We start from the raw sequence: 288358 nt of genomic DNA, 5'->3' as shown, positions 1-288358 counted from the left end.
ACATTAGGCAGAAAACTAGCAAACCCACGATTCTCGAGCTCAACACACGAAGAAGTCAGTAGCTTCCGGGTCATACCAAATCGGATATCAAAAATGTCAACATGAAACCCGACGTTTGGTTAATTTGTGCGTACAATCGAAAGAATGAAAAACAAGTCGCTTTCTGATTTTTGATTTGTACATGAATAATGAAAAAACGAGTCATTTTTTCGTTTTCCGATTGTGGATTCCCAGTTGCATATGAAAAGAAAAGTAATGTGTTTGCTGAGTCTGAATAACTGGAAATTCTGCATTATCGTAGAATTAGAATATTAGCAAACCTACAATTGTCCAGGTCAACGCACGAAGAAGTCCATAACTTCTGGGTCGTACCAAATCAGATATCAAAAATGTCAACATGAAACCCCACATTTGGTCAATCCGTGTGTCATTCGTTCATTTGTTTTTCAATTTAAAACCAAAAATCAAAGAACAAAAAAACGACTGATTTTTTTGTTTTGTTTTTCATTTTCAAAACCACTATGAAAAATGGATAACGGTTCGTTTTTCCATTTCCCGATTTTGTGCTCAAATGAAAAATGGAAAAAACGGATAACAACAACATCCGATTTTGCTGTTTTCGACATAGTTAAGTTGTCTGACCTGGAAGTTGTTGTTACAAAGGAAAAAATAAACAAACGGAATCATGGCTGGACCGGAGGAATATTTTGCTATAATTAAGCAGCTGTTTGATACATACAGAAGAGTATTGCATTCACACAAAAAATTAATTGAGAAAAATTTCAGAAAACAGTATCTCGTTGATTCGGAAAATTCCGTTTGTTTATTTTTTCCCTAGTAACGACTACTTCCAGGTCAGACAACTGAACTATATTGAAAATAGCAAAATCGGATGAAACAGTCGTTATCTGTTTTTTCCATTTTTCATTTGAGCTCAAAATCAGGAAATCGAAAAACTAACCATTATCTGTTTTTCATTGTGGTTTTGAAAATGAAAAACAAAAAACAGGTGTTGTTTTTTTTGTTTGTTTTTTTTTTATTTTTAGCTTTAAATTGAAAAACAAATGAACAAATCATACACGGATTTTGGTCCATTTGCTTATTTCCAATTTTTAATTTGTGCGTACAACTGAAAGAATAAAAAACAACTCATTTTTGGAGTTTGGATTTTTGATTTGTACATGAATAAGTCATTTTTTCGTTCGCCGATTGAAAGACGGCATGATAAACAGATTTCGAAGCACATCTGAGAAGGTTTTAACTACTGACTGCCGAAAAGTGTCTGGGTTCTGAACCAAACCAAAACATATGTGAAAGGGTGCCATGTTTTCCTTTTTCCACCCTAGAAAAGCAGCGGTTAAAAAAATGAACTTGTCATTGGTAGCATTTTGAGGCAAACACCACTTGACGTAAGCTTTTGTTCGTTATCGCTTCGATCAAGGAGAGTCCAATCAAGAGACGGGGGCCATGAACGCCTCTTTTGTACTGGCAAAGCTAGTGCTCTAATTTGCGGTGCCGTAGTGTATATAGCCTAGAGGTGTTACATTGACCATGAATAAGATGAAAGAGACTTCTGAAAGCATAATGTGTGATTTAATGCTTTTACATCCAAATGTGCTCCGTATCATTGTCACAAGATCAGTGGAGAGCGAGGAAAGGTGCCCTGATGTCTGGAAGTGGATTGTAATTGCCCCGGAGGTTACACTTGGGCTCCATCACTGGTTAAGGTGCAGGACAAAGAGCACTTCATTGTTGATGAGCAGCCATGGTGAATGATTTCTCAGACACCATATGGAGATGTTAGGTTGAAAAAGTGGGTTTTTTAAAGAAGCTCCACTCAATAAAAATACAGTTGAAATCAATTTGCTCTCTACAGTCCAGGTAAAGGTGTTTGAGACTCGACAGTTTAATGCATAATTCCTAATAGGATCTGATTCGATGTGTGAGGGTCGATGTTACCAAACACCGGTGGTCACGATACGATTAAACCGCCAGTGGGTCAAATTGACCCACAAGCCCTTTGTAGCATAAAACATGTGTTTTCATTGGATTGAATAATGCTCTTCCCAAAGGAGTGACTTCAGCTTACCTTTGCCCATTAGTAGATGGGATCCTAGTGAGGATAAAGCAGGTTCAGATAACGAATGAATGAATGAATGAATGAATGAATCCTCAACTTTAACCTGAAATTTAAAGTACAGCTTCATAAGTAGTGATTTAAATATAGAACAATACCCGATTTTCACTAAAATACATCATATAATATTAGAGTAAATGGTGATAAGTTACTTACGAAAGGTTAAATAGAGAGAAAAAATTATTTGGGAACTGCCACCAAAGTAACACTGGGTCTTTATGGGTTAAACATGTTATGATTGAAGTCAGTTCTTTAGGAAGAGCTTTATTCAATTCAATGAAAATACATGTTTTATGCGACAAAGGGCTTGTGGGTCAATTTGACCCTTTGGCGATTTTAGGCCCCTGGTGTTCGATAACATTGTCCTTGACACATCTAATTGATATATTTTGCAGAAAAAATGTATTTTTTGGCAATTTTCTCTGTTTTGCAAACAATAACCCTCAACTTTAATCTGGGCGTTAATGAATATCTACTTAATTAGTGCATTTAATAAAGGAAAATATCTGATTTTCACTTAGAGTAAATGCTTATAAATCATTTAAGAAAACCTACAAATAGAGAAATAAATTTGGAACTGCCACAAAAGTAACATTGGGACTTTATGGGTTAAACATATTAATGGCGTTAATGAATATCTACTTAATTAGTGCATTAAATAAAGGAAAATACCTGATTTGCACTTAAAAATGCCATAAACAAAGCATAATATTAGAGTAAATGCTGATAAATCACTTGAGAAAAGTTACAAATAGAGTAATAAATTTGGAACTGCCACAAAAGTAACATTGGAACTTTATGGGTTAAACATATTATAATTGAAGACACTTTTTTGGGAAGAACGTTATTCAACACAATGAAAATACATGTTTTATGCGACAAAGGGCTTGTGGGTCAGTTTGGCACATTGGCGATTTTAGGCTCCTGGTGTTTGGTAACATTGTTCTTTATACATCTAATTGATGTATTTTGCAGAAAAATTTATTTTTTCGGCAATTTTCTCAGTTTTGGAAATAATAACCCTCAACTTTAATCTGAGCGTTAATGAATATCTACATATTCAGTGCATTTAATAAAGGAAAATACCTGATTTTCACTTATAAAAGGCCAAAAACAAAGCATAATATTTGAGTAAATGCTGATAAATCACTTAAGAAAAGTTACAAATACAGAAATAAATTTGGAACTGCCACAAAAGTAACATTGGGACTTTATGGGTTAAACATTTTATAATTGAAGACACTGTTTTGGGAAGAGAAACTGTTAAAATTGTGCTTAATTTTCTTTAGACATTTCAGGTTGTTCATATTTGTTCAGCTTAGTCACATTTTATTGTTACAGGATAGTTTGGAAATGTAAATATTTTCATAATTTAATGTTATTTTTTGCACTAAAACAAAGAAAAAAAATTGTTGTTAATTCTTGATTTTTTCAATCCAATGAAAATACATGTTTTATGCGACAAAGGGCTTGTGGGTCAGTTTGACCCTTTGGCAATTTTAGGTCCCTGGTGTTTGATAACATTGTTCTTTACACATCTAATTGATATATTTTGCAGAAAAATTTATTTTTTCGGCAATTTTCTCAGTTTTGGAAATAATAACCCTCAACTTTAATCTGTGTGTTGATGTTTATCTACATATTCCGTGCATTTAATAAAGGAAAATACCTGATTTTCACTTATAAAATGCCAAAAACAAAGCATAATATTAGACAACATGGTGATAAATCACTTAAGAAAAGTTGAAAATAGAGAAAAATTAATTTGGGAACTGCCAGAAAAACAGCACTGGGTCTTTATGGGGTTTTTTAAAAGACACAAAAATCGCACATATTCGAAGCGACGGGGAGTTAAACGTGTCCCCGTCAAATAAAACGCGTTCATATCTCCTGACAAATCCTCTGCTTTAAAGCTCCTGAATATGTGTTCGCCCCGGCACCTGCGAGGCTCATTCCTTTCCATTTATTGCACCTGCTAAATGCTGAAACGATTCTGATCTGCAGGGCGTAAATTTTAAGAAGCTGCCTCCACGAGCACAGTAGGTGTACTTAATCTTAATTTTTATGCCGCCGAGTCCGAGTGACCCGCGGCTCAGTGTATGTTAACATATGAATTTACGATCGCTGTCTCCATCAAACGCTGACAGAAATGAACTGGCATTGCTTCTTTACTCATGACCCCCCCCCTCTCCCCTCGCAATTCCCTCTGTCATCTTTTTGACACCTCCAGCGGATGACATGGAAATACATGTGTCGGCAAGCCTGACAATGAGGAGCTATAAAGCAATAAAACGCACACACAAAAAAAAAAAAGTGGCGAAACTGGGATCTTTGAGTGTTTGTCACTGTCATGTCTATTGATTGATGACAGAGAAAACGATTGAGAGGTCCTCGACGGAGGCAGAATTTCATTTGTTCAGTCAAATATTCAGACGTGTGCGGGCATTTTAGCATTCCATTTCTCTTATTGTATTACATTCATCAAAGGGCTTCCGGGACGTTGATCGGAACTGAGTGTCGCCGTGAGTTTCTACGAGGATAGAAGGGGAAAAATAACAGCCAAAAAAAAAAAAAACAAAACACAGAGATGTCTCTTTCCTGACAGTGGTATCAATTGTCTTGTCTTAAATGATCACGGCCACTGCATTACTTGGAAATTAACAGCTAGAATTTATGTGAGTGCCTTCTCTTCCTCGCTTCCTGCCATGGCTGAGTCGCAGAAACAAATAATTGAATTGGTACAAGTACATAAAGCATTCCAGCGGCTAATGTAACAGGCCTAACCCAGTTAACGAAGGCAAGGGCGCAGACAAGAGTGGGGTTATAAAAAAAAGGAGGAAAAAAAAAAAAAAAGGGAGCCGAGGGGGTGGCTATGCAGATTTAAACCTAATTCGTCTTTTACCAGGCGTGTTTTTCCTTCCCCTCTTATCACCTTACTCGATGTCGCTCTTCATCCCTCCTTGGCTCTTTAATTGGAAGTCTCCGCCTTAGTTGTGTATATCACCTAAGATGCCGGGGAAACCTAAGCTGTCACAAAGTGTGCTTATTAAAATGGATGGGGAAAGATAAAAGCCTAAACCCCCCCCCCCCCTTTTTTTTTTTTTTTTTTTTTTACGAGGCGGCGACTGTCTGAGTGCATCAGTCACCGCTGAGTGAGACACTTCAACCCCCAGAGCAGTGTGTTGACAAAAAAGAAAAAAACAAAAAAAAAAGCTAGATTGTCCCTTTATAACACTGGGTTACAAAAAAATGTTTTTTTGCAAGTTTTTTGGTCTGGAATATTTATTATCCGTATTATGCCTTCATATTTTAGTTATTTCCAGGTGTTTTTCAGCCTGTGTGGAAGTCCTTACAGTCTTCTATTGCTGCCGTAAAGCGTTCTATGGCGTCGGAAAGCTCAGACAAAATGTAGCGCCGGAGAGACTGCTGTTGTTAAAGGGTTAAAAACAAGAGAACACTTGATTTATTCTGATAAAATGCAAAATACAGAAGATAATATTATAATCAATGGTGATAAATCACTTAGGAAAGGTCAAAACTAGATCAGTGGATGGAAATGCCTGGTTTATGTTCAGTTAATGATAGATTTAGTTGAAAAAGTCACATTTTCTGTAGTTTTCTCCATTTTTGACGTAATTATCCTCAACTTTAATCTGAGCTTTAATGAACATCTACATGATCAGTGAATTAGATTTAGGAAAATACACGATTTACACGGAAAAAATGTCAAATATTTTATAATATTTGAAGGCTGCTATTATAACAGTATGAATCATAAATGAAAGTGTCAGAAAATGTCTTCTTTGCCAATTCTTTTGCACGGAAGAACTTAACTTTCAGTACCTGTCCATTAATTAGCATTATTATAAGTAATAAATGCTTAAAACAGTGTGTTTTAGTGAAAAGAAAATAAAAGTTTTAGCATATTTTAGTATATTTTAGTATATTTATTACCAGAAACAACTGTAAATGTCCATAATGAAACTTTTTGAGATTGCAGAAATAAACTTTCAACTCTTTTACATCTGCTCAAACCTGCTTTTTGCTCCGGAACATTTTTTATCCGTATTATTCCTTCATATTTGAGTTATTTCCAGGTGTTTTTCAGCCTGTGTGGAAGTCCTTACAGTCTTCTATTGCTGCCGTAAAGCGTTATATAGTGTCGGAAAGCTCAGACAAAATGTAGCGCCGGAGAGACTGCTGTTGTTAAAGGGTTAAAAACAGGAAAACACTTGATTTATTCTGATTAAATGCAAAATACAGAAGATAATATTATAACACTGGGTTACAAAGAAATGTTTTTTGCAAGTTGTCTCGGTTTTTTTCAACTGAATTCGGACCATTTTGCACCGCTAAATCCAAAAATGACGTGTTTTTCTCAAGCAGGTCAGGTTTTTTTTGCTAATTTAATTTTGAAAAATTTGATCTTCTCACAAAATTGATTACATTTTTGTGACTTTATCAGTTAATTTTTTTATATAGTTCTCACCCAAAATAGGTTTTAAGAGAAAAAAAAAAAATCATTTTCTAACGGGATGTATTTATTAAACTTCAGAGAACTCTTCTTGCAGATACTCGGTGCATGACTTGCATACCATGTGTGGCGCCCAAACTTTATCTTGGTCACCAAGTTTAACCCTTTCATGCACAAATTATAAGAACCTTAATCAAATTTTTTTCCTGAGTGTTTTTATTCCTCTTTGGACATGAAAAAAAACAATGCGATTGAAAATTTTCTTCTGAAAAAGAAATTAAAAAATAAAATAAATAAAATAAAATAATAATTAGAAAAAAAAAAAAAAATAATAATGAAAAAAAATTCTTATGAGAGTATTTTTCATGAAGTTGCAAAAATGTCCATTCAGCTGGACACCACACATTTAATTTTTGACGCACAGAAACATGTATTTCCTGATAAATTGTGTGAAAACTATGGGGAGGGCTTGTGATTCTGGGGGTTTATGTTCAGGAGAGATCTACATAATGTTACCAATTCATGTCAGAAAAGATATGTAGTGTCTTAAAACTTTAATAAAGATATGTGTTTAAAAAAAAAAAAAAAAGCAAAACAAAAAAAGAAAAGAACAACAAAATCCATGAATATACAAGACAACAGCTGTAGAATAGCTGTCCACTGGAGTGACCACTATCCATGAAAGGGTTAATACCAAAATAAGATTGGTAAGCACACTTTATGAAACTTGTCACTTGATTCCTGTTAGGTACAATGGTGTATTCACCGCAGATGTAGCAGAATACGTCAGGCTTATTTTTGCAAGATCTTCTAGTCGAAGCCATTTCATTCACCTGTAATATTAAAAAAAAACAATCATAAATTGGCAAAAGTAAAATCTTCAGAACTCGTTTATTGCAAGAAATATGAAGGAATTTTGTATCATATGATGTGAAAATGTCCATAAATGTAAGCAAAAATGTTAAAAAGCCAATATGTATGGAAGTAAATCTGTCTCATCAGATTTTGAATTATAAAATCCACTGAATTTTTTTGCACTGAAATTAAGTGAATTTTTTCAGCGTCACATGACCAACGTAACGTTACTTGATTAGCTGGCTGGTGGTTCGACTTGAGATAGAATCATTGCTTATCCTTGGTGTCCCAGATGTGGGGTCTCAATTTTTTGCATCTGAATTTTTTGCATCTGAATTTTTTGCATCTGAATTTTTTTATTCTAAATTTATGAACATCGTAAAATTGAGAGAAAAAAAATTCAGATACTTAATTTCAGTTGAAAAAAAAACAATTTCAGATTGTTAATTTCAGTGCAAAAAAATTTCAGATAATTTCAGTGCAAAAAAAAAAAAATCAGATACTTAATTTCAGTGCAAAAAAAATTCAGATGCTTAATTTCAGTTGAAAAAAATACATTCAGATATTTAATTTCAGCGCAAAAAAACAAAAATTCAGATATTTAATTTCAGTGCAAAAAAAAAAATTTGGCTACTTAATTTCAGTGCAAAAAAAAAAAGATTAAAAAATTCAGATTCTTAATTTCAGTGCAAAAAAAATTCAGATACTTAATTTCAGTTGAAAAAAAAATAAATTCAGATACTTAATTTCAGTGCAAAAAAAAACAAAAATTCACATATTTAATTTCAGTGCAAAAAAATTTTGTGCTAGAAATTCAATGGCTTGTATAATTCAAAATCTGATGAGACAGATTTACTTTCATAAATATGTAGCATAGTTCAGAAAGTTGACCTGATTGAACCAAATTAATGTGATTTTTGGATTCAGCACACCAAAATTATCCTAAATCAGCTCAAAAAACTAAAACAATAAATCGGTTGTTGACCAGTGTAATCAAACCCCCACATCACTTAATACACCATGTATCATAAATACACAGGAATTTGTCTGGGAGGCGAAGCAGCGTTGACAACATGTACAAAATCACAAAGCATACTAGAAGCACATGATGGTTAAATGCCAATAGCCAATACCGTGCTGATATTCACAGACGATAACGAGGAATTGAACTGTTTTCATACTAAATAAAGAAAGCGGAGAATGTTTCCCTGAGGATATTATTCTGGGGGTAAAAGGCTTTCAGGTTGGTGGCTCAGGCCGATAGGGCTACGATTTAGATGTGGAGATATAAGGCTACGGACAATAAATCATTAGGTATAAAAGCCCGTTTATATCTGCGACGTATATGACATCATCCATCACTAAAATGACAATGATAGAGCGGCGTTTTATAGCCCACCATTACACATTCATATTGTACGTATGTATATTTGATCTACAGGCTGAATGTGGACTGACGGGTTTGGATTTGTTGTACATCTTGTGCATTGGGCTTTACCTGTTGTACTTTTTACACTTTTATTTTTTCTTTTAGACCAGGGGTGTGTTGAGCCGCATTATGTAATAAATTCCCATTATGTAATAACAGTTCAAAATGTAATAAGAATGTCACGTCATCTTGTAATAAAGCTGCGTTATGTAATAAACTGACGCATTTTGTAATAAACTACCTCAATGCATTATGTAGTCAATTTTTTCGCATTATGTAGTAAGTTATTACAATTTGAGAAATTTATTGCAAAATGCACTCGACACATTTTTATTTTCAAATAAATAGGCTACATGTGATGACTGACGTTACATTTTAAAGGTGTTTAATTGGCGCAGCAGTAAATAAATGAATGAATGAAATCTTTACTCCGAACATGTAGACAGTGAAAAAAAAACAAAAACAAAACAAAAATCAACCAACAAAATATAAGTACTGGTACATAAATGATTGATAAGCAAACAAACAACAAAATAAAAAAAATTAATCATAATAATAATAATAATAAAACAAATGAAATGAAATTATACATGCTCGAAAAGGAGTAGGAAGAAGTAAAAGCTTGAAATAAGTAAATAAACAGAGATCGAAACAAGAAAAATTCTAATAAATAGAGATTAAAACAACAAATATGAGTCATTTCAGTCATCAGCTGTTAGCGATATTGTTAGCAAGTTAGCACTGCAAAGTTTCAACCTCTACCAAAGTCAACACTGCAAACAAAGCATGACTAAAAACAAGATAAAAACACTAAATCTGAGGAAAAATAGTGCAACAAAAACAAGTAAAATGTCTGTCCATGAAGTAAGATAATTTCACTTGACAAGATTACTTGACTTAAGATTGTTAAAACTAGAGATAAGCACGTCTACAGATTTATGAATACGTAAAACAAGAAACATGACAAAAAATTATTTAGAGGTGTTAATGATAAATTTTTTTTTTTTTTTTATCCTGGTAAGATGGGGTAAGGGGGGGGTAAACGTGACAAATTCATGGGGCCCAGCATTTATGGGGGGTCCAGTGGATACAGGTTAAAAGGTGTGAACATTTCGAGTAAGATCCGCTGTAAAATAGTCGTAGAAGTCGGGAGTCGGATGTTGAAAGTATGTAAACCCTTAGGTGTCAGAGCCTATTTTTTGGCCGTTTTTCAGTAGTTTTGAGTTTGTCTTTATATACAATTGAAAGAAATGTTTACTATACCCATGTTTGGTATGTTTTTTTTTTTCAGCACGACTTCTATCTTCTTTCTTATCTGTCTATTATTTATTCACTTTAACCTACTATAGCATCACAAAAAGACAAAAAACATGCAAAAAACATAAAATCTCATGTGAAAAATGTATATAATTAATTGCATAAATAACACAAAGATGCATAACGAACCTTTCCAAAGACTTTAAAAGTGAATATTGGTTCCAAATATTAGGTATATAAAATCAAAATTGCTATAAATTAAAATTATGTTCAAATATTGGACATAAAAGCATATCTTTTAATAGGCGTTTTCTCCAGTTTTCTCGATTCACGCTAGCATTAGTTACATTAATTATGGACCGCACCCCCACATACATACATAACTGCTGCCCCTCCCCCACCCCCGCTACGACAAATCAACATGATACTGAATTTTATAAAGGGCCCATAACATTTAGCTTTCATGGGGCCCACGATTGCTAGCGGCACCACATCTGATAAGAACTAAATAATTAGCAGCGAAGACTAGCTCAGCTGTTCCACTCAAATCCCAGACCATGACTTTTAGAACCATAGTCCCATTACTTGGACGCTACAAATGTATCTCTCAAAGTCAACACAATACTATTAATATTGCATTTTTTTTTCCCACATCCACACATATCCATTTAGTCTGAACATAAAAAATCATGTTGCGATACTTGTCAATCACTACAAAGGCATATAAGGACAAGCTGCATTCCGAAGTAATAACGGTTATGATCAGTTAGTTGGTTGTGTGCTTTCTGTGACTATCGAGATAAGTAACAATGGGATTTCATGTCTACACTTCTTGGTTCGTTTGTTGCAAATTTAGCGTGGATAAAGAACCACTCCAGAGCAAATCCAAAATCCAAATCAAACAAGATGCATTGTTACCCAGGAGACCATCAATTTCACCATCATATACATTTTATGGATATGGTAATTTTAGTTGGTACACCCTATTACGCCAAAAGTATTATATTTGATACGTGAGATTTGAAGCCCTATACATGATCAGTGTGATATGTTTTTCTTGAAAAACCTGATGTATACAATTAGATACGTGCAATACACAGATAATCCACTAGGGGGGAGGAGTTCCAATGACACTACAAGACTGTCATTAACCCTTTTATACATAGTGGTCACTACAGTGGACAGCTATTCTCCAGCTGTTCTCTTGTATATTCATGGATTTTGTTGTTCTTTTCGTTGTTTTGTTTTGGTTTTTTTTTACACATATCTTTATTAAAGTTTTTAGACACGACATATCTTTTCTGACATGAATTGGTAACACTATGTAGATCTCTCCTGAGCATAAACCCCCAGAATCACAAGCCCTCCCCATAGTTTTCACACAATTTATCAGTAAATACATGTTTCTGTGCATCAAAAATTGAACGTGTGGAGTCCAGCTGAGGGGACATTTTTGCAACTTCATGAAAAATAGGTTCATAAGATTTTTTTTTTTTTTTTTTTTCCATTATTATTTTTTTTAATGCATTTTTAAATTTTTTAAATCATTTTTATTTTATTTTCAGAAGATGATTTTCAGACGTGTTGTTTTTTTCATGCCTAAAGAGGAATAAAAACACTCAGGAAAAAAATTTTGATTAAGGTTCTCATAATTTGTGCATGAAAGGGTTAATGAGGAAGGAGGAAGAACTTTGACAAATTTGAAAAAGAATTACCAATTTTTTTTAGACATGTTTGTGTTATATTATGTTTTTGTTTGTTCCAAAATAATAATATTGGAGCATTGAGACCCAATGTATCAAATATGATACAGAATTGAAACCCATACATGGACATTTTTTGGTTGTTCAGAAGGACCAAAAATGCTCCAGTTTCAAAGAACTGGAATTTTCTTTCATTTGTTTTAATTTATTTATTTTTATTTAAGCTTTATTTAAGCAGGAAAAAAGATCCCATTGAGATTAAGAACCTCTTTTCCAAGGGAGTCCTGGCCAAGAGGTAGTATGAAATACAACACACAGTTACAACACACATTTAACATACATCGATTTAATGGTTCAGACTTTACAGGGTTAAAAATAACATGTCCACAAATGGAACTCCAACTTCCTCTTATATGACGATGCATTTTAATGTGTCGTTAAAGTTTCCATACATGGTTAATATTTGTTTCTCACTCACATTTTGAAGTTGTCTTTGCTACAAAACTTGTAAAACTAAATTCAATCGCAGCTACATGTGGAACTACGAAGGGTCAAACTGTGATTTCGCATCCAACCTCTCGATATCAAAGTGAAGAGGGAGAAGTTACATCAGATGTTTTGCTGGATATAAGCTGGGCAAAATGCTTTGAATGTGCACGCTGTTAGCTCAAAATGTTGTACTTTGTGTTTTGTGCATAATCAGGAATCAATACTTCATGCCACTGTATCGCTAAGCAACAGTGTGGTGACCCATTTGGAAAACCTCGAGTTCCATCAAAATTGGAGTTCCCCGAATGCCATTCCCCCACCGCTTTCCAACTGCTGCAAATGTTCTACTCCTGAACAGCTTCTGTTTGTTGTTGATTTTTTTTTTTTTTTTATCTCTTTTTCTGCTGTGTATTTTGCTGAAGCTTTAGACTCTCATTAAATCAACTGAGCAACAGCAAGCCTCTATAAACATCAAATCTATAAATTGCACGGATGGTCTTACGCTAGGTCTCAGACAGCGCTACCCTTTGATGAAAACTTCTGGGACAAAAACAGAAAAATAACTAGAGATTCTGAGGCAAGAAGAGAAAAAAGTCTTGTTTTGACACTAAGATTAATTTACAAGTTTTCCCTCACTGGCAAAAAAAAAAAGAAGGGGTGTACATGAGGGGGGTGAGTAGAGAACGAGCAGAGGGAGATGAGAGGAGCTTTTGATATTTATTAGGCCTGGACCTCACCAAAGACCTCTCCCAGGACTGCCGATGTGACAATTAAGCCAGGTTGTGCTTTGACACTGTTTCCATAGGCAAGTGGCCAAAGTATATCTCCAGTCAAAATATCCATGCCAGCTAACAAGCTTGTTCCCCCTCCATAGAGCCGAGAAGAAAGGGAGGCTGCAGCCTTGAGACATGAACAAAAGCAAAAAAAAAAAAAAAAAAAAAAAAGGAGGACAAGGGGGTTGGTTGGTGGTGGTTGGGTGTGTGAGGAGTGTGTAAGACAAAAAAAGAAAAAGGGCACCCACCACCACCACCACCACCCTACCCACCCTCCTTCCCGAAAGAAGCCGCTGGAGTTTGCCCAAGAAAACGGTGTCAGCGACTAGATGTGATCAAGGTGTTATGTGCAACTCGCGTTTGAAAATGTCCAACACCGTCAAGGCCCTCGACACAATGCTCAGCCGGATAGGAACCAGGCCCCTGGGTATGCTCTGGCTCGCTTTTGTTCCGCCTTAATGACCCTGCCTTGATTCCATCCATAATGCTCGCAGCTCTCGCTACACCTTGCCTATTTAGCCCACAGTCATGTCAGTTCGCTTCTCCCATTGCTCAATCTTCACCCTCGTTTCACTTCTTTTTTGTTATATGTGTGTATATGTGTGTGTGTGTGTGTTTGCTGGAAAATGCTCTTGTCTTAGAGGAGCTCCCTGTCACACAATGGCCATCTAAACTCATTAAGAAAATTCCGTAAAGAGCCATTAACAAACGGGTTCTCTTTGGCCAGAGATATCAGGTCTAATTAGGTGACCGTTCTTGACAGGGTTGCAAAAACAAAAGGCGCGCTCGCATTTGAAAAGGTTCAGGTCCCGCAAAGGGCCTCACGTTTTTTTTTTTTTTTTTTTTTTTTTTTTTTGTCCCCCCCTCTCCTCTCTCTTCTTCTTCTCCCCCCACTGTAACCGACTAATGACTGTGGGTTTAACAACAGAAAAGGAGAAAAAAAACTACGTCTCTTCCCTGGGAAGGCGACGGGGAAAGGTTCACCATACGCCGAACAAAAGCCCTTCCACTTCGGGACCTTTTTCCCCCTCGCCAGGTGATTCGCTGTCCTCATTTACGAGACAATGAAGCCACAGACAGACTTATTGTAAACACTTTGCATGGGCTGCTAAATGGACTGCCATGCCAAGCCAGCAACTCAGGCTTCAACAACCCCTCCGCCTCCCTCTCCGACTCACCTCCTCCCCCTTCCTCTTCTCCCAGTTTCAAGTACAGTGTGGACCGCTGCTGTTTTTGTTGTACAGGAATGTGTTGTGGTGACACTGGAGCTCTGTTAGATAAGTGCATCCTGGAACACAGGGGCCTCACATGGAGTGCACATCATGCATCCGGTGGATCGGGCATGATACCAACGGATGAGTTCGCTCAATGTCTGAAGTTGAGTTTTTTTAGAACTGGCGTACTATGATCACATTTACCAGTAGTTACTGTTGTATGTGTAAGTCAGGACGTTATGTAGACAATAATAGGGCGTCTCATTTTTGGGACTTCTTTTCCGATCAAGCTCTTAATTTGACCAGTTAATCCACAAGCAGGGCTGGGTATCATGGCCAGTTTCCATAATCAATTCGATTTCGATTCATAAGGTTCTGAATCGATTAATCACGATTCGATTCAATTCAAGATCGATTCGATTCGGTATGAATTGATTGATTCAGAGTAATTTAGTGATACTAAAGTGCAATTTTGAGCTGTAACCTGACTATTTAAGTACCGCAGTCATGCAACACATCAATACTGGGATCAATATTGATATTAGAAAGGAAATAAATATGACATTTCAGCAGTAAATTGCTGAATGTGCTCTTAAATAATGAACGGCACAGAAACATTGCCATGTTTTTACAGTGGATCAGAACAGACTTTGTCACCTTTTTTCTGTTTTATGGGGGTGGGGAGGGGTTGGGGGGGCTCCGTGCACGCGCTCCGTGAATGTTGGTCAGGGGGTAGCGTAGCAGTCGGACATTGTCGCTTTGCTCTTCCTCTAACTCCATACTCAGCCATAGGTGACAGTATGGATCCAAGTTATTATTCCAACAACGACCGGCTTCCACGACTCGCCGGGCGGCCACTTCCTTCACACTGCGGGTTCAAGTTTGAGGTCGGAGAACCTCCAGCAGAAGGGTGTTCCCCACCGCGTCTTTTTCGCAAGTGAGACCAAGTCTTCCCCAGGGGTTCGCAAGACGGAGTCACCCGCGGTTCCACGTACTCCCGGTCCTGCTCTGAAAAATCGATCTCATCCACTGTTAATCGATTACGCAAAATTAAAATGAGATTGATCTAAGATCGATTAAATCAATTTTTTTACCCAGCCCTATCGATAAGTGTCAAACATGCGGCCCCGGGGCCAACTCCGGCCCGCCAAAGGGTCCAGTCCGGCCCTTGGGATGAATTTGTGAAATGCAAAAATAAGTAAGATAACTAAGATATGAACAATCATTTTAGTTCAGGTTCCACATTCAGACCAGTTTAATCTGAAGTGGGTCATACTAACCTATAAATACTCCAACTTTTTCTCTTTGTTAATGTGAATGTTTTCATGTATTTACGCTAAAACAAAGCATTAGATTGCAAAAATATCTGAATAACCTGAACAGATGTGAACAACCTGAAATGTCTTAAAAGAAGTGCAATTTTAATAATATTCTGCCTGTTACTAAATGTTTTGTGTATTTGTAGATCCACTGTGATCTGTTAGTTATAATATACATGTGGAAATGATATGATATGATAGTGAAGCATGATATTGTTAAAATTACACATTTTTTTTCAGTTTGTTCATATTATTCACATTGTCTGAAAGGATAGCTTGTAGATGCAAACATTTTCATCATGTAATATTACTTTTTTCACTCTAAAATATAGAGAAAAGTTTGGAGTTGACATTATTTTTATATCATTATAGTATAATTTTACTGGTCCGGCCCACTTCAGATCAAATTCAGCTGAATGTGGCCCCTTATCTAAAACGAGTTTGACACCCCTGAGTTAATCTTTTACATATTAGTAACATGTGGACAGTCGGAGCCAGGATTCGAACCACCGACCCTTTGGTCATTGGATGACCCACTCTAAAAGAAATCTGGTACCTGCTGAACTGAAGAAAAGGGAGGGTACCAGAGGGGTAATGTAGGATCAGATGTTCTCCAGTGAAAGTCCTGAGTGCATATGTTTGAAATAAGACCAGGCAATAAAGAAATCAGCAAAAACGTGTGATTTTACCCATTTTTCAGTGTCAAATGACCTTGACCTTGTCTAAAATCATGTGACCTTGACCTGTACGTGATTTGACACCTTCATCAACGACAGTAGCATCCTCCAAAACCTCTAATATGACATTTGCATGGATCCAAGATGGCGTGTTGGTGAGAGGACGCATGAACTTGGCTCACTCTAAGATCCCGGAAAGAATCCTTATGAAGACGGTCGAAAACACTGTTATTTTCTGGTAAAAATCTTGGGAGATACATAAAAGAGACTATGCCATCCAAAAATCAGAAACTTGGTCAGCTATTGTTTAAAACAGCGGTGCAAACCAACACAGTTAGCCTCGCTGCTAACAGCACTGCTAGCACTAATGCTAACAGTGCTACAGCTAGCACTGCAGATCTGGCTAATGCTCCGGATGGGGATGAGAAAGAAGGTACTGCTGCGCTGACGAACAGCGAAATACTAATGGCAATTCACTTGCTTAAAGAAGATTTCGTGAAAAAATCCAATGATATGTTGGAAGCTATTAACAGTATTAAAGGAGATGTGATGTCACAGTCAAAGAGAATCAGGGAAGCTGAAGAAAGAATCTCCCAGACTGAAGAGGATATGGTTGCTATTCAGGAAAAAATTAAACAACGAGAGCAAACGATGGACAAATTAAAGGATAAAATCCAAGATCAAGAAGATCGAGGAAGGCGCTCTAATCTGAGACTCATTGGCCTCCCTGAAAAAACAGAAGGCTCTGATATGTGTAAATTCCTGAAGGATTGGCTTCCGACAGCACTGGGTGAAGCCTTCACCACGGCTCCGGTCATCGAACGGGCACACAGGATAGGTCAGGTTAACCCGAGCCAGCACTTACGACCCAGAACAGTTCTTGTGAAGTTTTTGAACGACAGAGACCAATGGATGGAGTGAAGACCCAGCTCCGGGCCATGAATATCTGATACGGCATACCCTACCCGGCTCATCTGATCATCACACATGACGACAAACGTCTCATCTTAAAGACTGTGAAGGAGGCAGAGGACTACGTTCAGAAGATATAACCTGCTCCATGTTCAAAAAGGAACTGAACTCCAAACATGTAATATGACATTTGCATGAACAAATATGGTGTAACTAACTGACAAATGCATGATTTTCCATTGAAAAATGGGTTTTCTGCACTCGGCTGATGGGCACCCTAAAGATGGCGGTGGTGGGGGAGGGGGGGGGGTCTAAAACTTTATGAATTGGGCTGAAATTGTTTTTTGGGAGTTACTAATATATAAGAGATTAACTGGTCAAATTAAGAGCTTGATTGGAAAAGAAGTCCCAAAAATGAGACGCCCTAAGACAAGAATAATGCTTTTTTATTGACAGTATCAGCTCAGTTAGCCTAAAGTGGCTTAGTTTTGACACTAGTGCGCTGACTTTCTGCTGCAGGTACACTTTAGTCTGTCATAATGCAGGAGTAGCAAATAATGTACATGTGAGGTGAAAATGAAATGAACAAATCTGTATTTTTATGCCTTTTCACTGGTGACAGCCATGGCTACAGGGATATTTTTATCTGCTTGTGCATCTGTCCTGTTCTTGTGAACATGTTTTCTGAGGAACGCCTTAAGACAAATTCCTCCAGATTGGCAGAAATACTTAACTTAGAGTCAAAGATGAACTGATTAGAATTTGGTGGTCGAAGTTCAATAGCCCTGCGAAACTGTACGTTAATTATGGCAAAGTTTCACTCTAATGCAGTAGGATATAATAAGATTATGTTTTACAGATTTCTTTTCTGTCTAGTATTGAATAATCTATTGTGATTGCGACTATATTTCACATTTGTACCTTTCTGTAAGCAACTGCTTCCAACCTACAAGTCCAGATGGGTGTCATCATTCAAAGGATTCGAAGATTCAAAGCGTTTTATTGCCGTCTACAGTAAAGAAACCTCCCTGTACTATGAAAATGTTAATATCCAATAAGTATAAATAAAAAAAATACATGAAAAACACATGTAAGGTGAAAGGAACATGTATTTTCTGACATTTCTGACCTCAGGTTCAAAATGTTAAAGCATTGTTCTGCAGCTCCAGCTCCACATTTAACCCTTTACTGACCACTCATAGAAACACTCTGAGAGTCAAAACTTCAACCTTAGTGTGTTATTGGAGGACATTACAAGAACATTTTTTGATAGTAATGTAGAAAATCAAGGTTAATGAAGTTACCATATTTGGTTCCTTGCCCATAAGTGGCAAAAAACAAAAGATATCCAAGAAGTTTAGGAAAAAAAAATACAAGCAAAACACATGTAAGGGGCTAGGAACATGTATTTTAGCATGTATTTTCTACCATTAGACCAGTGTTTTTCAACCTTGGGGTCAGGACCCCACGTGGGGTCGTCTGAAATTTCTAGAAATTGATAAAGATAAAAATAAAATTACTGATAAAAATATATGGTGAGTTGACAGAGACAGTCCCAATCCTTAACACACGACAAACTGTGAAGCTGAAACTGAAGCACTGGTTCTGTTTATATCGTGCAAAACTTCAGTGGATAGACCTTTTGTCGCAACTAGAGTCACATGAATAGAAAACAAAACAGATGTTGACGTATGTTACAATAAGTAAAGAAGAAACATGAGTGGACGTACCAGGAAACCCAATAATTTTTAAATTATTAACAGGATAATAATAATGAATATATCTATAAATCAACACAATATTTACGTTCATCACCATGTTTATGGAATGACTTCTCGTGTAATCTCGCGATAATAAATAAACAAATCATCGCATTTGTGATTTAATGGAAAAACGACAATTTCACCAAAACTCTTGTTTTCTCGATTACAAGTTTTTGCGCTGGCAAGGGTTGGTTTCTCTGGCATAGTGAAATTGGTATATCATGCAAAACTGCAACGGAAAAACCTTTTTTTGCAACTAGAGTCACGTGAATAGAAAAAAAACAGATGTTGATGTACGTTACAATAAGTAAAGAAGAAACGTGTGGATGCACCAGGAAACCCGATCATTTTTAAATTATAAACGGCATAATAATAATGAATATATCTATAAATCAACACGATATTTACGTTCGTCGCCATGTTTATGGAATGACTTCTCATGTCATCTTGCGATAATAAATAAACAAATAATCGAATTTGTGATTTAATGGAAAAACTACAATTTCACCAAAACTCTTGTTTTCTCGATTACAAGTTTTTGTGCAGGCAAGAGGTGGTGTTTCGGGCATAGCGAAATTGGTATATCACGCAAAACTTCAATGGAAAGACCTTTTTTCACGACTAGAGTCACGTGAATAGAAAAAAAACAGATGTTGATGTACGTTACAATAAGTAAAGAAGAAACGTGTGTGGACGTACCAGGAAACCCGATCATTTTTAAATTATAAACGGCATAATAATAATGAATATATCTATAAATCAACACGATATTTACGTTTGTCACCATGTTTATGGAATGACTTCTCATGTCATCTTGCGATAATAAATAAACAAATTATCGAATTTGTGATTTAATGGAAAAACTACAATTTCACCAAAACTCTTGTTTTCTCGATTAGAAGTTTTTGTGCAGGCAAGAGGTGGTGTTTCGGGCATAGCGAAATTGGTATATCGTGCAAAACTTCAATGGAAAGACCTTTTTTCACAACTAGAGTCACGTGAATAGAAAAAAAAACAGATGTTGACGTACGTTACAATAAGTAAAGAAGAAACGTGTGGACGCACCAGGAAACCCGATCATTTTTAAATTATAAACGGCATAATAATAATGAATATATCTATAAATCAACACGATATTTACGTTCGTCGCCATGTTTATGGAATGACTTCTCATGTCATCTTGCGATAATAAATAAACAAATTATCGAATTTGTGATTTAATGGAAAAACTACAATTTCACCAAAACTCTTGTTTTCTCGATTACAAGTTTTTGTGCAGGCAAGAGGTGGTGTTTCGGGCATAGCGAAATTGGTATATCACGCAAAACTTCAATGGAAAGACCTTTTTTCACGACTAGAGTCACGTGAATAGAAAAAAAACAGATGTTGATGTACGTTACAATAAGTAAAGAAGAAACGTGTGTGGACGTACCAGGAAACCCGATCATTTTTTAATTATAAACGGGATAATAATAATGAATATATCTATAAATTAACACGATATTTAAGTTCGTCACCATGTTTATGGAATGACTTCTCATGTCATCTTGCGATAATAAATAAACAAATTATCAAATTTGTGATTTAATGGAAAAACTACAATTTCACCAAAACTCTTGTTTTCTCGATTACAAGTTTTTGCGCTGGCAAGGGTTGGTTTCTCTGGCATAGCGAAATTGGTATATCATGCAAAACTGCAACGGAAAAACCTTTTGTCGCAACTAGAGTCATGTGACTAGAAAAAAAAACAGATGTTGATGTACGTTACAATAAGTAAAGAAGAAACGTGTGGACGCACCAGGAAACCCGATCATTTTTAAATTATAAACGGCATAATAATAATGAATATATCTATAAATCAACACGATATTTACGTTTGTCACCATGTTTATGGAATGACTTCTCATGTCATCTTGCGATAATAAATAAACAAATAATCGAATTTGTGATTTAATGGAAAAACTACAATTTCACCAAAACTCTTGTTTTCTCGATTACAAGTTTTTGTGCAGGCAAGAGGTGGTGTTTCGGGCATAGCGAAATTGGTATATCACGCAAAACTTCAATGGAAAGACCTTTTTTCACGACTAGAGTCACGTGAATAGAAAAAAAACAGATGTTGATGTACGTTACAATAAGTAAAGAAGAAACGTGTGTGGACGTACCAGGAAACCCGATCATTTTTTAATTATAAACGGGATAATAATAATGAATATATCTATAAATTAACACGATATTTAAGTTCGTCACCATGTTTATGGAATGACTTCTCATGTCATCTTGCGATAATAAATAAACAAATTATCAAATTTGTGATTTAATGGAAAAACTACAATTTCACCAAAACTCTTGTTTTCTCGATTACAAGTTTTTGTGCAGGCAAGAGGTGGTGTTTCGGGCATAGCGAAATTGGTATATCGCGCAAAACTTCAATGGAAAGACCTTTTTTCATGACTAGAGTCACGTGAATAGAAAAAAAACAGATGTTGATGTACGTTACAATAAGTAAAGAAGAAACGTGTGGATGCACCAGGAAACCCGATCATTTTTTAATTATAAACGGCATAATAATAATGAATATATCTATAAATCAACACGATATTTAAGTTCGTCACCATGTTTATGGAATGACTTCTCATGTCATCTTGCGATTATAAATAAACAAATCATTGCATTTGTGATTTAATGGAAAAGTCAACATTACTCACTTGTTTTTTTTTGACATTTAGTAAATATCGGTAAAGTCTTGCACAGATGTCCAATGGAAAAGCGATTACTGTTTTGTAATGTGTGTGAAAATGACCAAAAATAGTCACTTACCCAGTAAGAGTTAATTCAGATGAAAACCAGCTGGACCCGGTGTTCCTGTTCCTGTACTTCCCTTCCATCTATCTGGTCTTTGTTTTTACCTCTTCAAAAGTATTTCCTTCTGTCAGCGACACCCCAATGTATTTACTGTCAAGACCTTTGCAGCCCCAGTCATCCATCCACGTTTGAATGAAAAGATCTTTCACCAGAATGTGTTACACTCCTAAGACAGATGACGCTGACCTTTGTTCTGCTTTATATTGTACATGGCTGCGTCAAAAAATATATTGCCTCTGTTTTCAATGAGTAGCTCGGCATAAATAAGACACAAAAACTTTGACGCGCTCTTTTATTTACCCCGACATTAATGGCTTGGTGGTATGATCTACTGTATGAACCATGGGAGGAAAAAGGCTGGAATGTTTCACACTGTTTAGATGTTGTTGTTTTTTTCACAGAATCAGTGTAAACACTGTTAAAAAAAAAAAAAAAAAAAAAAAAAAAAAGCTGCTGGGGTTCTAAAGGACACCACTATGGGATGTACTATAATGGTAGGAACAGCATAAAATAATATAAGAGTACATCATTATATTAATGAGGAAAAGTAAATGTGTTGTTTTGGAGACCTTTTTATCTTTTTTTTTTTTTAGCTTGCAATAGTCAACAGTTTCCTGAACTTGGTCAGAAATACCAAGTAGTAGTTTTCTTTTTTTTTTCTTTTTTTTTTTTTAATTGAACTACAGTTGTACATAAAATAATGTAATAAAAAAAGAACTAAAGTTGTAACGTCCGTAAGTCTGAAATTGAACTAAAGCTTTAACATCCTTATGTCTAAAATTGAACGAAAGTTGTAATGTCCATATGCCTAAATTTAATTAAAGTTGAAAAGTCCTTGTCTAAAATTGAACTAAAGTTGTACATTCCTTAAGTCTAAAATTGAACTAAAGTTGCAATGTCCTTATGCCTAAAATTTAACAAAAGGTATTAAGGCCTTATGTCTAAAAGTGAATTAAAATTGTAACTTCTTTAAGTCTAAAATTGAACTAAAGTTGTAACGTCCTTATGTCTAAAATTGAACTAAAGCTGTAACGTCCATGTGTCTAAAATTGAACTAAAGGTGTAATGTCCTTATGTCTAAAATTGAACTTAAGTTGTAACATCCTTATATCTAAAACGGATCTACAGTTATGTCCTTATGTCTAAAATTGAATGAAAGTTGGAACATTCTTATGTCTTAAATTGAATGAAAGTGTAACGCTCCTTTGTCTAAAATTTTAATTAAAGTTGTAACATCCTTATGTCTAAAATTTAACTAAAGTTGTAACATCCTTATGTCTAAAATTGAATGAAAGTTGGAACATCCTTATGTCCAAAATTGAATGAAAGTATAACACTCCTTTGTCTAAAATTTAATTAAAGTTGTAACATCCTTCAGTCTCAAATTGTGGTCTTTTATGTACCTTAATGGCTTGGTGGTCTTGGTGGTCTGGTCTACTGTATGAACCATGGGAGGAAAAAGGCTGGAATGTTTCACACTATTTATTTATGTATTTGTTTGTTTGTTTGTTTGTTATTTCGATGGTTGTTTTCACAGAATCGGTGCCAACGCTGTAAAAAGTTGCTGGGTTTCTACAGGACGTCTCTATGGGAAATGACATTCAGTGTGTTTTCCATGCGTTCACTTTCTGGTCTTCCACCCAACATGAGTCATGTGACTTGATACGAAGCCTTTTTCCACAGAATCTAACTCCTGTTTCACACCAAATAAGCTTCGGTTTACATCTTTTATCTTTTATTCCGAGAAAAAAAAAAAGAAATTTCCCATGATGGCAGTTAGAGACATAACGTAAACAGTAAAACCGAAACATGGTTAAGGAAATGACCCGCGGAAACACCAAACTTTGATGCCATTCTGCCCTTATCTGGAGTAAAAGCACAGTCGGATCACACCTGCAGTTTGTTTTCTTTGCTCTAAACCCGAGTGGAAAATTTAATTTGAGTTTAGTTTTCGTGCTGCCCGATAACAAACCAAGTACCAGCTGTAAATAGAAGTCATGGAAGTTCCAGTTTTTGGCAGCAGAGGTGGAGATCAAATTAAATCCACATCCAGAATATAAGCCGACTTCTTTTCCCTGTCTTTCTTTTTTTTTTTCACTTCTTCTGTCTCCTTCTACCCATAATCCCTTGGGTTTTTTCCTGTAGTTGGTTTGGATTACATTTTAACTACTAACGAACCACATCATAGTTTTTCTTTGCGGAGCCCTGAGACGTTTTCAGCCATCGTGGTGCCGCTATTCGGTTTCATTTCAACTGTATTGTTCGGACCCAAAGCAAATACTGAAAACACAGAAGAATTCAGTCCGAGTCTTTAGAAACATGTTGAACTTCAACTCAGTCTTCAACCGTATCATAACCCAGATACCTTTAGGTCGGTCTTTCTCAAATGGGGGTACTTGGAAGAAGCCTGGGGGGTAAAACACATGAAATAAGTCGTCATGTTCTAAATACAAAATAATAAGAATTAATGCAGAAATATAAAACACAATAAATACAGTTATTAAATAAAATTCACTCTTTTGACCTTATTTCATTTTTTTCAATTTTTTTTTTTAAATCTCGGAGACCCCCCACCCCAAGCTTCGGTAATATTTTAAGACCATTTCTACCTTTTCTTTTGTTGATGAAAGGTTTATTTATTCACAAATAATTTGTGCTGTCAAACGATTACAGTTTTTTTAATCAGATTAATCGTGATGATGGATTAATCATCATTAATGCATTAATTTTGATAGCCCTACTCATAACTAATTCATTTGTTTTTCTTATCGATGAAAGAGGGTGCTTTTCAGCTCATATTTATACTTATAAAGATGATAGGCCATGAGCTACTGTAGAAGCGCTGTGTCATCTTCATCGTCATCTTCATTTTGGATTTTCCATGGGACAATTTCTGCAAAGTTTGTTCACAGTTTTGCCGAATTTAGATTTTTGAATTTTTAACAAATTTTTTTAAATATCAAAAATTTCCCTTTACCTATAATGGTCCATATTTTGATGGTTTATAACATGGAAATGGTTACAGATATTAGTGCAGTTACTATTGCGCTGATAGGAAGTCATATATGGACTTTCATTTGGGTCCATGACCTTTGACCTTCAATGAATTTGAATGGTCAAACTAAAGGTCACCAATGTCTGCATTTCAACAGTCTTCTCTGAAACTACTGGTCGGATTAATTTTAGATTTTATACGTAGCTTTATTGGGACATTGTCTACAAAGTTTGTTCACAGTTTTGCAAAATTTTGATTTTTAAATTTTCGACACATTTTTGAAATATTTTAAATTTTCCATTACTTGTAATGGTCCATGTTCTGATGTTTTATAACATATAAATAGTTACAGATATCAATACAGTTACCATTGCACTGATAGGTAGTCACATATAGACTTTTATGTCGGTCCATGACCTTTGACCTTCCATGACATTGTAGGGTCAAAGTAAAGGTCACCAATTTCTAGATTTCAACAACCTGCTCTGAAACTGCTGGTCGGAATAATTTTAGATTTTATACGTAGCTTTATTGGGACAATGTCTACAACATTTGTTCACAGTTTTGCAAAATTTAGATTTTTTTTTTTTTTTTTTAATTTTTGACACATTTTTTAAATATTAAAAATTTGCCTTTACTTATTACGGTCCATATTTCGATGGTTTATAACATGTAAATAGTTACAGATATCAATATAGTTACTATTGAGCACTGATAGGAAGTTACATATGGACTTTTTTGTCGGTCCATGACCTTTGACCTTCAGTGACCTTGAATGGTCAAACTAAAGGTCACCAATGTCAATATTTCAACAACCCTCTTCTCTGAAACTACTGGTTGGTTTAATTTTAGATTTTATATATAGCTTCCTTTGGACAATATCTACAACGTTTGTCCACAGTTTTGAGAAATTTAGATTTTTTTTTAAATTTTTGACATGTTTTTAAAATATTAAAAATTTGCATTTACATGTAATGATAAAAATTTTGGTGGTTTATAACGTGTCAATAGTTACAGATATCAATATAGTTACTATTGCACTGATAAGAAGTTATATCTAGACTTTTATGTTGGTTCATGACCTTTGACCTTCAGTGACCTTGAATGGTCAAACTAAAGGTCATCAATGTCAACATTTCAACAGTCTTCTTCTCTGAAACTACTGGTCAGATTAATTTTAGATTTTATATATAGCTTCCTTGGGACAATATCTACAACGTTTGTCCACAGTTTTGAGAAATTTTGATTTTTTTTTTTTTTTTAACTTTTGACATTTTTTTTTAAATATTAAATATTTCCCTTTACCTATAATGGCCCATATTTTGATGGTTTATAACATGGAAATGGTTACAAATATCAATATAGTTACTATTGCACTGATAGGAAGTTATATATTGACTTTCATTTGGATCCATGACCTTTGACCTTCAATGAGTGAATGGTCAAACTAAAGGTCACCAATGTCTAGATTTCAACAACCTGCTCTGAAACTACTGGTTGGATTCATTGTAGATTTTATTTGCAGCTTCCTTTGGAAAATATCTACAAAGTTTGTTCACATTTTTGAGAAATTTAGATTTTTATTTTTATTTTTTAATTTTTGACACATTTTTTAAATATTAAAAATTTACCTTTACTAATTATGGTCCATATTTTGATGGTTTATGACATGTCAATAGTTACAGATATCAGTATAGTTCCTATGACCACTGACAGAAGTCATAGATGGACTTTAATTGAATTAGTTGCGTTCTCCTCCAGTGAAAGTACCGCCCACTTTTGTTCTGACAGAACCTGACGACCTCACAAATTCAACTGCGTATTGATTCTTGATCGAACGTGCCGCTCAGATACAGATACACTGGTCCGATTTTCTATAAAGCACCATGATTTATCTCTTTATACAAATGAACTCACCTTTTACAAACTTCACTTCCCTTTAACTCACGTCCGTCTCAGCTCTTCTCTATAAACATGTCCGTTGGTCGCCGCGGTAACAGGAAGTCGCCACGCTTTCACACGTGTCTGGAACAAATGGGGTTTCCAGTTCAGACAGTAACATGGGAAAAATGTTGCGTTCGTTTGACGCGTGGTCACACGTTTCTCATCGTGCGTCGGCAACAACGGCAGCATTCTGTTCCGAACATCCGAACGTCTGAACGCCGCCTCGTGAGACACCATCGGGGGCAGCGTCCCTGTTTTCATTCAACCGGGGACCTCTCCTTTTATGTCTTGGACCTACATATCTGTACCGTTATTTATTAAGGAAAAGCGAGAGGCCAAAGAATAATGAATAAATCATGAAGTAAAACACAAATCTCCTCCAGCAGCCGCACCAGACATGATACAAGCGTCTTCCTGCAGCTTCATAGTAATAACCATGAGTAAAATGTGGAATATTAGAGGAATTTTCCCTGAACTCGGCTCAAACTGCTGATTACTTTCCCATACTATCAACGATTATTGACTTGAAATTTATTTACGGAGCTGATTCTATAACCAGAGGACGACTGGATATGTGTTCATCCATAAAACATGCGTCCACAGGATGACACCTATAGTGTGGAGGAGCAGCGTGGAACAAAAGGAAGGGCAGTCTACTGTCACATGTGATGTCAGTGGGATGGCATGTTGTTTGGAATATAAGATGAAAACAGTGTCACATCTGTCCAGGCGGTCACACTGAACTGACACACACACACACTATAACTCAGTCTTACTGAATGAGGCTGCAGCAGAGCTCAGAACGTCACATGACTGAAGATATTTATGCAGAAAGTAGTGATAAACCTTCTTATTTTAGAGACAAAACCCATCGTTGTTTTGTTTGTTTTTTTCTTGTCACTGTATGGAATATAATGTGTGAAATAACAACAACTCAGTCACAGAGTTAATTTTAGCAACAGCATAAAATAATATAACAAGATATCATTGTATTAATGAGGAAAAAAAGGAGGTGTTGTTTTGGAGACCTGTCTTTTTTGAGCTTCCAATAATCAACAGTTTCCTTCACTTTGTCAGAAATACCAAATTATTTTATTTGTGTGTGTGTGTTTATGTATATATATATATATATATATATATATGTGTGTGTGTGTTTTAAGTCCTTTTGTTGAAAACTGAATTAAAGTTGTAAAGTCCTTATGTTTAAAATTGAGCTGAAGTTGTAAAGTCCTGAAGTCTAAAATTGAAATAAAATGTTTATGTTCTCAAGTCTAGACTTGAAATAAAATTTTAATGGTCTCAAGTCTAAAATTGAAATAAAATTTGAATGTCCTCAAGTCTAAAAATGAATTAAAGTTATAAAGTCCTTATGTTTAAAATTGAGCTGACGTTGTAAAGTCCTCAAGTCTAGAATTGAAATAAAGTTGTAAAGTCCTTACGTCTACAGTTGAACTAAAGTTGTAACGTCCTTAAGTCTAAAATTGAACTAAAGTTGTAACATCCTTACGTCTACAGTTGAACTAAAGTTGTAACGTTCATATACAGTTGAACTAAAGTTGTAACGTCCTTATGTCTACAGTTGAACTAAAGTTGTAACGTTCATATACAGTTGAACTAAAGTTGTAACGTCCTTATGTCTACAGTTGAACTAAAGTTGTAACGTCCTTAAGTCTAAGATTGAACTAAAGTTGTAACATCCTTACGTCTACAGTTGAACTAAAGTTGTAACGTTCATATACAGTTGAACTAAAGTTGTAACGTCCTTATGTCTACAGTTGAACTAAAGTTGTAATGTTCATATACAGTTGAACTAAAGTTGTAACGTCCTTAAGTCTAAAATTGAACTAAAGTTGTAAAGTCCTTAAGTCTAAAATTTAACTAAAGTTGTAAAGTCCTTATGTCTACAGTTGAACTAAAGTTGTAACGTCCTTAAGTCTAAAATTTAACTAAAGTTGAAAAGTCCTTATGTCTACAGTTGAACTAAAGTTGTAACGTCCTTAAGTCTAAAATTTAACTAAAGTTGTAAAGTCCTTACGTCTACAGTTGAACTAAAGTTGTAACGTCCTTAAGTCTAAAATTGAACTAAAGTTGTAACATCCTTATGTCTACAGTTGAACTAAAGTTGTAACGTTCATATACAGTTGAACTAAAGTTGTAATGTCCTTATGTCTACAGCTGAACTAAAGTTGTAACGTTCATATACAGTTGAACTAAAGTTTTAACGTCCTTAAGTCTAAAATTGAACTAAAGTTGTAAAGTCCTTATGTCTACAGTTGAACTAAAGTTGTAACGTCCTTAAGTCTAAAATTGAACTAAAGTTGTAACATCCTTACGTCTACAGTTGAACTAAAGTTGTAATGTTCATATACAGTTGAACTAAAGTTGTAACGTCCTTATGTCTACAGTTGAACTAAAGTTGTAACGTTCATATACAGTTGAACTAAAGTTGTAACGTCCTTATGTCTACAGTTGAACTAAAGTTGTAACGTCCTTAAGTCTAAGATTGAACTAAAGTTGTAAAGTCCTTAAGTCTAAAATTGAACTAAAGTTGTAAAGTCCTTATGTCTACAGTTGAACTAAAGTTGTAACGTCCTTAAGTCTAAAATTGAACTAAAGTTGTAAAGTCCTTACGTCTACAGTTGAACTAAAGTTGTAACGTCCTTAAGTCTAAAATTGAACTAAAGTTGTAACATCCTTATGTCTACAGTTAAACTAAAGTTGTAACGTTCATATACAGTTGAACTAAAGTTGTAACGTTCATATACAGTTGAACTAAAGTTGTAACGTTCATATACAGTTGAACTAAAGTTGTAACGTTCATATACAGTTGAACTAAAGTTTTAACGTCCTTAAGTCTAAAATTGAACTAAAGTTGTAAAGTCCTTATGTCTACAGTTGAACTAAAGTTGTAACGTCCTTAAGTCTAAAATTGAACTAAAGTTGTAACATCCTTATGTCTCCAGTTGAACTAAAGTTGTAACGTTCATATGCAGTTGAACTAAAGTTGTAACGTCCTTATGTCTACAGTTGAACTAAAGTTGTAACGTTCATATACAGTTGAACTAAAGTTGTAACGTCCTTAAGTCTAAAATTGAACTAAAGTTGTAAAGTCCTTATGTCTACAGTTGAACTAAAGTTGTAACATCCTTATGTCTACAGCTGAACTAAAGTTGTAACGTTCATATACAGTTGAACTAAAGTTGTAACGTCCTTAAGTCTAAAATTGAACTAAAGTTGTAAAGTCCTTAAGTCTAAAATTGAACTAAAGTTGTAAAGTCTTTATGTCTACAGCTGAACTAAAGTTGTAATGTTCATATACAGGTGAACTAAAGTTGTAACGTCCTTATGTCTACAGTTGAACTAAAGTTGTAATGTTCATATGCAGTTGAACTAAAGTTGTAACGTTCATATACAGGTGAACTAAAGTTGTAACGTCCTTATGTCTACAGCTGAACTAAAGTTGTAATGTTCATATGCAGTTGAACTAAAGTTGTAATGTCCTTATGTCTACAGCTGAACTAAAGTTGTAATGTTCATATGCAGTTGAACTAAAGTTGTAACGTTCATATACAGGTGAACTAAAGTTGTAACGTCCTTATGTCTACAGCTGAACTAAAGTTGTAATGTTCATATGCAGTTGAACTAAAGTTGTAATGTCCTTATGTCTACAGCTGAACTAAAGTTGTAACGTTCATATACAGTTGAACTAAAGTTGTAACGTCCTTAAGTCTAAAATTGAACTAAAGTTGTAAAGTCCTTAAGTCTAAAATTGAACTAAAGTTGTAAAGTCTTTATGTCTACAGCTGAACTAAAGTTGTAATGTTCATATACAGGTGAACTAAAGTTGTAACGTCCTTATGTCTACAGCTGAACTAAAGTTGTAATGTTCATATGCAGTTGAACTAAAGTTGTAATGTCCTTATGTCTACAGCTGAACTAAAGTTGTAATGTTCATATGCAGTTGAACTAAAGTTGTAACGTCCTTAAGTCTAAAATTGAACTAAAGTTGTAACGTCCTTATGTCTACAGTTGAACTAAAGTTGTAAAGTCCTTATGTCTACAGTTGAACTAAAGTTGTAAAGTCCTTAAGTCTAAAATTGAACTAAAGTTGTAAAGTCCTTATGTCTACAGTTGAACTAAAGTTGTAAAGTCCTTAAATCTAAAACTGAACTAAAGTTGTAACATCCTTATGTCTACAGTTGAATTTCAGTTGTGCCAGTTGAACTTCAGTTGTTCCTCCTCAGATCCCTCAGGTCTGTTGAACCCTGGCTGTATCAGGTCCGGTTGGTGGTCTCTGCAGGACCATGTGAGACCGGTTCTGCTGCTGTTCAGTGTGTGCACTCCCAGCTCTCGTGGTCCGGTTGCTCAACAGGTGCCAGGTGAAGGCCGGTGCAGCTGTCGGGGGTATTTTCAGTCCCCAGACGCTCACTGGTCTGGAATCCGGTCCGGGTGCAGCGGACCCCCTTAAGGCGGAGGATGGGCCTGCTGCTGCTGCTCTGTACCTTGGCTGGAAAGGTTAATGGCCAACAGGTGCTGGTTTATGTGCCGCTGCCGCCTCAGCTGTTTACCTTCAGCGCACATGTGCAGGACTGAGGTCCACTTCTGCTTCATGGAGGTGACTGAGCGCACACAACACACACAACACACACACAACGCACACACAACGCACACACAACGCACACACAACGCACACACAACGCACACACAACCACAGCGTGTCTGATGTTTAGTTCACATTCACCATTTAACTCCCAAAATGTCTGGGAATTATTAGCATGGATTTAACAGAGATGGAAATTATTATTATTATTATTATTATTATTATTAAATTTAATAGCGATAAAAAGAACTGAGTAGTTTAACAGCTGTGAGTATGGAACTGTATGGATATATGAAATATATGGGTGTACTAACACATCCATCTTTCCTTCCTTCCCTCTTTCCAGCCATCATCCTTCCTTCCTTCTTTCCATCCATCCATCCATCTTTCCTTCCTTCCTTCCTTCCTTCCTTCCATCTTTCCTTTCTTCCATCCATCCTTCCTTTCTTCCTTCTTTCCATCCATCCATCCATCCATCTTTCCTTCCTTCCTTCCGTCCGTCCTTCTTTTCATCCATCCATCTTTCCTTCCTTCCTTCTTTCCATCCATCATCCATCCATCCATCCATCCATCCATCTTTCCTTCCTTCCTTCTTTTCATCCATCCATCCATCCATCCATCCATCTTTCCTTCCTTCCTTCTTTTCATCCATCCATCCATCCATCCAATCATCCATCTTTCTTTTCTTCCTTCCTTCTTTTCATCCATCCATCCATCCATCTTTCCTTCCTTCCTTCCTTCTTTTCATCCATCCATCCATCCATCCATCCATCCATCTTTCCTTCCTTCCTTCTTTTCATCCATCCATCCATCCATCCATCCATCCTTCTTATCTTCCTTCTTTTCATCCACCCATCCATCCATCTTTCCTTCCTTCCTTCTTTTCATCCATCCTTCCATCCATCCATCCATCCATCCATCCATCTTTCCTTCCTTCCTTCTTTTCACCCATCCATCCATCCATCCATCTTTCTTTTCTTCCATCGTCCATCCATCCATCCATCCATCCATCCTTCTATCCATCCATCCATCTTTCTTTTCTTCCATCCATCCATCCATCCATCCATCCATCTTTCTTTTCTTCCATCCATCCATCCATCCTTCCATCCATCCATCCATCCTTCTATCCATCCATCTTTCTTTTCTTCCATCCATCCATCCATCCATCCATCCATCCATCCTTCTATCCATCCATCCATCCATCTTTCTTTTCTTCCATCCATCCATCCATCCATCCATCCATCCTTCTATCCATCCATCCATCCATCCATCTTTCTTTTCTTCCATCCATCCATCCGTCCATCCATCCATCCATCCATCCATCCTTCTATCCATCCATCCATCTTTCTTTTCTTCCATCCATCCATCCATCCTTCTATCCATCCATCCTGCCTAACACTGCAGACCAGTTCTAACATACATTAGTCAGTTGTCATCTTGTCTGCTTCTGGGACACATTGTTTCTTTCAACACATCTTAAAGTTCTGTCATTAATTAGAAAATAAAATGTAGATAAACTGGACTGATATAAACAAATCAGATCTTATACTCGCCTTTATATGTCATTCCAAACTGATTTTTACTACGCTTTAGTACTGTAACATATTATATAATACAAATAACATAACATTCATAACATGTATATTAGGTTTCTATTTTATATATGTTTTTCTTGTAATATGATGAATTAATTCCCATATTTAAGCTTTATTTCTTATAATATTACATTTTTTTTATTTTAACTTTTTTTCACCTCTCAATATAAAGCCATACATTGCAAGAAAAAGTCATATTTTAATGTTCTTCTCACCGTATTATGACATAACTCTGAATGTTTTCCCTTTTTTCTCACGTATTCACACTTTCATATAGTAGTACGTTGATTTTTGCCTGTTAAAGTATTGCAGTATTTTTCTAATATCTCTGTAACTTTGTGTAAATGCGTAAAATCTGAAGGAAATACAAACGTGTCACTTCTTCTGCAGGGTGGTTTAAACCCACCATCCATTAAAACGGACACACATACACACTCACACACACACACACACACACACACACCTTTCTTTGACCATTTATAACTCTCCTGGACTCCTGAAACTCTGTTTGCAATTTAATGCTGCAAATTAGAAGCGTAAGTCATCTGTTTCCCATAATCCTCCTGTCAGACCGGGAGCAGGCTGGCCCCCCACATACACAGTGTGTCTGGACAACGCACACACACACACACACACACACACACATAAGTATACAGTTGAAGTCATATTGCACACTGACAGACACACACAGACCACTTCAGAAGTAAAAACCTGAACAATGCACTTTAGAAGTACCTCTGACACACTCACACACACACTCACACACACACACATACTTGTTTTCCTTTCACTATTTTGAGTTTTACATTATTTTCACCATATTCTCACATTACTTTTTCTTTTTTCTTACATTACTTTAACATTGTTCTTATATTATTTTAACTTTATTTATCTTTATCATTCTCACATTTTTTGAAACTATTGCCACATTATTTTGACATTATTCCCACCTTATTTATTTATTTATTTATTTTACTTCATTCTTACATTATTTTGACATTATTTTTATATGAATTTTGACTTTTTTTCCACCTTATTTTGACATTATTCTCACCTTATTTATCTATTCATTTATTATTTATTTATTTTTCCTTCATTCTTACGTTATTTTGACATTATTACCTCCGCCAAGGAGGTTATGTTTTTGCCAGGGTTTGTTTGTTTGTTTGTCTGTCTGTTTGTTTGTTTGTCTGTCTGTCTGTTTGTTTGTCTGTCTGTTAGTGTGCAACATAACTCAAAAAGTTATGGACAGATTTGGATGAAATTTTCAGGGTTTGTTGGAAATGGGATAAGGAAGAAATGATTAAATTTTGGTGGTGATCGGGGGTGGGGGGGCCCACGGGGGGGCCCATTTCCAACAAACCCTGAAAATTTCATCAAAATCTGTCCATAACTTTTTGAGTTATGTTGCACACTAACGGACAGACAGACAGACAAACAAACAAACCCTGGCAAAAACATAACCTCCTTGGTGTGGGGGGGCCCACGGGGGGGGGGGCCACTGATCAGCCTTGGCAGAGGTCTGCGCTCTCCGAGTGCTTCTAGTTCTTATATGAATTTTGACTTTTTTTACACATTATTTTGACATTATTCTCACCTTATTTATTTATTTAACTGCATCCATCCATCCATTCTCTTCCGCTTTATCCGGGGCCGGGTCGCGGGGGTAACAGTCTAAGCAGGGATGCCCAGACTTCCCTCTCCTCAGACTCCTCCCCCAGCTCTTCCGGGGGGACCCCGAGGCGTTCCCAGGCCAGCCCACAGACATAGTCTCTCCAACGTGTCCTGGGTCTTCTCCGAGGTCTCCTCCCGGTGGGACATGCCCGGAACACCTCCCCAGGGAGGCGTCCAGGAGGCATCCGAAACAGATGCCCGAGCCACCTCAGCTGGCCCCTCTGGATGTGGAGGAGCAGCGGCTCTACTCCGAGCTCCTCCCTGGTGACTGAGCTCCTCACCCTATCCCTAAGGGTGCGCCCAGCCACCCGACTCATTTCGACCGCTTGTATCCGGGATCTTGTCCTTTCGGTCATGACCCAAAGCTCATGACCACAGGTGAGGGTAGGAACATAGATTGACCGGTAAATTGAGAGCTTCGCCTCTCGGCTCGGCTCCTTCTTTACCACAACTGACAGATACAGCGACTGCATCACTGCAGATGCTGCACCGATCCGTCTGTTAATCTCACGCTCCATCCTTCCCTCACTCGTCAACAAGACCCCGAGATACTTAAACTCCTCCACTTGGGGCAAAGACCTAATCCATCCTTTGTGTATCTCTAGTCGCTTTTCCATTGACCATTAAGTTGCGCAAATATGACTTGCACATAAAAATTTAGCTAATGGCAAAACGACAATTTTGCCAAAACTTAAATTTTTCTTTTAAAAGTTTTTGCACTGACGAGAGCTGGTTTTTCAGGTATAGCGCAAATGGTATATCGTGCAAAACTGCAATGAAAAGACCTTTTTCCGCAACTAGAGTTGCATGAATAAAATAAACCTGATGTTGATGAACATTACAACAATCAAAGAGGAAAAGTTTTAAAAGAAACATAGCGCGGTATGTGTGGACACCAGGAAACCCAATCATTTTTTTAACCCATAAAGACCCAAACAGCCACCAGCGATCAAAATCATGTCGTGATCAAAAATGTTTAATACCTATTGATCCACTCATCCTATCAATACATTTAAATAATTGGTGTAAAATACATTTTGTCATCTTTTCATGGTCATCAGATATGACCCATTTGGACGTTCAGAGGCTCTGTAGTTACTGTGGAAACACCGTCATCTTCTACAACATTGATTCACCAGTAAAACCCGTGGAACTGGATCAATGACAGTGGATGGACACACTGAGTTTATGTTCAGTTAAGGATAGATTTTGCAGAAAAAGACGTGTTTTTGATAACCCTTTGAATTTACTCGAGAAACTATCATTTGGAAGTTGTCATAACTAAAAAAAATTAAAATAGTCATCAAACTTATCAATAAAATTAACCAAATTATCGTTGTCATTATCAGTATAACATTGATTCACCAGTAAAACCCATGGAGCTGGATTGATGACAGTGGATGGACACACTGGGTTTATGTTCAGTTAATATGTTTTATGGAAAATGTCGTTTTGTTTTTTTTTTTTGTTTTTTTTTTGCAGTTTTCTCAGTTTTGAAATAAAACCCCTCAACTTTAATCTGAGCTTTGATGAACATCTACATGATCAGTGGTTTAACTACAGGAAAATAAGTGACTTTCACTGAAAAAAATGCCAAATACAGATGATAATGTTTTAATAAATGATGATAAATCACTTAAGAAAAGTTAAATATAGAGAAAAATTCATTTGGGAACTGATGTAAAAGTAGCACTGGGTCTTTATGGGTTAATTTAGAACGGAAAAGAGGGCGAATATATAATAATAATCAACGTATGCTGATTTATGGAATGACTTCTCGTGTCATAATAAATAAACAAATCATCGCATTTGTGATTTAACCCTTTCATGCACAGTGGTCACTCCAGTGGACAGTTATTCCTTCAGCTGTTCTTTTGTACATTCATGGATTTTTGTTGTTCTTTTCATTGTTGTAGTTTTTTTTTTTTTGTTTGCTTTTTTTGTTGACATATCTTTACTAAAGTTTTAAGACGCTCCATATCTTTTCTGACATGAATTGGTAACATTATGTAGATCTCTCCTGAGCATAAACCCCCAGAATCCCAAATCCTCCCCATAGTTTTCACACAATTTATCAGTAAATTCATGTTTCTGTGCATCAAAAATTAAACGTGTGGTGTCCAGCTGAGTGCTCATTTTTGCCACTTTATGAAAAACAGGTTCATAAGAAAATTTGTTTCATTATTATTATTTTTTTAATGTTTTTTTTTTTTAACATTTTTATAAAAATATTTTTATTTTATTTATTTATCTTTTTTTTTTTTTTTTCCAGAGGAAAATTTTCAATTGCATTTTTTTTTTCATCCCTAAAGAGGAATAAAAACACTCAGGAAAAAAATTTTGATTAAGGTTCTCATAATTCGTGCATGAAAGGGTTAATGGAAAAACTCACAACACGCACTTGTGTTTTTGCGACATTTCGTAAATATCGGTAAATTTTTGCGTGGATGTCCAATGGAAAAGCCACTTTTGAGACTAACCCTGTTGTACAGTAAAAGTTCAAACCCCATTAATATGTAACTTTACAACATGAACCATATGAAAACAGCACCGTCGTCTTTTGTCACTGATTGGTCGCTGTGGGTGTTTACTCATGACATAACCTTCAGTGTCGGTGGTGTGTAAACGCTGGAGATTCGAAATACACTCAATGAGTCTTTAAACTGTCAAAGCTCCAGCTCTAATCAGCAGAGGTTAAACATGCAGATCGAGGCGCTTGTTTTCGTCTGCCGTAACCTTATTTGTGTACTGTTATGTTAAGTGTGTGTTGTGTTTTAGTCAATGTGTGTGTGTGTGTGTGCGATGGTGTTGCAGCGTTGCATGTGTGTTCGTAGACGTATGTGTGTGAGAAACGCCGGCAAAGGTGACGTGTCCGACATGTTCACTGACAGCTTTATAGGCTCTGTGGCTCTGCAAGGGGAACAGGATTATGGGAAAGGAAACACACACACACACACACACACACTGGAGCTGGCTATTGTCCCAGATCCTATAGTCAGGTGAGGTCCAAGGTTCACTGCTCATATTATTAACAGGAACAAGCTGCAGCCCAGTAAATACACCTACGACTTACTCAAGTGGAAAGCTGAAGTAGGGAGGGTCAAGACGGGTCGCGGGGGTCCGATCTGCGGCTGTAATTATCCAAGCGGACGTCCAGGATCGTCCAATGACTCCTCAGAGAGGGTTTGGAAAAGACTTGAATGTAGTCGGACTTAAACTGAGCAGTTAACCCTTTATTTATCACAGAAATACTCCGAAATTTAGATTTGACTCCTTAGTGCAGGGGTGTCGAACTCATTTTAGTTCAGGGCTCATATTCAGCCCAATATGGTCTCAGGTGGGCTGGATGAGTAAAATAATAACTGAAAAAAGTAAAATTACATTATGATAATGTTTACATCCACAAATCTGAATACCATGAATACCTTTAACCCTTTCATGCATACTGGTCACTACAGTGGACTGCTATTCAAAACTGTTCTCTTGTATATTCATGGGTTTAGTTGTTTTAGTTCCATATCAGCCAACACAGTGGACGCTTATGCATCATCTCATAAACTGCAATTCATACCATTATTATTATTACTTTGCTGTTCTTGATTGGTTCTTGAGTGGAAATCAATTGTTAATCTTTATTTTTTGCATATTATCTCCATGAAGTGAGTAATAACTAGTATTAGAATATGTTAAAATGTGAGAAAACATCAGATTAGCTGCATTAAACATGGTTTCATTTCACTGTTTTCATATCACTTTATGATATTGGGTTTTAAATACATGTTTCTTTGCTTCAAGAATAAAATTCATGGTGTAGCTCAGCGGACGTTTATGTAACTCCATGAAAAACAGGTTGATTTTTTTAAAAATTCAATCACATTGTTTTTTTTTTCATGCCTAAAGAGGAATAAAAACACTCAGGAAAAAAAAATCTCAGGTCTCAGGTGGGCCGGATGAGTAAAATAATAACAGTGAAAAAAGTAAAATTACATTATGATAATGTTTACATCCACAAATCTGAATACCATGAACAACTTTAACCCTTTCATGCATACTGGTCACTACAGTGGACTACTATTCAAAACTGTTCTCTTGTATATTCATGGGTTTTGTTGTTTTAGTTCCATATCAGCCAACACAGTGGACACTTATGCATCATCTCATAAATTGCAATTCATACCATTATTATTATTACTTTGCTGTTCTTGATTGGTTCTTGAGTGGAAATCAATTGTTAATCTTTATTTTTTGCATATTATCTCCATGAAGTGAGTAATAACTAGTATTAGAATATGTTAAAATGTGAGAAAACATCAGATTAGCTGCATTAAACATGGTTTCATTTCACTGTTTTCATATCATTTTATGATATTGGGTTTTAAATACATGTTTCTTTGCTTCAAGAATAAAATTCATGGTGTAGCTGAGTGGACGTTTATGTAACTCCATGAAAAACAGGTTGATTTTTTTTAAACAAAATTCAATCACATTGTTTTTTTTATGCCTAAAGAGGAATAAAAACACTCAGGAAAAAAAAATCTTGATTAAGGTTCTCATAATTCATGCATGAAAGGGTTAAATGTCTTAAGAAAAACAAGTGCAATTTTGACCGTATTCTGCCTTGGTGTATCAGTTTATCATTTACACATGTGCATTACAACTTACATTACAATTACAAATACACAAAACATTTAGTAACAGGCAGAGTATTGGTAAAATTCCATTTACCTCTCTTAAGACATCATGGGTGGTTCATATTTGTTCAGGTTATTCACATTTTTTGTAAGAGGATCATTTGTTGATATAAACATTTTCATGTAATTGTACTTTTTTACACTAAAACAAAGATAAAATCTGCAGTTTTCATTATTTATCGGTTATTATGATAATATGTTACTGGTCTGACCCAACTGAGATGTAACTGTTCTGTCTGTGGAACCTGAATTAAAATAATTTTTACAGCATTGATTGTTAATATCTTCAGTGTAATTTTTGCATTTCACAAATTCATCCTACGGGCCAGATTGGACCCTTTAGTGGGCCGGATTTGGCCCCTGGGCCGCATGTTTGACACCTGTGCCTTAGTGTGTTATTGGAGGACGTAACAAGACTTTATTATTTTGGTGAAATTTTTACACCGCCTCCCGAAGGTTAAACAAGGGGTATTGTTTTTGGTTCGGTTTGTTTCTTTGATTGTTAATACTTTAGCAGCAAAACTATCGGTTGAATTCATACCAAATTTGGTTTATAGATTGCCAGTGATCCAGAAGAAATGTCATTACACTTTGGGAAAAAAAGCTCAGTTAAAAAATTTTTATGAATTTTTTAAAATCTTTTTTTTTCCTCCCATCTACTTATAATACAGACTGGTCTCATGAAATTGTGTTGTATGTGACGCCAGTTTATTGCATTTGGCGTGCTATTCCTACGCATTTTCATCCTTTCGTGTGTTATTTAATGCCATTTGATGGCATGTCAGTGCGCTAATTGCTAATCGCGCTAGCCACTAATCGCACTAATCACTAACCCTAAACCTAACCCTAACAATTTGTACTAATCACTAATCATGCTAGCTGCTAATCGCACTAGCCACTAATCATGCTAATCACTAGCGCTAGCCGCTAATCACACTAATCGCTAACCCAAAACCTCAACCTAACCCTAAACTTAACCTTAACAACTTGCAGTAATTGCTAACCACTAATCATGCTAGCCGCTAATAACACTAATCGCACTAATCATGCTAATCGCTAACCCTAAACCTAACCTTAACAACTTGTACTAATTGCTAACCGCTAATCATGCTAGCAGCAAATCACTAACCCAACCCTAACCCTAAACCTAACCCTAACTGCTAATTGGGCTAATGGTGTGCTATTTTACACGACATAAATATACACGCTGGGTGCTTATAATGCATACAGATAAGACATCAATTAAAAGTGTGCAAAAATGTAAAAATTCATGATACCATGTTGTATAATGGGTAAAATTTCACATGTCTAGAAAAACATCAATTTTGTTTCAATTTACTTCAAACTTGGCACATATACAGAGGCAGTTGATACGCTGACATCAGCACATGCATCGACATGATGACATCAGCTGGATCGATGCCAAAATAAGCTACAATACATGCGAGGGGCGGGGTTTGTTGTGCCTGGAACCACTTGTTCAAAATGTTTTTATTGTAAGTAGTGCTGTCAAACGATTAAAATGTTTTATCTGATTAATCACAGGGTTACTGTGGATTTCATTCATTCATTCATTGATTTTCTGAACCCGCTTCATCCTCACTAGTTTCAACAAAACAAGTTGAAACAAGTGGTGCCAGGTACAACAAACCCCGCCCCTCGCATGTATTGTAGCTTTAAAATTATTCAGAAATATTGAATTGAGATGGTAAATAGGTTTTTGTTTTTATTATTATTATTATTATTATTATTATTATTATTATTACGGTGTGAATGCTCGATGCTGTACACATTTAAGTTGATGTAAGCAGTGTATTAGTTGAAAAGGATAGGCGAAAAATAAGCTTTTGCTTCCAGCCTATTCCTTTTTTGTTTTTTATGTTTATTACGATTAATGTGCAATGATTAACGTAAAACCAAAAATAAATTCATTCACTCATTCATTCATTATTTTGGCATCAATTCAGCTGATTTCAGCATAGAAGGAATAGTAAAGTGCCTTCAGTTTCACTTTCACTTTGCATCGCTCCAACAATCACAGACTGCTACCGCCCCCCCACCACCACCACCACCCCCACGAACTATTCACTGTATTGCAATTGTCGCTTACATTTTAAAGAATGATTTACCAAACAATTTTAATGTCACTACTTATTAAATATAGACTCGCATCTTGTCTTCAGCATAAAAACAACCACATCTACAACCTGTGATTCCCTGCAGGTCACATACTAGTTAATAATAATAATAATAATAATAATAATAATAATAATAATAATAATAACACTAAGAATCTTCTATTCGATTCAAGCTAAAAAAAAAAAAAAAAACACACACAAAAAAAAAAAACATGGATCTCAATAAACTCTTTTTCCCTGTGGTGTCACCAGCAGATGTCTGTGAAAAAAAAAAAAGAAAAAAAGTTGTGTTCGTTTTTTTCTCCGAGTGAAGTCAGTCACAGTCTTGAAACTGGGAATTAACACATGCTTTCCATTTTCTGTCCGGCGTCCAAGAACCTCAGTGAGTGGAATGCACATCCAACATCTCTGACCAGGTGCTGGATACGAATGGGAAAACAACCGAACAGACATGATGTGAATGTGCGTTCCTCGGTGGATTATCCAGGAGCATTTGGGGCTTAGCTGTTCGTCCGCTAACATACCGAAAGAAGGGAGGGACAGGTTCCACGTCGGCTTGTTTGCTGCTGTAATTTCCACTTTGAGACCCAGATCTGCAGATGTAAAAGGTCGATGATCTGGAGGATAAAAAGCAAAACGCCTCATCATGACTATGTGGACAAAAGTATGTGGACACGTTGAAAACAGGTGTTACTTTTCGAACAAAACAATAATGATAAACGTCATAATATGGTTTTATATTGGGATAAATATCATTGCATTGATTTGTTTGGTTTATTTCTCTCAGCACTGATTTTGTATTTTTTTTTTATCCATGACTATGATTTTAAATGTGCTACCTCTAAATTTGTAAAAAAAAAAATATTTTCATGCTCTGACCATAAATAATAATTTTCTACCACAACTAACCATCTACATAGGAAGAAAAATCACCCATTAAACTTGAAGGAAATATTAAATAAATAATATTAATTAAATAAATGTCCTGTTCATGCTGATTTGAGATAAAAACATTAATATTTCCTTAAACTTTAATAGGGGTTTTTTCTTCCCAAGTAGATGGTTAGTTGTGGTAGAAAATTATTATTTACAGTCAGAGCACAATTTTTTTTTTTTTTTTTACAAATTTATAGGTATAACATTTAAAATCATCGTCCCAGATTTAAAAAAAAAAAAAAGTCAGTGTTGAGAGAAATTAAGTAAAACCCATCTGTGAGGAATTTTGGAAGCAAAGATAACAATTTAATCCTTTTTTTTTAACCCAGATCCCTGTTATAGAAAAGAAACACCTGAATTCAACGTGTCCACATACTTTTGTCCTAATCGTGGATGTAGTTCAGGTTGTATTTTAGCCACATACTAAAAAAAACACTAGTGATTTTGAGGTTTCATTCATTTATTTTGGCCTAGTGGTTCTTCAGTTATAAGCTTTTAACTTGGTTTGGTAAATACACAATATGGACAAAAGTATTGGGACACATCATGTCTACAGCTGTCAGATGTCCTGTTCATGTTTAATGGGGGATTTTTATTCCTAAGTAGATGGTTAGTTGTGGTAGAAAATTATTATTTACAGTCTGCGCATGAAAATATTTTAAAAAATTTAGAGGTAGAACATTTAAAATTAGCCATGGGAAAAAAAAAAAAGAAATCAATGTTGAGTGAAATTAAGTAAAAAAACCAAACTAACCAATGCAGTGACATAACTGTATTATGACATTTGTTATTGTTTTGTTCGAGAAAAAAACACCTGAATTCAACACGTCCACATACTTTTGTCCATATTGTGTAAGTATTTCAGGTTGTATTTTAGCCACATACTAAAAAAAAAAAAAAAAACTAGTGATTTTGAGGTTTCATTCATTTATTTTGGCCGATTGGTTCTTCAGTTATAAGCTTTTAACTTGGTTTGGTAAATACACAATATGGACAAAAGTATTGGGACACATGTCTGCAGCTGTGTGATGGGGGATTTTTCTTCCTAAGTAGATAGTTAGTTGTGGTAAAAAAATTATTATTTACAGTCAGCGCATGGAAATATTTTAAAAATTTAGAGGTAGAACATTTAGAATCAGCCATGGGAAAAAAAAATATCAATATTGAGTGAAATTAAGTAAAAAACCAAACTAACCAATGCAATGATATAACTATATTACGACATTTGTTATTGTATTGTTAGAGAAAAAAACACCTGAATTCAACGCGTCCACATACTTTTGTCCATATCGTGTATGTAGTTCAGGTTGTGTTTTGGCCATATACTAAAAAAACACTAGTGATTTTTAGGTTTCATTCATTTATTTTGGCCGAGTGGTTCTTAAATTCTAAGCTTTTAACTTGGTTTGGTAAATACACAATATAGACAAAAGTATTGGGACACATCATGTCTACAGCTGTCAGATGTCCTGTTCATGTTTAATGGGGGATTTTTATTCCTAAGTAGATGGTTAGTTGTGGTAGAAAATTATTATTTACAGTCAGCGCATGGAAATATTTTAAAAATTTAGAGGTAGAACATTTAAAATCAGCCATGGCCAAAAACAAAAAGAAAAAAAAAAAATCAATATTGAGCGAAATTAAGTAAAAAACCAAACTAACCAATGCAGTGACATAACTATATTATGACATTTGCTATTGTTTTGTTCGAGAAAAAAACACCTGAATTCAACGCGTCCACATACTTTTGTCCAGATAGCGTATATGTGACTAACAGCGTCCTCACCATCGGCGCGGTAACGTCACCAAGGAGACCATTACCGTCGGACTTGGACATCACTGATATCTGTCATAGACTCTTTGTAATGGCTGTAGACCTTGTCTTGTTCAAATCTACATCTCACCGCTGTTAACCCCATAAGAAACAAGAAAAGCGTTTGACTGCAGCGGTTGGAACTCCTAATTAGGTTGAAGTAGGTCTCTTTGAACCGACGGTGTAGCAGAAAAAGCAAAATGTGAAACATTTTCGGCCTCATTATAAGTTATCTAAAAGGCAAGGGCTCGTGATAATGAGGGCCATCCAGTGGGATGCGATGCAGTGGGAAGAGAGCGCCTAATTGTGTCAAATGGCTGGAAGTATTTCACTTTGAATTATGGGAGAAAAAGGGGGGAAAAATAAAGCCCAGACGCAAAACACGGACACAGTGGGCTGCATTAGTGTCAGGAAATAAACGAGGTACTATAGAAACTATAAGTGAGTATATTTATCCAGGACGGGATGATGTACGCTTTGTCAAAGTCGCACTTTTAACCCTTTATAGTTCACTCAGAAACACTGAGATTCAACGTGTTATTGGAGGACGTAACAAGACTTCATTACTTTATTTTTTATTTTTTTTTACTTAATTTTTATTTAGTTTTGCTCATACAAATATACAAGACATTTTACATACATGAAGATATCTAATCAAATATCCCCGTATGGCATATATGAAATAAAAGAAAAAATGGATATCTGTAGTAGATATTTATTACAATTAGTCACAAATGAAACAGGAATTTGCAAGAGGCGATTTTTTTTTTGCTTAATTCAAGATTTTTTTTTTTTTCGCTTAAAGATTTTTTTTGCTTCATTTAGGATTTTGTTTTGCTTAAGTCAAGATTTTTTTTTTTCTGCTTCATTCAAGATTTTCTTTGTACTTAAGTCAATTTTTTTTTTGCTTCATTTAAGATTTTTTTTTTTTTTTTTTTTTTTGCTTAATTCAACTTTTTTTTTTCCTTCATTCAAGGTTTTTTGCTTCATTCAAGATTTTTTTTTTTTTTGCTTAATTCAAGATTTTGTTGCTTAATTGAATTTTTTTTTTTGCTAAATTAAACTTTTTTTTTTGTTCAATTCAAGATTTTTTTTTTTTCCTTAATTCAAGATTCTGTTTTGCTTAATTTTTTTTTTTTTTTTTTGGCTTAATTAAAAAAAATTTTGCTTAACTCAAGATTTTTTTTGCTTAATTGATTTTTTTTTTTTTTTTTTTTTTTTGCTTAATTCAACATTTTTTTTTTTTTGCTTCATTCAAGATTTTTTGCTTAATTCAAGATTTCTTTGCTTAATTCAAGATTTTTTTTTATTTTTTTTGGGGGGGGGGGGGCTTAATTCAATATTTTTTCTGCTTCGTTCAAGATTTTTAGCTTAATTCAATATTTCTTTGCTTAATTCAAGATTTTTTTTTTTTTTTTTTGCTTAATTCAACTTTTTTTTCCTTCATTCAAGGTTTTTTGCTTCATTCAAGATTTTTTTTTTTTTTTTTGCTTAATTCAAGATTTTGTTGCTTAATTGAATTTTTTTTTTTTGCTAAATTAAACTTTTTTTTTTGTTCAATTCAAGACTTTTTTTTTCCTTAATTCAAGATTCTGTTTTGCTTAATTTTTTTTTTTTTTTTTGGCTTAATTAAAAAAATTTTGCTTAACTCAAGATTTTTTTGCTTAATTGATTTTTTTTTTTTTTTTTTTTTTGCTTAATTCAACATTTTTTTTTTTTTTGCTTCATTCAAGAGTTTTTGCTTAATTCACGATTTCTTTGCTTAATTCAAGATTTTTTTTTTATTTTTTTTTTGGGGGGGGGGCTTAATTCAATATTTTTTCTGCTTCGTTCAAGATTTTTAGCTTAATTCAATATTTCTTTGCTTAATTCAATATTTTTTTTTTTTTTTTTTTTTGCTTAATTCAAGATTTTTTTTTGCTTCATTCAAGCAAAAAAATATGTGCCAATGGAACAAGTGAATATTTCCTTGGTAAGATTTCTTGAAATAAGATTTTCCAAATCTATTGTTTAAAAACAAGTTCTTATATCTCACTGGAAAGTTCCTCTTTAGGTGATTATGACTTATTTTAAGTGTGATGAGATATTTGGACTAGAAATGAGCAAAATACACTTGGTAAGATTTGTATTTTTTACAGTGTACTTCATGGTACCTAACAAAGCCGGTCCACTCAGTGTCCATGCAGAGGTGGACCTTACAGACCCTGGAGACCACATTGAACCTAAAATTGTTGCTTTATTGTAACTGTTTCTGTCACTTTCTTGTAACGTATGTGGAAATGACCAAAAATAGTCACTTACCCGATAAAGGGTTAAGTTCTGACAAGGGTGGAAATACCTCGTTCGAGCCATAACAGAGCGCTCACCTCCGGCGAGCCTCGTCGGCCGACACGTCGCCCAGTGTTTGTGTTGAAAAGGCTGGTTTCAGAGACAGGAGCGGAAGCGTTGGGTTCAGGTGACGGCTGACGGGCTTCGCCATCTGCATTTCAAAGCAGAGCGTGAGCGCTCCTCGTGTCTGTGCAGACGACGATCCCCCGTTCTATTTTATGTCGTTTCTTTTATTTGATCAAAAAGAGCCAATAAAGCCCACCTGTGCACATTCACACATGGCAGCTCCAGTGCAGAGAACGGGATCACGGCGAGATCTGGGCGCTTAACTCTAGTCATAACTGCAGGATATTACTTAAACTGGGTAATGAGTGTTTGCTATTTCCACTTTTCCGTCTGTCTTTGGAGGAAGTGTTGATGTTTAGACCAAGGAACTCATTTTAGTTCAGGGGCCACGTATAAAACCAATATGATCTCAAGTGGGTCAGACTAGTAAAAATAAAAACATAATAACCAATAAGTAAGACGTGAGATTGGAAAATTTGTATAACCCTTTCATGAATAGCTATTTTACAGCTGTTCTCTTATATATTCATGGATTTTGTTATTTTACTTTCATATCAGCCATTACAGCGGACACTTATGGATCATCCCGTACACTACAATTGATAACATTACTATAACTTTTGCAATTATAGATAAACTTGATCAAACATATTTGAGTGTAAATCAATTCCATGTTATTGTTATTAGACTGTCATTAACAACAAAAGTTTTGTTTTTTTTTGCATGCTATCTCCATGAAGTGAGTAATGACTACTATTAGAGTATGTTAAAATGTGAGAAAACATCAGATTAGTGCCATTAAAATGTTTTTATTTCATAGGTTTCACAGTGAATACATGTTTTTCTTTCTTCAAAAATTAAACGCATGGTGTCCAGCTGAGTGGACATTTTGCAACTCATGAAAAATAGCTTAATAAAAAATTTTTAAAAAGTACCACATTGTTTTTTTTAATGCCTAAAGAGGAATAAATCACTCAAAAAAAAAAAAAAAATCTTGATTAAGGTTCTTGTAATTAATGCAAGAAAGGGTTAATCACCATTTTGTGAAAAATGACAATTCTAATGTCATTAATTTGCATCATAGTTGTTGTATGTGTTAGGTTAAAATTAACAATTTCCACTTAATTTAGCATCTGCGTCACAAATACGACACAATTTTTAAAAAAAAATATATATATACATACTGAACAAAAATATAAACGCACCACTTTTGTTTTTGCTCCCATTTTTCATGAGCTGAACTCAAAGATCTAAAACTTTTTCTATGTTCACAAAAGGCCTAGTTCTCTCAAATATTGTTCATAAATTTGTCTAAATCTGTGTTAGTGAGCACTTCTCCTTTGTCCTTTGCTGAGATAATCCATCCACCTCACAGGTGTGACATATCAAGATGCTGATTAAACAGCAGGATTATTGCACAGGTGTGACTTAGGCTGGCCACAATAAAAGGCCACTCTAAAATGTGCACTTTTACTGTATTGGGTGGTCCAGGGGGGTCAGAAACCAGTCAGTATTTGGTGTGACCACCATTTTCCTCGCACAGTCTTCTTCATGAATTCTCTGAAACAGCTTTGGAGATGGCTTATGGTAGAGAAATGAACATTCAATTCACAGGCAAAAGCTCTGGTGGAGATTCCTGAAGTCAGCATGACCAGTGCATATTCCCTCAAAACTTGTGACATCTGTGGTATTGTGCTGTGTGATAAAACTGCACATTTTAGAGTGGCTTTTTATTGTGGCCAGCCTAAGGCACACCTGTGCAAAAATCCTGCTGTCTAATCAGCATCTTGATCTGCCACACCTGTGAGGTGGATGGATTATCTCAGCAAAGAACAAGTGTTCACGAACACAAATTTAGACAGATTTGTGAACAATATTTGAGAGAAATAAACCTTGTGTGTACACAGAAAAAGTTTTAGATCTTTGAGTTCAGCTCATGACAAATGGGAGCAAAAACAAAAGTGGTGCGTTTATATTTTTGTTCAGTATGTATATATATATATATATACTATATATCTATATATATATATATATATATATATATATATATATATAACGGGTGCTTCTATGAAACTGGGTACATTTTGGTACCTACCACTTTGCCAGCTTTTTAGACCCACTAAAAAAAAAAGAAAAAAAAAAAGGTAAATGTAGACATATTTCACCCCAGGATGTACCTAATGATGACCTCAGATAACTGCAAAAGAAATTATACTTTTGCTCTGAGCCAAAATCAATTAATTTTTAATAAAATATTGGGGCCTTAAATATAAAAAAATACAGGTTTATACAAATTTAATATTACATTTAAAATGGTTATTAAAATCATTTCATATTTTGTTTTAAAAGCTAATGCGTTTACAAAGGGTTTATTTAAAACGAGCAATGCACCGTTTTGTCCGATGTTTCATATCTGATCAATAGGAAGCTGTTGTACGCATGTGCGTCATTGGAGCCATTATTTTGTTGTTCAATAAACTACGTCGAGTGAGGACATGTACATAGTTCATGGTCTTTTCAAAAACTCACACAATGCAGCCAATTCCCTCAAACGTCCGAAACACTTTCATTGCTGCTGCTATTGCACTTCAGACTCGATGTTACATTGTATTTTGTTAGCATGGCTACAGCACATTGAATCTGAATGTGATTTCATGGGAGTATTTGTGGGGAAAAAGAGCCCTCAGTCTTGGCTGCCAGGTTTTAATAGTAAGGCAAGGCAAGTTTATTTGAATAGCACATTTCAGCAACAAGGCAATTCAAGGTGCTTCACACAGGACATTGACATAAAAGAAACAAAAAGAAACACATTTAAAACATTATAAAAGAAACATGTAAAAGGTGATTAAAAACAGCAAGTAAGAAAACAACACATACAATCAAAAAATAAATAAATAAAAATAGTAAAAATAAATTAAAAAAAAAAAAAAATAATAGTAGATGTATACTGAATTACAGGCAGATCAGTGCACGTTAAGTCCAGTTTGTAAAATTTAGGGGGTCTAATTGCAGAAATTGAAAATTAAATTCGTCATATGGTTGCATTAGTGCGAAATTGCATGAAAACCGCAACTGTTGAGGTTTCATTACCTTAAAATGACAACTTTAGAATTGACTTGTTTACTTCTTCCTGTCCTTTATTCATGAAGGTCCCATTCAGATATCATCTCTTCCTCCAGGGAGTCTCGGTCAAAATGGCAGCAAATAATAGTTCCACATAGAAAACAATTTCACATATAACGCGCACTATGAACATAAAAGCAACACATGTAAAGATGGTAAACCGAGCATAAACGAAAGGTAAAAGAGATAAGAAAAAGGCAAACACACCGCACCGCACATATTCATAATTCATGTTATCTGCACAGATTATGTTTGTAAAAGACCTTTAGCGTTTAAAGACATCATTTCATGCACATGGTTTATAGACCACAGTTAATATTCCTTCAACTAAAATACCCAGAACAGGTGAAACAAACACGGACTTCAATGAGGAACTTCTCTTGTAATGATGATTGAATAGATTAAGGTTTAATTCAACACAGATACTGCAATAAAGGTGATTTTCTTCTTGTTTATTGCAGTTAAATTCAGCTAGAATGACATTTTGTGGGCTTCAACCTGCAGAAAAACGCAAAAAATCTGGTGTTTTTCTGCTCAGATCATGCACTAAAGCAAAAAAGGGTTGAAAAAACCTGGAAAACACAGATATTTTATATCATTTAAATGTACTTTAACCCTTTCATGCATAGTGGTCACTCCAGTGGTCAGTTCTTCTCCAGCTGTTCTCTTGTATATTCATGGGTTTTGGTGTTTTAGTTTCATATCAGCCAACACAGTGGACACTTATGCATCATCCCATACACTGACATTCCTGTAACTTTCCTGTTTTAACTAAATCAATTACTAATTGTTATTAGACTGTAATTAACAGAGTTTTTTGGGTTTTTTTTCTTTTGCATATTTATAATGTGTTCAAATGTGAGAAAACATCAGATTAGCAGCATTAACCTCCTGAGACCCAGGAAAGTGAATTGTTTTGCTTTTTTCTATTAAACAATTGTCTTGATTGGAAACTACATAATACAACAGTTTTTTTTGTTTGTTTGTTTGTTTGTTTCCCCCCTGAGACATTTTTTAAAATTATTTTTATTTATTTTTTTTAATGGGATGTCCTTTACAATGGACAGCATTTTTTAAGTAAAACTGTCAAACTTTTGTCCCCTACAGAGGACAAAAGTGTATTGCTGGGTCTCAGGAGGTTAAAAATGCTTTTATTTAATAGTTTTCACACAGTATGTCTGTAAATGCATGTTTCTGAGCTTCAAAAATTAAACAAACGGTGTCCAGCTGAGTGGACGTTTTTGTAACTCCGTGAAAAATAGGTTCATAAAAAAAAAAAAGAAAGAAAAATTGATTACATTATTTTTTTTCATGCCTAAAGAGGAATAAAAACACTCAGGAAAAGAATCTTGATTAAGGTTCTCATAATTCGTGCATGAAAGGGTCAATGAAAAAAAAACAAAAAACAGACGACATGACTTCCTTGGTATTATTCGCTAATAGACTTGAATCTCATGTCAACCTGTGACAATTTCCAGTAAATTTTGATTGATTACAGATTTTTTGTTGCTTCTTGTACATCCATGGCCAAAAGTTTTGGGAATAACACATGGATTCCTTCCTTAAATGTGATTTATTTGCTGTTAAATTCCTCTGAAACCTTTATAATACTTCCAGTTGGTTTTTAAATGTACCTCAAAAACGTGAACATTTTAAACAAAAGAGGGTGATTTTTGCAAAAACTAAACTTTTGTCATTCCTAAAGTGCTTATTTTTTTGTATCGTTAAAATGCAATGAAAGTGTTGGCGTTCTCTAGCTTTTTCTCCGTTTAGCTCCAGTTAAATTCTGCTTTTTGTCGACACAGTACTGACTACAGTCCCAGCAGTTCCTCTGTTATTCAAGCAATTTGCGACAATCCCCGTGTCCAGTGGTGTTATGGATCCCTCAAAGTCATGTGATATGTGTTTAAGAAATGTTAGAATGTTGTTATTTCTGGAACCTTGCTGATTTTGGCTGCTTTATCTTTAACCCTTAAAGACCTAGCGTACCACCACTGACCAAAAGAATCCACTGATGTAAAATATCTAACTTCAGAACCATTAATCCTATCAATACATGTGAATAACTGGTGTAAAATGCAGTTTGTCATCTTTTCATGGACCCCTTTGGATGTTCAGAGGCTTCGTAGTGAATGTGGAAACGCCATTAAAAGTTAAAATCTCAAACTTTTTCAGATTTATATCATCTGAAAGTTTATGTGTTGGTAAAACATGATTTTTTAGCTCAATTACAGACTGATGATGAGTAGTTTGGATGCTAATTTTTAATATTCCCAAGTAAATAAACTCTTGGTTATAAAAATTTGCGGGCATGTTGGTGTAAAAAGGGCTGAAGTTACTTTTTAATTGCCTCTGTTTGCTAACAACCGTTAGTTAAGTTAGCTAACATCAGTTAGCATCTCAAAGCAAACAGAGGAGTTCTTGCTGATCAAATTAACACGATATTATGAATGGAGCTCTCAAATGTATATTGCAGTCTTTTTGTAAGTCGTCTTCAGATTTTTTGATAAATGTGCTAATTGTTAATGCTAATGCTAAGTAAGTAAGTAAAGTAAATTTTATTTATAGAGCACTTTTCACAGACAGAGTCACAAAGTGCTTTATCAATTCAAATCAGAATCAAATTAAGTTTACAGTGCAGTGCGCAATACAGTTTAAGTGCTGTGCGTAATAGGACGGGTAAAAATGCAGAGACTGAATTTCCCTACAGGAAATTGTATATTGTAGTCTTTTTGTAAGCCATCTTGTAATTGTAGAAATGCATTTTTATTTACTTTGGGACATCGCAAAAGACAACAAAAGCAAAAGACTCAGATTTCCTGACAAAAGTGCTAGCCTAATTTTAATGCTAATGCTAGGTGCTGTGTGCATAAGTACTAGGGCTGGGCGTGTTGATCTAAATATCGAGCCCCGCCCCCCAGTCAGAACACTGGAAAGTATTTTTTGTTGTGTTGTTATCGTTATGTTTATATTTTTGCTACATTGTTGCTTTTTTCTTATTTTGCACTAGTGACTTTTCCTTAACCCTCCGGAATAAGGGTGTGCCTTTTAGGCACACTTTGCACTTCGTTTCAAAAAACTTCAAATTATTTTTCACAATTTAAATAAGGTTAGAATTCAAAAGTTGTTCATTTGTGCATGATCTTTAAAACTCTGACCACCAACTAAAATGTGCACATTGTAAACAAAAGAAAATTACCAGACTAGCATCTGTCTGCCAAGTGTGCCGAAAACGCACTATTTCTTCCATTTGATCTGTATGATTAGAGCTGACCTGGATTTACAAAAATAAAATCAAATTAGAGCAGAAAAATAAATCAATATATAATATTTAATAGTTTGATTTATAGGTGTGCATTTTACACACACTTGGTGACAGATGCTAGTATTTTTGAACATTTGACCTAGCGCCAAAAATAATCATGCAAATTAACCAATGTTGGAGTTAATCATTGACATATGCCAGGATGAAAAAATCAACTATGTGATCCACTTTTTATGTAGTATATTGAAAAAAATAAATTTTTTGTGTTTTTGCATCCAAAAACAAAGGTTTGTTTACGTTACAAACACGGCATTTAAAGGGTTAAAAAATGTGACAATTATTGAGTATTTGGTATTTTTATTTACGGCTCAAGTTGATGAAATAGAAAAAAATGTTAAATAATTAAAAACAAACTGTATGAAATATTTTTTTTTGACATTATTCCACAAGTGTGCGAAAAAGGCACACTTGGTGCTTAGTAAGGGCCTGCTGGACCAGATACCAGAGGGTTAAATAGTGCATGTTTATTAAAAAATAAATAAATAAATAAAAGATGAAATTCCTAACAGTATTGTCTAAAATATATGGTGAAAATTTAACAAAAACAACACAGCGAAGATGCTGTATATAGGAATTTTACAGATCAACACTTTAAGACTGACTTTTTTTTTTTTTTGCAGTGTGCATGCTCAAGTTGATGAAATAGAAAAAAGTGTAAAAGAATTAAAAACAAACTGTATGAATTTTGTTTTGGTTTTTTTTTGACATTATTCCACAAGTGTGCCAAAATGGCACACTTGGTGTTGAGTAAGGGCCTTGATGGACGGGATACCAGAGGGTTAAACAACTGTGTGTAGTAAAAGGTAAATTATTCTATTATTTTTATGCTGTTAAATTGTTTTATATTGTAGCTAGTTAATAAAAAAATGTTTATTTGCCTAAAATTTTTGTCCTTAGTTTTATTGTAATCAACTAACTAAAGGCAAAATCACAAAATTATTAATTATCATGACATTTTAAGTAAAAAGTATCAGTATCGGTATTGTTGATACCAGCGCTGTGCTTACTTGGTATCGGATCGATACCAAAATTCCCAGTATCGCCCACACTTGATTCAAATGGGTAAAATGCACATAACCAGTTCATGTAAAAGCTTTCATGTCCATAATGGCATGGGTGTAGTTCTACTGCTATAATAGTGATGCCATTGTACAAGAAATTAAGACGTTTAAAATCTCAAACTTTTTCAGATTTACATCCTTTGAACTTTGTGCTGAGAAAACGTCATTGATTACCTTCATTACAGACTGATCTGCTAAACATGGCCTAGATATATCAATGACCAAGTTACAAACTTCACAACTCAAACTGTTTTTGCCTTTTTTTTTTTTTTTTTTCTTAAACAAAATAAGCTGTTTTCAAAAATATCTGCAGGCACATTTGGCTGTGAAATCTCTGGTCATGTAATCATGCGCGTCATTGGTATTGATCAGCTCCTCTGATATGATGCTCAGTTTGTGCGAAGAAGCCGTCAAATCCCCATTTATACCGCCTTTAATCACATGTTTGTTTATCATCGCGGCTGTCAGCCCCTCTGATAATAATACTCAACGGGACTCCCCACTTGAATAAAAAATGAAATTCTTCTTGTTTCACCTTCTCTCGGTACCGAACTTGCCGAGTTGTTTTGGATGTGGCTTCACAACACATTACCATAGGTTTACACTCGGAGCTCGGTGAGTGATGTGCGTCCGAACTTGGTGAATTCCCATCAGTTTGACAAGTATCCAGCCTTATGTAAATATTCATTAAATGTACTTCTTTATTGGGAGCCGTTTTGCTCATGGAATATATTTTTTTGGACAAGCTATCAGCCCTTATAGCCTGTGCTAAATCTAAAGGAGCTCTCTCCGGCCAAGTCAAACACATTTGGTCATGGCTTTGAAAAACATTACCTCTTGCAGATATATAGTATTCCAGACCAGCGGGGAATATGGGTAAACATTCAACTGCATAGCTCTGAGAGGAGCGCGGCCATGCCAGTTGATGCTCTGGTGGAATTACCGCCGTATCCACGCTACGCTCCTTTGAGGGTTTAGGATGTTAAGCTCTGCTCGCCGTTTCAAAGCCGCACAGGTACTCGGCGTGAAATCCAAGCCACCGGATTGTTAGTGCGGCCGTTTATTTTAAATGACGTATGGTATGCTGTCATGAAAATTCAGGTTTTATTTCACTTTATGATTATGTTGGGAGGATTCCACAGGACTCAGCCCCACTGTGGACGCAAACCGCGATGATGGAACGTTTTTTATTCCTGCCAATAGGAGAAAACCATGTCGTTGGAATTGGTGGGATTTAACACAGGAATGCCCTTAAATAGTGATTACTTTACATGATGCAATGAGTTTTTGTCCTTAACTCTTAATAGCTGGGGTATGAAACTCATTTTAGTTTGACGGGCCAGATTGAGCTAAATTTGATCTGAAGTGGGCCGAACCAGTCAAATAAAAACCCTTTCATGCACTGGATGTCTCATTATAGTTTAGTTTTAGTTAGTTGTGATGTTTTTTTCCTCTAATAACCTCCGCCAAGGAGGTTATGTTTTTGCCAGGGTTTGTTTGTTTGTCTGTCCGTTAGTGTGCAACATAACTCAAAAAGTTATGGACAGATTTGGATGAAATTTTCAGGGTTTGTTGGAAATGGGATAAGGAAGAAATGATTAACTTTTGGGGTGATCCGGAAGAAATCCTCGATTCTGGATCACTTTGAAATTTTCGTTAACATTGTAGTAAATGGGGCCAAAATTTTTGTTTCCCAATATCTCGCTTAATTATTGACCAAAACTCGTGAAATTTAACTCAGGAATTGACAATGGGGTCCTCTATCACATTTCAAAGGCTGATCCGGATCTGATCCAGAAGGCGGATTTTATCTCAATTTATATAAAAAATGGGGGTGCCCTTACTTTTTGGCCTACTGTGCCTTTAATATTAAAGGTAGAAATTTCTGACAAGCGCCATCGTGTAGCTCAGTCAGTTCCGCATCGGGAGTATGCCACCGGATTTCATGTAGCTTTAATACTTAAGGAGCTAGATCCAGAAGAAAACCGCCATTACGAGAAATGTGATTTTCGTGAATAACTACTGAACTAATAAGGATATAATTATGAATCCAGTTGCCAATGGTATGTTTTCATGGTCAAGGAATCTTAAAATATAGGTCAAATAAATATGGGACTAATATTTATGGTGGAAATCACAATATGGGGGAATTGTGCAAATCTCATGCAATTTGACTCAGGGATTTACAATGGGGTGTTCTATCAAATGGCAAAGACTGATCCGGATCTTTCAAAAAGTTATGGACAGATTTGGATGAAAATTTCAGGAAATATTGATTCTGGCACAAGGAACAAATGATTAAATTTTGGTGGTGATGGGGGGGGGGCACTGATCTGCCTTGGCGGAGGTCTGCGCTCTCAGAGTGCTTTTCTAGTTCAGTTCGTTTTAATTAGTTTTTAGAGCAGGTTTGCTAGTTTTTATTAGTTTTTGTTTTTTTTCTAAATGCTTAGTTTTAGTTTAGTTCTAGTTTTAGTTTTAGTTTTTTCATAACTCTCCTCTTCCTCGCTGTCGTATTCACATAAATCCCAGACAGGACTCTGCTGCTTTCTATCAACTTTAGTCTCCATGTTTCCAGGTCGAGTGGGGACCAGAAGACGACTGGAAACCACAAGTGACGGACCATCATTTTTTATCTGTTATAGTTAGTTTTGTAAGCACACAATACAGTTTCAGTTAGTTATTGTTTTTTTCTTTAAATTACAGTTTTTATTTACAGTCTACTCTCGTTATACCGCCAACTTCCGTTCACGGCCAAATTGGCGGTATAGCGAAAATGGCGTTACAACGGCTTGCGTCCATAATGTGCATGTCTTTACTATATGATGTCTATGCTGCCTCCGTTAACCCGTTCTAATTGCGTTTCTAAATATACTTGATTCTGTTATGTTGTAAGGGAAAGTGGGGAAACATTTTAAGCATTATTATACCGTGTCGGGAAATGACACCCCATCATCTTGAGGCTTTGGCTTAATCCCACGTCCTCTTCCCGACATCCTGACCTACTGAGTGTTCTGCGACAAATGAACAGTGGTCGTTCCGTAGACCTACTCGTAGCTTGTCGCGATCAGCGTCTGGCGCGTTTGTTTCAGTGCATTGTTAAAATTTATGTGTACTCGATGGCAATCACGCTGGCGGTATAACGGTCGGGAAATCAATGGTATAAGTGTTGTTTGTGCATGGAACTGGGCTGGCGGATGGCGATAGGCGGAAATGGCGGTATAACGGCGGGCGGTTTAACGAGAGTAGACTGTACTCGTACTCAGTCTGGAAAAAAGTGGTATCGGTGCATCCCTACCTAAAAAAGTCAACCTAATTTATTGAATAAAGTGGAAATAAATCATCAACGTATGAGACATCACCTTCACTTTAAAATGGCAAAGAAAAACACAACATCACATCTTGGCGAGCGGCGACGAGCTGGGAGTAGTCCAACCGGAAAGGAAAGGACGCCCAACAACCATGTAAACCCTCAATCCTGCAGCAAACCTGACAGCAATAAAAAAAAAAAACTCTTTCTGTTTGGAGCCAGCTCTGTCTGCTTTAGTTTGAGACCAAACATGTGCCGAAAAAAAAGAAAGCTCATGCTCTTTGTGTCCCCTGTCCGTTCTCCACCTGCAGCTCTCAGCAGTGACATCATGGATTACCTCACCATGAGAACATGTTCACCAGGGATGTGGCCTACATGCCGACGCTGGACCGGGTCCCGGGTCGCCCAGGATGGACCCGTCGTGTCACATCTCAATCGGTCCCGCTGGAAGCCTCCAAATATACAGTCCGGGTCGGACATAAATCACATGTAAGTGGACTCAGTAACTGCCTATCATGAACTGCTCTCACATACTTAAACAAACAGACAGGATACGCTATCCTCCTGCGCCGCGTTAAGTCACAGCCAGGAGAGCTTTTTATAGCCGTCTTGTAAATGTAGTGAACTGATGTTTTCAATTACCGCCGGCTCAGAGGTGAGTTTGTACCCTTGATGCAGAAACCAACCTCGGCGAGTATTCATCGAGTCGTATCTCTCGCGCTGTCGGGAAGAAATATGCTCGGCGAGGTGAGGTCGGCCACACATGAGCAGGTCCAGCTGCGAGAGGAGGTGAAGGTTTGATGTTAGCTTTGGGAGGATACGCTCCCGCACGTGTGCTGTGAACACACAAACGCACTGCTGTTAATACAAGGCTTTGGAACGAGCAGGACACCCTTCCTGCAGGTTTTTTTTTTTTTTTTCATCGAAATCAGAATTGTCTGCTTTGGATTGCGTTGTTCGACAGTGGGAAATGCGAATATTTTAGTAGTAGTAGTAGTTTATTCAGTCATGACAACACCAAATATTGTACACAGTATTGACATTTCATGCAAAAGAAAGAAAAAAAAAAACACAGAATCACAAAATCAAGAATCATGTGTTGAATAATGTGTTGAATAATGACTGAAAATGACTTGTTAAGCAAAAAATGTTTGCATATGTTGTACTGTTCACTTGTAATGCCATATATGTCCTACTGTGTGGAAATATGGGGCAATGTGTATAAAACTAATTTAGACCCGATAATTAAACTCCAAAAAAAAGCTATTAGAGTCATAAACAAAGCTGGTTATCTCCAATCAAGTAATCCACTTTTGGTAGAATCTGGTTTACTAAAATTTTTTGATATTGTATATTTAAAAACAACGGAATTTATGTTTCGCGTTAAAAGTAAAAACCTTCCTTTTTGTATTCAGAATTTTTTTTTTTTTTTTTTTTTTTTTTTATATTAATTTCAAATTATACATTTACACAAACATGTACCCATACACAGGAAACTACACAGACACAACATATACAAACAAACCATACAACAAACGTACCCCCCCCCCCCCAAAAAAAAAAAAAAAAAGAGAATAAATAACGTTATTCAGAAAATTTTTAAGTTAAGAGAAGGACATTATAATTTAAGAGGGACGTTTTTTTTTAAAAAAGGTAAAGTAAGAACAAACGTTAAATATCACAGTGTTTCAGTTATTGGTGTCAAGCTACGGAACGAACTGAAGGATGAAGTGAAACTGTGTAGCTCACTGTTGAGTTTCAAAAGAATTTAATTTGTCAAATTCTGAAGGGCTATGAAAGTAATATGTTTACAAAATGACTTATAACACTGAATGTAGTGTAATTTGTGATTAAGTATTTACCTGCTGCAACTACGGGTGTAGACGTGAATTAAGGATGTGAATAGGAGAAGCAGAAATAAGCCTCCGGCTTTAGCTTCTGCCTTTTTCAGTTACAAAATGTGTTAATTTTATGTTTTTGTTTTTTTAATATGTATGTGTTTTGTTTTGTTGTTTATTTTTTTTGTTTTTTTTTTTATATGTATATGTTTTGTATTTAACTGAAATAAACATTCATTCATTCATTCAAAAGGTATAGGCAGAAGCAGACTGCTTATCAAAGCCTATCCTATATTACAACTTTTTAGTCTACCAACCTCCAAAGAAACAACAACAACAGATAATTAATCACATTTATAAGCTTCAAAAATAGCTTTACAAACCATTTTCTTAAAAACCAAAAAAAGAATTACATGTTTTTGAATTTATGTTGGCATCATTCCAAAATTTAACTCCAATAACGGACACACGTCTCCTTTTCATACCTTTTTTAGCTTTTTGTACAGTAAATTTGCAAACACCTCTGAGATTATATGGAATGTCTTGAATTGAAAAGAACTTCTGTATTGGGTCAGCGAGCATTTTTGATTTTGCTCTGAACATAATTTGCATTATTTTATAATAAAAGAGATCATAAAATTTCATCACATAAGAATTTAGAAAAAGTGGCTCCGTGTGAGCATAATAATCAGCCTTATTGATAATACATATAGCTCGTTTTGGCAGTTTTATTATTGAATTTATGGTGGTATTTCATCACTGTATTTCTATAGTATTTTCAGGTATCTGCGCTTGACTTGAGTGTGACCTTTTTTTTTTCCTTTTACTGCAGGGGTGTCAAACTCATTTTCTTTCAGGGGCCACATTAAGCCTAAATTGATCTTAAGTGGGCCGGACCAGTAAAACAATAGCATAATAACCTGTAAAAAAAATGACGATTCCAAATTTTTCCTCTTTGTTTTAGTGCAATCATAATTAAATTATAAAAATATGTATATTTGCAAACTATCCAAAGAAAAATGATGTGAATAACCTGAAAAAAAAAAGAAATTTCTCGAGAAAAATAAGTGCATTTTAACAAAATTACACCTCAACTTAAAATGTATACATGCATATTACAGATTGGATCTACAAAGGCACAACATATTTAATAATAGGAAGAATAAGTTCATACTTCCTCCTACTCCTTTTCGACCATGCAAAATTCAGACTTGTATGTGCTTGGGGATAAATTCTGTCCATTTGAATGTTTTATTTTGTTTTGTTTTTTGTTTTTTTTGCCTGTTCGAAATAAATAAATAAATCAAATCAAATCAAATAGGAAGAATAATATTAAAATTTCACTTTCAAAATTTCAGGTTTATTCACATTTTATTGTTAAAGGATAGTTTGTAAATGTTAATATTTTCATCATTTAATGCAAGTTTTTACACTAAAACAAAGAGAAAAATTTGGACTTGTCATTACTTATTCATAGATGTAATGTAATATTATGTTGTTCACATTAAACTAAGAAACTTTGGAGTCATTCTTTATCGGTTATTATGCTATTATTTTAGTTGAGATCACATTGGTCTGTATGTGGAACCGGAACAAAAACGACTTCCACATCCTTGATTGTTAATATCTTAAGTGTAATTTTTGCGCGTTGCAAATACATCCCGCGGGCCAGATTGGAACCTTTGGCGGGCCGGATTTGGCCCCCGGGCCGCATGTTTGACACCTTTGTTTTACTGCATACATTTGAACACATCGTTAGCTGCACACTGTGAGTCAAAACACGGTATTTGAAATCTGTCTGACAGGACATTTTAGAGACATTTTGACAGATGAGTGTTGCTAAATGACTCACATTTTTACTTTTAAATTCATTTTGGCTTTAGTCGGACCTTAAGGGATTATCCAAAACAAGGAGTTACTTTATATTGAAATAAATGTTGGTTAACCCTTTCATGCATGAATTATGAGAACCTTAGTCAATATTTTTTTCTTGAGTGTTTTTATTCCTCTTGAGGCATGAAAAAAAATATGCAAATTATTATAATTTTTTTTATTTTTTTTTATTATATATTTTTTTTATGAACCTATTTTTTGTGGAGTTACAAAAATGTCCACTCAGCTGGCCACCATGCATTTAATTTTTGAAGCAAAGAAACATGTATTTAAAACTCATCATCAGAAAGTGATATACTGTGTGAAAACTATGAAATAAAAACATTCTTAAAGCGGCTAATTGCTACATCGCTCAGGTTTTCTCACATTTTATCATATTCAAATATTAGTTATTACTCATTTCATGGAGATAATATTCTCCTGAGACCCAGGAATTTCACAGTTTAAGCTTTTTTACATTAAAAAATTGTCTTTATTGGAAACTGCATAATGCAACAGTTTTTTTCAGATATATTTTTAAAATAATTTTTATTGATTGTTTTTTTAATGGAATGTCCTTTGCAATGGACAGCATTTAAGTAAAACTGTCAAACTTTTGTCCCCTGTAGAGGACAAAATGTATTGCTAGGTCTCAGTAGGAGATATAAGTATATATATACAGAGCACTTTTTGTTTCAGAAAATTGTTAACAATTACAACAATTAGCAACAATTATAACAATTAGCAACTGATTTAGACTAAAACATGTTACTGCAGATCAGGTTTATTAAGAACAGAAAGGTTACAATAATTGTACGAATTGCAGTGTTTGGGATGATGCAGAAGATCCACTGTGTTGGCTGATCTGGAACTAAAACAACAAAACCTATGAATAAACAATAGGACAGCTGGAGAAGAACTGTCCACTGGAGTGACCACTATGCATGAAAGGGTTAAAGTTCGTTCTCGGATGGGACTTTACTGTGTTTCGACCCATATCAGTTGTACAATGTCAAACTCATTTTAGTTCAGGGGCCACAATGTTGCATAATAGCTGATATTTAATATAACAACGTCAAAGTTTTCAACAACTCCAAATATTTTCTTGGTTTTATGTTCCTTTTTTTTTAACCGAAAGAGAAAAAAATTGAAGTTGTCATTATTTATAGGAATAATGTATTATTATGTTTTCACATTAAACCGATACAAATATTTGGAGTCATTATTTATAGGTTATTATGTGATTATTTTACTTGCAAATTCATCCCGCAGGCTGGATTTGAACCTCTGGCTAGCCGGTTTTGGCGTGCAAAAGACCTGTGCACTATATGGACAAAAGTATTGGGACATTAAGGTGTTTCTTTTCTAACAGGGGTCTGGGATACAAAAAAATAAAAACAAATGTCATAATATAGTTTATATTAGGAAAAATATCATTGTGTTGATGAGTTTGGTTTAAATTATGTTTGCTTCCAAAATGCTTTTTTTTTTAAATTGGTATCCCATTAAACTCCAAGGAAATATTGATGTTTATAAATTGCATGGACAAAAATATTGGGACACATCATGTCTACAGCTGTGAGATGTCCTGTCCACGATGATTTGAGATAAAAACACTAATATTTCCTGAACTTTAATGGGAGCTTTTTCTTCCAAAGTGAGATGTGAAGAAAGTAGATGGTTAATTATGGTAGCTAAGGACTCAGGACCAAACAGGCAGTAACAGGAGACTGAACTGCAGAGAAAGACATTGGAAAGTTCATTATTTCCAATCAATTTTTGCTTGTTTGATAGTAAGTTAGAATGGTTTTGGTAATGATCTTCACATTATTTAAATATGACATAAAGTTAGGTTCACTCTCCACAAACAACCACTAGAAATATCCTGCAAAGGCCAATTGTGGACGTTTCAGAGTCAGTATGTCTACTTTTACCGCAGTATTTTTTAAACAATCATCTTTTTATACACTGTATTTAAGAATGTATGGACTCTATTTTGTCTGCTAATACTTCATTTTGTCGGTCTATCTGACTTTACCTCGGATTAAACCACAAAAACAAAATCATAGGGAGTGATGAAGGAGTGGAATAAGAAGAAGGATTAGAGTGCAGTGAAAAGAAACACCCCTGAGTTCCCCTGTCCAGAGTTTTCTCTGCAGCTTGTCACTGATTCACATGACCTCAGAATGACGGTTACAGCGGGAGTTGTCCTTTGACAGAGCTGGTGTTTGTCTCTGAAACCTTAAGTCACTTCGAAATGTCATGCACTTTAGAATCATGCAGCTCTGCAATCCATATTTTATGCAGAGGTGGGTGGATTCTTAATGTTTCATTGCAACACATTAAGTAGAAAACAGTGTTTTTTTCTTAATGCGAGGGCATTTTGAGGACTTCTTGTTTCCAAAAAACCAACACTACTTATTCCTCATCCAAGGCACCATGACTCAACAGAAGATTATTGTGGAGTTTTCCTTTTGCCAAATTGTAATGGCCATTTTTTTTTTTTTCTTCTGACACAGCGAAATAGTACTCAGATCTCTGTAAAGACCAGTGTTTTTGTCTGGGTAAAGACTCTCCATGGGAACAAACCCTAGTTCCACCTTCTCATTGAGCTACTAAGATATTGACGATAGGTATTTTTCGTAAATTTGGGCCATAAAATTGGACTGAAAGTGGATTATATATCTGTTACGTAGCCCAAAAGTCTTAAATACACAAAGTTAACTTGTAAGTAAGTAAAGCTTTATTTACAGGGTGGGGAAGCCAAATTTACAATGAACATTTAGTTGTTTTTTCTCAGCAGGCACTACGTCAATTGTTTTGAAACCAAACATATATTGATGTCATAATCATACCTAACACTATTATCCATACCTTTTCAGAAACTTTTGCCCATATGAGTAATCAGGAAAGCAAACGTCAAAGAGTGTGTGATTTGCTGAATGCACTCGTCACACCAAAGGAGATTTCAAAAATAGTTGGAGTGTCCATAAAGACTGTTTATAATGGAAAGAAGAGAATGACTACGAGCAAAACTATTACCAGAAAGTCTGGAAGATACTATTAAAGAAGAATGGGAGAAGTTGTCACCCCAATATTTGAGGAACACTTGCGCAAGTTTCAGGAAGCGTGTGAAGGCAGTTATTGAGAAAGAAGGAGGACACATAGAATAAAAACATTTTCTATTATGTACATTTTCTTGTGACAAATAAATTCTCATGACTTTCAATAAACTAATTGGTCATACACTGTCTTTCAATCCCTGCCTCAAAATATTGTACATTTTGCTTCCCCACCCTGTATATAGCACTTTTTAAAACAACATGTTACAAAGTGCTTCACATAAAGGAGAGACAGATCAAATCAATCAAATCAAATTTTAAGCCAATTTACAGAAACCCAACAGAATCCTCCAGGAGGAAACACTTATGACTGGTGACAGTGGAAGGAAAAACTTCCCTTTAACAGCAGACCCAGACTCCTGAAGGATGGCCGTCTGCCTTGGCCAGTTGGGGTTAAAGAGAGAAAGTAAAGGAGGAGAAAAGAGAGAGCGATAGAGATAGAGAGAGACTGGGGGAGAGGGGGGAGGCTAATGCACAGATAACTGAACTAGAACATCTATGGAACAGTATAATAAACACTATTGTAACTATATGGATAAGTGAGTGATGACAATGAAGGTGGAGAGAGGCAGGACCACAGCAGCAGGTCCAGAGATGATCTTGGGAAAACCTGTGATGATCCTGGGAAAACCTGTGATGATCCTGGGAAAACCTGTGAGGTGATAAAGCACAGAGACTCCAGGGAAGAAGTCAAGTCAGTAACATGAATTCACTGGGATGTAAACAGAAGAGATTTAATGAAATGCTTGTTTATAAAAGTGAGTTTTTAAGAGTCGCTTGAAGCTGTCTATAGAATCTGATGATCTGATGTAATGGGGAAGACTATTCCAGAGGGTTGGGGCCAGAATTGCAAAAGCAAGTCCATTTTTTTTCTATTTTTTTGACTAAAACACACAGTTTTAAGCATTTATTATTGATAATAATGATAATTAATGGCGATATATTGTAGGTTAAGTTCTTCCTGAAAACAAAGGTGCAAAAGAATTGGCAAAAAAGATATTTTCTGACACTTTGATCGCAAAGACAACATGAAGACACCTAGGCGGCCTGTCTTAAAGGCAAGGCAAGTTTATTTGTATAGCACATTTCAGCAACAAGGCAATTCAAGGTGCTTCACACAGGACATTGAAATGAAAGAAACAAAAAGAAACACATTTAAAACATTATAAAGGAAACATATAAAAGGTGATTAAAAACAGCAAGTAAGAAAACACATAAAATCAAAAAAATAAAATAAAATAGAATAAAATAAAATAAAATAAAATGAAAACACACACACATTAAAGTAAAAGTTGCAGTGCAGAGTTTCAAAGAGAATATAAAGTTTAAAAAGTCAAAAGCCTTTTAGTCAAAGGCAGCAGTGAACAGGTGAGTTTTTAACCTGGACTTAAAAGAACTCAGACTCTCAGCAGACCTGAGATTTTCTGGTAGTTTGTTTCAGATATATGGAGCACAGAAACTGAACGCTGATTCTCCATGTTTAGTTCTGACTTTGGGAACACAGAGCAGACCTGCACCAGATGACCTGAGTGGTCTGGATGGTTCATACTGGACGAGGAGGTCTCTAATGTATTTTGGGCCTAAACCATTCAGTGCTTTATATGCTAGTAAGAGAATTTTGAAGTCTATTCTCTGAGAGACAGGGAGCCAGTGTAGATTTTTAAAAGGGTTAAAAATAGGTAGCTGAAAAAGTGATGAGTTTTGTTTTGGCAAAGCTTGCTTTTTTTAATTCAGTTTACCGGAAAAATAAAGGAGGACATGAACTTTTACTCCCATTGGTAAGCTTCAGTCTTCATGTTTGACTGTAAATTTGCTTACATGCCGCTCTGTGGGTTTAGGCACAATCTTCAAACCCCCCCCCCCCCAAAAAAAAAAAAAAAAAATTCCTTAAAGTCTTAAAAAACCTTGACATTTCTATGATACAAGCTTTTGACCTGACAGTGAATGTATGTTCACCTTTGATATCCAAACATGCATCAAAACACCCAGTCTGCCTGTTTCTGACTGCATTCATCACCTTGAAAGCGTGTCTCCACCATCCAGCAGTCAGCTTTCACCTCTGCAGCCGGAGTCAAGACTGATGTTATTACCTTATCAAAGGTGGAGGTGTCTGCAGCCTCCGGGGAAACGACAGACATACCAGGGGAGAGGATGTTGGGAGGGGTGCTTTTCTTTGACTGGCTGCCAGCCCATGGGATACCAGGCGTATTTATCCCTCACCGGCGGCTTATCAGCGTGGCCCGTAAATCTACCTGACAGGTCTTTACAGGTGCCGTTAATCCCGCTGATTCAATTCATTTTGCTAACTGCTCGGATGCGGCCGCTCTCTGCAGGGAAGATCAAAACCCTCGCTCCATTCTCGCCACGTTAGTCTATGTTGTCCTCCTGATGGAAAGCCAAATCCACTCGCTAACGCCGAGATGAAAGGTGTAATGCAGCTTCCGTGGCCGTCAGATTATTTCTCTAAACATGTTTGTGCTTCTTTATTTGCAACACACTGGGTTTGACTTTTTCTGCCTGTTATTTACTGAAGGGAGATTTGCCAAGCAGGTGTGCAGTTTTTCAACAGGTCCCATTTATTCGTACCTCGGAGCTGTCGTTTACGGGTACGGTCGAGTTCTTTAACGGTTCTTCCAACAGATAGAAAAAGTTCCTTGAATACTTTTTAGATGCGAGGTTATGTCCACAGTAATACATAACACTGGTCAACAACAAATTTATTGTTGAAGTTTTTTGAGCTGATTTAGGATAATTTTGGTGTGCTGAATCCAAAAATCACATTAATTTTGCTCAATCAGGTCAACTTTCTGAACTATGCTACATATTGGCTTTTTTAACATTTTTGCTTACATTTATGGGCATTTTCACATCATATGATACAAAATTCTTTCATATTTCTTGCAATAAATGAGTTCTGAAGATTTTACTTTTGCCAATTTATGATTAATGTTTTTTTTAATATTACAGGTGAATGAAATGGCTTCGACTAGAAGATCTTGCAAAAATAAGCCTGATGTATTCTGCTACATCTGCGCTGAATACATAATAAATAATAAATACATCCTGTTAGAAAATGATTTTTTTTCTCTTAAAACCTATTTTGGGTGAGAACTATACAAAAAATCAACTGATAAAGTCACAAAAATGTAATCAATTTTGTGAGGAGATCAAATTTTTCAAAATCAAATTAGCAAAAAAAAAAACCTGACATTGAGAAAAACGGATGTCATTTTTGGATTTAGCGGTGCAAAATGGTCCGAATTCAGTTGAAAAAACCTAGACAACTTGCAAAAAACATTTTCTTGTAACCCACTGTTATTATTTTTGAATGTATAAGCCTTGCTTTGATGTTTTGGCGTCCTGGAAAGGTAGAAAACCAAGGCATTAACCAAAACTTTTTGGCCCAGTTTACACAACATCACTCTCAGGTGAAATTGACAATATTTTATCAGATGTGCCTTTTGTTTAGACGGCAATGGTGTTTTTGGGGGTTGAAAACGCAAAAAAGTGAAACCACCTTCCAGAGTGGAAATCTTAAAAACGCTCCACTCTTGGGTCACTCTCTAAAGCTGAGGTTCTCAAACTTTTTCACACCATAGACCACTTTATCATAGAAAAAACAAATTAAAAAAAACACAGACCACCGAACCAGCCAGCCAATTTCCCACTCCCACCCTTAAAATAAATAAATAAACAGCTTAAATTACAATATTATAATGTTTTCTACATTACAAATGAAGTCTGCAGTATATTACAAATGTTGCTAACAGCTCGATGCTAACAGAATGTCTTTGCGCATTGTTGCTAACATTGCTTGTCGTTTCTCCAGTTTTTCTCTCTCAGTCACCGATTCATTGTCGTATCTTAGAACTGTTCACGTCACTCTTTGTCTCGTTTCACTCTTCGTTTCTGATTAGTTAGCCATTCTACTTCATTTCCACCATAATTCACAAGTCACGAGAGGTCTTTGATATGACAAGAGGCAATTTAGGTAAGCTAACTGTATGGAGACGGTGACGCAAAACATGGGTTTGCATCGACAAATTCAATAAAAGTTGACTCTTAGGTTTATTTAGGCTACATTTGATTCGCTTTTAACTCAAAAAACAGTTATCTGTACTCGTAACTTTGCTTTGGAAATCAGATGAGAGTGATTTGAGAAAGGCTGGTATAAATTTGGCTTTTTTATGACATCCTCTTGTGGACCACTTGGGGGCACAGTGGTTTGTGGACCATACTTCGAGTATCACTGGACTAAAGGGTTGAAAACACAAAATGGCGTTTTCTGGTCACGTAGAGTTTACATCATAGGTACACGACAGTACAGGAAAACAACATGTTGGATAATTTCCCTGTGACGGACCTTCAAGTTGCCCTAGCTGCTCTAATTTACATACAAGAGCCATTTCAGCAATGGTCACGAATCTTTATAGAGAATAGTGTTCTGTTTCCTGTTTTGTGATTGTATTTCACGGTAGGAGAGAACAGAAAGAGAAGTGGAAAGGTTCTGGTCTTGGTGGTGGTGATGCCACTGATAAATAGGAAATTTCACACACTTTAACGTGTCCGTCTGCATGCAGATCCCCCCCCCCCCAAAATGCATGACTAAACATGGAATTAAAAGTGAAAATGCGACGCCACTTTTGTGTTTTCGGTTCAGATCATTACCGTCTAAACGTAGCCTTAGAAACATGATTCACTCCGCTCACGAAGGATTATTGGAGAGAAATACTTAATGCCCTACAGGACATTCTCAAATGTGAAATACCCTTTGACAGTAAGACTTTGTTCTTCGGACACATACCTCAGGAATGGCCAAAAAGCGATAAATATTTAATGAACATTTTGCTGGTGGCCTGTAAAAAGACTATTACCAGGAAATGGCTATCACAGGAGAGCCCAACTTTAAATGAATGGATGGAAATCACAATGGACTTTTATAAAATGGAAAGAATAACAGCATTTGTTAATTACAACTGGAGAAATTTACTTTATACTGGGCAAAATGGATCAAATATGTCACAGCCTATAGGCCTGACTTTGTTTTCACAACTTAGTGACTGTATTGGATGGAAGAAATCACTCCCTACTTGTTGGTAGTTCCTTTTTTTTCCGTTTCTTTCCCTGTTTTGGTTGCAAAAATATATTGTTCTGGCATTTAGAGCAGACAATAGAAATGTGCAATATGTTTGTGTTATACTACATGTAAATGTCTGATACTGAATGTCAATTAAAAAAAAAAAAAAAATAATAATAATAATAATAATAATGGATTGGATTTTATATAGCACTTTTCTAGACACCCAAAGCGCTTTACATTATTGATCCATAATTCATTTGCTCTCACATTCTCCCTCTGGTGGTGGCAAACTACAATACAATATAATAATAAATTACAAAAAAAAAAAAAGAAACATGATTCAGGGCGCTTTTACGCTACGATTGTTTGGTCCGCTTTTACGACTGCCATTATAACAGGTCTTCATGGTTTTTTTTGCTATAAGTGTCAGAAAATGTCTTTTTGGCCAATTGTTTTACATTTATGTTTTCAGGAACAACTTAACTTTCAATATCCGACCATTAATTATCATTATTATGAATAATAAATGCTTGAAACAGTGTGTTTTAGTAAAAAAGGAAAAAAAAAAACAGACTTGAAGTTTTTAGCATCTGTATTGTCAGAAACAACTGTAAATGTTTATAGTGACACTTTTTGAGAAACTTTCAACTCTTTCACATCTGCTCAAACATACTTTTTGGTCATGAACGTTCAGTATCCATATTACAGCTTTGTATTTTTTGTTATTTCCAGGCGTTTTGTATCCTGTGTGGAAGTCTCTGAAACACTAATAGTCTCCCGCGAGTTGATTTTATTACTGGAAATCTCTTCAACCCTTTTGTACAGATCCAATTTTGACACATGCAACCACATGCAACATGCAAACTATGCTTTTATGATCGTCCAAAAAAGTACGATTCAGTCTAATACAAGGATAAATGACATGGTATAAACTGAAAACTTACTTATTTCGGAGTGTTTTTGCTTGTTTCTCACTGAGCCCCAGACCAGATGTTGAATTAAACCTGGCTACTCTTACCCACCCTCTGTCTGAAGAAAGGAATTGTTTTGACAAAAGGGCTTTTTCTTGTGGATTTCCTATCAGTTAGCTGTCAGACTGAGCGCTGCAACGTCTCAACCTGTGTTCACAGTGCGTGCAACAACATCCACAAGGCACTGGAGTCAAGGAAACATATGGACAGCAAATAAACTGGTTTGAGGAGCAGGTTTGGAACTTTCTGACCGCAGTTACCTGATTCCCATGCTCCGATCTTTTTCGAAACACAATCTTCATCCCGTGATAATAACGTTAATGCAAAGTATTAAGAACCCCCCAGTTGTTTCAAGTATTTGAGGGTAACTCTTGTTACAACAGACCACTAAAAAACATCTCGAAAACGCCAATGACATGGCATACAGTAGTAATGTAGTGATGATAATGATTGGGTTCTCCCACCTTAACCCATAAAGACCCAAACATCCACCAGCGACCAAAACCATCTACTGATCTAAACTGTTTAATACCTGTTGATCCATTAATCCTATCGATACATGTAAATAATCGGTGTAAAATACAGTTTGTCGTCTTTTCATGGTCATCAGATATGACCCATTTGGACGTTCAGAGGCTCCGTAGTTACCGTGGAAACATCATTTTCTACAACATTCATTCACCGATGGAGATACCTGGTTTTATGTTTGAATTAATGTCATATTTAGTTGAAAATGTGACTTTTTCCCTCACTTTTTTCCGATTTAGTCAAATAATGTGAATTTTCTCTGCTTTTATGAGCATCTGCATCAGTGTTTTTCAGCCGTGGGGTTGCCTGGAATTCAAAATGAGCTCACCTGAAATTTCGCCCCTGCGATGTGGCGCGTTGCTTCCGTGTCGTCTGTTCAGAGAGTTGCTGATAAACTCGCTCGTTGCGTGTTGTCTCATCGGAATTTTTACGTCGGCCACCAAAGACTGAATCTCCTGGACCAACCATGGTGTACAGGGGTTGGACAAAATAATGGAAACACCTTAAAAAAATCAACCAAATATAATTTAATATGGTGTAGGTCCGCCTTTTGCGGCAATTACAGCCTCAATTCTCCGAGGTATTGATTCATACAACTTGTGAATTGTTTCCAAAGGAATTTTAAGCCATTTTTCAGTTAGAATACCCTCCAACTCTTCTAGAGACGATGGCGGTGGAAATCGACATCTTACTTGAATCTCTAAAACTGACCATAAATGCTCAATAATGTTGAGGTCTGGGGACTGAGCCGGCCATACGAGATGCTCAACTTCATTAGAATGTTCCTCATGCCATTCTTTAACAATTCTAGCTGTATGGATTGGGGCATTATCATCTTGAGGTGAAGGTGTTTCCATTATTTTGTCCAACCCCTGTAGTTTTGGGCTGTTATCATGTGGATTAACCTACTGCTATATTTACTGTCCACTTCCGCATCTGTTTTTTTGTAAAACAGCGGGTCACAGAGACGACTCTCTGACCAATCAGTGGTCTGCAGTGTTTATACGTCACGTTTTAGTATCTGGTCCCCAGTCCTGGAACCTCGGCGGAGGTGATACTAAAAAAGTAGTACCAGATTCCAGGTCCTTTATCGTAATGGAAACGCAAAAAGGCCGAGCCGAGTCGAGTTGAGCCGATACCAGTGGAAACGAGGCATAAGAGAGAGGAAGGTGATGGTCGTTCACTGAAAAGAACTCTTGGAAATGGTACGTTCAAGGTCTTGCTCATGGGCACTTGCGTATAGTAGATCAAGGTTCAAGGTAACTTTATTTGTACCCGTGGGTAGATTTGTTGCAGTAGATGTTGCAGAATGACATTAACCTGTTTTCCTGAACCAAAGATTACGCCAATATTTTGCTCCTGCTCAGATCTGCCAAAAGGGAAAAGGCTTGGCAGTTAAATCTGTCAGATCTGGTCCTTCCTTTCCTTCATTTACCCTGTGAAGGTTTGCACAAACTCTGCACTGAAGACATAATCGCTGCCTGCCCATCATACCATTTACTAACTTCCTTCCTAAATGGTCGGAACTTCCAGGCTGTGATTCTCCAAGGCCTTTTTTCTGATCTTGAGAAGGCCACTCACGAGGAAAAAACAGGAGTAGATTGAATCTTGGCAGGTTTGCATGTTTCAGCGGAGTGGTCACCTCCGCCTGGCTTCCTGCTGCAAACATCAAGTACCAACCTTATCGTTTCCTTGCGGTGATTAGGCCGCTTCCTGGTGACTGAATCGCAGGTTCATGTTCATTTATGTTCTACTTTGCTCTGCAGTAGTGTTCCTCAACCTTTGGTGAGTCATACAGAGGTCCCTGCTCACGCGAAAAGATTAAAATCATGACCTTTAGAAGTTAAAAGAACACTGTAATTGGCTCTTACCCATTGATAATTCGAAATATGTGACATATGTGTGCATGTGAAGCTGTAGTTTGGACTCAACGTGTGCGTTTGTTACAGATTTTTCTACACTAACCTAACAAACTAAACTAATAAAATAATCTACATACCCGAGATTGGAAAATTTGTTTCATTAGTTTTATGAAAATTATGACAATTCTGCCTAATGTCACTAATTTACATCATAGTTATTGTATGTGTTTCATTCAAATTGATAATCTACACTTAATTTAGCGTGTGCCACAACAACAAAAATGTCTTCTTATGTAATTGTGAGTAAATTTTGGTAGTAAAGGGTTAAAAACAGCATTTTCCATAATAAACACATGATTAGGCACAGTCTTAAAGAATGACAAGTACACATTTCCTCTTTGTTTCAGTGTAAAAAAAAAAAAAAAAGTAACGTTACATGAAAATGTTTACAATTTCAAACTATTCTTTAACAAAAAATGTGAATAACCTGAACAAATATGAACAACATGAAGTGTCTTAAGAAAAATAAGTGGAATTTTACCAATATTCTGCCCTTTACTAAATGTTTTGTGTATTTGTGTGTAAAATTGCACTTGTTTTCGTTATACAAAGATTCCTTTTCGAATGTGCAAATGAAGTCATGTATATGTATGTTTTGTTTTTTTGTTTTCTTCCGTGACTTCTTACTACTTGTTTTATTTCTACGGACTAAGTAAGATTATTATGTCTTGTTGCATATTTGAAATAAACTAAACTAAAAAAAAAAAAAAAAAAAAACAGCAACAAAAAAAACTAATAATTTGTTCATAAAAGTTCATGTTACTCAGATTTTTTTAAAGGGTCATTTGTAGAAGGAAACATTTTTATTATGTAATTTGACTTTTTCGTTCTAAAAAAATAGACACAAGTTTGGAGTTGACATTATTTATAAATTATGTTATTATTTTACTGAGTCCGATCCACTTCAGTTCATGTTGGACTGTATGTGGAACCTGAACTAAAAGGAGTTTGACGCCTCTGTTCTACATGATCTGTACATGAAATATAGGAAAATAATAATAATAATAATAATAATAATAATAATAATAATAATTTGTTCGTTGTAGTTCATGTTATTCAGATTTTTTTTCAAAGGATCATTTGTAGATGTAAACATTTTCATGATGTAATTTCACTCTAAAAAACTGAGAAAAGTTTGGAGCTGACATTATTTATGTATTATGTTATTATTTTACTAAGTCCGATCCACTTCAGTTCATGTTGGACTGTATGTGGAACCTGAACTAAAATGAGTTTGACGCCTCTGATCTACATGATCCGTACATGAAATATAGGAAAATAATAATAATAATAATGATGATATTATTAATAATAATAATAATAATAATAATAATAAATGTTATTTACAGGCACCTTTCAGGACACTCAAGGTTACTGTACAAAGTTGTTAAAATAAATAAAACACATTTAAAATTACACATACACATATATAAACCACACAGGTACAAATAGCAGCAGATAATAGTGAAATTATGGAATAGAGTAGGCCGGTCTGAATAAATAAGTTGTGAAATGGGATTTGAAGGCTATAATACATGATTTTTACCGGGAAAAAAAAGCAAAATACAGAGGATGCTATTCTAATAAATGTTGATAAATGACTTAAATAAGGTTAAATAGAGAAAAAAATCCTTTGGGAAGTGCCATAAAAGTAGCTGTGGGTCTTTATGGACAGGTCCATTTCTGTTTTACTTCCCGCTCTGCTGTGGGGATTTGAACCAGCAACTTTTTGGCCTGTGTGTGTTGCCTGTGGGCCACACGGCTGACCCCTCGCTGGGCTGTTTTCCTGTGTGTCTCTCCTGTCTCGGAGCTGCGAGGGGCATTTATCTGTGACCCGCAGGTTCAGCCCCGCTGTCTGAACTGCCAAAACATCCCATTCAACATTGTGCTGAGTTCATCAATGCTCACACACACACACACACACACACACACACACGGGGAAATGCATGCACACTGCAAAAAAAAAAAAAAAAAAAACGGTCAGTCTTCAAGTGTTGATCTGTAAAATTCCTGTATACAACATCTTCACTGTGTTGTTCTGGTTAAATTTTCACCATATATTGTAGACAATACTGTTAGGAGTTTCATCTTTTTTTTTTTTTTTTTTTTTAACCCTTTCATGCACAGTGGTCACTCCAGTGGGCAGTTCTTCTACAGCTGTTCTCTTGTACAGGGTGGGGAAGCAAAATTTACAATGAACATTTAGTTGTTTTTTCTCAGCAGACACTACGTCAATTGTTTTGAAACCAAACATATATTGATGTCATAATCATACCTAACACTATTATCCATACCTTTTCAGAAACTTTTGCCCATATGAGTAATCAGGAAAGCAAACGTCAAAGAGTGTGTGATTTGCTGAATGCACTCGTCACACCAAAGGAGATTTCAAAAATAGTTGGAGTGTCCATAAAGACTGTTTAGAATGGAAAGAAGAGAATGACTATGAGCAAAACTATTACGAGAAAGTCTGGAAGTGGAGGAAGCAACAAAAAACGTACCAAAGCTTTTATTAAAGCTCTCAAATCCAAAATCCTAAAGGATCCAACCAAATCCATGAGAAAAATGGCAATTGAACTTGAGGTAGACAACAAGAGCGTTAGAAATGCAGTAAAATATGATTTGAAGTTAAAATCTTACACAAGAACACCAAAACACTTGTTGACAACAGCAACAAATCCAACTTTAGCAATTTTTGGGAATCGTGTTTATGGCCGCCTTCTAGCCCAGATCTAAACCCTCTGGATTCTGCTATTTGGGGCGTTTTAGAACATGCTACCAATAGAACATCACACAGCAATGTCCACTTTCTTAAAGATACTATTAAAGAAGAATGGGAGAAGTTGTCACCCCAATATTTGAGGAACACTTGCGCAAGTTTCAGGAAGCGTGTGAAGGCAGTTATTGAGAAAGAAGGAGGACACATAGAATAAAAACATTTTCTATTATGTACATTTTCTTGTGGCAAATAAATTCTCATGACTTTCAATAAACTAATCAGTCATACACTGTCTTTCAATCCCTGCCTCAAAATATTGTACCTTTTGCTTCCCCACCCTGTACATTCATGGGTTTTGTTGTTTTAGTTCCATATCAGCCAACACAGTGGACACTTACGCATCATCATGCACAAAAAAGTTCTCTCATGACACTTTATATATAAGTTGGTCAAAACCAGACTCTAAGCCAATTTACAGAAACCCAACAGAATCCTTTTTCCGGAGTGTTTTAATTCCTCTTTAGGCATGAAAACAAAACAAAACAAAAAAAACAATTGAATTGATTTTTTATGAACCTATTTTTCAAGGAATTACAAAAATGTCCACTCAGCTGGACACCATGCGTTTAATTTTAGAAGCAAAGAAACATGTATTTACTGATACACTGTGTGAAAACTATGAAATAAAAACATTTTTAATGCTGCTAATCTGATGTTTTCTCACATTTTAACATACCTACATGGAGATAATATGCAAAAACAAACAAACAACTTTTGTTTAACCCTCCGGTATCCCGTCCACAAGGCCCTTACTAAGCATCAAGTGTGCCTTTTTGGCACACTTGTGGAATACTGTCAAAAAAATTTTCAAACAGTTTGTTTTTAATTTTTTTTTTTTTTTTTTTTACACTTTTTTTCTATTTCATCAACTTGAGCTGTAAATAAAAATACCAAATACTCAATAATTGTCACATTTTTTAATCCTTTAAATGCCGTGTTTGTAATGTAAACAAACTCTTTTTTTTTGGATGCAAAAGACACAAAATTTTTTTTTTTTTTCAATATACTACATAAAAAGTGGATCACATATTATGTGATTTTTTCATCCTGGCATATGTCAATGATTAACTCCAACATTGGTTAATTTGCATGATTATTTTTGGCGCTAGGTCAGATGTTCAAAAATACTAGTATCTGTCACCAAGTGTGCCAAAAAAGGCACACCTATAAATCAAACGATTGAATATTATATATTGATTTATTTTTCTGCTCTAATTTGATTTTGTTTTTGTAAATCAAGGTCAGCCCTAATCATACATATCAAATGGAAGAAATAGTGCGTTTTAGGCACACTTGGGAGACAGATGCTAGTTTTGTAATTTTCTTTTGTTTACAATGTGCACATTTTAGTTGGTGGCCAGAATTTTAAAGATCATGCACAAATGAACAACTTTTGAATTCTAATCTTATTTAAATTGTGAACAATAATATGAAGTTTTTTAAAATGAAGTGCAAAGTGTGCATAAAAGGCGCACCCGGATACCGGAGGGTTAAAAAAACAAAACAAAACAAAACTGTTTATTTCAGTCTAGTAACAATTAGCTTTTTTTTTTTCACACTCAAACGTGTTAGTGCAGATCAGGTTTATCTAGAACAGCAAAGTTACAGTAATGGTATGAGTTGCAGCGTATGTGATGATGCACAAAATAACAAATCCATGAATATACAAGAAAACTCCTTTCATCAGCTGTCCACTATAGTGACCTCTGTGCATGAAAGGGTTAAAGAATGCTGTGCATTACAAAGGACATTCTATTAAAAAAATCAATCAATAAATACAAATTATTTTAAAAATGTATCTGAAAAAACTGTTGCATTATGCAGTTTCCAATCAAGACAATTTTTTTTATTTTTTTTTTATGGGCTCAGCTGTGTGTACCGATAAGGCAGCAGCCGACACCAACTGTACTCCCAGTCATCATTGCCCATCTTTCTGACACCTTTGCTTGTGTATCCTCTTTTATTTGGACATTTTACCAGGGAGTATCTTGCACTACTTTGCTTTTTTTTCTTTTTTTTTCTACTCGTCTTGTCCAGCGTCCTAACAGCAGAATGGTATTCTGGTTCCTTTTGGTGCTGAACAAATTTACTTTGCCAAGGGTAACTTCATAAAGTATATGAAGCGCCCTTTGATATTCTACTGTGTTTATTATGAGTTTTGTTGAACCACATTTCGATGCCAGACCTGACATGGGGGGGTGGGGGGGTAGAAGGGGAGAGAAGAAGGTGGTGAAGACCCTCACATCAAGACAATTTTTTAATGTAAAACAGCTGAAACTGTCAATTTCCTGGGTTTGACGAGGATGTTATCTCCACGAAATGAGCAATAAGTAATATTAGAGTATGAGCAAATGTGAGAAAACATTAGTGATTTAGCAATTAGCCGCATTCAAAATGTTTTTATTTCATAGTTTTCACACAGTATATCACTTTCTGATGATGAGTGTTAAATACATGTTTCTTTGCTTCAAAAATTAAATGCATGGTGTCCAGCTGAGTGGACATTTTGGTAACTCCACGAAAAGTAGGTTCATGAAAAAAATAAAATAAAATAATAATAATAATCATTTGCATTGTTTTTTTCATGCCTAAAGAGGAATAAAAACACTCAAGAAAAAAATATTGACTAAGGTTCTCATAATTCATGCATGAAAGGGTTAATGACATCATAACGTCTGTTTCGAGTCCTAATACTGTAAATAACTGACAGAAAACACAAGAATAAGAATATTAAAAATAAGAAGCAGTGGTGGGAGAACGAAATTACCAACAGCAACAAAACAAACATTGCTCACTGGAAAAAACAAACAACATTGCACCGCAGAACTGCACAGGAAGTGAAGGGACGTCAAAGGAAGACGTCCACAAATGCATAAGTGTTAGTTGGTGAAAAACGTCCAACGCAGATACTTTTTACAGTGTAGACATAATGCACACATCCACACAGAAACGCTGTGATCTGATGCAGGATAGTGGGCTGGTGTTACTGGGATATCTGGGGACCTGTGTGACAACTCCCGCCCACTCCACCGCCTCGCGCCCATCAACCTCCGACAGGTCAGGTCTTCACACAGTCGTACACTGGGGTCCCCAACCCACGACCTCTCCCCTGTCACAACTGTCACTTGACTTCAGCGAGCACAAACCTTTTTATTTATTTATTTATATATATATATATATATATATATATATTTTTTTTTTTTTTTTTTTTTTTTTTTTCTTTAAATCAGAAAACCTGAAGCGCGGCCCTGACAAGGCTGAGGAACTGCCACAGACTGACCCCTGTGTATATTTAGCAGCAGCTTGGCAGTCGCCCATCCCAACTGTCCAAGCTGTCAGAGCCCACATGCACACAAACCCCCACCGCCGCCGCCACCATTTGATTATATCCACAGCAGCTTTTTAATCTTCCTTTACATTTAAGATTGAAGGGGATTGAGGAGATCTGATTGTTGTGTTTTTGCTACCTCAGAATGAGTCGGTCTTATCTACACTGGTCCAGTGCTGTTTGGAAGGGGTGTCAGGTGAAAGCTTTGGTTTACAAAGATGCATGTGTACAACCCACAAGACTTTTGGAACAATGTTGTTTGGACATGAGGTCAAAGTGAAGATGTTTGACTATAAAGCACAGCAGCGCGTTTGGTGAAAACAAACCAAAACCACAGCACGTCAACGCAAATAACTCATACTAACGGTCAAGCAAAGTGATGGAAGGGGTGTGGATTTAGGCTTGTTTTACAGCCAGAGGACAAGGGCATGTAGCAATTATCCCCTTATTTCATATATATATATATATATATATATATATATACACACACACAGACACATATGTATAGTAAGGTAGCAAAAACTCAAGTAGATAAGCTACTAGATGCTCTTGGGTAAAGGGTGTTTTTTTTCGTTTTTTTTGTGAAATTTTTGCATCCATCCAAGCCAAGTTTTAGCTGTAACTTATTCCATCATAGAGGTGTAAGAACAGTTTACTTGGATGAATTTTATGTGTTTATACAGGGTGGGGAAGCAAAATTTACAGTATTTTGAGGCAGGGATTGAAAGACAGTGTATGACTGATTAGTTTATTGAAAGTCATGAGAATTTATTTGCCACAAGAAAATGTCCATAATAGAAAATGTTTTTATTCTATGTGTCCTCCTTCTTTCTCAATAACTGCCTTCACACGCTTCCTGAAACTTGCGCAAGTGTTCCTCAAATATTGGGGTGACAACTTCTCCCATTCTTCTTTAATAGTATCTTCCAGACTTTCTGGTAATAGTTTTGCTCATAGTCATTCTCTTCTTTCCATTATAAACAGTCTTTATGGACACTCCAACTATTTTTGAAATCTCCTTTGGTGTGACGAGTGCATTCAGCAAATCACACACTCTTTGACGTTTGCTTTCCAGATTACTCATATGGGCAAAAGTTTCTGAAAAGGTATGGATAATAGTGTTAGGTATGATTATGACATCAATATATGTTTGGTTTCAAAACAACTGACGTAGTGTCTGCTGAGAAAAAACAACTAAATGTTCATTGTACATTTTGCTTCCCCACCCTGTGTGTGTGTGTGTATATATATATATATATATATATATATATATATATATATATATATACACGAGGGCTGTTCAATAAGTTCATGGCCTCACCCAGAAATACTGGTTGTTATAATACAGGATGTTACATTCTTTCGTGATGGGATAGTGATGCTTGAACATCGATGGACCAAGTGCATTGCTGTAAATGGAGATTATGTTGAAAAATAAAATATAAATTATCAGTCTGTGTTGTTCTGTTCTGGGTGAGGCCATGAACTTATTGAACAGCCCTCGTATATATAGTAAGGTAGCAAAAACTCAAGTAGATACTAGATGCTCTTCGCTCTTGGGTAAAGGGTGTTTTTTTGGTTTTTTTGTGAAATTTTTGCATCCATCCAAGCCAAGTTTTAGCTGTAACTTATTCCATCATAGAGGTGTAAGAACAGTTTACTTGGATGAATTTTATGTACAAATATATATATATATATATATATATATATATATATATATATATATATATATAAATACAGAATACTTTCTGCGTGGAGTTTGCATGTTCTCCCCGTGTCTGCTTGGGTTCTGTCCAGGTACTCCAGCTTCCTCCCACCATCCAAACACATGCACTAATAGGTTAATTGGTTAATCTAAATTGCCCATAGGTGTGAATGTGACAGTGATTGTTTGTCTCTATATGTTCAGCCCTGTGATGAACTGGAGACTTGTCCAGGGTGAACCCGCCTTCACCCCTATGTAGCTGGGATAGGCTCCAAGCGACCCCCGTGACCCTAGTGAGGATAAAGCGGGTTCAGAAAATGAATGAATGAATGTATTTTTAAAAAATAACTAAAGGAAACAAACAAAAACAAAAAAAAACATACCCCCATGCAACAACCTTCAGAATTGGAAGATCATGTTGACATTTTAGCATTTCATTTAATTTTTCATTTATTTATTTGTGTCAGACATGTAAATAGTTACAGTCTATAGAGTATAATAAATGTTTAAAAAATAATAATAATAAAAGGGTTATAAATATAAAAACAACACACATGCACACACCCTATCTTCAATAACAAGTATAAAGATGCCGGTGCCAGTATTTAACAAGTGCGGAATCAGCATAAAAGTCAGAGTTAACATTGGAAAAATCACAACATTTCTAGAGTGACTTAAACCTGGTGTAAAGTTCAAAATTGCTTTCCGTAACATCTCATAAGAGCGAACATTATTAAAACAGAACGTACCACTAGCACTACAGCTACGATAAAAACCATGTATAATACGATATGCATTGTTAAAAGCAACTCTGACTGAGTGAGCAGTGCAACGTTTAAAATTAACCCTTAAGTAGCTGAGATACATATTCCAGCAAAAAGATATTCACTGGGTTTTGCATTGTATTGTCTGCAAGCTAGCATGCTATCCCCTTGCTGCCTAAATATATTTACAATTATATAAAAAACAATTTATCATTTGTGTAGTCACTTTCAAACAGTCACTAAATGCTTTTCGTCTTCACTCTTTGCTTTTTTACTCCCAACATGTTTTCCTAATGCTAGCATTTTTTTTTTTTTTTGTCCAAAAAAGTTTCACATGGTTTTGCATTTGGCAAGTTTTAGCCTTATACTATCATTGAGGTGTAAGGACAGTTAACTTGTGTCAATTATATATAAATTAACAGCACCATACCACCGTGCAACAACCTTCAGCGTCAGAAACTCATGTTAGCATTAGCATTTGCTAACTAGCCTGCTAACCCCTTACTGCCTACATTTATTTACAATTATAAATGCTAAAACAGATGCTAAATTAAGCATACATTGTTATTTTCCATAGCAGTAATTTAACAAATGTTTACAAAGTCAGGTATGTCGATAATTTTATTGATACTGCTAATGACCAAACAAAACAAAATCGTCCACTGAGTCTCCAAGGGGTTACTGAGTTGACCATGACCTCCTCTGCAGGTCAGAGTATTCCAGTGTCGAATGTGATGCCATCTGTCCAACAGCTAAAGCTTGGTCCAAATTGGGTCACGCAACAGGACAACGACCTCGGCCACAACAAATCTGCAAAACAACAGCTGAAAAAGAAAACAATCAAGGTGTTACTCGGGCCAGTTGAAGTCCAGACCCTCAACCTGATGGAAACGTTGTAGTTGGACCTTAACCCATAAAGACCCAAACAACCACTGGTGACCAAAACCATCTACTGGTATAAAATATTTAGTACCTATTGATCCACTAGTCCTATCACTGTTTTTGTTTATTTTGTTAGTCATTGTGTTTGTTTGTTTTTTTCCACATTTTTTTCAACTCTTTTAGAATATTTTCTTCAATTTTGCTCAGTTTGTGGCATCTTTTTCCACTTAACTTATTATTTTATTGATGTATTATTCAGTTTTTGTTGTTGTTGTTTTTTTTTCATTTCATTGGTCACTTTGGCTGTTTTTGTCATTTTGTGTCTCCACCCACTGTCATTTGTTAAGCTTTATGGGTTTTACTGGTGAATCAGTGTTGTAGAAGATGATGGTGTTTCCATGGTAACTACGGAGCCTCTGGACATCCAAATGGACCACTTACTTTGCAAAATTTTATTCATTTTGTTCATTTTTATTCATTTTGGTTATTTATTTTTTTTTGTTTCTGTTCATTTTGTTAGTTAATTTGTTTATTTTTCTACATTTTTCAACCTCTTTTAGAATATTTTCATCATTTTTGTTCAGTTTGTGGCTTATTTTCCCATATGACTTATTATTTTATTGATTTATTTTTCAGTTTTGTTTGTTTTTTTCATTTCATTGGTCACTTTGGCTGTTTTTGTCATTTTGTGTCTCCATCCACTGTCATTTGTCAAACTTGATGGGTTTTACTGGTGAATCAATGTTGTAGAAGATGACGGTGTTTCCATGGTAAGTACGGAGCCTCTGAATCTCCAAATGGGCCAGTTATTTTTTGTTATTTTGTTTATTTTTCTACATTTTTTTTAACCTTTTTAAAAATATATTCTTCAATTTTACCCAGTTTGTGGCTTATTTTGCCATATAATTATTATTTTTATTACTTTATTTTTCTGTTTATTTATTTATTTATTTATTTTCATTTCATTGATCACATTGGCAGTTTTTGTCATTTTGCATCTCCACCCACTGTCATTTATGACACTCCATGGGTTTTACTGGCGTCTGAACATCCAAATGGGTCATATCTGACGACAATGAAAAGACGAGAAACTGCATTTTACACCAATTATTGACATGCATTTACAGGTTTAGTGGATCAACAGGTATTAAAAAGTTTAGATCAGCAGATGCTTTTGGTCACCAGTAGCTGCTCTGGTTTATGAGGGTTATTCTGAAGGTTCTTATCCACCTGCTGTTAAAAAACAAAACATACTAAAAGCCTACTTACACAAGCTGAGGCAAAAAAAGAAGATGTTTTCCATTATTTTCTGGGTTCTAGCTTTAAAGGTCATTTACACATGCACTGATGCATAGACTCTAGGGCTTGTTATGTACAGCAGAGGTGAAAATGGCCGTGTCGTATTTCCATCCAAGTCTACCTTCTTGTGCCCTCTTGTCAAACGGATGCCAAGTGACATGTGTAACCATCACAGTGTGAGAAAATGCACGAGGTCTCGGCTCCTTACCTTCATCTGTGGAACCTTAATGTGATGAGCAGCGGTGCAGTGGTGCAAACTTTAAGCTTTACATCATGTCTGAATTCATAGACACACGTGAATTATTATTATAAGGCTGCGTTTTATTTTTCTCCTGATGCATCTTTTGCTCATTTTCTCTACTTTGCACTTTGAGTTTTATATTGGGATAAATGTCATCGCATTGGTTAGTTTGGTTTAAATTGTTAATTGTGTTTCCAAAATGCCTCAGAGATGGTTTTTACTTCATTTTTCTCAACATTGATTTTGTTTGTTTTTTTTTATCCATATCCCATTAAAATTCAAGGAATAATTGATGTTTGTAAACTATACGGACATAAATATTGGGACACATCATGGCTGCAGTTGTAAGATGTCCTGTTTATGATGATTTGAGATGAAAACGCCAATATTTCCTTACACTTTAAAGGGAGATTCTTCTTCCTAAATAGATGATTAGTTGTGGTAGAAAATAGTTTTTTTTACAGTCAGAGCAAGAACAATATTTTAAAAATGCAAGATAAAATAAGATATACTTTATTGATCCCCCAAGGGGGAAATACAAGTGTGTACAGCAGCACAAGACAGTTTTCATCAATACAATAGAAAAAAAAAGAGATAAAAAACATAAACAAGTTTGTTAAAGTGACTAAAGTGACAAAAAATAGCAATAATAATCATGATAAAGTAGCAGAAAAAGGTAGGTAGAACATTTTAAGTGATAGTCATGGATAAAAAAACAACAAAACAAAATCAGTGTTGAGAGAAATTAAGTAAAACCCATCTCGGAGGCATTTTGGAAGCAAAGATATCAATTTAAACCAAACTAACCAATGTAATCATATTTATCCCAATATAAAACTATATTCTGACATTTATCATTATTGTTTTGTAGAAAAGAAACACCTAAATTCAACGTGTCCACATACTTTTGTCCATATAGTTTATAAACATCAATATTCTGACATTTGTCATTATTGTTTTGTAGAAAAGAAACACCTGGATTCAACGTGTCCTCATACTTTTGTCCATATAGTGTGACTATTAATCTATAAATACAGTTAGGTTTAGGAAAAGATACAAGGCTCTGTTTGGTACAGAAAAAGTTACTGAAGATATAAAGTTAAAACTTAAAGTTTAATGGGACATGAGTAAAAAAATCAATGTTTAACAAAAACTTTAAACCAAACTAACCAATGTAATGATATTTATCCCAATATTAAACTATAATATATTAGTCATTATTGTTTTGTATCCCAGACCCCAAGAAACACCTGAATTCAACGCGTCCACATACTTTTGTCCATATAGTTTATAAACATTGATATTCTGACATTTATCATTATTGCTTTGTAGAAAAGAAACACCTGAATTCAAGGCGTCCACATACTTTTGTCCATATTGTGTATCTTTGGTGTGTCTGATTCCTCTTAATACCAGAATTTTGTGGTTTTCTTGGGATAAAAGTTGCCTCGTTGGTCTTTTCTGCGTTGGATGAGATGTAATCCGTGTGATTGGCTGTGCTCAGACTCTTCCTGTTGAATTACCTTTAAGGCGTGGGTTAAGTTCACAGATTGGGTGGAACTGCTCTCGCTCTGGCGCTGCTAAAGCGGGATCCTCCGATGGAACCTAATGGCTTCTCCAGTCACCGTGTTTAAATGGCCTTTTTCCAGGTTAATGGGATTTCCACTCAAAGGTCTGCGCTCCACATCTAAAGTGGTCCAGACAATCGCAATGAGCTCTGAGTCAAGTGTGATTAACCCGCTGACCCGTCTGTAGCCATCGCACCTCTGCTCCATCGCAGCTCCACCGGAATTGTGTCCGAGTCAAGTCACATTTACTTATTAGGACGTAAACATGGTCCAACAGTAATGAGGGAGTAAAAAGAAAAAAGAAATCCACATTTAAGGCAGTTCTTCTATCACTGCCACCCATGCAGACGATGGAAATACTCACTTTTTTTTTTTTTTTAATTATTGTTATTTCGTCTTTAAGTTTATAAAAGTGTATAAATTATTGATTTATTTTAACTGTAGAGCAGGGGTGTCAAACTCCCATTAAGCCAAATTTGATCTGAAGTGGGCCGGACCAGTGAAATAATAACATAATAATATATTTTATTTTTATTGTATTTTTTATTTTGTTTATTTGCACAAATTAAACAGCAAAAGAGGAAAAAAAACAACATTCAAACAAGTAACAAAATTGTGCAGGAGAGGTTAGAAGCCAAAAAAGACTTATATAAATACTTCCCCAAAATGAACAATACGCAAGAAAAAAAAAAGAATCAGAATTACAATATAACCGAATTAATAAACTAAAATAAAAACAGTAAAAATGTAAATGTCGCTCAAAATATAAATCAAGCTTCTAGTCTGCGTTTTTCCTCAGGTCCGCTGTTAGCTGCTGGTCTGATGTTAGCCCCTGGTCTGCTGTTAACCACAGGTCCGCTGTTATTCGCTGGTCCGCTGTTAGCCACAGGTCCGATGTTAGCCCGTGGTCCGCTGTTAGCCACAGGTCCACTGTTAGCCACAGGTCCACTGTTAGCCACAGGTCCGCTGTTAGCCCCTGGTCTGCTGTTAACCACAGGTCCGCTGTTATTCGCTGGTCCGCTGTTAGCCACAGGTCCACTGTTAGCCACAGGTCCACTGTTAGCCACAGGTCCGCTGTTACCCCTGGTCCGCTGTTAGCCACAGGTCTGCTGTTAGCCACAAGTCCGATGTTAGCTGCTGGTCCACTGTTAGCCACAGGTCCGCTGTTAGCTGCTGGTCCACTGTTAGCCACAGGTCCGATGTTAGCTGCTGGTCCACTGTTAGCCCCTGGTCCACTGTTAGCCGCTGGTCCACTGATAGCCAGAGGTCCGCTGTTAGCCACAGGTCCACTGTTAGCTGCTGGTCCGCTGTTAGCCCCTGGTCCACTGTTAGCCCCTGGTCCACTGTTAGCCCCTGGTCCACTGTTAGCCACAGGTCCGCTGTTAGCTGCTGGTCCGCTGTTAGCCCCTGGTCCGCCGCTAGCCACACTATAAAAAATAAATAATGTCAACTCCAATTCAGTTGAATTCAGTAATGGAAAAATATTTTCAGACACCTTTAAAATTTAACACAAATATTATCATGAAATATTTGCAGATTTTTTTTTTGTATGTGTGTTTCAAAAAGTGTAGCTGCATTGGTAAATTATTATTATTATTATTATTATTATTTTCTTGTTGTTGTTGTTTACTGTTACCAAGAAAATATAACCAAACAAAAATTCTTGACAGTTTCAACATCAACAGGCAAAAAAGGGAAAAAAGAAATGGTGTCAGTAATGGAAAAAAGTTTTCAGACACACAATCTCAAATATTATCGCGAAATACTTGCAGAAAAAAGCATTTCAAAAGCTGTGGCTCCATCAAACAGACACAAATGCAAATGATAATATTACAGTAATATTTATTTATTCCTAACAAGGAAAAAATGGACAGTTTCATCATGTCATATCCTGGATGTGATTCATTATCTGTTTAACCATCCAGTTTTGACCTTGATGGAACTGAGCATGTGCAGAAGGGAGCATGTAATTGGAGAATGGAACAAAGTTTGCGTTCCTCATCTTCTTATTTGTCGTATTTTTTTTAATATGCAGCGCTGACGCTAACTGTTTACTGTACACACGGTGTGTTTTGTACGGAGCTGACCCTGATAATGGAGCGAATTGTTGGGCGTTGATCCACGTTGGTGGTAATCATGGGTTTGTGTGGGTCAGTGTCTGTAATGGGTTCTGTCTTCTTCTGCCCTCTGACCCTTCATGTAGAGTAGAAGTGTGCGTGGTGTTATTGTTGAGCATTAGCCAATGAACCGTCTCTTTTTTTCGCAGAAATGAGCAGTGTTATCACCTCTGATGGCTTCTTCTGACTGAGCATTGCCTCATTGTGTCAGTGAAGCGTCGCTGCCTCTGCCTCCGACTTCAACTTTATTATTCCACTTATTTTTACCTTTTGTTTTTCTCCTCAAACCGTCTTCGGACTATTTAGCTCAAGGGAGGAAAGTGCGAAAATTACACTGAAGGCGTGAACAGTCGAGGTTGTCCTAGTCATTTTAGTTCATGTTCCACGTTCAGACCAATGTGATCTGAAGGAACATAACTAGTGCTGCAACAAATAACTGATAAATCGGTCCAAATTGATTCTTAAAAGAGTTCGCAACGAATTCGTCAGTCGATTCGTTGGGTCTTGAACACGTTAGTATTGCGACGTGCCCTCGACGATGCGTAGTGTAACAGAGGAAAACACAGAGCAGCGTGGCTGAGGCTTCAAATGCTAGGCCATATTTTTAAAGCTAGGTTTACGTTATGTTCGCGGTGGCCACGGTAACCATGTTTTTCCGAAACATAGAGCGCCGTTTACGTGACAAAACTTGGATATGGAGAAAAAAATGGTCAAAATCCCACGGCACACTATGTTTCAGGCAAACGGGACTGCTGTGACTACTGCAAACATAATGTAAACCTAGCTTAAGATAGCCTGCAATTTGTGATTACTTTAGCCCGCTAGCTAGTTTTTTTTTTTTGTTTGTTTTTTTAACAATTAACACTGAACAGTAAATACGCATAATAGTCTACAACAAGGGTAGAAAGTTCCATAATTCACAAAATCTTTCACAATATATAAATACATGTAAGTAGAAACATTAAGAAAGAAAAAATAAATAAATAAAAATAATAAAATAAATAAATAAATATAAATAAAAATACATAATAAAAATTTTAAAAATGCTCGAGGAATAAATACAAATTATACAAATTGAATAAGATTATACATTTGACTTCTTTTTTTTTTTTTTTTTATTTGCTTTAGAATTTATACTGTTTCTCAAATTGTCTACGTAATTGGAAAAAAGGGCTTTGAAAACAGTGATGTTTGGATGTTGATGTGCAAATTTGGAGCAATGAATGTGAAATTTGGCAAAAATAATCAAAAGGTCGATAATGTATCTTTTTTCTGGAGGTATTTTATCAATGTGTGATAGGCCAAATAAAATGTGTTGAAAGTTCAATTTACACAAAGAGTCAATTTTTGTGTTTATAAAATTATTTAAATCAATTCAAAATATGTGTGTAGGTGCAGCCCGCTAGCTAGTTAGACACTATCGTCATAATTATAGCGTTTCCATCCATCCAGACTAACGTTACCTATCGTTGACTGGAACTAATACATACAACACTAGTTTGATAGCCTAGAACCAGAGCTGGTTGAAGACTATATCTTGCTAGTCTCTAGCCGTAACAAGTTTAGGTAGCGGGCTAATGCTAGCTAACTGAACCCAAAGCCATTACGGGGATGTAATCATTAGTGACTTGTCTGTAGCCTGTAATGCTTTGGTTTAAATACCGATCTTTGAGAACTGAGTCTTTTGTGTTTACCTGATGAATCAATTAGTTATTAAAATAATCAACAGATTAATCGATTATTAAAATTATCATTAGTTGCAGCCCTAAAAATAATAACATAATAACCTATAAATATATTTTCTTCTTTTAAAATAATGTGAAAATAATGTAAGTGAAAAAAATAACATTACACTATAAAAATATTTATATTTACAAGCCATCCTTTCACAATAAAATGCAAATAAATGTATTAATAAAAACAACCTGAAATATGCAATTTTAACACTATTCTGCCTGTTACTAAATGTTTTGTGCATTTATAGATCCACTGTGATCTGTAAGTTCTGTTCATAATAAGCTGAGATGTAATATTGTAGAAAATGTTCCTTTTTTTGGTTCCAAATTCCAAAATTTTAACGATGTTATGCCTGCTACCAAATGTTTGTGTACAACGTACATGTATAAATATTAAGTTGAGTCATAATATTGTTAAAATTGCACGCATTTTTGGACTGAAATGTTATTTTTTTTCAGGTTATTCACATGTTTTTTTGTAAAATGTAAATATTTTCATCATTTAATGGAGGTTTTTTTTTTTACCCCGCCCCCTGAAGGGAAGGCGATGGGTTTTGTTTTTAGTTCGGTTTGTTTGTTTGTTTCTTTGGTTGAATTCATACCAAATTTGGTTTAGAGATTGCCAGTGACCCAGAATGAGAAGAGTAGGTCAAAGTTACAAATTTTAATGAATTTTTAAAATATTTTTTATCCCCCATTACTTATAATGGGGGAAATTTCAAATGTCTGTAGCAGCAAAAGTATTTGTTGTATTCATACCAAATTTCGTTTACAGATTGCCAGTGACCCGGAATAGAACTGATTATATTTTGGGAAAAATAGGTCAAAGTTTGTTTGTTTTGTTTTTTTTTGTTTGTTTTTTGCATTTTTCCCCCTCCCATTTACTTTTAATGTACAAGATTTTACATGTCTATTAAAAGATGAATTTTGTTTCAATTTACTTCAGACGTGGCACATACATAGACATGATGACATCAGCTGGATCGATGCCAAAATAAGTTACAATACATTATACTTGAAGGCTAATGACGTTCATTTTGTCTTCTGTTCATGTAATTATATTTTTATTTTTTCTTTTGTTCCGACAAGATATAGGAAGTTACAATACGTGTGAGGGGCGGGGTTTGTTGTACCTGGTACCACTTGTTTTGAACTAAAACAAAGAGGAAAAACTTGGAGTTGTCCTTATTTATAGGTTATTATGTCATAATTTTACTACTCTGGACCGCTTGAGATCCAACTGGACTAATGTGGCCCCTGAACCAAAATGAGTTCGACGCCCCTGATTGGCTGGAATTTTACTCCTGACATCCCTGACCAGTATCACCAGTATTCATTCTCTTAGTGACTGTTCCTTCCCTCGTTTTTACTTTGTTTTTGTGGTTTTATCTTCCAGTTCAGTGGTGTGATAATATCCCTTTGGCTGCCAGTGAGTCTTATTCACTTTTCCTGTATTTATTCTGCTTTTAAAATCATCTGAAAACTATGCCGTATAAAAGATAAGTTTTCCTGTTTCTGCATCCTGTCAGCGTGAATCATACTGGTGTGTTTAACCTTTCGTTTTACCTTCGGAAACTTTAGAGAACTCGTCTTATTTCATTATGGCTCAAATCACTTCCATGTTATCTTATATGGCTTTCCATTGAGGGGAATTCTGGGAAAAAATGGCCCAAATCTGAGACTTGTGCTCAGTTTACTTGTTTGGTTTGGCAGCATGGAATAAATTAGCGCTGAGCAGAGTTTACAATCTCATCTAATTCATGCTCAGCTTTTCTTTTTTTTATTGTTATTGTTCATGTTGTTAACTCTAAATATTCCAGCTGCCATGTAGAAGTAGTTGGTTTAACTGCATTACTTACACCAACCCCTGTTAGACGCAGACTTTATTGAAATTACTTGGTTACAATAGCTCAGTTACGAACAAAAACACTCACAAAAAAAAAAGAAAGTAAGTGTAAAGAGATAAAACCAATAAATAATTTAAATATAATACACTAATAAAGCCGGAAGTAAAATGTACACTATTTATATACAGGTGTGAAAGTGACTAAGCTTATTTATATGTTGTTATTGTTATGTTGTAGTTGTTGTAACTATTCATATTCTTATTTTTTCTGCAAAGAGGGACTATCTGAACTGTATGTTGTTGGTTTTTTGGGGTTTTTTTGTAGCAGGAAGTGACTATATTTGGACAGAAGTGGTCAAATTGGAGATGTAAAGGGAATTACAGCTAAACTAATGCAAAACACTAGCTTCCTGACTGGGTAGAATGGTAAACTTTATTAAGAAATGCATAAAAAAAAGTCATTTAAGGTTAAATGTTATCTTACTTAATGATCTCTGTAGGGAAACAGTACCTAGCATTAGCATTAGCATTCGCACGTAGGACCAGTTTGCTGCCATAGAATGATCTCCAGGTCGTCATGAGTACCTTGGTTAAGGATTTTTCCAGGAGAATTATCCTATATATACCTTTTTATGATGATGAAGATACGGAAACTTGAACATTTAAAGGCCCAGGTGTGTTTGGGAGTTGAACCTTCTAACTGTGAGGTGGAAGCCATTGCACCGCCCAACATTTAATAATGATGCCGTTCGAGTCACCTATGAACCACAGCGCACTAGAGCTGTTAATCATGAAAAACCAAATTTTCGTAAATAAACAGAAGCTCTGACCGGGCTGTCATGCACACACCTGTCAATCAAACCCCGTCATGGCAGCCATCATAGCTTCTATTCACCCTGAGACTACGTTAACGGAGTACAAATATAAAGGACTACAATGCTTATTATGGGGTCCAAATAAAATGAATGAGGCTAAAATGATTCTTGGATAACTTAATATTAGCTTCATATTTTCATATAGCGGCTAACTATACTGTAAGTCAGGGGTGTGAAACATGCGGCCCTGGGGCCAAATGTGGCCCGCAAAAGGGTCCAGTTCGGCCCCTGGGATGTTTTTGACAAGTGCAAAAACTCCACAGTCTTGAATTGAATTAAGCAAAAAAAAAAAAAAAATTATTTTGAATTAAGGAAAAAATCTTGAATTAAGCCAAAAAAAAAGTATTCACTTACGTAACAAAAAATCTTCAGTAAACAAAAAATCTCAAATTTAGCAAAAAATCTTGAATTAAGCCAAAAAAAATACAATTTAAAAAAAAAAAAAATCTTCAATTAAGTAAAAAAAAAAAAAGATCTTGAATTAAGTAAAAACAAAATAATAATAATAATCTTCAATTATGTAAAAAAAAAAAATCTTCAGTTAAGGAAAAAAAAATCTCAAATCTAGCAAAAAATCTTGAATTAAGCCAAAAAAAAAAAAAATCTTCAATTAAGCCAAAAAAATCTCTAATTTAGCAAAAAAAAATCTTGAATTAAGCCAAAAAAAAATCTTCAATTAAATAAAAAAAAACTTGGATTAAGCCAATAAAAAAAACAAAAACAAAAAAATCTTCAATTAAGTAAAAAAAAAATAAAATCTTGAATTAAGCCAAACAAATCTTCAATTACATAAAAAAAAACTTGAATTAAGCCAAAAAAAAAAAATCTTCAATTAAGTAAAAAAAATCTTGAATTAAGCAAATAAAATCTTCAATTAAATTTAAAAAATCTTGAATTAAGCAAAAAAAAACAAACAAACAAAAAAAATCTTCAATTAAGTAAAAAAAAAAATCTTGAATGAAGCCAAAAAAAAAAAAATCTTCAATTAAGAAAAAAACATCTTCAATTAAGTAAAAAAAAAAAAATCTTGAATTCAGCCAAAAAAAAAAACCTTCAATTAAGTAAAAAAAATCTGTAATTAAGCAAAAAAAAAATCTTCAATTAAGAAAAAAAAATCTTTAATTAAGCTAAAAAAAAAAAAACTTCAATTAAGTAAAAAAAAAAAAATTGAATTAAGGCAAAAAAAAATCTAGAATCAACAACTTAAATTTTTTTTTCTTTGTTTTTAGTGCAAAAAAAACCCCATTAAATTCTGAAAATATTCACATTTCCAAACTCTCCTGTAACACTAAAATGTGAATACCCTGAACAAATATGAACAACCTGAAATGTCTAAAGAAAATTCAGCCCAATTGTAACAGTTTTTCTGCCTGTTCTTCAGTGTTTAGTGTCTTCGTAGATCTGATCCATGATGCACATGGACAAATGACAAGTTGAGGAATAATATTGTTAAAATTGCACTACATTTTCTTACGTTTTCAAATTTAAATTTAAGTTTTTTCTTCCTTTTTTTTTGTATAGTATATAAAGTAAGTATTTTCATAATTTAATGCTTTTTTTTTTAACACTAAAACAAAGACAAAAATGTGGAGTTGTCATTATATCTAGCTTATTCTGTTATTATTTTTCTGCTCCGGCCCACTGCAGGTCATATTTAGCTGAATATGGTCCCTGCTGTAGGTAAACAAAAGTGCAGGTTATTTGTTATATGATATAATTGGTTGAATATGCAGCTCGAACACCAGTCTGTATACATGGTGTGTTTTCTACGCCCCACTAAGGAATCTGCCCGCTGTAAAGACTTACTTGAAGACTATTGGATTACCACACTATATAACATAAATATACCTAATCATATAAACTATTAGATTACACTTTGCTCACATCTTTAGGTTTGAAGAGTAATAGACCCTCCCAGTGTGTTTTCCTTTCACCGGAGACATCATTTGATGTGGGATCTTGTCCGTATACTGTAGGTATCATATTTACTCCTCAAACGCTGCACAGCTTTAGTGTGTTTGATATGAAATCCCTCAGTCACAGGAGCTGATAGAATAACTCCGACGCTATTAAAACGCTCTTGTATTCCACTAGGTGGGCATGAGTAACCTCTTTAAGCGCTGGTAAGTAAGTATTTTAAATACTATGTGACCTAGTTCTCACACGTGTACAGGAGCTGTCACAGAATCAACCCTAATTTCTGAAGCAAGCTACTTTTTGACAAAAAAAGGAGGAGAAATCCTGCGCCTGGGGCGTTTGAAGTGAACATGTGAAGATTTCCTCCCAAACGAGATAACCACCGACAACTGAGGCAACATCAAAAAAAAGTAGTGAATTAAAACAAACGATGGCAATTTTCCACCGACAGTAGGTGTGTCTTAACTCTTTAGATGACAGAATGCCTTAAGTCAGAGATGTTCTGTGATAGTGTTTGGATTTGTCCTGGTCGGAACATCAACTGAGTAGTATTTAAAAAAGTAAGTCAATAAACCCCCCCACCACCACCACCACCACCACCTACTTCCTGGTACTCGGTGGAACAATGCCCGTTTTTTTGGCGGTGGTCCACTGTAACCACATTAAGGTGAGTAACGTGCCAAAATGGGTTTGGTTTCACGCGCTAATTATTACTTCCTTTTTACAGATTAACCCTTTCATGCACGAACTATGAGAACCTTAATCAACATTTACAGGGGTTGGACAAAATAATGGAAACAACTTAAAAAATCAACAAAATGTAATTTAATATGGTGTAGATCCGCCTTTTGCGGCAATTACAGCCTCAATTCTCCGAGGTATTGATTCATACAACTTGTGAATTGTTTCCAAAGGGATTTTAAGCCATTCTTCAGTTAGAATACCCTCCAACTCTTTTAGAGACGATGGCGGTGGAAATCGACGTCTTACTTGAATTTCTAAAACTGACCATAAATGCTCAATAATAATAATAATAATAATAATAATAATAAACTTTATTTGTATAGCACCTTTCATACAGAAATTGTAACCCAAAGTGCTTCACATTGATTGAAAAAATACAATATTAAAATACATTAAGATTTGATTATACATCAAGAAATAAAATGAAATTTGAGAGAAATACAATAAAATAAAAATAAATATAAAAACAGCGCACATTAAAATATTTGATTATGCATAGAATTTTTGAAGTGCAAGAAATAAGATGAAATTTGAGAGAAATACAATAAAATAAAAATAAGACCAGCGCACATTAAAATATTTGATTATACATAGAATTTTTGAAGTGCAAGAAATGAGATGAAATTTGAAATACAATAAAATAAAAAATAAAAACAGAAATACAATAAAATAAAATAAAAATAAAAACCGCACATTCCTGGCTCCTGAATTGTGACCCCATTTTTATCTCCTTTCAAAGGCTAATGAGAATAAAAATGTTTTTAATTTGGTTTTAAATATATTCAGTGAACTGGCTTCTCTAATGTCTTTTGGAATTGTATTCCATAACTTCGGTGCATAGTTAGTAAAGGCTGCGTCCCCCATTTTCTTTGTAATATTTCTGGGAGTCACTAGTAACCCTGCGTTTGATGACCTCAGTGTTCTAGTTTGTACATAATTGATCAGTGAGTTTGCAATGTAACTTGGTCCGGTTCCATTTAGAGCTTTATACGTGAGGAGTAGTATCTTAAAATCATTTCTGTAGGTTACCGGTAGCCAGTGCAGGGAAACCAACACTGGAGTAATGTGCTCTCTCTTCTTGGTTTTGGTTCATAACCTAGCTGCAGAGTTCTGAATCAGCTGAAGTCTGTCTGTGCTGCTTTTTGGGAGACCTGGAAGGAGTGCATTACAGTAGTCAAGTCTGCTGGAGATAAAAGCATGGACCAGTTTTTCAGCATCCTTTCGATTTATAACCGGCGTTACTTTGGCTATGTTTCTGAGGTGGAAGAATGACGTTTTAGTGACTTTCTTTATGTGGGACTTAAAGTTTAATAATAAATAATGTTGAGGTCTGGGGACTGTGCCGGCCATACAAGATGCTCAACTTCATTAGAATGTTCCTCATGCCATTCTTGAACAATTCTAGCTGTATGGATTGGGGCATTATCATCTTGAGGTGAAGGTGTTTCCATTATTTTGTCCAACCCCTGTATTTCCTGAGTGTTTTTATTCCTCTTTAGGCATGAAAAAAACAATGCGACTGAAAATTTTCTCATGAACCTATTTTTTATGGAGTTCCAAAAATGTCCGCTTGATACCATACATTTCATTTTTGAAGCAAAAAAAACATGGATTTACTGATATACAGAGTGGGGAAGCAAAATGTACAATATTTTGAGGCAGGGATTGAAAGACAGTGTATGACCAATTAGTTTATTGAAAGTCATGAGAATTTATTTGCCACAAGAAAATGGACATAATAGAAAATGTTTTTATTCTATGTGTCCTCCTTCTTTCTCAATAACTGCCTTCACACGCTTCCTGAAACTTGCGCAAGTGTTCCTCAAATATTGGGGTGACAACTTCTCCCATTCTTCTTTAATAGTATCTTCCAGACTTTCTGGTAATAGTTTTGCTCATAGTCATTCTCTTCTTTCCATTCTAAACAGTCTTTATGGACACTCCAACTATTTCTGAAATCTCCTTTGGTGTGACGAGTGCATTCAGCAAATCACACACTCTTTGACGTTTGCTTTCCTGATTACTCATATGGGCAAAAGTTTCTGAAAAGGTATGGATAATAGTGTTAGGTATGATTATGACATCAGTATATGTTTGGTTTCAAAACAACTGATGTAGTGCCTGCTGAGAAAAAACAACTAAATGTTCATTGTACATTTTGCTTCCCCACCCTGTATCATGTGAAAACAATGAAGTAAAAACATTTTTAATGCTGCTAGTCTGCTGTTTTCTCACATTTTAACAAACTCAAATACTAGTCATCACTCACTTGATGGAAATAATATGCAAAAAAAACCCCAACTTTTTTGTTAAAAAAAACAGTGAATTGCAGTTTAGTAACAATAACAAGCAATTTTTTTTTTTTAGTTTAGTTTATTTCGAATATGCAACACGACAAAGTAATCTTACTTAGTCTTTAGAAATAAAACAGGCAATAAGAGTTCATGGAGGAAAACCCAAAAACAAAACTTATACATATACATGACTTCATTTGCACTTTTGAAAAGGAGTGAAAGGAGGAAGTCTAATTTGTTTAATCCCACCCCTTCAACACTCAAACATGTTAGTGCAGGTCTGGTTTATCTAGAACAGCAAAGTTACAGTAATTGTATGAATGTCAGTGTATTATGGGATGGTGCATAAGTGTCCACTGTGTTGGCTGATATGGAACTAAAACAACAAAACCCATGAATATACAAGAGAAGAACTGTCCACTGGAGTGACCACTGTGCATGAAAGGGTTAATCAAGAATTTTTTTCCTGAGTGTTTTTTTTCTCCTTTAGGCATGAAAAAAAACAATGTAACTGATTTTTCTGGGGTTTTTTTTTTTTTTGTGTGTGTTTTTTTTTGGTTTTATGAAGCTATTTTTCATGGAGTTGCAAAAACGTCCACTCAGCTGGACACCGTTTGTTTAACCCTTTCATGCACAGTGGTCACTCCAGTGGACAGTTCTTCTCCAGCTGTTCTCTTGTATATTCATGGGTTTTGTTATTTTAGTTCCATATCAGCCGACACAGTGGACACTTATACACCATCTCATACACTGACATTCAGACCATTACTGTAACTTTCCTGTTCTTAATAAACCTGATCTGACTGCAGCAACATATTAGAGTGTAAATCAATTGCTAATTGTTATTAGACTGTAATTAATAGTTTTGTTTTGCCAGCACAAAAATGAGAGTTTTGGCAAAGTTGTTGTTTTTCCATTAAATCACAAATGCGATGATTTGTTAATTTACTATCGTGAGATAGCACGAGAAGTCATTCCATAAACATGCCGACGAACGTAAATTTGGTGTTAATTTACAGATATATTCATTATTATTATTATTATTATATATTACCCCTCTATCTCGTACTAAATTAAAACATGTTTGGGTTTCCTGGTGCGTCCACACATACCGCGACATATTCCTTCTTCTTTGCTTGTTGTAACGTACGTCAACATCCGTTTTTTTTGGCTCGCCTGATGCTAGTTGCGAAAAAAAAGGTTTTTCCATTGCAGTTTTGCGTGATATACCATTTGCGCTACGCCCGAAAAACCACCTCTTGCCAGCGCAAAAATGAGAGTTTCGGCAAAAGTGTTGTTTTTCCGGTAGGTAAATTTTATGTTATGTTTTTTTTAATTCACCTGATGCTAGTTGCGAAAAAAAAGGTTTTTCCATTGCAGTTTTGCGTGATATACCATTTGCGCTACGCCCGAAAAACCACCTCTTACCAGCACAAAAATGAGAGTTTTGGCGAAATTGTTGTTTTTCCATTAAATCACAAATGCAATGATTTGTTAATTTACTATCGTGAGATGATGCGAGAAGTCATTCCATAAACATGCCGATGAACGTAAATTTGGTGTTAATTTACAGATATATTCATTATTATTATTATTATATATCACCCCTCTATCTCGTACTAAATTAAAACATGTTTGGGTTTCCTGGTGCGTCCACACATACCGCCACATGTTTCTTCTTCTTTGCTTGTTGTAACGTATGTCACCATCCGTTTTTTTAGTTCACCTGATGCTAGTTGCGAAAAAAAAAAAGGTTTTTCCATTGCAGTTTTGCGTGATATACCATTTGCGCTACGCCCGAAAAACCTCCTCTTGCCAGCACAAAAATGAGAGTTTTGGTGAAATTGTTGTTCTTCCTTTAAATCACAAATGCGATGATTTGTTAATTTACCATCGTGAGATGACATGAGCAGTCATTCCATAAACATGCCGACGAACGTAAAGTTGGTGTTAATTTACAGATATATTCATTATTATTATATATTACCCCTCTATCTCGTACTAAATTAAAAAAGTTTTGGGTTTCCTGGTGCGTCCACATATACCGACACGTTTCTTCTTCTTTGCTTGTTGTAACGTACGTCAACATCTGTTTTTTTAATTCACCTGATGCTAGTTGCGAAAAAAAGGTTTTTCCATTGCAGTTTTGCGTGATATACCATTTGCGCTACGCCCGAAAAACCACCTCTTGCCAGCGCAAAAATGAGAGTTTCGGCAAAAGTGTTATTTTTCCGGTAGGTAAATTTTTATGTTATGTTTTTTTTAATTCACCTGATGCTAGTTGTGAAAAAAAAGGTTTTTCCATTGCAGTTTTGCGTGATATACCATTTGCGCTACGCCCGAAAAACCACCTCTTACCAGCACAAAAATGAGAGTTTTGGCGAAATTGTTGTTTTTCCATTAAATCACAAATGCAATGATTTGTTAATTTACTATCGTGAGATGATGCGAGAAGTCATTCCATAAACATGCCGATGAACGTAAATTTGGTGTTAATTTACAGATATATTCATTATTATTATTATTATATATCACCCCTCTATCTCGTACTAAATTAAAACATGTTTGGGTTTCCTGGTGCGTCCACACATACCGCCACATGTTTCTTCTTCTTTGCTTGTTGTAACGTATGTCACCATCCGTTTTTTTAGTTCACCTGATGCTAGTTGCGAAAAAAAAAAGGTTTTTCCATTGCAGTTTTGCATGATATACCATTTGCGCTACGCCCGAAAAACCTCCTCTTGCCAGCACAAAAATGAGAGTTTTGGTGAAATTGTTGTTCTTCCTTTAAATCACAAATGCGATGATTTGTTAATTTACCATCGTGAGATGACATGAGCAGTCATTCCATAAACATGCCGACGAACGTAAAGTTGGTGTTAATTTACAGATATATTCATTATTATTATATATTACCCCTCTATCTCGTACTAAATTAAAAAAGTTTTGGGTTTCCTGGTGCGTCCACATATACCGACACGTTTCTTCTTCTTTGCTTGTTGTAACGTACGTCAACATCTGTTTTTTTTAATTCACCTGATGCTAGTTGCGAAAAAAAGGTTTTTCCATTGCAGTTTTGCGTGATATACCATTTGCGCTACGCCCGAAAAACCACCTCTTACCAGCACAAAAATGAGAGTTTTGGCGAAATTGTTGTTTTTCCATTAAATCACAAATGCAATGATTTGTTAATTTACTATCGTGAGATGATGCGAGAAGTCATTCCATAAACATGCCGATGAACGTAAATTTGGTGTTAATTTACAGATATATTCATTATTATTATTATTATATATCACCCCTCTATCTCGTACTAAATTAAAACATGTTTGGGTTTCCTGGTGCGTCCACACATACCGCCACATGTTTCTTCTTCTTTGCTTGTTGTAACGTATGTCACCATCCGTTTTTTTAGTTCACCTGATGCTAGTTGCGAAAAAAAAGGTTTTTCCATTGCAGTTTTGCATGATATACCATTTGCGCTACGCCCGAAAAACCACCTCTTACCAGCACAAAAATGAGAGTTTTGGTGAAATTGTTGTTCTTCCTTTAAATCACAAATGCGATGATTTGTTAATTTACCATCGTGAGATGACATGAGCAGTTATTCCATAAACATGCCGACGAACGTAAAGTTGGTGTTAATTTACAGATATATTCATTATTATTATATATTACCCCTCTATCTCGTACTAAATTAAAAAAGTTTTGGGTTTCCTGGTGCGTCCACATATACCGACACGTTTCTTCTTCTTTGCTTGTTGTAACGTACGTCAACATCTGTTTTTTTTAATTCACCTGATGCTAGTTGCGAAAAAAAGGTTTTTCCATTGCAGTTTTGCGTGATATACCATTTGCGCTACGCCCGAAAAACCACCTCTTGCCAGCGCAAAAATGAGAGTTTCGGCAAAAGTGTTGTTTTTCCGGTAGGTAAATTTTTATGTTATGTTTTTTTTAATTCACCTGATGCTAGTTGCGAAAAAAAAGGTTTTTCCATTGCAGTTTTGCGTGATATACCATTCGCGCTACGCCCGAAAAACCACCTCTTACCAGCACAAAAATGAGAGTTTTGGCGAAATTGTTGTTTTTCCATTAAATCACAAATGCAATGATTTGTTAATTTACTATCGTGAGATGATGCGAGAAGTCATTCCATAAACATGCCGATGAACGTAAATTTGGTGTTAATTTACAGATATATTCATTATTATTATTATTATATATCACCCCTCTATCTCGTACTAAATTAAAACATGTTTGGGTTTCCTGGTGCGTCCACACATACCGCCACATGTTTCTTCTTCTTTGCTTGTTGTAACGTATGTCACCATCCGTTTTTTTAGTTCACCTGATGCTAGTTGCGAAAAAAAAAAAAGGTTTTTCCATTGCAGTTTTGCGTGATATACCATTTGCGCTACGCCCGAAAAACCTCCTCTTGCCAGCACAAAAATGAGAGTTTTGGTGAAATTGTTGTTCTTCCTTTAAATCACAAATGCGATGATTTGTTAATTTACCATCGTGAGATGACATGAGCAGTTATTCCATAAACATGCCGACGAACGTAAAGTTGGTGTTAATTTACAGATATATTCATTATTATTATATATTACCCCTCTATCTCGTACTAAATTAAAAAAGTTTTGGGTTTCCTGGTGCGTCCACATATACCGACACGTTTCTTCTTCTTTGCTTGTTGTAACGTACGTCATCATCTGTTTTTTTTAATTCACCTGATGCTAGTTGCGAAAAAAAGGTTTTTCCATTGCAGTTTTGCGTGATATACCATTTGCGCTACGCCCGAAAAACCACCTCTTGCCAGCACAAAAATGAGAGTTTTGGCGAAATTGTTGTTCTTCCGGTAGGTAAATTTTTATGAGCAAGTTATATTTGCGCAAATTTGAGAGTCAATGGAAAAGTGACTAGTGTTTGTTGTGGTTGTGAGTCACCTCTGGAGCTTTGAGCAGTTTTGTCTTGGTTTTTTGGTTGTTTTTTTTTGCTCGTTTTGTGCTCATGGGAAAGCGTCACCTCCTGGACTTCAAAGCTCCGGGGTGTAGTTGCTGTTGATCTGGTCTGAAACTGTTAAATTCTCTACAGCTGAAGTGAAGTGGACCGGCCAGCCTAAAGTAATGAAAAGGAGAAGTCCAGGGCCAAGTGTGCTGGATTCAGTTACTAATGTCGGAGTTAACGGCCGGGGATGGCAGCGGCTGACATAATATTTGACATGAGATGCCAAGTGTGAGCGCCTCGGTGTGTAAGTGTGTGTGTTTTTGTTCTCCGCAGGGTGTGAAGGTATTAACCCGAGCGGCAGGATCGGCTGAGACGCTGCTGACTGATGGGCCACAGCAGATGCCCAGGTATCCACACGAAAACACACAAAAACACACACACAAAAACCCACACACACACACACAAACACACACACACACACACAAAAACACACACACGGGGATTAGGCTGCATTTGAAGACCTGCTTTCTAAAGTCCAGGTTCTGACGCTGTCCGTCATCTGTGTGTGCTTCTGTGTTCACATACGCTCACACATTTTTTCCTTTCTCTTCCTTCCTTCCTTCCTATCATTCCATCCCTCTCATTTTCTTGCCTTTCTTCTTTCTTTTGTTACTTATTTTTCTTTCCTTTGTTTCAGTTCACAGTTGTTTTGTCATATATACAACATGTATTTTATTGGATTATTCTTTCTTTCTTTTTCATTTCATTTCTTTTCCTCTGTTACTTCCTTTTCTGTGTTCCTTCAAATACATTTTATTTCCTTTCCTCCTTTCTTCTTTCCTTTCCTTTCCTTCATTCCTGTTCTGTTCCATTCCTTTCTTTTTCCCCTTTTTTCCAGTTCTCATTTGTGTTGTTTGAAATGCAATGAAGTATTTTATTGGATTCTTTCTTTCCTTTATACCCGTTTCCTTTCCCTTTCTTTCCCTTCCTTCCTGTGTAATTCCTTTCATGCCTTTTTATTTATTTTCCTTTCCTTCTGTTCTTGTTCTGTTTCTTTCCTTTATTCCTGTTCTCACTTGTATTTTGTTAAATAAAATACAAAAGTATTGTATTGAATCCTTTCCTTCCTTTCCTTCTTGTCTTTTCCTTTCCTTTCCTTCTTGTCCTTTCCTTTCCTTCCTTTCCTTTCTTGTCCTTTCCTTTCCTTCATTTATATTGTCACAAATACAACACATAAGTATTTTATTGGATTCTACTTTCTTTCAGTATAAACTTTGTGCCTGAAAACGGCCCCAAAAAAATTGTAAGTGAATCCACGTTTACTTCATATCGCCCTTAAAATGTGTCATCACATGAACGAACAAACCTCTGAGGACAACTACAGTGATTCAATAATCAGCGTCGTAGAAATGCCTACATGTAATCCGAGCCTCAAGTCGAATTTCTCATCACTTTCAGCGATTGTCTTTAAAATTCCTGCGCAGAAATTGGGTGCAACACTTTTCCAACCACACACAGTATTTCAGTATTTCCCAACAGGTGCAGAAGCAGCTCAAGTTGCAGCACTTTTCTCTCTCTCTACCCCCCCTTCTCCTGTTCTTCTTCTCCTTTCCCGCCTCTCTCTTTCTCAAATTAATGCCAGCGAGAGCGGCTTTAGGAACATTTCTGACGTGTGTGTGTGAGGAGGTAGCAGTGGTGGGTTGGGAGGGGGAGGGGGAGGGGGGGTATTCGCTAATAACCAGGCAAGGTACACTAATCTCCGATGGCAACATTTGGTTTACCTTAAGCTGGAGGGACAGCTGTATTAAAAGCAGGAATTATCCTAATCAGTTCAAACTCCATCCTCCTCCCTCCCCTCCTCCCCTGCTTCACCTCTTTGCATATAAAACTTCCACATTAGGCTTAAGAGTACAACGGCTTAACTGCTGTTCGCCCTACATCTGTCTTCCCCTCTGCAACAACCAATCAGAAAGGTGGACGGAGGGATGAAAGGACGGAGGGAGGAGGTAAAAAAAAAAAAAAAACGGAAGGTGGTTTAGGGAGGAAAGAGAGATGAGAGAAGATGGAGGATAATGGATAATGGGAGGGATTGGACCGGTCACGGGGAAAAACAGGAAGAAACATAGAGGCCAGAGAAACACAAAACTCGATTTGTCTTATTGTGATTTTAACCCAGAAAGACCCAGCGCTACTTTTGTGTCAGTTCCCAAATACAATGTTCTCTATATTTAAGTGATTTATCACCATTTATTGTAATATTACCTTCTGTATTTTGCATTTTATCAACATAAATCAGGTATTTTCCGATATTTAACTTACTGATTATGTAGTTAAACTGAGGGTTATTATTGCAAAAACAGAGAAAACTGCACAATAAGTGACTCTTTTTTTTTTGTAAAATTTATCATTAACTGAACATAAACTAAGTGTGTCCATCCACTGTCATTAATCCAACTCCATGGGTTTTACTGGTGAATCAGTGTTGTAGAACTCAGGTGTCAAAGGGGCCAAATCCGGCCCCTGGGATGAATTTGTGAAATGCAAAAATTACACTGAATATATTAACAATCAAGGATGTTAAAATAATTTTAGGTCAATTCAATCTAAAGTGGATCAGACCTGTGAAATACTATCATAATAACCTATAAATTATAAAAAATGCAAATTTTTCTCTTTGTTTTAGCGAAAAAAAGTTACATTACACAATAATATTTACATTTACAGACTGGCCTTTTACAAAAAAATGTGAATATCTGAAATGTCTTCAGAGAAGTATGTGGAATTTTAATAATATTCTGTGTATTTGTAGATCCACTGTGATCTCTAAGTTGTGATTCACATGTATAAATGATAAACTAAGGCATAATATTGTTAAAATTGCACTTATTTTACTTAAGAATTTTCAGGTTGCTCGTATTTGTTCATGTTATGTTCGAGTACAATTCATAGATGTAAACATTTTCATTGCAGAATTTTAATTTTTTCACTCAAAAGTTATTATCCTATTATTTTTATTATTTCACTGGTCCGGCCCACTTTATATCATATCAAGCTGTATGTGGCCCCTGAACTAAAATGCAAAAATTACACTGAATATATTAACAATCAAGGATGTTAAAATAATTTTAGGTCAATTCAATCTAAAGTGGATCAGACCTGTGAAATACTATCATAATAACCTATAAATTATAAAAAATGCAAATTTTTCTCTTTGTTTTAGCGAAAAAAAGTTACATTACACAATAATATTTACATTTACAGACTGGCCTTTTACAAAAAAATGTGAATATCTGAAATGTCTTCAGAGAAGTATGTGGAATTTTAATAATATTCTGTGTATTTGTAGATCCACTGTGATCTCTAAGTTGTGATTCACATGTATAAATGATAAACTAAGGCCAAATATTGTTAAAATTGCACTTATTTTACTTAAGAATTTTCAGGTTGCTCGTATTTGTTCATGTTATGTTCGAGTACAATTCATAGATGTAAACATTTTCATTGCAGAATTTTAATTTTTTCACTCAAAAGTTATTATCCTATTATTTATTATTTATTATTTCACTGGTCCGGCCCACTTTATATCACATCAAGCTGTATGTGGCCCCTGAACTAAAATGAGTTTGACGCCCCTGTTGTAGAAGATGACGGTGTCTCCATGGTAACTACGGAGCCTCTGAACGTCCAAATCTGGTCATATCTGATGACCATGAAAAGATGACAAACTGTATTTTACGCCAATTATTTACATGGATTAATAGGATTAGTGGATCAACAGGTATTAAACAGTTCAGAGCAATAGGTGGTTTTGGTCGGTTGTGGATGTCGGATTTAAACCGAAACCCCAAAAACTTACCCAAGTGCCTAAACTTAACCAGAAAAAAAAAAAAAAGTTAATCCATATTTGATTTTCCACACAACAAGAATGACAGAATTCCTAATACAATTTTATATCTTGATAAATATCATTACAGTAAGTATTGATTATTATGGGGTTATTTTTGGGTCAATTTTGTCAGTACATCCATTGTCACCTTCAGCTAACGTGTTTACATGTACTCTTAAAAAACATTAGTTTTTGTCGGACTAATAAGGTAATTTGGGTTTTTAGGTGTCGTTTTAACTCTTTATAGGACACTCATTGAAATAATTCAACCTTAGTGTGTTTTTGGTGGACGTAACAAGACTTTTATGACTTTGGTGAAAGTTAAAATGTTTTATTATGTAGAAAATCAAGGTCAGTGAAGTTAGCATATTTGGTTTCTTGCCCGTAAGAAGCAAAAAAAAGACAAATCCAAGAAGTATACGTGAAAAATACAAGAAAAACACATGTAAGGTGCCAGGAACATATATTTTGGAATATTAGTCCAACATCAGTACTGATCCAGACCCCTGTCCACATCCACATTCTCCCTTTGAACATCATTCCTTCCATTAGTACCAGTACTTCACGGTACCGAACAAAGCAGGTCCACTCACTGTTCATGCACAGGTGGACCTTACAGACCCCGGAGACCACATTGGACCAGAGATTGGTGACTCGCTATAACTGTTGCTGCCACTGTCTTGTAATGTGTGCGGAAATGACTAAAAATAGTCACTCGCCCGATAAAACGGTACTGACAGTGGAGTCCATGGAGAAGACGATCTCAAAAGTAGATAGAAGTAAACCCTACCATGTTGAAATACAGGTATCTGAAAGGTTGATATGGGTAATGACGGGTCGAAAATGCTAACGTCGTACATATTAATTTGAGTAGAAGTTTCATTTATGCACTTATTAGTACGTTTTACGGTTCTGAATTGGACTTTTCGCACTTTCCAGGTGTAACTTGATCGATTTCCCAAGAAATGCTACAAAGTCGACATGGTACCAAAGGTTGACTCGGTAAGACTAGGTGCAAGACTAGGTCGAAGTTTGACACGAATAAGATGTGCGACCTGTTTTGCGATATCTGGGCTATGTGTGTCTCAGACCTGTTCTGGCTGCTCTGCAAACAGCCTCTATCTGGCTTTTTTATTTTTTTCCTTTCTTTTTTTTTTTTTTTTTTTTTTTCCTCTCTCCGAGGCCCTCGGCACCATAAATCCGACTGATTACTCCGCACCCCTTTTGCTTGACTGAACCTTCACAATCAGCCGTGGCCGCCAACAATGAGGCCCTGATGAATCAAACATCCATGGCATTAGTTTCACCTTGCTGCCCCTTTCCCATGCGCCGCCGCCTCTTTGTCAGGCCCCGGTTTGATGAGAAGGACTACTGACACTGGCTGCACCTATTGATAGACAATTCTGTAAAGACGGACCCCAACAACCCCAGCAAACCCTCAATGCTCCTCCCTCTTCTGTCCCCTATTGCCCCCAAAAATAGGCGACAAAACTTTATTGGAACACTGCTCTAAAACCCCCGCTGTCATGTTTCCACAGGATTTTTTGTTTAGTTTTTGGCTTTAGGGGCGCTTCAACCCTTTATAGGGCACTCATAGAAGTACTCTGAACTTCAACATTTCAACCTTAGTGTGCTTTTGGAGGATATAACAAGAATTTATTATTATTTTTTGTGATTTTTTTTTTTTAGTGCTGTCAAACGATTAAAATTTGTAATCAGATTAATCACAGGGTTGCTGTGAATTAGTTTCAATTAATCATGATTAAATATCATTCATTTTTAATCTATATTAATCGCGACTCGAGAAAGAAGGGACTATATGCATTTAAGCTCCTAAGACCCAGCTATGGGTTTTCTGTCCACATTTATGGACAAGAGTTTCACAACTTTATACTAAAAAAAAAAGAAAACTGTCCATCACAAAGGACATTCCATAAAAATTTTAAAAACTGCATCTGAAAAAACTGTTGCGTCATGATGTTTCCAATATATAAACTAATAAAAAAACAAAAAGCTGGTACTTTGCTGACATTTCCTGGGTCTCAGGAGGTTAATATGTTTGTCGCATACTGGGTGACACGTTAGCCGAAGTGCTAGCAGAATCCCCGACTAACGTCTACTTAGCGTTAATGTGGTATTTGAAGCTAGAAGTTTTGAAGTGAAAAGAAAACTCCTTCCTACAGAGTGTGTATAATACTTTATGTAGGTCGACTGTTCTGTCTTGTTTTTTTTGGCCTCATATTTCCATCCAGAGGGTCAACGGTCGGTTTAGCATCTTCCATCTTTATAGGCTGGTTCTGCTGCCTGTCACTACCGAATCAACTGCACATTTGTTCCTGCGTGACGCTAACTTTACTTGGACAAACTGGCCCAAATGCGTTGGCAGAGACGTTCAGAGTCATTCTGTGTTGGAGATGGGTTAATTGCGTTAAAATTTTTAAGCAGATTAATCACGACGATGGATTAATTTGTGTTAACACGTTAATTTTGACAGCCCTAGAAATTTTTCAACATTATTTTTTTTTTTGCAAGTAAAGTGAAAGTACGCTATGTACAAATTTACAGCGTTGGCTATTGTCGTTTACCTCTTGGTTGCTAACTAGCTAGCTTGCAATTGACTATTGTGACCAAGTACTTTCCCTTGTGGATCAATAAAGTTTGTCTAAGTCATAGAAATACTCTGAAGTTCAACATTTCTGCTTTAGTTTGGTATTGGAGGACATAACATGACTTTATTACTTTTGTGAAATTTTTCAAAATTTTTTATTGTCGTGTAGAAAATCAAGGTCAATGAAGTTAGTATATTTTGTTCCTTACCTGTGAGTGGCAAAAAAATAAATAAATAAATAAAAATCAAGAAATATATATGAACAAAAGAAGAAAAATAATTTTATTACATTTGTGAATTTGTTTCCAATTTTTAAAATTATTTTGTAGAAAATTAAGGTCAATGAAGTTACCATATTTGGTTCCTAAAAACATAAATACTGATCCAGACACCTGTCAACATTCACATTATCCCTTTGAACATCATTCAATACATTAGTACCATTACATCATGGTACCGACACTGCAAATTGTTTATTTTTTTTGTTTGGTTTTAAGAGTTAATTTCTTATTTGAAGTGTTCATAAATCTGTAGACGTGCTTATTTCTAGATTTAACAATCTCGATTCAAGAAATGTTGTCAAGTGAAATTATCGTTCATTTGTTTTGAGTACCTTTTTCCTGAGATTTTGTGTTTTTATCGTTTTTAGACACTTGCTTTTTGCAGTGTCCTTACCCATAAATGGCCAAAAAATAACAAAAAATACAAGCAATATATTAAAAAATACAAGAAAAACACACGTAACATGAAAGGAGCATGTATTTTCGAACATTAGACCAACATCAGCGCTGCTCCAGACACCTGTCCACATCCACATTATCACTAGTCGCATTTCTATTGGACATCTGCGCAAAACTTTACCGATATTTATTAAATGTCAGAAAAACAGAAGCGGACCTGAGATTGTTGCCTCACTGTAGCTATGGCTGTCACTGTCCTGTAATGTGTGTAGAAATGACCAAAAATAGTCACTTGGCCGATAAAGGGTTAATGCAGTTTCTCAGTGTTTTCCATGGAGACACTTGTGTTCTAGGAAGTACTACCTCAGTGCGCCAACACAGAACACTGTCTTTGTTTTATTATGTGTAACACCTTTGAGTGAACATGTTTCAGAATGAATGTGTATGAAAAGTGATATTTGTTTCCTATTGCTTTAAAGAGGTTTAGATAAGGGAACATTACAAGAGGCAGGAAATCACTGAAATAACACGGTGGTGGACAGAGCGTGAAGGGACGGACATTTACCTTCCAATCCAACAGCCCTGGTTGATCTTTAAGGTCATGACAACAAAGTATCTCAGCATAAACTTATCATATTTCAACCCCGTCACCGGAAAAAAATGTTGCCATTGTACATTTCTGCAAACCACGGATAGGTCCAAGTCCTTTGTCAGTGAAGGATCTGGTCCAGAACTTGGACCTTGTGGATGGTGGGTTTAGAAAAGACAGATATTTGACATCAGAAACTCCCCGAAAGATTGTGGTTTCCATGTAAAACCCATATTTAGGCAATAAAATTACTATGTAGGATGGGGAAAAGATCAGGATTTGGTTTCATGTTTTCTTTTTTTTTTTTTTTACTTCATCTCTCTCAACACTGAGTTTTTTTTTCTTTTTTTTTTCTTTCCCCTTTGTTTTTATCCATATCCCATTAAATCTTAAGGAGATATTGTTGTTTTTAAACTATATGGACAAAAGTATTGGGACACATCATGTCTACAGATGTCAGATGTCCTGTTCATAATGATTTGAGATAAAAAAAAAAAAAAATAATTTAAAAAAAAATCAATATTTCCTTAAAATTTAATGGGAGATTTTGAGATGTGAAGAAAGTAGATGGTTCACTATTGTACAAAAATTTTATTTATGGTCATTTTTCTTTTATCACATCTTTGTTAAATTGTTCTGTCTTTTCCTAAACCTGCATTTATAGGTTAATAGTGACATGAATCTAATCCCTATGTCACACAATATTGACAAAAGTATGTGGACACGTTGAATTCAGGCGTTTCTTTACTAACACAACAATAATAACTAATGTCATAATGTAGTTTTATAAACTGGGATAAATATCATTACATTGGTTAGTTTGGTTTAAATTGTTATCTTTGCTTCAAAAAAGTCTCAGAGATGGATTTTACTTAATTTCTGTCAACATTGATTTTGTTGGGGGGGTTCTCATCCATGACTTTGATTTTTAATTTCTAAAATATTTTCCCTGCTCTGACTGTAAATAATAACTTTCTACCACCACTAACCATCTACTTTCTTCACAGCTGACTTAGATAGAAAAAATATCCCATTAAACTTTAAAAGAAATATTGATGTTTTTATCTCAAATCAGCATGAACAGGACATCTTACAGCTATAGACATGATGTGTCCCAATACTTTTGTCTACATAGTTTATAAACATCACAGGGATTCTCAACCAAAAGTATGCTATGTACATATTTACAATGTTGTCTGTTGTCGTTCCAGTTTACAACTGGGTTGCTAACTTGCTAGCTTACTACTGACTTGTTGTGGTCTCCCTCTATACAACACTCATTTATATGCCGAAATTCAACATTCTAACCTTAGAGTGTTATTGGACGACATAATAAGACTGTATTACTTTTGTAAAATGTTTAAAAAAAAATGTTATTGTCATGTAGAAAATCAAGGCCAATGAAGGTTCGTTACTTGTCAGTGGCAAAAAAACAAAAACTTGAAAAAAATCAAGATGATCAATACAAGAAAAATGTAGACTTTATTAGATATGTGAAATTTTTCAATTTTTTTAAAATTATTTTTTAGAAAATTAAGGTCAGTGAAGTTACCATATTTGGTTCCTTTAAAAATCTAAGAAGTATATATGAAAATATACAAGAATAACACATGTAAGGTGAAAGGAACATGTATTTAAGAACGTTAGACCAACATAAGTGCTGATCCAGACCCCTGTCCACATCCACATTATCCCTTTGAACATCATTCCGTACATTAGTACCATTAACGTACTTTCCGGACTATAGGCCACACCCACCCCGTCTCCAGCGTCTCTTTATCGATTCATTGACGCAGCAGCTCTATTTCCTTCTTCGACAGCCGAATCGATAAATAAATAAATTAGCCGCATCATTTTTGAGCCGCGAGTTCACAGCGTGTGGAAAAAAGTTGCGACTTATAGACCGGAAATTACAATACTTCATAGTACCTACCGAAGCAGGTCCAGCCACTGTTCATGCAGAGGTGGACCTTACAGACCCTGGAGACCACATTGGACCTGAGATGGTTGCCTCTCTGTCTCACAATGACCAAAAATAGTCACTTGCCCCGATAAAGGGTTGATGTAAGAGATCATAAATATTTATTTTTTCCACCGCTGTAGGTTTGATCGTCTTCTAGGGCAGCGAATATCCCAGTGTCGGGGTGGATACTTCATCAAACAGCCTTCCTGTGCAGGTTGAAGTGGTTTTTCGTTCTGTATCTATGGTTTGCTTATATATGGTGCATCATGCGGCTCGGCCATGCTGCGCCATCGTATCACTACAAGAAGATCAAACCTTAAATGTACTGTTAAACCGTTTGGGGCCACTAACAGCTAACACCAAGACTGCGATAAACACGAGTGTGTGTGCGGGGAAGGAGACGGAGTTGTTATCATGCTCAAGGCTGCTTTTAATGAGAGAACGATAGAGAGAGAGAGAGAGAAACTCAGCAGTGAAAGCTCATCCAACGTGCGACCCACAATGTTTTATTCATCGCGATATATTTGATTATATTTGAATTTAATTGACATTTGGAGATAAATGAAGGGTTTCGTTCCAAAAATGAGACATCCATTTAACGAAATTAACACCCCCTCTAAGAAAGTGATGACTGGCACCAAAGTAGAATCACATCAAGGATCCAACTTAGATGTAGATGTGGCATTAACCCGTTATTGGCCAAGTGACTATTTTTGGTCATTTCCACGTACATTACAAGACAGTGACAGCAACAGTTCCAGTGAGTCAACCATCTCAGGTCCAATGTGGTCTCCAGGGTCTGTAAGGTCCACCTCTGCATGAATAGTGAGTGGACCTGCTTTGTTAGGTACCGTGAAGTAATGGTACTAATGGAAGGAATGATGTTCACAATAGTCGCGTTTCCATTGACCCTCAAATTGCGCGAATCAAAGTTGCGCATAAAAATTTACTGGAAAACTGGAAAACGACAATTTTGCCAAAACTCTTGTTTTTTGCGCTAGCAAGAGCCGGTTTTTCAGGCATAGTGTAAATGGTTTATCACGCAAAACTGAAAGAAGCGACAGACCTTTTTTCGCAACTAGAGTCACGTGAATAAAAAAAGAAAAAAAAAAAAAAAAAACGGATGTTGACGGATGTTACAAAGAAGGGAAGAAGAGTTTTAAAAGAAACATGGTGCGGTATTTGTGGACACACCAGGAAACCCAATCATTTTTTAAAATTTACTACAGGATAGAGGGGTAATATATAATAATAATAATAATAATAATAATGAATATATCTGTAAATCAACACAGTATTTATGTTCGTCGCCGTGTTTATGGAATGACTTCTAGTGTCATCTCGTGATAATAAATGAACAAATTATCGCATTTGTGACGTAATGGAAAAAACAACATTAAGCACTTCTGTTTTTTCAGCATTTAGTAAATATCGGTAAAGTTTTGCGCAGATGTCCAATGGAAAAGCAACTCGTGACAATGTGGATGTGGACAGGTGTCTGGATCAGCACTTCTGTTGGTCTAATGTTCTAAAATACAGGTTCCTTTCACCTTACATTTGTTTTTTTGGGATTTTTTACAGATAGTTCTTGATTTTTTTTTTTTTTTGCCACTTGCGGGTCAGGAACCAAATATGGTCACTTCATTGACCTTGATTTTCTACAAAATGATAAAAAATGTTGAAAAGTTTCGCAAAAGTATTCAAGTCTTGTTATGATTTCCATTAACACACTGAGGTTGAAATGTTGAATTTCAGAGTATTTCTCTGACTTAGACTACGTTCAGACAGCTGGTCTTTATGCACAATTCGGATTTTTGGGTAAAATCCAATTTTTTTGTGTGGTCGTTCACACTACACATTAAATGCGACTTCTATCAGTTTTGAGTATGAGCTGAATGCGACCCTGAAGTGACCCACATGCGCAAAAGAAGTCCTGATGTCATACGTGACCACATGGAAGTAAGTATGTTTTTCCCGCCGCTTCTCCTCCTGGATGTTTGTCGCATTTCAATGACGTAAAAGTCGGATAAATGCGACCTGGCCGTTCAGACTGAAGTCACATTGCAAAATATCAGATAAGTATCAGATTTAGGACCACATTTGAAAGTATCCTGGGTTGGATTGAAAAAAATCGGATTTATGCTGTTCACACTGTCTTTAATAGATCGGATACAGGTCACCTATGGACAAAAAAGTCGGATTTGGGCCACATTTACCTGCAGTCTGAACGTAGCCTTAGACAAACTGTACTGATCCGCAAGGGAAATTATTTGGTCACAATTGCTCAGTTGTGAACGAAAACAGTCTTGAAAAACACTCGCAAAAAAACAAAAAAAAAAGGAAAGTGAGTGTGAAGAAATAAAAGCAATAAATAATTTAAAATAGAATACACTAATAAAGCAGAAAAAAATGCAAGATCTACAGGAAATGGAACTAAAATGCACACTATATACTAGGGCTGAAAGACATATCGTTATCATATCGATATCTAGATATGAACATTCAAGATATTAATATCGAAAAAGCAATGATATAAACAATGTAGATTTCAGCTCTGGAAGTCACAACAAATTTAATTTATTCATATTTTATGTTAATGTTGATGACTGGCAGTGAGTTCTTATAAATAAAACTGCACTTTCCACCTTCTTTTGTATTATGATGTTTGTATTTTTCTGAAAAATGCTTGGTTTTCACCGAACTCATAGTCATATCGTAACATATCGATATCGAGATATCTGGCATGAATATCGAGATATGAAATTTTGTCCATATCGTTCAGCCCTACTATATACATACACTAATAAAGCAGAAAAAAGTCACCTGGAAAAGGGTTAACACTGCTCCTCAAAAGTAAGTTTTTATTCCTAACAGACTATTCCCACTCCTCCTACTGCTTTGTGTCGACTTTTATTCAATCCCCTTCTAAAAAGTGACCTTAGATATAATATTTCTCGCGTGGAATATTGTAAACGGTGTTGAAATTAGCTGCTGCAGACGATAAAACTAGATGTCAATACGTGTTTGTACACAACAACAGTCAGTGTGTGTTAAGTCTAGATTAGGATAAAACGTGGAAGCAGGGAAACCAGCATGATGTCATCGTGAAAATGACAATATGGGTCGGTACGTGGAGGGATTATGACATAACATGTTTATGTAGTTCGTATAAGTCCTATAAGTGCACGGATTGATGAAGAGACACAGGTCTGTGTTGGTGGGAAGAGACGGTACTCAGTGGGTATATTATGGTGGGTATAATGATGCCAGTGTCAGTACCTCATTTTTGAGTAAATACATTGTTTCCTCTTTCTTTTCCCAACACTAACGCAATCATTTTTGTGTCTAAATCTAGCCAAATTTTTAATTTATAATATCACTGAGGGGTAAGAACAGTTAACTTGGGTTTCTATACATTAAAAAAAACAAAACAAAACACCATACCACTATATTCATGTTGGTATTGTAGCATTCACTTGGTTCTATAAGTTAGCCCGTTAACCCATTACTGCGTAAATTTATTTCTAACTAAAATAATTCGTATTGTTTCTGTGCCACAGATCGTAAATTGAGTGGAGATTGTTCATTTGAATGTAGCAAAGTCTATGATGGACGATGTCTAGTTTTTGTTTTGTTTTTTTCTGAATTCTAATTAAGCTGGAATGCTCAGTGTTCTGCTGGTATGATGGTTTTTCCGATTAAAGCATCAATTTCAATGGTTTTCCGATGGTTTATTACAGAATGCACCAAATTATTATATTTTCTTTGTTTATTTTTTTTTTTTTAAAGTGCCACACCTGCATTTTGTAATAGCTGTTACAATATGAAATAAGTGACTACAAAATGCAACAAAGTTTATTACAAAATGCGTTCAAGAATTTTTTTTTTTTTTTACATAATGCGGCGTTATTACATAATGGGGTGAGTAATTATTACATTATTACATATTGCACCATTATTACATAATGTGGTGCTACATGTGTGTATATACGTTTATGCATGTATGTATAGATTTGATTAGAATAGATAGAACTTTATTGATCTTTTGGCCAGAACCCTCAGGACACTGAGGTTCCAAAAGAAGTAGCAACAACAAATGTACACACAAGAAATACCACAAGAAAAAAACAAAAGTATAAAAAAAAAAACTATAAAGAAAAAAAAAAACAGCAGGGAAAAAAATTACAATTGCACATTGGAAAGTACTAGTAGAAACAAGTAGCATAATAATAATAATAATAATAATAATAATAATAATAATAATAATAATAATAATGATAATAACAGATAGCTTATTATGTTATAATAGTAAAGTATGCACAATATGTACTGTATATATAGTTTAATAATCACAGAATAAAAGTACTAGTAGAACCAAGTAGCAAATTAGTAGTAGTAATAATAATAATAATGATAAGAAGCTTATTATGTTATAATATTATAATATATAATATAGATTTTATTGTGTAATATTACACAAAATTATACTGAAATATGTGCTGAAAATATTGACAGTACACAAAACTACAAAGAAATACTAACATATACTAGAAGCCAACTGTATACTATGGATAGAAGAAATATATCCAACATATAAAGACTATATACAGGTAATATAGGATATATACAGGTAATATAGGATATGTGCAGGTAATATAGGATATATTTAAGGTACAATTAAAAACAAAGTGCATCAGCTGTGATTATTGTTAGTGAGTTGAGTTCCATTGAAATGACTTTGACCTTTAACCTTGACAACCATAATAACATCATTACGTTGTTATGACCCTGGGTCATAATTTGTCTATTTATATGTATATGTATGTGTTTTCTGTTTAGTGTGTGTGTTCTCCCCCGTCCTGTAGGTGTGCTGTGCCCCTTTTGTTTCCGTTTGTTGCAGGTGGCTGATTGGTGGATCATGATTGCCCAGCCCTTTAAAAATGGCCCTGGAACTTCTGTCCTCGCTCGCTCTTGCCTCCTGTCAGCTCCCAACCCTGTGTTCGTGTGTGTGACCGTCAGTCTTCGATCCTGGAAAAATCTGATTGTTTGTAGTTGTAAATAGTTTTGTTAAATTGAACCTTTTTCTGGTAGGGGAGGTCGGCTCTTTTGTTTTCACCTTTTCTCCTGTTTTTGTTAGGTAGTTAGGTAAGTTTTCTGTATTTTATTTCCTGCATTTATTTTGGTTAGGTAAGTTAGTAAATTGTAAAAGAAGATATTTTGTTTGTTGTTTTAGCCGCTCCCTCCCCTAACCCTTCCTTAGTTGAACAAAATACTGATAATAAATATTGTGAATCTTAGTTTTTGACTGACGTGTGTGCTTGGGAGCTGGGAGGGGACAAAAGTTGAGCCTATTATGTTCGCCCTGGTGAACCCCTAGGCCGGGGCGTAACAACGTAGACATGTTTCGAACAAACCCCTGCATCATTCACATCCAACAGTGTACGCTTTTACCCGACTGATAATATAGAGCTTTATTTATTTTCCACAGTTGCCCAGTTTCCTTTCATGTGTCAGGCTGTAAATAATTTCTGCAGGAAATATTTGATCAAATTTCGCCAATTCTCCTGGTAGAATTCGAAAAGAAACCAAAACCGAATGGAAGGCCTGTAAAGGGGTGGATGGTTCTCTGTGTTCTGTGTGAGCGAGGTGAGGGATGGATCAGTCGTGTCTCCGACTCTGATATCAGCTGCTTTTGTTCCTGTGGAGGCGCTCAGCAGGTCGCCAACTCTGGATGGAAAGGAGATAAAACACAGGTAAACGCACTGGGATGTTCAGTGTGTGTGTGTGTGTGTGTGTGGGCGGGAACTCAATGGGGGGTGGTGTGTGATGTGTGTACTTGTGTAGGTGGGTCTGCAGAGGTTATGTAACATGGTTTTCTTGTACAGTATAAAGCCATATTAACTGTAGCCTGGCCTGAATCTGAACTGAATCTGATCTGGAATGGCAGGACTTGAATCCAAATATGAAGGCGGGACTAACCGAGGCCGAGCTAACCAATCACAGATAAGACAGACATGACATTTTTTATCAGAGAAACTTGAGAATACAGGGTGTAATCTGGAATTCAAACCTTATTTTTCAAGCCATAACGGTTGAAAAGAGATTTGCGGACTTGGAACTGACTTTCGTCGCGTTTCCATCGACCCTCAAATTGCGCGAATATCACTCGCGCATAAAAATTTGCCGAATGGAAAAACGATAATTCTCCAAAACTCTCGTCTTTCGATGAAAAGTTCTTTCGCTGGCAAGAGGTGTTTTTTTTTCGGGCATAACACATTTGGTATATCACGCAAAACTGCAATTGTTCGGACTTTTTAAAATTTTAGCCCTCCGAAAAGGCTGGACAGGCAGCACACAATGTTATGACTCGTGTTTATCCTTTTCTTGTTTAATTTATTTTTGTTTACCACAGGATTTTAGCACAGGTCATAAACCTTTAAATAGAAACAGACACATAGAAATTCATGATTACAGTATACTCTTCACACATAAAACACAAACAACAAGCAAACAAAGTCATCTCCCACATAACACAGACATAAAAGACAAACACAATGGGAGATTTTTCTTCCTCAGTGAGATGTGAAGACACTAGATGGTTAGTTGTGGTAGAAAATTATTATTTACAGTCAGAGCATGAAAAAAAACAGCATAATTTTCATCCAATTATATACAGTACTTTATTGATAATCAGTCGTTCTTTGGTACTATTTGTTGCTTTTATATCGCCGCTAGCCAAAAGTCCATTAATCTGGTGCATGTCTGGTTTTGTGGCCTGTTTGTCGACTTCTTATACAGTTGTGGAAAAAATTATTTTGGTTATTATCAAGAAAACCATGGCAAATGGATAGATATCAGCTCTGAAATTAAACTACTATGAGCTATTTTTGTTGGTATCATTGTATTTGTCCAACTTTAGTTGTACCAGGCATTAAAATAAACAAGAAACTGAAGAAAATAAGGGATTGTCTAATAATTTTTTCTGCAACTGTAGTCGAATATGTGTTGTTTACTCTGACTTGAGGCAAAAACCAGTAGAATTATAGTGGAAAACGTCATTTCAGATCCAAATCCAGTCATTTTTGACCATTTTTGTTTTTGCTGAAAATCACCAAATACTCAATTTTTTGCCGAAAAATCTGTCCAAACTGCCAAACCTTCACCAGTATAAACATTCCAGTGCTTTGTTTCATTGGTGGAGCCATTAAAAAGCCTTTTTTCCCAGCGTGTCACGGGCTGACCTAACACTCCGGCTTACATGTGCTGTATACAAATGGACATGTAGCGCGTAAACAAACATTTGGAGCCATTCCATTCCACGGAATTAAAAAAAATAATAATAAAAATCCCTCTTTTTGTCAGTCCATTGTCAGATATTGATTTAAGAACTGAAGTGATTTTGGTTATTATCAAGAAAACATGGAAATGGATAGATATCAGCTCTGAAATTAAACTACTATGAGTTATTTTTGTTGGTATCATTATATTTGTCCAACTTTAGTTGTACCAGGCATTAAAATAAACAAGAAACTGAAGAAAATAAGGGATTGTCTAATAATTTTTTCTGCAACTGATGTCAAATATGTGTTGTTTACTCTGACTTGAGGCAAAAACCAGTAGAATTATAGTGGAAAACGTCATTTCAGATCCAAATCCAGTCATTTTTGACCATTTTTGTTTTTGCTGAAAATCACCAAATACTCAATTTTTTGCCGAAAAATCTGTCCAAACTGCCAAACCTTCACCAGTATAAACATTCCAGTGCTTTGTTTCATTGGTGGAGCCATTAAAAAGCCTTTTTTCCCAGCGTGTCACGGGCTGACCTAACACTCCGGCTTACATGTGCTGTATACAAATGGACATGTAGCGCGTAAACAAACATTTGGAGCCATTCCATTCCACGGAATAAAAAAAAAAAAAAAAAAAAAAAAAATCCCTCTTTGTTGGGGATGATGGCCTGTGTTCGGTCTCAACATGTGTCCGTCCCAGTGAGGTTTAAATCTGCCCACCTGTCCACACACTAATCCGTCCAGCCTTATTACAAAACTGCGCAATTAATTAAAGGCTCAATGGCTGGGATTAGTAACCTACATTCAAAGTGATACTCATATCAGTAACTCAAATATTGGAAATAAAGTTACAAACGCCTACATCTGAAATTGTCGCAAAAAAAAAAAAAAGAGTCGCGAGGGAGTGTTTGGCCAGGAAATGGAGGCCCGATCCGTCAGCCATAGGTGGGTTTAGCGCAACAGCAGTGCTATTCTCATTTACAGTGGAATTACAGAGATTAAGATTATCTGTGCTGTATGTTTACAGCATAATGAAACAGGCCTGATATAATGACCATCAAATCTGGATTAGGTCATTCACAGCAGAACACCCAGTTTATTCCAATGATTATTGTGAACAGGCTGAGCCGCATCACAATCCCTGCACACACTGACGTATGCCTCGACACCTCACGCACACACACATATAACACACACCGACACACACACCTAGGGATGTATAATCTGAGTTTATGTACGTTTAGTTGAAAAACAAACACAGGTTTATTGTGAGATGCATAAATATAGGTGTTTCATGGACAAACGCTGCACATATTCACATTCTAGTGGATTTAATTCTGTGTTTTGTTTGCTATTAAAAGAACAAAAACATGCGTAAAAACCCAATTTTAACATGAAAAAACAATTTGATGTAGTTTAATAACATGGATGAATATATTTGGGAAAAAAAGCTTGTACAAAAATAAGAATATTAAACTCATTATTGGGTTAAAAAGTCTTATTTCAAGTAAAATTATCAAGTTTTCTTAAAGTAAGAAAATATTATCTAAGGATTATGAATGTTATAATTCTTATTTTTCAAGTCATCATAGTAAGATTTTTTTTTTTTTATTTCTGTGATGATGGTCTTATGAAGATATAATGTATTTATAAGTAAAGCTGCATAAAACAAGTAAAAATTTCTAACAATTAGGGCTAACAATTACTGTGTCCACTGTACTCATCCCCCAACAGCGTAACAAGTTTTGTTATAAATATCGCTTAAAATTACTTTTAATATCCAAGTGTGGTAGCTCTAGATGAAAATTCTTGGAACGAGTCAAATAATCTTAACAAGATTACGTCTCAATAAGTAAATAAATCTTAAAAAAAAAAATCTTTCAAGATAAATATTCCAAATTAGTCAGATTTTCTTTTTTTTTGCAGTGTACTTTATGGATGTGAATAAACACATCTTTTACCTTTGGTTTGAAATAGAACCATAACATTATTTTCTTGTTATTAATTCCCTAATGCAAATGACAAATATGGATATTTTGTTAAAACTAACACATTTCCTATATGTTTGGGCCTCTCAAATTAGTTTAAATAGCATTATCAGTCACCAAAACTGCAATTTTTCTTAAAATTCTTTCAAAAGTGAGGATTTTTAGAAGTTTTTCCATGTATATATAATATACAATCTATACAATAAAATGAATAAGCATCGGTAAACACGTTTACATTATGTTACACTGTCAAGTCAAACTACTTTATGTATGTGAATAAAGTCATAATAGGACAAAAGCAATGCAATTACAAGAAAAGGTGTAAATGTGTAGGAAAAAAGTTGTAATATTTTGAGGAAACAAAGTGTTTTTTGAGAGAAGTAAGTAATTTGAAGAGAAAGATGTAAGTTGTGCAAAAAACTGAATTGTACCTGAAAAAAGTTGTCGTTTTACATGAAATTTTTTTTAATTTTTGTGTGTAAACATATACAATATGCAATTATTTTGAGAAAAATATTTAATTTCGGGAGAAAGATGTAATAAGTTGTGGGAAAAAAAATGAATTGTACCTGAAAAAAGTCGTCGTTTTACATGATTTTTTTTGTGTGTAAACATATACAATTTACAATTATTTTGAGAAAAATATTTAATTTCGGGAGAAAGATGTAATAAGTTGTGGAAAAAAACTGAATTGTACCTGAAAAAAGTTGTCGTTTTACATGGGAAAAAATTTTATTTTTATGCGTAAACATGCAATATACAATTATTTTGAGAGAAATAATTAATTTGAAGAGAAAAATGTAATAAGTTGTGGACAAAAATGGAATTATACCCAAAAAAAAGTTGTTGTTTTACATGACATTTTTGTGCCTGTAAGTTAAAAAATGTCAAATGAAAGTAACTAAGATAAAAGGTAAAATATGCAGAAAAAACTCTTGTCTCTAATGTGAACAAATTTAATGTAATTATTATGAAATTCGAGAAATTTGGGAAATACATTAAAGATCCTATGTAGAATTTCAGAAAGTTGTTGTTTTACACGACATTTATGTGCCTTTAAGTTAAAATATGTCAAATGAAAGTCCTAAGATACAAAGTAAAATATGCAGAAAAAACTTTTGTCTCTAATGTGAACAAATTTAATGTAATTATTATGAGATTCGAGAAAGAAGTCATCGTACTTTGTTTTGGGAAATAAATTTAAAAAGATCCAATGTAGAATTTCAAAAAGTTGTTGTTTTACACGACATTTATGTGCCTTTAAGTTAAAATATGTCAAATAAAATTCCTAAGATATAAGGTAAAATATGCAGAAAAAACATTTGTCTCTAATGTGAAGAAATTTAAAGTAATTATTATGAGATTCGAGAAATTTGGGAAATACATTAAAAAAGATCCTAGGTAGAATTTCAGAAAGTTGTCATTTTACATGACATTTATGTGTCTCTAAGTTAAAATATGTCAAATAAAATTCCTAAGATATAAGGTAAAATATGCAGAAAAAACATTTGTCTCTAATGTGAACAAATTTAATGTAATTATTATGAGATTCGAGAAAGAAGTCATTGTACTTTATGTTTTGGGAAATACATTAAAAAAGATCCTATGTAGAATTTCAGAAAGTTGTTGTTTTACATGACATTTACGCGTCTTTAAGTTAAAATATGTCAAATAAAACTCCTAAGATACAAGGTAAAATATGCAGAAAAAACTTTTGTCTCTAATGTGAACAAATTTAATGTAATTATTATGAGATTCGAGAAAGAAATCATCGTACTTTGTTTTGGGAAATAAAAAGATCCTATGTAGAATTTCATGGAATACGATCCAAAATTAGATGAAAACAGCTGAAAATACAAATAAATGACGCATCTTGCCTTCATTTCAAAATAAAAGTGTAATATTATGAAATAAATTCCCAGTTTATGTGAATACCAATACATTTTGCTTTAATTCCATTACCACATGTCATATATTTAGTATTTTGACTGATCCTCGTACTTTTTCGGACCATATTTCCTTTTTCTTCGGACTGTTTTCCCCTGGGGTTCACACTAATACTCAGTTGTACGCGCCAGTATCTTGTTTTGCAGCAGGAAACATGGACTAGCAGGGCGGAATAAGTGCTGCCAAAAGGTGTGTGTGTGTATGTGTGTGTCCATGTGTGCGCTCACATGTGTACAGGGCCGTTACAAAAGCAGGTTACGGCAGCACAAAAATGACACGGTGCAACAGATGATGGGCATTATCCCATCAACCTGCTGTTTCTGTACACACTCTGTCCCCTCTGTGTTCGCTTTGAAAGGACAGCAGGAGTGGATGTGGGAGGGAGATGGATGAAGGGGGGAGGCGGGGGGGGGGGGGGTGGGGTGGGGGGGGGAGTCCTTTCACACACCCAAAAACACACACACACACACACACACACAGTGCACCTGTCACAAACAGCCTGTCAGAGCAAAGAAAGGAAGTCCAGCCATGAGGAAGAGGCGGTCTGTTTGAGCACATTTAGGACTTTTAACTCCAGAACTGAGACCAGCCGGACCCCAGATCAGATTGGACCTGATCAGAAACGCACCGCTTTAAAGATGCGTTCAAGCCTTTTTCTGTTTGTCGTAAATGTTTTCCAAAAGTGTGAACTCTGCAGAGGGTTTGGGCTGAGTGCTGGGCCAGTCAGTAGCTGTGTGTATGTGGAAATATATGAAACTGAGCAAGTTTTTTGTTTTTATTTTAGGTAGTTTTTCAAATCGCCACAATTAATGTAATCAAGTAGACAATTAGAATGACATGAAGGAGTTCCATGAGCTATGTCAAAACAATATAATACTAAGAAGGAGATGATCCATCCATCCATCCATATAACCAACAACCATCCAGCCATCCATCCATATAATCAACATCCATCCATCCATCCATCCATATAACTAACAACCATTCATCCATCATCCATCCATATAATCAACATCCATCCATCCATCAATCCATATAATCAACAACCATTCATCCGTTCATATAACTAACAACCATTCATCCATCATCCATCCATATAATCAACATCCATCCATCCATCCATCCATCCATCCATCCATATAACCATCCATCCATCAATCCATATAATCAACAACCATTCATCCATTCATATAACTAACAACCATTCATCCATCATCCATCCATATAATCAACATCCATCCATCCATCTATCCATATAATCAACATCCATCCATCCATCCATATAACCAACAACCATCCATCCATCCATCCATCCAATTGACAACCATTCATCCATTCATATAACCAACAAACAAACAACCATCCATTCATCCATCCATATAACCATCCATCCATCCATTCAACATCCATCCATCTATCCAACCAACCAAGATCCATCCATCCATCCATCCAAATCACATCCCACTTCATACAGTTCTAATGCTTTTGACTTTTCATTCCATTACGTCCACTATTTCCATTACACAGCTTAGTTACAGATCCAGAGTGTAAGATTCAGGAAGATTTTGGAGGGGTGTAATTCCAACATCAGTTTGCACATCCTGTTTCCACTACCACCAGTGCTGTAGAACTTCATGACAGTCTTGTAGAAGATGCTGGAAATGGTTCCTTCAGAAAGAGCTGATCATTCATGACTGTTCCGACTCTTATCTAATGATAAACTTCAACATCAGTCAACGGGAACACGAGAAGTGACGAGAAACAAAACACGTCTTCTTCATTTTCTAATCTGTACGTACGTGTATCTTCAGATCAGTTTCCATAAAGACACCATTGTGTTCTCAGGATGCTATGTCAACAGCAGTATGACAATATAAATCATGTCCAGGACGTCCCACATGAGCTGACAACCTCATGGGGGTAATTCTGGTTCGGTAACCCTTTCACAGCGGTAGGAATGTCGAGTTTCCATAACGATCCACCCAACCTTACCGACTGACAATCCCGTTTTTGTTAAAAGGACAACACCAGCCTTGTGTATCAGCAAACACGAGTAGAGATGCATGTAGTCGGCTGTAAACCTAGCATGTAATGTACCTCAGCAGAAGGTTAACTTCGCTGGCTGTAAATTGCCAGCGCCTCCCACCCCCACCTCCACCACCACCACCTCCACCGGACAATAGGCTCAGCAGTGGCCTGGTGATTGCCTCTTTTCAAATGGAAATGCCGGTCGCCTCTCTTCTGCCAGGTTCCCCTAAGCAGTGTACAAATTACAGTTTACAAGGCATGGAGGAATAAAAAAAAAAGGAGGATAGAGATACACGGAAAAGGAGAAGGTGGGAGGGAGGACAAGTGAAAGCGGAATATCTTTTCTTTCGCTATTATTCCCCCTTTTTTAATTCAGCAAAGTGACATGTAAATTAGCCTTTAAGTGCTCCTCTTGGGGACTGTGATCGTGCCCTAATTGTCACAGTCAATTGTGGCCAACAGTCTCTTCAATCCGGGCAGCTTTTGACAACAAGCACGCCAGGATCAAAAGACAAATCATCGACTCCCCTCCTGACACACACACCAACACACAAATAGCCTGTGCTTTTAGGCGGCGGCAGCAAAGAAGAAGAAGAAGAAGAAGAAGAAGAAAAATGGTCCGACGCAAGAAGTGAGAGTGATAGCTTTACCCGGTTAGGATAGAAGGATGGCAGGAAGTAGTGAACACAACAGTAATTTGCTTCCTCCGCCAGCTTATATCAACATTCCCCAAAATCCTTTGAGTGTCAAGATAACAAACGCCACGGATGACAATGCAGGGAAGGATGGTATGTCTAAAATGAGCGGTGGAGGTATACAGCGCATCCAGCAGACCGTGAACTGACTTTCTCCAAGTCCTACAGGGGCCATAAACTTTAGCGGAGGATGAAACAGATATGTTTGGTCGGGAGGCATCGGTGAAAAATAATGCAAACATTTGAAACCGCAAACGAGCAAACTGCAAACTCCCGAGTCTTATCGAGAAAGGCCAAGGGTTCAAAGCTGACTTCTCGGCAAAGTTCTGCCACAGTTAGTAATGAAAATGTTCGCTGCTGTCTGGTTTCTAGTTAGTGATCTTTCGGGCACAAACACACGCCGCAAAAAAACACACACACTCGCACTTTGTTGGAGTCATGTTTGCAGGCAATCCACTGAGTGATAGTAAGTTTTTACTATTGTAGGCGAACAGTTGGAAGCCAGTTGTCTTACTGCACTGTGAGCTGATTATTTTCATGGAATATTGTACCTTTGTGATATTAGGGTTGAATGTGGAGCTGGGATGTTTCATGGTGGACGTACGAATTCTTAAGGCTGTATTTTTAACCGCAGAACATAACATTCATACACCATCAGCCCACTAGATTATTGTATGAATAAATATGCCTCAAAGGGCTGTGCAGCAACGTTAGCAATTAGCATCCAAAACTGAATTCTCAAGTAAAAATCCCAAATACAGTTGTAGTCGAAATGGCAAGATAAAAAGTCTTAAAATAGTCAAACCTGGATAAGAAGCGGTATCAGCGATTGCACAGGTGTCAAACATACGGCCCGGGGGCCAAATCTGGCCCACCAAAGGTTCCAATGTGGCCCGCAGGATGAAAGTGCAAAAATGAACCTGAACAGTCGAGGTTGTCCAAATCCTTTTGGTTCAGGTTCCACATACAGACTGATGGGATCTACAGGAAAAATAACAACAATAACTCATAAATAATGACAGCGACTAATAACTGCTGGCAAAAAGGCTGTGACCACGCACTGGCTCCAACCTGAACCACCTAATCTGGAAAAACGGGTAGATATTGTGATTGAAATTTACCAGATGGAAAGACTAACCGTCTCCCTTCGATTACAAATCAACAAATTTTTAAGTCTATGGTCAAAGTGGATATTTTTTGTTTACACTTACCAAACACAATCTGTTAGAACCCTAAATGTACAAGAAATGAAAAGATAATGACAATGTATCTGGAATTGTCTTGTTTTTTGTGTAATTAATTAATTCTACTTTTCATATTTTCTTTATTTATTTATTTATTTTTCTTTTTGTCTTTAGAGAGAGGAGGTCAAAGTCTCTTGGTCTTTCGTATGTGTTTTCTTTATGTAACAATGCATCCATTGTTCATTGTTCAATTGTTTTGTTTATTAACAAAAAAAAAAAAAAAAAAAGGAAACTGAAATGTTGAGAATGGAAAGATTGGTCATTGGTCACATACTTGTTACGTGACCACAAAGTTACTTAAATGTATGTTGAACTTTTCTCAATATTTCTAAATAAAAATCTGAAAAAAAATAAAATAAAATAATGACAGCGACAAATTTTCTTTGTGAAAAATTATGTGGAAAAAATGTCAATAAAAAACATTACACTGTGAGAATATTAACATTTACAAAACTATTCTTTCACAATAAAATGCAAATAAATACATAAATAAAAACAAAGATGAACCACCCGAAATGTGCAATTTTAACAATATTCTGCCTGTTACTAAATGTTTGGTGCATTTATGGATCCGCTGTGATCTGTAGTTGTGTTAAAAATGAGAGATGGAATATTGTAGAAATTGTTCAAATTTTACTTCTAAACTCCAAAATTTTAACATTATTCTGCCTGTTACCAAATGTTTATGTAACATTGTGTGTAAATGTACATGTACAAATAATAAGTTGAGGCATAATATTGTTAAAATTGCACTAATTTTTCAAATTAAATTTCCGTTTTTTCAGGTTATTCACATCTTTTTTGTAAAATGTAAATATTTTCATTATTTAATTGGGGGTTTTTTAGCACTAAAACAAAAAGAAAAACTTGGATTTGTCATTATTTATAGGTTATTAAGTCATTATTTTACTGGTCTGGCCCGCTTGAGATCAAATTGGGCTAAATATGGCCCCTGAACAAAAATGAGTTTGACACCCCCGAGCTATTGCAACAGCTAGCTTAGGAAATATTAGCCTGATTGTCAGAGTAAAATAATTAGCATCAACAAATGCGTTCTCAATCTTGGCTTGGAACCTAAAGTAGGACTAATGTGTGGACAGTTATTTTCTGGACTCAACTAAGTGCGTTTAGCAATTTTGTTAGCAACCCACCGCTAGCTAGATTATATGTTCAATTCCCAGTCGGAATGGGTCCTTTCTGCGTTGAATTTGCTTGTTCTCTTTGCGTCACGTGGGTTTCCTCAAAGTCCTTCGGTTATGCCACCATCAAAAACAGATATACGCAAAATCTGACCACTGTGTGCTAATGCTAATTGCTAATGCTAATACTAGTTGCTCACTTTGACTGGCTTTTACTTGCTTTGTTATTGCTGTAAGGAAATTCAGACTCTGCATTTTACCGATCCTCTGGGGCACCATAAAGGGGGGGTAAACGTGACAAATTCATGGGGCCCAGCATTTGTGGGGGGGCCCATAGAGCAGTGGAGGGGGTCTAGTGGATACGGGATAGAAGTTGGGAAAATTTCGTGTAAGGTCCGCTGTTTGATAGAAGAACAGAAGCCGGGAGTCGGACGTTGAAAGCATGTTAAGTTTCACTTTCGCTTCACGCCAGCGTTAGTTACATTGGTTATGGACGGAACCCCCACATATATAACTGCTGCCTTTACCCCATGTACACCCCCCCCTCCCCTCCCCTCCCCACTCTGACAAATCTATAAGATGATGAATTTTATGAAGGGTCCACAGTGTTAACCTTGAACGGGGCCCACAGTTCCTAATGGTGCCCCAGCTTATCCTAATACACACACTGTACCTAGCGTTAGCATTAGCATATAGCGCACATACGTTAGCTACTGTGAGAATGGGTAAAATGCCCAGATTTCCCTAAAGTGCTTAATTGAGTTAACAACCTTTTCAAATTATTATTATTATTATTTATTTATTTTTATTTTTTTTTTTTACAATTTTTCCCTTTGTTTTTTGGATTTTTTTATATTTGAAACAAAAAAATAAATACAATAAAATTCAATAAAAACCTGTTGTCGGTCAACTAAGAAACCTAGAAGAAATTTTTGTTCGCAAAATAAATGCAACGTTAACTGGGTTGCTCTTTTTATCAGCATAACATTAAATTGTGGCGAAAAATCCTCAAAAAAAATATTGCTCGGTTTTGATTATTTCATTTTTGACTGCAGTTAGCATGTCCAAATTCTTAATTTAAGCACAAAATATGACATTGATACGTATTTCCAACAAAGCCCAGAATGCACTTTTAAATTGGCACTTTACTGCTGTGCACTTTATAAATAAAACTATTTTTTTTTGTTATTTATAAGTAATTTTTAGGGGGGGGGGGTGTTATTGTTATTGCTATTTTAATATCAGTATTTTATTATTTGTATTATTTTATCAGTAACTTGTACTATTTTTACTAAATGCTGCAGACAGTCGGGGACCTGAGTACAATATTTTGTTTCTGTGTATTTTTTATATGCTGAAATGACAAATAAACTTGAATCTGAATCTGAAATCGCAACATCATCCGGGATCAGAAAACTGTATTATTTCCGGTTTTACCTGGCATTAACGGCTGCAAATGTGAGTGGAATGGCTGTTTCTTTGCTGTTTGTCCACGCTTACTTGTTTATTTATATGCGTGCGAGCTGCAGCGCTGCTATATTGCACATGATTGCATATGTTACGTTTTGTTGCTCGTATCAAAATGAATTGAAAGGCTTGTTTCTGGTCTTTGCAGCTGATGCACAGTTGATATGAGTGAGAGCCGGACAAGCCTCCTGCACATGTAAGTTAGATCTTTTAATTCTATCTTTGTGTCCTGAGAGGATGTAAACTCATATACAGAGGCAGATATTAAGAGCACGCCGATATGCAAATGTCTGTCGAGATTAGAGCTACAACAATTATTCAAATGTTTGATTAATTATTCATCGGAGACGCCGTCAATTATTCATTTCTGTGAGCGATAAGTCGTCCTTTTTTTTTTTTTTCCCCCTTTTCCCACTCAGTAAAAAGTTTTCATGTGGGATCTATCAGAATTCCAATCAAAACCATTTTATTTGTGGAGTACAGTAAATGTGCAGGATTTGTTTTGGTGGCGGCGGTCGCAGAGGCCGCGCACACGCACCGCACGGATCACGTTTCATACATGTCGTCGCTCTCGCTGCGCACCATCCGTCAGACACTTTCTGCTTTTCATTTCCAGCACTTTTGATCCTTTTTTGAAAGCTTTTTTTAAGCAACTTATTTAGGATTGAATCAAAACTCCCATCAGTCGGTGTCCTTGTGGAGCAGCGGTTGAACATTCACACTGTGTGTTTACTTTAGGGACTGGTGGGAACCCAACCAACCCCACCATATGTACGCTTTATACGGAAATATGGAAATGTATAAAAAAAAACAAAAACAAGCAGACCCTGAGCTGCAGGCGTTCCATTAGGTTAGATTAGATTAGATTAGATTAGATAAAATTAGGTTAGACAAGGTTATTTTAGATTAGATTAGACTAGATTAGATTAGATAAAATTAGGTTAGAAAAGGTTATTTTAGATTAGATTAGACTAGATTAGATTAGAGTAGATTAGATTAGATAAAATTAGGTTAGATAAGGTTATTTTAGATTAGATTAGACTGGATTCAATTCAGTTAGATTAGATTATATTAGGTTAGATAAAATTAGGTTACATAAGGTTATTTCAGATTAGATTAGATTAAACTAGATTAGAGTAGAGTAGATTAGATAAAATTAGGTTAGATAAGGTTATTTTAGATTAGATTAGACTGGATTCAATTCAGTTAGGTTAGATTAGATTAGACTGGATTAGTTGAGGTTAGATTAGGTTAGATAAAATTAGGTTAGACTAGATTAGATCAGTTAGATTGAATTAGATTAGATAAAATTAGGTTAGATTAGATAAAATAAAATTAGGTTAGATAAGGTTATTTTAGATTATATTAGACTGGATTCAATTCAATTAGGTTAGATTAGATTAGACTGGATTAGATTAGGTTAGATAAGATTAGGTTAGACTAGATTAGATCAGATTAGATTAGATTAGACTGGATTCGATTAGGTTAGATTCGATTCCATTTGGTTAGATTAGGTTAGACTGGATTAGATGAGGTTAGATTAGGTTAAATTAGATTAGGTTAGACTGGATTAGATGAGGTTAGATTAGATTAGACTGGATTAGATCAGATTTGATTTGATTAGGTTAGGTTAGACTGGATTAGATTAGATTAGATTAGATTAGATACTATTAGATTCCATTAGATAACGATAGATTAGAATAGAATATGTTAAGTTAGACTGGATTACATTAGATTAGGTTAGGTTAAATTAGATTAGGTTAGATAAGATTACATTAGATTACATTAAATAAAGTCAGTTTAGACTGGAATAGAATAGAATAGAATAGAATAGAATAGAATAGAATAGAATAGAATAGAATAGAATAGAATAGAATAGAATAGGTAAAGTTAGACTGGATTAGATTAGGTTAAATTAGTATAGATTAGATTAGAATAGAATAGAATAGATTAGATTAGAATAGATTAGATTAGATTAGATTAGATTTTATTGATCCCATAACGGGGAAATTCTTAGGCTAAGGCAGCAACAGAATAAACTAAAATGCAAGAAACAAGTGTACACACATAGAAATAGTGTAAAAGCAAACAATATAAAAATTTAAAAAACAATAACAGTAATAAAACTATTCAGATTATATACATATTTACAACAGAGGGATGAGAGCATCTCTATAGTTTCAGTTACTTCAGTGGAATATGGTGCATCCCAAAATCTTCCCAAATCTCCATCATCTAATTAGTACTATACTAAATGGAGACTGTTTTTAAAAATATGGTACTGAGTTAACTTTTTCTGTATTTCAGCACTTTTTACATCGCTTATATTTTTTGCGATTATTTTATACGGTCCTTTTTGCACAAATTGTTCTTGTTGCTAAATGGAACAGAGCTGCTAAACGAATCTTCATCGTTCCTGTGACAGTGACAATAATGATCTATTCTATTCTATTCTATTCTATTCTATTCTATTCTAATTAGATTCAAAGATACACGACTACATGTTGATAGCTTGAATGTAGTTTCATGTTAAATATTATATTTTGCAAAAACATGCTCATAATAACAGTGGGTTTATGACTGATTGGACTCATCTGTATCCACATTAAAAACTTGATAATGTATTAAAATAACAAAAACATTACTTATTAGGTAATCCATATGGTAATTAAGATACTGCAGTGCTATACAATATAATTAACCCCATTAGCTTGGACTAATTATTGCAAATATTGTGGTTTTAACTGAAACGTGAATACCTGTACATCATGCATGAAAGGGTTAAATGTTGTTGCATTCAGTTTAATGGCATTTATCTCTTTATTTACTTGCTAAATGCTAATCTGGAGTTAGCATCTGCTAGAACAGCTATGGATAGCACTTTACATTCAACATAATGTCATGTGTGATTTCTAATGACATATATGAACAAAATATATAGACTGTTGACAAAAAAAAAACAACACATAACTGTTGCATTTGGGCTGCGGTAATGTCACGGTTGTGGTTTGGTTTCGGTTGCATTGCATGGTGACAGTAAAAAACACATGGTTCTGGTTTGGTTTAGATGCCAAACAGTGTAGTTAGAGTGAGGAAAAGTTCTCGGGTAAAGAGCTGAAATATTAAATGCAAAAAGAAGAAAAAATAAGAATAGTATTTTGCTTTTAAAACTGGAAAAATTAAGGATTGTCTTTATTTAACAGTGTCATCTGACCTATTTATATCTTTTTTTCAGCATTTATTGTGTCATGAGTTATATACATATTTAACCCCTTTAAGTCTGTTGTCACTGATAAGAAAATACAGCGGATATTAGCACCTTTTTACGGCGAAACACTAAAGGTGAATAGGGTAAAATTTTAAATTAATAGACATCACCATGAAACTTAATCAGTTGATTACTTACACAAGTATGAAAAAAAAATGTATTACAAGTTTTTGAAAATTCTATGTTTGATTTTGCAAATTAGGCATAATCTTATTAAATATGCGCAGTTGTGCATACATTTTCAGTCGATAGATCTCAACATATGATAACGCCAGGTTATTCACACACAAGATTAAAAAAAAAAACTGCAGAGGGATTTCAGGATGTCTGCTTTCATTACCGAGGAAATCAAAATATACTGCCCATAGCCTTAAACCAGTGTTTGTCAACCTTGGGGTTGGGACCCCACGTGGGGTCGCCTGGAATTCAAATGGGGTCACCTGAAATTTCTAGTAATTGATAAAAATAAAAATAAAAACTTATTAATAAAAAATAAGTGGTGAGTTGAGAGAGACAATCACAATACACAATAATAATAATAATAATAATAATAATAATATATTTTATTTAAAAGTGCCTTTCAAGACATCCAAGGACACTGTACAACAAGATAAAACAAACAATCCATAAAATACAAAAAAAAAAAGTCATAAAAGGCATGACAAACTGTGAGTGTGAAACTGCAGCACTGTGGTTCTGTTTATCTGTCAAATGTTCATTGTGGTCGGTTTCAGATGCTGCAGCTTTTTCATGATTCATAGTTTGAGTTCTTGTTTGTTCAGTATTAATTGTCAGCCTTGGAAATCCAAGCTGGACTGACTGTACATATCCTGACCAAGGAAAAAAAAATTCTCACTTTGTGCAGTAATCTACACCTGGCTTTACTGCCTCCGTCCATAATAAAATACATTATATAGACTAAATGTCGTCTAAAATGAACATTTATTTGCAACATTGTATAGCAAACTATTACACGGATCAAAACAAATTAATTTTAGCAAAAAAAAAAAAAAAACAAATCTCAGTTTTTACGATGTTAAAATGGGGTCATGAGCCAAAAAAGGTTAGGAACCACTGCCTTAAACAAATTAATATTTGCTATATTTTTGTGATTAAAATGTCACATAAATCAGGCCAGGAATGATTTATTCACAAATCCTTCTGTAAATATCTTCAGAATACTGCTGAGTGTATAACTGGAAAGTTTGGTGTGCATAAGTGTTACATAGGCTGAGATGTTTCTACCGGAGCATGGCAAAAAAAACATTTAAAGATTTACATATAATGTAAATTTAATGCTTTTCTATAGGAAATAATTGCTCCAAATCAGAAAAAATCCTCAGTCCCTTAGTAATAATAATATAGAATATCTCAAGCTTATGAAAATTGATTATTTAACACAATCAGAGGTGTTTTATCGGCATCTTTTGTGCTCATATGTTGTCAATGAAGTGAGTAGGAATGGACCGATTGTGTCTTTAAAGCACAAGGATGTAATGAATAAACCGACACTAACCCGGCATTTACAACAGGTACATGTGGATTTTACTGAAACTGATGTTTATTTCGAATTTAGTAACAGAATTCCATAAACAGTGGGTCATTTAAAGGTAGAAACTAACCAAGACATATATTTTAGTAAGTATATGACAAAACGCTAACAATAAAATGGCTTTATCAGAGCTATATTTGGATTAAAAACTGTAATATTGTGAAATTATTAATGTATATACCCAGTAATAATGAGGTAATGTTGAGGTTCATGTTTTGATTTTGTGTAATACTGTAATAATCTTCTAGATATTATTATATTCCAAACATTTCCAGGTAACACTGTGCAAGTCATATGTTTAATACTATGAATTTTTAACAGGATTAATGTGTGTAATTACAGTGAATCAGGGCTGAAACATGCAAAACGACCTGTGTTCATTTAATTTCATGAATATTTCTTATTGACACCTAGTAATACATAAAAAGGCATTCTGTAAAAAAAATGAAAAATGTATCTATAGAGGTAGAAACGTATACAAACATATATTTTGGTAAAGATATGACAAAACGCTAACATTAAAATGGTTCTATCAGATGTATATTTGGATTAAAATTGTAATATTGTAACATTATTAAGGTATATACCTGCTAATAATGATGTAAAGTAGGTTAATGTGTTGATATTATGTAACAGCTTCAACTTCACATGAAAATCTTCTAGATATTATGTTCCATACATTTCCAGGCAACACTGTACAAGTCATATATTTAATACTATGCTACTTATAATAACAATACTATGAATTATTAACCAAAAAGACTTGTGTAATTACAGTAAATCCGGGCTTAAATATGCAAATCTACATGTGTGCATTTAATTTTGTGACTATACGTTCTTGAGACCCTGAAATGCATTAAAAATACATAAATAAATTTTTTTTAAAAAATTGCTGTCCACTGGGGAAAAAAAAAGTATCTGATAAAACTGTTGCATCATTCTGTTTCCAATCAAGACGATTATTTAATGTAAAAAAAAATAAAATAAAATATTTTACTTTCCTGGGTCTCAGGAGGATGTGATTCTAATACTAATATTAGGGCTGTGTATTGGCAATAATCTGGTGATACGATACAAATCACAATACTAGGATCGCGATACGATATATCACGATATATCATGATACTATTGAAAAGGCTTTTTTTTTTTCTTGTTTTAAATGATTATTTCCTTGAAGAATTGAATTACACTAGAAATACGCACAAATACTGAACACATTTTTATTTTATCTAAACAGGATCTAATACTATACCACAAAATTTTCAAATGTTAAAACTCAAATTCTGTTTTATAGACATTACAGTTTAAGATCCTGTCCAAATATTCATATTCTATTCGTTCAGAAGTAACATCAGAGCAGCATTTCTGTGCAATCCCAACAAAGGAACTAACATTATTTAATAAAAGAGTGTTAAATAATAATAAACAAAATATTAACAAAAAAGAAAAACAAAAAATGAATCTCCACAATATCTGCATTTGACTAAACACCTAAAAATATTGATGCAGTACTTTTTAATGTCGATACAGTATCATGAAATGAAATATCGCGACATATTGCAGAACCGATATTTTCTTACACCCCTAATCATAACATTATTTTTGTGCAATCCAAACAAAAGAACTAACATGATTTAATAAAAGAGTGTTAAATAATAATAAATAAAATATAAACAAATAAGAAAAAAAAAGATCCTCCACAATATCTGCATTTGATTAAACACCTAAAAATATCAATACAGTACTTTTTAATATCGATACAGTATCGTGAAATGAAATATAGCGATATATTGCAGAACCAATATTTTCTTACACCCCTAGCTAATATTACTAATATTACCGATATAGCATCTAAATAGTACTTGAATGGTATAAATATCCATACTTATACACCGTATATATTGAATGACTAATATGTACACTACAAACAAAAAGTTAAGAATATTTTTAATTTTTGGGCTGTTTTTTTCAGTTGGGATTCTTGCCCAGCGCTGTTTACTTTTTTATGTACAAATTGAATTTAAACACTTTTTTTTTTTTTTTTTTTTTTTAATGACCAGACATAGTTTTATTTACAAATGGCAAAAATTACAAAAAAAGAGAAATATCCTTAACTTTTTGTTTGTAGTTTAATAAACACATTTACCAGAAAATACACTAAAAAACAACCAAAACAACTCCCCAAACGTCATCTTACAAACACTTTAATCAACATATTGTATAATATTTCTGTCAGGTTTCGTTCTTAACCTGTTATTTAGATGCTGCAGCTCAAGAACATTAAAAAAAAAAACCAACAATGCCAAAGATATGATCCACTTTTTCTTTGTCTTTTAAGCGTCTGAGTGGAATAAGTGGTCATTTGTAGAAGCCTGTGCTCAGTTTTCAGCTAACAAGAACAACATAAAAAATCAATAGTTTTTTGTGTAAGCATTTGTTTCTGCAGAAATCCTCCTCGCAGTGATCTTGTTCTCTCCGCGAGCTTTCTAGTCCGACTGAGACACATCAGAAAACGCTTTTTTTTTTTTTTTTTGCTCTTTTTTTTCCCCTCTGTGTGCTCATGGCAAATGTAAACTAAATTCATTTTGCATGTTTGAGAAGTTCTCGCTAGATCACACGTTCCAGCCTTCGCCTCTCGCTCTTTAATTGTCCGTCAATCTGCGGACTCGTTGTGGAGCTGAGGCTCTTGCGGTGGCTATCACAGAGCCAAACCCCGTCGAGAGATGTTGAGTTTGATGTCGCGGAGCTTGGAAGAGCCACAAACAAGCGTGGAGACGAGCCAAGAGAGGGGATGTGATCTAGGATACCACGGCTCCTCTGTCATGCATTCAAACCCTGTGAACGCCAACAACAACAAGCGTTATTTTCATTTAAAAGAGTCTCCGAAAACCAGCGTTCAGGGCTCAAGCACAAACTGTACGATGAGAGTTTAACACTCCAGAGGCCGAGACGCAGCCGCTTGACAGCTGTTTTGAATTGTACAAGTGAATTATTTCAGTTTTCAAAACGCCCCCCCCCCCCCCCCCCCCCCCTTTTTTATTTTTTTCTGGACCCACTTTTGGTCAGAGCAGCGCTGTTTGATGTTCGACATCACATGAAGTGCTTCTAATTGTATTTACAATAACTTCTCCAACTGGTGGCTGCTTGTCAAAACTTGCTCTTCTCTATATTATTCAGCGCTTCAGTCATGAAACAGAAATACTGAACATGTGTCGCCTCGATCCAAGTCATGTGATGATTTTATTAAGGTTTACGGGAACAGTTCAGGATAATTGACACTAATTAACCCTTCAGTTATGTTTTCATATTTAACACTGGTTGCATTTGGGAGATTTTACCTTGGTAGCATTTGTGTTTCTCTCTTGATTTATTTGTTTTTTTGTTTATTTTTGGTTTTTTTTACCTTAATTTTTGGCTTTTTACATACTTTTATAATGTTTTTACATTGACAATTTTTTGGTCTTTACCGTTTTGATTTTTAACTTTTACAATAGTTGCATGTTTTTGTCTTTACAGAGGTTCAAGAAACCAGTTCAGGTTAACTGACGCTAGTTAACGATGTTTTTGTTTTGAAGACCGGTTGTGAAATTTGAGTTTTTGTCTTCAAAACATTTGCGAGATTTTATCATGTAGCATTTCTGTGTTTTTTCCCTTAATATATGGTTTTTTTTTTTGTTTTTGTTTGTTTGTTTGTTTGTTTGTTTGTTTGTTTGTTTGGGGTTTTTTTGGTTGACTTTTGGCAATTTTTACCTACTTACTCTTTATAATGTTTCTACATTTCCTATATTTTTGTGTTTACCATATCAGTTTTTAACTTGTATAATCGCATTTTTTTTTTTTGTCTTTACGGAGTTTGTTTTTTATCTTTAAATTTCTTCATTTTTACTTTGGCAATATTTGTGTCCCTTTATAATTTACACTAATTAACCCTTCAATATCAAATGTGGTATTTTTTTGGATTTTTGATTTTTTTTTTCTGGACCCACTTTTTGGTCAGAGCAGCGCTGTTTGATGTTCGACATCACATGAAGTGCTTCTAATTGTATTTACAATAACTTCTCCAACTGGTGGCTGCTTGTCAAAACTTGCTCTTCTCTATATTATTCAGCGCTTCAGTCATGAAACAGAAATATTGAACATGTGTCGCCTCGATCCAAGTCGTGATGATTTTATTAAGGTTTACGGGAACAGTTCAGGATAATTGACGCTAATTAACCCTTCAGTTATGTTTTTATTTTTAACACTGGTTGCATTTGGGAGATTTTACCTTGGTAGCATTTGTGTTTCTCTCTTGACATATTATTGTTTTTTTTTGTTTATTTTTGTTTTTTTACCGTAACTTTTGGCTTTTTTACGTACTTTTATTATGTTTTTACATTGATGATTTTTTTGTCTTTACCATTTTGATTTTTTACTTTTACGATAGTTACATGTTTTTGTCTTTACAGAGGTTCAAGAAACCAGTTCAGGTTAACTGACGCTAGTTAACGATGTTTTTGTTTTGAAGACCGGTTGCGAAATTTGTGTTTTTGTCTTCAAAACTTTTGCGAGATTTTATCATAAGATTATTGCGTTGCTCAGGCTAATTGATGCTAATTAACTCTTTAACAGTATTTTTATTTTTAAGACTGGTTGTGTGTTGTTGTGACATTTGCAAGATTTTTACCGTTGTAGCATTTGTGCTTTTGTCTTTTAATGCGTTTCTGTTTTGCGATTCTACATTTACATCATTTGTGTGTTGATTGTTTTTACTGTTACGATATTGGCATGCTTTTATTTGTACGATATTCGTGGTTCGTTTGGTTTTTGTTTTTTTTTACCTTTTGCTGTGTGCTAGATTTTACCTTTGTAGCATTTGTTTTTGGTTTTTTTTCTTCCCTCAGCGATGTTGTGTCGAGAACATGTGTCGTGTTGATCACAGTCATGTGGTAATTTTATAAAGGTTTACAGGAACAGTTCAGGATAATTGATGCTAATTAACCCTTTAATGATGTTTTTATTTTTAAGACCAGTTGCAACATTTGTGTTTTTGACGTAAAAACATTTGCGAGATTTTACCTTCGTAGCATTTGTGTTTTTTTTCTCTTAACAGTTTTTTTTTTTTTTTTTTTTTTACCTTAACGATGTTGGGCTCATTGACATACACCAGGCTGCCAAAAAAAAGGAATTTAGTTTGCTGTAAAATTGAAGGGAAAAAAAACAAACGCTTTTAATGATTTTTTTGCATCAAAAAATTTGGTTTGTTTACATTACAGACATGGCATTTAAAGGGTTAAAAACATGAACATTTTTGAGTACTTTGTACTGTTTACAGCTAAAGTTGATGAAATACAAAAAAATTTAAGAAATTTTTTTTTTTTAAATTCTGATTTTTGGGGTTTTTTTTTTCATTACTACAGTGCTGCACAGATTATGCTCTTTTGGTGATTAAGAAGGACCTCTATGGGCGGGACATCAGAGGGTTAACTAACAGTTGATTGACAGTTATATCTATTATATAAGGTTAAGGTCAAGTTTATGTACATAATGAATTTAAAACAACACAAAATGCTGTACAAAGTAGGGATGTAACGATTACCAGTATAACAATAAACCGCGGTAAAATTGCAGCCGGTTAGTATTACCGTTTAAATTCTAATTCTCATGATAACCGTGTTTGATTACCGCACTTTTCCGGAGAAAACGCTTAAGTAAAGATCTGGTTTTATGTCAAATATTTGAGTATAGTTTTAATCTATTACAATTTTAATTTTACATACCTAATATTTAGAACCAATATTCACTTTTAAAGTCTTTGAAAAGGTTCGTTAAGCATCTTTGTGTTATTTATGCAATATAGTATATACATTTTTCAAATCGGATTTTATATTTTTTTGTGCGTTTTTTGTCCTTTTGTGTTGATATAGTAGGTTAAAGCGAAAAAAAAATAATAGACACATGATATAAATGAAGTTTTGTTAAAAAAAAAAAAAAAAAAAAAAAAAAAAGATGCCAAACATGGGTATAGTAAACATTTGTTTATATAAAATGAAAAGTACTGAAAAACGGCCAAAATAGGCTCAGAGCACCTATCAGCCCGCCCACGGGCCTAAAAAATTATATTAATATTCAGCTACTTTAAAAATATAATAAATCAGGACAATGGATGTTTTTTTTCAACTTTTGCTCAAAGTTTAGACCCTAATGTTAATAAAAGTACATCAAAAGTGTATTTTAGTGCAAACTTTAATGTTCAAACATGATTTTTAATCTTTGTGGGGTGAAATATACGCTATTAAAAATCTCCGACACAAACAATTAATTTATGCATATCATCGTCAAGCCAGCCGAAAAAAAAACAGGCGAGGATAAAAAATTGTAATTTCTCTTTTAGTTTGTTCCAGTTTACTCAGGCAGAGTAATAGATCCAATATTTTAGACACTGGGAATAGATTCTGTGAGGTCTGTAAATGACCACAGACACCAAGAACATCCACATGAACCTTATTATTATAAGTATTATAAGTAATTCTTCATTTACTTTGGGTACGTCTTTTGAGGCGTTTTTCCCCTGAAAATATGGTCAGAGTTAAACAGGTTAATATTTGAATGTTTCTGCCAACAGAAGGTACATTGTGCCTATTATTTTATTTATTTATTTATTTATTTATTTATTTATTTATTTATTTTTCAAAATGCAACTTGGTGAAATTATTTCAGTGTGTGTATAAGTACTTTTTCAAAATTTTGAGCACAATTTCAACAATACTGCGCTAATAATGATAACTGTGATAATTTTGGTCACAATAACCGTGATATGAAATTTTCATATGGTTACATCCCTAGTACAAAGATATACAAGATATGATAAAACTAGTACAAATATATATAAATATGTAAGATAAGACACACTAAAACTGATAAAAAAGTAAAGTATTTAGTTACTGCTGATGGTAGTTGTGCATTTATTCCTGTTGTATTGAATAAATCCTGTTACTGCTGATGAGTGTGTGTTAATGTCGCCGCTGTGGGAAAACGTGGAGGTAGCGTTTCACATCCTCCCGATATGTTTTTTCTGCAGAACCCGTGTTAAAAATCCCCTCTTACTTCACGTCTGAGAGATGTCATATGTCATACGGGCGCATGATGCAACTGCTGAGAGACGCCGGATCGTAATACACATCTCCACCCTTCACACAAGGTACTGTGGGACTGTTGTGTGTTCATGTAATGAGTGGAAATCTGTGACCCACCACACAGCCTTCACACACTGAAGCACTCCACTGGCACTGGGAGTCGCTTCAATTGTTCTCGTACTGTATTTGTTCAACATTTATACGTATCATTCTAATACTCAAACATAGCAGTGTCCCGTATATAAACCAGGGGTGTCAAACATAAGGCTCATGGGCCAAAACCGGCCCACCGAAGAGTCCGATCCAGCCCGAGAAGTGTAAAAATTAGCAAATAATGCGTCACTTATCGCTAAATATAATGGAAAAGTGGATCAGACCAGTAAAATAATAGCATCATGTCCTATAAGTGATGACAAATACAAAGTTTTCTTTTTGTTTTAGTGTAAAAAAAAAAAAAAAAAAAATACAACGTATTAGGGCCACATAAAGAAATAAAAAAACACTTATCATTACGAGAATAAAGTCGTAAAATATGGCGAAAAAACCCGTAATTTTATGAGAATAAAGTTGAGAACAAAAAGAGTAATTTTGTGAGAATAGTCGTAATATTTTGCGTATAAAGCCATAATATGAGAAGTTTTAAAAAACCTAGGATTTTTATGATCTAAAAGTCCTAGTATATCGGGAATAAATTTGCAGTATTGTGATAAAAAGTCAGAATTTAGAAATTGTAAGTCTATTCTCAGAACAGACAGGAAGTTATGTTTGATTGTATGTGAGGGATGGGTTTATACTCTTTTTTTGGTTTTTTTAACCTATTACGACACATATTAGGGCCACGTAAGAAAATAAAAACCCCTCTCACTACGAGAATAAAGTCGTAACATATCTCGATAAAACTCGTAATTTTATGAGAATAAAGTCGAACACAAAAAAAGTCATAATTTTATGAGAATAGTCGTAATATTTTGCGAATAAAACCTTAATGGTTTGAGAATAAACTCCTAGTTTAAAAAAAGCTAGTACTTTTATGAGATTAAAGTTGTAGTATTTCGGGAACAAATTCGCAATAGTGCGATAGAGAGTCATAGTTTAGAAATTGTAAGCCTTAAACCTGTTGTATGTGAGGGATCGGTTTATCCATTTTTTGGGGGTTTTTTTGTACCTATTACGACGGCATATTAGGGCCACATAAGAAAATAAAAACACTTGTCACTATGAGAATAAAGTCGTAAAATATTGCGATAAAATACAAGAATAGTCATAATTTTACGAGAATAAAGTCGTAATATTTTGAGAGTGAAGTCACAGTTTAAAAAACAACTCATAATTTAACAAAAATAATGTCGTACTTTTATAAGATTAAAGTCATAATATTTCCAGAATAAATTCGCAATAGTGCAATAAAAAGTTCTAATTTAGAAATTGTAAGTCTTAAGCCTAGCTGATGACAGAGTTTCTGGGTACAGCACATGCAACAAGCGAAGCAGCAACTTTCACTTGTGTCGGAGCGGACGACTAATGCTAATGTGTTGATGGTGGGCGGGGCTAATAGGCTCAGTATTTGGCCGTGCATAAACCCCAAACGAAAGTTGAACCTCACAAAATGTTCCAAGTTCTCCATTATGTGATGAGTGGGTGCGACTTTATTCTTGTAAATTACGATTTTTTCCCCATCTGTTTTTAAATTACGACATTATTCTTGTAATATTATGGCTTTATTCTCGAAATATGACGACTTTAGTCTCATAAAAGTACCACATTATTTTCATTAAATTATGAGGGTTTTTTTTAAACTACGACTTTATTCTCGTAATATTATGGCTTTATTCTCAAAATATGACGACATTAATCTCACAAAAGTACATTATTTTTATCAAATTATGAGGGTTTTTTTTTAACTACAACTTTATTCTCGTAATATCATGGCTTTATTTTTGAAATATTACTGTTTTATTTTCATTATATTATGGTTTTATTGTCGAAATATGACTACTTTAATCCTGTAAAAGTACGACATTTTGGTTAAATTATGGGTTATTTTTAACTACGACTTTATTCTCATAATATTTTGGCTTTATTCTCGAAATATGATAACTTTAATCTCATAAAAGTACGACATTATTTTTATTAAATTGAGTTGTTTTTTTTAAGTACGACTTTATTCTCGTAATGTCATGGCTTTATTTTCGAAATATTCTGACTTTATTCTCTTAAAATCACAGGTTTTATCTTGATATTTTACAACTTTATTCTCTTTATTCCATAATACGCCATCGTAAAAAAGTAAAATGACATGATGAAATTGTTGACATTTACATACGATCGTTTCACAAAAAACGGGAATAATCTAAAACCATGAATAACCTGAAATTTAAGAAAAATACGTGAAATTTTAACAGTATTCTGCCTGTTACTAAATGTTTGTGTATTAGAATAGAATAGAATAGAATAGAATAGAATAGAATAGAATAGAATAGAATAGAATACAACAAAATAGAATAGAATAGAATAGAACAAAATAGAATAGAATAGAATAGAAAAGAATACAGCAAAGTAGAATAGAATAGAATAGAATAGAACACAACAAAATAGAATAGAACAGAAAAGAAAAGAGAATACAACAGAACAGAATCAAAAAGAATAGAGTAGAACAGAGTACAATAGAATAGAATAGAATACAACAAAATAGAATAGAATAAAGTAGAATAGAATACAACAAAATAGAATAGAATAGAATACAGCAAAGTAGAATAGCATAGAATAGAATAGAACAAAGAATAGAATAGAAAAGAACAAAACACAACAAAATAGAATAGAAAAGAAAAGAAAAGAGAATACAACAGAACAGAATCAAAAAGAATAGAGTAGAACAGAGTACAATAGAACAGAATAGAATAGAATAGAATATACGTATTGTCACTGTAACAAATCCCAACTAAATTAAAACTATAAAAATACAAATAAAAGCACAAAAACAATCGGAATTGTGTTGTTATATCAGTAAATTGCACTTATTTTTCTTCAGAAATTTCAGGTTGTATATTGTTGTTCAGGTTTTTTCGCGTTTTCATAATGTCATTTGACTCTTTTCACTCTAAAACAGAAGTATTTGGGTCGTTATTTCCAGGTTATTGTGTTCTTTTTCAGCCCCCCCCTTGAACTAAAATGGCGTCGACACCCCTGAAATAAAGCAATGACATGACTTTATTGCACCATATTCAGAATTAAACAGTAGCATAAGGTGTTTTTTGATGATCTCAGTCGCAGTCTAGACGCTTGTTTTGCTGCGCGTACATTCACGCAGATGCCGTTTATTAAAACAAGACAAAAGAATGTAATTTGGGGAGCTGTGTTGGTCTTTTCTCTCCGTCTGGCCTTTTCTTACAGCTGCTATTATGTTTGAAAGGCATGACTGCTCGCGTTGCTTTACAGATGTGGTCGGTCATGACACAAACTACCGCATCATATCATCGCATCACATGGTCCAATAGAAATTTACACCGGACGCCATCAAGTAATCGCCGTTCCACATCGGTATAAGATAAAAATACTAAAGATAGTTCCAGAGGAGACGTGTCATTGAGCAAAACAAAGATGGAAATGCTTTCTTAAGGAACGATATGAACCCTTTAAGACCCAAAACCGTCAACTGATCTAAACTGTTTAACCCGTAAAGACCCAGAGCTACTTTTATGGCAGTTCTCAAAGGAATTTTTCTCGCTATTTAACTTTTCTGAAGTGATTTATCACCATTTATTATAATATTATCCATTTTTTTGGAGTGAAAATCGGATATTTTTCTGTGTTTAATTCGCTGATCACGTAGATGTTCGTTAAAAATAAGAATAAAGTTGAGGGTTGTTCTATTAAAAACACAGAGAACTGAAGAAAAAGGGAGTTTTTCGGTCAAATTTATCATTAAGTGAACATAAACCGAGCGTGTCCATTCACTGTCATAGGGTTTTACTGGTGAATCAATGCTGTAGAAGATGACGGTGTTACCGCGGTAACTACGGAGCCTCTGAATGTCCAAATGGGTCACTGATTTTGCACATTTTTTACCCATTTTGTTCCTTTTTATTCATTTTATTCGTTTTTGTTCATTTTGTTAGTTATTTTGTTTATTTTTTCTCATTTCTTTTTACTTTTTTTTGTAGTATTATTTCTTTAATTTTGTTCACTTCGTAGCAACATTTTCCATGTACCCTTTTATTTTATTGTTCATTATTCAGTTTTTTTTCGTTTCATGGATCACATTTTGTGTCTCCATCCACTGTCGTCGATCCACCTCCATGGGTTTTACTGGTGAATCAATGCTGTAGAAGATGACAGTGTTACCACGGTAACTACAGAGCCTCTGAACATCCAAATGGGTCACTTATTTTGCAATTTTTTTTATTCATTTTTATTCATTTTATTTATTATTTTCTTTGTTTTTGTAAATTGCTTTAAAAAATATTTTGTTTATTTTTCACTTTTTTTACTTTTAGTATTTTTTCTTTAATTTTGTTCAGTTTGTGGCAAATTTTTCCATGTAACCTTATATTTTATTCTTCATTATTCAATTTTCTTTCATTTCATCGATCACGTTTTGTGCCTCCATCCGCTGTCATTGATCCAACTCCATGGGTTTTACTGGTGAATCAATGTTGTAGAAGATGACGGTGTTTCCACGGTAACTACGGAGCCTCTAAACATTAAAATGCGTCACTTATTTTGCAAATTTTTGACTAATTCTGTTCGTTTTTATATATTTTATTCATTATTTTATTTGGTTTTGTTCATTTTGTTAGTTATTTTGTTTATTTTTCTAATTCTTTTTTACCTCTTTTAGTTTTTTTTCTTTTTTTTCCGTTCCTTTATAGTTATTGTGCCTTTCAAGCAATTTTGTTGAATATTTCATCGTTTTTTTTGTTTTTGTTTGTTTTTTTTCTTAATTTTATACATTATTTTCCTGAGTTCATGTTCATTCTCTTGATAATTTGGTTCTTTTTTATTGACAACTTCATTTATTTTCTTCATTTTATTGATAATTTTGATGATTATTTTGTAAATTTTTTGGTTTTGACAACTTCCGAAATGATTGTTTCTCAGGTAAATTCAAAGAGTTATCAAAAACGGGATCGTTAACTGAACATAAACCAAGCATTTCTATCCGCTGTCATTGATCCAACTCCATGGGTTTTACTGGTGAATCAATGTTGTAGAAGATGACGGTGTTTCCACGGTAACTACGGAGCCTCTAAACATTAAAATGCATCACTTATTTTGCAAATTTTTTACTAATTCTGTTCATTTTTATATATTTTATTCATTATTTTATTTGGTTTTGTTCATTTTGTTAGTTATTTTGTTCATTTTTCTAATTCTTTTTTACCTCTTTTACTATTTTTTTTTTCCATTTGTTTATAGTTATTGTGCCTTTCAAGCAATTTTGTTAATTATTTCATCCGTTTTTGGTTTTTTTTTCTTAATTTTATACATTATTTTCCTGAGTTCATGTTCATTCTTTTGATAATTTGGTTCTTTTTTATTGACAATTTCATTTATTTTCTTCATTTTATTGATCATTTTGATGATTATTTTGTAAATTTTTTGGTTTTGACAACTTCCGAAATGATTGTTTCTCAGGTAAATTCAAAGGGTTATCAAAAACGGGATCGTTAACTGAACATAAACCAAGCATTTCTATCCGCTGTCATTGATCCAACTCCATGGGTTTTACTGGTGAATCAATGTTGTAGAAGATGACGGTGTTCCCATGGTAACTACGGAGCCTCTGAACGTCCAAATGGGTCATATCTGATGACCATGAAAAGATGACAAACTGTATTTTGCACCAATTATTGACATGTATTGATAGGATTAGTTGATCGACAGGTATTAAACAGTTTACATCAGTGGATGTTTGGGTCTTTATGGGTTCATAACTGTTGATGCATTATTTCTATAAATACATGTAAATAATTGAGTTAAAATACAGTTTCTCGGCTTTCCAGCAGCGTCAGATGTTGTTTCAGATGCACGGAAACACCGTCATCTTCAACAAAAATTGATTCACCAGCAAAACCCATGAAGTTCAATAAATGAGTGGAATTAACCCTTTATAGTTCACTCATAGAAATACTCTGAAATTCAACATTTTAACCTTCGCCTGTTATCGGACACATCAAGACTTTATTACTTTTGTTCAATTATTCAGATTTTTTTTATTGTCATGTAGAAAATCAAGATTAATGAAGTTACCATATTTGGTTCCTTACTCATAAGTGGCAATAAAAAAAAAAATACAAGAAATATATATATATATATATATATATATATATATATATATATATATATATATATACATATATATATATATATATATATATATATATATATATATATATATATGAATTTAAAAAAAATACAAGAAAAACTCATGTAAGGTGAAAGGAACCTGTATTTTCTACCATTAGTCCAACATCAGTGCTGATCCAGACCCCTGTCCACATCCACAGTATCTCTTTGAACATCATTCCTTCCATTAGTACCAGTACTTCACGGTACCTAACAAAGCAGGTCCACTCACTGTTCATGTACAGGTGGACCTTACAGACCCTGGAGACCACACTGGACCTGAGATTAGTGACTCACTGTCTTATGATGTCTGTGGAAATTACCCAAAATAGTCACTTGCCCAAGAAAGGGTTAAACCTTTAACTTTAAAGGTAAATTGGCCCGATCATAGCTGCTTACAGCTTTACTTCTATTATTATTTTTATTTATTTATGTATTTATTTAATTATTTATTTAATTATTTATTTAATTTAATTTAATTTTATTTTATTTTATTTTATTTTATTTTATTTTATTTTTTTTTTTTTTTATCATTTCTGTTGCTGTTTGTGTCCATTTAATTGAAGCTGAAATTGTGGTAGTAAAGTCGATCAAAATAGTGTTTATTGTTGGAAAATTTAAATAGTCCACCACCACTAGTTTTAATAACATCTATTCTTCTACTTATACCTTTTTTCTTCCTGATCATCATGTCTAATGTCGTCACCTATTCGCTCATTTTACCCCGCCCCTGAAGGGGAGGCAAGGGCTATTGTTTTTGGTTCAGTTTGTGTGTTTGTTTGTTTGTTAACACTCTAGCAGCAAAAGTATCGGTTGAATTCATACCAAATTTGGTTTGTAGATTGCCAGTGACCCAGAATAGATGTCTTTACATTTTGGGAAAAATATGTTAAAGTTCAATTTTTTTATGATTTTTTAAAAATATTTTTTTTGCCATTTACTTAGAATGGCTGAAATTTCATATGTCTGCAGCAGCAAAACTATTGGTTGAATTCATACCAAATTTGGTTCATAGATTGCTACTGACCCAGAATAGATGCCATTACATTTTGGGAAAAATAGGTCAAAGTTCAAATTTTTTATGATTTTTTTTTTTTTTTTTTAATATTTTTTTTCGCCATTTAGTTAGAATGGCTGAAATTTCATATGTCTGTAGCAGCAAAACTATTGGTTGAATTCAAACCAAATTTGGTTTGTAGATTGCCAGTGACCCAGAATAGATGTCTTTACATTTTGGGAAAAATATGTTAAAGTTCAATTTTTTTATGATTTTTTAAAAATATTTTTTTCACCATTTACTTAGAATGGCTGAAATTTCATATGTCTGTAGCAGCAAAACTATTAGTTGAATTCATACCAAATTTGGTTTGTAGATTGCCAGTGACCCAGAATAGATGTCTTTACATTTTGGGAAAAATATGTTAAAGTTCAATTTTTTTATGATTTTTTAAAAATATTTTTTTCACCATTTACTAAGAATGGCTGAAATTTCATATGTCTGTAGCAGCAAAACTATTAGTTGAATTCATACCAAATTTGGTTCATAGATTGCTACTGACCTAGAATAGATGCCATTACATTTTGGGAAAAATAGGTCAAAGTTCAAATTTTTTATGATTTTTTTTTTTTTTTTTTTTTCGCCATTTAGTTAGAATGGCTAAAATTTCACATGTCTGTAGCAGCAAAAGTATTGGTTGAATTCATACCAAATTTGGTTTATCAATAGCCACTGACCCAGAATAGATGTCATTACATTTTGAAAAAAATAGCTAAAAGTTTTGATTTTTAATGAATTTTTAAATCTTTTTTTTTCACCCATTTACTTATAATGGGCGAAATTTCAAATGTATATAAAAAATATACATTTTGTTTCAGTTTACTTCAAACTTGGCACATATATAGAGACAATTTACACGATGACATCAGCTGGATCGATGCCAAAATAAGCTACACTACGTGCGAGGGGCGGGGTTTGTTGTACCTGGAACCACTTTTTCACATATTTAACCCTTTAACAACTGTAATCTCTCCGGCGCTACGTTGTGCGCTTTACGTCATTCAAATTACTGTAACTCCTGAACCGTTTGTGATATCCACATAATTTAAACTGCATCGGAAAGCTGAGATTCTGACATTATATAACGCTTTATGGCAGCAACGTGGGACTGTATTACAAGTAGAACGGACTTCCAAACAGGCTAAAAAAAAACACCTGGAAATAAAAAATATGAAGCCATAATATGGATATTGAATGTTTAAGAGCAAAAAGCATGTTCGAGCAGATGTAAAAGAGTTGAAAGTTTATTTCTTCAATCTCAAAAAGTTTCATTATGGACATTTACAGTTGTTTCTGATAACACTGGGTTCCAAAAAACTGTTTTTTGCAAGTTGTCTAGGTTTTTTCAGCTGAATTAGGACCATTTTGCACCGCTAAATCCAAAAATGACGTCTGTTTTTCTCAATCAGGTCAGGTTTTTTGCTAATTTGATTTTGAAAAATTTGATCTTCTCACAAAATATAATAATTAATACCAAAATAAGATTGGTAAGCACACTTTATGAAACTTGTGACTTGATTCCTGTTAGGTACAATGGTGTATTCACCGCAGATGTAGCAGAATACGTCAGGCTTATTTTTGCAAGATCTTCTAGTCGAAGCCATTTCATTCACCTGTAATATTTAAAAAAAAAAAAACAATTAATCATAAATTGGCAAAAGTAAAATCTTCAGAACTCGTTTATTGCAAGAAATATGAAAGAATTTTGTATCATATGATGTGAAAATGCCCATAAATGTAAGCAAAAATGTTAAAAAGCCAATATGTAGCATAGTTCAGAAAGTTGACCTGATTTAGCAAAATTAATGTGGTTTTTGGATTCAGCACACCAAAATTAAACTAAATCAGCTCAAAAAACTTCAACAATAAATTTGTTGTTGACCAGTGTAATAAATATACTAAAAACTTCAAGTCAAACACACTGTTTTAAGCATTTATTCTTTACAATAATGATAATTAATGGACAAATAATGAAAGTTAAGTTCTTCCTGAAAACAAAGGTGTAAACGAATTGGCAAAAAAAGACATTTTCTGACACTTTTATTGCAGAGACAACATGAAGACACCTAGTGGGCCTGTTATGATGACAGTCTGAAATCCTGGCCTCTCTTTCTCATCATGTCCCCTGTTTGTTGTATCATCATTTGCAGCCAAACTCCCTTCGCTGGAAACCAGACTGCGGGTTCTGACAAATAAAATAAGTAAGCCTTTCACAATCAATACACTTCCACCTCCACCTGCACATGCTTTCTTTAGAAATCCACCCAGCAAACACACACACACACACACACACACTCTCTCTCTCTCTGAGATGTGTCGACAGAAGCGACGAACAGTGACTCGTCTCTTATCCGTGTGATGTTTCAATTTTATTTTATTTTATTTTTATTTTAAGGCGTATGGCGTGCAAAACAAGGAAGGTCAGAAATGATCAAACTGTACAGATTCCACACGCCGTGTTTGGATGGAGTGTGTGTTTTTATGACAGCGGGGACTGGGCATGGATTTGTCAGCGGTTACACAACGTCATGTGATTCTCACGGATCTAAATTAGGCCAATAATCAAGGACGCCTGGCGGCTGAGTTGTTGAATGCACAACATGTACATGCAACTGTGTTTCAGTCCTCGGGCATGTTCTACCTCTCTCTCTCTCTCTCTCTCTCTCTCTCTCTCTCTCTCTTTCTCTGTCTGTGTGTGTGTCTCTCTCTCTCTCTCTCTCTCTCTCTCTCTCGCTCGCCCGTCTTGATTTACTGTACACCAGTAACGGCTGCGAAAACAACACATGATGAACAACACGTAAATTGTGGAAAATGAGCCGAGACCGGGGGTTGGATGTTGGATGTTAGATGTTAGATGAACGTATCGGCAGCGGCGGGCAGGGCTCAGGGCTCAGGACTGGGACGACGGTCTTTTTATAAATCCCACATATCAGTTGGTCAGTGTCGACATGATTGAAGCGCCGATCCGGTTTCGGTCTGTAAAGGAAAACCTGCTGCGAGTCCGGGTGTTGGTTTTCAGCACAGGGGTGTGATCTGAGGTCTGTCTCGCATCAGGATTCCTGAATGTAAAGCAAAGAAAAGTCTGGAGTTTCTGGATTATTTTACCTGATGGCCGGCCTCGCTTGTCGCTTGTCGTGACCTTTGACCTCCTCGGGGATGCAGTTCATACATCCTCCTCAGTACAAGCACAAATCAGCACAAGACATCACCTTTTTTTTCTTCTTCTTCTTCTTCTTCTTCTTCTTTTTAAGCCCAAAATAAAAACATAAATTATAATCTTATTGAATTGAGGAAAACATACACGAGTATTTTAATCGACTGTGATGCAAATATGTTTCCATTCAGCTTCAGTTTGACTCAAATCATCCGATGTGACTGATGTGTTTTCGAAAGTACAAGCGATGCCAAACCCATCCCAACTGATATATATACACGCAGCTTGTGTTTTAGTGCTTATTTAGTTCATTTTTGCAGTTGAGGAAAACATAAAAATGATATAAAAGACGTGAGAGGATGAAAACGACCAACAATTATCTAAAGATGAAAGCGACGGGGACGAAAAAGAACCTGTAAAAACAGGAAAATGATGCAGAAACGTGACGGTAAATCTTACTCAAACACATAAACTCATCCAAATTAATCCATTCATTACGAAGCACTAATACTGTTTATTCCAGAGGATGTTTGCTTTCTATTGTCAATGATCATTTTCCCTCACAGAAACAAATATGTGCATAAAATTCACCAGGATTAGACTCGAATGAGTTCAGATACATCCATGCAGCCTATAAAGCTACTACTATTATTATGATTATTATGATTTTTAAGAGTGAGATCTGGCTCAAACAGACATTGTGTCACTTTGTCGGAGCTGTAGAACAACATTCACACAGTGCATATACGACTGCGGTGAGTGGATTCGCTGCTTTGTAACCTGACCACTCCAACATCCAAACAGAAGCGGCAATTACACCGACAGATTCTCTAAATACTGAGAAACATTCCTCCAAACCCTCCTTCTGTACCACTGTGTTTGTGTGCCGTCAAAAAAAAAACAAAACTTCCAAGCAAAACACACACACACACACACAAGCAAAGAGAGAAAATTAGGATTATAATCTTGGTAATCAGCAGTCACGCCTGAGGCAGACAGCTGCACAAGTGCACAGCTCCAATTTAGGTGTTGGACATTAAAAACCATTAAACCCATGTGAGTTTCCACTTATTGATTTTTCTGGGGCAACACAAGTAAAAAAAAAAAAAAAAAAACAAATAAAAAGATGCAAAAATAAGACTGAGGCAGATACACTTTGGATTTTAATTTTTTTTTTTAAAGTCTGAAAATACAACAATAAAAATAATAATAATAATAATAATAATAATAATAATAATAATAATTTACAGTAAGAAGTGATAATTCCAGCCTCACAAAACAGCACTTTCCTATTTTATGACGTCAAAAAATCACGCATAATCTGATCCCATTCCACTGTTTTTTGCTTTTTTTTTTTTTGCAGATTCTACTAAATTGATTCAATATATTCATTAAGCTGAAGGTCCCCCTATAGGTCACCCACCGACTGTAATCCGTTTTCACGGTGAATGTGCGGCCCCGCGCGCGTAAAGAGAGGAAGGCGAGAGGTGCCACTCCAGCCCCGGCCGCGTGGATGAATGGGACACGGAGCCCCGCGTGAGCGACGTCTCAAGTGTGTGTGTGAAAGGAAAGAGAGGGGGTATAGACACACACACACACACTGTGAGAGAGAGAGAGAGAGAGTGAGCCGGACTGCTTCGTTTCCATGCACGCACCGTGGCAGTAAATTACGCGTGACAATAATTCACCCAGGACCGGATCCACCACTTTTACTTTTTGACCCAAGAAGAAGAAAACAGGTCTTCACCCTTAGTTTTACTCACTTCTACTCTCCTCCTATTTATTATTTATTTATCTTTAAAAATATATATATAGTGCAATCTTGTTTATTTTTACGCAAACTTACCCGAAAAAACGGACATTTTTGTGGCGTATTAATCCACGGAAGATGGATGCGTGTGTGTGTGTATGTGTGTGTGTGTGTGTGTGTGTGTGTGTGTGTGTGGGGGGGGGGGGGTTGACGAGATGTTAGGAATAAAAAGATAGAAAATAACAATGATTGAAACAGAAGAGTAAATAAAAAAGGTGGTGTTTGTGGTGCGTAAAAGCAGTTTATGTGGAATATTGGTTGGTTTTGTCTGACTGTTTTTTTGTTTTGTTTGTTTGTTTGTTTTTTGAAGGGGGGGGGGGTATAAATTGGGAGGGGTTGTAAGAGTGTGTGTGTGTGTGTGTGTGTGTGTGTGTGTGTGTGTGTGTGTGTATCAACCAGTTCAACCCCTTGATTGATGATTTAATTAGCCATACAGTGGCGAACTGCGGCGAGGACGAGACGCAAAAAATAATACTTTATTTACATAACCAATCATGGAACTGCGAAGGTGGAGCTTCCTCTCTCTCTCTCTCTCTCTCTCTCTCTCTCTCTCTCTCTCTCTCTCTCTCTCTCTCTCTCTCTCTCTCTCTCTGTTACAACCACAGACAGACAGACATGACATGACTGAGACGGTCGACTTGTTCAATAATAATAATAATAATAATAATAATAATAATAATAATAACACGCTCCGGATTCACTTCAGCTTCTGTTATAAGAAAAAAAAAAAACTCCAAAAAAATCCGTCTAATATTCCTGTGATATTCCTCTAATCCTCCTGCAGGGACTCGCCTCTCTCTGTAGTCACTTTACGCTCACTTTATTGTACTTTATGGTATTTTTTTAGCCCCTTTATTGTCGTAAAAGGAACCCGGACTCATCTATTTGACGCATTTCTTCCAGCTCCATTTTGTTAATAGTTTTAAAACCCAAAAACCCCCAAAAACCCAAAACAAAACATGCAAAAACACTGTGACAACACGAACACATACGTGACATACATGCACAGCGTGGATCTGCAGCATCCGAGTCGATTCCAGTGGATTTTTCACGCAGACAGAAGACATCGATTCTGACACAACTTTCACCTTTTTTTTTCTTGCGTTCCTAAAAGACTCCCAGATATTACGCAGATTCGGATGAATTACAACTATTTGTTTCTTTAGGATTAAAGTTAGTGTTTGGACACTTTTACGCACGGAAACCTTTTTTTTTCTTTCCCAGTCAAAGCCAATTACAATAATGAAGAATATTACAGAATTGCCCCCCCCTACCACCACCACCACCACCCTTCCACTTCCTCCCCAACTCTCCTGCATCCATCCATACCCGTATCAACCCTAACCATTTCTGCAAATTAAACCGAGTGGAAATAGAAATAAAAAATAAAAATAATAATCCTTACATGATTGTGGCCGGTGTGTGGACGCGCTCCAAGTTTCTTTCTCTCCCCCCCCTCACCCCCCCCCCCCCCTTCACCACCACTACCACTACCACCTCCCCTGTACTCTCCTCACACACTGAGAGAGGAGGTAAAAAAAAAAAAAAAAACACTGTCGCCTGTTCTTTGCTCCGCGTCGAAGCCCGACATAGTTGGTTTCACTCAAAAAGCGAAGAGATGGAGAAAGAGAGAGGAGAAAAGGAGTAGGAAGGGAGGTATAGGAGGAGGGGGGAGAAAGGAGAAGAGAGGGAGGACGGGTAAAGAGAGAGGAAAAAAAAAAAAAAAAAAAAAAAACTTCAACCCAGCAGAAGATGCTCACGTTTGGCTCTCCTCAATTATCCCCTCCCGTGAAGATAGGTGGCGTGCGTTTCAGGGGGCTTCTCCTCTGTGTTACACGGCAAAGAAAAGGAGGTGGAAAGAAAAAAAAATGTCATTAGAAGAGGCGTAACACGTCAGTCCCTACCCAGGTTTGTTTCCTGGAGTGGGTGTAAGACATCAGTTGTAAACCTGCCCTAGCAGGAATAGCGGTCCCTCCCTCCTCCCAACTATTTCTAAGGCTTTATTTCTAAGGCTTTATTATCACCGGTGGAAAAGGATCCGCTCACCGACGCGCTCCGGTATCATCATCCCTTCTCGCAACTCCTATCTTATCCGCAAGACACCCTTCTTTTCCACCCCTCTAAAAAACCAGGTACGTGCCTCCTCCACACTTTCCCCCCTTCTTATTTCTACCCTTTTTTCCCCCGCATCGTGCGCTTCTTCTTCTTCTTCTTCTTGGATGACAAACTTTTTATCCGCGCGTAAAAGAGTTTGGAGCTCAACTTCTTCTTCTCCCTTACCTGCGCAGGTGGAAATAGGTGTTTCGATTTTTTGTTTTTTTGTCTTTTTTTTTAAAAACCCCATTCTCTCTCTCTTTCTCTCTATCTCTGTCTATCTATCCAATCCTTCCGTCGTCGTCCTCCCTGGCCAGCCCAGCCCGGGGAAGAGTGGCTCTTTCGGGGCGTTTGGCGTTGCACAACACCGCTATCCTTTGGAGGAAAGAGAAAAAAAAACACACACAAAAACCCAAAAACCAGCCGATGTTCCTCTTTTTTTTTTTGTTTTTTTTTGTTTTTTTGAGCGTCTTCATCATGTGTTGTGTTAGTGTCTTGTTTGGATCTTTCGCTTAAACGTCTTGTCCTCCAAACCGAAGCTCAATCTGGTCAATATTCTCTTCTAATATCGGTATTTGCGCTGATAAATTAAGTGGAGAAGCCGTACATCCCAGCACACAGGCGATTGGAGTCTTATCGCTTTTGTTTATGCGCCATTTGTGCGTTAAAGATTCCTCCTTCCACTGCGCACACATTTGAACAATTATTCCCCATGTGTTATTCATTAACTGTTGACAGCAGCTTTGGAGCAGAGTTTATTAAAAAGTAGAAAATTTGGAAAGTGTTTATTGAAGTTCCTGGACTTTTTTTTAATATATATATATATATTCAGAGACCACACAGTGAAGGGAAGGGAAAGGAGAGGACAGGGGCTCCACACGCACCCTGGTCGCTTTTCGCCGTTTGTAATGTTCCAAATCTGGATTGGAGCCTAAAATGAGACAGAAATGTAGATTTATTGACTAGTTTCGGCAGGAACGGATGGCGCAAAGCCTTGTGAATCGGATAGTTTGAGTGTAAAACTCCCCCAAAAGAGAGTGAAATGTTAATGTTGAATTTGACTGCAAACTTTTTCTGAATGAAACGACGCGCTTTTTTTTTTTTTTTTTATGGAGAATAACGGTTTGTTTTAGTAGAACCTGGAAGAACTGTTTGCTTTTCTTGAGCTGAATGAAATGAGAAATGAGAAATTAGACAAGATCCGCTTCAGCTATGGCTCTTTTTATTTTTTAGATCCACACTATCAAGTTGTTTTTTTTTTATCATTATTATTATTATTTTTGCGCAAAGTGGACACCTCTGCACCGCTCAACACGCCAACATTACCGGGTCTTTTTTTTTTTTTTTTGCTGTGTCTGAGCAGTGTGTGTGTCTCTATGTGTGTGTTTCCCGTCAGATATCAGGCTGAAATCAAGGAATCGGAGTCCATGCGAGCTGCCATCTGATCCCCCCCACACACACACTCCTTTACTTATCAATGAAGCAAGAGATCATGGCGGATGGCCCCAGGTGTAAGAGGCGAAAACAAGCCAACCCCAGACGGAAAAACGGTAAGAAAAATCACACAAGTCCGAAGTGGGGTTGTTGGGAAGGGGGTTTGTCTTTTTAGTTTTGGATGGAAGCCTGCTTTGAAGGGCTTCGGTGGATCCGCGGGGCTGGTGCGCTCTTTTTCTCCCTTCTCGGTTTTTTTTTTTTTTTTCTTTTACGCATATGGGATAAAGCACAAGAGGGGACCGTTATCCGGTGGAGAAACTGTGCGTAAATGCGACGCGCTTCCATAAGACTATTAAAAAAAAAAAAAACAACCCAAAATATGACATAAATCGGTGTAAATGTGCTGCTCCGACTGGATTATTTGCTGTATTTGTGAAGTGGGAACTTGTGGATGGATGTTGGAAAGTTGCTTGTAACGGTAGAGGAGCCGGGGCTGGGACAGAATCCGCCATGGGGGTCGGAACTGTCTGAGTGTGAGTGTCTGTGGATCGGTCACTCCATCTACAACGGAGCGCGGAGGCTGCTGTGGATGGAGCATGCATTTTTACGCACGGACATAGAAAAGCCAAAAATGATCCGAATAATGATGAAAATAGAAAAAAAGAAGTCCAATATTCTTCTATTTCGCTTTAATTCCCCTTGGCTAAAACATATATATATTAAAAAAAAAAAAAAAAAAAGGCCTGGATGTATTTTTTTTAATCCACCCTTTAACATCGTCGCTGTTTTCCGGGACAGGAGGTGGCATTTGTCCCCGCTCACTTATATTTTTTGTCTGCTTTACTTTAACTTTACGCATTGGAGATATTCGATATAAATAGCCTGACATGTCCGATAAATGCTGGACATTAATTGGGTCTGGACTAGGGTGCGCTGGAGGTGGAGATTTGTTGGGTTTTCTTTCTCCATTTGACTGCACACTTTCCCACAAGAGGCAAATCTGCAGTGACATTTCCTGGCCCCGTTATTCCTGATTATTCCATATAGGCTCCAAACACACTGGCAGTAGTAGGAATATGTGTGTGTATGTATATGTATGTGTGTGTGTGTGTGTGTGTGAGTAAAATATCGAGGCTTCAAATCAGACCAGGCTTTTATTTCCTTTCTCCACAACAGTTTTTTAATCTCTGCCCCCACAGGTTATTTATCTAGATCAGATTTCATTTATTGATTTCATACAATCAATAGCAGACAAGCATTTTGTTCCACGCTAAATAGCACAAGAGCCTAAGAGTGGAGATGGAGATTTGTAATATATTTCTACATATATATATATATATGTGTGTGTGTGTATAGATATTTATGCATGTACGTGTGCATTTGCAGAATTAAAAGAATAGAGAATAATAGGACACGTTTGCAGACATGGCAGCCTGTTTAGCAGTGGCCACCTGTGAGAGGGAGTTCGTACCAAATGCACCGTTTGATAAAATAATATTAGCAAAGCAAATAGAATTTTCGCACCCTTAAACCTGACGAGAAACGGCCAAGCTTTGGCAAGAGTGTGTGAGGAATATTTATATCTCTTTTTTTAAAAAAAAAAAAAAAAAAAGGAGATGAAGAAGAAAAACAGGAGATTGAAGCGGATTAAGAAAATAGATTCCCTCAGTTTTAAGAACCCACTTTTTCTTTCTTTTTTTTGTTTTTTTCGCTTAGTAACAACTGTCTGATTCTGATGACACCCCCTCACCCTTTCACCCCCCAGTCCCTCCCATCCTCACCCCTCCCCTTATCCAATACAACTCCCCCCCTGGGAATGCAGAGGCTTATTGAGGCTTGGCCACTCTCTCCTCCTTCTCCTTCTCCTTCTCCTGGATGTTGTGGATGTTCTGCCGCCACTCTTCACTCCATCCCCGAGCTGTAACTAACAAACAGGAACAAAATAAATAAAAAGCAACTCGAGCAGACACACACGGACACACGGGGAAAAAAAATATTTTTTCTCTAGCAGATGGAAGGCTTCGGTTCCCTTAAGTAACAAATCAGATGAACGTACACAAATGTGAATTGTGCACAATTACAGCTAATTTCACTGAATGGCATGGCATGTTTTCATGTCATTTGCATGCCACCTGTCATTACTTTTTGCATAACCCCCCACCCCCCCCCCCCCCCCCCCCCAAATGTTTTACATCTGCTTTTGTTTTTATCTTTTAATTTTTCAAGCGAATTGGAATTGTTGCCTGTCTTTTTTCCTTCATCTTTTTTTTTTTTCTTTTTTTCCGCCGAAAAAAGTGAGGGGCATTCAGCATCGGTGCCAATTAGTATTAATGAGGCGTTTGCTCAGTACTAACTTGTCTAACCGATGACATTCTCGTCCAGATGACTGTTGCTGGCCTTCAGGGTTGGAGGTGCTACAGTAGCTTTTTTACTCGCTCGCTTGCCCAGTGTGTCATGTGGTATTTAACCACAGTTCATGACTTATCCACCCCCCCCACCCCACTCCACTCGAGTCCAATCCACCACCCCCCCTCCCCCCTTCTCCTCATCCCGAACCTCCTGTGCCACACGCCGCCGCTGTGAAGCCTCAGTCCTGTCTCTGAAAAGGCAGCGATGGTTAAAAGCAACAAAAAACCACAGACAGAAATGACTCTTTTTCCTCCTCTCCTTCTCCTTCTTCTTCTTCTTCTTCTTCTTTTCCTGGTGTGAAACTTGATCTCAACAGCATGAAGTGCTTGAGAGTTTGGCCCTCGCCAGGTGTTGCTTGTCGCATCCAGCTGTGAATCGCTCCTCGCACACCTGTCCTTATTTTCCCATTACTGGGGGAAAAAAAAGAAAAGTAAAAAAAAAACCTCCATCCTCACCAAAAATTAAATAAATAAATGGGTGTTTTCTGCTGGCATGTTGTGCATACTGTTGCATGTGTGGCCCGAGCATGAGATGAAAGAGGAAATACAGATGTCGCCTGATTTCTCTCTCAGCGTTTTCATTTGTTTTCATTTGATTTGGCGCCGCTCGGAAGTGTGTTTTTTCCCCCCCTCCTTCCTCTTCTTCTTCTTCTTTTTGTATTTTTTCTTGATGACATTTCAGTGTCGGGATATACCCTGGGAAATGCACTGATTACATAATCTGCAGCAGCAGCAGAAGAAGAAGAAGAAGGAGAAGAAGAAGGAGAAAGAGAAAGACGAGGCCAATCTCCCTGATATAATAGTCTGTTTATTAAAGCTATCACTGATTCTGGTTTAAGAGAAGAAATAGGGGAAAGGCTGTGTTTGTATGCAGGGGAAAGAGAAAGGGTGGAGGTGGAGGTGGTGGGAGTAGGGGGGTGGTGGTGGTGGTGGTGGGGGGGGGGGGTTAGCCTTGCTTTCAGAGCCAGACAATGCCAGATTTCTGCCAGTCTAAACAATTTGTCCATCTCTATTATTCCTTTGGCTTTTTAAAGTTGTGTGTTCCAAGGTGCTGCTTCAACCCCCTAAGTCCGATCCCTCACTTTTTTTTTTTTTTTTTGTAATTTTTTTGCCACCGTCACCGTGCAAAAAAAAAAGGGTAGAAAGAGGAGGAGGGGGGGATGGAGGAGGAGGAGGAGGAGGTTTCGCGGTGCGCTCACGGACAATTGATTGTCAGTGGTAATGTGTTTCATTTACATGTTTATACCGTCAATAGTGGCAGGGGGTTGTCCACGGCGCCATTCACTTGCTGCCATTCCCATACGGGTTGGCAATTGTGTTGGAGCAGCCCAAAGAAAGCAGACACCTTCCTACTCCTACACCGTCCTGATGGCTTTTTTTTTTTTTTTTTTTCTCTGTAGGATGACACACACACAAAAAAAGAAAAAAAAAAAAAAAAAGAAGGGGATTATTTTGTTAAAGCAAGTGAAATAATTGCTGTGAGATATCACAGGGGGCAGCAGTGGGGGCAAAAGTGTCGTCCATAGAGTGTCGATAGATAGCATCCTACAGCCCAGCAGGAATTCTTATTTCTATTTTTTTTCAATTTTAGAAGTCAAATTGTATATATTTCCAAATAGCACCCCCCACCTCCCATCTTTTCCTCCCCACTTTGTGTAAAATAAAAAAAGAAACAGCGACCAATTCCTCAATGCAACCTAATAAGGAGGCATATTTGTCCTGTCACAATTGCACTTTGGCGTGCTGCGTGAGGCCTTATTATTTTCTCGGTAGCTTTTTTGCATCACTTGATTTTTTTTTTTTTTTTCCTCCTCTCTCTTTCTCGGCTGCGGAGCTAAATATATCCATCTGCTCAAAGTGTGTGAGTCAAGTGTATATAACGGAGCACGTAAAAATGAATGGACTTCCCTGACGGTATCATTTCAAGCGTCGGTGTATAGTAGCAAAAGGTTGTTGCCTTCGGGTGATGTCGTCGTTTTGGAAAGGGGTGAGGAGTTTGTTTTGTTTTTTAAAATTTTTTAGCACCGTATTGAAAGTTATATGAATTTATTTTATTGTACGCAGAACCAGACAGAGATCCGGTTTGATATCTTCGACTTTCAAGCTGATATGTTATTCAACAAATCCTCTAATATGTGCTTTCCACAAGGAATTAAATCAGGAATGTAGCTCTGCAACTGCAACACATGCACATTTTTTCCTCTCTCTCGCTTTGATAAAGCAGATAAAAGCAAATAGCATGGCTTGTGGCTGTCCCCCCCACCCTCCCCACCCCTCCTTCTCACCACCCTCCCCTTCCTAAACTACCCTACCCCCCCACACTCACTAAATCCAACACAAAAATAAAATAAATAACAAACCTAATGATGATTTCTACTTCACCATCTTGGACACTGAGCACAAAACTTTAATTCTCTTCCCAAAAAGAACATTTTTGACACATTTTCACCTCTTTTTTTTTTCTTTATTATTATTATTATTATTATTATTATTCCATGTTTTTTTTTTTTTTTTTTTTTTTTTTTTTCATTCTTCCTTCCTCGACCGCCCTGCTTGTGTGAAGATATTTTTCGCCTGGCGGCCAGAGAACACACACTTGCAGAGGCACCGCGAGCCCGGACCCCTGACACCGCGGGTCTTGGAATGCCTTAGGTACGATTTCACTTTCGCTCACATCAATGCTGACCTGAATGCCTTTCATATCTGATCCGCCGTGTCTCTCCTGGTAAACATCCCCCGGGGGGAGAACAAAGAAAGGAGCTCCTCTTCTTCTTCTTCCTCTTCTTCTTCTTCTTCTCCCTCTTCTTCTTCTTCTTCTTCTTCTTCTTCTGCTTCTTCCCTCTTAATCACAATTCAGCCCCTTTCGCCGCCAGCAGCAGGGCTACACATTTGCATTCAGCATCAGAAAAGGGCCTGAGATGAAAAGGGGGGCAGGAGGAGAGAAAAAAAAAAAAAAAACGGAGAGCAAGAGGGAAGAGGAGGAAAAAAAAAGAAAGGAAAGGAGGAAGGGGAAAAATAGGGAGAGGTGGGTGGGTGGATGGGTGGCGGAGAGAAATAACTAGGGTGTTTGTGGTTGTTTGTTGGTCGTCCCCTGGTTACAAGCCTTTTATAGCCTCCCTACTCTAGCGGGGACCCAGGCCCCTCCTGACAGACAGATAGTGTTACGAGATGGCATGCCCACACTATTCGTGGCCACTCACACTTAAGAAGAAGAAGAAGAAGAAGAAAAAATCCTGGATGAGACAGATTGGATTGTGCTTAAAAGAAAGCGATAAGAGTCAGGAGCAGGTGTCTTCATGATGCCCTTTTTTTTTTTTTTTTTTCTCCTCCTTTTTTTTTGTACTGTGTCTATGTGTGTATATATATGTGTGTGTGTGTGTGTGTCGTTTTACTGGCAGTGAGGCACTTCTAAAAGTTATCCCGACCTCTTTAGTGCATTTTAGGCCTTTTTCAATTGAAACACCATCCATTCACGTCATGCAAACATGTAAAAATAACGGTGCAGATATCTTTATTGTGCAGCTCCCCAGCCTGGATGTATGCAAATCTTAAGCAAAGATGGGGAGATTTGAGCAAGGGGGGGGGGGGTTGTGTGTATGTGTGTGTGTGTGCGTGTATATGGGGGGGGGGGGTACCTCAGCTACTTAAATGGCATCATGTGATATGGATTCCTTTCTTCCTTTCTCTTTTCTTTTTTCTCACCCAGAACTTTTTTTTTTTTTTTTTTTTCTTTTTGGTTAAGAAGAAGGATTATCGGTACACCTTCCCTCCCTCCTCCTCCTGGCCAAGCTGCGCAGGATTTAGGCAGATTTACTTCAGCAAACACCTTTGGACACTGGGGGAAAGTAGGAGTCTGTTTGCAAAAGGGGCCTTTTGTTCCGAGAGGTTCTGGATAATGCCTTACCAGGCAGCCATGATATTAACCCATGCTTTGGAGAAACGGGGTGGCACTGGTGGTGGTGGTGGTGGTGGTGGTGGGGGTTAACTCTTTGTATGACAACTCTTTGCAGTTCGTACATCCCCTCTGCATGTTCAACGAGCACCTCTTTCTGTTTTTTTTTTTTCTTTTCTCCCCTTTCGAGCTGCGTTGCTTGCGTTTGGCTGTAAGTGTCGGTTGTGTGGCTAACTCCAAATTCTTGTGATATTTTAACAGGACATATTGGTTTGGAAAGAAAGCAAAAGCAAAAGCAGCACAAGTTACAGGGTATTTCGGTGTGGTGGTGGTGGTAGTGGTGCACACACACACACACACACAGGCACAAAAACACACATACACAGAGCAACTGCCACTGCCAAGAACGATGAAAGCGAGAGCAGTGGCTGGGATCCGTTGCCTGACTAACACTGAGGCATGAATCAGCCAGTAGTGAGCCAACTCTGCCCCTGTGACTTCCCTTTATGTTTAAACGGCAATAATGATGTATCGTCCAAAACAATGTGGTGACACAGATAGCAACGTGGCATTCCTAGCGTGCTTTTGGTCTTAATCTTTTTTGCATTTGTTTATGCATTGTCAAAAGGAAACAATACTGTTGTACATGTGTTTTAAAAAAAAAAAAAAAAAAAATCTGCATGGAAGCTTAAGTGTAGTTGCATTTCTGATGTTTTTTTTTTTTTTTTTTTTACCCAAGAGGAACTGCATTGGACTCTTTTGCAATGGTAGTTTCGGTTTAAGCTTGTTTGGGTTTCCGAGATTTGTTTTGTTGCTGCTAGGGAACTACAGCAGAAAGTTGGGTTTGATGGGTTGCTAACATTAAGGTCATTGTTTTGGGTGAGGGTCAAACTTTAGCTCAGCTCTTCCTCTCTATATGTAAGCGTATATTTAGTGTAGATAATCTGTTTTTCCATATTTAATTTACCAAACATGTAGTTGTTCATTAAAGCTCATGAAGTCATTCTATCAAAAACAGTGAAAATTGAAGAAAACGTGACTTTTTCTGCAAAAACACTTAGGGATGCATCCGGGGAAGAAAATCCACTGTATTAATTAAAGGTTGAGAAGTTCTGGCACATTTTCGATCGGTAGATGCTTCCGGGTCTGTAAGGGTTAAGGTCATTAGTTTGGGTCTAGTTGCTTCGTTGAAAGAGGCAGAGATGTCAGAAAGTCCGTAGATGCAGAGTGATGGACTGAAGGCGACAGACTCAAAGGTGTTTGCAGCAGCAGCTCCGACCCCGACCCTGGCGTTTTTACTCGTCACATTTGACAGGTCGTATAAACTCGACAACGCGCTGCTCGCTGTAAAGTTGCACTACAGTCAGATGTCTTTCTCCTGCTTCCCTGACTTTATTTCATGCCTTCCTGCTTGTTTTTTTTTTTCCCCCTCCTTTGTCTTTCTCCGCATGGCCTCCTCTCTCATCCTCTTGTTTTCTCTGTTTTCTCCTTTTCACTCTTGGTGATTTTGACCAAAAAAAAAAAAAAAAAAACACCTAAAAAGCCAAACACAGAAATTGAAACTTCACTGGTCCGGCAAATAATTGCATGCATTTGGACTTTTCATTTACGTGTGTACACTCTTTACCCTAAGCCGGCATGTTTTATGCATTGCGTGGGAGAAAAATGCATTCTGAAATATCATGCCTCATTTGAGTCTTTCTCAAGTGAAAATGCAAAGTCTTTATTTGGCCCATCCGTTCCGTCTCGTCCTGCTGTTTGCACTTATTCAGTTGTTGCGCCGCGTCTCGCCTGTGATTTTCAACATTTTCCACGCGTCGACTTTTTCCCATTTGCGAGGGAGTCTGGGCGCGACAGACGACAGGTTGCTGAGCAGGTGTAAACTAACATTTAGATTTCATAATGAAATGGCAGGGGGCAAAAACAACTTGGAAAACACTTTTTTTCCCTTCTCTCTAAAATGGTATATCCGTACCTTACACCTCAATGCACCGGAGGAGTTTAGTAGCGAATGCTCCACCAAATTTATACGTCGCTCTTGGTTTAATTAATTCCAGCATATGTTCCTGATTGGTCTTGTGCGGTGTACTCCTATTTAGTTCAGATTAGTAGACACGAGTATTAGAAACGATCTATTTCTGTTTAAGCGTGGCGTTTGCTGCAGTTGAGAAAATTCAAGGGGTGTTCTGTCAAGTCCGATGAATTTATGAAGCACTTTTGACAAACTGGATTGCGTCTTAATCGAGCGACAACGCAGCAAATACAGATTGAATCAAATGAACAAACACATCACAGCTGGCTCCAGCTCGTGTGTGACTTGTCATTGCTTTGTGACGTTCCAGAGAAACAGGGGAAAAAAAAAAAAAAAACTAATCACCTCAATTGCGTTATTAAAATGATTTTTCCTTGTCTTTTTTTTCCCCTTTTTGCGGCAGCTGCTTCAGAGATGACACCTTTGTGCAAACAAGTGTTGAAAGCAGCCCCCAGTTTTTCTGCTCTGATGTCGGCGCCGCTGATCTGCAAGCGCCGCTTCGTTTTTGTACCGCCACATGTGCACACGTACACACACACACACATAGGGAAACACACACACACACATTCTTTGATGTATGTTTGATTGTCGGGTGGAAGAGCTCTTCTGGCAAGGTCACGGCCGCGTGGAACAATCAATAACAGATCGCCAGATTAAGCCACGGTGACATCTGGAAATCTAGGCCTTTTCCACGTCCGATTCCACATCTTTTGCAGAACGGCGTCCTACCTTTAATACAGCATAATAGAACATGCTATTTGATCAGGGCTGGCTTTCTCACCATAGTTCATTATTCAGAAGGTGTCCTGCTTCGCTGCCACCTAAGTGCACCCGTCTCGTTACCTTTTTTTTTCTTTCTTTTTTTTAACGAGGACTTGTCTTTTTTGGTTTGGTTCCCCCCGTCTGGTGTGGAAGTAAATTCAGATGTGTTATCTCAATTTAATTGCAGCCGATTGCCAAGTAAGATTAGGACGAAATTAGGTCATTTTGTGGTTGCACAAATTTTACTCACTTCCACGCTTTCATCTCAGCGTTGATCAAGCACCTTCTTAAGCGGAGGTTGCAGGGGAAAGAGGAAATGGTCAGAAATTACACTCGGGCCCTCCTTGTTATTCAAACATACATTTAACCTTTGGCAAGAGTGAGTCAAGGAGAGCTGAAACAAGGAGGGGTGAGCACATCTTCCCCTTTAAATGTCATCTGCAGAGCAGTCAGTGGACATGTGTAGCCGAGTCAACCCTGTTAAAAACTCGCAGAGGTGAATTCACGTGTTAATGGGTTTTGACTGGAGAGGGAGCCCCCTCCCCTGAGCACCTCGTGTCCCGCCGCTGTCAAACGTGAATGTCAAACAAACACCTCCTCAGGTAGCGGGGGGATAATCACACCGACAGGCCTGTCCTCAGCCTTTCTGACACATCCAACGAGCAGCTAAGGCTGAGGCCAAACGGGAGACGAGCGCTCGGCGGTTTCAGGCTGGAGTGGAGGTTGGAGTTTGAGGTGGTCAAGCAAGGAGGGTCAAGGATTTACAGAGAGTGTGTTGGATTGACGATGCTAAATTAAACACCGGGGGCTGGAGTTTGACAGGGCTGAGCTCTCTGCGGTTGTGGTTGTAGTTTTGGTTTGGGTGACAAAGCAAGAATCCGGCCTTTGGGTTTGGTTTGGACTCCGAAGCAGAGTATGGAGGAGAAATTATTTGCGATTATTACAGGGTTAGAACGGTCATGAAAATTTCAATTTGAAAATAGCTGGTTCCAGGCCTCACGAGGTAGAAAAACAAGAAAGTCTGGAAAAGTTAAGTAATTTGGAGTATATGTGACTCAAAGGCTGAAAAATCTGCATAGTTCTAATGTTTCCTGTGTGTGTCGATGCTGTGCTCCTACTTCATCTAACCAAGTATTAAGCAAAACTTGATCAAGGCAGGTATCTGTATGATTTGTATGTGTCAGAAAAAGTAAAAAAGTGTCTACGATCCCTGTAATTATTGCTTATCTACATTCTAAACGACTGATGGACACATGTCAGTTTGAAAATAGCTGGGTCCAGGTCCTCACAAGGTGGAAAAGTGAAGTAATTTTGACTATATGTGACTCAAAGACATATAGTTTTAACCTCAGTGTTGTGCTTCTACTTCATTTAACTAAATATAAGGTAAAACTATGACTTATATGTGTCAGAAACATGTAAAAAGTGTCAGTGATACTTGTAATTCTTGCTTATCTCCGTTCTAAATGACTGATGGATGCATGAATGATTCGGTGGTGGCTTCTGTTCAAGCTGCAGCCAAAAGGCCCGGCTGGCTGAGAGGGTAGGATGGGTATTTCCTGACCTAGAAACCTGGTGGGAGACGACGAAGACTGGGTCAGATATGGAGACTCAAGGCTCAGACTCGGGCCCCCGTGACTCAGCCTGAGACGCAGCCTGGTCTTTGGGTTAGGTCAAGGCTTTGTACGACTCCAGGGCCCGAGTTTGTGATTTGCGCCATGGGGCGACTGCATGTTCGGAACAGTCTCGGTAATGACTAACGCTTGTGCCTTTTCTCCTTTACTTTTGCAGTTTATACTTTATTTCCTTTTGAATTTGCTTCGTATAAATGCAGAGTCACTGTTAAGAAGCTGCTTGTTAGTATACGTTTCAGTAGAGGATTGATTTCATTTCATCATTTCGTTGCTGCTTAAGGAAGTTAAAGTTGTTAAGGGTCAAAACACGGTATTGGAAATTGCTCTGATGGGACATTTTAGAGACAATTTGACAGATTAGTGTTGCTAAATGACCCACATTTTTACTTTTAAATTCATTTTTGCTTTAGTTGGACTATACGGGATTATCCGAAACAAGGAGCTGCTTTATATTTGAAATAAATGTTGGAATGACAATGAATTAAAGTTCACACTCTGACGGGACCTTACTGTTTTTTGACCCTTAACTATTGTGGAACGAAACTACAAATCAGTCCTAATGCATCGTTTTAGTCTACTACTATGACTATGACTACGAATACGCGGGAAAATAGTTGAATTCCTGCAGAGCAACGCTTTGTAATGACTAACAAAGACTCAATATGCATGCTAATAAGCAAGTGGTTAATGGTTAATGTGTTTAATATAAAGTGTTACTAAATTTTTCTCCTCTAAAGAAAGATTTATGATAACACTCAAGTTGATTTTTGGCCCGTTCATTGCATTAAACTGCTCCTTTCATGTGGCCCTCCAGCCCATTTCCCTCAGCTCTACTTCTATCCATTCTACCATCCTGCAAGTCAGTCATCTAACCAGTCAGCCCACTCTAATTACTTCTCCCCCACCCAAGGGAAGCTACTTCCTTATCGCCCGGCCGTCTTGCTCCGGCATTCCTGAGATAAATTCCCCACCACTTTGTTATTCTTACTACTTAGGGGTATTAGAATTAGCATGGCCATCAAAGCAGACCTTGTACTCTGTCTTTTTTTTTCTCACCCAATACCCGCCCCCTCCCCTCCTCATTGCACCCCACTTACGACCTTATCAGTGGTCATACATTACAGCCGGGCATGGGACGCGGCCGCCGGCTGCAGAGGTGAATAACGGACAAAGGTATCGAGCAGCGCTTCTTGACATCAAAGACTCTTAAGGATGATGAAGCCGTGCAAACTCCTGAGCTCGCGGGGCTTACTGTAGTCAGACGTGCAGGTACTTGGTGATAAATGAGTCGTCAGTTGCCCTTTAAGGACGGGGGGTGGGGGGGGGGGGGGGGGGGGGGGGGGGTCCAGGTAGCCTCGGCGTGTGCAACCCTCCCTCCCTTTGATATCCTGAAATGATTGTGGTGTTTGTCGCCGAAAAGCTGCCATTTCCACGGCGACTACAACCTGTTAAAACCTGAACTTTGCGATTTCAAACAAGCGTCGGTGAGAATATAATCAGCGCTCCATTCATCCCCTCCTCGCCGTATGTTTCCCAACATGGTTTATACCTCAACAGCAAGCAGACGCCGCCTTATAAACTGGCAATCACAGTATCCCTAATGTTATTACTTTTCATAATTAGTTACAGCAACACTCATTCCACGACTGGCGGAAAGGAGTATTCCTTAGTAATTAAGGTAATGAAATATTCATTTATGCTACCTTTTCAGCAGTCTCACAAATGAGCCAGCCATGCTTAATGTCCGCCCTGCCTCTGATTTTATTATGATGGCAGACTGGCACATCTGCAATTAGTACTCGCACTGACAGTTCGCTTTTTACACGAGGCAGTAAGCAGAGGGAGCTGAGGTGAGGTGAGGCAGTGAAGGGTGGGGTGCACCCTGCTGAGATTACACGCCCCCTCCGACAACCCCAGACCCCTCTCTCCATCCACCATCACCCCTCTACTCAAACACTAACCTGTCTTCTTTTCTTTTCTTTTCCCTTTTTTTTTTCCTTACCTTTATCCCCCGTCGTCTCCTCCCCTACGGAGAGGTTACCTTTTCCCAATGGTGCGAAATCGACTTGACATAACTGTTCATCAGTTTCAGCCCCCAACCCACATCCCGCATCCCACCCCCACCCCCACCGCTCCCTCCTTCGCTTACTCACCCCACCACCACCACCCCCACCTCCCTCCCTCCCCTCTCTCCTCCCTCCCTCCCCTCTCTCCTCCCTCCTCACCTCAGCCCGAGGTAGTTTGCATCAAATCAGGCCCAGTCAAGCTTCAAGTGGAAATTGGCAGGCCAGAACCTGACAGAGCAGCAAAGAAAGACAGAGGGGAAGACATAGAGAAGGCAAAAACAAACAAATGATGGAAGGTCAGGTTCGGGGGGGGTTAAGTGCTAAGCTAATAATGCTAATAGCAGATTAAAATCAACAATAATTACATTCCAGACTGTGTGATATTGGTAAGAATCTGACTGATTTTTCCATTTCTTTCTTAAATTAGAGCCAACATCTGGGGACTCTCTGGCCTTGTTAGATACATAGAGGCCAAAAAAACGCAAAAAAAATACCACCGATTTTTTTCATTTTCGACATCATAATCACTATGACGCTATTGGAAAGAAAGTTAGATTTTTAAGACATGAAACTAGTTATTTATTTATTAGCGTACATATCAGTACATATTCGGCCTTTTTCCCCTTAACAGTGTAAGCTAACCCCAGCTTTCAGATCAGTATTTTTTTTCACTCAGTTGAAAGGATTTAATACCGCTTTATTTGGAAATTTGTGTCGTACCGTTTTGCGAGCCTTTTATTTTTTGAGTTACAAGGCAGCGTTTATGTGCCATATCTTTGAAAAAGGGCTGACACTTGCAAATCGTCACACATGTTCGCCAGACAAGGGCACACACATGTCGCAAATACATATATATATTTATATATATACATGTCCTGATACGTGCATGCTCACGTGCAGATATAGACTGATGTTGGGATAAAATGCACAGCTGCAAACGCACAGAAACACATATGCGAGAACGGTGAAAATTGAAAAAAGTCCAATCCACTCACTGTCACATATAGTATATTTATAAAACACATGCAGCGCACACTTGCTAATTGGCAGACAGACGGGTCACAGCAGACGCAGATGTGCACTTTCTGTCTTTCTTCTTCTTCTTTTTCTTCTTTTTTCCTCCTGAACCTCGCCGTGGCCCACAGAGGGAACCAGATAAGGACTTTGTGATGAAACTTTTAGTGAATGTCGGTGCTCCAGTTCTGTCGCCATCGCGTCACGAAGCTCAAAAAACCTACCCCACTCCACCTCGCCGCCTCTTCTCACAGCTGCCATATATTCTTATTAGGTTAAGTGCGAGAGGTGCTTTTTATTCCTTCCTATTTTTCCCCCCGTTTGCCAATATTTCAGCTGCATTTGCCCCTTTGAAGACCTCAAAGGATTTTGACAATCCAGCTCTATTTCCTCACCCCCACCACCACTACTATACCTTCTTCATGCCACTTTCCTACCATCCTCTTCTTCACTTTATTTGGCTCCTTTTGTCTTTCCCACCTTGCCCTCCTCTCTTGTCTTAATCTCCCTCTTGCTTCCCCCTCCCTCCACACTCTGCCTCTCTCTCTCTCTCTCTCTCTCTCTCTGTCTGTCTTTTTTTTTTTTTTTTTTTTTTCTGATGGAGCTGATGGCCGTTTCGACAGGGGCAAGCATTGAGGTAAACCGGGTGCTTGACGGCAGGAGTTTTTGTTAAGCCGAGAACAAAGGCTCGGAGATGCCGGGCCAAGCCATTGTCCCGCGCCCATATTGGCCTTGCCACAGTTTCGCAGGATTTAATGCTCTGTTTACCTCCAGCCAATCGCCACTAATATTCAAGAGAAGCTTTCCTCTTTTTATGATGCACCTCAGGATGATTTAAGATAGCTCCATAAAAACTCGCGCAGGGAACAGAAACAGAAAATTGCGTTTCCAAGTTGATAATCTGTATCTGTACGCTCAAGTGCCAACCAAAGATGTGAGTTTTGTCAATCATTTTGTAAGGGTAGGTGTATTTTGGTGTCTTTCCTTCCAATCCCAGCCACCTTATCCCTTTTATTTACACGCCGCACTTCCTTTGGATCCTCTAAATCTTTGAAATCCCATCAGAAAAGAAACACAGGTGCAGATATTCATTGTACAAATACAGTAAATTGAGCTTCCATCTTTAAGTTTGTATCTCTTTTCTTTTTTTTTTGGTTTCTGGATTTAAACACCAGCTGATGGAGTTGATCGTGCTACCAAACAGGATCAGAATGATTAATTTCAGATCTAAAAAGACTTCGGTTAAAGCCCCCCCTTACATACAAACACTCCATGTTAAAAATGACAGGACCAATTTTAGTCAGCAGAGTGCCCTCAGTAAGTGTCTGTCACTATGAGTGGGAGAGAGATATGTGTGTAACATACAGGGAGATGGAAAGAGTGTGTATTTGTGTGTGTTTGTGTGTCTGGTCCAGTGGAGTTCCCCTGCATGGTCTTTGGGCAAACTGAAAGCAGCGCTCAGTGGGATTAAAGAATGAGTGTTGCTGGGGGTGGATGAGGGCGGAGGACAGAACACAAGAGGATTCTGGGAGTTTTTTTTTCCCCCCCAGCAAAAAAAAAAAAAAAAAAAAAAAAGCAGACCTGTATGGTAGACTGTGATCTCCATAGGTCAATCTGTATACGTATTCAAAACACCACTGACTTTTCGATTGTTATACGCAAAGGGGAATCTTCCAAAGTCAAAAAGTAGCATCTGAACGTCACCGTAATGGACGTCAAGACATTTACACAGGCTGCATCTTTGAGTTAACAGGTTTCGTGCTTTCAAGTAAAAGCAGCGACTCCCGACTCCTGGCTAACGTAAGCTTTTTACGTAACAAAAAAAAAAAACCATCCCATTAAAACTCAAACAAGTCGGACGCCTTAAAAGCGTTTTGTGTTTACTGCAACAGTCACACTGACATTAACATAAAAGCGAAGTTTCGGAGAACAAGGGGCAATAAACACAGTCGAAGGCGCAGTCATCGAACCCAATGATATTTTCACGAGCACATAAGATTATGAGTCAATTCCAGTAGCACCCATCTGTGCTTTCATTTGCGACTATATGCTCCGTAGTTAAAGGGGAGGCTGTGGAAACAGAGATGACTTTCATTTGGTTAAATAGTTTGTTAAGGTCAAAGAAGATAAGACAAGAGAGTAATCCCCCTTAAACGCCGCTGGAAAAGACCTCAACTACACTGACGAGCTTGTTGTTGTTTAGGGGGGGGGGGTAGAAAAAGCACTTCCTGCCAAATCCCCTTCATGCATGCTGCTCTGGCGGTTAACGGGTTAACTAAATGAAACAATTTGTCAACAGACAAACTCTATCCAGACCCCTTTCTGCTGGTTTTCCCTTCTTTCTTTCTTTTTTTTTTTTTTTGCAAAACAATTACAAAATTACAGTAGATAAAATTGAACGGCGCCAGTATTTATGCAATCAACATAACGAAGAAACAAAACAATTTAATGTGGAAAAATCATCATTCATCTGCATTATAATTGCTTCTCTTTCACATCTACGGGGATGGTTAATTAAAATTGTGATTAAATGCGCCTGCACTGCCTAAGATGTCTTCCCCCTAAACAGGTGCTACAGAATTTAAAAGTAAAGAGAAAAGCTAATTAGCATTGGAAATTGAGAAATTGCCTGCAAGAATCGGTGTTAATTCAGTCACTGATGAGGTAATTTATAAAGGGGGAGCACTGAGGAGTCTGTGCAACACGAGAGATTGCAACACCAACTCCCCACCCTGACGCCAACATCCCCCCACCCCTTCCACATCTCTACTTTCCCAGCATGCAGGTGAAACTGTTTGCAAAATATTGAAGCTATTTGGTATTCTGTCTTCGTTAGCGTCGCTTTCGGAGTTCATCTGTACCCCCACCACCACAACTAGAATCAACACCGGAGACTCAGTAATGACATAGAAGGGCATCAGACAAACACATGCAAAAAAAAAAAATAAGGAGTCAGGAAAATGTTGTCGCAGCTTTCAGGGCGGAGGAAGTCGCTGTGTTCACAAACGGTGGTAAAGGTTTCAGTTCAAGTTAGAGAAAACACAACATCAAAATTGCATCGCCGTGTTTTTTTTCCTACTGGACTCAAGAGTTTGAGCGGAACCCACCGCTCAGGATGTTGGCCGTGGTCCTCTTGGTCCCGCTCAGAGTTTCCAGAAACTTCACAGATACTGCTGATTTGGAGCGCTCATGTATGCCTCCCCCTAGTAATTACCTGTCATTGTACATCATTACAGTTGGCCTTCGAGAAATGTCAGGCTTGGAACAAGTCCGAGCCAAAGTGTTCCATCATGTTCAGAAGTTGCTCGCAAGTTTGTCACCGAAGTATGCTCTATATATATATATGACTTATCAGATGGTGAGGACCAAGTGACAAAATGTGACAAAAGAAGCCCCGAAAGTTGGTCTAATAGTTGACCTTTTGTGATTTGTGGTTGATTTTGGACTCGGATGGTTAAACTTCTGCGACGTTAACACCAGCGACCAAAAAGTTGTAAGAGAAATTCATGAACTGGGGGTGGTTGGACAGGTGGGAGGTGGGAGGTGGTAGATGGTAGATGGGAGGGATTGGTTGGGGTGGTGGTGGGGGATAGCTGTAGGTCATTAGACTTTCCATGGCGGTAAAGCGGAAGCATCGGCCAGCATGAGGTTAAAAAAAAGAAAAGCCAATTTGCTGAGACATACTCTGTCGACCTTTCATCATAACTGGGGCCTTTTTTTTTTTTTTTTTTCCTTTTAGATTAAGTCCAGTGAGCAGAACCCAGCCGCCTGTCAGCCCCTTAAGCCCGACACCCCCCCAACCTTCCCCCCTTCGTCTTCCTCCTCCTCCTCTTCGCTTTTTAACAATTGCTGCTCTCACTCAGCCTCAAAGCTCCCCCAACTTTCTGCAAAAGCGCTATGTGACAAATCATGTACTTTACACCCCTGCACCCCCTTTTGTGTCTGACATCGGAGCCGCTTGTTGCAACAGGAGTTTTCTCATCCCTGAGTGTCTTCATCCCAGTTGTTTAAATGTACTAGTTGATCTTGCTTCATGTTGTTGTTTAGTTTGTTGGATGTTCACAGGATAGTTACTGCACCAAAGTTGCTTCTGACACTAAATGAGTCAGACTTCTCTCAACACATTATAACCTTTGAAATCCCCAGGACCTGCCTTTGGATTAGTCATTGCAAAGTCTTTTTTTTTTCTTATAACATGTAACTTTTACTGTGTTTAACCCTTTAACAACGATAGTCTCTCTGGCGCTACGTTTTGCACTGTGCAGCATTCAAATTACTGCAACTCCTGAACCGTTTGCTTTATCCACAAAGTTTAAGAAAGCTCAGGATGCTCCGAACACTTTAGGGCAGCAATGTGGGACTATTAGAAGTATAAAGAAAAACACCTGGAAATAACAAAAAATATGGATACTGAATGTTCAAGACTAATAAGCATGTTTGAGCCGATGTAAAATAATTTTAAGCGTTTATTATTCCAGGTCAGATATTGAAAGTGAAGTTCTTCCTGAAAACCAAGAATTGGCAAAAAAGTTGCTATTTACATTTATGATCTTTTTCTTTGTAATATGACGTTGTTGTTGTTGTGGTTTGTCAATACTCTGTCATTGTTGTTGTTTTTGGTTTGTTTGTTTGTTTATTTGTTTGAGTTTCCCTTTGTTTATGTGTTGTTGTTGTTTTTCTGTCCACATTGTCTTGTTAACTATCACTAATTAAAAAAAAAAAAAAAAAAAAGAATTGGCAAAAAAAGACGTTTTCTGACACTTTTATTGCAAAGAAAACATGAAAACACCTAGGCGTCCTGTCTTAAAAGGGTTAAACCTATCGTCCACACTCCTCAGGTCCTTAAAACGGACTTTGTTTTAGTTCCAGGATTGTGCTGTAGTGTTCATTTCCTTCCCTGGTTGTTGCACCCCTATCACATGACCCTTTCTTGGAGGAAACAACACATCAGCCTTGATTACTGGCTGTTAATTTCAACATGGATACCGAATTGCAGTTTCTGTCCATGGGTATTTGTGAAACTTTGCTAAAATACTCGTCAGGACGGACATAGCTCATTTTAAAGTACCGTTCTATTACATGTGGATGTGGCCTCAAGCTGTGCAGCCAAACTTTCTTCAAAACCCAAAAGAATTTTAATTCAGATTCTTGCGGAGACCCCGAAGTTTCCAAAGATGCCAAACATGTCAGGTTAAATTTTAATGATGTATGTCTAAAATGATGCAAATGCACATCTAGAATTTTGCCGTTTGAGCGCGGCCATGAGGACGTCTTTGGTTTCAGCGAAGCTTCAGTGAAACCAAAAAAAAAAAAAAAAGTTGGAACGAGATGAAACGGAATAAATCTGATGGGATGTGATGATTTTTCCGATCTTAAAGGGAAAAATCAAAGGGGGAAAGCAGATGCAAAGGGGCTAATGATGGAGTAAAATGTCTTACACAAGTGTCAACAAAGAACAGGAATGTAAAGGAATCTCTTTTTTTTTTTTTTCCCCTTCATGCACCTTAACCACTGCAAGAGCCACTTTATGATTATTTTATTTTATGATTTTCTTTCCCTACATCCTCGCTTCTCGCCTCCCCCTCTGAGTCACTCCACTGAACAGGTCAGGCAGTAAGTGACAAGGTATTTCGTCGTTTTGTGAACCTTTGCCAGACTGATTGTTCGGTGCAAGTGTAGTGTAACTGAGCCGCTTGTAGCTCGCCGGAGTGTGGAAAATAAGATCGAGGACTGATTTTTTTTTTTTTTTTTCTCCCACACCCCCCCTCCCTTCCTTTTTTCTCTCCTTCTGTGTCCCTCTCTTGGTTTTACAACAATGTGAGATAGTAAAATAGATATCTAGTGGCTCAGTGAGGGCTTCGGTGCGCCGGCGCTGCTGTCGCTCTTCATACATTTCTGTTCCACCTGACAGCTCGCTGTATTGCTTCAACATTTACACTCGCACCGGTTTGACCCATGACCACTTGTAGCCGCCTATTATGCTATTACCGCCCAGGCACTAGCCATACTGACTCCTCTGTTTTCACCCAGGTTATAAATGCAAGGCGACCTCCTGTACTACCGGCACGGGTCAGAAACTTTGACACGTTTCTGCACCAGCGATACCCAGACAAATTCCAGAACCTTTTATCCAGTCCTGCTTCTTCTAGCCTCCAAAGCATCTCGTTTTTTCTTAGCCATGTAAAGAGACTGGGCAAAAATGATGAGGAAATCCCTGCAGATTCAGAAGAGCTGACTCACATGTAAGGCAAGACACACGCAAAAAAAAACAAAAAACAAAAAGTATAACAAAAAAATCTGTTTTTAATCAAATTTGAACTTATTTCAAATGTCTTTTAAATTAGATTTTGCCGGATTTCGCTGCAGTGAAGACAAGTTGACTGAAGATTTCCACTGGAAACGCATTTTAGGGCTGAGCTTGAGACAGAATCCTCATGTTTATCAAAGTCATCTTCTTTTCTGCATGTTTCAATCTTCATCTTTTCAGTTTCTTTGACTTTGATTTTGCTCCAGGAATACGTCTTTTAACATCAGCGTCAAGGATGAGATGAGTTATTGGACGGATTTGACTGCTTTTATCACAGGTGACCACTTTTGCCTTGATTCACCACAGCCACAAAACACTATTTATCTTGTAGCAGATGGTGGAAACCTCTCATGTGCAGTGCATTGTTTTTTACCTAAGTACTAGTTGGGAAATGAGGCTGTATTTATCAAAGAAAATCATCTTGTAGCTTGGAACTGTATCGCTGTGTGACTTAAGGGGTGTACAGGATGCAGAATATTGCCCTTGTTTTTTTTTCTTGGAATTGAAATTTATGTTTATAAGGCTTCCAACGCAGATATGACGTGATGTTTGTGTTGATGTAGCGGCGGTGGAATCGCAGTTTATGGAGGTAAAAGGGATTTCTCTAACTTCAAAACAAGCCGTAGAAGAACAGAGAAAAGCTTCCCTAAAACCCTCCGGGAGAGACTCGTACAACGACGGTACCAAGGGGGGAGAAAACAATCGCTAATATTAGGTGGAGAGAAGGTGTGTGTTTGTGTGTGTGTTTGTGTGTGTTGGAGGTGGTGGGGGGTGAACACACACATGCTCACACACACACAAACAAAACAGAACCAAAAAAAAAAAAAAAAAAAACCTCGAGTTTGTTTATGTGCACATAATGCGAGTGTGTGCACCCGGTGAAGCGCCGCAAATGGGAGAAGTATGCGTGGGTTTCTCAGGTAACAGGATTACGTGGGCACATAATTGATCCATTTGGGGGAAAAATGACAGGGCTCTAAAGAGGCCTCGGCTTTGGAAATGGAGTTTATGAAACAGGCATTCGTAAATTCAAAGGAATCAATATGTCAATTTTATTACATCTCCGGGCCAGATGGGCATTAAAGGCACAGCTCATCCCTCTGCTTTTCAACCTCTCTCTCTGTGTTCTGTCATCTGCTTCACAGGGTCTCTCTATCACTGTCTGCCTTCCCCTTCTACCTTCTTTTTTTCTGTTTTTTTTTTCCCCTGTGCATCTCGCTCTCTGATTCTCACTACTGCTCTCTCTTTTTGTTTTTTTGTTTTTTTCTCTTTTCTCCCCCTTCCACTAGTGTGACAAAGGTCTCTCTTTGTTATTGTTGCTTTCTTAGTTCAGGTCATGCATCGACAGTGCATATTCAAAGACAAACTTCTTCAAACGCCTCAGAATAAAATCTTATAGGTGTGATATCAGTGCATGTTATGTGTATTTAACCCTTTAAAACCTGATGTGTCACCGCTGACACACCCTGTGCATATGCAGTTTGGATGGATGTAACTCTTTCACTGTTTGTGCAACTGGAAAAATTCCAACAGTTTCTGAAACCTGAGATGTTGCCCTTTATAAGCATTAGTGGCTGATTATGATGATTTCACTCACACCTGTATTAGAAGCTGGAGAATCAGCTGGTTTATCAGTATTATAACATGCACTAAATTATAAGTGACTGAAAAATGGGCAAAAGGATTCAATCACAGCCTATTTTTGAACCTTTTTATAGTCAAAATAAGAATAAAAAAGTAAAGATGGACCATTTTAGGCTCAGGGTTCAAAGGGTTAATGGCTTTTATAGTTAAGTTTAGTCACTGGCAGCACTTCGGTAGGATTGCGAAAGGATGTTAGGGCGAGGGTCAAAGTCTGATATGTAAACTTTTCCAGATTTTAAACCTTTTGATTGCTTCAAACGACACTGTATTTGTATTTTGTTAAAACAAATTACTGGTTCCCTGCTTTTCCCTGTATTTCTTCATGGTTCACAGTAGAATTCCATAAATGTTTTGGGTTTTTTTGGCAAATTTTATTGCTGTAATTCGTACTTTCCAGTCATGCAAATGGTCATCTTGTCAATATTGTGGGGGGGGGGGGGGGCACAGCTAAACTTCTGAGCATTAAGTGTGTGGTCAAGTCTTCGCTTCTTTGTGTTGACAGATTATTTAGCCGCTAATGCAAGAGATGCGAAAATTTAAGTATTGGCAACATCTGTGTGGTATGAAATACGGATATTATCATGTATGAAGTGTTTTCCTTTCTGTGTTTGTGAGGGTGAAGGTCCTCAGTGGCCATTTTGTCGGTAGATTTCTCCCTTTCGTGTTTGCATCCGTGCATATATGTAGCCATTGGTGTTCTCTGTGTGTGAGTGTGTAGAAAAGGAAGCTGTAAGTGTGTGTGTGTGTGTGTTGGCCTCAGAGGTATCAAATATCCCTGTCTAGGCAAATGCATCAGCTGAAATATGTTTGTCAATGCAGCTGTTGACTCAACACTATTATTCTTAAGAAGAAGCCGTTTAGAGAGAGCAGCGAGCACAATAAACAGTCTCAAATCTCGGCCAATCGTCAAGCTTTAAAAGGCAAAAAAAACAAAACAGGGAGAGTGGGTGGGAGGGTGGTGAGGAAGAGGAGGAGGAGGAGGAAAGGGGGGCAGATTAAGCATTCTGCATTTCCCTCGCTAAAATATTCACATTTCATTTAAATACAACAGCATCCCAGGCAAGATTTAATTACCATCCAGTGCTATAATGCAAATGAATAATGCAGCAAAGACTGATGCAAACGGATAGAAATATAAGACGCAGAGGCTCAGTACATCAGTGGGGGAAAAGGTTAAGCTTAAAGAAAAAGAAGCTCATGTTGTGTAGATTCACATAAGTTAGAAAGAGATGAAGAGATGGACAGACAGGGAAAGGAGAAGAAGAAGGAGGAGGAGGAGGAGGAGGAGGAGGAGGAGGAGGAGGAGGAAGTGAATTTAGAAGCACAATTACGAGGCCCAGCTTCCCCGACGTTTGCCAGGATTTTCCCTCTCCTATTCCAGTAGTTCATTTTTGGAGTAAGTAAATAATAAGAAGTTGGTGATGCTTGCATTTTTAATTCCACCCCCTCCCCTCCCTGTACTTTTTTTTTTGTTCAGTTCACTGACTGACATCTGCTATCAATGCTAAGCAGGTGTTCCCGTGCAAACAGACGTGCCCCTGTTTGTGTTTCGCCATCCCCGCCACCGTGCACCCAAATGAGCAACGTGATTAAGAATCCTGTAAATTTTTGAAAGGAAACGGATGGCTGCCCGGCTAGAACGTAATTACACCGCCGCCGACATCCGCAGCTCACCGCTGCAGCAGCCAGAGCCAAAGCAACAGCAGAGAATTAATAATATATAATGGCATCTTTCCTTGTAATTCATAAATGAAATAAAATGAAGGAGGAGTAACCGCTGATAAGTTTTTTTTCCCCCCTTTCTTTCTGTTCTCTCTCTCTCTCGCTCTCTCTCTCGGGGGGTTGAACGAAGGTGGGAGGGTGAGGGGGGGTGGCAGCAGCGGTGGCAATTTTCCGAAATTGAGTCGAGACGATCATCTTCCGCGATGCAACTCTGAGAGTAGAAGGAGCAGGGAAGACCGATTTCTTCCACGTTCCAGACTTTTTCCCCCTCGCTTCTTCTTCTTCTTCTTCTTCTTCTTCTTTTTTTTTTTACCTTTTTAGCTAATTTATTCACTAAGTGAAGCCTCCGCATTACTCTTTCACTCTCCCTGCTTTGTCATTATCTGCTTTCACTTTGCTGTATGATTATATATGTCTACGCAACGGACAATTAGCTGTGACATCTCAAGTGGCAGCTAACTTCCTTCCCTTCAACTTCAAAGGCAGTCTGCACATTAAGTTTGCAGATTTCTTTAATTTTCTGCGCTTTCTTTTTTTTTCTCTCTCTCTCTTTCCAACCCCCTTCCCCATTTCACTTCAAGTTTGAAATATTAATATGCGGCAAAACATCAACGATAGCATATTTTATCCAAAAGCAATTAGAAATCAGTCAAGAAATGTCGAAATGTAACACAACTCCGAGGCGAAAAACAAGTAGAAGATGAGGTTGAAATGTGCAGAGGAGCAAGAGGAGGAAAAGGAGGAGGGTAATGGGGAGGGGGTGAAGGGGAGGGGGTGCAGATGGTAACCTCTGGGGAGGAGAAATGAGGTGAAGGGAGTGAAGCAGGAGGAGGAAAAGAGGAAAGTAGCGTGACATACAGGCCAACTAAAAACCTCTGACGAGACCAGCTTTGACAGCATCCTTCCCCCGCCACCCTCCTCATGTGAGAGAAAGATGATTATTTCTCCGTTAGATCCATCCAACGATCATAATCACTGGAACTGCCAGGTACAAAATAAAATTTGTCTTGCTTTATACAGTCTGACACACTGATATATGATCCAGGAACCAGTGGACTGGAGTACAAGGAGTGCAAGGGGACGTTGTAAGACATGTTCTGGGACCGTGGATGCTACGCTCCAACCTCCACACTGGGATTTGTGGAGTTTACCCCAGCCTTGTAATGCACTTTTCACCCAATTTATATCCATTTCTCAGTCTGCATGGCAGTCCAGCCACCTTGGCTACTGTTTCCTCCCACGGCAGCTATTGATAGAGGCTGACAGTCATTGTTTGGACAGTGAAAGGTGCGCCTCCCTGTAAACGCTGGCTTGCAAAAGGGAGGCGACACTCCTCTCCTGTCCCCTCTAATCAGAGCCAGAGATGGTTGCATCCTCCCTTTCGGATACACAATAATTACCTTTCTCTGTGAACGCCGGGGCTTCTCTCTGAGACGGGGAGGGACAGACGCTGACAATTATATTAGGCATGTGTGTGTGTTTGTTTCGGTGTAAATCTCCGTCAGACTTGCCTTGTAGCTACCTTTCCCCTCGCCGCAGCTGAAAGAGTTAGTCCGAAGCTCATGATATGAAATAATAAGGTGTAGTTATGTGTGCGGCTCCCAGCTGTAGCAGGACAAACATTGTTTTCGTCTGTTTGCTATCTCTATAAAGAGCCGCTGTGGCAGAGATCAGTGGGTTTACTGTATGTGTTGCTCAGTGGGAAGAACAAGGCACCAACACAGCCAGGGTGAGGGAGTTCAGGTCTATTTGGGAGAACAATGCTAAACATGTGAACAGTTTTACATGACATTACTGAAGAAACATAACGCTGTCTGTCTCGTACAAGTCCAACGCTATGCGACTACACCCAGACACAATGGGCTCGGTTGATGATTTCACCGAAGAAGGTTCGCCTGTAATCAACAAGAGTGAGTTCCCCTGGACTACGTGATCCCAGCGGGTTCTTTTAGAAGACATCCGATCAAAACGTCACATAAATCCAAATGCATTTCGTACAGTTGAAACCCTTAGCATCACATGTTGCAGCTGAAAGCACAGGAGTTAGCCAGCAGGCATAGTTAAAAGAGTTATACAACTGTAATCGATGACGTTTCATAAGACGTGAAAAGTACAAAGAGTTCAAAGTGTAAGAAATTACCATGTAAATGTAGTGTGAGCCAGTTAACTGGAAGAGATAGCTACTGTTAGCCCTGCAAGCTAGTACAAGCTAACATAAATAACAGAATACTTAGCAAAAAGTAATACCTGCTTAGCTGAGAGTAATGTATGAATGCTAAAAAGGGTTACAGTAATATTCTATAAAGTTTAAGGTAATATAAACGTCACCTAAATTAGTAAATTAATGTAAAAGTTACATAAACATTACATATATGTCAGGCTAAAAGTAACAGAAATGCTAAAAAAGGGTTGTAGTAGCAAGCTAGCACACTGAATGAAATATTCAGCTAAAAATGCTGATAAAAAGCTTATTGATTTGAATGGAAATGATTGTAATACTAAAAGTTAGCTAAATGTCACCTGTGTTTAATTTTTCGAGTAAATTAATGTCAAAATTTGTTAAATGTTACATAAGTTTCAGGCTAAAAGTAACAGAAATGCTTAAAAGGGTTGTAGTAGCAAGCTAGCATGCTGAATGAAATATTCAGCTAAAAATGTTGATTAAAAGCTTATTGATTTGAATGGAAATGATTGTTATACTAAAAGTTAGCTAAATGTCACCTGTGTTTCATTTTTAGAGTAAATTTATGTCAAAGTTTGCTAAATGTTTCTTAAGTTTCAGGCTAAAAGTAACAGAAATGCTTAAAAGGGTTGGAGTAGCAAGCTAGCACACTGAATAAAATATTCAGCTAAAAATGTTGATAAAAAGCTTATTGATTTGAATGGAAATGATTGTAATACTAGAAGTTAGCTAAATGTCACCTGTGTTTAATTTTTCGAGTAAATTAATGTCAGAATTTGCAAAATGTTACATAAGTTTCAAGCTAAAAGTAACAGAAATGCTAAAAAGGGTTGTAGTAGCAAGCTAGCACATGTAATATTCAGAAATATTAAGCTGAAAGTATTTCTGAAAAGCTTGAATAATAGATCCTGTTATTGATTTGAATGGAAATTATTGTAATACTACACGTTAGCTAAATGTTGCATATGTTTCATTTTCATGTAAAAGTTAGCTAAACATTTTATAAGTTTCAGGCCAAAAGTAACAGAAATGCTAAGAAGCGTTGTAATAGCAAGCTAGCACACTGAATGAAATATTTAGCTAAAAATGTTGATAAAAAGCTTATTGATTTGAATGGAAGTGATTGTAATACTAAAAGTTAGCTAATCGTCGCCTATGTTTAATTTTTAGAGTAAATTAATGTCAAAGTTTGCTAAATGTTACATAGGTTTGAGGCTAAAAGTAACAGAAATGCTATAAAGAGTTGTAGTAGCAAGCTAGCACATGTAATATTCAGAAATATTAGGCTGAAAGTATTTCTGAAAAGCTTGAATAATAGATCATGTTATTGATTTGAATGGAAATTATTGTAATACTACACGTTAAGTGAATGTTACATATGTTTCATTTTATAAACATTTTATAAGTTTCAGGCTAACAGTAACAGAAATGCTAAGAAGCGTTGTATTAGCAAGCTAGCACATGTAATATTCAGAAATACTCAGGGAAAAAACTTTAATAATAGATTATATTCATGATTTCAATGGAAAATATTGCAATACTAACACTTTTACAGAATTTGTTGATGTGGTTTTGTCTTAAAAGTCTATATTAGTCGAATTTAGCCATCTGGTAAAATGGTAAGTGGAGGTAAAAATAAATAAATAGATAAATTTTGGTCGCTATAACTATTGTTGCAGTGATTTAATAGAATTTCTTCACCTATTCTGTGAAATGTTTAAAAAAATAATTGTATTGTTATGATAAAATCAAGGTTAATGAACTTACCATATTACACATAAGTGGCGACAATAGATAAAATTCAATTAGTATGTATAAAAAATACACGAAAAACACATTATAGGTACTATGAACATGTATTTTAGAACAATTGATCCAGACCCCACATCCCTTTGAACATCATTCCTCACATTAGTACCACTATTTCATGGTACCTAACAAAGCAGGTCCACTCACTGTTCATGCACAGGTGGACCTTACAGACCCTGGAGACCTGAGATTGGTGACTCACTGTCTTGTAATATGTGCAGAAATGACCGAAAATAGTCACTTGCCCGATAAAGGGTTGATGGTTTATGACACTTCACAGGTTAAACCCCAGTGTGTTGTATGTGTGTGAGCAGTGTTCGCTGGTGTTTTCGCGGTGGAACAGATATGATACAGTTTTACATAGAGGGCTGTTGTAACCCAAACGCAGCCTGGATAGTACCGACAGTGTGTGCAGTGTCACCGAGGGAGAAAAGACAGAACAACTGTGTCTGAACCATCTCTGTCTGCTCATCCTCGTATACGTAGACCGGCCTTTCTTCCTCCAGCTGCTGGGAGATGATTCGGGTCACCACGGGCTGCTGGAGGGTGGGGGCGGGTGGGGGGGTTTGACGAATCAAGGGGGCGATTGTGTCTGGTGCCAGTCAGTCGTAATTAAGCGCAGGATCAGGAGGACGAGCGCATACACACCGAGATCAACCTAGAGACATGAAATCACACATGCACGTAGACATATACAGGGGCGTTCACACACATACTTATGCCAGGGCTTCTATACAGAGCAGTTCACCTGAAAATAATCGCAACGAGGGGCAGCAGGGGATGCAAATGAGGCCGGAGGTTAGCGTGGGAAAAGTGGAGCAGCGTAGCCTGGGACTAGGTGATCCTCCGGGCAGGGGGCCGGCCTCAGGAGGGGCCTTTGTTTCCAGGCTTCGTTTAAAAATACCCAGCATACACCTCCTCCTCCTCCTCCTCCTCCTCTATCACCTCCCCAGCCCTCTCACTTCAGACTAAGCAGACAGAAAAGCAGTGATATATGGTTTGTTTAACAAAGGGAGGTGTGTGTGTGTGCATGTGTGTGTGTGTGTGTGTTGGCTTGACTCACCAGTCATTCAGGTTATTTTCATGCGAAGTGACACATTGGTTTTTATCAGTCAGATGTGGAAATATGAAGACTGATAGCCGCAGTTTTTAGACTTAACCCTTAAACACCCGAAGAGTCACCGATGACCCCAAGCATCGACTGAACTAAAATCTTGAAGAAGTTCTGATCCGTTAATCCTATCAATACATGCAAATCATGCAAATAATTGGTGGAAAATGCAGGGTTTTTTTGTGTTTTTCCTGTGTGGTTGGAAAGTGTTTTAGCCTCGCATCGGCTGTTTTTTTTGTATTTTAATCACAAAAAATAGAACCATGTCACCGTGTAGCAGAAGTCAACAAGACAGTTAAGGGGTTTTATGTGTCTTCAGGACACGAATTAACCCTTAAAGACCCAAAGATCCACCAGTGACCGAAATCATCAACTGATCTAAAATGTTTAATAAGTTCTGATCCATTAATCCTACCAATATGTGTCGATAATTGGTGTAAAATGCAGTTTGTCGTCTTTTCATGGTCATCAGATATGACCTGTTTGGACATTTAGAGGCTCGGTAGTTACCGTGGAAACACCGTCATCTTCTACAACATTGATTCGCCTGTAAAACCCATGGAGTTGTTTTTAGCTCACTTTTTTGTCAGTTTTCTCTGTTTTGGTGTTGAATTTACTCTGAGTTTCGGTAAACATCCACGTGATCAGTGAATTAAACATAGAAAAATAACTGATTTACACTGAAAAACACAAAATACAGAGGATAATGTTATAATAAAGGGCGATAAATCACTTAAGAATGGTTCAGTCATTTGGGAAAGGCCTCAAAAAGTATCACTGGGTGTTAAACTACAGACTGGTGTTACTTTATGACTGAACTGTTCATGTAAAACTGTCAAATTTGTCCCATTTCTTTGTCTTTTGAGGTGATTAAATGCACTAATGGGTTTTTATTTTCTCCTTCTCTTTCCGGTACCTGCCCTCTTTCCTGTACCTCTTCACTCTAAAGCAGGTAAGCCTTTCACTTACTCATGCATGGAAACAGTACATTGTGTAAATATCACCTTTACATGCAGTAAAAGCCATCATTTCACATAATCCACATGCGGTAAAGACACTTATTCAAACCCGGACCTCGATGAATTCCTAAACTATAACGAAGAGGGAAATATAGCTTTGTGAACAACACGTTCTCATAAATATTCAAAGAGCTGGAGCTGTAAAACTGTGTGTATGAGAAGGGGAGGGAGGAAAAAAAAAAAAAAAAAAAAAAAAAGAAGCGCTCTCCAAACAAGATGCTCGGCGGCGGCGTAAATGTAAGAATGCAGTTGCAACCTGTTTGACAGCGCCGCAGTGGATGCTGTTCACACCGTCCTCCAGACGCCCGGCCGCTGTAATACCTCTCTCTCTTAATTATTATTTATCGGTACTACCTCTGGCTCGGCTCGCCTCTCCTCTCGCCTCTCCTCTGTCCCCTTTATCGCCTTTCTAAATAATTTCTACAAATGAGGAGGGTTTGCGCGAACGTCCGTACACAACGCGTACATGCATGTCGGCCGCGCTCAGCTTTCACTCATCAAAGTTTAATCCGAGCCCGCGTTTTAGTTTTTTCGAATAAAGCACACTTAAAAAATTTAGATGCAAATTATTTTGCATTATTCATGCATTCCCCCAGTCCTTGTAGATTTAAACATTTCCGAGGCCACCTTGATTCAAGTAATTACCTAGGCCTCGGTCGGCTCCGTCATGAATAAGGTATTTCCTACAAGCAGAGTATGCGCCTGATGAGCTTTTAAAGTGGATGTACACCCAACTTGTGTATTGCTTCTGCTGCATGAGTGACTAGAACATGCATCGCAATCGCTCTCAGGTGGAGAAAAAGGAGTAGGGGGGGGGTGGAGGATAGCGGTGGTGGTGGTGGTGGTGGATGAGGGGGGGTGGGCCGACAGCTGAGAGTGACAGCGCTTTCACTTTTAGGAACTGGGGGCCTTGGAGTCTCTATTCATGTCTCACCTCTGACCCTCCCTTGTCTATCATCCCCCTCTGTGTTCATACAATACTGGAAATCTCTATGAATTCTACCATCCAGTCTAGTTTAAAAGCGTATAAACATGTGGCGTCCGTAACTTGATTTCCATTGTGTCAACGCCCCCCAACCCTGACCCCAACCCCAACTCCAACCCCTCCAGAAATGACATTCATATGCAACTGAATCAACTGTGATGTAAATGTAAACCCACCTGTACTGGGTTTTAATTCAGATTCATTAGTAATAATACTGAAGTGGCAAAAATACAGCCATGCAGTCACGGAAAAAAGTATCAGACCACCCTTTGTTTTCTTCAATTTCTTGTTTATTTTAATGCCTGGTACAACTAAAGGTACATTTGGTTGGACAAATATAATGATAACAACTAAAATAGCTCATAAGAGTTCAATTTCAGAGCTGATATCTATCCATTTTCTATGTTTTCTTGATAATAACCAAAATCACTTCAGTTCTTACATCAATATCTATGGCATTGTACCGACAAAAACAGTGCTTTTAGGCTTTTCGTGTGTTTTCTTTTCCGTCTGTTTTAGTCACATGATACACACAGGAGTTAGCGCTTGTTTGCATAACCATTGCTTTCAATGACTTTTGATGGTCTAATTTCTCCTCAACTGTATTTAGATGGTGTTAGCAAGTTTCAAATGTTGTAGAATGAAATCATAAAAAAAAAAAAAAAAAAGATGTCTGAGCTATTTACAGGGTTCCTACAGGTTCCTAGAAGTTAAATTTAAGACTTTTTCAGACCTTTTCAAGACTATTTAGAACAGAATTTAATGCATTTCACAGCCACACTGGCAAAAATCTGTGACTCTGAAAATTTATTTATTTACTCCAACGCTTATATTCCTATTGTTCTGAGTTAAGTTGGAGTTGTTGGGTTGGAACATATGGAACTGAGTCGACTAACGCTACTTTCTCTCCAGTTTGGACATTCCCAAGACCCAATACAGCCAACAAGTTTATAGCAACACAACTTAAGACCTACCATATCAAATTTAATCCCTTAAAGACTTTTTTAAGGTGTTAAATGCAGATTTGTAACTTCAAGACTTTTAAGATTCTTTAAGACCTTGCAGGAACCCTGTATTTTTTAGTATTTACCCCAAACTACAGTGCTTTTATTGTCAAAATCCAAACACCAATGGGAGTCCCGACACAAGTCTTAGATTTGGTATGAAAAACTGCCCTTCTTCAATATTTCAATGAGGAAATTACATTTCCTTGCTGCAGAATTCAAGCAGAGATTGTATTTGTAGCATTATATTTATTACAGAATGTAAGTGGATTTGCGATTTAGATGCATATGAACGTGCTCGGGTCGAAGCATCCGGATACAAGTTGCAGGTTTTATGTGTTCGTAGCGGTAAAAACAACCAGAGCTGGAGCTACAGATTGAATTGCAGCCTCAGTCTCTATGTCTTCGTCTTCTTTCTACTCCCCCCCTCCCCTTCTCCCCCCACCCTCGGCTCTTTGTATCTTTATCCATTTCAATCTGAAGGATCCCGAAGTGTTTCAGATCTGAGCAGTTTAATACCCACCTTTAAGCCGGCAGCTTTGAAATCTCTTTTCTGACATAACAAGGGGAACTTCGGTTTCCCTCCACTTTACCTGAGTACCGGTGAAGATCCTCCTAAATCACACCTGGCTTTGTTGGGCAAACACTCCCCCCCCCACCCCTAACCCCCCACCCCTATCCTCACCGCTCCCCACCACCTCCTATTCCTTCTTCTTCTTCTTACGCTAACACCCTGTAAGCACTTCTCCATGTACGATGATGAGATGTGATTTTTTCGCAAATTACGCCATAGAAGTTGAAGTGAAGTTATCTGCAATCTTCATCCATTTACATAAGAAATATTAGCATTTGGCAGAACGTTAAAGATGCCGAATTGAACATCAGGTGATAATTACTTTGGGTAAATTTATTCATAGTGTTTTGGAGTGAAACCTCTTCATACGCAGTCTCACAATTGCGACAGTCACCTTGACAAAAGCGCAGTGTTTTTGAGACTCATCTCAAAAGGAGGCTTTTACATCAAGTGCATGTTGTTATACCTTGAACCATCAACCTTTCAGAACGCTTGAAATCTGACCTCCTCTTCAGTATTCAGTATTGATTCCCCCGATCAAAGCCGGCCCTGATGACACATTATACCCTTAAGATCCTTCCTGTAATATCGCATGCGCCGCTGCGTTTTGTTCAAACATCAAAAATTAACATGTAAATGCGTACGAGTGACCCAATGTGCGATGAGGAAAGCATATTTTTCTGGAGAAATGAGGAACAAAGCGAGGTTAGATGGGAAAAAAAATAATGCAGCTGTGGCCTACAAGAAGGGGGAGGAAAAACAAAGTAGTTGACTCGGCGACTCCATCATCTTTACTACCCAGCAGAAGAATTAATATTTAAACATTCTAATAATGTAGCTCGGCTTGCATGCACTTTTAAGCAAAGCAACAATATTTTTCACCTGGGGTAACACAATGATTTTTCTTCCTGCTGTGCACAATTTCCCTTTCTGATGATCTCCTCCAAGCTTCCCACCTCCACGCTGCATCCCCCAAACCTGTTTTGTGATTTCCGTGTTATTTTTCCACCCCACAAAAAAAAAAGAAAAGAAAAAAAAAAGAGGGGGGGAGAAAAATATTCATGGAGATAAATATTGAAATGAATTTTCCCTGTATATGAGCAGAGACGGTTGAGGCCATGGCTCTAGGAATGCACAATGCGTTCCCTTGAGGAGCAAGCAGTGATTCATAAAATCGAACCTGTTTGAAGGAGGAACTCAGTGTGAGGAGAGTATAGAGAAACAGCAGCGTAATGGAGGGCAAACTTGTGGTTTTCAAAATGTTTGCTTGATTTTCGTTGTTTTCAAGCTGCGGTTGTTTTCACCCAACTTCGCTTAATCCAAGTCTTCAAATGCAATCACTTTCACCAAGGATTAAGACTTTAAAAACAGTGTTTAGACCACCGGCTTAGACTGAAATAGTAAAAAAAACAAAAAACAATAGTAACCCATAAAGACCCAGTGCTACTTTTTTTTTTATCTCTATTTAACCTTTCTTAAGTGATTTATCCCCATTTATTCCAATATTATCGTCTGTATTTTGCGTTTCTTCCATAAAAATCCGGTGTTTTCCCATATTTAATTTACCGATCATGTCGATGTTGATAAAAGCTCAGTATTAAGTTAAATGTCGTAACATCAGAAACAGACAAAACGGAAGAAAATGTGACTTTTTCAACAAAATTTATCATAAACAAGTGTATCCATCCACTGTCATTGATCCAACTCCATGTTGTAGAAGATGACGGTGTTTCCGTGGTAACTACTGAGCCTCTGAACGTCCAAATGGGTCATATCTGATGACCGTGAAAAGATGACAAACTGTATTTTACACCAGTTATTTACATGGATTGATAGGTTTAATGGATCAGAAGTGATTAAATATTGTATATAGGTGGATGATTTTGGTTGTCAGCGTTTGTTTGGGTCTCTATGGGATAATTTGTTTTTTTCTGCAGCTGTTTTCTAAGGATGATCGCGTCAGGTCAGAGGAGGATGACAATGACTAGAGAATATTTGATATTTAATAAAGTGTCAGTGTGAGACTAATATATCAGCTCGAATGTCAGAGCTAACAAAGAAGGTCATGTGTAGGTCTAAAGGTGAAAGGTCAAGATTGGGAAAAGTCATTAAATTAGACGTCAGCTAAGGCCAGGCTTTTATTTCTTCATCGATCAGTACGTTTATTCATGTTGAGGGTTTGGTTGTGAAATTGACCTCTGCCAACCTTTATTTAAGCTTTTATTTTGAGTGAAGTCTCATATTTAAAATCGCAGTCAATTGAAAAGAAAAAAAAGCAGCTTCGTGGTAGTTTTCCCGGTTGCTTCTCCGGTTCCTTCAACGCGCAAATTACCTCTTTGCAGGTTGTTTCTCATCTTGTTTAACATGAACGTGTTCAGCTACAAACACACCTCACGCAAACTGTGTGAGTTCAACACAACAAAAGCCTGCTATTAGCATCAAAGGTGTAGGTAACTGTTGACTCCCCGGGGATAAATACAAACAAATACACACTGTAAAGGGGGAAAATTAGCCAATTCAATGTATTCTCCGAGGCACCGAGGTGAATATTTTACGGCAGTGCGCTTTAGTAAGAATCTGTGAATGCACCCTGTCAAGCCAAACGCATTACAGATGCCTTAAGGTTTAGTAATTGATCATGAAAATGAATTGCCAAGCGACTGAGGCTAAATTGAATGACATAAATAAGAGTTATGCATTAAGCCTCACTCCCTGGATTTGTTTATGTGTATCTGAGCACTAAAGGCTTGTCATCAGGAGGTGAGGAGGATGTTCATCTTTTATAGATCACAATAGCATTTATTCGGCTCCTGCTCCCTTTGCAGTGCACACACCTTGGTGGAAACCTGCACACAAGAGCGAGCTTTCTTAAAAGATCGTGTTGTAAGCTGATTTCGACATCTTATGCAAGGTGCCTTGCCGGGGAAAGAATAGTTTGTCTGGTGCCTCAGGGCGGAGATTAAAGTCGATGCTAAGGTGTAGAAGCACCTTTGTGTTGGTAAAGACTGTTTCCCTTTGATACATGGTGTAACCGAGTGAAATCCAACAAGCTCACCGCTAAACGGTGCAGAACGAGGCTAAAACCCTTCCCACCCTTTCCCACAAGTTTGGAAGTTTTGGTGGCAAGTGATAGAGTGATATCAGATGCGAGGTTTAATGAACACAACCCACTCGGAAAGGACCAGAGGGCAATCTGGAAAGCGGCTAGTGGTTTTAAATGGAGGGTGACAGGGTGAGCGTGAGTTCATCGGGGTTCCGAGTGGAAGAAGTGAGTAGAAAATAGTCGTTTTAGCGCCACAGAAGCCTGAGCCAAATCACCTCAGCTGTTTTGAGTTTTCGATTTGAATTATCTCTGCTTGTAAAATGAGTCAACGTCTTTTCTTAGAGCCACTTTTTTTTTTTTTTTTTTTTTGTTTCAAAGCAGTACTGTCATAAGTTCAGAATCAATGGTGAAACAGTATTTTAACCACCCAGTTAAGTCTCATTGTTGGCCTTTCACTAAACACCACAAAGTCTGTTGATCTTTCTAGAGTAAAGGCTTCAACACGTCAAGGGGGCTGCGCTGAAGGAGGCAGGAGGGAGGGGGGGAGGCAGAAAAGAAAGATGACATGAAGGCGAAATGGGAGAAGTGGGGGAGAGAAATTATACTTTCAACAGGTTTCAAGGGTCCAAGAGTCAATCGACACTAAAACAACCATGTAAACTTTCAAATCAGGCAAGACGGCACCGCCACATTCACAGTTATGTGGTTTGCTTACAACAATGGTGCCATTGAGGTGTGTGATTATGTGTGTGTGTGTGTGTGCGTGTGTGTGTGTGGTTTCTGTTTAACCCCCATGGGACCACCCCTCCATTGCTACCTCCCCTCCCTCCGCCTCCAACCTCCCCCCTCCCCTGTTCTCTCCCAGGAATAAAGCCAGACACTGCGTCCAGGAATCACCTTTTTAAACCTTAATTGATTCCCTTAAAAAGAGGCCTTTGCTGCCACCCTGCATTAGAGCCCAGGAGACGGGCCTCATGTCAGATTGGCCTGCCGCTCCACATTTGTCCCACCGCTGCTGCCGCCGGCGGCTCGGGACATTAGTGCAGGACCGACAAGAATTTAGTCTAGACTGAAGAGCAGGGGGGATTTAGCACAGTGAAGGTTGGAGCAGATGACTTTCACCAATTAGATTAAATCCTTGGCTAATTTAAGGTACCTCTCTGGTTGTCTCAACTCCCAGTGTTATGTAGTTTGTTATTTGGGTTGCACATACTCGTTAGAAACAATAGAAGATTCCAAGAGTCTATTCCTTTGACAGTCTGCCAGCAGGAGCGAGCAATTTTGGGAGATTTAAGGAGAAATTATGTTATTGTCAAACTGTTGATTGGAGCGTTGTCGTCCACTCGAACAGCTGGCATGCCTCGGAGCAGGTGACACAGTAACCCAAATGGATTCCGAATGAAAGGTTGTATTTGCAATGAAATCTTCTCCTCTAATATCTGTTGATTTAAGCCTACGAGTTCTTCCCCCGACTCCAGTAAGCAAACAATGTGAACATCACAGACTGGATTTAAAGTTTTCGCCTCATAAAGAACTCAAACACTCGTCTCTGCCTCGAAGAGCACAATGTGTTCTTGAGGAATGCAGTGAGACGGCAAGGAGCTATTTCGGTCGCAGCGCTGCAACGTGTTGGGACGCTCATCTGGTCTAAATCAATCAGACCTCGTCCCCATGCTAGCATCTCACCGAGTCCCCCAGCTGTAATAATAAAACCGGCTTCATCAAGAGATCACCTCAGACACGGGTCAAACCTGCGCCGTTGACCCGTCGACTGAAAAGAAGGACGACAACGAACCTCTGTTGCGGTCAAATCTTTCTTACTAGATTGATCTTGTCCTCCCAAGACAATAGTCCGCATCTAAATCAAACTAGATCCGCATCTTTCGGTGGATTCTGTACTCAAGCAATCCATGACGGTGATTTAAGAATGAAATTGGAGCATCCAGTCTCACCCAGTTTACCAACAAGCTAAAAATAAAACCTGTTTGATGTTGAAACTAGATCAATGCATCAGCTGGCCTCACCAGGCCTTAAGTAGCTCCAAACTTCTCTTAAGTCTGCCTTTTAGCTCTTCAGAGTCTTTGAGTGCCATGAAAGCAAGTGCAGCTTTCTGGTTTTTCACCATGACAAGAATAAAACAACCCCAGAACTTTCTGGCACGAGAAAAGCTCCAGATTACATGTACGAAAATATCAGCGCAAACTACTACCTTTGCAAGGCTTTAAAAATATCACGTCGACTTGAAAAGCCAAATCAGTCAAGTATTGTTTTCAAACTGGCTTCACCTCTGCGTCCTGAACTCAACTCGGCTCGACCTGAACTCGCCAAGCCACAAAGATGTGACCGCCGAGTCGCCCTGTTTGCTGACCGTCATGGCAGCCTCGAAGTTTCAGCGGCGGTGACTCGTGGGCAGACTTGTTTGCTCTTTTTTGGAGGTGTTCTAGGCAAAAAAGCGCAAGGGGCAGGTTGTTTTTTTCTGCCGTCTCTGAGACAAGGAGGAGGATGGAGGGAAGAGGAGAAGGGAGGGAGGGAGGAAGGGAGGAAGGGAGGGAGGGAACACTCTGCATGACAATACCTACATCTGTCTGCCGTTTTGTTCTTTGTCATATCAGGGGCTGTCTTTGTGGCAGAGCGCTGTCGTGGTAACAGGAGGTTAGAGGTACGGGGTGGCGGGGGAAGAGGTGGGTGGCAGAGGAGGGGTTGTCGAAGGGAGACTTGTGACTCGAACGCCCCTGTGACACAGCTTTTGTTGTGCTTCGATATTTGATCCTCTTAGCAGTTTGCCATGCCTCCGCCCCCATAGTACCCTCCACCGCCACTACTACTACTATTAACACATGCATTCTCCTACTTTAAGTTGCTGTTTGTCCTCCTCTGTCCCTTTTGTTGGATACTTTTCACTTTCCCCCTGCACCTGTTTGGTCTGTCGGACTGTTTGTTTTAATGTTTGTTGCCAGATGGGTGGAGTTTTTACAACCCGGTCGTCCAATTTTACATTTCTACCAACCACAAGAACATACATTCTTTCGGTGTCACCATCCCTCAGTCTTTTCCTAATCCTAACCAACACATCTTAATCCCCTTGTAGACTATTGTTGCAAATTTGCCTCAATATTCCACTGTTTTTGTAATGAGGTGCGGTTCAATACTCTTTGTGAGTGTACATATGTTAACTGGTTATCCGTGATCCCTGATGTTCATGGATCGATTTTAACATTTTGTTCAAAATTTCATGTCATTCTACTGATTTTCGGATCGTTTTTGTTGTGTTTGTCCGCTTATCTCCACTTATTTTAGCACAAATAATATATATTTTTATATAAGTGTAAATAAATTCAGGCAGTAAGAGTTTATTGCTTAAAACCTTAGAAGCAAAGTACACTCTTTGGTGTCATTCACCACAACCAGTTATCGTCTACTGAGAAAAGACCAAAAATCAAAGAGATAAAACACTAAGATGTAGATACACTGTGTATTTTTAGCTCTCAAACTTGGACATTACACGTATCTGTGGTTTGTAGGATCGTTTGAAAGCAACACTTTTTCCTGGCAATTGGATTTCTAACATCCGGGCTGTTCAGAAAGTGAATCATGGAAAATCAAACTAACACAACAGTCCACAACTACCTATCTGAGCGTGTCTTGCACAGTTGCAGCCCCATATTTTATCCTTTCTGGGTGGTACCCTTAATGACATCAATATGCACAGTTGGTTAAAGAGCGCGACCAGTTTATAACATGACCTTTCCTCTGCCTTCTTCCCCTCTTCTCACACATTCAGGAGAAACAAAGTTGAGGCAGCAGGCCTCCAGAGAGACCATTACAGGCCCTTTATTGTTTTAAAGCTGAGGTCATCCTTCTGCTCAGCGTAGTTGAAACAAAGGCCAAGGGTTTATTGCAGGCTCAACTGTGTGAAAGGAAACGCACTCCAACATTGTTTGATTCTCAGAGATACTAGACAGGCATCCCCGTTGTTTCCTTTACACGCTGTATGAAAGTATTATTAAGTAGGTTTGTTTGCATCTGATCTAACGGATGAGTCTTTTTTTTTTTTTTTTGTCGTGGTCTTTTTGCGCATGTTCACATATTTTACGTATTCCAACTGCTTCATGCCCCCGAGTGCCCCAGCCGAGGTGTCGAGCGTGACAGTTTGCTCGTGTTGGGATGTCATCCCTGTTTTCCCTGACATGTTGACATGCTTCAGAGACTGCGAGAAAAAATAGCGACGGATAAAGGGCGGTCAAAGTTAAAGCCATGCAGGGGTAGATTTTTAATTTATTTATTTATTTATTTTTGTTCTTTACTCCAAAATGAAACCACGCTCCATGCTCCACTGATATAATATTTGATGTGCGACGCAGTGAACCCGACTTAAATTAAATCAGATCTTTTGGACACACAAATGTCAAAACATGTCAGACACCAGAGCCTCCTGAATTATCTAAAACGTGACATTTTATATGCATGATAACTGTATTATTTTACAGTATCAGTGCACTATGATCAAGCCAAACAATGAGGGCTCATCAGCCTCCATTGCTCTGGTCACAATGTCAGCCCTTGTTTTTGATGTGGTGACCTTGATAATTGTGATGGTAATTACAATAAGTGGCCATTATATTTCAAGGTGCAGCGACCTTCATTATCCAAATCAATTTGAGTCACTATCAATTTGATAATACCCTAAATGCGTGGCTGCATGGAAGATGCACACTCGGCACGGCTGTCGTCTGCCATATAATGGAATGCTGTTATTGAGATTGAGCCGCCCCTCTCTCATCCACGGCAGCAATCAATATTAACAGCTTGTAAAAAGTACGGCAAAGGATTAGCCTCCCCAACCAAAGGAATGAGATACTTAAACAAAGTGCAGCCGATCGGGCCTCAGATAGAAACTCGTGGCGAATGTGTGATGTGTGTATCCTGTGAAAGTTGTCCTGGTGGTTTGTGGGTTTCAGGAAGCATCGCTGAAACAGATATGTTTGCGCTAAAGCTGTACATGTATATTTATGCATGAAAAGGGAAGGAATCCTGCGAGACAGCGTCTAGAGCCTCGTCTGACCCATATATATCTTGTACGCACAACAAACTCCTCATCTCTGGAGTCGTCTCTGTCTAGAAATGAATTTACTTGCATGGAATATATAAAACAAATCACTTCCAAACAATGAAACACACTTTTTTTTTTTTTTTTTATTTAGTCTTTCTTTTTCTAGCACAGAAGCTCTTATTTCTGCTGAAATCTCGCAAAGGAGTTGGTTTCTGTTGCCCTTTTTCACCCTTGCACAAAAGACTTTTGACTCGCTAAGGTGATATTGTTCACAGTAGAATCACTGCAGAGATTTACCAGGCTTTGCAGGCTCACAGAGATCTACATTCACGGCCTTAACTGTGTTAAGGGAAAGAAAGTGGGACTTGGCTCACGGACACAATCCACCTGGATTTTTTTGACCTCGGTTTTGAAAAGGAGCAGGCGTCCCAGCAAAGGCCTATCTCATGTCTCAATAGATTCCAGCCTGACAGATTAGGATGTGTTACAAGCCTCTTTATGCTACAGGAAAATACACCCCACCAAGTACAGAGCTGTTAAATTCTGCACCTGTATTGTGTTGCAGAAAAAAGTGCAAGCCTGGCACTTCTTCTGGCCTTGTCCAGCAGCAATATTTGGAGCTTATTAATAAAAAACAGACAATTGTTTGGCAGTTCTTTTGATGTATGTGCCTATTCGCTGGGTAACCCCCCTTGTCTGACAACGTAGGAGAGAGATTGTTTTCCTCAAACAGACCTCTCCCGCCATCTCCCAGCTGAAGCAACTCGGCCGGCCCAAGGCTTGATTTGTGAGGTACCTGACATAATTTACTGTCCAGGCGACTCATATTTCAAAAAATGAGGACAAACAGTATTGAATGAAACGCCAATATAATTAATGGCAATCATGATCATACGGAAATTGTTTAGCCCCCCCCCCCCCCCCCCCCCCCCCCCGCTTCCCCATTCATACATTTGAACAGTTGTAAAAATAAAAGGTGCAGGGTTTATGTTCAGGGTTACAATGTAGGAGGATAACACTGGAAAGATCACCTTTTTTTTAATCAAGATTTTAAAGTATGGAAGTGAAATCGGACAGTGCTGTGAGAAGCATAGCCTCTTTTGACTCGATTTTATGCAGATATGACTTGCTGGAGATGCAACAAGATGGAAATCCTTTACAGAACAAAAAGGACCAAAGGATTCAAAAGAGTTGTGCTACTTCTGGACAGCAGCTGACAAAACTCAACAGGAAAAGCTGACACGTTCCAGCTGAGGCTGTGAGGATTATAAAGACCACTGCAGCTTTTTTTTTTTTTTTCCTTTCGCTTCCTTTTTTCTTCTTACTGTAGGCCTTTCTTAATTGCTGGATGCTAAATTATTTGGGATAAACTGCATGTTCAGAGGGACCCGGCAGCCGACCGTCATCTGTCCGTAAGCTTGTCATTCTCACTTAGAGTACAGTGTGGAGTCAAAAAAAACAAAAAAAAAAAAAAAAAACAGCAATTATTTCAGTGACCTCATTGTCATCCACTGGAAAAATGTGTAATTAGCGCGTGTTTACAAGTCTGGCACACCTGCAGCTCATCTTTCGCTGTAATGTTTGCCTTCAAGAAGCCAGGCGGCTGCCAGCCACTGTCACTGGCTGTCACCAAGACGGGGGAAAAAAAGGGAAGGAGAGAAAAGAAAGAAATGAGGCAGAGAGAGGGGTGAAGTAGAAAAAAGAGCGCCACTGTGTGTGCCATTCTTCCAGAAATCTCTGACTGGCTTAATGCCGTCGTTGCTGTGTATGTGAAGAAATGGGCATTTACATGGGTATACAATAGAGACTACATTACTTACACAGTAGCCTCATTATATCCTCGACGCCTACCTTCTGCCCCGCACTGGTTTACTCACTCCTAGCTCTTATTGTTGGGGTATAATGGCGCTTGGGCATTTCTGAAATTCCCTCATTATTCAGCTTATTAAGGCTGCACCAACTCGATAATCGTGCCGCATTTCGTGTCAAAGGGGGCGACTGTGCTGATTTGCCACATTTGAAGGCTAGACAAGGCTCCGAGCTCAATCCTCCACGCATGCAGGCGGGATGAAATTGCTCTGTAAATACAGGCGACGTGTAATGCTTTTCGGCCCGGGCTGACACAATGCGTGCTCCTCCCGGGAGTCAAACCCAAGGCGAAGTGCACCTGACAGATAACCCTGCCGATTTGGATGTCATTACAACGGGGGGGCCCAGGAACACATGGAGCAATTCATCAGTACAGGGGGAAAAAAAAAAAAACACATAGCGACACAACAGGCAGCTGTTAGGGAATGTATCAGAAAGTGCACCAAGCAAAAGGGGGAAAGTGACACGGCCTCGCCATTTGCGTCCCTTTTTCCCTGACACCAAACGCTTCGTAGTTTGCGGGAGGAACCACAGAGAAGACGTGTCATTGAAATGTTCTTTTTTGCGAATTTTTTGCAAATTTTCAGGGGCGATTGGCCTACATTTAGTTTGAGATAAAATAGGTGTGTCACTTCTGCTAATGGGACTGACAGTGACTGTGAGCGGCAAACAGTCATGGCGTTTGGAGAAGAAAAAAAAACAAAAAACAGCCACAGCGACTAGTGTACATTAAAAGCAACATATGCTCACAAAGAGAAAATGGGTCACAAAGAAACAATTTGTCGCACAAAGAATGTTTTTCTTTTTTTTTTTTTTCTTTCCTCCTCCCTTCTTTCTGTCTTCACATGCATTGAGTTTAATTATTGTGTGAGGCGCTTAAGCTCTCTTTGGGTTGAAGCATCCTGTCTCTTTTTGAAGAATATTTAGAGGCGGTTCAGGATGCCAAGAATATGTGGCCGCCTAGGGCTGGTCGAGGCTGCATTTTGCTATGTGACATGTTGTCATATACAGGGGGGAGAAAAATCAATTGGCAATTAAATGATACACCTTGTGAAGATGACAAGAGGCATTTGGTTGCACAGGAAGAAGTGGGTAGTGAGGGGCTTTGTAATGAAGGCCTAATGACTATTCATAAGCGATTTTCAGTCCGCTGATCCACTCGACTGGGAAGCTCTGCCCTGGAGAGTCGGTGCTGTCACTTTTCCTCACCTCAAAAAGGCGCCGCAATCGACGGTGTAGGATGCGAGCAAAAAATTACCCAGAATCCTGCCCGGGGCCTGTCTCAGGTCACACGCAGGATGATGGGGAGTTGTAGAGGGGGGGAAACACACATCTGGCACACTATAGGTGGCACCAGGGGACAAAACACACAGAATCAGGAAGCTGCGAATGCACAGGATTGACAGAGTCGGATACCTTTTCACACCAGAGTGAGTTCGGGGCTTTGTTCTTCTTTTCTGCCCGTATCCTGTTCATATTATCGAGCTGACAGAGCTTTGAGGTGGCCATCTGCGGGGGCTACAGCATGGATTTATGACCTTGCCATGAACTCTGGTCAATAGGTGATAAATTTGAGAGGCCCTCTTTGCAATAGAGCATGCTTTAAATGGGAGATCTCCGGGGAAGGATGCAGCAGGGCAGCTGAGGCAAAAAAGGATTCCGCCATGACCTTTTACCCCGCCGTCAGATCATCAGGTCACTTCCTGCCAAAGTGCCCGCTCGCTGCCCTCCCCCTACCCTGAAGCAACGCTCTCACTGGTAATATCAGTTGGCAAATTGGCTACCGGAGATATGTTTCAAGTCATTAGTCAGGTTTAATGTCCAGATGTGTCACACGTTTTTTGTTGCATCTGCTACTTTTTGGAGACGTTGGTTTATGGAGATAAGCAGTCGGTGCAAAGTAGAAGTAGTTGGTAGTAGTTTAATATAGATAGTAATTAGTAGTTGGATGTTTTTGCTGCCCATTTGCTGCTCATGTTCGATTCATCATTGCTTTAATAGGGTTTTCAAAGTTTGCCAGTTACATGTAGTGTTTCATATAATAAAGCACTATCTGAACTGTTGATTGAGGAGCTAATAGATCTAGAATGTAATCCATTCAGTCCACCTCTTTCTTGTACAATGATCATTTTCAGCCTCACCCATGATGGCGTTTTGTTAAAATTTTGCATCAAATACAGTATTTAATCAAATTTTTTGCGCTAATTCAACAAATACTGCATCTTGTGACAGAGTTAACTAGATTTAATCATCACACCACAACTTTTCCTCTCCTTGTTTGTGATATTTTGAGTCTCTTTCCCGCCTTTTCAGATCTTGTGCATAAAAACTGCGGGATGCGAAACACATTTAGTGCCCACTGGCCCATTCTCTGATTTCTGACATGTTTTATTTCCCCCAGATTGTTATCAGTTTCTCTGATTTGTGGCTGCAACCGTAAGCATTCCTGTCTGATCCGCTGGTATCACTTTCCCTGTTCGCCGGGGCTGCCATGTTTTGATACAACTGACAAATACCAAAGACCCTCTATATGTATACATGCACTGTTCAAACATGGCGTTATCTGGCTCTTATCGCCTCTCGCGGCTCACCTTATCTAAGGTAAATACAATAATGTGCTCATTAGGCTCTGCTTCATGGCTACTTGGCAGGCGTGTTTGCTCAGTAATAAGAGCTTGTCAGAAGCAGGCCAGGTCAGTGGAGTGGGGGAGTGAGTGTGTAAATGGAGGAGGCTAAAACCCAGAAATTATGCTTCCAGTGCAGCTCTGCGGTGCAGTAATTGAATAAGTCCCAGTACCTGAGCGAGTCGGCGGCTCTCGTGGCTTTTCCCCCCTCAGCCTTCAAGCCAAGAGTCCATAGCCCCTTTTTTCTTTTTTTTTTTTTTCACCCCCCTTCCACTGCATGTGGCGCACCGCCAAAACGACTATTACATAATTAATCTGCATTGATCATCTGGTTAGCACATGAATCAAATGGCGGAATAATTGAGTCATGAAGTTTTGAGGTCCTGGCTCTCTCGGTCTGCCTCCCTGGATAGTTAACCCTTTATCGGGGCAAGTGACTATTTTTGGGAATTTCTGCGTACATTACAAGATAGTAACAGTTACAGTGAGGGAACAGTCTCAGGTCCAAAGCGGTCTACAGGGTCTGCATGAACAGTGAGTGTACCTGCTTTGTTAGGTACCGTGAAGTAATGGTACTAATGTAAGGAATGATGTTCAAAGGGATAATGTGGATGTTGACCGGTGTCTTATGTTGGTCTAGTGTTCTAAAATACATGTTCCTAGCACCTTACATGTGTTTTTCTGGTATTTTTTTGTATAAACTTCTTGGATATCTTTTGTTTTTTGCCACTTATGGGCAAGGAACCAAATATGGTAACTTCATTAACCTTGATTTCCTACATTACAATAAAAAATGTTCTTGTAATGTCCTCCAGTAACACACTAAGGTTGAAATTTTGACTATCAGAGTGTTTCTATGAGCAGCCTGTAAAGGGTTAAATGTGGAGCTGGAGCTGCAGAACAATGCTTTAACATTTTGAACCTGAGGTGACGAGTCAATCTCAGGTCTCGGTGAGGTTACAAGTCGACGTCTTTAAATTAAGGGAAGCAGTCCCCGTCCAGAAGCATTGTAAAAACATGACTTTCTGCATCTATTTTCTTATAGAAATTGTCTCAAGACCCCATTACAGAAACTAGGCCAGGTTTCCTCTCTTTATTTTGACTGCGAAGAGCTTTCACCACCAGTAAAAAAGCCATAGATCTCAGTTTAAAAATGGTAACATATATTGTCTCGTAACCTTTTATCACCCTTTTATTAGAATAATTTACAGTTGGAACATTAGGTCAAGAGTGAGAGATTTCCTCTTTGTGTCACCGGGGTGAAACCAGGACCTGGATCGCATGTTACTGAGTGAATCACAGCTCAAATAGTGCTTGGCAAAGCAAGTCCTGCGTGGCGAATGGACCTCATCAGCAGAAAAACTCGAGCTGCATTCAGTGCTGCAAAATTTAGCAGGAAATTTACAAATAGGTGCAGTGGACTAATGCTGTCCCTTTACAGGCATTAACGGCAGGGAGAAGGTAGTTCACTGTAATCGAGGGGAAGGAGGAGGGAGTGAAACTGAGACGTGTAAATCAATGCCTGGTCTATCTCATCCAGATAGGGGCTGCTGTGTGTCGACTAGTGTGTGTGTGTGTGTGTGTGTGTGTGTGTGCGACTGCAACACAAAGACACTAAGAGGGAGTGAACACTGCAAACACTGTCTTTCTTATCACGTCAGTCTTGACATTGGCTCGCATTTTCTTCAGCAGACACAATATGACTTTGGTGAAATGGCTGAATTTTTTTTGCCTTGATTCTCCAACAGTGTTTTACAAAGATACAGGCCCTGCTTTGTAAAATAAATAAATAAATAAATAAATAATAATATCTGCAATTACATTTCCATTAAAACGTCAGACGTTGAATTTACAGTTGAATCTGGACCAAATAGACTCTTCTTGGCTTCCTGTAATTGAATGAGCTTGACTCGTTTCAAGATGCTGACCCTCACTTCTAAATCACAATAATGGTATAAGATGGAAAAGGTCCACATCCACACACCTGAACAACTATGTTATATGTAAATATATGTTAGAAATCTGTAACTGTATTCAACGTAATGGCTAATTCAATTTGGCTGACTGTAAGAAACATAGTAAACAGTAAAATTATTTATATTAATACACTTTTATTCAAGCCACAATATATATTATTATTTTCTTAGCATTTTACATAGTCAGTATTTAGCTTATAATGACCAGCGACAACCACGCTAATGTAATATAAATGGATAATGTACCATTTGATGAAAATAAATAAATAAATAAATAAATATGTATATAAATTTTTAGTCAATGTTTCATTGGGTCGAAATGCAATTACAGCGTGTAATTTAGTAGTAATTTCAGTAGCTTATGCTAATTTACAATTGAATAAACCAACAACGTGATGTCGAATTTAAATATTAGCTAACATTACTTGTAGCCATTTCATTGTTATGTTATAAAGTGTTAATTTACATTGATTTAACTCTTATGTTGGCCACCAAGCTAACATGATACTAGCTTAACGTTCAGTATTCAGTAATTCTACATGTCTAATGCTAAGTTAGCATTTAGCAGTAGCCAATGTTATGCTTTAATCTATTTGGAAAAAACAGTAGCATCTATCAGTAGATGTTTCATTGGATCAAAATGCAATTGTAGTGTGTAATTTAGAAGTAATTTCAGTAGCTTATGCTAACTTACAATTGAATAAACCAGCAATGTCAAGTTGAATTGTATCATTAGCTAACATTACTTGCAGCCATTTCATTATCAGTTATATAGTGTTAATTTACATTGGTTTAACTCTTATGTTGACCACCAAGCTATCATAATGTTAGCTTAACATTCAATATTCAGTAAGTCCACATGTCTAATGCTAAGTTAGCATTTAGCATTAGCACATGAGATGCTTTAAGCCAGGCATGTCCAAAGTCCGGCCCGGGGGCCAATCACGGCCCGCGGTCAGATTTTATACGGCCTACAGCTTCGGTTTTATATTATATTATTTATGGCCCACTTGGACTGTTGAACCGAGTACATGAATCATAAAAGGTTCAAAATGCAGTTTCTCCTTTCATCTCATGGTGGCAGCACCACTCTAACTCTATCTGGCTCTGTGACCTTGCCGTGAACCCTTTTCGCTAATTTCTAACCATGGTGCCTGTAAATAAAAAACGAAAGTTGACAGTGAGGGCCGCCGCTTCCAGGAGAGATGGGAATTACAAATTTTTTTCACTGAAAATCGAGGTGATTCTGTTTGCCTAATTTGTCAAGAGACTGTTGCCTTGTTTAAGGAATTCAACGTAAAGACACACTAGCAGACAAAACATGCTAACACATACGACAAGCTAGCAGGGAGTGAGCGTTCCGAAAAAGTGAAGCAAATTCAAGCTGCTTTAAACTCACAACAGTGACTCTTCATGTGAACCTGGGAGTTCAATGAATTCGCCACCAAGGCAGGCGACCAAGTTGCCAGGTTAGTTGCCTATAACTGCTGGTGTTATGTATTTGTAGATGTGACACAAAATATTACTTTCTGAATGATTTTGTGAAAGACAAGAGTAAGAGTCATATGTTTTCATCTTAAATGTTAACAGACTTTGCATTACTGAGTAAAATATGAGTAATGATTACTCATATAAGTCATGTTTAAAATGAATGTGGGGTTAAGATTTTTATCAACTTGGATGTTTAAGATACTCCACATGGTTTGTTCTATGTTATCTGACTCCAGATGTGAAAGGAAGGCAGAAATGTTTTGGTTTTTTTTAATTTGTTCACACCTGAGTGGCTTAGATTTGGTTACATTGGCATTTAAAAAAAAAATGATATTTTGACAATGAAAATAAAGTTGTTTTTAAAATTATCGCTTTTATATGTAATTTTTACTGTTTAAAAAACATCTGAAGGGACCACTGGCCCCTGGCAATCTCCACATTATCAGATCTGGCCCTCTTTAAAAAAAGTTTGGACACCCCTGCTTTAAGCTGTTTAACTTTACTTCGTCACAACATCAAAACACGACAAAGGGGGGGGGGTTTGTTTGTTTTTTTTTTTATCGTGATTTGGGTTTGGCTCATTTTAGGTAAATGAGTCTTGAAAATGCATGTTGAAATGTTTCTTTTTTTTTTTTTTTCTCGGTGAAAGAGCGCTATTGTACCTCTTCGCTCTGAGCTGGGGTCAGGGCAGCAGCGACACCAGCAGCTGTAGTAACTAAGTAGTTTTAATTGAAGTAGCAGTGCCATCATTAACATTGCTATCATTATTACAAAGCGAGCGGTTCCGATGATACCTCTGTCCCCAGCCGCCACCGCCACTGCCCCCCCCCCCAGACACCCGCACATCATTATGCAGTGGCATCTATCAGATACTAGCTTAATTAGGGCCTGTACAGCACATTAAGCAAGGGGAGTAGCCAAGCTCAAATATTTATAAGGTTGAGTATATTTATGATCTGTGTCATAATCCCTTATTGGAAGATTTCAGTGGAGGTTTTACAAAGCAGACCTCTGCTCTCCTGACACCGACCTCCTCCTCCTCCTCCTCCTCCTCCTCCTTTCTCCTCTCCCTGTACAGTTTTATATTTAATCTAATGAACTAATGCTTATATTCATAGCAAATGTGAGAGCAGAGAGAGCTTCATTTAAGGAAAGTTTCTTTTTAACCTCATCTACTGGGCCGTCGATGACCCATTTTAGGGTTAGGGTAAGGGTTGCATTTCATTTGAGCTGATGTAGTTGAGTTGGAGGTTGTGTTTTAGCCACATGTTAAACACAGGAAATAAAAAAAAAAATTAAAAAAGTTCCCTTTTGTTTTGACATTTACTTCTGTTGTTCCAAGCTCAACTTCAGCTTCAGTTCATTGAGGGTCATGATTCTGGAATAAAGAAAATAAAAGTTTATAAGCTAAAAAAAAAAAAAGTATTGAAACACAGCTTGAAACTGAAAACAGGATAAGGATGTTGAAGAGGGAAAGAATGAACTTTTACTTGTTGTTTTGTGTGAAATCTGAAGTACACCGCTTTGTCCGACACCAGCAAATCAAGTATGTGATTGAAAATAAACCGCACAATAATAAAAGATGAAGGAAAACCATTGGTGGATATGTTAAAGTGGCTTTTATTTTCCTAATTGTCATCGACTGAGTGGCACGAGGTTAACTATGTGCTATTTTTAGTCTGTACAGAGAGTGTAGGTCTAAGTGGCAGTGAATGGCACTTCTTCCTCTTATGATGCCCCCACCCCCCCATACCCCGTCATCCTAGCGCCACCAGCCTTCCGATAACTCCTCTCGTCTGTTTTTTTTGTTCAGCCAAAGGTATCATTGTTGTCGAGAGCCCTTCCCTTTCTCTCTCAGTTAGGCGTCTCCTTTTTTTTTTTTATGTCTCGCCTTGGGAGAAACCACAAGGGTCATGTTTATTTAAAATACAACAACACACGCCTGTCCTTGTCCTCAAAACTTCACCCCCTTCTGTCTCTTGTGGATGAGGGAGGGGGGCAGGTAAGAGTGGAGGGGGACCGCAATTAGGCATCTTTTTTCCTTTCTTCAGTGGTTGCTGGTGGGAGGTACTGTAGGTTTAATGAGTACACATTTTAGGACAAGCTGAACTTCACTACAAGCGATAATTTAACACGTCTTATGATATATTACGGTACAGGAGAAGACATGTAAAGCAAAATGTTGCATAAAAGAACATTTTGTTTGGTTAATATAGTTAATTTGCATAAAGGCAAATCAGGCACGTGTTCGTCAACTTGTCTAAAGCAAATAAACGTCAGACAGCGGTCCTGTAGGTGTCACGTAGCATTAACAAAGTAGAGCACATAAAGGATCTGGAGGTTTGTATCCACTATTAACCTTATTAAGTAAAAATAGCAAATACCACTGGAAACAAACAGGCATATTTTCAACATTTTCCTATTAATTACTTTAAAAAAATCCACATAAAACATTGAAATGTTTTCATATCATTGTTATACTTGATGCTAATAACCCCTCAATTATATGAAAGTGTATTTTAAAAAGTAATTATTTGTGTTTTTGCTTTCATAGGCGATGCTAAATTACGTGGGGATTGTTGATTTGACTAGTACAATAGTATAATCGGTAGAAATTCGGGTATTTTTTTTAATGCAAATTTTCCACAACAGGTCTAATAGTCAATAAGTGTTTGTCGAAGGTTCATAGGTATTGCAAATTTGCAACAGTTGGTGTTAAGGGGTTAAAGTAAACAACCTGAAATAACTGACAGATCAATTAATTTATGGCACTAAACAACAAAGTGGACCAGTTTGTTTTTTGGTCTGGTCCTTGTTCTGCACAGAAACCAGGGAAGTATCAGGCAGAGGTCTACAAGCGTAACCTCCACCTCCACTGTTGGAGCTCCCCCCTACTGTACAGCGAGGACGGGGGCAGTATACGTGACCCCTATAGCAGCCAGTCCTGATGAGGTCTCAGCGTTGGGCGGGCCTGGACTGTAACTTGGTATCCGAGGGATTCGCTCATCGCTGCCATAGCTTATCCAGAGGCAAAACCTGTGGAAAAAAAAGTCAGGAAAATACTCCCCGGTCACTAAAGCCCTTCCTTTAAGACGCTCTAATACAGATTGCGAGGCAGGAATGAACTCAGAGGCTTCAGCTGCCATTTCTGCTGACCTCAACCGCAATACTCTTTCCTCTCTCCGGGTAAGTGGAGTCGAGGAGCGCGCAACAGCTCGGCTCTAAGAGTTCAGCTCGCCGTTGTTCGCCAATCACTCAGGTGGGGAAGTGAAACGTGTTCACCTCTGGGTGTAATTGAGATTAAGTCGGCCTCGTGGTGTGTGGGAGGAAGCCAGAGCTCTCTTTTTAAAGGGTGCAGCAGCGTTTTAGGGCGAGCCACAGTTGGAGTGTATTAGGGCTTTCATGTTGACTGGCCATATGTTGCCAGAACAGTGTGTCAGAGCGAGAGAAAGAGAGAGAGGGAGAGAGAGAGGGAGGGAGGGAGGGAGGGAGGGTGTTGAGTCATATTTTCATTTTAGCCATTCAGCTGATGTTGTTATCCAGAGAAACTCCTAGATGATGTCAGGGAGGAGGATGCAGAAATCTCTGACTTAAAGTTCCGTTTCCATGTGGGATACACACAAGTCTGGTTAGAAAAGTTAAAGCAGACAGAACTCTTCAAGCAGTAAGTTCAAGTCTTTTACTTCCCTTTCCCCCTCTACTGGTATCTGTCTTTGATTGACGTTCTCAGTCATGTCAAGTTTAGTCTCTCCACTCACAGAATCTGGGTCACAAATTTAACCAACTAGTGAATTTGCAACACAAAATCAGTTGCGGAGCGCATAAAGTTTTGGGTCAAACTTTCTGGAAAACTGTCAGGGTGCCACTGCACTGCAGAACATGCAAACAATAACAAAGAAGAAACAATTTGTTCAATATTGTAAAAAAAAAAAAAAAAAAAAAATCGCTTACATCAAACATGAAATCTTACTTGTTCTTTCTCCAATATTTGTCTTGCGGGGAATCAATCACCCGATGCACAATGGTAGAATTATCTAAGAGTCGACTTCATGTTTTCGCTACGAGCAGAAAGTTTGCTGTCACAGGGCTAAAAGGTACACAACTAGATATTTGGTTTTGATATCTGAGTAAAACCATCTTAAACTCTCGTTCACATCACCCACCTTTCATTTGCAGAATCGAGTTCACGCATTACCGCCCACACTATCGAGATTGCCAAGTGATCTCAGGGAAATGCAGAATTGCTGAAAATAATACCTCAGCGATGACCGCTTGGCACCAAAGATGGAAACAAAGTGAAAAAAAGAAGGATTGGACTCAACATTTATCACTTGAGATGTATTAAAAAAAGGTAGCAGAGGTGTTGGTAATAGCGTCCAACTGTTGTGTGGCCTTCGTGCCCTCGTGCCCCGACATTAGAGCAACGCAGCCAGCCCACGGGCAACACTGTGGGTGGAGCCCAGCTGCTCTTCAGGCCTCCCGTGTGAGCTCCACCATCCACCCGACCGACCAACCAACCGCCCAACCCCTCCGCCCGGCCTCCTCCTCCCTGCCCCTCTCGCTCATGCTCAGGCTAGCGTAGGAAGGAAAAACCTAGGAGGGAAAGGAGCCGCACTCGTAGCATCGTGCATCACAACACCGCCAGCCTTTGGCCAGGTGGTTGGTGGTGGGGTCTCGCTTTTATTGATTTTTGTTACTTTTCTGATAAACATCCTCCTCTTTGTTTGGCCACCGAGGGCAGCGAGAGGAGCGAGTAGCGTGGGGTGTTTGGAGTTTGAGAGAAACAAGACGAGAAACCGACAGCGTTTGCCTGGCCTGGGAAACCTTTGCCTTTTTATCCTCCTCTCTCCGTTTTTCTGCGCTCCCACCGGAGAGCTAACACATTATTATGCATTTTGCTTTATTTTACTGCATCGATTTGAGGTAATTTGAAGGTTCTGCAGGGACTAGTACCTGGGTTTGTCTCCGACAGCTCAGTGTGTTAAAACAGCAGGGCCTCTGCTAGATTCAGGGTCTATTTATCCCAGTGGGAAATTTAAGTGTCAGCGAGAAACAGCAAGAAGGTGGGCCACAATAAATACATGCGATATCGCTAAAAACAGAGCACTCAGTCTATTCTATTACTGTTACTTACTACCGTCATGTGTCCGTTTGCTTTACAATAACTTTTGGAATCTTTCGATTATTAAGCAAAAAAAAAGAAAAAAAAATCTCCAGTTTAGCTTTTAAAGGAAGGTGGAACATAGTGGCTTTATTTCTGCACATTCTTCACATCCTGAAATGTTCCCAATATCAAAATTTGTCCTTTCATATCTTCTCGAGAGCCGCCACTTCAGGAAACCCACCAAGGTGTCCGTTCGCTCACGGTTCCAGCCCTTCAACCTGTCAGACACACTTTTGTGATGCCAAATCCCTCTATTCATTTTTCTCCTCTTTGGCACAAATATATTTTCCCTTTTTTTTCCCTCCCTCTTTTATCAAGGGCAAACCTGAACGCCATGGAAAACACACACTCTCTCACACACATCCAGGGCAGGGAGATCTCCAGGGCCTGTCATTTTACATTTACATTTTAGCCATTTAACTGATGCTCTCATCCAAAGTGACTTACAAAGAGTGCAACGGCGGACTGAACCTGAATGTTCAAATGTAGGTGAAAACATGCGAGTCGGGGAGAAAAGGTCAGGGTTTGTATCTATTTATTCGCTGAATGACTTTCATGACATTTTGACACCTCAGATTTCAGAAAAGATGCCCACGATTTGTTTATGCAGTGTTTTTCCTCACAATCCGGCCTCTGTCTTTACACTCATTTTAATCTTTCATGAGGCCATTTTTGAAAATGAACTATGAAGCTCTTTTACTTTCCAAGAAAAAAAAAAAAAAAAAAGATAGCAGCAAGTATTCTGAGACTCTCCACCTGGCTGTCTGAATTATTCAGATATGCAGGAAGTGAAGCCCACCGCTGCACTCGTAGGTTGTAAAGGCCAAAATTGCTTCATCATGCCCAAGTGAAAGTATGCATGCATTATGCAGTTAAAACCTGAGAAAAATCAAGACGTCTCCCTTGGTATTTGTGCCGGGGAGAAAAAAAAACCCCGATCTTAAATTCTGATAGGTGGAAATTTTCGTTTCCCACATCTTATCTGACTCTTCTTCTTCCTTCATGAATCTTTTGAATGATTGAGTGTTTTCCAAGTACTACCTTTAAACTGAGTCTTTACGCGATCGATTTTTCACCTTCCTTCTTCAAAGTCGGTGCAGAGGCAATCATTTGTAGGTCGTTTCTTTGATATAACCTGGAGTCTGGTTTATGGCGTAACACTTTTATTATATGCTCTTACCCTTCACTCTAAAAAAGCTGTAGCTCAATCGAAGTCCTGGATGCTTTTTCTCTTCTTCTTCTTTCTTTCTTCTATCAGCTGCCTTATTCATCCACTGTTTCCCCATAATGAGAGATAAGTCTCCTCACACCGTCAAGCACCTTTCTCATTTGTCTCTCGCACTAACACACTCTCACTCATGTATATCTGTGTACAAACACACATCCTTCCCCCCACTCTCTGACACATAAGACACATTCGTACACACACAGCATTGGGCCTAGGGCCTACTGTATGGCACTCTTATCTTCAACACACAGACTTAGCATTATGCCATCATGAAGCTAGTGTCTCCCCGACTCCACCGACTCACTGATCTCCTCTCAGGTTGGACTTCTTCTCCTCTTTCTAAATTGTCGCTAATTTAGCATTGCTAATCTAATGGGACGGTGCCTTTTTTAAATAAATCACCAAATTCATTTGATGTCAGAGGTCTTTTTCCACACTGGCAATATTGTCTCTTTTTCCTTTTAATTCACCGCTCATGTATGCTATGAATATCCCCGCGCCGTGCATAATGTAATTAAGTATGGCCAATGCAGTGTGGGCAACCATCCCAGAGCCAGTCAGTTTGCTAACTCAAAATATGAAACCTTATGAACTGCCACTGCTCCACTTCAGCTTTATTCAGCTCTGGTGGCAGTTGAACGGTGTTTCGCTAAAAGTCTGCGCTACTTTGTGCCTTTAAGTTTTTTTTTTTTTTTATTGCATTTATAGCACGTTGCTTCTTTGAAACTGGTCTCAGACACAGACTCCGTTCAGCTGTTCTAGTTAAATGAGGACAAAGACAGAACTAGCAAGTTGCCTCGTCAGCACAAGTGAGCACAGAGGTCAGTATTTGTGCTAATAAGATGGCTGTTATTGCTCAAGCGCAAGGAGTTGAGAAACCAATTTCAAAATAGATGACAGCTAAGACTAAGTCAGAGAGTGCTCACCTCTCTACAGGGAAAATAAAGTTGAGACATGTTGAAAGTCTTGCCTTAAATACTGAGAGTGAGACAACTTAACTGTTTTGTTACAGCACAAAACGTGTCCTTTTCTGTGTTCCACGTTGAGGCTCAGCTGTAAGAAGCTGTTCCGTCCAAATGATTGTCTTACTGAGAAAGTAGAGTGAGTGTCACAGTGTAACAACTCAAGGAATCCCAAAAGAAAACAGCTGCATGGACAGGCTACAGGGTTTCAGTATGTGTGTGTGTTTGTGAAGCTGCACGCATGTATCTGCCAACATGTGTTTTCCCAGAGTTTCCCAGAGCTCCTGTATGATTATGTGTTCTTGTACTTCTGGATCACATGTTCTCACATGGGTCAATAAAGACTTCCTGAACCAATTTGGCACGTTTTCATGTTTTGCTTTTTCCACTTTTTTATAAAAAAAAAAAAAAGTTTTTCCAAGTCGACAGTGCTGGTTTTTGTTGAGAAGTTGCAAGTTTTAATAAGTATTCATGTAGAGCAGAAATATGTGTAGTTCTGGGGGGGGGGGGGGTTGTTTTTTTTTTTGTTTCTTTATCCATGTTTCGGGTTGAAAAGACAGTTGTTTCTGTCAGCTGTTGTTCTGTCGTTCCAAACAGGGCTCAGGAGAGATTTGGAGTGGGGGAGTTGAGGGGGTAAAGCATGGCCGAATGTAATTTCTTTCCATCCTGACAGCTCTGTGGAATAAAGTGGTGCTCTCTTCCAGGGTGATTGGAGGGAATTGCTTCTCGGGTTGACAAATGATTAGCTGTTATCTCAGACAGGATTTGATTTCTACAAGCAGCCGACAAGTCAGCCGACCAAGCGGCCAGTCAGCCACCCAGCCATCCTCCATCCACGCTGAGTCAGGTAACTCCACGGGAGGATACAAGGGCATACATGAAATCTGCTGCTATGCCCCCCCACCCCCACCCCACCTCTTCTTCCCACCAGGACAAAACCTAATAATCCTCTCTGTCAGGCGCAGATTACGAGTTTGTTTAATTGGCGACAGATTTCAATGACAATCAGGTCTGGTTTTGCTGGAGTTTGTCGTCATATAAGTTGTTCCGATTGCCGTCCGTAGCGCTCCAAAGGAAAACAGTTCAATTTCTCTTTAAGCAGAAGTACAGCGTAGGTGAACAGAGTAAAAAAAAAAATCGGCTTCTAATGAAGAGGGTTGATTCCCGTGTATCACACAGGCTAAAGATTTTGACACATTAATTCCTGGGTAGACTTCAAGCCCTTGTCCATCTAATGGCTCTTTGGCACCTTGAATTCCTGTTGGAAGCCAATTTGTAGTAGTGACATTGAGGCGGGTGTGGGAGCTCGACGGCGGCCACATTCGGAGAGAAGAGTCAAGGTGTTAAAGGCTGATTGGTTCCTCTCTGTGGTGCGACGAGCTTGTTGTCGCTGCTCAAACACATGCTTCTCAAATGGGAAAATGTGTAGACACTGGCCCCCTTTGCACCTTACCGTGCCCTGTACAGATAAGAGAATTTGAGAGTTATAGTCACATTAGAGGAAGGCTTTAGAGGATGAAGAAAAATGTCTGAGCTGAAATATCCCTCTGTCGCAAGAGTAAATAAGTTCTCCCCATGCCAGCAGAACCCCATGGGATCAATTAGCTGCCCATTACCATAGATACAGAGACTTTCTTACGCAACAGCTTGCTTCAAAATTTGAGTGAAGGGAATATAGAGGGGGAGAACGTTTCAGGGCCTTGTCAAACTTCACCTCTGGCTTGAACAAGCATTGCAGGAGGCTCTGGCATGTCATCCAGGTCATGAAAACAACATGAAAACGTCTCTGTCAGGCTGCACTGTTTTCATTACCTGAAACAACAAACAGCGGAGAAAAAAAAGGAGACGAGGAAGGAAGGAGTGAGTGCTCCCCCGGGAAACCATTTACTTCTTGTGCAGATGAGGAGATAGGTAGGAAAGGAGTCTTTAACTGCTGCTCAAGACGGGGTTAAAATAGTCTCTGTCGCCCGTCCGCTCCTTTTTGTGATTTTTTGCGACACCCCGAAGCAGCATTTTGATCCGTTAATATTAATCTCAGGTATTAACAGAGCGAGCAGATGAGAAAAATGCACACAGCAAAGCATCGCTGAGTGACTCTGCCAGGGTTAGAGGTTCAATTCCCAGTGTGCAAGCTTCTAACAGTGCAAGCTCACAATCCAACTCCCACCGGGATCGCCCATGCTAAAAATGTAAGCAGCAGAGACACTTTGGATAAAAATGTCCACCAACTGCCTCTCGCTATGTTAACTACACTTGAGGGAATTGTCCCACTATAACAGCCACCCACTAGAGGTTCTGCATGAATCTGTCTCTTCTCCAACCACAGGGAAGAGGGCATTGTTTGGCAGTCGCGCCCTCATTGGCCTGTGGTGGCTGATATTTTAACTAAGGTGATGATAGCCTCAGTTGTTTTCCTCTGAGGGGCGTTCCCTTTTTTTCTACCCCCCCCCCCCCCCCCCCCCCCCTCTTTTCTTCTCCCGTCTGCTACCTCTCTCCCTTCGTAGGAGCTCGACTTTTCAACATCTTCTCTGTGATTTATGACCTCTCCATCAGATACATCCCACGGGTCCTCCCCCAGCGTGCACACAGCCCTGCCACAGCAACTCCTGACTAAAATGGATTAGGTGCAGTTATCCGCAAATGGATCCTCTACTACCTCTGTCCTGTTAACTTGCCAGCTTAGACGTCGCAGGGTTTGATTGCAAAGGTGGAGTGGGCCCGAGCAGCTCACTCTGATCCATAGCGTCTCTGTTTGCCTGCCATAATTACCTGTTTTGAATGAGTTAATAGCCATAGGAAACCCTTTTGGCAGGGATAAAAGGGACAGTATCTGGCGTTCAAAGCGATGAGAGGGTTTTAGCTGCACCGGGGTGTGGGTATATATGTGTGGGAGGGGGATACTTTTCCTTTATGCACTCTCGAAAGGGAGAAAAAAGTTTCCTTATCAGGTATGTACTTAAAAGGATCCCACTGCTGGAAGCGTACTGTCTTGGGGGAAAGCGGAGAGGAAGATGAAAGGCTTTTGTTAAAAGTGACGCTTGGCCCAGGTTTCCTGTGCCTTGCCTAGACCCCCCTGTCCCTCCCTGCCTGAGTGCTCGGCTCTCTTCCTCCCACTTTTGCCTTCTCTGTGCCTAGCATAGCTGTCTTTGAGGGGGGAAAAGTAAACCCTTCTTGCCGCCTGCCGGTGTTAGATTAAATACCGAGATGGCGACAGGAAAAAGGCAGGGAGGAAAAACAAAACAAAAAAAAAAAAAAAAAAAAAGTGCCTGACTGACTGACCGACTGAGTGACTGACTGGCCCACTGAGGGTGAGGGATGTCGGAGAAGAGTTATCAGGTTGGCGACGGAAACTGCCAGTTAGTCAGCAAGACTCCCAATCCGGTGTAGTCCAAACATGTCGCCCCAGGTTTTCGATGACACGGTAATCTGTCCCAGGGAGTTCAGGGCTGATCTCAAAGAGAGAACTCATCTTTTTTTTTTTTTTTTCCCTTCCTTATCACACCAACGTAGCAAACTCAAGGTGCCGAAGGCCTCTGTAACAATAACAAGGGAATAAAATGATCCTGTTGAGGGAGGCTGTATTGAGCGCATTTTTCATGGCTGAAGTATAACCTGGTGGGCTTTAATCCACAGCAGTCATGGATGTCTTGCATTCCTTTAATTTACAAATCATTGCCCCTTACACAGGAAAATAACAATGATATGACTTCCCGGAGCTGTGAAAATTGGAGACCTGTGAGGCCATTTGGGGGCTTCTGAGCCACTGAGACAAGGTTTCTGAGGGATGTTAAGGAAGTATCAAGAAACAATGAGTGTGAGACTTTATGTTGTGGCTTAGCTCCCCTATCTCCCTCTTTTTTTTTTTTTTTCTGCTCTTTTTGCCCTGCCTGCCTGACTAATCAGTACTGCTAAGAAAAATGGTAATGGCTTGCTTGCAGTGACAGTGCCCTAGCAGGTTTGTAAGCACTCCGCAAGGGAGAAGAAAAAAGCAGCCAAGCGCTATGCATCCTAGAAATGAGACTCAATAAACACAATAATGTGTTTAACTTGTAAACTAGTGTGGGTGACAGATTACGGGCGGTCCAGCAGTGTGGCAACGAGCCGACGTCTCAGCCGTTCACCTTTTGCCTCTACATCTGTCCTGCTAATAGGCTCCACTTCCACTTCTCTGCCAGCGCGATAGAAACCCAGCTTCTAAAATCCTCAGGCGAAGCTCTCATTCCTCCCCTCATTCTATTTCCCAATTAGACGAGAGGGCATGATTAGTTTATTAGCAGTAGCAAAAGCTCCGGCGAATGTGTTTGCGGATTCTTAGCCGTTAATGAGCAAATTCAAACCCTATTGAACGGACACGGGTGGGAGGGGGAGGTTATTCGCGTGCGTGCTCGGCTAATAATAGCGTCCCAAAGACAAAAGATGGAGGAAATAGCATTATAGGAGTGGGGGGGGCAGAACAATGGAAGCCTACCGGCGCTCTTAATGGCATGCTCTTTCATTTTGAAAATTGTTTCCCTTTTGGAATTATGTATGCTCGCCATCCTCTCCTTCAGGGTTTGGCAAGGCGTATATACACATACTCTTCTTCCACAGCCAGGCTCGCTAACACCGGGGAATAGAGGCAGGTCTTGAAGCACAAGAGACAGTAGTTCCACCTGTGGGAAATGAACTCCAGTGCAACCCCCTCTTTGTTTTCCCTCTGCCTTGGCAGGCTTAACCACCTCCTTTACAAGCCAGGTAAATTGTTCATTAGGGCCGAGGTAAAAGGGGGGTGGGAGGTGCTGCACAGGAGAATTTTTTTTTTTCCTTGCGTGGCTGCTGAGAAGTGCGAAGAACAAACAAGTCAGAGCATTTGTTCAACGGTGTAATCTACACATCAATTATCCTGCCGAGCTAATTAGCACCTCAGCATACCCCAGGTACCTGAGCACTCACACATGCTCAACTCTTTCAAGCCACTGATCAAAAAAAGGAGAGGATTGACAGAAACACGGGGAGGCAGAACCCAAGGGTAGGTGGGGGAAAAAGCCTTAGATCAAAATTTCCTTTTTACTTACAGTATATAGAGACTGCGGAGTGTGTGAGGATAGGAGTGTGTGTTGCAGCCAGTCACATCGTGCCATCAGAACTGCTCAATTTTGTACGCCGTATAGTATACATACATGCATAGGATTGAGTGTGCAACCATATGTGATAGTAATAATCCATTATTTATAAAAAAACATGTTCACAGCATGCCATCATAAGGTAAAACCCAAGTCTTTCCAAGTCAAGACATCGGGCCGAAAGGTCAATATACAGGATAGCATTTTTATTTTTATTTTTTTTATCTCTTTTGTTCATGCACATTAGATATTTTTACAGCTATAACACATCTGCTCGGTCTCATGCCCTATTTATCACTTCTCATAAGCGAACATTTTACAAATTTGAGCCAATTATTGTATGATTGCACCGCTTGCTATTGAACTCATAGGCATCTTAGGCAATTACAGTAGGAAAAAGAGAGTGTGTTGCAGCTATTCACATCAACTACTCAATTTTGTACACCGTATACTATACATACATGCATATGATTGAGTATATGTGACAGTAATAATCCATTTTTAATAAGATCACCTTCATAACATGTCATCATAAGGTAAAACGCAATGTAGACCTCAAAGTCAGGCCAGTAGGTCAATATACAATCTACCATTTTTGATGTCTTTTGTTCATGCACATTAGATATTTTTACAGCTATAACACATCTGCTCGGTCTCATGCCCTATTTATCACTTCTTATAAATGCACATTTTGCAAATTTGACCAATTATTGTATGACTGTGCTGCTTGCTATTGAAATCATAGGAATTTAGGCAATTACAGTAGGAAAAAGAGAGTATATTACAGCAATTCACATCAACCACTCAATTTTGGACACCATATACTATACATACATGCATATGATTGAGTGTATGTGACAGTAATAATCCATTATTAATAAAATTATCTTCATAACATGTCATCATAAGGTAAAACGCAATGTAGACCTCAAAGTCAGGCCAGTAGGTCAATATACAATCTACCATTTTTGATGTCTTTTGTTCATGCACATTAGATATTTTTACAGCTATAACACATCTGCTCTGTCTCATGCCCTATTTATCACTTCTTATAAATGCACATTTTGCAAATTTGAGCCAATTATTGTATGACTGTGCTGCTTGCTAGTGAACTCATAGGAATCTTAGGCAATTACAGTAGGAAAAAGAGAGTGTGTTGTAGCTATTCACATCAACTACTCAATTTCATATGCCATATAGTATGCATACATGCATATGATTGAGTGTATGAGACCATATGTGACAGTAATAATCCATTTTTAATAAAATCACCTTCATAACATGTCATCATAAGGTAGAACGCAATGTAGACCTCGAACTCAGGCCAGTAGGTCAATATACAATCTACCATTTTTGATGTCTTTTGTTCATGCACATTAGATATTTTTACAGCTATAACACATCTGCTCGGTCTCATGCCCTATTTATCACTTCTTATAAATGCACATTTTGCAAATTTGAGCCAATTATTGTATGATTGTGCTGCTTGCTAGTGAACTCATAGGAATCTTAGGCAATTACAGTAAGAAAAACAGAGTGTGTTGTAGCTATTCACATCAACTACTCAATTTCATATGCCATATAGTATGCATACATGCATATGATTGAGTGTATGAGACCATATGCGACAGTAATAATCCATTTTTAATAAAATCACCTTCATAATACGTCATCATAAGGTAGAACGCAATGTAGACCTCGAACTCAGGCCAATAGGTCAATATACAACCTACCTTTTTCATGCACAGTAGATATTTTTACAGCTATAACACATCTGCTCGGCCTCATGCCCTATTTATTGCTTCTTTTAAGTGCAACATTTTGCAAATTTGAGCCAATTATTGTATGATTGCGCTGCTTGCTATCTAACTCATAGGAATCGTAGGCAATTACAGTCAGAAAAAGAGAGCATTAGTCGGTGATTTAAGTGGAGAAACTTGGGTTAATTTAGCAAGAACCCGGTCAGGCACTGAAAACGGACGAGTTAAAGGTCATAGGTTTAAACATGCAGGTGGATGCTGTTTTGAACTCTACATAAAGGTCTAAGCAGTCTTATTAAGGTGTAGCTCAGTGTGTGGAAGAGCCCTAGGTATCCACATCCTCCACAGCCCTTCCAACCACCCCCCCCCCCCTTTTCCTTCCACCCTCAACTCCCACCATGTAATTAAAAGTGTAGTTTTCGCCCTCCTGCGGCTAGATAAGAAAGACAGGTACAACATGAAAAAAAGAAAGGGAAAAAAAAAAAAAAATCAACCGGCGAGAGGGAAGAAAGGAAACAAAATGCCTCGATCTGCTCCTGTTTACTCCCACCCACGTCATGTATAAGTCATGGGCTCTGGGGCCTCCGACTGTAGCGCTGCCTGTTTGTGCCGTTTACCGAGATCGAGAGAGAGGTTAAGTTGTGTCATCTCGCTGCTGTCTTACACCTGGCGTACCTTGCCGCCAGCGCTGTGTAACACACACATCCACACGCAGATGTAGTCGGTAAATAACAAGGTGTGCAGAATATCACGTCCACCGATGCGAACTGAAATCGATATGGAAAAGCTTTAATATAGGGTTCCCTTACGTTTAGCTCGTAGCATCGGGTTATTTGATGTATGTGATGTGTAGTGGCCACGTAAATGTTCTCACCTTAGTGTTTAATCCTCACTGTAAACGGTCCACATCCACGTTTGTAGTGAAATCCTCCCATCGATCAGTCCTTATTTAGACCTGTCGAGTGGAAATGCTCAAACAACTCGTACTGTATTTTTTCTGCCTTTCTGGAGTCAAAAACTCATTGAAAACACATTGATAAAAGTTGGAGAATACAATAATTTTGGAGGTTCCTTACTCAGCACAGTCACATAAACGGGATAAACAAGTAACTTTAATGTGTTTATTTTAATTCCAAGGATGTCTGAATACTTATTTACAATATTTTTATAACTAAATGATCAATCGTCGCAAATATCTTCAGTAAAACCTTTGAAACATCACAGAGTAGTTTGATTAGCACTTAGCATCACCTCACCTTTGACCCCTTGGGCTCCCATAAGGCTGCCCTTGGTATGCCCAAATATGGTCACTTCCTGCTCCACAAAACTAACATGGTTTTTACCTCAGAAACCAATTTTGACATCATGGCTCCTCTGTTTCCTAATTATATATAGTTTATTTATTCTAGCAACCGACATTAGCAGTTGAATTCGTTTGGTACACAATGAATCATACATAATGATTAAAATTGTCATACAGCATCTTATAAGTCAGTAAGCTAGCACTTAGCATTACCTCACCTTTGACTCCTGGGGCCGCCCCTTTTGTCCAAATACGGTCGCTTCGTCTTCTAATTATGTGTAGTTAACGCTAGCAACCAACATTGCTGATGTCTGTTTTATGTCTTTCTGTGCTAGCTTAGGTTTTTTTTTTTTTTAGCCTGTTTGCTCATTTATTTTTTGACGGAATTAGCTCTATAAACGTGACGTCCTTTCTTTTCCAAATTTCGCAACTATTATTTTACAGAATTCTGCGATCATTTTTTGATCATTTGACAGAAGAAAGACACTACTCTGTCAAATCATGTGTGGTGTGTACAAAAAAGAAAACCTCCCAGCGCTTCCTGGAGATGGTTTGGACACTCGGGTCGTTGCCGTGACAATGTCGGCCTTCCCTACCCATGCCCCCCCACCCCCCCACCCTTGCTCCTGGCTGGCTGGTAGCTAATTGGGAGGTTGGTAACAGTGTCAGAGAGAGTTGGCTTTCTCCAGAGGGCTCTCCCGGGCCACCTCTCCAAGTCTGTGTGTCATTTAGTGATTGGAGAGCCCAGTTTGCCGGTTGCCTGCTGGGGATGTAGCATGCACACACACACATGCACACACACACACACACACACATGCACACACACACCCCATTTCCTGGTGCTTGTTTGATACCTGGTGGGGATACTATTCAGGTGACAAAGATCTGCTCAGTGTGAGTGTGTGTGTGTGCATGTGTGTGCATGGGTGAGGGTAACAGATGTGATTTTACACACTCATTACCATGTGAATGAGGCCCCGGGCCCCCAGATTGCCTTGGACAAGAGAGGAAGAAAAGGGATTCGGCCCCCACCCCCTCTTCCCTCACCCTTCTGTGGCCCCTCACCTGGACCCCTTCACCACCCTCAGTTCATCCTGTCTGATCTCTTTAGTCCATCTGAGGTCCCTGCTTGACTCCCCCCCCCCCCCCCCCCCCCCCCTCGCCCCACACCCTTGAACACACACACACACACACACACATACACACACTGATCGACCTTTAAACAGCTGGTGACTGGCAGAATTTTATGACAGGGCGAGGTCTCACTCTGTTTTTTCTTGTCATTGTCAGACTTTTTTTTTTTTTTTTTACTGTCTTCATGTTAAAAAAAGACCAAAAAGGAAACATACAGTGGTCAGGTACAAGCTAAACCAGACACTTCATAGAAATATTTCCCAAAAAAAAAAAAATTACTTGGTTGTTTTTTAGTGTTGAGGTCGGAGCGGCGGCGGAGAGAAATGGATGTTTTAGCTCTCAGGCGCTGTTATGCTGAGATAAATGTGGCCATGGCCCTGACGCTGTGGACAAGAATGCAAAACAACCTTGGCCTGATCAAACCGGTTGTTTTTTTTTTTTTTTTTTTAGTGTGTGTGTGTCTTTTTTTTCTATATCTGTCATCCTCAACAGTTTGGGCTTCTGAGGAAAAGGTGAAAGAGAAACCCTATAACAGCAGCAAGTGGGAAATGAATTAGAAAAATCCTCTGATCGCATTAATACTTGTGGAAATTAAACCTTAAACACCTTTTTCATGCCTTGTTCAACCTGCAAACCGGGATATTTCTTCATTCACGTCCTTCCTGCGTGGATTCTGTGGATTTTAACCATATTAAAAGATGAACTTCAAGTACTGATTAATTCTTTTTTTTTTTTTTTTTCTTTCCAAAATAGATGCGTAACATTTGAGCAAAAGAAGCCCACGTTTGTTTCTTTTTTACCGGCTGGGTCTCATTCTCTCCCCTCCCGGTGAAGGAAATCAGCATCAAAAGCTTCTGTTAGCTGGTAATTACAGCTCAGGTTCTGCTTAACTGTTATTAACAAAAAAGTACAGTAATCTGGCCTGGCAGTGCAATATGTTACCGTAGCTTTCTAATTAATCTTACAGGGAGCGTAATAAATTTACAATATCAGATTGGCGCAATACTGTATATAGATTTATTAAAGCTTTTAATCAGTTCTGGCAAAATTAATTTTGCAATGATTGCTTACATTTGAATTTGCATATACTTAGTGCAAGTAATTTATTTTTATAGATTCTTTTTTATTAAAACGAGGCACGTGGGGCCCGTCAGGGATGAAGAATTGCAGGATTTTGCTTCTGTGTTCTACAAGGGAGTTTCGGTTTTAAAGTGCGGGGAAAAGGTGGCGCGTCACCTGTTCGAACAGCAGGAAACAGCGCGCGTACTGTTAGTGAGATGAGGCCTAATCGGACTTTTACGCTCTAGGATTTGGTTTCCTTGAGTTTCTTGAAGGTTGTGGTAAATGTGCAGTCAGAGGTGTTTTGTCTGTGTTCTTATTACCTGCTGATTTCGATGTAAAACTTGTTATTTTAAGCGTTTTTCACTCATTTGGTCATGGTGTGATGGCGTGGTTTAGCCCTGTTGTTGCATATTTATGGATGTATTTGCGTTAAAGGAAAAGAAACTGAAGAAAGTATAGTTCGAAGTAGTTTGTAGTGTTGTTTATTGTTTATTGGGGATCCCCATTGTTAGTCTTCTTGTGGTCCCAGTTAAAAAGACATGAAAAATGTATACATCATTCGACAATGCAGTAGCAGTAAATAACAGTTCACACGTCCAGTAAGTACAGCGTTCACATATGGTACACCTTAGATTTTAGTACTAGACGAGTTGGGAATGTACTTTTTTAGAGGCCTTATTATTTGTTATGTAGCGTCTGTGTCAAAGTTATCAATTTCAGACACATTAGAGCACATGTGTCAAACATGCGGCCCGGGGGCCAAATCCGGCCCGCCAAAGGATCCAATCAGGCCCGCGAGCTGAATTAGTGAAATGCAAAAATTCCCTGAAGATATTAACAATCAATGGTGTCAAAATGATTTTAATTCAGATTCCACATACAGAACAATTCGATTTCAAGTGGGTCAGACCAGTAAAATATTATCATAATAACCTATAAATAATGACAACCCCAAATTTTCTTTTTTTTTGGTATAAAAAAGTAATATTACATCAAAATGTTTACATTACCAAACTCTACTTTTACAAAAAATGTGAATAACCTGAACAAATATGAACAAACGGAAATGTCTTCAGAAAAGTTAATGCAATTTGACCAATATTCTGCCTGTTACTAAATGTTTTGTGCGATTGTAACGCACGTGTAAATGATAAACTGATAAACCGAGGCACAACGTTGGTAAAATTGCACTTGTTTTTCTAAAGACAGTTCAAGTTGTTCATGTTATTCGGATTTTTAAGGAAACTTTGAAGATGTAAACCTGATCATAACAGAATTTTACTTTTTTCCACTGTTGTTATTTGACTGGTCCGGCCCACTTCAGATCAAACTGGGTTGAATGTGGCCCCTGAACTAAAATGAGTTTGACACCCCCGCATTAGAGTATCAAACCTAAAGAAATAAATCAATAAATCACGACAATGTCTATATAAATTGCCCATTCTTTCAAATCTGATCAAGAAAAACATGGTAAATTATGTAAAAGCTCGTACACTTTGCACTCTTTACTCGGCTATACACTGGTTTGCATACAGTTTGTACACTATTTAAGCAAATATATACCTTATTGCACTGGGAAATGGTGCAAATATTGTTCTTTTACCTCAAATTCGGAGTCAGACACCACCTTTTTTCATCACAACCCCCCCAAAAAACCCCTAAGTTATCCTTTAAATGGTCCCCATCCAGAACTATTAGCTTGTATTGCCTTGGAAAGCGCTATAGAAATCCAATCCATTCGTATTTTTATTATCATGATTTACACCAGGTTGTTTTAGGGTTAAGGTTCCACTTGAGATGTGAGTGTGTTTTAGCCACAGGTGAAGCACATGTTCCTTTTTAAACCCAGTCCGATCTAGGCGTTTGAGCCTCGGCGAGACGACCGCAGACGCCGATTTGTCGCATCTGAACAGTGAGAGGTGGTATCTTTCAGTCCTCTCCATCGCTTTGCTCCTGTCTCTTTCTCTTGTAAATACTCACAATGATACAACAGACACACAGGAACGCAGATGTACACTCCCACACACACACACACACACACACACACACACACACATAGTGGAGCGCTATAGCACTCGCTCTGCAGATAAGAATGATTCATAAACAGATGAACCCAAAGCAGATGTGTTATCACGGTGGTGGCGCTGCGCACAAAGTACTCGCAAGGCCACACCGCCTCTCGTGGGACACACACACACACACACACACACACACACATATATATATACGGACACACAAAGCCAGGTTCCACATTAAACAGTCAGACCTGATAACAGAAGGCTGTGACTATCAATTTGGCGCCCACTCCACCTCCAATCCTAACCTGACGCGAGGCCGTGTCAGCAGTTTCCTCCACCTGAGTGTGTGTGTGTGAGTGTGTGTGTGTGTGTGTGTTTCTAGGTGCTGTTTCTGTTTTGTCATATATGTATGTGTGTTAGCGTCTATTTTTACATGTCGCGGCCACATCCAACATGTAGTACGTTGTGTATATGTGTATGTGTGTGTGTGTGTGTAGGCAGTTCGGGTGGGGCGTGGACTCATGGCATGGAGCCACCGTGTCCCTTTGAGACTGGGCAGGAGGAGTAGGAGTGGAAACGAACAGAGAGAGAGAGAGAGAGAAAGACTCTGGGCCGTAGAGAAAGAGGAACGATTTAGATAACAGTCTCAGCTTTTGGCACGCACACATCTACACACAAACACACACACACAAACACACACACATACACACACACAGTGCTATCGGAAACACATTATTATTGGAGAGCGCTGACCACAGGAGAACCCTGGCAAGCACCCTGACATAGCTCTTATATTTTTCTCCCTCCCCAGGGAAGAATTCATGAATTAAATCTTTCTATTAAACGTAACCTTTCCCTCCTCCCATAAGGATACAAACAAGAACCGAGAATTATGGGATTCCGCTGTGGCGTTACTCAGGTTTTCCGTCATTGTTTGATCAAAAAGCCTCGACGGCTATCGGTTCCAAGCCCCAAGTTCTGCAATTGATTCACATTTTCAGTTTGTCAATAAAGTATCGGCCTAGGAATTTGGTTTAAATCCATCAAACCTGTCATTTACATCGGGGAAATAATCTCAATATGTGGAGTTTTGTAGTGATTTCATGAAAAGTAAGTCTGAAGAACGTCACTTTTGAATGAATCCTACCTAATAATTCAGGTGAAATGCAGTTTCAGCAGCGTCAGATGTCTTAGTCTCTGTAAAACCCATGTAGTTTGACAAATAACAGTGCTTGTCGTTATGGAAATTTCATATATTTTGCTGAAAAAGTAAAGTTTTCTGTTTTGATATAATAACTGACAGAATTTACTGAGATTTTATTCACACCTGCATGTTCAGTGAATTAAATACAGGAAAATACCTGATTCTCATTGGAAAAAGGGATAATAGTGGATAATAGTGTAATAAATGCTGGTAAATATCACTTAGTGGTGGTTCAACGTAGAGGGAAATTTGTTTGGAAGTCACCGCACAAATATTCCTTGGTGTTGATCATGGATTTTTAATGGATTTGATCGAAAAACATGAGAAACTATCAGTTTAAAGGTGGAAAAGTTGTTCACATTTTTGGTTTGTCTGAAGTATCTTTATTAATTCAGTTTAAATGCATCAAAACTATCAGTTAAATAGAGAAAATAATCTCACAGCATGGAATTTTGTCGTGAATTAATTTAAAATTAGTCTTAAAAACTTCACTTTTGAATGAATCCTACCTAATAATTCAGGTAAAATGCGGTTTCAGCAGCGTCACATGTCTTCGTTTCAGTAAAATCCAGTAGTCTTAGATGCTTGTTGATATGTAGAATTCATATATTTCGCTGAAAAAAGTTAAGTTTCCTTCATTTTTTTTCTGTTTTCATATAATAACCTTTGAATTTACTGGGATTTTATTAACGCCTACATGTTCAGTAAATTAAATACAAGAAAATACCCAATTCTCACTGGAAAAAAATGGATAATAGTGTAATAAATGCTGCTAAATCACTTGGTGATGGTTAAACGTAGAGGGAAATTCATTTGGAATCACTGATTATGAATGGATTTGTTCAAAAAACGTCAGATATTATCAGTTTGAAGGCGGAAAAACATGTGACAGTTGCTCACATTTTTGGTTTGTCTGTAAAATATCTGTATTAATTCAGTTTTAATGCATCAAAACTGTCATTTAAATAGAGAAAATAATGTCACAACATGGAATTTTCTAGTGATTTCAGTAAAAATAAGTCTCCAGTGCAGGCTTAAGGCAGGTAAAAAATCAAATTCTGCATTTGATTTGCTCATTTTGTCGTTCATGTTTCTATATATGTACAGTTGAGTATCTTTAAATTGTTATGACCACATGTATAAATGTGTCAGTCAGTCAAACTAACACATTACCTGGTTTTAATGTGTTGTACTTAATGTATTTAGCTTTAAATGACTCTTTTTGATATACCTATAATATGGTTTTCATAGTTTATAGTTAAACATATGAAGTCATGTGTCTTAAAGTGTCTTTAGTCATATATAATTAATGTTATCCGATTCAACAAATGCATTTTAAAGCAACTTAATACACTGATGGTTTGATTTTAGGGATTAAAACGGCACTTCAGTGTTATTTCTTCTGTTTCATCTTAATAACATGTAAAGAAAATCTTGATTATGTAAATTTTCTGGGTTTTATTATTATATTTAACCCCAAATGAGTCTTCCTGACATACCTATGATATGGTTTTCAGAAGCTTGAGGTCCAGGAAATCTAAAAACGATGTTAAATTCGCTTAAATCTAGAACTCTGCCAAATTCCCGTGAATTCGTCCATGTAAAAACACCGCTGGATGAAGTCAGAACTCCAACATTAACTCATATGGGTGTCGTTTTCTGCATTCATGACGCCTCAGCGTTGCCTGTGTTGCTATATACGTGTTTACGGCGGCAAAACACACGTAAACACACGTCCGTCCTCTCATTTAGCGAAGACGTATTCCACACATCTGCTTTATTAGCAGTGTTTTCCACTCCATATTGACGTGCAGGTGCTCTTGTCACAATACTTCGCTTGCCTCTATTGCCGCCGCTTCTTCTTTACAATTTGCATCGGCGCGCACACAAAGCCCCGCAAATTTCAAATAGTTTAAAGTACTCGCCGCATTCATTCAGCTGGGAGCATAAAAAGGGTCTTTATAGTAGAGGGGAAATTAGCGATGGTCTCCCTTTATGTGTGTGAGAAGCACCGCTTTGCCTACGAAGACTCTTCCAAAACTGGAAGCAGTTCACCCAGCAAACGTTTTCTTTTTTTTTTTTTTTTTTTTTGTCTTCTCAGTATGTGTGTGTACGTATATGTGTGTGTGTGTGTGTGTGTGTGTGTGTGTATTTGGTTAGTTACAGTAATTACGGCCCAATAACTGACAGCCAAAACCAGGCAGGAGAAAGTAGAAGGGGGCTGTTTTTCCTCAGCCGTGCGCAGCCTCGCTACCGAACATCTGCTGAGAGATTTGCATATTAATTAACCCATATTAACTCTAATTATTCTGGGAAATTATCAAATAAATTAAATTTTCTAATTTTAACCGTTTCTTCCCCCCTCTTCCTGTTGCTTGACGGGTGTCAGGGTAACATCAGGAGGCAAAGGGAGCTCACCTGAGCCGGAATAAAATATATATTTGTAGCCTCTGTAGCCAATCCACCCTCCCTCCCTCCCTCCCTCCCTCCCACCCACCACTTCCCCTCCCATCCCTCCCCCCTTTATCTTCCTTCTCCTCCCTCCACTCTCCTGGCCTGGGAGTCCTGAGGGCAGCCAGGGGAAGCTTTTGTGTGTCTTTTTTATTCTTCTTCTTTGGCTTGTGTGACGGGGAGAAAGAGGTGGAGAAGGGGGTGGGGGGGGTTGTGGTGGTGGTGGGGGGGGGTTTACTTCGAACATTTGTTGGAGGCAGGAACATGTGTGAACTAGGGGAAGGAGAAGGAGGGGAGGGGGGGCACAGATGGTGAATCCATGCAGGACCCAGCAAAGGTGGGACCTCTGAGCTGTTGAGCAAACCTTGAAGCTTTCTCCGACCCCCCCCCCACCCCCCCACCCCCCCCTCAGCCTGTTGCTCGGGCCTCCTCGGCAAATAAATGGGACTTTAATTGAATTAGAGTCAGTGCTGCTGCGAGGGTCTTCTCACAGACTGAACCCAGCAGCGATGTGAGGGACGCTGGGGGCTGCAGCGTTCCCATCAGTGACCACTAAATACACCCAGTACTGCTGCTTCCAACACTTACACATGGAATCAGCTGGAAAGAAACATTTTAATCTTTGCGTTGTATGTTTTTTTTCTCTCGAATTCAGCTTGGTTAAGAGATGGACGATGCTAATGAAACAGAAAATTAGCTTAATGTACATTATTAGGGAAATCAACTTGTCTCTAGCCTCAAATTTGTTCCCGAAAGTTCTGAATTTTTTAGGTTTTTGCTGTTTGTTCAGTAGAAAATGCTAGTTTTTTTTAAATAAACAACTAAATCTGACATATTCTAACTAAAAACACTGGTAGTATTTATACTCCTGGTGACCGGAAGTAACTAAATCTACTAGTTGTCTACTTTATAGCAACCATTTTTGGTGTTTTTATGGGATTTATTTATTCAATTTTACTTTGCACATTGCAGGTTTTTTTTTTCCATTTTAGTGTTCTTTATACTCCTTATTTATTATGTATAGTGTGTTTGCTCTATTTTTGCTGCCTGTCATGCTGCTGCTTCTCAATTTCCCATCTATCTATCCATCTATTTATCTAGTATTAGACACAAATTCATGTGAGCAGGTCTGAGTTGGTAGTTTTCAGGATAATTTCCTACAAAAAACTAATTTTCAAGCCTTTTTTTAACTTGATAAGATTCAATAGCTGTGTTTTTTAACACTTCGTGTGAAGAGTTACAGCAACTATAGGTCTGAAAACTGCACTTCAATGTTATTTTTGCTTTTTCCGACTGCATTTCAACTTAATAACATGTAAAGAAAAATAGGATTTGTTCAATTTTATGGTTTTCTAATATATTTAACACTAAATGAGCCATACCGACGTACCAAGAATATGGTTTTCATGGTTTATTTTTGTAAAACATAGTGTTTTAAAGCATGTCGAATCACTTTAACTGTACGCGATTTGTTAGAAATGTTTTAAAGTGTGTTTTCTGTGTTGGTTTCCTATATGTACAGCTCATTCATAGTTAAGTAAAAAAGAAAAATTAAGGTGAATCCAAAGGTTAGAAGTGTTTCTAAATAGTCAAATGTGTGTCATCTTTAACTCATATCAGTCACACGCTCTTATTCCACTTTCCAGCGACACCCCCCCCCCCCCCCCCCTTTGCTATAGGCACACACTGTCCAGACACACACACATATACACACACACACTCTCTCTCCCAGGTTGCGTTTACACTTCACTGAGTTTTCACTATTCATCGTCTCTCCGAAGCCCCTCCCCCTCCTCACCCCTCACTCCCTACACTCTGGCTCTGTCTCCTTTCAGAGCTTTTGTTTGCCCTCTGCCACCGTCCTTTCACCGACTTGGCCCCGATTTGCCCCTTGTGCTCGATCGCACCATTATACTGAGACAAGATAGCACAAAATATCCAAACATGTCTGCCATTCTTTTGTCTGCGCTGACTCGGTTTGAGTCGGGCTCTGAAAGGCTTTGGGAAAGTGATTTCATTACCTGGGGATTAATGATTCGGAACAGATCATAAGTAGACGTACAATCTGCGCATCAGCTGTTTAACTGCAAAAATAAGTCATCATTAAAACTCCAGGATGGAAAGTGCTTCTGTCTTATCTGTCAGTGCTTTTTTCATGTTTGGGCATAAATGGTTAAAAAAGTTGCTGAAATAACAATGATGTCCTCAAATATGTGTCGAACAAACCAATAATATTCAGTTTATTCACAGAAAAGCAAAGAAACCAGAACGTATTCACACTTGTGGTAAAATTACTGGTGACAGGAAGTAATTAAACGCACCAGTTATCTACTTTATGGCAGCCATTTTTGGTGTTTTTGTGTGATTTATTAGAACAAAAATCTTGTTTTTAGTATAATTTCCTACAAGAACTAATTTCCAGGCTATATGAAACCTTTCTTTTACATGATGAGATTCAACAAATGCATATTTTACACACTTTAACACAATGACTGATTACAACTGTAGCCCAGAGAACTGCACTAACGTTTAAAGAAAAACTCGATTCTATTAATATTCTGGTTTTAACTGTGTTGTATCTAATATATTTAACCCTAAATGAGTCTTATTGACATATATAGAATATGGTTTTCATAAGTTTACAGTAAAACCAAGTAAGTCATGTGTCTTAAAGCATCCTTAAGCATATATAACTGGTATTAAATGTATTATCAGATTCAACAAATGCATTTTTAAACAGTTTAACACATTAACTGTTGATTATAGATGAACTATAGGCCTGAGGATCACACTTATAAACACTAAAATCACTATTACTTACTCATAAATAGACTTTTAAAGTACTTGGTGGTTAATTTTGACAACTTGATCAATCCTTACTTTTATCTGAATTGCGTTTAGGTCGATTTTGATGCATCACTTTAGCAACTGATTACTTTGTGGCACCCATTTTGGGTGTTTTTATGTGATGTATAAGAAAAAAAAAATATTGTTTTCAGTATAATTTCCAACAAAAACAAATTTCCAAGCTGTATGAAGCCGTTCTTTAAAATAATGAGATTCAATAAGTGCATTTTTTTTTTAACACTTTTACACATTATCTGATTGTAACTATAGGCCTGAGAACTCTACTTGAAAGTTATTTTTGCTGTAACATTGAAAGAAAAACTTGACTACTTTCATTTTCTGGTTTTAATGAATTGTATCTAATATATCTATATTTATTATGTACTCGTAAATAGACTTTCAAAGTAGATGGCAGTTCATTTTGACAACTTCACCAATCCTTAGCCTTATCTGAATTGTGTTCAGGTTGATTTTGATGCATCATAAGTAACTGTGTTCTTTACGGCAGCCATGTTTCTTTGTTTTTATATGACTTATAAGAAAAAAAATCTTGTTTTTAGTAGAATTTCCAACAAAAACTAATTCCCAGCTATATGAAACCTTTCTTTAACATGATGAGATTGAACAAATGCATTTTTTATGTACTTACACTTGAAAATTCTTGGTAACTGTGTACTTTATGGCAGCCATTTTTGGTATTTTTATGTGATTTATAAGGAAAAAAAGTCTTGTTTTCAGTATAAATAAATAAAAAAACAACAACTAATTTCCAGGTATATGAAACCTTTTTTTAACATGATGAGATTGAACAAATGTATTTTTTACGCACTTAAACTTGAAAATTCTTTGGTAACTGTGTACTTTATGGCAGCCATTTTTGGTATTTTTAGGTGATTGATAAGAAAAAAGTCTTGTTTTCAGTATAAATAAAAAAAAAATAAATAAAAAAAATAAAAAAAAACTAATTCCCAGCTATATGAAACCTGTCTTTAACATGATGAGATTGAACAAGTGCATTTTTTACACACTTAAACTTGAAAATTCTTTGGTAACTGTACTTTATGGCAGCCATTTTTGGTATTTTTATGTGATTTATAAGAAAAAAAAGTCTTGTTTTCAGTATAAATTCAAAAAAACAAAACAAAACTAATTTCCAGGTATATGAAAACTTTCTTTAACATGATGAGATTCAACAAATGCATTTTTTACGCACTTAAACTGTGTACTTTACGGCAGCCATTTTTGGTGTTTTCATGCGATTTTAAGTGTGAAATTGTCGGTCGATGAGCATCCGTGAGTTTATTTCGAAAAGAGTACAAGTCCAAACAGGAATTAAAAAGTGCAACTCTGCAACAGAAGCCAGTGGTAATTGTTGTGAAGTATTTTCTTAGGTGTGAGGTTTTCGATCAGACAGGAGTACGGGCAAAGTGCTTAAACTGTTGCAGACAGGAACAATGGCAGACAAAAGGTCATCGTGAGAATCCGCTACCTCCGGCCGTAGCCACAAGGCAGCGACCTCGCTTCCACCTTAATGCCCTCCCACACACACACACACAAATACACACATATACGCACACACACACTCTCTTCCACCGCTTCGTCTTCTCCCTCGCAGCCATCCAGGTGATCCGCTTGGCTCACATTCATGAGACAGGGAGCGAGCGCGAGCAGTTATTGTCCAATAGGGAGAATGTCCTGGCTCATTATCGGCGTAGGAGGCCGAGCGTGTCACCTGGAGCTAAGCCTCGACACTCGACTAAAAAGTCAGCCGGGGTTAGCGTAAGAGCACCGACGTGGGTGTTAGTCATTTTCCCCGCAGCCATCACCTCCACCGTTGGCCGGCTCGACACAAGGAGCTCTCGTCTTTCTCTCTGGCTCTGAGAGTAGAGCAGCAAAAAGGCTTTTAGTGCATCCTCCTCTGGGCCATGCAGCTTCTTTGGGATCGTTAAAGAAATGTGATTGTACCTGTTAGCATCGCAAAAGTGCTTTTCCAACACAGAGCGCAGGTGTAGCACCTCTGAACCTGAACCTCACAGCTGTAAAAACCAAGGAATTGAAGTTGAAATACAATGGAATTTCCCTTAAACGTGGAAGGAATTTAGCTGTTTAGGTGCGTCTGAATGTTAAAAAAGTTTATTATGTGTGTTTTTGATTCCAAGAAGTTGCTAACTTAAGTGGATATTGTTAACTTTGTTTGACGAGAGCACATAAAATACAGAATTAGACCATCAGAAGTCCTCAAAAACGATGGTTATGCAATCCAGTACTAACTCCTGTGTGTATCATGTGACTAAAACAGACAGAAAAGAAAACATGGAATGCCTAAAAGCACTGTTTTTGTCAGTATATTGCCATAGTTTTTTGGTTATTATTAAGAAAACCAGGGAAAATCAATAGAAATCAGCTCTGAAATTAAACTACTATGAGCTATTTTTGTTGTTCTCATTGTATTTGTCCAAACAAATGTACCTTTAGTTGTACCAGGCATTAAAATGAACAAGAAATTGAAGAAAACAAGGGGTGGTTTAATAATCTTTTCCGCGACTGTAGATAGAAAGGCTGATTATTTTTTCCAGTATCTTCATCATCGTGGATCAAAGGGGAAAATTACACTGTTTTTAATGTATGATTCATTAATGCTTATATATCACAAATTCACTTAAAATAAAGATATAACAATGCATACATTTTACTCACTTTAAGCCTGAATTTATATACAAATATATTAATAATAAATTTGTGTTTTTGCTTTCAAGCAGATGTTAAATTAAGTGGAAAATGTGAAATAATGTGACTGCAGCGCATAAAATAAACAGAAATTTGGGTATGAAAACAGGCATAATGGTCAATAATAATGAAAAAAGTAATAAAACAGATTTTCCCGTCTCAAGAGATGGAGATGGTTTTATTGATGCCACAAAATTATTTCCCGTGTCCGACATTGGGTGAATATATACGCTAATGGAAACCGTTGGATGCTAATTTGCGACCGTCTCCATTAAGGGGTTCAAAAACTTACGAAAAAGTTAGTGTTCAGCATGACAATGTTAAAATCTACCTATAACAAGCTATATTTGATGCAACATTGTAAAAAAAAAAAAAAAAAGTCGTAGATTCATAAAGTCATCGGATCATATTTAACTTAAGTTACGACATTACATTGCAGAACCTTGATCTGACCAATAATATCCCAATTACACAAAGAAACCGCTCTAAACTGTACAGAAGTTGATTATGTATAGAGTTTTTTTTCCCGTTATTTAACTTTTTTTTTTTGCGTTTTTTGTTATTATATTATAATCTACTACAGACACAACATCTACCGGGAAAGAATTCCTCATATATGTTTAGGTACTTGAAGCAACCCCATATTATAACACTACCCCCACAGGCTTGTACTGTAAGCACTAGGCATGATGGGTAATCACTTCGTCCGCCTCTCAGGGTCACCACATGACTTTTTGCCATTGAAACCCAGTCTAACCTTTATGTTCCCGATAAAACTGGTGGTTGTGATACAAAAGAGTAATTATCGCAGTAATTATCCAATGGAAGGAAAGGAAAAGCGCGAAAAAAACTTAGACTTACATTAGTTCCATGGAAAGTGGAAAGGAAGCTGTAGAATCTTGCGAACACTACACCGCTAAACTCAAGCCCAATTGATTGCATTTTATTTACAATCGCACACACTCTCGGCTTGAAAGACATTCCGTGCATACATCACATACGTATAGCGTTTTTCGACAAACACATGCATGGGGTCAACATCAAAGAGGCAAGTTGGTGGTGGCGTATTCCTCCGAGTGACTTTGGGTGTCTTTGAATGCAGCATGTGGTCCGACAACTGTTGTCAGATAAGTGAGTTATTTGTTGTTGTTTTTTTTTTTTTTTTTTTTTTTGTCGCAGGAGTCGATTATGACTCCAACATTAAAGGCATGTTTGATCACTGGGGCCATTCGTTCAGTGTCAGACCTGACGCTTTGTAAATACAATCATTTTAGATTTGGAGTTTGTTTCCCGACACTAAATTAATTCCTCTGGCTTCTCAGTATCTGCAGAATACAACTGTCACCGCTGAAGTATTGCCTGTGCCATTGTTCTTTTTCTTCTTTATTTATCTTCATCAAAGAAATGATGAGACTTTAATAAGACTCTCTTCCCTGCTCTGTGCTTTCCTCTCAGGCTGTCACTGCTGATGCTTCTAGCCATCCTAATCAATATACAATATTCCTCTTCTCTCTGTACTTTTTGTGAGTGACAGAATAATGCCAGGACTCTGAAAGGGTTATGTCAGATAGTTTAAAACCCAATATTAAACAAGAATTGCGCTGTTACATGTGTCATTTTAATTATCTTCAAAACTCAAGTCAAAGAGGCTCCCTTTATTTACCTTAAATGGTGGGAGAGAATACAAAAAAAAAAGAAAAAGGCAGAAAAAAGTACAAAGACGAAAGCGAACAGGTAGCAACAGTTTGTAAAGCCGTAATTGCTATTGTCGAAAATGACACTTAAGGTAAGAAAAATAGAGTTGAGGAGCATTCGAGAAGTAAACATTATCTTTTCTTTGTCTTTCTCTCTGCTAAGCAACACAAAAGGCTGATTAAGAGCGAGGTTCTGGGGGACAAAATAACTGCCTGCGAAATATTAGTAGGTTAGAATTACTTTGTTGCATGACACAATACCAATAGATGCTTCATGTTCTGAGAGGGAGAGGCTCTTGTCAACGGTGGCACCTAAACAATGGCAGCTTTTCTTGACGTTAATACTAACGCATTTGACTTGACAAGCACCCCACTGTCATTTTGCCTTCTTGGAGGTATATGCGGAGGAGACAGCTGACGTTCGAATAGGACTGCGTCTACAGTAGCTGTTCACAAGACAGTTTGACGCCCCCACGTTGAAATTTGTTCAGAAACTTGAGAACAACACGTCACAGGGAAAAAAAAAAGAAAAAAAAAAACAGGACAGAAAATACTTCAAACACACGACAAATAAAATGTTTTGCACTTAGAAAGTTGTTGCGAGCAGATTCTCCGAGCTGCGTTCTGTCATTCTTTTACGTATTGAAGTCAAGACGGTGTGCGGCGTCGCGATGGACATGTTGCGAAACAAAAAGAAGCTCCCTCGCTTCTTTTATTAGGGAAGAATGAGCCCTTTAAAACCTGTCCAGCCTTAGATAATTTCATTCAGCCGGCCCCGCTCGGCCATCATTGAATCTGCATCCAGAGATCAGGTTCACAGCGACGGGTTGATAGCTTCCCAAGCCTCTTGGCCTTTTGTTCTACCAAACCCCCACAAGTCCCCCCTTCCCCGCCGACCCCCTCCTCTTTGGAAAGTTAGGGGGACAGAGAGTTGATGGAGCACAGCAAAAGAAAAATCCAAAACCTTGGGGTGACAGCGCACTGAGAGGTGGATTCCACAATGATTGTTTTTTTGTTGCGTCAGTCAAAGAGACGTCAATCTGAGTTTGACGGAATTCCAAGCGGTCCCCAGGACTCCTCTAGATGTTTGAACTTTTAACAGGTGAAGACTTTGCCTTCCAATCGCTACGATTATCAAATAAAGGCACAATATCAATTGTACCAAGGTAGATGTGGACCACCCAGAATTCCTAACGTCTCTTTCCACTCCTGGTCTCCAGCCTCAGTTGCCTTTTTTGTCATCTCCAAGGAGCATTACTGAGCCTGAACTTGCCTAAACCCTTGTGATCACACCTCTTGAAAAGGTTTTGTTTCCTCCGTCGATTGGTATTCGAGGCAGGTCACCGCACTACCGCTCCACTCCTCCCCCTCCCCACCCTTCCCACCCCTCGCTCTCCCCTCCTTACCATCCCCCCCCTACCTCTCCTCCCATGTTTGAAAGCCCTGTTTTCATTTTAATTTGCACCTGTTGTGCAGTTGTTCGCTGAAGGCAAGTGCAGACCGGTCAATCGTACGGAGACGTGTTAGGAGGAGATGTGTGCAGGCTTATCTTTTGATATGTATAACATCTTCAAAAAATGCCACGCATGAACTTCATCTGGCTCTTGATTTTGGAAAAGTTCAAGAGGCGCAGACACTTTGAGGCCTCCGCTGGTAAAATATGGCACAAAACTGCCTTCATTAAGCTTGTTGATTCATTAAATGGTCAGGCATTTTGCATATTTTACACTATTTATGTACAAATATAAAAGGCGACCTGTCATCTCGGCGCTATTAGATATAAATCTGTTGATTTTCACTAAAGACTCTGCTGACTTATGAGCTTGCTGCAGCTTTTTTTATTACTTGGGAGACATAAATTCAGCTTAAGCACATAAAAAAAGCCTCCACCTCTTCACCACTGGTCGCTTCAACTCGGGGCCCTCCCATGATTGGCTCTCACCACAGAACATTCTTGTACAAGCTGCCAATGAGGTGTGTCCCTTATGTGATGCCATGTTTCTGGCTTGCCTAACGCTCCATCTGCACCCCACCAATAAGTCTTCTGACGTCCTTGTGTGCCACGGTTTACGCTGTGGCGAGTATATGCTGAGAACCTGCCGATGGCGGTGACTAATTTGCACGCAAGCCACCTTTGATTGAGTTCACAGCCCTTATTTACAGGCCGTCTATTTTAAGAAAAGCAGGCATATGTCTGAGACCTGAGTGTTGTGGAAGCAGGCGGGCCCTGCTAATGCTGCTTATGTGTGTGAGGGTGTGTGCGGTGTATATGACGGTCTAACTCCCTGAATATGTACTCAAGTCTCTGTCATGTCTCTATGTTCTCATATGTTTGGAAAAAATGATATTTATGTTCACGGTCCACCGGCGAAGCGACGCGAAGACGATCCGATGGGTACATGCGGCAAATAATCTAAATGACTATAGGTTAAGCCTTTTGTATGCATAGCAACGACATTTGTAATATTGTATGTGCTATGCAGAGCATCTCAAACGTGACGGCTATGCCTCAGAGCAGAGCCTTCCTGAAAGGTGCAGCTCGTTGGCATCCGAAGCATGTGAGCGCGACTGAAAATTAGTGGCTATTTTGGCCTGCATCTCCCCGACAGCTGTCTGCCCACCGCTGAGGTTCAGTCACAGATTCCAGTCGTGGATGCTGTAATTGGGGTGTAACCCAAAAAAAAAAAAAAAAAAAAAAGAAAGAGAGAGAGAAAGAAAGAAAGAAAAAAAATGAAGAAGCGCCCACGCCTTGGACTGAGCAGTGATGTGGGGTGACCTTTTTAATCTGGGAATAAACCTCAATTTCCAAAACAGCTAGCAATCCCGTTTCACATTCCTCTTGTCATTTATGTTTAGAGTTTAATCACTTTGCTGACACTTGGGTGCACGTTCCAAAATAGTCTAAACCAAAGTTCCTTGATCAATGAAATTACAAGCCAATGTGTTGACAGTTACAATTTTAAAAGCATGAACAGAACCTCTAGAGAACATGAAAAGACGTGTTAAAACGCACCCCTTAATGCTTGAATTTATATAGAACTTGAATATACAAGGCTTTATTATGTGTTTTTGCTTTCAAGCAGATGGTTAATTAAGTGGAGATTGTTAATTTGACTATAACACATAAGCTACATAGAAATGAAGGTGTAACGTAGCGGTCAATAAGCGCTTGCCAAAGGTTCCGAGGTACATTTTGGATAGGCCGGTACTGGTACTGTAGGACATACATACACTATTATGCTTTTGGCTGATTCTGGAGTTTAACAGTTGACATGAAGGGGTTTTAAAGACATGAATAAAACCTCTCTCTTTGTGTTTGTTACAACTAAATGTCTTATAATTGCGTGGATTATTTCGATCGTCTGTGATGTAACTCCTCAGTACTGACCGGACTTCTTCCACCTCTTGTGTCTTTTCTCTCACAGCACTGAACTACGAGAATGTAGTAGAGACCGGCTCGGAGACCGAGGAGGAGGATAAGCTGCCGGTGTCCGAGGAAGACCCCCTGATCAACGGCACCGGCAGCCCGGCCAGCCTCACCAACCCCGAAACCTCGCCGCGCGCCGAGAGCCACGGCCTTCTGGGTAAGGAGGAGGAGGATGATGAGATGCGGGATAGTGGCGTGGAACACATCTGGCCCGACAACGACATGCTGAGCGCCTCGGTGGACGGTACTGGTAAGTGTCGCAAATCCTTAAAAAAAGACTTTGAAAACAGTTCTTGCTTCTTCTAATGTTTGGTGTTCCCATCGAGTTTTAGTTTAACTTTTTTTTTTTTTTTTTTTGGCTTCAACTGTTGCGGCTCCTCCTATTTAAGTTCAGCTAAACCATTAAGATTATTTCTCCATCCAAGAAATGTTTGTCAAACCAAATCTCCAATCTGTCGCCTTAAATGACAGAAAGAACATACGGAGAGATTTGTTCCAAAACTCGATATGTACTGTGTGAGAAATGTGACGCTCACTCTTATAGAGCAAACAGCACAAGTTTAAAACAAATGCTCAGAAAAATAGCAGCTGATGATCTCACGGTATTGAATATAAATGACAATAATAGTATTTTAGGGACAAATGGTGCTTAATTTGAACAATTCTCAGGAATATATTCATGAGTACATTATTAATAACCTCCAACAACTACCTAGATTTATTTACAATTATAGAAAAACATGTGTGTTGTTGCGGCGACTGTTAATTTAAATGAAACACCTACAATAACTATGATGCAAATTACTGACATTACGCATAATTGTCATAATAGTAAGTAGTAAAATGTGGAGTATTTTATTGATGCTGCTATTAATCAGTGATTCCAGTCAAAAATCAGTGGAATGTCAGGAAATTCAGAAGACTGTTACAGAAACAGGGCGCTGAAGTTGATCCATGAATGTCAGGGATCATAGATAACCAGGTAACACATGTACTTTCATAAACGTGAGTGTTGATTCAAGATTCAAGGAGTTTATTGTCATATACACAGCAGTAGTGAGCAATGCAATTCTTACTTTGCGAGTTCCCTTCACGCGACTAACGTAAACAATTTAACGAAATTATAATGAAATAAACTGTACTATTAAAACAGTTTAAACTGAACTAAAAGGAAATAAGACTGAGCAGGGAAAAATAAATAGGTAAAAATGAGATAAAGTGAGTACTCGAGTGTGGCAGGTGCCAAAAAAAAAAAAAAAAAAAAATTGTATTGTGCAAGGTACAAAATACTGTTACAGCGGTAAGACGTTGAGTGTAACAGCACCTCATTACAGAAATGGTGGAATGTGGAGGAGAATTAGCGACAATAGTCTACAAGGGAATAAACAGGTTTTCATACATGAAATCAAGTCATTGCTGCCAAAGTGATTCATACAAACAGTATGAATGTGTTAGCTGGAAGTTTTAGAGTGACTTACTAAATAAATATCAGGTGGAGATGCTTAACTGTGGAAGAAGACGAAGGAAGTAGTCGAGACAAAGTCCATTAATGATCTATAACTTTACCTGAGAGGCGTCGTCCAACCTTCTCACCTCCGTAACCTGATATCAGGTGAGCTGTCAATCACAACACCCCGACTTCCAGATACTTCCTCACAAATGTGTACACATCCTGCCACTCGTGCTATGGTCTTACGCCGTAAACCCCACCCATCTGGTGCCCGAATAGACTTAAACAAACCCGGCGAAGCGTTCGGCAAACAGTGCTTGAGCCAGGTCTGACGGCGGAGCCCCGATGATGCTCCCTCAGCAGACAGACACGATAAACAGTTTCTTTGCGAGCGACGGAGACCATTTGGTTCCCGCTTAGACAAAGTCCTCGCTCTGAGCCAAACAGCAAAAAAATATTTACAGTAATGTATAACCTTCGGAGCGAGCCGGAGAGCTGCCGGAAATGAAAAGTATGAAGAGGTGAGAACGCGGATGATGTGATTCACTGTTTCAAGACATGAGGGGTTACTTTTACTCCGAGTGTATCAGAGCGGCGGTATTTCAACAGACTCCAACTGTGACTGATGCCGTGTAATACCTCCTCTCAAACAAGCTGCTTAATCCCGGGCAGGTTCTACCTTCCCAAACTTGACTGACTTATGGTCTTTTGTTGAGCAACTCCGATTGCAAGGGCCCCAGTCACGGATGCTTGAAAGATAAATACTTTTAATTAGGGGGCAGGGTATAATCATTAAAGGAAGCCAGACTGCTGCAAAAAGTCATTAACAATCTTAAATGAAATTTTTATTTTTATGATAGCCATTTACATGTATAATAAGAGTCAATGATTCTTGGAAGCATGTGACAGGAACAGAGTATGGCGAGAAGTCATGTAAGACAGCCCATTTAAATGAGCTGGGCTTCACTATTCATTTCTGCTAATGAACTAGCTGTGCACAGTGCCGAAAAACGGAGGAACATTCAGCAGTCTTAAATTTTAATATGGGGGAAAATTGCACATTTATTAGGGATAAAAAAAAAAAAAAAAAAAAAAAAAAAAAACTTAGTGGGTATCAACAGTCTCCTAAATAACAGATCTTATTGGCTGTTTAAGGGAAAGGGGGGTCGAGAAGACGCTTTGGTAAATAAATCAAGATAAAGGATAAACAAGCTGTCGTTGCATACGGTAATTGTTTATTTGATAAAGACCCGCGGTGCCATAATGTCTGTAATTCAACTATGTTGCAATTCCCAGATAATATGCTTCTTGTGTGATAAAGTGTCTGACATATTTCGGAGAGCAAGTCAAGTTCATTAGAGCGTTTGGGAGTCTCTTTCCCAATCTTGCGGGTGCTGTGTTTCCCAGCCTGTTTTTTTTTTTTTTTTTTTTTTTTTTTTCCCTCTCTTCCTCGGTGCCTAAGTGTCTACAGTGATACCTCAGCACATAACTTAGGCCTGAGATAAGTTAGCACCCCACCCCACCCCCACAAGCTCTTACTCCCCCCCTTTTACTTTTACTTCGAACTCGGAATGATTTGGTCCTCACTCCCCTATCAGAGGTCTTGGAACGGTGAGGGAATGTAAGCAGCCCCGGGTCATAAAAAACTGTAAAAGTGTGAACAAATGAGACCCAAAAAAAAAACCCCAGATGACGCCGAGAATTTTTGCGTAATGTATGGTGATGCGTATGGATGTTTCGAAGCCGGAGAACAAAATGGCCCCGTGGGACATGACATCTGCATGTAAACGGGGGGGAAAACAAAGTATTATCGCCAAGTCTCTTCTGATTTCAGGGCACAATCAGAGTCTTGTGTCTGGCGTTGTCCTTGACATTCCTTCATCCCACAGCGAGGCTGGACGGGATGTGCTGGAAAGCATGACATCATTATCACTGACAGACATTTTCAAATAAATCACCTGCGTTCTCCCTTTGCCCTTTTTAAAACTCTTCACGAAGGGCGTCGGGACTTAACACATCCGACCAAATCTCGCTTTTACGTCGTCATGTGTAACGCACTGTCAAAGGACTTTCAGCTTCACTCTCAGGGAGGATTATTCAAAAGAAGGGAGAAAAAAAAACACACTCTCCGTCAGAATATTTTTGCCAAATTTGGCCTTCTGTTTTTGATGAAACAGTGGTTCTTGTTTTCTTGGTGTTATTAATTTGTCATTCAAACACCTACTGCATCCTGGACTTTCCCTTATTTTTGTTTCAGATGCTTTTCCACGCTGCCAAGAATAACATTCAGAGGGAAAACACTGCACTTTTTGGCGATCGAACACAAATTGAAAGTGAAAGAACACTAAAGACACTAAATATTTGCTATTGACAACTTTCGGTGTAAAAATACCAGAAGTGGCAGAATCTGTTTGAGCAAATCTCGCTTTGCTTAGAAAGAAACTATTGCATTACACCAAGGTTTTCGACACAAATGAGGCTAAAATGCACCAAGGCCGGACTTTAAAGCGGCGTCGGCTGCCATAAAAATAGGAATGTTTTCAAAATAAACAGCATCAGCGCCGCTATGAAAATAGGTGGAATTACGGTCTGGCCAAGGTATTCTGGACACCTCCTGGGTTTTCGAGTCCGATCCCAGACCTCAACACCGCTCTTCAAGGAGGTGTGTACCTTACCGCCTCAGGTCCTATGTGATTTACTGCTGACATAACACACTTTTCCAGCGTTTGGCCTGACAGTTTGATCCAAAAGGTTTTCCATGACCAAGAATAGGCACATATTTGTGGCATCCAGGATTCCATTCAGGAATCAGACCCTTTTTTTTTTTTTTTTTTTTTTTTTTTTTTTGTAAAGCAATAGTCATAAATCAGACGTTTCCTGTAAATGCATGTTCTTTTCTCTTATTTTATTTGCACGTCGACCTCACCACAATGCCATTGTATTTGAATAAAATCAAAATCAGAACAGAGAACTCCAAATACTTTTACATAAAGTTCCAGACATCTGTACTGTTTTCCGACTACAGTTACTACTTTTCTACTTCTTACATTTCCAACACCGGTTTATTAGTTATAATCCATCTGACTGGGGTTATAATAGCCTTTTATCGTACATAACAAACACAATATGAAGAAAATGAGGTAAAAGATGCGACAAGACAAAACTGATGAAGATGAAAATGATGCAGAGTTTATTTTCAGTAACTCAGTGACTTTAAGTCTGAAGTTTCTTACTTTTTTCAGGTTAGAATGGGTTACCAGTCTATTCAACCACTGTAGAATCAGTACTTCTACTTCTGTAATGAATTTCCGGACTTTTGCAACCTCAGATAAAATTAGAAATTTCCTACAAGTCAGAATATATTTTACTTTCCTCTTTTTTTTTCAACCACATAGCACCCAATTCGCCACGGTGTCATTACATCCTATCTCTAATACTTTTATGCAGAGTTCCAGGTGTCTGTACTCAAATTATTTCTTTTAACGGACAACAAATACTACTTTTCTACTAACATTTACGACACAGTAGCGCATGGCGTACAGAAAAGGAAGTGAATATCATAAATGACAAACAAAATATGAAGAAAATGATGTAAAACCTGCGACAAAACACATATAGACAAGTAGCAACAAGATAAAACAGACATGATTTAATGACATGACTTGAGTAACGTACTTTTATTTTTATTTCCTTTAACCCATAAAGACCCAAACATCCACCAGCAACTGTTTAATACCTGTTGATCCACTAATTTTATCAATACATGTAAATAATTGGTGTAAGATATAGTTTGTCGTCTTTTCGTGGTCATCAGATTCACCAGTAAAACCCACATATTTTGTGGATGGAGACACTTGGTTTAGTTTTCTCTGTTTTTGATAGAACAACCCTCAACTTTCAATCTGAGCTTTTATGAACATCTCCCTGTTCAGCGAATGTAATACAGGAAAACACTAGAGTTTCACTGGAAAATTGCAAAAAAAATGGAGCGTAATATTAGAATAAATGGAGATTAATCATTTACGAAAGGTTAAAAAAGTTGCATTGAGTCTGTATTTGTTAAAATTAGAAGAGTTTTCACCTTCAAATACATTTAACCGCTTATAGTTTCCTACTTTTTCCACTAAAGACTCAGTATTTCTACTTTCATACACAACTATTTGCATGTCAGCTTTGGTGAAAATATTCCAGACTTCTGCCACTTTTGATAAAATGAGATGTTTCCTACAAATCCGAGTATGTATCTATATGTGACCGTAGACCAGGATGTATATTTATATATATAAATATATATATGTGTGGACTGTATTTGTGCCAGAGGCCGAAGCAGCAGCAGTATGAAGAGGTGTTAGTGGTATTAGCCTACCTCCTACTGGAAGCAGCCGATCCTCCCTTTTTTTTTTTTTTTTTTGACCACAGATAACAAAAGTTTTCCAAGGTAAACAGGGCCCGAGTCGAGGCTCAGTAAATCCCACCGGTCATCCCCCTTTGCATCACACCGAAAGTATGCGGCCAAATTTGATTACCCAAAGCAAACACGGTGCCTACGAGGACACACACAAACGCAAGGGAGTTCAGAAAGGTGTTCCACGGGGGAGGTTCTGCTACACGCTGCTATCTGATACTTTGCGGCGGAGGGTTATTTTTTTATCTGTTTTGTTTTGTCATAGCTTAATTTATGTTGTTTAAAAGCCATTTATTTTCCCTGCGGTTTTGATGCTCTTTGGCAGACGTGCAATCAAATGTACAGAGGAAAAAAAAAAAAAAAAAAAAAAGGGGAAAGTTAAACTAGGACATACCCTTTCAGAAGAGTCTGTCATTATTCTGCAGAGCCATTGACAGGGGTATTTATCATTTCACCACAGAAGCCAAATCTTTAATTTCAAGGAACCCAACAATTGTGAGCCTCTGAATGCATCCACAACTATTGCGCCTGTTGTTTTCGACTGAACACAAAGAGAAAAATCTTTTTCCCCTCGGCGTTTGTATAGAGTAATGTAAGCAGGAAAACATTATTATCAACAATACACCCACCACCTTTCCTGTAACATCTAAGCCAGGTTTCTCTAATGTAGGCGCTCACTCTAGTTTAATAACCGAGGGGACGGTCAGATATATCACATCCTGCTGTGGAGAAGGAAAAAAAAGAAAAAAAAAGTCCGATCCTCCGACAGACAATGCAACACTTGTGACGTTGTTGCAGGAGAAACAGAACAAGAACAGATGCGGGTGAGGCGCACAATGCAGGTTTTTTTTTTGTCCTTTTTGACAAAGCCCCCATGTTCTCGGAAGCACCTTGATTTAATTTTTACACACCAGGCAGGAAGGAGGGACCAGGGACTCCTTAAGCTGATTGTCCGGTCGGTGTCCTCCCGGCGACCGACCCTCCACCGGCATGAATTTGTCAGGAGAGACCGTGTTTATGAGCCTGTCAATCCCACCCATGATTTACAGACGCCTCACCTGTGCCAGGACCGGATCCGCCGCTCGGCCATTATCCTGATTGGCACTAAGAACCTGGTGTGTTTGAAGCGCGCAATCCCATATTTACACATTCCCTCAGAGGTAAAGGCAGACGAAACCCGATTGGCTGATGGGAGCTAAAGTGGGTGGAGCCAAATACTATGATTGCATTGTATAAAACTTGTAAGATTTAGTCGAAAGCAGCTATATTTATTATTTATTTTTACCGTTAATACTTTGCAAATGTTAGGCTAATGTTTGACTTGCACGATAAATGTTAAATACTTTACAAATATTAGGCTAATTTGCTTAAAAAATGTCAACAACATTCCGAACATTAAGCTAACGCACTATATATGTAAAACTAACGCTATATAGGCATTTAACTAATGCTTTGCAACTGTTCGGCTAATGTTTGACTTGCATAGTAAATGTTAAATACTTTACAAATATTAGGCTAATTTGCTTAAAAAATGTCAACAACATTCCGAACATTAAGCTAACGCACTATATATGTAAAACTAACGCTATATAGGCATTTAACTAATGCTTTGCAACTGTTCGGCTAATGTTTGACTTGCACGATAAATGTTAAATACTTTACAAATATTAGGCTAATTTGCTTAAAAAAATGTCAAAAACATTCCGAACATTAAGCTAACGCACTATATATGTAAGACTAACACTATATAGGCATTTAGCTAATGCTTTGCAACTGTTAGGCTAATGTTTGACTTGCACGATAAATGTTAAATACTTTACAAATATTAGGCTAATTTGCTTAAAAAAATGTCAAAAACATTCCAAACATTAAGCTAACGCACTATATATGTAAGACTAACACTATATAGGCATTTAGCTAATGCTTTGCAGCTGTTAGGCTAATGTTTGACTTGCACAATAAATGTTAAATACTTTACAAATATTAGGCTAATTTCCTTTGAATGTCACTTAAAAAATGTCAACAACATTCCAAACATTAAGCTAATGTACTATATATGTAAAACTAACACTATACAGGCATTTAACTAATGCTTTGCAACTGTTAGGCTAATGTTTGACTTAAGTTGAACGGTAATGCTAAATACTTTACAAATATTAGGCTAATTTGATTTGAATGTTAATGATGAACATTAAGATAATGCACTATAAATGTCAAAGTAATACTGTATACATTGGAGTAATGTTACTAATTTTACAGACTCAATAATTTAATGCTTTAAAAATGTTGAACACATTGCGAACATTAAGCTAACACACTATGAATGTAAAACTAATATTATGTAAGCATTTAATTAATGCCTTGCTAATGTTAAGCTAATGTTTGACTTTAATTCATACAAGTTTAACGGTAATGTTGCATGAGAAATGTTCAAAACTTTACAAATAGTGGGCTAATTGGAGTTGAACATTGTTTTAGAACTGTCAAAAACGTTGCTAATATTAAGCTAATACACTATAAACGTAAAACTAGCTCTATAAGCATTTAATTAATGCTTTGCTAATGTTAAATATTTACAAATTAACACTTTACAAATGTAACAGGCACAATAAATTAATGCTTTAAAAAGTTTAAGCTAACTGAAGACTTAACAAACTTTTAATTAATTCTTAAAAGATGCTAAACAAATGATAATTACATTAAAACGGCACAGTACATGTGAAACTATTACCTTAATTGATCCTTTACAAATATTTAATTAATGTATGGAACAACCAAAGAAAACATGGAAATATGGCCATTTTACTTGATGTTAAAGGACATTTCCAATTTTAATTAATTGATTCATCGCTATATGATCTGAAGACAAACTATAATTCCAGAATATTCTTTATTACAACTGCAGGTGTGTGCAAAAGTAGTTTTTTCATGGTTGAAATGATCTACATTTATTACTTCATTTCCTCATTTTATTCAGATACAACAACAACAAAAAAAAAAATACAGGAAATATGTGCACAGCCTTAAAAGATGCACAAAATACTGAACGAAATATGTTGTAAATGTGAAATAATTAAAGTTGTAGTGATAAATGTCACACTAATGTCTTGCAAATGTTAATATAGTGCTCTACAAATGTGCAGTTAGGGCTTGATACAAACAGAAAATGCAGATTATTAAAAAAAAAAAAAAAGATTCAAAAGAAGTTGTTGTTTTTTTTTTTGTTTTTTGTTTTTTTTTTTACTAAGAAACACATTAAAGTGAAGACATCCCATGAGAGTTTTTTGTCGGTCACAAACCAAAAAAAGTGTCGTCAATTAAGCTAAACTGTACATTGTACAACAAAAACACGCCGCCCTCTTGTTTTAACTGTTTTATTGGGCCTCAGTCGAACATACTTCAGCAGAAAACATGAATTATTTGGCTCCGCCCACCTGAGGTTTACCCCAACCAATGAGGTTTATTTCGGCTCTGCCCCTGAGAAATGTTTGTGCAACGATAACTCTTAATTTGTGGTAAAGCCTCGTATTCTTTTTAGTCCCAAAAAGCCAGGCGACCAGCTCCTCGGCTCTAAGGGTTTGTGGGAAATCAAAAAAATGTGTGCGCTCACAATACTCCTTTTCGAAGCAGCTCCGGATAAAAGCATGCACCAAATGACATATGATAAAACAGGCGTGATCGTGCATGCAGAGGATTGCAGCGGCGTCACAGCCAGGGAGTAATAAGCTCAGGCTGCGTGTTGGCTGGAGCTCTATGATTGCTCAGGTGGATGGGCTCCGTGTTGTATTTAATCGCTGTGTTTGGCGATTGAAGCTTTCTTTGCCTCCCCCGCCGCTTGTTGTCATGTTAAAGGTAAATAAGTCACTGTCTGGCCCAGATGATAGCATTCATTAAGCATGCCCAACAAAGCGGCGGTGCACTGCGATGCACAGCGGTGCCTTTATTGCTTTCTCCATACCTTCTTCTTAAAGGCCTGCGTTTGTTGGTTTGCATGGTACACAGAGGTACTCACACACACACACACATGCACACACACATGCACACACACTCCCCCCCCCCCCCCCCCCCCCCCTTATTCTCTCTCTCCCTCCCCCACCTCCCTCACTGTTGTTTTCCTCTGTTTTTCTGTGCAGATGAAATGAAAGATGACTTTGACACCCTGGGGCCCGATGCCACTTTGCAGGCAGTTGGAAACGGTACAGGTGAGTGAACATTTATTTCATCATCGCCATGCATGGGTTTATTCCTTTTCCTCCACTAAACGTCACTCTTCTTGTCGCTACTTTGGTTACGACACGCTTTAACCCATAAAGACTCCACTTTTATATCAGTTCCAAATAAGTTTTTCTCTCTGTTTAACCTTTCTTATGTGATTTATCACCATTTATTGCAACATTTTCTTCTTTATTTTGCCTTTTTTTTGGTGTAAATCAGGTATTTTCCTATATTTAATTCACTGATCGTGTAGATTAGGGGTGTCAAACTCATTTTAGTTCAGGGGCCACATACAGCCTAATACAATATAAAGTTGGTCAGGATAGTAAAATAATGTAAATAATAGGATAAAAACTTTTGAGTAAAAGTAAAATTCCGTAATGAAAATGTTTACATCTACGAATTGTACTCGAACATAACATGAACAAATACACAACAAACAAAAAGTTAAGGATATTTCATTTTTATGGGAGATTTTTTTTGTCATTTTTGCCATTTGTAAATAAAACTATGGTCATTAAAAAAATGTGTTTCAATTCAATTCACACACAAAAAAGTAAGAAGCACTGTAAAATGTAAAATTATCCTTAACTTTTTGTTTGTAGTGTATGAACGACCTGAAAATTCCTAACAAAAATAAGTGCAATGTTAATAATATTACACCTTAGTTTATCATTTATACATGTGAATCACAACTTAGAGATCACAGTCGATCTAAAAATACACAAAATATTAAATAACAGGCAGGATATTAGTAAAATTCCACATACTTCTCTAAAGACATTTCAGATATTCTTTTTTTCTTTTTTCTTTTTTTTTATAAAAGGCTAGTCTATAAATGTAAATATTCTTGTGTAATGTAACTTTTTTTTTTTTTTTTTTTACACTAAAACAAATAGAAAAATTTGCAGTTTTCATAATTTATAGGTTATTATGATAGTATTTTACTGGTCTGATCATTTTTAGATAGAATTGACCTAAAATGATTTTAACATCCTTGATTGTTAATATCTTTGATTTAATTTTGGCATTTCACAAATTCATCCCAGGGGCCAGATTGAACCCTTTGGCGGGCCGGATTTGGCCCCCGGGCCGCATGTTTGACACCTGTGGTGTAGATGTTCATTTAAGTTGAGGTTTTATTTTATTAGAAACAGAAAAAAAACGAAGAAAAGTGACTAATTATATCATTAACTGAACATAAACAATTGATCCAACTCCATGGGTATATACTCAAACTGACTTTTTTTCTCGAGGGGTTAACCCTTAAAAGACCCAGAAATACTTTTGTGTTACCTTCTAAAAGAAATTTTTCCCAAAAATAACCTGTCTTAAGTGATTTATCACCATTATTCTCTTTTTTTTTTTTTTGCATTTTTTTTGTGAAATTGATGTATTTTTCCTACATTTATCATGTAGATGTTTATAAAAACCCAAAATACCCAAAGTAAATTCAATGGTTATGATATAAAAACAAAGAAAACTGAAGAAAAAGTTGTTTTTTTTTCAGCAAAACATTAACCCTTTCATGCATAGTGGTCACTACAGTGGACAGCTATTCTACAGCTCTTGTCTTATATGTTCATGGATTGTGTTGTTTTGTGTTTTTGCACATATCTTTATTAAAGTTTTAACACATTATTACATATCTTTTCTGACAAGAATTGGTAACACTGTGTAGATCTCCCCTGAGCATAATAGTTATAGTTTTCACACAATTTATCAGTAAATACGTGTTTCTTCGCTTCAAAAATTAAACACATGGCGTTCAATTGAGTGGACATTTTTGCAACTTCATGAAAAATAGGTTCATGAGATTTTTTTTTTTTTATTATTATTAAATTTTTTTTTTATGTTTTTTTTTTTTTTTTTGTTATTATTTTTAAATGCATTTTATTTATTTTTCATAAGAAAATTTTCAATCACATTGTTTTTTTTTTTCATGTTTAAAGACAAATGAAAATACTCAGGGAAAAAGTCTTAAGGTTCTCATAACTGGTGCATGAAAGGGTTAATCAGTTGTGTCCATCCACGGTCATTGATGCAACTCCATGGGTTTTACTGGTGAATCAGTGTTGTAGAAGATGACAGTGTTTCCACGGTAACTACGGGTCATATCTGATGACCATGAAAAGATGACAAACTGTATTTTACACCAATTATTTATATGGATTGATAGGTTTAATGCAGGGATGGCAAACTCATTTTATTTCAGGTTCCACATTCAGCCCAATATGACCTGAAGTGGGCCAGACCAGTAAAATAATGACAGCAGAAAAAGTAAAATTACATTATAATAATGTTCACATCGACAAAGTTTCATTAAAAAAAGTGGATAACATGAACAACCTGAAATATCTTAAGAAATATAAGTGCAATTTGAACAATATTGTGTCTCAGTTTATTATTTTCACAATTCATTACACATTACAGCTCACAGATCACAGTGGATCTACAAACACACAAAACATTTAATAACGGACAGAATATTGGTAAAAATGCACTTACTTCTCTGAAGACATTTCATGTTGTTCATATTTGTTCAGGTTATTCATATTTTTTGTGAATGGATGATTTGGAAATGTAAATATTTGTTGGTAATTCTACTTTTTTTTGCAGGAAAACGAAGAGAAAAATGTGGAGTTGTCATTATTTATATTTATTTATGATAGTATTTTACTGGTCTGATCCACTTTAAATCACATTAGTCTGTATGTTGAACCAGAACTAACATGATTTTGACATCCCTGATTGTTAATGTCTTCAATGTCATTTTTGCATTTTGCAAATTCACCCAATGGGCCAGATTGGACCCTTTGGCGGGCCGGTTTTGGCCCCCGGGCTGTATGTTTGACCCCTGTGGATTAATGGATCAGCAGGTATTAAACAGTTTAGATCAGTAGATGGTTTTGTTCGCCGGTGGATGTTTGGGTCTTTATGGGTTAAAAAGTCTGTCTCAACATGTCTGGCTCATGATCCCTTTAAGTAACCCAACGTCTACTTGCAAAAACCCATGACAAATTTCGTAAGTGGGCAATTTGTCATCAATTTAACGTTAAAAGAGATTTTTTTTCTCAACTTTGACCTCCTTCTTTTCCACTGAGTATCACCATGACTAACATATTAAATCTGTAAATTAGAACCACTGTAGAGTCTCATCATCCATTCATTTGGCTGGATATTTAAGAGTTTATCATGTTTTTAAGGCGACTTTTATGGTGAATTCACAAGAAAAATGGCAAATCATGAAGACTATGTATTCTCTATCAGTCAGAATAACATGAAACAAACTGTTTTTTGAGGAGTTCAACGTTACATGACATTATAACATCTGGAAAAAAAAAAAAGAATATTCAGAGCTGAAGTTCTTGAGAGTGAGGAATGGGTTCAAGAGGCTTTTTTTTACAGGGTTGGGACCAAATTTCTGGGGGATTCAATCTTTTTTCTAATCAAAATAGATCAATAGAACAATAAATAAAAGTTTTTAGCATCTCCACAGTATTACATTTAATGTAAAGTCACCATTCTGCTAAGTTTTCATCATAAAAGTCTTCAGATGTAGCCCCAAATTTAAAGTCAATTTGGTGAATTATGTAGGAGTTTAAAGTACAAAAGAAAATTTATAATCTACTTTTTTCAAGGGGCTTAACTCTTAAAAGATCCAGAAAAAAATTTGTTTTCCCTTTTTCTCTAAATTTTACCTGTCTAAGGTTATTCATTACCATTTATTATGAAACCATTCTCATTATTTTTGCATTTTTTAGTGAATATAATATATTTTTCCTGTATTTATCATATAGATGTTCATAAAAGCTCAGAGTAAATTCAAAGGTTATTACATAAAAACAAAAATAACTGGAGAAAAAGTCGGTTGGTCAAGTGGCATCCATTGTCTTTGATCCAACTCCATGGGTTTTACTGGTGAATCAATGTGTTGCCATGGTAACAAAGCCTCTGAACCTCCAAATGGCTCATATCTGATGAGCACGAAAAGACGACAAAATGCATTTTACACCAATTTTTTTTTACATATATTAATAAAATCAATGGATCAACAGGTATTAAATTTTTTTTTTTTGGGTCTTTATGAGTTAATTGTTGAAATTTCCTACTGGGAGCTTTAGAATACATGTAAAAATTGTGCAGTTTTTGATGCATCTCTATAGGTTTTTATGCATGTTTACGAATTTGAGTTTGAAGTTTGAAGTTTTTTTTTTTTCTTCAAAGGGACCGCGCGTACTAATGAACACAATATGTACCGAGGCTAATTCCTATCTTTAGTTCCTGTATAAAACGACATAGTTCACGTAAATTGAAAATAAAATCCTATGAACCCCGATCAAAGGTGAACCTAATGACCCTGACCTCTGGGAAGCGAATCCACAGCAGTATGTAAATGCTGTGTCGGTTCGCTAAGTGTGTTTGTGTCCCGTCGCTCGTGATGGAACCAAACCCACCTGCCATTTTTCATTAAAACCCAGTAAAGCTGATTCGCAGCCGCACAACCCTCCCTTCCATGATATCATCCCGGCCACCCTGACAACTGGCCCTGGACACTGTTATGGTAAACCAAAGTCACCCCACAGAATGCCACACAGCCCCGCCTCCAAAAGCCTCCCCTTCACCTTTAATTACTATTACTTTCTGCTCCTCGTGGTGTTTTTTTCTCCCCTCTCTCGTCTTCGGTCTTCAAAAAAAAAAAAAAAAAAACTCCCAGCGCAGCAAATGTTTTCCATTTTGACTGCTTAAAGGAGTCTTGGAAACAATACTGTGGCACTGCTGTGGAAGCTTCGCCGCCACTACATCACATGTGATTTCATTTAGCGACTTGAGCAGTTTGATCACGTCCCGGTGCCAAAGCACACTTTGATCCAGGTGATTTCCTTCTGAACCGAGAGGAAAAGCGGCTTGTTTCTTCATAAAGAGACATTCAGCGTTTCTATTTTTCATTAGACAAATATTCGCGTACAATCCTCGGACGCTAACGTGAAAAATATGTCCGTCCGTTTCAGTGTCAATGACAGAAAGGCTTCAAGCGAGAACATTAAATAAACATTTCATGTGACTGTGAAGGTTTGAGGTCCAGAAAGTGATTGCAGCCAGCCGCACCCAGCTCAATCATCATTTTAAACAACAGCTTAACCCTTTATCAGGCAAGTGACTATTTTTGGTCATTTCCACATGCAGTACAAGACATTGACAGGAACAGTTACAGTGAGTCTGGATCAACACTTATGTTAGTCTAATGTTCTTAAATACATGTTCCTATCACTTTACAGGTGTTTTTCTTATATTTTTTATATATACTTCTTGGATTTTGTCACTTTTGGGCAAGGAACTAAATATGGTAACTTAAATGGCCTTGATTTGAAAAAGAAAAAAAAAAAAATAAATAAAATGACATCTTACAGCTGTAACACGATGTGCCCTGGTATTTTTGTCCATATAGTTTATAAACATCAACATTTTTTTGTAGTTTAATGGGATATGGATTTTAAAAAATAATGATAATCGTATTTTTTTTATATATACTTATTGGATTTTTTTTTTCCCACTTATGGGCAAGAAACCAAATACTTTATTGAACTTGATTTTATACATGTCAAAAAAAAAAAAAAAAAACTTTTGAAAAATTTCACAAAAGTAATGTGATTTATCACCATTTATTGCAGTATTATCATCTTTATTTTGCATTTTTCAGTAAAAATCAGGTATTTTCCTATATTTAATTCACTGATCGTGTAGATGTTTATTAAAGCTCCGATTAAAATTGAGGCTTATTTTTATTAGAAACAGAAAAGTGATGAAAAAGTGACTTTTTCAACAAAATAGATCATTAACTGAACATAAACAAAGCGTGTCCATCCACTGTCATTGATCCGACTCCATGGGCTTTACTGGTGAGTCAATGCTGTAGAAGATGACGGTGTTTCCATGGTAACTACAGACTCTCTGAACATCCAAATGGGTCATATCTGATGACCAACTTCACTTTACACTAATTATTTACATGTATTGATAGGATTAGACTGTTCAATCTATTTTTGCTAATTATTGGAAAGAAACCAAATATGGTAACTTCATTGTCGTTGATTTTCTACAGAACAGTACAAAAAAATTATGTTAAGGTTTAAATTGAGATTTTCAGAGTATTTCTGAGCGCCCTATAAAGGGTTAAAAACCATCATCATAACATGGAATCTCTCTCACTTTCCTCAAAAGCCACAAAGAGTGAAATCTAATGAGAACGCTGTAAACGATGCCGTCAAATGCGATCCATTGGCACCCATGACATTTCAGTGCCATTTTTGACAACCAAATATCTGCTACCTTGACCTTTCGCAAATTGGAGCGCAAAGTCATCACAGCCTAACAAATGGCTCTTTAAACCTCACCTTGGCTCGCCGTCTAAACGCCTAATTAACAGGGGATGAAGTCTGATGAGACGTCACTTGGTTTTTTCCGGTTGGACGTAGCCAAACAGCCTCCAGAATCTCCTCAGGTTGTAAACAGTGTGTGTGCGTTTTGCGAGTACGAATGTGTGTTGTTTTTTTTTTTTGAAAGTCGGCCATCCCCTTGACTAATGAAGGCTGCTGATTTCTTTTAGCTCCGGTTTGTTTTTGGAGGCAGCTATCTCCACACTGCAGCTTAAGAGTTTCCCTGAAGAGAAGGGACTGGGAAATAATTTGAGAAAACGCATTGTGTGGCCTCAGCACTTTGGCTGGCTTAAGATATATTCTGCTCAGCTATGGCAAAGCATGTCTCCTTTTCTTTTCTTTTTTTTTCTTTCTTTCTTTTTTTTTTTTTTTTGGGGGGGGGGGGGGGCTGGTTTGTGGTTTGGCCGGGGTAATCTGTTCAACACAGAATCAACAAAAGCCACAGTCTCTTGATTGACCTTATATGTGAAAGTCGATACAAAGAAACGTGGCTCTGTTGCTGATTAAGCCCAGCTCGTCTCTGTCTCTTTACGTCCATATGTGAGCGTGTTTTCCTTTTTTTTTTTTTTTTTATTCAAAACTCTAAATCAGATTTCATGTCATGAGTATAATTAGGTCAGTGAAGTTTTCTTACGCGTTGTTCGGCAGCTCCTAGTAGCACGTTTATCTCTTGACTATAGGTCGGATTCGGTTACGATTCTTATTTTCGTCGCCATGGCGTGACAAGCAAAGCCAGTAATTTAGATGTATTCTCCCCAAAGCACGGCTGTAATGTTTTAGGGTGGCTGTCCTCATCGCATTTCCACCAAGATGTTCCCAATATCCTCCTGTAAGACATTTCTCAGGGGAAGAAATGAATCCAATTTACCCCCCCCCTCCCCTCCAACCCACCCACCATCATCATCATCATCACCACTTTCTGTGTCGCCTCCTTCACCGTCTCCTCTTCTTCTTCTTCTTCTTTAGTCAAGAGCGTCGATTGCACTTCAGAGTTCGAGGACTTCTTCGCCAAACGGAAGCTGGATGAGAGCGACAGCCACGTGGTGAGCATCGCAGAGTACCTCCAGCGGGGCGACACCGCCATCATCTACCCAGAAGCCCCAGAGGAGCTGTCCCGCCTGGGCACGCCGGAGGCCACTGGGCCAGAGGAGAACGGTACGAATCCTGCAAAAAAAAAAAAAAAAGGAGACGGAAATGTAAAGAGTTGAAGCCAGAGATAAGTCAGATTAGATGAGGGGTCAAGGTACTGTAACCCATGGCAACTGTAGTGGCTTTTCCATTGGACATCTGCGCAAAACTTTACCAATATTTACTAAATGTCGAAAAAACACAAGTGCATAATGTCGGTTTTTCCGTTAAATTACAAATGTGATGATGTCTTTGTTTATTATTGCGACATGACATGAGAAGTCATTCCATAAACATAGCAACGAATGTAAATATCGTGTTAATTTACAGGTATTTTAATTATTATATATCACCCCTCTATCTCGTACTAAATTAAAAAAAATGATTCAGTTTCCTGGTTTGTCCACACATGCCGCGACATCTTTCTTTTAAAACTCTTTGTCCGTCAGCATCCTTTCTTTTTTATTCACCTGACTCTAGTTGTGCAAAAAGGTCTTTCCGCTGCAGTTTTGCATGATAAACCAATTGCACTACGCCCAAAAAAACACCTCTTGCTAGTGCAAAAACGAGAATTTTAATCATTTTTATGCGCAAATTACATTCGTGCAATTTGAGGGTCAATGGAAAAGCGACTAATGATGCATCATAGTGTCTACGGACCTGAGAAAGTACCTATAAAACAAAAAAAAAACTGCTAATCCACATCTGTTGTGTCCCATCAGCCCATCTAGTAGTGACTCTGGACTTCAGATTTGCAGGTGAATCTATTTCAAGCCCCAAATATGTGTAAATTCTTCAAATTCCAAAGTTTTTTTCAAATGATGTTAACCCTTTAACAATAACAGTCTCACTGGTGCTACACTTTGCACTTTACAACATTCAAATTCAAATCCTGAACTGTTTGCACTATCCACAAAATTGAAACAGCATCGGAAAGCTGAGATTCTGTGCTTTCCAACACTGTATAACACTTTACGGCAGCAATGTGGGACTGTATTACAAGTAGAAAAGACTTCCATACAAGCTAAAAAAAACACCTGGAAACAAAAAGTATGAAGCTGTAATATGGATACTGAATGTTGAAGAGCAAAAAAGCATGTTTGAGCAGATGTAAAATAGTTGAAAGTTTATTTTTGCAATCTTAAAAAGTTTCATTATGGACATCTTTTTTTTTTTTTTTTTTTTTTAACTAAAACACACTGTTTTAAGCATTTATTATTTATAATAATGCTAATTAATGGACAGATATTGAAAGTTAAGTTCTTCCTGAAGACAAAGGTGCAAAACAATGGGCGAAAAATAAATTTTCTGACACTTTTATTGCAAAGAAAACATGAAGACACCTAGGCTTAACATGCCAAAGCAAGTTGTCAGTTGTCGGTTCCATTTTCTTCTTTAAAAAAGCAAATGACGACCGAATTCCTCAGACAAATGTCTTGTACCTTAGTAATGAAACTAATAGCTTACTTACAGATTAAGAGGCAATAAAGTCGAAAAGTCCTCCAAACACTGCACAGTAACGTTAGAACCTTTCCCTGATTTCAGAAGGAAAGTATTCTGAATTTCCAAAACTGAAAGGCGTTCTTGTTCAGCGACACGTCCACCCACCTTGGCGTGGCCGGTTTTATATTCCACGTTTAAGCTTTTTACCCAAAAGAATATACACAGATGACATTTTGATTAGTAACTGTACTTTAGGTGTACATTTGTTTTCTCATTAACTGCTGGGTTTCTTTAGTAATTTAATGACAAAGTAGAGCTCCTTTTATCAACACGGAATGAAACAGTGATGTGTTAAACCTTAGCGCCCATGACTTCATTAAGATAAGATAAGATGAGATAAGATAAGATAAAGTTCAGCTCAATAGAATCTCAGGTGGTCAGACCAGTAAAATAATAACACAATAACATATGAATATTGTCAACTCCAAACATTTCTCTATGTTTTAGAGTGAAAAAAAAAAAGTAAAATTACTTTATGAAAATGTTTTCATCTACAAACTATCCTTTAAAAAGTGAATAACATGAACAACCATTTTTTTTTAAATATAAAATTAAATAAGACAAGATAAGATTTAGTTCAGCTCAATATAATCTCAGGCGGTTAGACCAGCAAAATAATAACATAATGACCTATGAATATTGTCAAAAAAAAAGTAAAATTACTTTATGAAAATGTTTACAACTACAAACTATCTTTTAAAAAAAATTAAATAACATGAACAACCATTTTTTTTATAAGATAAAGTAAGATAAGACTTAATTGATTCCATTGTGGGGAAATTTCACAGTTAACAGCAGCAACATACAACAAACAAATGCAGAGAAAAAGACAGGTAGAAAAAACCCCACAAACGAGTGAAAAATGACATTATAAAGATAAAAAGAAAATAGGTATTCATATAAATATAGTATTAGGATAAAAGTTAAGGTACTAGTCCATGCAAGGACCCTACAGTTGACTTTAATGCTAGACATTTGGGTTGACATTCAACTTGGCCTGGCGAATGTTGCACTATTACAACATGCTTGCTCAGCTAACCTCCCATGTGAGAGCAAAGGCCGTGAAAAAAAAAGAAAAAAAGACAAGGAGTCTGGACAGAGCAGCAGCTCTTCCCGCTGACACGAGCAGGCAGCTGTTGGTCCCACAGATTCGCCGGATGCCTTGGTGTTTACCTACAGTCTTAAGCAACAGCTGGGCAGGGGCTTGAAATCAGATAGTGCACCTCTGAAGCTCTCCAGAGGGGAAGAATCAGAACTGGGCTCATGATTCATGCTGCAGACATGACCAACGTGTCAACGGGAACGGCATTAAAAACGCCAGGGCGATTTAAGGCAATTAGGAAGTTAAGGGGGAATTATGGGAGCGCATGTCAGCAAGTTCATCCACGTAGAATCGGAGCGTATATTATCGTTTGTTGCTCGAGAAAACCCAGTGTGTGGAGTCGGAACGGGGCTGCACAAGTGTGTGTGAGGAGTCGGGAGGAGGTCTTAGTGCAGCGGATGCCAGCCTGACACTGTGGCTCTCATGTGGAGCAGATTGCACAGATAACTCCCATACCACTCTGGGCAGGCCGCCCGTTAGCTGCCATTGATTCGCTGACCTTTTGGCCCGCTTTCCCTTCCCCTCCTTCCCCTCCTTCCCCTCCTTCCCCTCCCTCCCCCGCCGTCTCCCGTGCAGACCTGCCACCTGGAACGCCAGATGCCTTCGCCCAACTGTTGACCTGCCCCTACTGCGACCGGGGCTACAAGCGTTTGACATCGCTGAAGGAGCACATCAAGTACCGCCATGAGAAGAACGAGGAGAACTTCGCCTGCCCCCTGTGCAACTACACGTTTGCTTACCGCACTCAGCTTGAGCGGCATATGGCCACGCACAAGCCTGCGAGGGATCAGGTGAGATGGATTTACTTTTTTTTTTTTTTTTTTTCCTGTTTCAGCTCCTCCTCTTTCTGTCGCCTGTTTCATTTCATTTCTAATGTGCTCTGATCCCTGCGAGAAGAGAGATCATTTTTTCTGATTGGCAATCATTATTAATTTTTCATGGCATTTTGAAGATGCAGATCCTTTAATGGTAATAACTTTAATTGAGGCCCTAAATGGTTTTTTGATGGCCCTCCCTGATATGATTTCCCAGTCTCGTGTTCACGATCGAATGATTGTGTTAATTTCCAATTTGGAAATTTTTATCAGCTCCTTAACTTCACTTCACTCCTGGCCTTTAATGTTCTTCTGGTGCAGCCCGGAGTCGTGGTACTCCATCAACACCCCCCATCCCCCACTTCTAATTTCATGCACTGCATAAACATCTGTGTATACTTGAATTTTCTCGAGCAATTTATATCCTATATGTCTGAAATATAATGTGAATCTGCTGGCAGTTAGTATGAATCACCTTAAAGTCCTGTGAGGTGAAAACACATCCAGCAGTCACGGGTGTTTAACTCGCATGTCAGCTTTAAGTTAGAGATGTGCTGGTGAGATAGATTGTGGCAAGAAAAAAAAAAAAAAAAAAAAAAAAAATTGCACGCTTTCGGAGTTTTTGCACATTGGGGGATAATTAGAACTTCTCAGTGATCTAAAATTGGAGCCGTAAATTATGAAACTAGATGGAGTCTGTATTTGTGTTTTTCAGGATGATTATATTATAGAGTTTATGTAAAAAAAAAAAAAAAATAGCAACTTCGACTAAAAGTTCATCTCTAAATTGGAGGGGATATGACAATATTACAGTTAGAAATTGTTCTTATCTCGAGTCCGACACAAAAATATTTATCAAAATGTATAAATATTCAAAGATCTATGACATATCTTACTTGGAAATTGTTAATTTTAAATTCAACTTAGACTTAGACTAACTTCATTGATCCACAAGGGAAATTACTTGGTCACAGTAGCTCAGTTGCAAACAAAAACACTGGCAAAAAAGCAAAAAAAACATACAAAAAAAGAGGTAAAAGCTATAAATAATATAAAAAGAATACATTAATAAAGCAGAAAAAATATAATATTTAAACTTAGCTTACAAACTGAATTATCTAAGTGCAAAACTTGAAATCAGGACTAAACAACAGATAAATTGGATATTTCAGTGTATTTTACTTTGTTGTAAGTACTTGAAGTTTTTAAAAAAAATGCAAGGGTGAATTATTTTCATTGTATTTGATTGGTTGAATTCTACTGAGTAGCCCTGATTTGGCCTTAAAAAATGATAAATATAGAATAAGATATAAAAATGCTGTTGAATTAAGTTGATTCACAAGGTTAAGGATAGGGTTTGGGTTTTATATTTGATGTGGAAATTCATCTAAAGTTCAAAACAATGAGTGAAAAAGACATTTACATCAGTTTTAATTCGAAAAGGGGGTTTAAAGTTAAGGTGAAAGTGTTCCGAGAAGTATCTGTGAAGTGGACGTTTTATTAAGAAGCCCTAAAAAACCAGAAGATTGAACTGAAAAGATTTACTAGCAACGCAAAAAAAACAAAACAAAAAAAAAGTGTTGCAGTTGAGGCGTCATCTATCTATCTGATATCTGATTTGGCCTTGGCTGTATTAAGAACAAGCAGCTCCATTCAGCCAATCACAGATGAAATCATGTACCCTGATGCTTTGTGGTGTTGAGTCCCAGGTCGTGGGTGTTGTGTTGTGCTCTCTGAAGCGAGGATGACAGGCTCAGACTGTGGCTGATTTGATCAGATGTCAGCAGCCAGCACTTTCACCTGATCTACCAGCTGGGTGTAAACGTGAGCAGATGGGCCGGCAGGAGCGAGCCGCTGTCCCAATCCTCGTATTACAATGCTGTTGCTCGCTCCCCTTCAGTCTCCAGTCAATGGCCAAAGACTCTATTGAGGCGCTGCAGGTCTCGCTACAAAGCCGGTTATCTTGATTTGTAAATGAGCTGGATTGTTTAAGTGCTAATCCTCCAGATGAGATGAGATTTTTCCATTGGGATGTGGAGGACGAATGCAAAACACATCACTTCCGTCTCGTTTTCAACATATAAGAAACCGACTGACAGTAATTAATGAGAAAATGTACGCGCCGTATTTCGCCACCAACTCCAGAATGTGTAGTGATCCGGCATTAACATAAAGAATAACGTCCTGATAGGTAAACATGTGCTCCGCTGTTCTGTCTGCTCTGTTTACAAGCCTTAATACTCCTCCTCCTCTTAAGCAATTAGCCAAAATATGACTAATTAGAGGTTATACATATGCAAACATCCACTCCGGTCCCCGCCCACAACCAGCAGTGGTGGCGTTCGCACCGACAACGAGCCATGAAGGTGCATTTTGCTGGTGCCATTCACAATTAAGAGCTAGAGAGAGATTGTATCTTATTAGCAGTGGTGGCGAGACTAAACTTTACCGGGCAGGGGTCCTCAGGGGGGAAGTAAGAGGATGGTGCTATTGGTGAAGGGGAGGCGGAGGAGGGGTAGGGGGGTGGAGGCGGAGGCAACGAAGCAGCTGTTGCTGTTTGTTTATGCAACTCAGCAACATACGAGCGGTGGGGTCCCACTCCGGCGCTTGGCGGGGCCCCCGACTCTCCCTGCTTGATCTTTGAAGGTTGGGGCTGTTTGAACAATTCCTCCCAGTCCTCCCAGTGTCCTGTGCGCCACCATCTGTCTCCCCAGGAATGTGGGTAGAGTCAGCACACACCCCAGCATTTGTCAAGGCTGAACTGGGAGGAGGGAGTCACTGTTTTTCCCCCTAGTGAGCTCAGAGAAATGTGTCTTTTTTTTTTTTTTTTTGTATTATTTACTAACCGTTTAACGTCCTCACCTCCCACTTGGAATTAATTGTTTCGTGAGTGACGAGCCAGGTTTACACACCCAGCACTGTTGTTGTTGCTCGGTATTATATTTTGATTTTTTTTTTTTTTTTTTCCTTTCTTGCTTTCTTTTCAGAGCCTTGTTTGAATTGCAAATTTGATGGATTGCAACTGATGTTTACCTTTGAACAGCGAATCAAGGCTGGGTCTATACACTCTGTTCTGTATCCTAAGATTATTAAAGAGACATTTGAGGGTGTTTTTTAGTTTTTTTTTTTTTTTTAAAGAAGGCCCCAATTACTTTATCTGAACGTGTTCTAAAAAGTACAAAGTGTATTTGAAATGGTGTGGACACAGGTATGCGGACTAGAGGAGTCTGCACATTATTCTGAATACCTTTTGGACTGATTAGGCCCAAATTAATGAAAAGTAGATCAGATCAGCGACTCTAATGAAGGCTAAAAAAACTCTTCATTTATTCTAAAGCCAAATTCTAAAGGCATGCCTCGTTTGGCTGAGGAGCCAGGAAATTAAAAGGTATGTGATTCTCTCTGTTATCGCCGCCACTGCCTGTAGTCGCTCAATGGAGGTGGGAGTAGAAAGCCAAGATGCTCCGTTGGCGACAGGAGCCATTCGGCTTGTTGTTTGTTGTCATGCCAACCAATTGTGATTATTTCCTGAACTCTCACCCCCATGATGTTTGTGCTTTTTTTTTTTTTCAACACGAACCTCTTTCTTTCTCTCTTTTCTCTAACAGCACCAACTGCTCAACCAAGCAGCCGGCAACCGCAAGTTCAAATGCACCGAGTGTGGCAAGGCCTTCAAATACAAGCACCATCTGAAGGAACACCTCCGGATTCATAGCGGTGAGTGGAGACAGGAATGTTGCCGTGCTCTTTGAATATTCAGAGCCGTGATTTAAGAACACCATGAATCTGCAGGAATTCCATTAGATTTATTTTGGACCCTCCCTGCTGTTAATGGACACTGCTGTGTTAGGAATCAACCCGGTTGCCAAGTGCAATATTTGTACAGAAATGTGCAAGCAGCATATCACGTAATTTCATTTCACATTATGAGTTTATTTGTCCGGAATGTTGCCTAATGAACAGTAGTAGGGTTTGGTGTGTTGTTGATTTTTTTTTTTTTCCTCCTTCACTACAAGTCTTTACAATTGTTATATTTTGTTTCAGGTGAAAAGCCCTATGAATGCCCCAACTGCAAGAAGCGTTTTTCCCACTCGGGTTCCTACAGTTCCCACATAAGCAGCAAAAAGTGCATTGGCCTGATTGCTGTCAATGGCAGGATGCGCAGCAACATGAAGACGGGTTCGTCCCCCACCTCAGCCTCCTCCTCGCCCACCAACACTGCCATCACACAGCTGCGACAGAAGCTGGAGAACGGTAAGCCGCTGGGCCTCCCAGAACACGGAAACCACCTGAACATAAAGACCGAGCCGCTTGATTTCAACGACTACAAGATGATGATGGCGTCTCACGGATTCGGTGCTCCGGGGCCCTTCATGAATGGAGTGGGAGGCAACAGCCCATTGGGGGTCCACCACAACTCGACAGCCCAGAGTCCACTGCAGCACCTCAGCATGGCCGGGCTTGAGTCGCAGCTCCTGGGCTACCCGGGTCACCTGGGGAACAACCTGAGCGAGGTGCAGAAGGTCCTCCAGATTGTGGACAACACTGTGTGCAGGCAGAAAATGGACTGCAAGCCAGAGGAGCTGTCCAAACTCAAGGCCTACATGAAGGAGCTGGGGTCTCAGATGGAAGAGCAGAAACAGGGGCTGACCTCACCAGGGGGTCCTCAGGTCGGTCTTCCACTTGTCAGTCACAATGGTGCCACCAAAAGCATCATTGACTACACATTAGAAAAAGTGAACGAAGCCAAAGCCTGCCTCCAGAGCTTGACAACAGACTCAAAGAGACAGATTAGCAATATCAAACGAGAAAAACCCAACCACATGCTTGATGGAGGTGTGGATGAGAAGGTGCAGGAAAACAACATGTTTACACCTTACGCTTGCCAATATTGCAAAGAAACCTTCCCCGGGCCAATACCTTTGCATCAGCATGAACGCTACCTTTGTAAAATGAACGAGGAGATCAAAGCCGTGCTGCAGCCCAGTGAGAATCTGATGCCCAACAAACCAGGGATATTCATGGAGAAGAACACCCACTTATCCTCCTCCATGGTGTCGGAGAAGGGACTCACTGGGCCCCTTAATCCTTACAGGGACCACATGTCTGTGCTGAAGGCATATTTTGCCATGAACATGGAGCCCAACTCGGAGGAGCTGCTCAAGATTTCCATAGCGGTCGGCCTTCCTCAGGAATTTGTCAAAGAGTGGTTTGAGCAGCGGAAGATGTACCAGTACGGCAGCACCAGAACCCCACCGCTGGAGCACAGGAACAACACTGATATGGTTGTCGGAACAAATAACCACCACACTCCACCAAAAGACTCAATGGTAGCTAGGTCACCTGTGTCTCTAATCAAACCTACTGATCGCATCACATCTCCCTCCATAGCTGAGCTCCATAACAACGTTAACAACTGTGACAACTCACTGAGACTTTTGAAAAACCACCAGTACAGCAGCAACGCCAAACCCGCAGGTGAAAAGTTGGACCACTCTCGCAGCAACACCCCCTCCCCGCTAAATCTGTCCTCTACATCTTCCAAAAACTCTCACAGCAGCTCCTATACTCCAAACAGCTTGACTTCAGAAGACCTGCAGGCTGAGCCGCTGGACCTGTCTCTGCCCAGACTCATGAAGGAACCCAAGCATGCACTGACTGTCAAAAGCAGACCTAAAGTCAACAGCATTACCATCGACCATAACAGCGTCCCCTCTCCCCGAGAGCACTTCGAAGAGCCTTTGAACTTGGCCTATCTCAAGAAGGATTTTTCAGGCTCTACCAACAACGGAAACCTTGAAAAAAGCACTAGCCCCATCTTTGGCATTAACCCATTTGCTGCCAAACCCCTGTACACATCACTTCCACCTCAAAGCGCTTTCCCGCCAGCTACATTCATGCCCCCGATGCAGGCCAGCATACCAGGTCTTAGGCCCTACCCGGGCATGGATCAAATGGGCTTCCTACCACACATGGCCTACACTTACGCAGCAGGGGCAGCTACCTTTGCCGAGATGCAGCAGAGGAGAAAGTACCAACGGAAACCAGGTTTCCAGGTAAATAAGCCACCTGTGGTTTTTGTAAAAGCCCCAGGCTCACTCAGATTCTCTAAAATGATCTGAACTCATTTCTGCACTAATTAAAAAACGACTTCAGAGTCAGGAGAGGGAAGCACTCACCTGAGGTAGAGTGAACTGGCAAAGGTGATGAAGATAAACAGCTGAGACTCAGCCATGGGGAGGGAAAAAAACAGTCAGGCGTCATTAGTGGTGTCAGGGAGGAAGGGAGGTTCAGCTGTTTGCAGAGTTAAACTCATTTAGAGTTGAGAAAATATCATTTTACTCAATAGCTTTTTTTGGGTAATAACTGAAAACATGTACTAATGCATTTACTGTTTGTACTTGTAGATGTGACATTTTGAGGGATTTTTCTGACGTGTTCTACCTCAGTGCATTTATTTACACTAATCTACTCATCCTGCCACAGTTAATTTCTTCCTTATTTATTTATTTATTTATTTTTTGTAGAATCAATGAGGCAAATCATTGTCTAAATTCTTTTCCTTGTATCTGGAATTCCTCAAGCTTTAATCCTGCTATTTTTAACATTTGGAATTAACACAACAGGCCTACTTTAAACCACGAAACATACTGGCACAAGTATGAGAAAGTATGCAGCTGAAATAAAAACCAGTATCGATTTTGGCCCCTTAAAAGTCATCTCATTCAAGCCCTAATTGTTTCCACTCTCCACTGTAAATTTTACCCGCCGCTGTGTGTGGAATACATTAATGCTGGCTTCAGTTGTCTTCCAGCGCTGGCCTGAACTCAGATATTTTGTTATTAAATATGGGTGAAAGGCCTTTGTAAAAATGACAAAGGTGAGCCCCGGAGCTGTGCACTTCTCTGAAATTTCCCACTGCAACTTCGCTGCATTTTAAAGAGTGCCAAAGCCAAAATGAGCTTCTACATGTGGATTAATAATGCACAGTCTCCATGTTCATTACCACTGAATGCTGAAGGCTGTTTAACATAGAGGGAACCATTTTGATGAAAAAAAGTATTAATAATGTTTCCTATTCTAAGTTATTAAATTAGATTTTAAAAATACAGCTACAGGCGTTTAGTTCAAATTGATTGCAGAGTGATAGTGGTCCCTTCTAAAACACAGAGCAGCGCTGTCCTCACATTATCACACACATATTCATTAAAGGACGCTTTGGTGGCTCAATATTGGCCATTAAGGTGCACCTTCTGATTTTAATCATTATATGAGTTTGCAATTTCAAGAATGGTCCGCCGTACCTCGTCTAGTGTCGCGATATTGTTCCCCATCAATTCATGTTTAAGACTAATCTTCATCATAAAAGGGAATTTTAAAGGAATGTGCAGAATTAACAGTCTTGTACAAAATTAGACCACACTGAATACACCATTAGAGCCCAGTTTCATAATGGGGAGCATGTCAGTTATAGATGGCCGATATTATCCCCGAGCTAAAAGTTTTATAGGAAATCAACGCTGGTATGTGCCAGTCATCAAATATGCATGAGAGTATGTAGCATAGCGTGGTTGTTTAGGAGGGTTAAGCTAACTGCTTTATTCTAAAGATATCACAAAGATCCTGCATGTAGCATCTGTAGCATTAGTACAAATCCACATTTATTCCAAAATGCAGTTAATTTTTTAAAGATAATTACATATATTTTGTAGTTCCAGTGCATTTTAATAGAAAATAGCAAACAAATAGCATGAATGTTAGCAACTCTGGGCTAACACTAGACTCCTAAATCAATGTTACACGTCAAATTCAGTCAAAATGTCAAATGTTGTAGCTTTTAAGGTCCTTCTCTAATGATGTGACTGTTTTTTTATGAGACCAATTTAGTGTTTTAATACACACTCGAGTTAACTTGTTACTCATGAACAGGGTCAAATGTTAGCAGTACTTAGCTAAGCGTTAGCTAAATCAGCATGTAACCACAGTTTTTCTCAACAGGTGAATTTCAGATTTTTATCAGTTTTTTATTATTTTCTAATTATTGCGTTGAAATGCATGTTATGCTTTTTTTTTTATTAAATTAATATAGTAGTATAGGATAAATAACATTAGCCAAGGTAAATCATGCTAATGCTAACACTCTAGCTCTTCTTTAACTCGTTTTTGGCTTTTGCAGTTACTACTTTTTGTTCCTTTTCTACAAATTGTCTTGGAGTTGTAATTATATGTATGTTTGTTTTACTAAAACACTTTTAGCATCGTGTAAGTATGTTAGAAAAATAATGCTAGTCGTAGCTACAGACAAACATGTTTTTCTTTGGCTTGTTTTGACTCGACACTTTCCGTCAACAAGCAGAATTCTTGTCATTTTTGATTAGGTTCTTTTCTCGTAATTGTCTTGGAATCTTAGGTATTTGTACTTTTTTAAAAAAAATCTAAGTCTTTTATTGTAGTATTAGTAGCTGAGATAAGTCGTAGCTACTGACAAACAAGTTCTTCTTTGGTCAAAATCTCAAATTCTTGTAATTTCTTTGTCTTTTTTTTCCTAATAATTGCTATTAAATCTTATGTATGTGTGTGTTTCTTTTTCTTAAACTCTTTTAACGTATTAAAAGTCTAAGCAGAGCTGTAATAGCTACCATCAAAGAGGGAATTTTAACCGTTTTTGAGCAATTTCATGGTCCGAATCCGCTTCTCCGACACCCCAATTTATTGTTTCTTGTTTCTTCTTCTTTTCTTTTTCTTTCTGTTTTTTATTTTTCTTGTCAAAGGGGGACCTGCTCGACGGTACACCAGATTACATGTCAGGGCTGGACGACATGACAGACCCCGACTCCTGTCTGTCGCGGAAGAAGATTAAGAAGACCGAAAGTGGTATGTACGCGTGTGACTTGTGCGACAAAACATTCCAGAAGAGCAGTTCCCTTCTAAGACACAAATATGAACACACAGGTATATACTGTTCTAGACCCTTATTTTAAACCCCATGCTTTTATGTTTTAAATGTTTGTGTTGACAAATCCTACCAGTATGAAATTTATATATATACTTTTTATTTATTTATTTTATTTTATTTTATTTTATTTTATTTTATTTGTATTATTTTTTTTACCCCCTTTTTCTCTTTCTTTTCTTCTTTGTTACCCTTAAGTTGAATGTAAACCAACACCTAACTTGCTTCTTCATTGACAGGGTTGAAATGCCACCGAGTAGACTCTAAACAACTTTGTTTAACATGTGCTTTGTGTGTTCTTTCATAACTACAAAAAAACAAAAAAACAAAAAACAAAAACAGATGTAAAACATGGAATAATTAATGCAGGTATAGGCAAGAAGAGGGAGTCTTCTGCTGCTATCTTTTTCAAGTGATTGTGCTCTTTATTTTCCAATCATATCCTTGTGTATTAACCATTTTGCTATCTATAAAGACACACATCAATTCACCTAGATATATAAAGCCAGCGCCAGGCCCCTAATGCCTTTATCGGCCCCATTATTGGCGATAGATCACATCAGCGGAGTAGCGCTCAGAAGCTTCAGAGCACTGATAACAAGTCTTTCATTATAGTTATTATACAGAGATCCTCTTTCACTAGGTTGCATCATTTATTTTATCCGCTATCTGTAGCAGAGCGCTCGGTGCTTTATGCAGGCTCGGTGTTATCTGGTCGGACATAAAAGGGAGGGAGTGTGCACCGTCAGAACGGCACGCCGAACTCTTAAAGTACAAAAAAGTAAAAAAATAAAACAAAAATAGGGGAAAAACAAGGGGTGCGTTATCTCCACAAACGCCCCAGCGTGTTGCTTTCATGTCGTCGCCGTGTGGTTTTTTTTGTCATATTACGAGGTGGCCAGATGTTGGCCGGGGGTACTCGAGTGTCAGAGGGGAGTCATGTGATTTGTAGGAGGCGGGCAGGATGCCATACCCCACACACATGTGCAGAACAGAACAGAGCAGAGCAGAACAGAACAGGAGCCAGTTGAGCAGTAGACGTATTAGTAGTAGATATTCCGAGCGTAGGTGAAGTAAGCACTTTCGGGGTAACAGCAGACACGCATTATAAGCCGAAGGACATTTATTTAGCCAGACAGTTTATGGCCCCGTGTCATAAAACCATCTCACCCTGCCCTTGTGGCCGGCTCCGGTTTCTCATTTCGGCCTTGGCATCCGAAGCGTCCCGTCAGATTCGGTCGACTGGAAGAGCCCCAGCCCGAAAGTTAACGGAGGCCCAGGCGCTACCATGAACTTGAATTGTTTTCGGAGATAAGCAGGGTAACCCCTCGGAGCCTCCCCCTCCCCAGCACCGTCACCGCCGCCGCCACCACCGCCGCCGCAGATTTGTTTACTCCTTTGTCGCGCCTTCCCTGTTTGTTTGCTTTGCACTAGTTTATTTATGTTGCATTCATCAGTGTGGCACGCAGGCCTAAAATAAGTAGTTGTGGTTGAGTTTCTCCATGCTTTAACCACAGGAGGGAATTTCCATAATGTAGGCCCGTGAATGCGAGCGCACTTTCTCATTGCTCTCACAATTTGAATAAACAAATAGCCCTAAGTCGTAAGTTGGATTTAATGCTCCGTGATGTCATTTTACTCCATGCCATTCCAATTCATCCGACTTTTTCCTTTTTGCTTTCTTCTGACTTGTGATTTGTTGTAGCAGCGGGAAAAAGCCACGCAGGCGACTCACGTTCCCCTTGTTCTGTGTGTTTTGTGTGTCCGCAGGCAAGAGGCCGCACCAGTGTCAGATCTGCAAGAAAGCCTTCAAACACAAACACCATCTCATCGAGCACTCGAGGCTGCACTCCGGGGAGAAGCCGTACCAATGCGACAAGTGCGGGAAGAGGTTCTCCCACTCGGGCTCGTACTCCCAGCACATGAACCACCGCTACTCCTATTGCAAGAGGGAGGCGGAGGAGCGGGAGGCGGCCGAGAGGGAGGCCCGCGAGAAGGGCCACCTGGAGCCCACGGAGCTGCTGATGAGCCGGGCGTACTTGCAGGGCATGACTCCTCAGGGTTACCCGGAGCTGGCCGAGCGGGACGCCATCCTGAGGCACGACGCCGCCGTGAACGGAGGGATCAGAGAAGGACGGAAGGAAGTGGTGGAAGGAACGTACGCCAAGATCGGACGGAGGGAGGACGAGTTCGAGGAGGAGGAGGAGGAGAGCAAGAGCATGGACACGGACCCGGATACGTTGAGGGACGAGGAGGAGAACGGAGAGCACTCGATGGACGATAGCTCGCTGGACGGCAAAACGGAAACCAAATCGGATCACGAGGACGCGATGGAGGATGGCATGTAATCGGCGGACGGTGTTTTCAAGGAAAAAAAAAAAAAAAAAAGCTTCCCATCTTAAGAAGAAAAGAAAAAAAAAGAAAAAAAAAACTGTTTTAATTTTCTCTCTTTCGGTTCAGTATTCTTACCTGCTCGGTTTAAAACGCCGTGTTTTAAGCTGTACGTGCACGTGCCTGAAGCTTCCGGGAAGCTTTCGTTGACGGAGGGGGCAACGATGTCTGCCGAACAAGACTCTAAAAATCAATCTGGAGGAGGTGACGACGACGGAGGGGAGGGGGCATGGGTTTGTGAAATAAGCTGCATTATGCAAACCGAACAATGAATAAATGAATACATTTCAAAAAATGTACAGTACTAAGGCCTAAAAATATGTGTGGTGCTAACCTCCTCAAATAAACCCCCTGTGTTCCATAGTATTTATAGCACAACTAGTGACTTGTACAAATTGCACTCCGCTTCTGTAATCATGAACAAAAATAATAAAAAGTATTGCCTATGTATATATTTATACAGTGTTGGAAAAAGAGCAGTAGTGTGTGCACTACAGTCCTTCAGTATTACCTTTGTTATCACCTACCTACCTACAGTGTCGTCTTTAGTTTGATCATGTTTCCCGGCCAAAAAACATCTCCAGCCACACTGTTTTAGGCCTCTTGAATCAACTTCAAATGAAGGAATTTAAACAAAAGACTGTATGAAGGAGCTTAGAGGTTTTTCTTTCTTTCTCTTTTTCTTTTTTTCCTTTTTTTTTTTTTTTTTTTTTTTAAGAGGATGAAGTTTTAAAGAGACCTTCATTTTAAGGGAAAATACAAGTTTATGGACAGATGGTATGGGGGAAAAAAATGAAGGACAAAGCCTTTGTAAGGTGTTTTTGATAAGAAAAAAGAAGCCTTATATGCAAACCTTTTAACCTGTGTGTTTTCTGCAAGTGCCACCCTCGTATTGTGTAAAAGGACGGTTACTTTTTTTTCACCAGCTTCAGTATTATGAAATGGTTCACCGTTGTTCTTTGAAGCACCCGTGTCAGTATTAAGACTATAGGCAGCAGTTCCTTAGTTTACATTATGTTGTGCAATGTTTTCTCAGTTTCTTTCTTTAACTTTGTCAGTATTACACCAAACCATTTTTTTTAAACAGCAAATTGCATTCATTTTATTTGTAGGTTGAAAAAAACATTATTTATGTGGCCCATTTTATATTTCCTAATTTTATTTATTTCATACTGTTGTGTACAGTACTATAGTTCTTCAATATATAGATATATTTTAGTAAAAAGGAACATGGTGTCGATCATAGGGGCAAATTTTACGTAAAAAGAGAGCATTTATTGTGTTTTGAAACATTGTGAAATGCGAAGTTTAATCTTATTTTATTTTATTTCCTTTTATTTTCCAGTTACTGGGAAATTCCAAATTTGGGAACTTTTATACAATTGTGAAAACACTGTATTTTCGACTGAAAAATTCCACTTTCTTCATCTTTGTTTCTTTTTTTAAGCTAAAAAAAAATGAAGAGGGACTGTTAAATACTATGTATGATATCATGACTGAAGAAGAATCTTTCCTGAAATGTCTTTGTAAAAGTATTATTGAATTCTTAATTTGTAATTTCTCTTGAAAATGACCCTGCTCGAATAAAAGTAGCCAAATTACAGAGTACCAAACTGTCAGCGCTTCATGTTTATTCACAGAGGATTTTTCTTTTCTTTTTCTTTTTTTTTTATTTTTGCTTGGCAGCGTCGGGGCCTCAGTTCACTTTACATTCTGTCCAAAAAAGAACTGGAAATCTGTCCCTTCACAGCCTCTTGCTGCTCATTATTATGGAAATGTTAGTTTTAATTCACTTTTTCAGTCGGATCAAAGTGAACTGACCCCGACGTCAGCGCTCATTACATCCTATTTATATGAAAAAGTCACATTCTGCACGTGTTCGACTCCTTTCACCTGGATTTTTTCTGTTTATTCATGACCAGGAGCAACAGGTTGGAACGAAATCTACATTTAAAGACTAGAAAAGACATTTTTCTTACTGTTACAACACACATACATATGAGCAATTTGCTGCTGACAACAGGCTTTTAACCATCACAAAATGTTGTAACGTGTTTCTGTGTGAATATTTATTATTTACAACCCATTCCATAATATAATTCTATGAAGAAGTCACATTTTTTTGACACTAATAAAAGAAATATGAATAAATACAGGTTTCCACTGATGATTATATAAAACTACAGGCCTCTAACCTGTTTAGTAAAGGTTAGATGTGAATAAACATTAATTTGGACTTAATTTGCAAAGGCACACACACTAAATAATCATTAACTTTTACAATTTGTAGTACTGTGAATGAGTTTTTGGCTGTTATCTCCAGGTCAGTAGAACACAGATCACACAAAACATTTATTAACGGGCAGAATCTTGTTAAAATTTCACTTTTTTCTCTTACCAATATACTGTATGTATTCCCCCAGTATGTAATAATATTATATATTAGAATATAATACCGTTTCGGGCATATTCGACACTCTAGGAACCTTTGGCAAGGACTTGTTTCTGGTCAGGCCAGTTGGTGACGGACCTACATGTTATGGAAAGAAGCAGACATTTTGACCTTGACACTGTGACCCGCAGGTGTAAAAGCGGAGTAGGAAAGGTAAGTTATGCTAAAAATAAAACTATTTACCAACTTATTGTGTGTTCCTACAGGTAATACATTGAATTACATTGCCTTTGAGGAACATTTTTAAAGCGGAATATTTCGGTTGTTGCAAATTAGCCGCGATGCTAACGGTGCTATGCTAACATGGCACGTGCATTTTGTTTAGGAGCTAAAATGTTATATTTTTCATTTTTCATTTTTCCAGATGCCTGTTAATAAATGTTTTATGTATTTGTAAATCCACTGTAGCCTCTAAGTTATAATAAACATGTGTAAATGACAAAACCAAGTCCTAATATTGTTAAAATTGCACTTAATTTTCACATTGTTCATTTGTCCTCAGGTTATTTATATTAAGCGTAAAGGTTTTTCCGATTAAATGTTCCTTTTTTGCACTAAAACAAAGATAAAATTTACACTGGTCAACAACAAATTTATTGTTGAAGTTTTTTGAGCTGATTTAGGATAATTTTGGTGTGCTGAATCCAAAAATCACATGAATTTTGCTCAATCAGGTCAACTTTCTGAACTATGCTACATATTGGCTTTTTAACATTTTTGCTTACATTTATGGGCATTTTCACATCATATGATGCAAAATTCTTTCATATTTCTTGCCATAAACGAGTTCTGAAGATTTTACTTTTGCCAATTTATGATTCATGTTTTTTTTTTAATATTATAGGTAAATGAAATGGCTTGGACTAGAAGATCTTGCTAAAATAAGCCTGACATATTCTGCTACATCTGCACTGAATACACCATTGTACCTAACAGGAATCCTGTTAGAAAATTATTTTTTTCTCTTAAAACCTATTTTGGGTGAGAACTATATAAAAAATCAACTGATAAAGTCACAAAAATGTAATCAATTTTGTGAGAAGATCAAATTTTTCAAAATCAAATTAGCAAAAAAACCTGACCTGATGGAGAAAAACAGATGTCATTTTTGGATTTAGCGGTGCAAAATGGTCCTAATTCAGTTGAAAAAACCTAGACAACTTGCAAAAAACATTTTTTTTGTAACCCAGTGTTAGGAGTTGTCATTATTTATAGGTTTTTGTGCTATTATTTGACCTGCTGAAGATCCTGTTGGTCTGAAAGTGGAACCTGAACTAAAATGAGCTTGATATTCATGTTCTAAATAAAAAGCTCCAGCTCTGTTTGTATAATAATAGTTAAAATAGCTGGTGTTACAGTCAGAACACTGAACATAGTGCTGTGGCATCAATAAAATCTCTCTCTCTATATATATATATATATGTGTATTTTTGTACTTTTATTGCCTTTTGCCACAGATATGCAATATCTCCAAAACTAGCCTATATCTATTTCATGTGGAGTCATTCCATGGCAATTCAACCAATAGTCCCCACATGACCCCCTCAAAAAATTCTGAAAAAATTCACACTTGTTCATCTACCAGATAAATGAACACATCCAAAATTTTAATGTCATATCTGTAATAGTTTAGGAGATACAGCCCTTGGAAAATTAATATTTTGATTTTTTAATTTTGCAAATTTGCTTTTTTGACAACTTTGAGGAGCTAAATCTCCTTAGGTTTTCTATCCACACTGCTGAAACTTACTGTCAGGGGTGAAATCCCACTGAAAAGACCATCTTTTGCATCAAAATAATTGTTGGTGCCTTCATGTTTGGTCCATGAGGCCTTGATATCAGGCAAAAAGGCTAATTCTTCCAAATGTCCTCTCTCTTCAGACTTGCACTGTGCCAGAATGGATGAATGTAGAGACCTAATTTTTTTTGCATGGATTCTTATGGTCAAGATGCAACAATATACTGCAAAAAGACAACATTTCAATGAGAAGTGTTGCTGTGAGGCAGTGAATAAAATGGGTTGATTGCAATTTTTCACCAAAATACTCTTTATTTGAGCATCCAAATTACCATGTGGCCAATTAATGAAAATTTTGAAATGTAGTCTTTTTGCAGTATACTGTTGCATCTTAACCATAAGAATCCATGCAAAAAAAAAAAAAAGGTCTCTACATTCATCCATTATGGCACAGTGCAAACCTGAAGAGAGAGGACATTTTGAAGAATTAGCCTTTTTGCCTGATTTCAAGGCCTCATGGACCAAACATGAAGGCACCTGCAATTATTTTGATGCAAAATATGGTCTTTTCAGGGGGATTTCAGCCCAGACAGTAAGTTTCAGCAGTGTGGATGGAATACCTAAGGAGATATAGCTCCTTAAAGTTGGCTGAAAAGCAAATTTGCAAAATTAAAAAAAAACAAACAAAACATTAATTTTCAAAGGGCTGTATCTCTTAAACTATTACAGATACGACAGTAAAATTTTGGATGTGTTCGTTTATCTGGTAGATGAACAACTGTGAATTTTTTCAGAATTTTCTGAGGGGGTCATGCGGGGCACTTTCTGAAATCTGGTTGATTTGGGATGGAGTGACCCTGTTATATCGTGAAATGATCAATCTTCACCTAATTTAGCATCTATTTAAAAGCAAAAACACTTGTTTTTTTTGGGTTTTTTTTTAATATACCTCTGCATAAATTCAGGTGTTAAGGGGTTAAGACAGGGGTCACCAACCCCAGTCCTTCAGATGTCCTATCCTGTATGTTTTAGATGTGTCCCTCTTTCAACACACCTGACAGTCCTTACCAGGCCTCCGCAGAGTTTGATGGTGTTGGAAGAGCGATACATCTAAAAATGCATGATAGGAGATCTGGACAACCAGGGCTGATCAGAAGTGGGTTAAGACATTTCAGGTTGTTGGTTTTTGTTCAGGTTGTTCACATTTTGGTTGGAAGGACAGTTCATAAATGTAAAAATTTAAATGTCGTTTAGCTTTTTCTTTTTTTACACTAAAACCTTTGGAGTTGTCATTATGTAAAGGTTATTAATAGTGTTTCCTGTGGAATGGGCTAGATGCACAGCCCTACTACTTTGTGAACTTCAGGTGCTCCTTTATTTCCTGTCTTTCATTCATTACTGGGCACACTGATTAATCCAGGTGTGTCTGCTACTGCTAGTTAGGACTAATTAGACACACCTGGATTAATCAGTGTGCCCAACAATGAATGAAAGACAGGAAATAAAGGAGCACCTGAAGTTAGAGGTATGTTGGTGTGGTGGTGTGTAATCAGGGGTGTGTGTGTGGGGGTCAGCTGATTTCCATCCTACTTATTAAATGGGGGGGGGTGTATATAAGGTATGTGCAAAGTGAATCTTAACAGGCGTTACTAATTCCTCCATGTCTCCTGTTGTTGTGAAGCTCATTTACCTTTTCCTTACCTCCTGAAACTTGGCAAACTTTCATTTGAGGGGGCAGGACGTTTGTTTATGGTGGCATTGCCCCCCACCCCCACACACACATATCTATTTTATGTTATATAATGAAATTAAGAATCTCCACCTAATTTAACATCTATTTAAAAGCATAATCTTTTACTATATCTGTAGATAAATTCAGGTGTTAAGGGGTTAAGATAGTTCAGGTTGTTCGTTTTTGTTCAGGTTTGGTTGGAAGGATAGTTTGTAAATGTAAACTATTATATGTCATTTTGCTTTTTTATACGAAAACAAAAAAAAATGGAATTGTCATTATTCATAGGTGATAGTGTTTTATCAGTCTGACCTTTCTATTCTATTCTATTCTATTCTATTCTATTCTATTCTATTCTATTCTATTCTATTCTATTCTATTTCATTAAGGTGATGTTAAACCACATTGAGCAGATATTCCAAAGCCCCCCCCCCCCCCACCCTCCATCATGAAACCAAATGAAGATGAAGACCTGATAGCTCTGCATTCTTTAGGACCTGTCTTCAGCTCCTGAACGTCTTTTGAAAAGCAGTGAGAACAAACAACAACATCGCAAAACAGTACATTCTTCACTGTTTGGACTTTTTAGTTGTTTTGTTGGAATGTAATGGATGAAACAATGAAGTGAAACATCAGATAAGGTTGTGGTGAACAGTGTTTTTTTTTTTTTTTTTCCCCCATTTGGACTTCTTAAATCCTGGGCCATTTATTTCTGGTGGGAATCATTTCAGCGTAACACAAACCAGTGCAACAGCTGATAGAAGAGGCTTCATTCATTTAAACCAAGTTAGGACCAGAAAACAGCAAAGGTAAGAGTAAACTAATAACCAGCCCTCATAACCTGACCTTTAGTTTGGTTCTTTGTCGTTCAGTGACTTTATCAGTAGAAATTATCCTTGAACTGTTGGGTCTGCTTAGTGTTAGCATAGCGCTGTTAGCTTAGCGCTGCAAAATTTGTGTCATTGGTCTGTTGTTATATTAAATTATTCATGACATGCTGATTTTAGACCAGGGCTGGGAAACCATTTGGCTCTTGGGCCTTTTTCAAGTGGCTCCATGTGACAAACACACAGGAATTAATAACACTTGATTTATTTTATTTTATATTTATTTATATTTATTTATTTATTTTTTTTACATATTTTGCTTTTATTTTTGCGACCATAAAGTCATCCTAATGTTATGCAGCTATAAAAATGTAGACTACACCCCACATTAATCACAAAAGAGTTGTAGTAATAGTAAAAGTAGACTATTTTTTGGTTTATGACTCCATTGCAAGGAGAGCCTTCTTATCCCAGTTGATTTTCACTGCACAAAACAATAACGACAAATGTCACTGTTTTATTTAGTGTTGTTCTGTAATGTCTTTGTCCTTCTGTAAATGCACTGAAACTTGGATTTATTCTCCATATACTTCATACAAACTAGAAAAGAGCTTCTTAAACAGTCACCACTTTGAGGCAAAACATATAAGGTTATCTATTTTATCTGCAGACAGTTTTTTTTTAATCTATCTCTATCCTAAAATGGCTCATTTTAGTTCAGGGGCCACATCCAGACCAATGCAATCTCAGAAGTTTGTCTGTTTTAGTGCAAAAAAAGTATAATTGTAACAATATTGTGTCTCAGTTTAACTTTTACACATGTACATTACAACTTACAGATCACAGATGATTTACTGCAAATACACAAAACATTTAACAACTGGCAGAATATTGGTAAAAAGGCCCAACGTGATCATAATATTACAAAATGACCCAAAAAAATAATGTAAACTCCAAACTTTTCTGTATGTTTTAGAGTTTAAAAAAATGTAAATTACATTATGAAAATGTTTACATCCACAAAGTATCTTAAAAAATGCTAATAACATGAACAACCTGACATTTCTTAAGCAAAATAAGTACAATTTTAGCAATATTGTGCCTCAGTTTATCATTTCCACATGTGCATTACAACTTACAGATCACAGTGGATCTACAAATACACAAAACATTCAATAACATGGCGGAATATTGGTAAAATTGCACTTATTTTTCTTCAGAGATTTCAATTTGTTCATGGTGGTTTTGATTATTTGCATTTTTTGTGTCAGGATAGTTTGTAAATGTCATGTAACTTCACTTTTTTCACATGAAAACAAAAGAAGGAAAATTGGACTTGTTGTTTTTTGACTATTTGGTTGATGGACTAGTGCGAGTGAGTTATCTTGTAATGCAGGAGTTGACACTTTTCAGGCTCTTATGAGAAACTTAATGTACAAATTTATCTGTCGATTGAACGGTTCTCAGAATTCCATCATTGTGCTGTTGACAAATCCCAGTCATAGTTCGGTGCGATACCTGTCATCCTTGTGGCGACACCGGTACATTTGTCTTTTATAATATTGGTGATGTTTTGTCTGTGGTTTTAACCTGTGTTTTTTTAAATTTATTTTTATTTTATTTGCTTGTTTGTCTCTTCTTTAAATGGACTCCTGAGTCTGGAAATAAAGATGATGATGATAGGTGATTATTTAGTTGTTATTTTACTGATATGATCCACATGAGGGTCTGTATGTGAGTTTGACACCATTGACTGTTAGTTTCTTTGGTGTAATTTGGAAAAAATGGCGCAAATTTATTCCGTGGGCCACATGTTTGCCACCTTTTCCTCAGACTGTTCCCTCGATTTAGATATTTTCCCGTTTCAGTGCTTGTTGTCTGACAATTGATTTTGTTGAGGTTTTGACTTGGTTTGGATGTATAGAATGTGTATATTAGAACAAGTGTTGCGTAGTGTTGCCATGGCAACGTGAAAGGAACTGTAAGAGGCGACTGCGAGTCAAAGATAACGATTTACTCCTCACCGTTTTGAGTTTTGGTTACTTTTTTTTCTGATTTGTTTGTATTCAGTAGAAATTGCTCAGATATGAATCAAGTAGAAAATCATGGAATTTGTCGACTCTTCTGCGGAGATTTGCTGCTTTTCTTGGTTTCATAAAGATAATGATAAACTTTATGTTGAACATGTGTAGGAAAAAAATAAAAAGGTGAATAAGAGGCAAAAATAAATGACAAATTTAACCCGTAAAGCCCCAAACATCCACCGTCGATCAAAAATATCTGCTGATTTAAACTGTTTAATACCTGTTGATCCACTAATTCTATCAATCTATGTAAATAATTGGTGTAAAATACAGTTTGTCATGTTTTCATGGTCATCAGATATGACCCATTTGGATGTTCAGAGGCTCCGTAGTTACCGTGGAAACACCGTCATCTTCTACAACATCGATTCATCAGTAAAACCCATGGAGTTGGATCAATGACAGTGGATGGACGCACCGAGTTTATATATAATAAATTAAAAATGAACAAAAAAACTACAATCAATAATGTGAAAAAATAAGCAAATGTTTTTATTTACTTATTTTTTTACTAATATAAAGTTAAAAACAGATAAAGTAAGCAACAAAATAAAGTAAAACTTTCAAAAATAATGGATAAAATGAACAAAAATGAATAATAATCAACAAAGTAATAAATCAATAAATAATGAGATTAAAAAATGGGCAACAAAATGTAGACAAGTAAACAAAATAAGTAACAAAATGAACAAAAAAATAAGCAAAAAAAATGTCCTAAAATAAAGTTAAAAACAGATAAAATAAGCAATAAAATGAATAAAAACAGCCAAAAATAATGGATAAAATGAACAAAAATGAAGATTAAATCAACAAAATAATTAATACATAATTAATGACATTATAAAATGGGCCAAAAAAATATATAGAAAAATTAACAAAATAAGTAACAAAATGAACAAAACCAAATAAAAATATTAACTTAAATGAATAAAGATGAAGAAAATAAAATTGTAAAACCCATGGAATTGGATCAATGACGGTGGATGGACACACTTGTTGTTACGTTCAGTTAATGATATATTTTGCTGAAAATGTCACTTTTTCTTCTGTTTTCTCTGTTTCTGATAAAATAACTCAACTTTAATCTGAGTTTTAATGAACATCTACATGATCAGTCAATTAAATACAGAGGGTAATATTACAATAAATCACTTCATAAAGGTTAAATAAGAGAGAATTTTGTTTTGGAACTGACATAAAAGTCGCACTGGGTCTTTGAGTTTCAAAGAACACACAGAATATACTGAAGCCTGTAAGTTAATTAAAAAAAGTTACACAGTGTACAACTATTTCTGTTTGAAATGGAGCTTATATTGTCCAACCCCAAGTGTATATAATATTATATGCTTATAATATACATTCAGTACGTTAAAAAAGAATAGGTCGGTTATTAAATTACTAAAAAAGAGAACAAATTATAATATCCCATCAATAGCTATTACTGTTGGACTTTGTTTATTGTTATTATATCTTTGGATAAAATATTTTTTTATGATTTTAAGTCGTCGTACCAGGATATTGTTGCTTTTTTTTTTTTTTTAATCTCCGGAACATGAGAATTATAATATAATAATAATTTACATGATTTGAAAGTGTAGTACAAGTATATTGTTGCCATTTTTTGTAGTTTTAATCTCTGGAACATAGGAATTGTAATATAATGATAATAATTTTCATGATTTAAAGTTGTTGTATCATGATATTGTTGCCTTTTTTTATCTGCGGATCATAAGAATTATAATATAAAGACAATTTTCATGATTTGAAAGTATCGTACCAGGATATTGTTGCCATATTTTAATTTTTTTAAATCTCTGGATCATAAGAATTCTAATATAATGACAATTTTCATGATTTACAGATGTCGCACTGTGTATTTTTTGTCCTATTTGGTTAACTTTTGTCGCATCAAGTGATAAATCTGACATTTTAATAGATGATATTCCTCTGTATGGGTTGTTCTGTGTTCAGGATCTGCACCCCCACATCCAAAAAATACATATGTCGAGGCCCAAAACGGAATCTGGCCCGATTCAGAATCGGGCCGGCCCAGAATGGAATTCTATTCTAGGCCGGCCTAGAATGGAATCCTGCTGCTATAATGTTATTTTTATACCATGTTTAATGCAAATGATCCATAATTCCATAATTTGTCATAATTTTACATTTTCAGTCTTACATACCTTGAGTAACTATTGTCAATTTCAGTTGATTTCACTGTACCATATATTGGTGGGGAGTACCACTAGGTTCTATTTGTAAATAAAGTGTATTATAGTTTACAATTAAAATGTTGTTTGTTTCATTTTTTTTCCACATATTTGCAAATTGCATGTATTGATTTTTGTAATAATTTAGATAATTTGCATTAAACATGGTATAAAAATAACATTATAGCAGCAGGATTCCATTCTAGGCCGGCCTAGAATAGAATTCCATTCTGGGCCGGCCCGATTCTGAATCGGGCCAGATTCCGTTTTGGGCCTCGACATATATATATATATATATATAATGTACAACTATTTCATTTTTGGCTCTTTCACAACACTATGTTTGAAATGGAGCTTATATTGTCCAACCCCGAATTTAAATAATATACATTCTATAATAATATACAGTCCATAAAAAAAACAGTAGGTCAATTATTAAATTACTGAAAAAGAGAACAAATTAGTACATACCATCAATAACTATGACTGTTGTCATAATAATTATATATAATAATATTTAAATAAAATAATTATAGTCATTTTAACGCTTTAAAGATGTCGTGCCGGGTAGTTTTTGTCATATTTGTTTTTTGTTTTTTTTGCTTCAGGTGATATATCTGCCTGTTCTATGTTCAGGACCCCACCCCTCATAACCCCCCCCCCAGTGGTGGAACTTTCCGAGTCCTGACAGGTGGACTCGTTCCTCTCTTTGGGCTGAAGGAGAGACGCTCTACTCCATTAGCCACTCGCTGTGCGTTATGCAGATTAAAAGCAACATCAAAAGGCCTGAGATGAAAGCGCTAAAGGTTGAGCGATGCCAAACATCAGAACGCGCTTTGCATATTCCGATTTTTCCTATCGATCGGCGTGCCATCGGATCATTCGCGAGACCATCTTGCAGATAAAAGAAAGGGGGTCTTAAATGATTAGCTGATGAATTTGATAATGTGCTGTGAACCGCCCGGACAATTACACATGCAGAGGAATAAAAAAAAAAAAAAGAGAAAAAAATGAGCGTGCACGTCAGGCGGAAACCCTCCAGAGGATATCGCTATCATTAAGAGGAATTTCAACAGTACTCTGCTTTTACATTTTACATGTATTAGAGCGGCACACAAGCTGGAATTCATCAGTCTGACTTCACAAGGAGCTAATAGAAGGGGTCAAAGGTCAAGAAGGGTGTGATGAAATCTTCCTGCAACCTGAAACACAAAACCCAGCGCAAGGAGAAGAACCCAAATCCACAGAAACAGGTGTGGAACAGAACCGATGGGGCTGGAGTTAGGAGTTCAGATGGTTCCCAGTAGAAACTGACAGCTTTTCACTTGTTATTTGAGGAGTTTTATTCATCGTTTTGTTCATTTCTGCTCATTTTGTCAACTATTCTGTTAATTTTTGTTCCATTTTAGACTCTGTTCTCTTTATTTTTTTTTTTTTTTTTTTTTTTTTTTTTTCATTATGTGGAATATTTTGGTCATTTTTACTCAGTTTGTTCATACTGGTCATTTTATTTTTTCTTTTGTTTATTTTTGTTCCAGTTTTTGACTATATTGTTCTCGTTACGATTTTTTTTTGTTCATTTTGTGGAATATTTTTGTAATTTTTACTCGTTTTGTTGATTATTTTGTTCCTACTGGTCATTTTTTTTTCTTTTGTTCATTTTTGTTCCATTTTTTGACTATATTCTCTCTTTTTTTCTTTCTTCATTTCGTGGAATATTTTGGTCATTTTTACTCATTTTGTTCATACTGGCAATTTTAGTGACACCCCCCCCCCCCCTTTATTTTTGTTCATTTTGTTGGTTTTTCCCTCTTCATTTTGTTTATTTTGTTCATTCTGTTCATTTAGTTCTTTCTTTTGTTCCTTTTTTTTTTTTTTTTTTTTTTTTTTTTTTTTTACATTTTATGACTATATTGTTCTTTTTGGGTCATTTTGTTGATTTTTTTTTTTCCTATTTGGTGATTATTTTATTATTTTCTCCTAATTTTGTGGATTATTTTGTTAATTTTGTTAATTATTTTGGTAGTTTTTTGTTCCATTTGATTGTATTTTAGTTTTTTTTTTTTTAATTTTTGTTTATTCTGTTGACTTTTGTTCATTTAGTGGATTACTTTGTTCAGGTGGTCGATTATTTTACTCATTTTGTTGATTTTTTTTTTTTTTTTAATCAATTTTTTTTCCTCAAATTTTTTTTTTTTCATTTTTATGGATTGTTGACTTTTTTAAAATTTTTGTTCATTTTATTGAGGATTTTATTCAATTTGTTCATTTTGTTTTTTTCTTAATTTTTTTTTTTTTTTTCATTTTTGTTGGATTTTTGAGGATTTTGTGTATTTTATTTACTACTTTGGTCATTTTTACTCATTTTGTACATCATCCTTTTGGTTGTGTTGATTATTTTGGTCACCTTTACTCATTTTGTTCATTATCTTGTCCTTTTTTGTTCATTTTGTTGATTATTTCAGTCATTTTTGTTCATTTTCTTGATTATTTTATTCATTGTCTGGATTATTTTGTAAATTTTTGTTTATTTTGTTGATTATTCATATTTGTTCATTTAGTTGATTATTTTGTCAATTTTTGTTAATTTTGTGGATTATTGTCCATTTTTGTTCATTTTATTGATTATTGTATTCATTTTTGTTGGTTATTTAGTCCATGTTGTTACTTTTTGGTTGATTTTTGTTGATTTCCCAGTGTTTGTGAATTCCGCTCGTCCCCTCTTTCCAAACTGGCTGATGTTGAGTCAATCTAGTCTTACATTTACTGATCAATACTGTCTCAGACTATTAGCCTGGCCCCAGTGAACAGTGGCTTTTAATTGCAATCAAGCTGCATGATTGGATCCCCCATTGATTTTTCTGTGTGCTTAATAATTTTATTTTTACATAAATATGTTTTGACTGCGGTGCTGCTTCTCGTCACGTCTGACACCGTATCCATTACACGTCATTCGTTCAATCATTCATTCATTTTCCCTAAACCACTTAAACCTTCGCAGTTCATCAAAAAACGGCCGTAAAAGCCAATTCCAATCTCTACTTTGATGCTTTTTGTTTCTGACAGAGTTCTGCAGAGGATGATGGATTTTTGTGGGTTTGTTTTTGTCCGTTGGTTGTTGGATTGTGTCAGTAAATAAGCTCCATGGCAACAGTATACACAGATATTTGTGCATTAGCATCATCCTCAGTGGAAGTGGAAGGCACTTGTAGGCGTTTTAAAGCAATACATGCAATCAACAAAACTAAAACAACCTGTAGTAAAATGTAGAGGAGTTAAAGCTGCAGATATTGATTAATGACTGTGATTAAATAATTATTTGAACAGGCCAAAAAAAACCAAAACAACAAATAACCAAATATTCTTTATTCCACAACAAGCTGAAACAATCACGAAATGTATAAAAGTCAAAGGATATAATAAAACATATCTATATAGAGCCAATAACAACAGTATAAAGGTATATAAAAAATATCAGGAGATATAAACAATAGCAAACAAGTCAAATGACATCTAAAGAACACAAAGTGCATTACTTTTTTTTAATGGTTTTTGGTCGTTCTGTTGATTATTTTTCTCATTTTGTTACTTATTCTGTTGAATGTTTTGGTAATTACCTCCGCGAAGGAGTTTATGTTTTTGCCAGGGTTTGTTTGTCTGTCTGTCTGTTTGTTTGTCTGTCCGTTAGTGTGCAACATAACTCAAAAAGTTATGGACAGATTTTGATGAAATTTTCAGGGTTTGTTGGAAATGGGATAAGGAAGAAATGATTAAATTTTGGTGGTGATCGGGGGTGGGGGGGCCCACAGGGGGGGCCACTGATCAGCCTTGGCGGAGGTCTGCGCTCTCCGAGTGCTTCAAGTTTTTACTATTTTTGTGAATTTTTTTTTTTCCAGTTTTACTCATTTTGTTGATTATTCTGTTCAATATTTTGGTCATTTTTACTCACTTTATGATTCCTTTGCTCAGTTTTATTAAATTTGTTCATTATTTTACTCATTTTGTTTACTTTGTTTATTTTTTATTCATTTTGTTGGTTATTTCCTTCAGTTTTACTCATTTTGTTGATTAGTCTGTTCAGTATTTTGTTTTTGTTTTTTTCATTTTGTGGATTATTTTGTACAATATTTTGTTCATTTTTATTCATTTTGTTTATTTTCATCATTTTATTGATTACTCTGTTGACTTTTGTTTGTTTTTCATCATTTTGTTAAGTATTTTGTTCATTTTTATTCATTTTGTTTATTATTTTACTTGTTTTGGTAATTATGCTGTTGAATGTTTTGAACATTTTTACTAAGTTGGTTGATTATTTTGTTCATTTTTATTCATTTTGTTGATTATTTTACAAATTTTGGTAATTCAGTGATATTTTTTTTTGTTTGTTTATTTCTACTCATTTTGTTAATCATTTTATTCATATTTATTCATTTTGTCAATTACTTATTTTGCTGATTATTCTGTGGAATAGTTTGCTTGTTTTTACTAATTGTCGCAATGATTTTGTTTACTTTGTTCAATAATTTAAACATCTTGTACATTTAAAGCATGACGACATTTCAGAACAAAAACAGACCCCATCAAATGCATAAAACCACAACAAATCTCTTAAATGCATGGGTTTGACCCTTTGTTACCATGTTGAACAGACCTGTTTTGTGTTGAGATTTTAATCTGCTCTGATGCTAAACACTTAAAAGGCAGGAAAAACACCAAGCCAAGTGTGTAGTAGTAATTCATAGTAGTGTCGTGCAGCCATATGCCCGGTCCAGATTGGTGGTGTATTTTGGACAGCTGAGCTCTGATGATTCACTGCTGGGCCTTGTACAGACCAAAGCTAAGTGTACATTCTGCCTCAGGCTACTCCGCTGCTTCCACACATACACTTAGTCGGAAAATCCACCCGTTTGCATCAAAAACACACTCGTCCGCCGTGTTTTAGTCATTGTACTCCCTCACCTGGTGTTCCTCGTCCCAGTGGAGACAAAAAGACTAAAATAAAAAAGGTCATTTTGTCCCAAAGCGGAAAGGCTTCATTCATCAGAGGCTTTGAAAAACTACGATGTAAATGCACTTTAAGAAACAGTGGGGGGGTGGGGGTGGAGGGGGTTACAGTATGGAAAAACAGAGGAAGAGCATCAGCAAAATGAAGATGTCAGGGTAAAAAGATACTAACACTTCAGTTTATAGAAGCTGTTGAATGAAACCTGGGTATTGTTTTCTTAATTTTCTTTTCATTTGGTTGATTATTTTGGTCATTTTTGTACTATTAGTTCACTATATTGTTCTTTTTGTTGATTTTTTTTTAATTCATTTTGCTAATTTTGTTAATTATGTTAAATTTTGTTCATTTTGCTGATTTCTTTTTTTTTCTTAATTTTTGTTGATTATTTTGGTCATTTTTATTGATTTGTTGTTTGTTTTG

At 37.3% G+C, this 288358-nt stretch overlaps 1 protein-coding gene and 1 long non-coding RNA gene across 5 annotated transcripts; one reads left to right on the top strand and one right to left on the bottom strand.

The window, feature by feature from the left end:
* Positions 1 to 136779: 136779 nt before the first annotated feature.
* Positions 136780 to 155102, bottom strand: LOC115431333 (uncharacterized). Its single transcript, XR_003937081.1, has 2 exons — positions 155068 to 155102; positions 136780 to 137016 (listed from the first exon to the last, which is right to left on the bottom strand). It is a non-coding gene; the product is annotated as an uncharacterized LOC115431333 (long non-coding RNA).
* Positions 155103 to 155407: 305 nt separating this feature from the next.
* zeb2b (zinc finger E-box binding homeobox 2b) lies at positions 155408 to 273498 on the top strand. 4 transcript variants are annotated; one of them, XM_030151599.1, is made up of 10 exons: positions 155408 to 155794; positions 157153 to 157306; positions 239490 to 239741; positions 249480 to 249548; positions 256965 to 257153; positions 260308 to 260522; positions 264155 to 264263; positions 264591 to 266602; positions 269318 to 269420; positions 271270 to 273498. In XM_030151599.1, the coding sequence occupies exons 2-10, from the start codon at positions 157234 to 157236 to the stop codon at positions 271845 to 271847; spliced, it is 3600 nt and encodes a 1199-aa protein (XP_030007459.1). In that variant the 5' UTR covers positions 155408 to 155794; positions 157153 to 157233; the 3' UTR covers positions 271848 to 273498. The 4 variants fall into 4 exon arrangements, with proteins under 4 accessions (XP_030007459.1, XP_030007444.1, XP_030007451.1 ...); XM_030151584.1 differs by having other exon boundaries at positions 269318 to 269498; XM_030151591.1 differs by having other exon boundaries at positions 239487 to 239741.
* Positions 273499 to 288358: the final 14860 nt, after the last annotated feature.

The sequence above is a fragment of the Sphaeramia orbicularis genome, chromosome 2, assembly GCF_902148855.1.
Source record: "Sphaeramia orbicularis chromosome 2, fSphaOr1.1, whole genome shotgun sequence".
Taxonomy (NCBI): domain Eukaryota; kingdom Metazoa; phylum Chordata; class Actinopteri; order Kurtiformes; family Apogonidae; genus Sphaeramia; species Sphaeramia orbicularis.
The sequence above is the reverse complement of the archived record's forward strand: the minus strand, read 5'-3'. Positions and strand labels throughout refer to the sequence as shown.

What these genes read in the sequence shown, in the direction of transcription:
- zeb2b (XM_030151575.1), top strand. Translation starts at nt 157,234, where the DNA reads ATGAAGCAAGAGATCATGGCGGATGGCCCCAGGTGTAAGAGGCGAAAA. An exon ending in ACAAGCCTGCGAGGGATCAG is followed by an intron (nt 260,523 to 264,154) that starts GTGAGATGGATT and finishes TTTCTCTAACAG; the next exon opens with CACCAACTGCTCAACCAAGC. An exon ending in ACACAAATATGAACACACAG is followed by an intron (nt 269,499 to 271,269) that starts GTATATACTGTT and finishes GTGTGTCCGCAG; the next exon opens with GCAAGAGGCCGCACCAGTGT.